The sequence below is a fragment of the Parambassis ranga genome, chromosome 9, assembly GCF_900634625.1.
Source record: "Parambassis ranga chromosome 9, fParRan2.1, whole genome shotgun sequence".
Classification (NCBI taxonomy): Eukaryota; Metazoa; Chordata; class Actinopteri; family Ambassidae; genus Parambassis; species Parambassis ranga.
In genome coordinates this window covers 7,366,401-7,643,833 of record NC_041030.1, presented here as the reverse complement: position 1 = coordinate 7,643,833, position 277,433 = coordinate 7,366,401, and the positions used below count along the sequence as shown (strand labels likewise).

At 42.5% G+C, this 277,433-nt stretch overlaps 26 protein-coding genes and 2 pseudogenes across 36 annotated transcripts in view; 14 read left to right on the top strand and 14 right to left on the bottom strand.

Annotated features, from left to right (window-relative positions):
• lnpep (leucyl/cystinyl aminopeptidase) overlaps positions 1–759 on the bottom strand; it is an 11,132-nt gene extending 10,373 nt beyond the window's left edge. Inside the window, exon 1 of the mRNA XM_028414181.1 lies at positions 310–759. Within this exon, the coding sequence (XP_028269982.1) occupies positions 310–337 (28 nt within the window). The 5' untranslated portion in view covers positions 338–759. The remainder of the gene's footprint in view (positions 1–309) is intronic.
• Positions 760–1,388: 629 nt separating this feature from the next.
• Positions 1,389–7,593, bottom strand: erap2 (endoplasmic reticulum aminopeptidase 2). The gene is made up of 21 exons (XM_028414859.1): positions 7,520–7,593; positions 6,731–7,046; positions 6,469–6,655; positions 6,226–6,395; positions 5,985–6,123; positions 5,774–5,908; positions 5,567–5,687; positions 5,344–5,498; positions 5,137–5,250; positions 4,910–5,041; positions 4,210–4,341; positions 3,811–3,879; positions 3,553–3,728; positions 3,348–3,427; positions 3,060–3,243; positions 2,810–2,966; positions 2,539–2,723; positions 2,268–2,429; positions 2,019–2,159; positions 1,775–1,856; positions 1,389–1,678 (listed from the first exon to the last, which is right to left on the bottom strand). The coding sequence occupies exons 2-21, from the start codon at positions 6,892–6,894 to the stop codon at positions 1,532–1,534; spliced, it is 2,832 nt and encodes a 943-aa protein (XP_028270660.1). The 5' UTR covers positions 6,895–7,046; positions 7,520–7,593; the 3' UTR covers positions 1,389–1,531.
• A 2,304-nt stretch (positions 7,594–9,897) lies between these two features.
• rgmb (repulsive guidance molecule BMP co-receptor b) lies at positions 9,898–18,259 on the bottom strand. The gene is made up of 3 exons (XM_028415330.1): positions 17,782–18,259; positions 13,753–14,306; positions 9,898–12,136 (listed from the first exon to the last, which is right to left on the bottom strand). Exons 1-3 carry the CDS (start codon positions 17,897–17,899, stop codon positions 11,378–11,380), a joined length of 1,431 nt encoding a protein of 476 aa, XP_028271131.1. The 5' UTR covers positions 17,900–18,259; the 3' UTR covers positions 9,898–11,377.
• Positions 18,260–54,484: 36,225 nt separating this feature from the next.
• Positions 54,485–57,930, top strand: riok2 (RIO kinase 2 (yeast)). The gene is made up of 10 exons (XM_028414340.1): positions 54,485–54,651; positions 54,973–55,111; positions 55,194–55,310; positions 55,584–55,759; positions 55,948–56,036; positions 56,161–56,352; positions 56,426–56,518; positions 56,603–57,025; positions 57,178–57,277; positions 57,578–57,930. Exons 1-10 carry the CDS (start codon positions 54,586–54,588, stop codon positions 57,737–57,739), a joined length of 1,557 nt encoding a protein of 518 aa, XP_028270141.1. The 5' UTR covers positions 54,485–54,585; the 3' UTR covers positions 57,740–57,930.
• A 1,034-nt stretch (positions 57,931–58,964) lies between these two features.
• Positions 58,965–62,180, top strand: LOC114441739 (protein limb expression 1-like). The gene is made up of 6 exons (XM_028414801.1): positions 58,965–59,040; positions 59,608–59,813; positions 60,336–60,476; positions 60,553–60,648; positions 61,484–61,561; positions 61,655–62,180. Exons 1-6 carry the CDS (start codon positions 58,965–58,967, stop codon positions 62,117–62,119), a joined length of 1,062 nt encoding a protein of 353 aa, XP_028270602.1. The 3' UTR covers positions 62,120–62,180.
• Positions 62,181–62,700: 520 nt separating this feature from the next.
• epg5 (ectopic P-granules autophagy protein 5 homolog (C. elegans)) lies at positions 62,701–79,145 on the top strand. Its single transcript, XM_028413795.1, has 45 exons — positions 62,701–63,352; positions 63,609–64,256; positions 64,395–64,655; positions 64,756–64,954; positions 65,070–65,206; positions 65,297–65,404; positions 65,477–65,550; positions 65,659–65,767; positions 65,895–66,009; positions 66,098–66,248; positions 66,341–66,502; positions 66,581–66,738; positions 66,966–67,117; positions 67,465–67,605; positions 67,698–67,859; positions 67,948–68,070; positions 68,161–68,423; positions 68,507–68,647; positions 68,744–68,888; positions 69,226–69,423; positions 69,562–69,669; positions 69,750–69,872; positions 70,061–70,227; positions 70,314–70,550; positions 70,648–70,771; positions 70,870–71,014; positions 71,231–71,402; positions 71,480–71,642; positions 71,727–71,869; positions 71,964–72,120; positions 72,242–72,436; positions 72,525–72,738; positions 73,136–73,323; positions 73,413–73,620; positions 73,698–73,773; positions 73,875–73,978; positions 75,005–75,180; positions 75,536–75,760; positions 75,842–76,051; positions 76,593–76,737; positions 76,836–77,078; positions 77,349–77,562; positions 77,654–77,872; positions 77,946–78,060; positions 78,152–79,145. The coding sequence occupies exons 1-45, from the start codon at positions 63,299–63,301 to the stop codon at positions 78,332–78,334; spliced, it is 7,755 nt and encodes a 2,584-aa protein (XP_028269596.1). The 5' UTR covers positions 62,701–63,298; the 3' UTR covers positions 78,335–79,145.
• Positions 79,146–82,670: 3,525 nt separating this feature from the next.
• dnajb5 (DnaJ heat shock protein family (Hsp40) member B5) lies at positions 82,671–91,158 on the top strand. The gene is made up of 4 exons (XM_028415153.1): positions 82,671–82,905; positions 83,616–83,887; positions 84,606–85,267; positions 89,198–91,158. The coding sequence occupies exons 2-4, from the start codon at positions 83,677–83,679 to the stop codon at positions 89,429–89,431; spliced, it is 1,107 nt and encodes a 368-aa protein (XP_028270954.1). The 5' UTR covers positions 82,671–82,905; positions 83,616–83,676; the 3' UTR covers positions 89,432–91,158.
• Positions 91,159–91,756: 598 nt separating this feature from the next.
• Positions 91,757–96,179, top strand: akr1a1a (aldo-keto reductase family 1, member A1a (aldehyde reductase)). The gene is made up of 9 exons (XM_028413484.1): positions 91,757–91,823; positions 92,327–92,424; positions 92,500–92,619; positions 94,674–94,825; positions 94,918–95,113; positions 95,202–95,251; positions 95,327–95,476; positions 95,563–95,722; positions 95,972–96,179. The coding sequence occupies exons 2-9, from the start codon at positions 92,344–92,346 to the stop codon at positions 96,035–96,037; spliced, it is 975 nt and encodes a 324-aa protein (XP_028269285.1). The 5' UTR covers positions 91,757–91,823; positions 92,327–92,343; the 3' UTR covers positions 96,038–96,179.
• vcp (valosin containing protein) lies at positions 96,180–102,969 on the bottom strand. Its single transcript, XM_028413481.1, has 17 exons — positions 102,813–102,969; positions 101,390–101,501; positions 101,107–101,279; positions 100,879–101,021; positions 100,635–100,765; positions 100,417–100,548; positions 100,231–100,333; positions 99,903–100,036; positions 99,542–99,677; positions 98,969–99,081; positions 98,475–98,639; positions 98,245–98,367; positions 97,936–98,148; positions 97,511–97,819; positions 97,202–97,357; positions 96,962–97,116; positions 96,180–96,737 (listed from the first exon to the last, which is right to left on the bottom strand). Exons 1-17 carry the CDS (start codon positions 102,827–102,829, stop codon positions 96,632–96,634), a joined length of 2,421 nt encoding a protein of 806 aa, XP_028269282.1. The 5' UTR covers positions 102,830–102,969; the 3' UTR covers positions 96,180–96,631.
• A 303-nt stretch (positions 102,970–103,272) lies between these two features.
• Positions 103,273–107,665, bottom strand: fancg (FA complementation group G). Of its 2 annotated transcripts, none has more exons than XM_028413482.1 (14): positions 107,478–107,665; positions 106,961–107,057; positions 106,750–106,875; positions 106,447–106,619; positions 106,076–106,214; positions 105,709–105,839; positions 105,481–105,627; positions 105,145–105,305; positions 104,945–105,008; positions 104,534–104,838; positions 104,423–104,463; positions 104,155–104,331; positions 103,941–104,055; positions 103,273–103,563 (listed from the first exon to the last, which is right to left on the bottom strand). In XM_028413482.1, exons 1-14 carry the CDS (start codon positions 107,544–107,546, stop codon positions 103,470–103,472), a joined length of 1,839 nt encoding a protein of 612 aa, XP_028269283.1. In that variant the 5' UTR covers positions 107,547–107,665; the 3' UTR covers positions 103,273–103,469. The 2 variants fall into 2 exon arrangements, with proteins under 2 accessions (XP_028269283.1, XP_028269284.1); XM_028413483.1 differs by having other exon boundaries at positions 106,961–107,054.
• Positions 107,666–109,992: 2,327 nt separating this feature from the next.
• Positions 109,993–114,206, top strand: LOC114441249 (neurofilament heavy polypeptide-like). Its single transcript, XM_028414058.1, has 4 exons — positions 109,993–110,759; positions 111,845–112,044; positions 112,146–112,270; positions 112,354–114,206. Exons 1-4 carry the CDS (start codon positions 110,009–110,011, stop codon positions 113,639–113,641), a joined length of 2,364 nt encoding a protein of 787 aa, XP_028269859.1. The 5' UTR covers positions 109,993–110,008; the 3' UTR covers positions 113,642–114,206.
• Positions 114,207–115,685: 1,479 nt separating this feature from the next.
• thoc5 (THO complex 5) lies at positions 115,686–121,652 on the bottom strand. Of its 4 annotated transcripts, none has more exons than XM_028414185.1 (20): positions 121,533–121,652; positions 121,196–121,296; positions 120,582–120,728; positions 120,318–120,431; positions 119,965–120,062; positions 119,642–119,788; positions 119,425–119,539; positions 119,164–119,296; positions 118,991–119,068; positions 118,852–118,895; positions 118,271–118,370; positions 117,448–117,556; positions 117,161–117,262; positions 116,988–117,084; positions 116,793–116,904; positions 116,592–116,695; positions 116,429–116,516; positions 116,226–116,341; positions 115,950–116,140; positions 115,686–115,872 (listed from the first exon to the last, which is right to left on the bottom strand). In XM_028414185.1, exons 2-20 carry the CDS (start codon positions 121,289–121,291, stop codon positions 115,809–115,811), a joined length of 2,055 nt encoding a protein of 684 aa, XP_028269986.1. In that variant the 5' UTR covers positions 121,292–121,296; positions 121,533–121,652; the 3' UTR covers positions 115,686–115,808. The 4 variants fall into 4 exon arrangements, with proteins under 4 accessions (XP_028269986.1, XP_028269987.1, XP_028269985.1 ...); XM_028414186.1 differs by having other exon boundaries at positions 120,582–120,725; XM_028414184.1 differs by having other exon boundaries at positions 120,582–120,725; positions 121,591–121,649.
• A 248-nt stretch (positions 121,653–121,900) lies between these two features.
• On the bottom strand, positions 121,901–126,421 carry tfip11 (tuftelin interacting protein 11). The gene is made up of 15 exons (XM_028413231.1): positions 126,286–126,421; positions 125,705–125,912; positions 125,463–125,631; positions 125,218–125,374; positions 124,995–125,122; positions 124,756–124,917; positions 124,441–124,632; positions 124,104–124,283; positions 123,870–124,004; positions 123,658–123,761; positions 123,370–123,538; positions 123,015–123,258; positions 122,754–122,896; positions 122,497–122,662; positions 121,901–122,402 (listed from the first exon to the last, which is right to left on the bottom strand). Exons 2-15 carry the CDS (start codon positions 125,908–125,910, stop codon positions 122,056–122,058), a joined length of 2,502 nt encoding a protein of 833 aa, XP_028269032.1. The 5' UTR covers positions 125,911–125,912; positions 126,286–126,421; the 3' UTR covers positions 121,901–122,055.
• On the top strand, positions 126,411–127,948 carry srrd (SRR1 domain containing). Its single transcript, XM_028413233.1, has 6 exons — positions 126,411–126,690; positions 126,784–126,824; positions 126,903–127,102; positions 127,195–127,293; positions 127,376–127,527; positions 127,608–127,948. Exons 1-6 carry the CDS (start codon positions 126,539–126,541, stop codon positions 127,861–127,863), a joined length of 900 nt encoding a protein of 299 aa, XP_028269034.1. The 5' UTR covers positions 126,411–126,538; the 3' UTR covers positions 127,864–127,948.
• LOC114440748 (clustered mitochondria protein homolog) lies at positions 127,857–139,208 on the bottom strand. Its single transcript, XM_028413230.1, has 29 exons — positions 139,112–139,208; positions 137,445–137,569; positions 135,978–136,087; positions 135,715–135,886; positions 134,923–135,060; positions 134,687–134,841; positions 134,433–134,587; positions 133,910–134,032; positions 133,648–133,780; positions 133,446–133,538; positions 133,200–133,366; positions 132,945–133,124; positions 132,427–132,867; positions 132,275–132,348; positions 132,091–132,195; positions 131,893–131,993; positions 131,352–131,504; positions 131,205–131,267; positions 130,878–131,110; positions 130,709–130,793; positions 130,473–130,626; positions 130,260–130,399; positions 130,067–130,147; positions 129,861–129,986; positions 129,665–129,774; positions 129,487–129,580; positions 129,288–129,413; positions 129,117–129,190; positions 127,857–128,715 (listed from the first exon to the last, which is right to left on the bottom strand). The coding sequence occupies exons 2-29, from the start codon at positions 137,491–137,493 to the stop codon at positions 128,187–128,189; spliced, it is 4,164 nt and encodes a 1,387-aa protein (XP_028269031.1). The 5' UTR covers positions 137,494–137,569; positions 139,112–139,208; the 3' UTR covers positions 127,857–128,186.
• Positions 138,750–148,377, top strand: ddhd2 (DDHD domain containing 2). The gene is made up of 18 exons (XM_028413232.1): positions 138,750–138,854; positions 139,208–139,384; positions 140,698–140,890; positions 141,377–141,570; positions 141,693–141,782; positions 142,008–142,128; positions 142,213–142,302; positions 142,374–142,515; positions 142,619–142,827; positions 142,924–142,985; positions 143,092–143,211; positions 143,293–143,388; positions 143,657–143,824; positions 144,344–144,499; positions 144,591–144,693; positions 144,778–144,939; positions 146,195–146,366; positions 146,444–148,377. The coding sequence occupies exons 2-18, from the start codon at positions 139,265–139,267 to the stop codon at positions 146,523–146,525; spliced, it is 2,280 nt and encodes a 759-aa protein (XP_028269033.1). The 5' UTR covers positions 138,750–138,854; positions 139,208–139,264; the 3' UTR covers positions 146,526–148,377.
• A 1,379-nt stretch (positions 148,378–149,756) lies between these two features.
• LOC114440992 (transforming acidic coiled-coil-containing protein 1-like) lies at positions 149,757–167,151 on the top strand. 3 transcript variants are annotated; one of them, XM_028413693.1, is made up of 13 exons: positions 149,757–149,999; positions 157,821–157,909; positions 160,102–160,486; positions 161,686–161,734; positions 161,812–161,893; positions 162,396–162,442; positions 163,181–163,315; positions 163,419–163,495; positions 163,609–163,652; positions 163,747–163,907; positions 166,217–166,323; positions 166,402–166,522; positions 166,605–167,151. In XM_028413693.1, the coding sequence occupies exons 1-13, from the start codon at positions 149,935–149,937 to the stop codon at positions 166,671–166,673; spliced, it is 1,431 nt and encodes a 476-aa protein (XP_028269494.1). In that variant the 5' UTR covers positions 149,757–149,934; the 3' UTR covers positions 166,674–167,151. The 3 variants fall into 3 exon arrangements, with proteins under 3 accessions (XP_028269494.1, XP_028269493.1, XP_028269491.1); XM_028413692.1 differs by lacking the exon at positions 149,757–149,999 and adding an exon at positions 156,006–156,404 and having other exon boundaries at positions 163,184–163,315; XM_028413690.1 differs by lacking the exon at positions 149,757–149,999 and adding an exon at positions 156,006–156,404.
• A 4,184-nt stretch (positions 167,152–171,335) lies between these two features.
• On the top strand, positions 171,336–178,594 carry plekha2 (pleckstrin homology domain containing A2). The gene is made up of 12 exons (XM_028413694.1): positions 171,336–171,572; positions 173,679–173,839; positions 173,972–174,028; positions 174,364–174,412; positions 174,544–174,641; positions 175,465–175,596; positions 175,737–175,826; positions 175,918–175,986; positions 176,066–176,136; positions 176,274–176,337; positions 176,997–177,074; positions 177,181–178,594. The coding sequence occupies exons 2-12, from the start codon at positions 173,699–173,701 to the stop codon at positions 177,631–177,633; spliced, it is 1,302 nt and encodes a 433-aa protein (XP_028269495.1). The 5' UTR covers positions 171,336–171,572; positions 173,679–173,698; the 3' UTR covers positions 177,634–178,594.
• A 5,638-nt stretch (positions 178,595–184,232) lies between these two features.
• On the top strand, positions 184,233–194,377 carry LOC114441379 (T-box transcription factor TBX5-like). The gene is made up of 9 exons (XM_028414275.1): positions 184,233–184,559; positions 185,279–185,425; positions 185,715–185,809; positions 186,051–186,170; positions 187,567–187,714; positions 188,686–188,838; positions 190,353–190,444; positions 191,365–191,618; positions 192,331–194,377. The coding sequence occupies exons 2-9, from the start codon at positions 185,285–185,287 to the stop codon at positions 192,915–192,917; spliced, it is 1,590 nt and encodes a 529-aa protein (XP_028270076.1). The 5' UTR covers positions 184,233–184,559; positions 185,279–185,284; the 3' UTR covers positions 192,918–194,377.
• An 8,597-nt stretch (positions 194,378–202,974) lies between these two features.
• Positions 202,975–204,875, bottom strand: drc10 (dynein regulatory complex subunit 10). Its single transcript, XM_028413478.1, has 5 exons — positions 204,758–204,875; positions 203,976–204,539; positions 203,700–203,891; positions 203,526–203,597; positions 202,975–203,203 (listed from the first exon to the last, which is right to left on the bottom strand). The coding sequence occupies exons 2-5, from the start codon at positions 204,531–204,533 to the stop codon at positions 202,988–202,990; spliced, it is 1,038 nt and encodes a 345-aa protein (XP_028269279.1). The 5' UTR covers positions 204,534–204,539; positions 204,758–204,875; the 3' UTR covers positions 202,975–202,987.
• Positions 204,876–205,676: 801 nt separating this feature from the next.
• On the top strand, positions 205,677–214,754 carry tpcn1 (two pore segment channel 1). 2 transcript variants are annotated; one of them, XM_028413472.1, is made up of 26 exons: positions 205,677–206,288; positions 208,666–208,799; positions 209,040–209,216; positions 209,296–209,409; positions 209,508–209,638; positions 210,243–210,331; positions 210,438–210,472; positions 210,586–210,644; positions 210,811–210,910; positions 211,003–211,119; positions 211,205–211,329; positions 211,410–211,458; positions 211,544–211,607; positions 211,710–211,754; positions 211,835–211,891; positions 211,986–212,039; positions 212,148–212,220; positions 212,438–212,545; positions 212,625–212,786; positions 212,886–213,001; positions 213,090–213,136; positions 213,242–213,310; positions 213,419–213,515; positions 213,666–213,805; positions 213,884–213,964; positions 214,047–214,754. In XM_028413472.1, the coding sequence occupies exons 1-26, from the start codon at positions 206,198–206,200 to the stop codon at positions 214,188–214,190; spliced, it is 2,478 nt and encodes an 825-aa protein (XP_028269273.1). In that variant the 5' UTR covers positions 205,677–206,197; the 3' UTR covers positions 214,191–214,754. The 2 variants fall into 2 exon arrangements, with proteins under 2 accessions (XP_028269273.1, XP_028269272.1); XM_028413471.1 differs by lacking the exon at positions 205,677–206,288 and adding an exon at positions 207,018–208,527.
• Positions 214,755–214,828: 74 nt separating this feature from the next.
• On the bottom strand, positions 214,829–220,024 carry slc8b1 (solute carrier family 8 member B1). Of its 2 annotated transcripts, none has more exons than XM_028413476.1 (15): positions 219,808–220,024; positions 219,063–219,215; positions 218,667–218,719; positions 218,279–218,336; positions 218,054–218,159; positions 217,809–217,976; positions 217,063–217,176; positions 216,910–216,984; positions 216,682–216,812; positions 216,462–216,603; positions 216,244–216,365; positions 215,871–216,024; positions 215,565–215,645; positions 215,418–215,485; positions 214,829–215,347 (listed from the first exon to the last, which is right to left on the bottom strand). In XM_028413476.1, the coding sequence occupies exons 1-15, from the start codon at positions 219,832–219,834 to the stop codon at positions 215,156–215,158; spliced, it is 1,644 nt and encodes a 547-aa protein (XP_028269277.1). In that variant the 5' UTR covers positions 219,835–220,024; the 3' UTR covers positions 214,829–215,155. The 2 variants fall into 2 exon arrangements, with proteins under 2 accessions (XP_028269277.1, XP_028269278.1); XM_028413477.1 differs by having other exon boundaries at positions 216,910–216,981.
• A 518-nt stretch (positions 220,025–220,542) lies between these two features.
• Positions 220,543–225,432, bottom strand: LOC114440871 (acyl-CoA dehydrogenase family member 11). 2 transcript variants are annotated; one of them, XM_028413473.1, is made up of 15 exons: positions 225,394–225,432; positions 224,459–224,750; positions 224,117–224,340; positions 223,910–224,009; positions 223,520–223,637; positions 223,125–223,267; positions 222,878–223,030; positions 222,207–222,301; positions 222,024–222,123; positions 221,789–221,929; positions 221,615–221,707; positions 221,433–221,540; positions 221,159–221,330; positions 221,016–221,082; positions 220,543–220,925 (listed from the first exon to the last, which is right to left on the bottom strand). In XM_028413473.1, exons 2-15 carry the CDS (start codon positions 224,744–224,746, stop codon positions 220,817–220,819), a joined length of 1,911 nt encoding a protein of 636 aa, XP_028269274.1. In that variant the 5' UTR covers positions 224,747–224,750; positions 225,394–225,432; the 3' UTR covers positions 220,543–220,816. The 2 variants fall into 2 exon arrangements, with proteins under 2 accessions (XP_028269274.1, XP_028269275.1); XM_028413474.1 differs by lacking the exon at positions 225,394–225,432 and having other exon boundaries at positions 224,468–225,361.
• A 338-nt stretch (positions 225,433–225,770) lies between these two features.
• On the bottom strand, positions 225,771–234,238 carry morc2 (MORC family CW-type zinc finger 2). Of its 2 annotated transcripts, XM_028414975.1 has the most exons (28): positions 234,080–234,238; positions 233,482–233,624; positions 233,137–233,190; positions 233,013–233,047; positions 232,856–232,924; positions 232,647–232,737; positions 232,456–232,564; positions 231,950–232,109; positions 231,723–231,834; positions 231,444–231,569; positions 231,287–231,366; positions 231,121–231,203; positions 230,723–230,808; positions 230,479–230,619; positions 230,242–230,396; positions 229,752–229,880; positions 229,556–229,661; positions 229,277–229,409; positions 229,104–229,187; positions 228,710–228,949; positions 228,364–228,612; positions 227,923–228,036; positions 227,547–227,604; positions 227,332–227,470; positions 227,085–227,252; positions 226,892–226,985; positions 226,588–226,776; positions 225,771–226,466 (listed from the first exon to the last, which is right to left on the bottom strand). In XM_028414975.1, the coding sequence occupies exons 2-28, from the start codon at positions 233,547–233,549 to the stop codon at positions 226,398–226,400; spliced, it is 3,141 nt and encodes a 1,046-aa protein (XP_028270776.1). In that variant the 5' UTR covers positions 233,550–233,624; positions 234,080–234,238; the 3' UTR covers positions 225,771–226,397. The 2 variants fall into 2 exon arrangements, with proteins under 2 accessions (XP_028270776.1, XP_028270777.1); XM_028414976.1 differs by lacking the exon at positions 227,923–228,036.
• Positions 234,239–235,102: 864 nt separating this feature from the next.
• On the bottom strand, positions 235,103–238,454 carry LOC114441557 (transmembrane protein 248). The gene is made up of 7 exons (XM_028414540.1): positions 238,304–238,454; positions 236,988–237,179; positions 236,590–236,860; positions 236,382–236,481; positions 236,123–236,264; positions 235,897–236,037; positions 235,103–235,769 (listed from the first exon to the last, which is right to left on the bottom strand). The coding sequence occupies exons 2-7, from the start codon at positions 237,147–237,149 to the stop codon at positions 235,749–235,751; spliced, it is 837 nt and encodes a 278-aa protein (XP_028270341.1). The 5' UTR covers positions 237,150–237,179; positions 238,304–238,454; the 3' UTR covers positions 235,103–235,748.
• Positions 238,455–238,907: 453 nt separating this feature from the next.
• Positions 238,908–242,712, bottom strand: plbd2 (phospholipase B domain containing 2). Its single transcript, XM_028414211.1, has 11 exons — positions 242,464–242,712; positions 242,067–242,160; positions 241,721–241,980; positions 241,401–241,615; positions 240,995–241,089; positions 240,746–240,906; positions 240,345–240,440; positions 240,156–240,227; positions 239,920–240,072; positions 239,616–239,778; positions 238,908–239,508 (listed from the first exon to the last, which is right to left on the bottom strand). The coding sequence occupies exons 1-11, from the start codon at positions 242,667–242,669 to the stop codon at positions 239,338–239,340; spliced, it is 1,686 nt and encodes a 561-aa protein (XP_028270012.1). The 5' UTR covers positions 242,670–242,712; the 3' UTR covers positions 238,908–239,337.
• Positions 242,713–245,893: 3,181 nt separating this feature from the next.
• On the top strand, positions 245,894–256,107 carry LOC114441445 (golgin subfamily A member 1-like; annotated as a pseudogene).
• A 6,379-nt stretch (positions 256,108–262,486) lies between these two features.
• LOC114441133 (golgin subfamily A member 1-like) lies at positions 262,487–268,661 on the top strand (annotated as a pseudogene).
• The last annotated feature ends 8,772 nt before the right edge of the window (positions 268,662–277,433 follow it).

Sequence of the window (277,433 nt, the reverse complement as noted above, 5' to 3'; positions counted from 1 at the left end):
CAGAAGGCTGCAATAAAATAAAATCCATCTACACAATGTGGACGTTATCGTGTCACTACAAGATTATCAACACACACTGTGCTTAAGTTAGCTTTGATCATTTCTAAATTGTAAAAACAAGCCAAACAAGGTTGCTCAGAAAACACAGAGTTGCTTTCGTTGTAGTTCTGGAAAGCCGATTGCAGCCCTCTCAACATGTGTCCTCGGGTGAATGTCACTCCCAGTGAGCTTGCAGGCAATGCCCTGATAGTTGTTAGCTGGCCTGCTGCTGTTAGCTTGCGGTTACTGTACCCCACCGTCCTCTCTTACCTGTACTGTTGCTGTCAAACAGATCCATGTTTGGATATCGCAAAGACTTCGATGCGTCCAGAAAAGGAAGGACCTCTGCATAAATTCCGACTCCAGATAGACGTGGTGTTTATATCGCTGTCCAAAACACACCACGGGGTATGAGGCTATCAAAAAAAAATCACGGTCTACACAAACTGTACCAACATTAGCTAACTACGTAGTAGCTAGCTCGGAACTAGCGAACTTCTTCTGACAACTGCAACTGACTGAAAGACATTCAGCTAACAAACGTTAGCCGCTTTCCATAACTTTGTCGCCCATAGCGGTTTATTATAATGATACGTAAATATGCGGCTAACGCAACATACATACCAGTGTGAACAAACTGTTCTCTAAATATCTAAGTAAACTAACAAACGACCAAATGCTACTTTTCTTCCTCTCTGGCCAGTTGTTGACAAGCTACCGTCGTTTGACAATACTGATATCTGATTGGCTGTTATCATCAATGGGCGGGGTAAGAACGCCGCACGCACACTGAACGGCATACGCTTTTTTAACTAGACTTGTGAGGACATTGTGCTGCTTCGCTTTATTCCAATGGTGTCAACCTCTGCGTCAACCTCCGCCTATTTACAGGTCTCACATAAACCTTAAAATCAAGTTTAAACCTACGAATATACACATACATACTTTTGACCAACACGTGATGTTGCGTTGTAATTTACCATGCACAATTACAATGCAAGCGCAGGCCTTGGGGCACACTATTGCTCCACATACACACAAGTATGTGTTTCAGTTAACACAAAGAAAGGTGTCAGAGGAACAATTAACCCCTTTTATTGTCCATTTGGTACAGAGTCTATTTACACAGTGTTTTGTGGCACTTTGGAATGGAGCTATCTGTGTCACACACACAAAGACTCCAATATGTGCAATTATGCAATTTCCCCATTGTGGGACTAATAAAGGTTTCTTAATGTTAATGTGTAATACACACACAGGTCCTCACACATATTTCTATAACTCAGCTGCCAGTTCTAATAATTACATTTTCCTTATTAACAACAACGAATAATTCCTCTGAAAATGAATATTTTTAGTATAAAAACGGTTACCTCTTTATTGGTGTTTAGCATGAAAATGTCTTGATTAAAGCACATAAACATTCCAAAATACATTCAACTACCATCTGTGCGCAGTATGTAGCAACCACCCCCTCTGTTTCTGCTGTTGTTCACTTCATCTGCTCATTCAGCCAGTTTCTCAGAGTCTCAAGGTTCCTTTGCACCCAGCGGACATTTTTCTGAATATTGTCCAGGGCAAGCTGAGTAGCTCTCAGCTGAGAAGCCTGATCTTTGATGGACTCAAAGAACATCTGCACCTGCAAACACAAAGAAACAATATTTTTATTGTTATGTCAGGTAACAATTTGAATATCTAAACCTCCTTATGCATCAGGGTTTAAGAGTGTACTAACCTCAGCGAGTTCCTCAGGTGATGAAAACTGGCCTGTAGTGCCGATGATGATGTTTCTAATACAAAAAGAGCCCAACTGGAACCTGCAGGTCACAGTCACAGTCAAATATCTTTGAAGGGTTGCTTGTTTCATTAGAAATTAATTTCCCCTCTTGTATAAATTTCCTCTACTAAAATGCAAGTTAGTTGGTCAAGGAGCTAAAAGACGATGAAAAAGGTTTTGTTGACTGATAAGTTGCACTAACTTTTGAACAAGTGTGTCCCAGTTCTTTTTGACAAAGTTCCATGCAAGGTTTTGTCCCCGAGGATTCCTGGCCACCATTAGGATGAGTCTGGACAGGTCTTGCAATCGGATCACCTTCCCCTCCAGACCCATCTCAAGCAGTCTGCAGTCATATAGACACAAAGTAGTGACTAAAATATTATATACATTTACAATACTCACTGTTTGCCACAAGATGGCAGCATTAACCGCTTAGAAAAAGAAGACATACCTTTGGAGTTTTTCTATGTCTCTAGAGTTTGTTAGAGCAAACAGGATTTTGTTTTTCTGTGCTGCAGAGGGGGAAATCTTGTATGTGTGTAGTAGGGAGATCCAGCCGTAGTCATCCCGAGCTCCAACTGAATACACAGTCTCTGCCACATCAGTGGGTAGACTACAGTAAACACAAGCAGACATGCCTATTAGAACACCATGTTGTTTATGTGAATTATACCCATTATTACTAACTCTGTCTAAATGTGTGAAATATTTTTTGGATATACTTAAGCGTTCCATTGGCCTGAAGCCAGGCTTTAAAGTGCTGATGTGCCCGCTCTAGACAGGATGGGTCATCCAGGTGACAAGCCAGCGACAGGACCTCTGACCTCAGCCGTCGCTCTGACACCGTGCCACTGTCACTCCACGTCTGCTGGTCAATGACAGCTCGGAAAAATTTCAGGATGTATGTCTGAAAGCACAACCGGAATCTCAGATTCATTTAATTTCACAGTGACATAACCTATGTATGATGAAGGGTGGAACTCATATTCTTACCCCCAGGTTGTGTGTTAAATCAGCCTCATCCCTTTTCTCAATCAGGTGGTAAAATGCTTCCAGATAGCCCAAGCCTTGGAGGAGAGGCACTGTGTGTGTCTCTTGCTTCAGATAACCAATCAGGTCTAAGGCTTTATTGAGTGGCAGGTGACCTGCCCTTTACAGAGATACAGAGAAAGATTTCATGAGGAATAATCCAAGCTGTTTTCTTACAGAGAATCAGAAAAACAGGTGTCTGCACACAACATACGTGACCAGTTGAAAGGCATTGTGTATCAGGTGAGTTCGGTCTTTATAGCTCAAAGCAGTGTGGTTTTCTGTCAGTAGTTTGTTAATCACATCCCATCCACCATCCTCGTAATGAACCACGTAATAGCCCGTCATGTCAGTGTTTACCTTCACCCAGCTGGCTCCCTCTTCTATGTGTATACTGTCTAAATCAAAACATACAGGGAGACAGACTACACAGTTAAAGCTTGTTAAATATAAGACATTATTTGAATTATATGAATGAATCATGTTGTCTCCTCAGTCTTACCTGTGGGTGTTGTCATCAGGTGTCTGTGGATGGTGTTGGATGTGTCAGTCTTGTATGTCAGAGGGATATGCCAAAGAAAACTGTACAACAGAAAAAAAACAGCTGGTTTATTTAAAATCCTTACAGTCTGACTCATAAGAAGGTAATAGAAAAGCAGCATGCAGTGAGAATAATAAAATAAATTGTGAAAAATGTAGCTACGTACCCCTTTTGCACCGTGGACCACAGAGGGTCTGAAGGCATCACAGTCCTCAGGAACCTTTCCTGTCTGAGCTGCAGACGAGACCCTTTTTTAGATACAGTCACTAGAGGAATTCCTTTCTGCAGAGTCCAGGTTTTCATCATGGCTTTCAGGTTCAGATGCTCCCCTGCAAACAGGTACTGCAGGAGACAGAAGATCAATACATCTAGCCAAAATCTTGTCCACAATGTGACATATGCCACAGCTTGAACATTTACTCACTGCGTTCTTGGTGGCCTGGCTGCTGCTGTAACAGTGCTTCCCTGAGATGAAGTCCTCCTCCGAGCATGTCTGTAACATTTTTTTGCATGATGCATTTTAATATAAATTGCATGTGATCTTTCTACCTCTCTAGCAGCTGTTGGGTCCAGTTCGTTTCAGTACAGTTTACAGGTCAGAAAATTTACTTTGAGTCTTCAGAGATGCTTATATTGGAAATCCATCACAGTCAACATCATGTCTGCTTTTATTTTCATCAGTGATTTGTTACTAACTCTGGATGCACAGTGTGTTTTTCTAATCAATGGGGCAAACCTCCAACAAGAAGTCACTCCTTAATTGAACAGTGGACAGTGACTCAGAAGATGGTGAAGATCAAGAAAATGCGATTTGGCTTCTTACATTGGCTAGACTGTCCCACAGGTCCTGATTGTGTGCATTTCTGTAGCTGTACTTGCGTAGATATCGCACTATCCCACTCTGAAACACATGGTCTGTCAGAAAGTGTCGCAGCATGTGCAGGACGCATGCTCCCTGGAAAGAGACAGAAAAAAACGTTAGGAAATACACCATGACAAGTTGGACAGAGTGTGTAGAGAATTTTTGCTTGACTCAAATGTGAAATAAAGATGATTTCTTCACAGCATGAACATATATATTAATGTGGTGTCTGCAATTTTGCTGACAATGGCAAGGGCCCCTGTCTGCAGGATTTTCCTATTTCCTAGTTTCCTAAGGAGCCAATGTTAGTATGCATTAATACATGTTAGTGATTTGGTATATATATTTAGTTAACACATAGCACATATACACACATAGCATCTTTTTTTAACTTTTTTTAAGAAAGTACATTGTTCAGATTCAGAATGTCAGACCCGCCATTTTTCCTTTGTTATAATACCAGCTATAACAATTTGGCTGTTTTGTTACAACAGTGACACCTGAAGGTTATCTGAGGTTTAAATGAGGGGGCCCAAAAGTTTTGATATAATGACAATTTGTATGAGCTTTTACATCACTAGCTTAACATAGAGACTAAGGTCACTGATGGCAAAATAAGCACAACAAGTTATTATTATTATCTGTGTAACAGAGAGCATACTTTGTCATAGGAGACTGTGTCAAACATCTCTTTGATCTGAGTGGGGTTTTCTGCAGGGCTGGATATCGGTCTAGAGGAGTTCAATGAATCATGGCCTACTGCTGCAAAACAGGTGTGCAGCAGATATTCCTCCTGTAAGATTGGACACATAGAATCACATAATAATTATCTATCGTCTATCATGCATTTAATATGACTCTATCAACCAATTATTTAAAAGTGCATACCACTTTGAGGTCAGGGTGGGTGGCTTCCACTGAAATGTACTCCATGTATCTGGCAAATCCTTCATTCAGCCAGATATCGTTCCACCACTCCATAGTCACCAAGTTACCAAACCACTGCAGGCAGGAATTAGACATTTACAGTTCTGCATTGATTATTTCTAGTAATCCTTTAATCCTGCATGTCATTAAAGAGCAGGTCACTCTCACCTGATGGGCAAGCTCATGGCCAATCACCATGGTAACCCAGAGTTTATCAGAAACAGAAGACGTTAGGGGGTCAAAGAGAAGGCTGGTCTCCCTGTAAGTGGTCAGACCCCAGTTCTCCATCGCACCAGACTGGAAGTCAGGTATTGCTATCAGATCTGAGAGGGAAACAACCAGAGTCAAGATGTGGTCAAGAAAGCAAAAAGAGAGGAAAACGATGACTCACCCTGCTTGGGTAAAGGGTAGCGGATGTTGAAGTACTCCTCATAGAAATCGAGCATTTTGACAGCAACCTCCAAGGCATAGTGGGTTTGCAGCCACTTCTCAGGAGCAGCATAGATGGACACCTGCAAAGTAAATAAACCAGCACGTATGACTGAGTGATGTTTCATGCAATAAATAAATATAAATAATATCATGATGGAGAACACACCTGTACCCCAGAAGATGTTTTTGCTGTGACAGACTTGAAGTCACACACAACAAAGGCTACAAGGTAGGTGCTCATCCTCACACTTGGAGCAAACTGATCCTCAAGCAAGCCATCATTCACTTCAACTGTCTTCACCTGAAATACACAGACTGTAGTGTATAAAGAGCTTCATTTGAAAGTGAGTGACAATTAGCAGATATGTGACACTCACTACAGGCATGTTGGACAGAGAAATGAACTCTGGAGTCCTTCTGATCCATACAGAGAAGTTGGCTTTAAAGCTCGGTTCATCAAAACAAGGGAATGCCATCCGAGCACTTGTGGGCTCAAAGTGAGTTGAAGCCAAGACTCTTAAAGAAAACAGACATGATCATACTCCATTGTCCTTATAACAGTCCTGTATATGTAGAATAATGTACGAAGTATGCTGTGAAAAAGTATCTGTATCTCACCGGGTCTCTCCTGCACTGGTTCTGTAGGTGCTCTTATAAAAGCCGTAGAAACCCTCTACAAGCTCTGCTCCAAACTCAATGTACAAGAAATATGTCTGTCCACTGCTGAGCACCCTGGGAGAGAAAATGCCTATCTGCTCGTGGGAAGGGTTATGAAGAACTGGAAGAACCTGGAACAAGACAAGATTGTTGGTTCCACTGGATGTGGATGAGAAAAAAAGGACGACCTGGATTCACAGCTACCTTATCAGAGAGATGAGCGAAGTCCTGGTCTAAAATAGTGGCCTTGGAAATCTGTAGCCCTTTACTGTGTAATACAACCCAGTTCGTGTTGTTCTGGACATCAATCTGGATGTGCACTGATCCAGTGAAATGAAGACTTGTGAGGTTGGGGTGCAGGCGGAGATGGTAATGAAGAGGAATTATGTACCTGGGATGAAGATACATATGTTGTAACTATTGCAATATTATCACCCATCTGTTAAATTACAAGTGTGAATCAAACCTTGGCAGACGAAGACGGCTCCAAGGGAAGGACAAATTTCCTAAAGGGGGTTGTTCTCCTGCAGGAGGAGGAGAGCTTAACGCCTGTTGTGACCTCTGGGCAGGCTGCGACCCAGCCAGAGACAAGGCAGACACGCACAGCATCAACAGCCCCACTGAGACCATCGCAAAGGAAATGTCCTTCAATACTGATTAGAAGAATGCCAACCCACGTGACAGGCTGACAGAGTGGGCAGATACCACTCTGTCGTATTCCATACAAGGACCAGCTGAATGTAGGACGCTGAAGCAGTTATGACAGTGGTCGGTTTTTAAACCTGAAAGAGAGGAGGATTAAGGACCTTTTCTCTATCAGAATACACATTATTTACTTTCACAGATCTATAAAAAAGTTCCAGGCACACACTAACTGGGCCATGAACCACGTGCTGAATTACTCTGGGCAAAATGAACTTTGTTGTAGGCTATCTCAGGCCACACACACACACACACATCTTGAAGAAGACTCAAACATGTGACAAAGAAAACACACACTTGCTTTTTCATCCGGACAAAACAAGATGAGGACACAGCTATAACTGTAAGGTGACAACAGCTGAGGGAAGCAGAGCTGCAGTTCAATTCAGTTCAGGTTGAACAGCCACTGCTATTCTTCACTATCGTACTGAAAAGATGGAAAGCTGCTCGGTTCAGCTGCTCAGTTAAAAAATAATGCCACAGATTGTTAAATAATGTTTGTGTTGGGCTTGATTCAGAAGTAATGTTTTACAGAAATGTGAAAAGGCTTTACCTCGATCATTTGAGCTTCATCATGCTTCCTTCCTCTCCCTGCAGTTAGGTTTCACTTTCTCTACAAAGCTCCCTCCCACTTCTGAGGAAAAAAACGCCTGTGTGTGTGTTTGTGTTTCTGTCTGTCTGTTTGTGTGCAGGTGCAACCTACAAGAGTGTTGTCTAATTTTCTGGCTGTGCTGATATTATCTGTCTCTCACCTCCGATCTAACAGCCATGGGCAACAGGTGTGTCTCCAGTTGTTGAAATGATTCTTTCTGCTGTCCACAGTAATGTCCTGTCCCCTGTCCTTCTTTCATACATACCATGTGTGTAGGAGCTCACGCTCTCAGTCTGCATGTGGGTGGGGGTAAGGGGGTTCCATTGTTAGTATAAGGTCACAACAATGAGACATTTCAATGCCCCACAATGCACTGCTCTTGGCAAAGCCAAATGGCATGCCCCCAATTCACACAGTCGTACACAAGGCACAGAAACACACAGACACACACACACACAAACACGCACAATAAAACAAAAGCAGACATGACTGAGCCATCCAGGGGTCTCTTCTACCTTCCTATCATCTATTTATGGACAGGTGAGCGTTTCATTTTTTATTACAGTACTCTGGTATTTAGAACTTATAGGAAATAAAGTTTACTTTCATACAATTTCAACTCTTTAAAGTACTTTTTGAAAGTTAAGTTTGTTATCTTGACAAAAATCTCATTTTAAAAGACTTTTAAATATGTACAGCACACAGCAAACCCTCTCCTTGTGGTTTTAAATTATCTATGGTGGCAGCCAGCATCAATATTGATTCCTACTGGAGTTATTACATCAGAATCACAAACATTGATGCAGTCAGGCTTATATAAGACTGCAGCACAGAAACCTATTGATATATCTGCAGTTGGCAATCTTGCAATAAAGCTGGATTGATTTAATTATAAACGTTTATAATATGTGTGATCTCATTAGTTAGACGCAAAGTATATAATTGCTTTTAGAAAATGCATTTTCTGTGCCTCAGAGCAACGATGCAGCTGCTTCCACACAATCTCCTGTCAGCCACAGAATAAGACCTCTTCATCCTAAACATAGCCTATTCCTGTTTTTGCCGAATCCTCCACTTGTAGCAGGAGGGGTAGAGGCTGTTGTGCTGGCATCCCTGGCCCCCCCGGTCCACCTGTCAGGTGAGAGGCTTGGCTGGACCCTGCTTGTCTGTATGGTCAGTGACTTCAGGAGAGGGCGCCTGCAGGTGAGCTGGAGCTCAGCTTCAGAGGGCCACATGTCTACTGCAGCACACAGCATTGCTGTAACCAGGATGCACCACGGCCATAATGCTGTAGCAACAATCACAGTAACAACGCGAGACTGGCCATCATACAGTTGTTCTGTGAATCACAGGAAACACCCAAAAGTCAGGAGACACCGCATCACCTCATCAGGTAGAACTGATTAAACAGGAAAGGATATGTTTTGTCAATTTGCAGCTTGACTTGCTTACTTTAATATTTTTTTTAGATGATCATGATGAGGTCTGCCATGAAGACAGAGACACAAGAGGTAAAATGTGGTTGTTGCATGTAGTATAAAATCCATTGTAACTCATACAGATGGCTCATGCGTTGTTTTGTTTGATCTCCAGACGTTGATTTGTGGACAGACACGGTGGTTGTGTTGGCCATGAGGCTGCTTCTAATGAAGATACTGCTCTTTAACACTCTGATGACCATTTATGTTGTTATTAAGTGGTATGACTGTGATCAGTACAGAACTAACCACACAATAAATACAGTTGTCCTCACTGATATTCTTATTCACAAATGTATGTTTTTTCAGATTCTTGAAAATGGAGGATTTCTGATGCAGCCTGACCTTGAAGAAGTAAACCCAGAAAGGCAATGTTTTTCTGGTCAAAGAGAGGATGTATTCACTCATAGATGACGTGTGTGTACAGTTCTGCTTGACGTCATGAGGATTTATTTCAAAGTTGAAATTTCATGAATTAAATAATGATTGAAAAACAATCAACAGTCAAGAGCTGTAAATCTACATGTCGCGCCTTTTTCAGCTTCACATTGATGCCCCAGGTGTTGCCGGCTGTGGCAGTTGAAAACAGAACGTTTATGAGGCCAGACCTGGTATCAGATAAAAAGCTAACCACAGACAGATGGCTCAATGCTTCTCCTGTTGTGCATGTGTGTTTGTGTGTGTACAGTAACATTTCAGTGTTGAATTCCTTGAGTTACCATTTGATATTTTTAGTTTACACATAATTTGTCTTTTATTTTTAGTGTTGAATGTAAAATTAATGAACAGAAGGTGCACATACTGTTTTGTCTTTATTGGGTTTTGTTTGTTTTTTTTATAAATAAAACACTGGCACAGAGCTTGTTTTCTCCATTTTTTTTCTTTTTTGAACGCCTTGAGTAACACACTGACATAGCAACAGAGCACCACTAGGTGGCAATACAATCACATCTGACATTTTTTTAAATTATTATCCAACAGCAAGAATATGGAGCTTAACTTCCTCTACAGAACACTACGTTCATAAATAAGTTAAGTATTTTAACAGTGACCAGTCACTCTTCACCAAACTGACACTCACACATGATGTAGGATATCACAATGCCAGAAACTGAGATTTTAAGCTTAAGCCATCAAACAATTTGGGCTTAATTATACAGACTGTTACATGTTACAAAAGCTCATAGTCTCAGGGTTTGACAGTTTAAAATCCTACACAAACTCCAGCACAATCCAATGCAATTCGCAGTGTTTTCTCTTCAATCCTGTGTCCTGAACAGAAGCAGCTTCTGGCAGAAGGAGAAGAGCCGGCATCTACAGTAGCAAGACTAAAAACCAGAAAGAGGGAGACTCTGAAGAGGGGGGGGCTGCTGGTTATGATTACTTCTGTACATAAAACCCAAATGTTATGTGTCTTTGGCTCAAATAATAACAACAACAAATAAAATCGCTGAGTGAAAACAATGAGCCAGTATGGTCACAGCGGCTTGGCAACAAGGTGGGAATCAGATGAAATCAAAACACATTCAAACATGTCAACATGTCACACACACACACACACACACACACACACACACACACATAAACACATACATACACCACTGCTGAAATCAGGACTGAAAAATTGAGATAGCAACAAATCGATGGCATTTGCTGTGACAATATTAACAATACATTCAACAGAACAGCTCACATTGACTGACTTAAATGAGATGCTGAGTCAGATCAGCTAGTAAGAGAATGATAAGTCTTAACAAAACATGGCAGCGTCTAGTATTCAAACGGACCTTTACTGTGAAATGACCAAAAACTAGATTACAGATCTCACCTTGAGACATTGTAGGTCTTTGGTGGAGAACAGCGAGTGAGAGAAAGAAACACTGATGTGGATTTGTGGAAGAAAACAAATTAAATTAAAGTGCTTTTGTTAAAACAAACATCCTCTGTCTGAGGTATTAAAAAAACAATCACATCAAATGGCACAAATAAAACAAAGTCTACACCGTTACACTGTGCACTGAAGTCAAAATGAACTATTTACAGTTAATTCACCCACACAGAAACTGTCAGCTGCGTTCTCTCCGAAGGTGATTGTAGAAGCAGTCGTCACGTCACGTTTTTTTTTCACCTCAGTCAGTTTTGTCAGTATATCTCCTGCGCCCACTGGGAGATTTTCCACCTCTTCTAAAAAACTTCTTGTTCCCAGTAACTGTCCAGCCTGCTGTTTCCTCTCTGCATGAGAGAGGAGTCAGCGCTCAGATTCAGTGCTCAGCAAAAAAACCTCTTTCTAGTGCACACACATACATAAGCCTACACGCACGCAGGCACGCGCAAAGACGCCTTACATCAAAGCAGTGCTCAGAGCACACAGCAGGAGCAGAGCAAGCCTTTTGACAGGCTGAGAATCAGACTGCAAGGTGGAGGTGCCAGAGCCACGAGGGTAGATCCTCCATCTATCCCGGTGTGGATGGAGACTTTCCATGTCCTTCTGGGCACTGTATGCCGCCACTGTGAAGTTAGCATCCCCAGTGGTCAGTAGATCAAACACACAGGAGTGGAAGTAAATGTCCTGTACCTCCAGCTGCTCCCTGCAGCGTTCCTTTGCCTCCTCCACACCAAAAACCTGCGTGGTACCATAAGGGTATGCTTGTGTCTGTGGGGAGTAGCTTGGCCGACGCAGCTGCTGCAGCTGGAGGCCGAGTGCAGGAGGAGAGAGAGGCAGAGGAAGATGCCCCGCCTGGTCAATGCGCTCTCCGCTGGGGCAGCCGTTCAGACAGAGCTGCAGGTCCTGGGTGGAGTCGTAGGCCTGAGCCAGATCCTCTGGAATTCGCACTGCCAGGGTCAAGTAGTGGCCCAGCTGGCGGATAATCACAGTTACACCAATGTAGCCAGCATGCAGCTCCACATGACGTCCCGGGCTGCGCTCTGAGATCCACAAAGCCCGAACCTTCCCCGCTGCACCATCTGCACCTGCAGAAGTGTGGATGGGATCACCACTGCTCACAGTCCCATCATCAAAAGCAGCAGGAAGGTTGTCTGTGACAGCCTGGTACACCCGCTGGTCTGTGCAACCTTCATAGGGCTTGAAGATGATGGTGATCTACACACAGAGACAGAGAGAGAGACACTTAGAGGTCACTGTTAAAAAGTTCATTAGTTATCAGTCAGTAATTGATTTGTTAATTAAAAGATAATAAATCATCAGCTAATTTAACTAATTAAACCAAATGAATTCAAAGTATTCATGTTGGGAGCTGGAAAACTTTGATGTTATTTTTCTCACGTTTCCTGATAAAATGATTAAACAGTCAATTAAGATAATTAAATTAAATTCAAAATTAGAAAATTAATTGAAAATGAAAATAAGCATGAGCTGCAGCACAAACTAATTCGTTTACTAATTACTTAATGATTAAATTGATTAAGTTTTTTTGAAGCAACAAAAAAACAGCATTCAACAAGATTTGTTCTATGTTTGTGCTGCTGTACTCTGACTATGACAAAGTTTCCACTATTTTAACAGAGTAAACCAAAATCAATGACCCTCCCTCTCTCAAACACACAAACACACAAATATTAATTCTTACCCATTACACAGGTTATTGACTCTCATCACACTACATTTGAGAAATTACTAAATGACTGTTTAACAAGTTGTAATTTGACACAGCTATGCAAACATGCTGACACATGCATGCAGACACACACACACACACAAACACACAGGGCCCCAGTGGTGAGTGGTGGAAGCAGTGCTGGATGCAGGGTGTGGTGTGAGCATTACGGTTAGCACTAGCATCATAGTTCCGGTGAATGGCTGCTTTGTTCACATGACAGCCGTGAGGAATGAGGTCTGGCAGCCCATTAAGCCTGGAGGGCTGTTAATGTGTGTGTGTGTGTGTGTGTGTGTGTGTGTGTGTGTGTGTGTGTGTGTCCCTAATAGTCATGACTAATATCTTGCCCCACCTCTGACACAAGGTCAAACCTACAGCTCCACTGTGTAGCAAGCCTACTATTTGCTTAATGTGTGTTTTCTTCCAGTGTGTGTGCACTAAGTGTATGCATGGGTGTGTATGTGCTTTAATAATTAAAGCTATCGACTAAGCTAGAGAGGGCAGATCATCGGGGGAAACATCAACATTTCTTCTTTAACACCACAAAGATCACCTTGTGTGGCTCGTAGTCCATTTTGTGGTGTGTGTTAGTGTGTCTTTTCTGTTGTGCAGGGACCTTTAACACACGTAGTATTTTAAGCTGAGTGCTAGAAGTGCCACTTATGAACTTATGAGACGCACACAAATGCTTGCAAACGCACACATAGGCAAACAGTGGGTCCTTTCACACATCTCATTCCATGTTATTAGAGGTCAAGCTACATGCAGCCATTAACCAAGTTAGATTTCCAACACTGCTGCAGTCACAAGAGACAGTCACAAGATCGAGGCTGTTTGCCTCACACCTGTGAGTCTGTGGGATTGAGACACAGTGAGTGAGACAGAAAGAGAGAGTAAAGTAGAGCAAGGAGAGCAAGGGTGTTTTCCAGTCTCACACTGATAAGATTTCTTACTTATGTGCAGAAAAGCAACTTAGAGGTCATTACAGAAGCAAACACACACAGAAATAAACCAGATTACACCAGCTGTTCTCACTTAGGAGGCTTTTTCAGTCATAATAACAGCAAATTAGCCCCTAATTTCTTTCTTTAACAGTTCTCACCTTATTGGTTGCTGTGGCACTGGAGCCAGGAACCACTGGAACATTAGTGACCTGCACTGACAGGTAATCATTATCGATGAGAGGCCAAGCCCCCTCCACCTTACAAGTCTGGAAGCTGTCCTTAAACGTCCTCAGGTGCGGGTCCCCGAACAGCCCACAAAACAGGTACCCAGGACGAGGGTGGCTGTTGCCGTGTCCATGAGCGTGAGAGTGCGCATGTGTGTGCACATGGGAATGTGTGTGCGAGTGCTGGGTACGACTGTGGTAGTTGCAGGGCTCGGGGTGGACCTCGGGGTGCGTAGAGGAAGTGGGCCCGTCTCTGGAGCAATTCCGCTGGCTCATGAGGTCTGAGATGCCCAGCACAGCCGAGTGGAAGACCAGGTTACCCCTGCAGGACTTGGCCGTCCTCTGGGTGCAGGCGGAGTACGCACGTAAAGCCTTGCAGAATTCGGTGTGAAAGCCATCCACAGCCGGTGTCAGGTGGGAGGTCAGGGAGACAAAGTCGGTGGTGCACTTCTGGATACGACACTGAGGGGTGGCCACCTGGCACTCACCTGGAGAGGAGACACAGATGGAGTCAGAAATACTGACAGAAAGTAAACAGCAAGAAGGAAACATTCATTGCAGCACATAGTGGAACTGGAAACTTTCTCAAATAACACAACTAAGGTCATAATGTGAAGAAGGCTTTGATCTTAAACACACAATGGTACCAGCCTGTTACAGTACAACCTAATAAAACGAAATACACAGCCAACTGCTGATTGAAAGTCTTGATCAATGAGTAGTGCCGCTCTGTGAGTGTAATAAACCTGAAGTGTAATAAACCAAAGAGCAGCCAGAGAAGGAAGATGAAGCACAAGCAGTGAGATAAAAGTGTCTGTACGGCCAATATATACATAGAAGGAGACACAAAGAGAAGAACAATGCAGGTGTTTCAGCACACAAGCAGATCAAGATGACTTTGTAAAGCTTATGTATGCTTGTGATGCTCCATTTTTATTGAAACAGTGTCAGTAATCAGCTGATTAAATTCTGGGCGCCTGTGTTTGTGATCCTGCTCTAGCCAAGAAAAAAACACAACTGTAAACACACTGCTTCTCTGATTAACATGTCCTTACACATCCATCAGGAAGGGTTCGCTTGGTCTGAAACAGTGTTTATCAATTTCTATATTCTCAATGTAACAAGGGTCAAATCAGCCTTTTATATGATAGATCATCTGGGAGGGGGGAGAGTTAGAAGGAGAGAAGAGATTAGAGACCAGACCTAATGCATCAGTCACAGCGTGCTCCTATTAGATTAGGCCAGAGACAGAGGGAGACTCTGCAGTGTATGGGCAGCTGTACACACACACACACACAAATAGCTATCTAAGAAAGAATGCTTGTTGTGCTTCCGTTAAACGCACACAGTCGGTGATCTTTAGATGGTGGTGTGATCTCCTAATGACCAGGCAAAATCAGAACGTGAAATCAACACATTCTCTCAATGTCACAGCATCACCTAACAACCATAGCACACAATCGAACAGCACATTTCAACTTTTCTGTGTATGTTTATTTAATTTTTGAGGCACTAAGGAGTCGGGTGTCACCATTTGGGGGCAGTACTGCTCTGGATTTTAAAAATCAGGGTGCAGGTATGAACCCACAGTCACACCACGCTTCAGAATCTCTCTCCTGCCTGTTAAATACTAACACACACACACAGGCTGCATGCCATGCCAACCACCACTGCACAGACAGTCTGAGTACTGAGGACACATTGTGTCTTTGACTGCAGCACCAACAGCCTCCTTCTTTCCCTCCTATCTGGCCTGCAGGACCTAAATACTGCTTCCAATCTAATCAGAGTGGGTTTATTCTCTTTCAGAAGGTATCATGATCATGAACTACTCAAAAAAACACACACAAAAGCACTTATTCACTGATATTTCTTTCCAGCAGGGTGACACAGTGCTAGGGGAGCTGACCCTGTAAATGAAAGATACGGTTTAAACCTGGGACTTACTGTAAAAGGCGAAAACCTTGGTGACTACAAACATCTGCCGACGTCCATGCACTCAAGCAGAGGGAGGACTTTAATATGATGATTACTGATGTTCTGAATATTATTACCTTCAATACTAATGCACACTTATTTTAGTTTGTCAAGGCTTCCCTTGATCTGCGTTTTGTGAAGCCTCCTCTTAAGCAGCCGGAGTATTCAAAGCTGTACTTTCAAAAGAAATCCAATCTATGCATATAAATAAGCAATTTATGGTAAGTTGAGCTTATGGTATGAATACTTAATTGACTTGAAAATATTGTTAAGAAAAGAATAAAGAACTCCCGATGTGAGGAACTAATGTGTTCGACAGCTTCAGAGCCTGCTTTATATTATCCCCCTGTTGTAAGCCTCAACACAATAAAACACTGCTCACACCACTGCTTCCTAAATTAACCTTTCTGTTTCATCCCATCCTCCTCTCACGGCTGACTCTACATCTCATGTCTCTGTCTCTTAAACTTCACCTGCTGTCATTTTTTTTAACAGCTTGCATCCATCAGCACTATTCTGTTCTCAGCCTGATGCCCTGACCAGTCTCCTCACCCTTTGGTGGTGAACTCCCATCCCACATCCTGAGGCATCTTCTCTACCATCTGACAAAGGCCAAAGCACCCAGCAGCAGCTGAACCTCACTCGGTTTACTGATTCTTTGTCTTCTATTCTGCCTGCCTCTGGCTTCTCTGATCTTCAGAGATCAGAAAAAGATCTACTGGGATCATCTCTCAACCGAGGGAATGGCTTGAGAAGTGCTTATTGATCACCTTGTTGTGCGTGCACTCTCACACTCTGAGCTCACATCACACAAACAGCCTTCCAGGCTAAGAGACACAAAGCTGTACAGAAGCTCAGCACTGCGCGCACTCACTCTAGACTAGATGCTGCAAACAACAGTCAACATTTTGGATACTCCTAACGTCTTGTCTAAACAGACACAGAGCTGACAGTTGAAGCAACAATGAAATATGTCCAAACAGTCGTGTACAAGTTTTAACAAATAAAACATTCTTTGTTTGGCCCAACAGACTAAATAATGCACATTCTTTCCAGGTGACGCATGTGTACAAGTAGGTGCCGAGAGGGTCTTTTAATGTGAAGTGGGTCTCTCAGTTCCCACTGGGTTGTTTGCAGTGCAGAGGCAGTTTTGTCCTGCTGCCTGAGCCGTGTTAAACTAATTACTGGAGGTGTGACTGCTCAACAGACAGCCGCCACTACAGCCTAACACCCTGCACACACAGACGAAATACACAGCCAAAAAAATGCTGGCAAATGCTGATGTATGTTGCAACAAATGCAAAACGCATCAGCAAAATAAGGTGACCAGCAAATGAACGTTTTATATAAGTACAATTACAATTCAAATGTTTATTTTGCTTATTTGTTAGATATCTTGGATTAGAATACACATCCAGAAACAAACCAAAGAAATATGGCATATTTTATCTGATATAATAGACAAATCATTTCTTATAAATTCAGTTTTTTATGAATCTGCAGCCACACTACTCAAACCTCAACTGCACAAAAGGTTTTTAAACACAACTTTTTACTCTTTATGATGAGCAACACAGAGAAAGACTGTTGTTTTTATAATACAGTGAATGAATCCGTTATATATGGACATGAGCAGAGGTGGTCGCCCTCTCTTCCCCTCCTCCATGAGCCATTAAGGGGCAGACAGGAGAATGACGGCCCAGGAGAGAGGAGGAGAAACTCGATCCGTGCTCAGACTGCTGCACTGCCGCTTTAGAGAGAGCCATTGTCAGGCAGCACTGGGCCCCGCACTGGGATCGGCCACACAATGGTTGCAAACGTTTAATAACTAATAATAAACTATGTGTGACCACTACTAAGTGCACCAGACTCAACAGAAGTGTTGTTACTGTGCTGGAAGTGAGTGCAGCGCGCAGCAATTAGTACGAAATTGGATAACAAAGTGCGTAAAATTACAGATTAGTTGCAGTGTGGAGGTGTAGTTACCTATCCGAGCACCGCAGCAGAGTACGATGATCAGCAGCAGCAGTGGCCGGAAACGGCGCACCATAGACGCGGAGGCGAGGCGCTCAGCCCCGCGGCAACAGCATCCGGCTCTCCCCATCCCCGTCCATGCAGGGCCAGGAGGGGAGAGTGGACAGACCTCCAAAGGGCGAGGAGGGGTGGTGTCCAGGCCTCCTGACTTCTTCTTCTGTCTCTTCTTCCTCACTCTTCTCTCCTTCCTCTCCTCCTCGGGTGCGCAGGGGCATTAAAACACAGCTGCTCCGCGGAATGCAGGGCGGAGGAGGGGGTGGAAAGGCAAAGACAAGAGGAAAACAAAGTACAAACCAGGAGGAAGTTACTTCGCCGACACTTTTACTTTTCTCTGTTCAAATCCACACCCCCACGTGATTTAAGTGCGCTGCCTCCGCGGTCGGACTTTTGCCTTGATTATGATCACCCTCCGCGCTTCGCGTCCCAAACATGCACAATCACATCTCTCCCTCCCTCCTTACCAGGCCGGAGTTTCTCCTCCACTCCACTCCTCCCCTTTCACTTTCTCCTCCTCCTCCTCCTCCTCTGCCCCTCCAACAAATCAATAGAGAATCAACCAAACCCTGCTGGCGGAAAACCCGCCTACCACAACACACACACACACACACACACACACACACACACACACAGAGAGAGAAAGAGAGAGAGAGAGAGAGACTGAACACAAAATGGTAAAGGAGATGAAAGTTGTAAAATGCTGTTGAGAAGCCCTTTAATCATACACTACATTACATTACAGTAACAGTTTTTTCTTATTCTGTGCACTAAAAAAATTAAATGTAATATTTAGCTCAATCTTTACACAACAGGGAACACATTGAGCCTATATTATGGAATAGTGACTCGTTTTCACAGTTGGTATAATGACTTATATAATGACTGCACATGAGCAATAATCATCGTGTTGCATCAGCACTGATGATATAAATCCATGAAATATATTTTTTGTAAATAACCCAGTAATATTCTTGTTTATTTTATTTTGTCATCACAGGCAGTGGAAAGGCAACTTTAAGCAGGTGTCTACCTGCCCCACAACAGGAACAAAAAGCCTGTGTAGCAGACACCTCCGTCAGAAGGAAATGCTGAGCAACAGTACCTGCAGGCTCATCTGCCTGCACCTCCACCAAGCTTGCATATTTCACCAGTGCAGACAGTTTCAGTAGGTTTGTGAGCGCTGATATTTGCAGTGCTGTAATGACGTGTCAGTTGTGTTATTAAAGCTGTACAGGTGAAGGACTTGACAGCATTTTGTTACAGTGCCAACATGCAAAACAGACATCAAACAAAGGCGGTGGAGGCCAGACGCTGTGTCACATAACTTGCACCAGGGCCAGAAAGTTGCATTTGCACACTCTGCAAATATAAATGATGAAAGTCTCCATACCAGCAGGGGGCAGTGGTCTGTGTTTATGAGTCAAAGAGGAAAACTGGATGAATTACAGCTGTACATACACAAATGACAAAATACAGACGGTCATGTTGACAAAAAAAATCTACTTTTGTGTGATTTTTTTAATGTTGCAGCTCACTCGTTCTTCTATGTAAAGGATGATTCCCTGTTTTCCTCACTGCTGTGATATTAATCTGCTGTATGAAGCCTTTGATGTGTTTGATCCCTGAACAAACAAGCTGGGTAGTTTGTAGGAGAACCCTTATTAATAGGGAATTCACTATCAAGTGTCCACGCTTGAGCATTTCTTTAATGTTTAATGATGAAACCCTCCAGGAATGAAAACATCATCCTTTCAACTTTTTTCATATTAATTATGTTTAATTCTGCGTGGGGGGGGGGGGGGGGGTGTACACAAACCTTCGTCTGCAAATTTCTTTGTATAAATGCAAACAGAAAAAAAGCCAGAAGGACAAAACTACAAGGTGAGCAGTGTAAACATCCCCAGGCAATAATGACAGACACTGTATATATGCAAAGCAGCCTGTTCCTTCCTATCACTATTGTCCCCTCCACCTACAGCCATAAATCATAAATGAATAACTTCACACCCACCTTCAACAGACTACGGAAATGCATTTAAAACTTTTTTTTATTGCAAACTATTTGAGTCTGAGCCAAACACACTTTTTCCACATAAAGGTTATGAAGTTGGACAGGTTTCAAAGAAGCACCGCAGCATCAACAGCTTAAGATAATTTTTTACTCAGTGTGCATATCTACACTGTTTTTATGTGTCCATGCAGTGTGTGTGTGTGTGTGTGTGTGTGCAGGGCTGTTTGCTGTAATCCTCTCCTCCCTATTACAGTCTGTCAAAATGTGTGCCACCCGGACTTAACTTGTTTGTGCATACTGTATGTGCTTTAAAATGTGTGTGTCTTCAAGTGAGTGTGTGCCATTTCTGTACCTACTACTTAGCACATAAAGCCTCCCTGTGGCCTATATTTTATGTAGTTCCACTTCCACATGACTCAACTTCAGTATGTACGCTCACTTCACTGGCGGCCATAATTTGGTCATGGCTGCTCGTTCCGCGCTGATTGTGTCAGTAAAATCAACACACATACAGTCACTGTACAGCCCATGGAAGATTTTAGTGGCAGAGTAGATGATGTGTGCAACTCAAACAGCCTCTGATATTAGATTATATTGGCTTCCTGTTTGTGCTAGAAGTCACTGATCTCATCAGTGACGAAAGCAGCACATGTCCCTCTATGAGTGAGGAGATCTTGTCAAAAGTTGTGTATCAGTGTGTATACTGTGTGTGTGTGTAATTTGTGCTCTTCAAGAAGATCTGCATCGGGTTCCTGTGAAAACAAGAAATGATACATCTAGTAGAGTAGTATTTTGATGCTGTTAGTGTTTCCACCTGCTTCACTTTTTTTAAGTGATGCACCTATTTAAATGACCACCAACATAAAAAGGGGTTGAAGGAAAATGGGTTGTTAGGGGGGAATCATCTGGCTGCTGTCCTTTGTAGCAAATCTTCCTCCTTTATTTTCTTTTATTTCCCATCTGCTGACAATAAAAAATAAAAGGCATGAATGCCCCTAATTTTATTTTCCATCAGTGCTGATGAAATGAATGGAATCACGGTGTATTTATATGTACAATAGTAACCTTGTTATGATAGGAAATTGGTTATGTGTTGTACATGTTAACATCTAATACTGGCTTTGAGAGACCTGGCTGTGCAGGCAGTGAGAGTGTGAATGTGCATGTGAACACCCATTATATGAGTGTTTGCAGAGACCAAACCAACAAATGAAGCGGTATATTCCTGCCTATAGATCTCAGTTCTCTCTGCTGAGACTCTTGGTGCTGTTTTGCTTTAATGTGCCATCCAGCTGTACATCCTGGATACTAAATATTCAGACAGGAATTAAACATGCTGCAACTGAGCAGTTAGACTCTCTGACCGACCTGCGATGCAGTGCTCTGCAGGCTGAACATTTCCACTTAATTCAATTACACACATGTGCATCGTGTGCATGGGGCTATTCATCAAGACTAATTTCATAATACATTCTAATCACACATCTGTCTAGGTAGGCACACAAATATCACCATAACACACAACCCCACCATGAACATTAATTGTACATTTCATACTAATTGATTTAATCAATTACACCACAGCTGAGTCCTGGAACTAGAGGAGGCTGAAAAAAACTCACCCCCTACCACACACACACTCACACACACCTCCCCACAGGCCTCAGGCACAAAGACAGCCTGTTTCTGTACGTCCAGCTTGTCTTCACCTCCACACCTCTGCCTCCCTTCTCCACTTCTGCCTCTCTCCACCTCCCATTCCCCTTCACTCCACCCCAATTCCAAACAGGTCATCATTCAACAGCAAGCGCAACTCCATAATACACCTGTGTGTGCGTTTGTGTGTGTGTGGCAGAGTGTGTGAGTGTTGAAAGTTTGCATTGTTGCAAAGCTGTGTTTCAAAAAGGAGCAGTGATGCAATGGTTCTTTCAGTATCTGTCACACACGCAAAAGGCCCACACATACTTTCATAAGTAAAAGTACATGGTGTATGTAAAAATTATCTTCATCTGGCAAAGTTTATCCACAGAATGTGGAGAAACAACTTCTGTGACGTGACGTCAGTGACCCCTGTGTTTTGGTTGCAGGGATATCTTCTAAAGTAAACATGCTAACAAGTCAGTCCTTTGTACCGCCTGGTCCCTGCAACCAGCTGAGGCTACATAGCTTCTCCAGCAGGTTGGTTGAAGGGTGAATTCTGCCTATCATTGCCAAACACACTCCTGTACCAGAGGAGTTTGGCAATGATAGGCAGAAACACTTTGGTTTTGATGTGAAGTAGAAATGAAAAAAAAAGTCAGCAGGAACAGCACTTCCTCTAGAGAACGGTCCTACAGACCACTTCACACTGCACAGCATACTCACTTATCTATTATTCATTCTCAGTGTATGTGTGAGCACACCCACAAAAATCCCACACACCTGACTCATAGATGTGTGGTGGAGGTAAGGAGGCACTGCAGGTGTGTGTGTGTTTGTATTCCTGATGTGAGACGATAACATAACAGATAAAATCCAGGTATCAAAGCTTCTTGTAACACGAGTGGAAACCAAATCCCTTAATAGCCTGTTTGATAGCTGTTTCTCTCCCCGGCCAAACTCATGTTATGTTTTACCTGAGTTGGCCTTATCAGAGCGTCCTGTGTCTGCACATTCACTCCACTGTTACAAAGAGAAACTGAGAGACCTGGGATGGTTTCAGGTGGCTCAGTGCAGAAAGTGTCAGAGTGGGGGAAAGCAGGAGTGCTTATCATGGGGTGAGTTTATCTTTTAAAATGCTGAAGAGAAATGTCGCGTCATCAAAGAACTCAGATCAGTGGGAGAGGATTCCTTTAACGCAGGCCAGAGATTATCACATTGATCCTTCTCTCCTTACACTCTCAGCCTCGGGCTCTTTTTCCAGTCTGCCAGTGTGCACTGATTGACTGGTGTATTTTCATGACTCTACAAGCACACTCTGAAGCAGCAGTGATCAAAATCTGAGCCCCTAATCCTTCTCTGTTCAGTGTGTATTCAACAAAGCTCAAACCAGGACATCTTTGTTTTTTTTGTTACAATCCAATTTAGATCAAATCAAAGCCTTGTATGAAGTATATATAGATTTTCAGAGGAAAGTAAGACACCTGTCATCTCATGTGTCACTGATCCACAGGGACACTTTCCCATTTTAGCTTAACAAGGAGTCATTTCCTGCCAGAACAGTAAAGTGAATCATATGTGACAAATGGTGTAACAACCATACAGTGAATAAATTTGAGATAAACAAACAAGACACTTTTGATAAATTCACACGTTATTTTTTTCTAGCCTCTCTTCATCATCGCTTGCCTTTACCCTCTCCCTCTTCATTTTACTCATCTATCATTTTATCCTTTGTGTAAAAACATCTGAAGCGCACACAGCTGCATCAGACAGCACAGTGACAATGAAGCCTCTGTTTTACCCGAGCAAACACATGCACATTCACACACAGAGCAGTAAGAAGGAAACAGCTGAAGGATGTAATAGGGCAGATGAGGATCATGGGGTTGCAGTTTGGCTTGGGTCAGGGTGAATGTTTGGCAGCTGTGAGACAAAGACGTGCTATTAAAATTGCTCTTCTCTCGCCTCCAGCTCACTTCTGCAGGGAAACTTGTTTTGTTAGTCAGTCCGCCAGCAGACATCGAGTTAAAGATGCCTTGTGATTCTCCCGACTATCGTTTCAGTATAAGAGGCGTTTTTTTTTTTTTTTTGTAGTACCGCCAAAAAGAGGGACTTTTCATACTGACAGTTCTTCAGCTACTTTGTCACTGAATTTTGTGCATCTGCTTTGATCACATTACAGGCAGAGCTCTCACGCTCACACACAACCATACACATGCAGGTTACTTTGTTTTTCCACACATGCATGTACACTCAGGTCTCTCAGATATTTTGAGTTTTGTGGTTACAGATGGTCAGCTTCCATCTCCTGCTGGGCCATCCACATCCTCCAGTGGTAAACAGAAGCCTCTGTCAGCACACACACACACACACACAGTGAGAGAGAGAGAGCAAAGGTATGGGCATCTATAAATCACTCATACTCCAGAGCCATATGCTCATACCTGTCTTTGAGGATGAAGCCCAAACACAGGTGAGCCCCTAACATTCCAGCAGCTCGCTACCTGACAGATATACAGATGGGGGGAGGGAGGGGAGAAAGCTCACCTCCCTTTTCTCTCTTTCCTACATCCAGCTGTGAGTGCCTCCCTCTCTTCACCTCCCCCTCTCCTCCCCTCTCTTCCCCCTTGGGATAGAGTGCTCACAGAATGGCAGATGGGTGGAATGCATAATACATAGACTATTTGGGGGCTGGGAGGGTTGTGTGTGTGTGTGTCAGTGTGTATGTGTAGTCAGTCCACGGGGAGTAGGCTGCGGAGTCATTATAGATCTAATGGTTGTGTTTTAGACGCTGCGCCGTGCCAATCTCATTTGAAGTGCAAAAGCCAAATGAGTGTGACGCGTTTCATTACTCATGCTCTGTGTGTGCTCGCTCCCCCCTCGGTTCATGTGAGGCAACAGATCAGTGATGCAGTCACAACTTTCTAACTGGTGTGTGTGTGTGTGTGTGTTTGCGTGTTTTTCGTTCAGTTCATGCGTGTATTCTGAAGGACGTTTAAGGTGCACGTTGGCGTGGATTCTTTTGTTCTCCACAGTGGTGGCTTTTCCACCACACTGCTCATGTTGACTTCATGTAGACATTATTTGCTTAATTACTGTGATTACAAAGAGATGAGGCCAATGTATCATAATGTTGTGTAATTAGCACTAGATTGTGAACTAACAAGGCCTCCTCAGGCATAGGTAATGGATTTTGGAAAGACAAGCTGAGCTGAGGCATGACTAATACAGCATGGGTAAGTATAATTAAAGACTCCTCTCTATAGGAGGAGGCTCCCTCACACACACAGAAGTTTGACAAATCAGCCACGCTAGGAAATTCATCAGAATCCCTTTAACAGCAAGGTCTCTCTGAGACCATTTACTTCCTTGGGATTTAAGTAGGGCAGTGTAAGATGTAAGATGCAGCATCGGTTTAAGTAGACAAACAGAAAGAGGAGAAGGTGGGGCGGGGAGGAGAGGGGGGGTGCAAGGTAGAAAACAGTATGAGAGAACAATGAAGACAAGACACAACAAGAGAGAGCTGGCAGGTAGCGGTTCTCTGGAGATTCATTAGGCTTGTCAGAAATGCTGGCTGTGAATATGCTTGCACAGCAAGCTCCTCGGTGGCACACACAAACACACACAAAAGTGCACGCGCCAACGTGGGTTGCCGCAGGTGTATGGCGCTCTCATCTGCTGACAGGTAGGGATGAAAGCGCGATAGGGACAGTGGGATTTGGAGTCACACTGTGAAAACAGCAGGCTGCGTGTCTCCAAATGGCTGCTGCGGGATTAACGTATTCAGACTGGCATTAGCTCTGGTGTTTTGTGGCACGCAGCATCTCAAGTGAGGAGTGAAATATTTATTTTGTGCAAATGTGACTGAATATCAGAGTTTTGTGAGGATTGTTTGCACTAAATCCTTCCTTCCAGAGTTCATGTGGAAGGCTTAGAAACACAGTGTCAGTGTCATTCATGGATATCTCAGCACCTCTTCTCCATCTTCACTGGTATGTACTGTATGTTGGCTGGAAGGTCTGAGTATGAGTGTTCCTCCTGCTTGGTGAAGAAAGAAAACTTGACTGGTTAAATAGGGTCTAAATGTTGCTCACGCAGTGTTCAATTAAGTGAAACAGAAGGTAGCATGCTGTATCACAAGTAAGCTGCTTGAACAGGAACCAATCTGTACACGAGAAACTGCTCCTGTCTCTTTCTCTTACTGAAGAAACCAATGAGCATATCAGAGTTGTTTGTTTAAGGTGAAAGGCTTAGGATAGAAGTGACTAACAGATGATGAAATATCCTGAAATGTATGATGCAAGCTGTGCAACTGGAAGAGTCCTTTGTGTGTGCATATGATTGCATGCATATGCATGTTCATCTTGGCACAAAGAACAGTGTGTCTGGGCTTTGGACAGAGTGTAAATCCCAGCATTTAGGTGGAAGGCGGAATCAGCGCCTGATTTCCCAGCTGTTCTCACAGCCGTTCCTCTGCCTGATTGCTCCCAAAGAAATGTTTACTCATCACACACAAAGACACATGCCTGACTTTCAGGCATGAAGAAGCATGCACATGGAGAGCTTATTGATAGTAAAGTTTTTCATTACAGTCAAGTGTCCGGTGGGTGAAGTGCCAGCCCCCAGATGCAGCCTCTCAGCACAGAGTGAAAGAAGGAGAGAAGCTCCACACCAGCAGCTGGAAGCTAGATGACTGTTCCATGTGTTCATGTCCCACTGGAGATCCATAAAGTTTGCCTATCACAGCCTGGGACCCATCCTCAGTGTGTGTGTTTGTGCCAGAGGCAGAGAACAGCCTGCATGTATTCATCAGCAAGTATTGTATTTCCTCCAAGCAGTATACACCACATAAGATTTTATGTTATTTTTTGTGGCCCTGTATAATGCTTCACTGCCAGTAAGCTCATAAAAACAGTCTCTCTCTCTCTCGCTCTCTCTCTCTCTCTCTCTCTCTCTCTGGGAAAGACATTTTTTCTTATTCACATTCTGACACATGGTGTATTCATTTCACCTCATTTTCTGTAGGAAATGATCAGGCTGGTACAGGCCATCTCTGTCTTTGCCTTCTACCAGAGGGGACTCAGCTGTGGACTCTGGATCATGAGACTATGTTTCCGTGACAACCAGACATCATCTCTGAATGCTGACACTAAAATAACAGACTGAATAATTTAGACAGATCCATTTTTAAACAGCATGTCAATTCACATCACTGGTCACAGACACCAGGCTTGGCACCCCGCAGACAGGCCCACCCAGGCCGGGTGAAGGGTGGGGACCACTGTCCAAGTAGTTTTTATAACAACACTGCTGCTGAGGGAGGTCCTTAAATAACTGTGAAAATAGCTGTACCTGTATACTGGTCTGTGGAAAATGTTGAAGAAGACTGAAATACAGCTGTGAAATGTAATTAAAGTGCAAATAGGTTTTATTTAAAATGAGAAAACTTTCATATGTGTTTGCTATTTATGTCAAGACAGATGAAAACAGCACATAGTTTAAAAGATATCATCTATCAGGGGTAAATTTAATGTCTGATGTTCTCATTTAAAAAAAAGGGCAAGGCAATTAGCATAGATGGCTGGCCATTTATCAGGATGAAGAATTGATTCACAAAGATAATCAGAAGGATTAATCAATTAAGACTGATTTGTATTGGATATTGTATCAGTAAGACACTGAATAAGAGTTTAACAGCTAAGGTCATCAGTAGATTTAATAAGAAAACTACAGTTTTATTTCATTTACTTTTTATATGCATGGCTGTTTCTCAGTGTTTCCCTTATCATTCATTACAGCACCGCAGACTCTGCATGGCTGTTCTGTTTAATTCATAGAGTATCTTCACAAATACAACAAAACACACAGTAAGAACAGACACATGCATGTTCACACATCACTCACAGTTCCCCCCCGATGGCTTATTCAGATGGAACCTCGGGCTGCAAACCAAACATTTGCACACATGATTTATTCCACTCTCCTCAAGGACTAAATGTTGGGAAATAGTCAGACACCATTGTGTCTGCATGCTTTTGTGTGAGTGTAGCTGCAGTGCATGCGTTTACAAGCTCAAATTCATAACCACACACACACACACACACACACCCAATCACCAGAGGGCTAAACGGAATAACGGAGCAGGATAGGCAAAGGGCCTCTCTGTGCTGTGTCTCTTCTCTTTGTGTCTCTTCTTCTTGTTAGATGTGTTATTATCCAATTGTTGAATAGATTAAAAAAAATCATAACTGAAATACATCATTGTGTATTAAACAGTGAAAAAATGTCAAACTTGGGTATCCAGGTTATGGGTGAAACCCTCAGAGACAATGAGTGACACAGTTACAAGGACACAAATTAGATTTATTTTGTAATTTAATTTGCAGACATATTCAATACACAATACTTGCAGAAATTTTATTGAAATTTCCTAGTTTCACGTCTTCTTCCCTAATTCAGCAAATGATCTTAATTTACATAAAATATATCCTCAAGCTACTTTCTTTCTTTCCTTTTTCTGACACTTATGTTTTGAATTTGACCTTATTTCTTGCTGTGGGATTTGGGGAAAAGAATCCTCCTGACACGCCCTGTCATCCCTTCACTCACACAGACACACCACCAACCTTCAGGCAGTGCACCTGGGTACAATGAAGACACGCACACACAGACATTTACACACACACAAATGCAAAGGAACATATTCACCCTGAAATAAGTGACAATGTTATTGTAAAAAATAGCATTTCAGCAAGGAGGAACAAGGTCACAAACCAACAGTAGCGACATCTACAAATAACATAACACCCCAACAAATGTGCACACTTGCACATGAAATGTCCACTCTACCAGCCAATTAGACTCAAGTATCCAGCTCCAAATAGCCGTCGTCAGGTGGTCTCCCATTAGGTCCTATAACAGCTACAACACCCTGACCGCCTGGGAAATGATGCACACTCACACACACTCAGTGTGAAAACCTCTGAGAGACACACAGCGGGATTGATCTCCCTCAGTGGTATTGATTATCCTACCCCCAACTCAGACCAGAAGATACCAGCTGTGTCAAGCCATTTACTTCCTGAAGGGCTGCGTCTCCTGCATGGAAGATGAAAATAATGATGCGGGGAGCCTCTTCTCTCAGAGAAATTCTGCTGGCTGCAAAAGGGCAAGAAGTCCATGGGGAAAGCGTTACCTCAGACGAAGGTCGCTCCAAGCCTTCTTTCTAACCTCTGCCCTAGTCTTACTGAATGTGTGTGTTTACGAGCAGGCATGTGCGCGTGCAATATACTGCCCATACGTGCCCATACATCTCAGCACGGTTGGTATTTTAATGTAAGAACCAGCTGCGTGTTTTGCGCCTTAGGGTTTCAGTAACTTTGCTTTTGGCAATCACACTTGAGTGCACATGAAGGGGATTCTATTCATTCTACTCCCTCTTTGTACTTTATTGTTTCAGAACAGTTATTTTACATTATTGATCTAAACATGACAATGTATCTTTTTCAAATCTACAAACTGGAGACTCATAATATCACCATGTAAGGCTTATTAATCTTTAAGCTCAGTAAAAAATTAATCAATTGCTCTATTTGAGTTGCTTCACCCAGATAGTGCATAGCCTACTTTTCCGTTTTCTTTTTTTGTCCATGTTTTAGGCAAATATACTACACACAAAGCTTTTAGCTCTGTTTAAAAATGGAAAATGATTTTGTAGCTCAATTCAGGAGAAAATCTGAAAAAGTTTTAACCCAAACTATGATCTTGTCCTGAACCTGAACAAGTTGATTTTTGATGTCTAAACTGAACCAAAGAGGAACTAAAAATTAAAAAGTGAAAGAGAACAGTCTGGTGGCCGTGAGTGATCTGAATCCTTAAAGTTTGCTCTGTCTTTACAGTTCTTCAACTAAACAATAGGTGTTAATGTATTTTCATGTGCAGTAGCTAATGGCAGTTGAGCTATTGTGTTGTTTATGTGTAAGGTGCCTTTGAACAGAACTAATGTTTGTGTTTTTTAATAAATAACATGAATTATGAGCATTTGGTTTCATTTCAAAGATCTTTATTTTCTTAGCCTCTAGCAGCCCTACTTGTATTCCTCTATATTCCTGCCTATAAATAATTCATTTTACAGAAATACTTAGATAAATAATCCCATGTGTGGACTTTTAAAAGCTCACACCAAACTTCTCAATATGTCTATGAGATATCCAGTTGGACAGTAAGAACTCCTCTGAAATTTCCTCTCCTGTGAACTAGCTTCAGTTTGGAACAAAAAGCACATTAACACATTTATTTTAGTGGAGAGTAAGCACACAATCACATGATGACCTGTGGTTTTGCAGGAATTTGTGTAAGTGAGCACACTGCATATCTGAAATCAGAAGCAACTTCAAATATGAAGCTTTTGATGGAAACGACAATATCAACAGTATTTTTCAAGTAAATCTGCACATTCACTGTACAGCATGCAACATTTTAATAGTTATTCTGTACAGGTGCATCTTCTGCCTCCACCCTTCAAACTCTCTCTCTCTGATCTGATGGACTGCTGTTTTGGCACTGAGACAGCCGTCCATCTCTCTCCTGTCCGGCTCAGATCGTCTCTGTGCTGCTCAGCAGTCTCTCCCTGCTCTGCCCCCTTTTTTCCATCGTTGCCCTCTCTGTATTTTTGACATGCTGGCACACTCAAAGGGCATTGTCAACCCGTCAAACTTTATAAAATATAGAAAGAGATGTACAGAGGCTGAGGAAAGAGGGGAAAGATGAATTGAAGGAATATGAGAAAAGTGTAAAAAAATAGGGACAGAGTGAGACAGTGAGAAAAGAGATATGAGCTCTCTGTGGTAAAAGACAATAAAGTGTGAAAGGTTCTTCCTTTGTTGGATGTCCTCCCCTCAGGGGCTCTGTGACAGAGACTGCTGTGGAGCCCCAGTTAAAAGAGAAAAAATGACAGGAGCCATTTCTCTCTTTTTCTCTCTCTCTGTTGCCTGTGTGTATATGTGAGAGTGTGCGTCAAGCAGAGTATGAGACAGAAAGCAAGAGAGAGGAAGCCCTTGGGGTCTAATAAATCAGGCCTGCATTGAACAGGACAGTCCAGGAGGAACTTGCGTGGGAAGACAGGTGTCCACAGCATTCTGGGGCAGAGGTTATGGTCAGCCACATCAGTCAACTCACACAAACATACATACACACAGAGACAGGGCTGAAATTACCCAGAGACAAAACCCATTTCATCCTGTTGTACCTCATTACCATGTCACAGCCCTCTGCTTCATATTTGGTTTGGTTTTAAATGTGAAATGCTGCTGTGATCAAATAATGAGAGCCAACAGTAGAGCAGGCCGCTTTTGTAAACAGTTTATCATTGATTATTCCGGCGCTTATTGTGTTTCACTGTGTTTTCCTTTCAGTTCATAAAAGAGCCAGGCTGGCACCTCGGTGCATAGTAGCAGTGACTCTCTGACAACATTAGCATAATAATAATTCACAGGCTGGATTTATGAAAATGAAATAAAATATTGTTCTTTTATTCTGCAGCACGCAGCAGAATTCCACTAAGGCATCCAGTTATTATGATGACAAATATGAATTAAAGACATGGGTTTGAGCTGGAATGAAGGCCTGTGAGTGTCCAGGAAGGAATCACATCACCCCCCACTTTTCTGCTGTTTGGTATGAATGACAGAGTGTATGCAAGGGTTGTTTGTGTAACTTGTGTAACCCGGCCTGGATCGATAGTTTAGTTGCTTTAATACACAGAGGAGGTCCTGAGAAATGAAGCTGTATATTTGTTTCTGGGATAAAACGGGAGCAACCACACCATTTCTGTGTGTGTGTATGTGTACAAGCACGCCTCAGGGTTACGGATAGGGGAATGTTGCGTGCCTCTCTTCTCTGTCCTCTTTTTCACCCTCACAGATGCAGAAAAATGAAACTCCTACATGCCACTAATACACACAAACACAAAGTGAACGCACACATGTACACATGTGCAGACAGTCAAAGAGTGAAGGGTCCTGTAGAGTTCATAAGCTAGTGAATAATAAAGGCTCCACACCGGACTGGCCTGTCTTGTCTGCCGTAAAAATGGCCTGTCTGTGACATGAATGTGATTTTTGCTGTGTATGTACGTGTGTGTGCATGCAGATGTGTGTGAGTGTGCTCTCTATGGTAACTAGATGAATTATTCACTGTTTACTGATGAAGAAGCATTTAGGCTCCCTGGAGTGGTGCTCAGAAACAGGCCTCACCTCTCTCCTCCTGCCCTCTCCATCTCTATCTTTCTCCTGCTTCCCCATTCCACTTTCATAGTGCCTCTTCTTCACTGAAGCTGTGAGTTCTAATGTGACGCCTTTGTGAGCTGTTGCAGAAATGTGTGAGTTTAAGTCGCTCTGCGCCTTTAGCTCTGTATTTCTACTCGTCTGATCCTGCTGACCTAGTTGAGAAACAATGTTCTGATGGTAAAATCTCTGTTGTGATGAACACAGTGGGAATCCATTTGCATGTATTAAGTAGAAGGATGGTTTTCAATGCTTCCTCTTTGGGGCTGCCTTAGCTGAATTAGCATCAGTTCAGTGACTAGAGTCAGACGTGCAGATATACCCACACAAGTAAGCACAAATCACTGAAAGCCAAATTTAATCCTTCCCTTATAGATGAGGGTGCACACACACGCGTGCGCACACACACACTTATTCACATAGGCTAAAACACAGTTAATAGAACCACTAATCAAGCTCCTATTACCAGAAGGAGGCTTTCACACCTGGGGACCTAACTCCCTTCATCTAATTGGTCCACTGAGAAAATTGCTAAGCTTTTCACATCTGCAGGGATACATACACACAAAAATGCACACGCAGACACACACATGAATACACACACATATGGTCACTCCGAGCCAATCGGTGAAGAGCTCCTTGGGCAATGTGCACGATTCCATCCTTTGCTTTATCCGTCCTTTATCCCCTGGTTCATCCCTCGCTTTCAGCTCCATCGGTCCCAATTACCACAGCCAGGGACCCCAATCCCTGGAACAGAACCTCAACACACACACACACATGTACATATACACTGTACTAACCAGTGCCCAGCTTCCACCGTAACAAAACCATGAGCCCAAGCTTTTTTAGCCTATTCGTATATTCTCTATGTGATTGTGGTGTTTTGTTAAGTGTGTCCCTGTGTGTGCCTGTGTGTGCCTGTGTGTGAGTGTGTGTGTTTGGAGGTAGTTGGTTTCCCATCCGGAGCAGCCGTTGTGCTGCTTATTAAACAAAGCCTGTCTAAGGCTACCCTAATCCTTTCCCATAGCTACCCTGAGTACACATATAGACACACACAGATTTCTGCACAGATGCTGAAGTCCAGCACTCAGCAACACATTCTGTCCTCTGTCAACCTCAGCAGAGAGGGGAGACTTACACACACATACACACACATGCGCACACACAGACTTAGACTTTTCACACTGCTGCATACACTAGTGGGTAGTGAGGGTTATCTTCAGTCCCAGATGGGCGACTAGCAGCCAGACCCTTAAGAAACGATGTACTGTGTGTGTGTGGGTACTTGCATTGCCTGTGTTGTGGGGACCTGTCATGTCACAAGTGCCCATAACATTTAACATTCAAATATTAAGGTAGGTGAGCCCCCTTATGTTGTAAGTCAGTGTAATTTGTGGTGGAACAGTACAGTGTGCATCACATGTGTAAACTCTGCAGCATTTACTTTTTAAAAATTATAAGTCAGGTAACAGAAAACTGCAGAGATCTCTTGTCACAAATTACATGCACAGTGCTGATAGACAGTCGAGGTGAAAAACAGTGAACTCTTCTACTTCATCTAATTTCAGCTGTGTAACAGCTCTTGGGGAATGGCCTACATGGATAAATGACTTTATTAATCTTTTTGAATAAGTCTTAAAGTATACAAATTATATAAGAAAGAATAATATACAGCTAAATAATCAAGCTACCTCCTGGTCTATTTAAATTGTGAAAAGTTTTCAATCAGCATAATCAATGACTTGACTGTTTCTCATTCAATGAAGACAACATTTTGATGACCTAAAACACTGACTATTAAGGTTCATCTGACAGCAGTGTGATCCTAAGTTTGTTTAAACAACTGAATCCAACAGAAAAATTATAGTCTCCTCCAAGCAGCAGAGAATATTTTACTGTGCAGCAGGTTCATTTTATCGTCTTGTATCAGCTTCTCAAGCAGAAACCGAATCATCCAGACTTGCCTTATCAGTGTATGAGAGGAGTCCACGCTGTGAGGCCACCTTACTGCATTTTTCCAGTTTTTAGTGGTGGCCTAAAGGAAATAATATGATTGAAGGTCTCTCACTGTTATCACTAAATTAATTAATTGAAGTCTACTTAAACAGGGTGGAATTAACTTAAAGCTAAAGTGAAATTATCTAATATTACAAAGCAATTTTACATTTGATATACCAGAATAGGCCTATATTCCCCATTTCTTTTTAGGTCAAATCTAGTTTGATTGTAGGGACTGGTATACACTGTATACTACCTCCTATCTGTGGATATATGTGTTAATATGCACAAATACCATGACTATAACAAACCATTTATTTTAACATGTACTTGGCCTGGGTGTGGCATCATTCTTCTGATGTCCAGGTAAATAAAACACTGCTTCAGCAAGAGATGTATGGAACAATTAGACCTTTATTTTTCATCATTATTTATAAAATCTCCAACAGATTAAAATGTATACATCACCAACATACCTGAAATCATGAATGATGAGTTTCTGCACTGGCATAAGAAAGTCAAATGTTTTTATTAGCTATATATAACCCCGATTTACTTTACTGTCATCTGTGTGTTTGTGCAATGTAAGTCTGCAAATGAATCTGTGTAATGAGGCTTGTGTTTGTGGCTATTCACTCACTCAACGTGTGAATGAGACTGAAGATGTGTCCACATCTCTGTTTGTCCACAACTGTTTGCTGTGATATTTCTAGCTCTGGTTTGTGTATGCACACTGTGGCTGGGGCGATAATTGAAGCACACACCCGCCCCCACTGAGGACTGTGTCTGTGTGTGTGCGTGTGTGTGCAGGCAACATTGACCAATAGACATAATTACCTGAAAATGTGTCTGCACTCTCGAGCCATCACTTATGAAGATTACATCTCAGACAAGTTTCATGCATTAATACACATGCACATATGTCACTTTTACAAGCACACACACACACACACACATAATGCAGCTGAGGTGATTTGAAGAGAGCTGGAGGCTGTTTGAAGAGCTGCTTCATTCACACACACACACATCCCAAATAATTTCAATGCATCTGGATGAAGAGTCCTCAACATGGACGCAGCTGCCAAATATGCATACACACAGAGTGTGTTAGACACTCGGAGCACTCCTTTCAATAAGTGTGTGTGTATTATGTGTGTGACCATGAAGAGCGTGGCCACAAGCACCTCTTTGTTTCAAGACAAAGAGCAGGTCAAAAACAGCATTAGTCTGCAACTGCAGGACGCACACTCACACTCGCACACAGTGCACACAAACTGTTTTCCGGATGCTAATACTATTGTCAGCAGGGGTTCTGGGCTCCAGAGAGGCAATCACTGAACATCTCTCTGACACACACACACACTGAAGCATTTTTAAACAAAAGAATATCATTTAATGCAAGTGAAAAATGGAAAATAAAACACAAGGTGGACAAGAGTGGAAAGAAAGAGAGAAGAAAATACACCATACACAAAAGGAAACATACTTACTGTCCCAGTTTGTACAAAGCAACAAAAGAGCCATCTCTGTTTTCCTCATTTTTCACTGTAAATTGTGTTTGTCCACATTAATGTTGGTGTGGCATTTAACAGTGCAGTCAGCACCTATGTGCACACACACACAAAAGGGTTGTGTTTCTGTGGCAAAGAACTCATCCTACAATCAACCTACAAGATTTTTGCTGAATACAAAACACAATTCCCAGCCATCATGATCATGGAAAGAGGTTTGTGCTAGGTATGGGTGCAGTTTTTACAAACAGCATGCTACCTTCAGTAGATATATTTACATGACATGATACTGCATAATATGACGGTAGTGATCGGCCAGCTTGGAGAATTCCTGTCATCCACTCCCAAACAAACTGGATAGTGTGAGGAGTACATTTAGTGACAAACTCACCCGAGAGGCACCACAGAACAGCAGCCATCTGACTACACAACTCCTCCCACTGAAGGTTCACAATAGAATAACACACAACAAGAAATGAAATCTTGCCTGACTTGTATATTATTTTTATTGGCTGGTGGCCTAAATTCCTATATTGTAATACATCTTTTGCACAGCTCATTGTGTGCACTTTTGAATAAAATATTCTGATCTGATCTGATGATGAGCAGACATCTTTGACATAAACTAGCTTAAATTCCAAACAATGTCCAAACACACACACACACACACAATGTGACTGTGTAAAAAGTCCTGCACAGGTCTTCACATCATGAGTAATACAGCTGTGCACACACCGTAACCGGACCTCTGTCCTCCAAACCCCTCTGAACTGACATCAGCCTGATGTAAAGCCCTGACATCAGCTCTTAGAGCCCCATTAAACACAAACATTTTACAGAGTAAGAAAATTTACTGTTTTGCCTCAGCTGTTAGTGAAGTGATGCACACTGCATCACCGCATTGTGGACACTAATAGACACCGGACACTATTAGACACCGGACCATTCACACCCACTGTTTAAACTCTCCTTTCTGTGTTCTTTTATCCTGTCTTCCCCTCTGTCTGCATGACTGCATGGTGTAATCCTGGTCAGGCCAGAGGAATGCTCCAATGTTGTTCTGGTGTCTGAGCCTATGTACACACACACACACACACACTGCACTGGGAAAGCAAGGGACAGTGTTTCGGACACATGCACACAAAGTAAGGCTGTGACACTAAGTGCACAATGCAGGACCAAAACTACCACAGAGGAGAGATGACAAAGAGATGTTACACCTCTCTGTCCCTCCCCCTCCTGCAACTCTCCTCCCATTCGCCCCCCCCATCTTTCATTCTTGGGCATCAAGGTCGGACTGTGTTACAAATGAAGCACTGCTCCACCCCTCTCCTACACACACACACACAGCTTGATGAATGCCTGCCACTGTAACCTGCTCCTTGCTGTGACATCATTAATACGACATACTGTCCGCAGTGACATCATTAATAAGAGCCGGGGTGCTGACTCTTCCTTAATGGCTCTCTAAATATGACAGTCTTGACATATTGTCCATGCGGTGGTCTTGTATTTGTGTGTGTGAGAGGCTTGTGCCTCTTACCTGATTTACACTGTGGGTTGCTGTTTGCAGGGTGCAAGCGAATGTCAGCTAGAGCAGGCTCCAAAGCAATTAGGGGAACAGTTTCTGTCCCACCCTGTGACACATCCTCACACACCTACACACAAACACACACACACTCTGCTATTTCCCTCTTTGATGGCCTACGCTGAGCTGAAGATGGATTCTGAATAATTAGGGAGATAATTGCCCAGGCAGGGGGAGAAAGAGAAGATCAATGACTGATCTTTGCATGAGTTTGTGTGTTTTCTCCTCGGTGTGCTTAGGGGGGAAAGTAAAAGGGCAAATACATATCTTGTTTAAAAGCATACACCTTTACAAAATGTTGCACTCAGAACTGAAGGCATAAGAAAAAAAAATATAAGTAACAGCAGCGATGATGGAAGTAAAAATGTGTTTTACAGAAGTGTGCACACAAAAAATAATGTTACAATAACAGAGAAGGCTCCGTCTTTGTTCAGCCTGACATCAGAAGAAACAGACCTGCTTGTTGGAAAGTGGAAAGATGCAAAGAGAAAAACCAGAGAGATGCAGAAGTGGGGGGGGGGGGGGTGGACAGGTCAGACTGCACCTGCTATGAAACAAATATATTGTCATGGCAAAGCTTCTACCCCCTCCTTCTGTCTCTGACACAGGAAGACACACAAACCTCTGACAAAAGCTTGATCAGAGCCTCCTGCTTTTCTCTTAAACTTCTTCCAAACCCCCATCTCTCTCTCTCTCTCTCTCTCTCTCTCTCTCTCTCTCTCTCTCTCTTTCTTTCACTCACGCTGCTCCCCGTCTGTTCTCCTCTTCTTTGCCTCCTTCCTCTCCTTTTCCTCTCCTTTTCCTCCCTCAGACAAAGGTGAGCATGTCTGACTGACAATCAGGCAGGAGCTTAGAGCACGCATATAATTAGCAGACACACATACAATACACACAGACTGACATACATGTCGAGTCGCACACGCTTCCCATGGCAGCCAAACAATGAGCCTCGCTGACATTCATCACCATCATATTTATCTCCTGGCAGACAAGAAAAACACGGTCAGCTATCTGGGACCTCTATTCTTCTCATCCCCTCTGTACCATTCATTTACATTTCAGTCCTTCAGCACACTGTCTTCTTCACAGTCCCTGAATTTAGAATCTTTAATTTAGTATCTAGGCTACCAACAAAGGCAAACAACTGGGACAGCCTCACTGTCATCACTATTAATAGAAGTTCCTCTGCAGCGCATATTGTCAAGGGTTATTATAATATGTGGAGCAGACAGAGGAAGGATAATCCAAACAGAGGAAAGAGAGGAAATGTATTGAAGACAGAGGGGGCAGCTGTGGATTTAATGCTGTACTAGATAGGTTGTGGCGGGTCGAAGCCTGGACCAGTCAGATACATCTCCATATGAAAAGAGGTCCGTGCCACTGTAAGCAGTATGTATGCATTTGTAATGGACTGGGAATTCACTCACAGCCACACATGTGAGTGTGTGTGTGTTTAAGCAGGTGCTCAGAGGACAAATAGTAATCAATCTGAATTCAACTAGTCCTGTCTCCACCTGGCACACAACACATCCTCTGTCACAGGCGAGCGTCCATTGAGCCATGTCACACCAACAACAAAGGAACCGGAGCTGTGATAACTCGGTGTCCACCCCTCTAATTACAGCTAAACTGATATTAAGCAGCAGCGTTAGGATGTCTACATTAGCGTTTCACAGCATGCCACCTTTCCTGCATGAATTATAAAAAAGAAAATCTCTAGCCGTGCAGACCTGTGTGTCTTTGTGTCTCCCTGCCTGTCTGTTGATCCATGATCTCACACTGGAACGGAGCTGCTGCCTACACTAAAGCTGGCAGCTGACTGACAGCCTAAGTCAAAAAACATGAAATATGTTATGTTTCAGCAACTCCTGACAGATTACACGCTGGGGAAGGATAGTTAACTTTAATGGTTTGTTTAGTTTGGAGACGTGTATGTGTGTGTACGCACGTCTGTGTGTGTGTTTATTTTGAAGCGTGGGGGTATTAAAATTGCAGCGGGGCTGTGTGGGCTGATGACTTCACGCACAGTTAATTGGCCAACGTGGTTATTTCCGTCCAACACCTACAGTACTTCCACAGGCAGACCTGGCTCCACCACAGACACACACACACACACACACACCTGCTGAAATCCAAAGCAGAAACTTTGCTTGTAAATGATATTTCAAACCTCTCTCAGGTTGTGAATACTGTACTGATGAGAAACACTGTCATGCAATCTTCTTTGTAGCTTGGAAAACATGTCTGTCTACAGAACATGACGAAAGAGCGTGAAGCAACCACAGCCAAACTGTTCCCTTCTAGCTCCAAATAATGTTTTATGGATACAAGAACCTCCTGGGGAGCTTTATTCGCGCAGCTCCTAAGGCATGTAGCGAATTACTTTTGAGACTCTGAGACATTTTTCTGCAAAGTGACATATCTGAGTTTTTAAACAGTGCTAGCAGTGTCATGGGAAACTCTATCAAACTTGAAGGGGGAAATAGCTTTTTCAGAAGAGTAATATAATGTGCATGGACGCCCGTATGCACGACCAGCAGCAACAAAAAAAAAAAGTACCCACACACAGTGACAGAAATGAGAAATAACACCATTATGCCTTCTCGGCAAAAACACAGAGGGCCATAATGGAATAATCTGCTAAACACATTAACTAAACATTATACTGTCACAAGGTGGTTGATATGCTATTAACTACTACCACTATTACTGAACTCTAGGGGCAGTGTGTCCATCAGTAGTGGTTCTGCTGATGTAAAAAGTCCTGGAGGATTTAAACACACACACACGCACGCACACACACACATACAGAGAGAGAGGGAGAGAGAGATGGGTGCAGTTTATTAGCTCCTTGTGTTTTTGCCTTTTTCTGCCTATAAACAGATCTGTCAGAACAACAGAACACAACAGCCTGGTAAATCCAGTTATCCTCCATCCATAGAGGAAATGACCTGGACCAGGCCATCTGTGAGTGGAGTGTGCGTGTTCATGTGTGTGTGTTTTAGCAAGGGAGTGAGAGAGAGGGACACAGAGAGAGAGAGAGAGCTCAATAGGGTGGGGATAAGAGTTTGCCGTTGATGCTCATGTGTTATTCATGAGAGCAGGGAGAATTTGTGGAATAAAAGCTCTTTCAAACATTAAGCAAAAGAGAGGACAGCAAACTATGAGGAAGAGTAGAGGGGGAGGAGGGGAGGAGGGGGGTGCAGTAAGGCTGAAACTACGACTTCACTTGGCTTTTTGCTGTTTTATCTGGCTCCCTCCGTCTTCTGCTCCATCTTTTGTTTCCATTCTGAGGCTGTCAGACAGAAGACAGCAAAGTAAAGGACTGAAAGAATTGAGAAGGGCAGGATAGAAAGGAAGGCAGACAAGGAGAATGTACAGAAAGAGGAGCAAGGCCAGGAAAGAAAAGAGAGAGGAAAGGAAAGAAGTGGAGGTAAACTGGGGGTGAAGGTGTAAGGTAGAGACACTGCAGACAGATGGCTGAATGATGTTCAAGCTGCCACATAACAGGATGAAAGCAGAAACATGTTGCCTCTCTGTTTCACTCTTAATAACGTTTCACCGGAACTGACAACAAATTGGCTTACAAATGGTGATAAACAAACAATTATGTTGTACAAATATTATTATGCAAATGTGCTGAAATCTACTTGCAAACAAGAGCGGGTCCGGCCATTCATTGATGTGTTGTTGCTCCTAACAATGATGCATTCACCTGTGCATTAATTATAAAACTGTCACCCCATTTTTTCATGGTACACACAGGAATACATGCTTATTTTAAAGTTTATCTGGTCCCTTGTTGCACTGCTGTGATAAAAAATGTGTAATTAATTAAATTCCCATTAGATTGCAACAACTAATTTTTTTCTGCCCCATAATGGAATTTTTAATTGCAGTGATTGGTCCCATGTGATTGCCATCGGGCATATGTTCCTGACAAATGTTCTTATTAAGGTTTTTCCACATATGAAAACACTGAACACAATCAAATACACAATCACTTTCAAACAGTGATAAGGCCAACTAATGGCCTAATGCAGTTTTCATTAAAGGGGAACTCCACTGCTGGTTGACTTCAAAGTTTGTGTGCGGGTCTGTGGGGTCATGTAAAAACTGCTTTTGTGGCTTCAGAGAGTTCTGCTGGAAATCTGATGCAATGCCTGAAGTGTTGTCATATGAGGCAGCGCTTCAAGCCTGAAAACCCAGAGCCAATCACGGTCTGTAATAAAGGGATGGTCTTTTGGTTTGGTTTTGCTCTGACAGAACTGTTTTGTTGTGCTTTTGTGTGTAGATGGAGTAAAAACCTGTTTTCTTTGCTATTGTTGGTGTTCCCAGGCTGAATCATGGGACATTAGCCTTTAGGTAAGGTTAGATATTTATTCACCGTCTTAGCGCCACAATTTCTACAATCACAGGAATAGAAACAAGATTTAGTTATGTTGTCAGGAAGGATGTTTAGAATATGCAAACTCATAGGGGGGTAGGGATAGAGCTATTGCTTTTGTAGGATGCAGATGTAGTGACAAAGTTGTCTTACTGTTTTTGAAGAACAAAACATGCTCTTCATCTCTGCTGGAGGCAGGGGGCTTGAGGCTTTTACAAGGAAGACGAAAGTAGTGAATAAAACAGTAAGCATTTGTTCTGATGCATTCATTTTGTTCCTTTTGTCAGTTGTAAGTCTGACAATATTCTTAGAGTGTAACACTGAAATAGTGAAGAATTCTTTCAAGAAACCCAAACAACTGAACAGTTTTAACAGTCTGAAATGCACTTCTTTGCCTTTTAAATCATTGAAATAGAACAACTTTTGTCTGTACCAGTGAATGAAAGAACCTGTTTGCACAATGGTGACAAATAAAACAAACTGTTCTGCTTCAGGCTGTGTGGACTATTTTTCCATCTCGCTGCCACCAACTAACTGAGTGCATTAAACCACAGTGAGAGTGTGTCTGTGAGGTCAATCCCATAAAAGTGCACCAGCAGGTGCCTGCTACAGTACATCACACAGAATAACGCATTCAGTCACACACAGACGCACACACACACACACACACGATTAACTGGCTACATGGAGGAGTCTGACTTCAGACTCGCTTGGCTTCTAAGTGCTGCTTGTTTCCTCAAATCAGGGAGAGAGATGGAGACATGACTCTTTTTTCCCCTTTTGTTCCCTCAAGTGTACGATAATTCATATATATAAATACAAATAGGGTGTGGGTGCCGTTTTAGCCTTAAGGAGCATCATAACAGATGTTTACACCATTCACAAAGCCACAGATAGAGTAAGAGCAGCAGATACTCTCTTTTAGACGTCTATCTGATTAAGATGATACACTGTTATGCTGCTTGGTTCTGTCAAGGGGGATCTGGTGAGGATTTTACAAGGCCTCTGACTGGCTGGCCTCTGAGTGACCTGGAAGTACCATGGTGATTGGCACAGAAACAGCGTTTGGATTGGCTGAGTGTACACTTATATGCAAAAAAAAAAGTGTGTCAGGTCCTGGTTGTCATACGAGCGAATGATTTATCAAACATTGAGTATTTTAGTCTTGTCTATTTTTATTGTTGTTGTTGTTGTTTCTTTACTCAGAGGCTGCCAGAGCCCAACAGTATCTCTGACTGGTTTGTTTCAAATGCTGACAGCAGACATTTAAGCCTTTCAGTTAAACCAGACAACTGCAGTAAATCAGAAGATTTATACATCAGAGCATATCTGACAACACAGTCACATCAAACACAGGATGGGGCAGTGAACATTGTCAATATTACTGAACAACATCATTATTACATCAGCTAAAGAAGAAGAATTATGTGAGTGGGGGTGCATGAGTGATCGTCTCATCAGGCCATTCAGCTGTCTGTCAGAGGGAGGCGGCTTCATGTGACTGCTCAGCTCAGTCCTCCAGGACAACAGAGAGATGTATTGATGCATCTGATCCAAAATACATAAGTAATAAAGGAGGGTTGAGATGCAATATTTAAGCCCTATTCCTCAGCCCTAAGGGGACTGAAACTCATTCTTAGGATCTATAAATGTAATAAAAGTTCATTTTAGGTCTGTGATTTACTGTGTAATTTTGTTGTATGAGTCAGGTTATAGGCAACAAGGGAGTGAGAGGGTATATCAGAGGAAACAAATCATAATGTTAGAATTTTACTGGGTACTCATGTGGTACACTCCTGGGTAACAAAGCTGAACAGAGACAGGTGAGTTGATTTTTTATTTCAGCATGCTTTTGTCTTCTAGTAACAAGTCTCAAACGCATTTATAATGCAAGCTTATGCTCAGATAGTAGAATGAAGCAGTTTATTCAGTCTGGATATGAACAAACGAACAAAAGGTTGTGTTATAAGACAAAGAGTACACAATGCTGGAGTCATTTGTAATGATTAAATACTATCTTGCTGAGATTATATTGTTTTATAGTACCATTCATGAGTTACTTAGTAATCGAAGACCTTGATTAGAGCTTATTGAGGAAGTACCTGTGAAGGATGCATTAACTATCAGGTCAGTTTCTGAATTGTTCTCACTTTATTTTACTAAAGTGTTTCATCTCATTTTCTCCTGACTCTTATACAAATTTCAATGCAGGGTGTTTACATATAAATGAAACAAGTTTGTACAATGCTTGTCAGATAAATAATTGAAAATATTCTGGTGCAAGAGCAGAAGATTCCACCAGAAGTTTCAGAAGAAAGATTGCAGTCTAAAGTATGACACTGGCACTGTAAAGGCCATAAAAAACTTAGACTTAGGCAGACAGAAATTCATTATTTATTTGAGCATTTAAGTAAATGTAATATCTATATAACCACTCCAAAATATATTATATCTGAGTCTGCTCCTTTTTTCCCCCTCATTCACCAAATGTGTGGTTGGTTGGTGTATGACAGTTGACATATGACAGTTCAGTCATGAGCCTGAGCATCATGCTGTTCAAAAGCAGGCTGAAGAAAAAATCAAACAACAGCCAATCGAGTCAGCAGCAACTTCTTTTTTTATTCTTTTTATAAATAAGGAGAATAACTGGGTCTTTTCATATAATTACTGTATTAATGTGACTGATAGACAAAATAAAGCATAAAGCAAGTGAAACTGCAGCGCTGTTGATAACGTAATGTATTGATCTCCTGAAAGCACACTGCAAAAAACAACTCACTTATCACTACACAAAGCACTGACTGTCACTTTCATGCTCGGTTATGGATTCAGTAACTGCTGCCATTACTACTATTACCACAGCGATGGCGCTTAGTGAAGCGGCAGCTCTGTGAATGTTATCCTGACAGAGCTGGGACAGAATTACAGATTTCTGATTGGCATCTTCTTTGAGGTTTAATATTATATAAACTGTCCGCTTCCATTCACATACAGGTACATCTCTCTCTTTTCACCTGTCTGTCCATGTGACCATCCATCTGAGCGGCTGACTACCATTTATCCCTGCATACATCCATTCATCCAGGCAGTGAGCTGCGCTCCCCTGGGAGAGACTCAGCTGCCTCCTGCAGCCTACAGACATGTTTTAATGGTGAGCCTGAACTTTTGGCTCCTCTGACTCTCCTGAGATCCATACACACACTCACACATACTCACACACATACGTACATCACTGCAAAAAAAATTGGATGTATATCAGCAGCATTGGCCTCAGAAATGGTCTCTGCTTCATTTTTATTCCCATTTCTTCTCTACTCAAAATGTATTTCTTTCAAAACACTGCTAATTTTTCTTTGTCTTTTTCTCTCTTTGGTGCCTCATCACGCTGCTTCCCATGCTGTCCCATCCTTCTTCTTCTTCAATGTCACCCTCCTCCTTCTGTCCTTGTACATTTTTTTGCATTTCCCATTTTTTTATTACTAATTTTACCACCCACTGTAGCAAATGTCTTTGTGTAAATGTATCAGACAGGATGTCTGTGATGGAAAGAGAAAAAAGTTTACTGTGATCAGCACAGATGGAAGGACACCTGCTCTGTAATGATGTTTTGCTCCCTCTGTCTCTTTCATGCCCTCATGCGAGCGCGCACTCACAACACACACACATATATACACTCTTCAGAGAGGCAAACCTGGGCACAACATGAAGGGATATGCTCCTCCTCCAATGCTGCAATAGAGGCAGAGTGACTGATGGGACAGGGAGGAATGGGAGTCTGATAAAAGGACAATATGGAGCCATGGAGGCAAGTCCAACGGGGGGAAGAGAAGAGTGAGAGATGGAGAGTGACAAAGGGGGACAGACAGGGAGTGGTTCACACATTTGGCGAGTGAAACTGGCTGCGATAAATCCAGCAGGCTGGCCTTATCTGTGTTCAGTTGTGTGTCTGCCTGTGGTGAGTGTGGTCCTGGGAGGCTGAGGGAGCAGATCTACAGGGCAGACAAAGAGGAGGTGTGTGTTTGTGTGTGTGTGTGTGTGTGTGTGTGTGTGTGTGTGTGTGTGTGTTTTGGCCAAGAAGTGCTCACAGTCCTCCTCTGTGGTTGTGGCTGGATCTGAAACAGAGCTGTGTGCAAATTGTTGTGATGTCCTGTTTATGGTCCAGCACTTAAATAACAGTCACACAGAAAACCAGATAAAAAGTGTTACACACATTGAACTGAGCCTCTGAAATACGATCCCGTCAAGAGTATTTAATTTATTAACAATTGCCACCATATGCTGGATGCTTATTAACACATAAAAGTGGGCAGTGAAACTTACCATCCAAATGTGAAGTCAATTGTTAAGAGACACAACTAGCACAGCCACACACTCACATATCTCATATCTTAATGTCTCTAATACAAGATGAGCACTGGAGACAATGGTCCAGCATACTTGTTTTGAGTCTGTGCTAAGCTAAGCTAACCACACGTCGATTGAACTAAAGTCTGCACAAAGTCCAGTGTGTATCTGAACTAAAATGTCAAATTGTCGCTGGAAGCACTTACTCTGAAATCCTAATAATTAGCTCCACAGGCTCCACAGACATAAATGGCTGTGGGCAATTCTGAATAGAACTAGAGTGTTTGAAACTAAACGTTTTACTATCAGTATGCTAATAATTTGTGCACTTTGCAGTTATTACAAGTGAAAACATCAAGGCCTTGACTCTTCAGTCAAAAATAAGAGAGAGCAGGGGTGTGGTGAATTTTCAAACAATACTTTAGGTTTCAGTGGAGAGAGGGCAGCACCAGCCAGCAGACAAATACACAGCAAGGCCCATTAGCAGTGGTTCAAATGAGGTTCCTGACACCATGCATGGCAATGAGAAGGAGCCGAAGCCTCAAAAAACACACAGCCATATAAAAGTAAATGAAGGACACACGCTGTGAAAATTTAGTATTGCACAAAAATTCACACCAATTACGTGCACACATCGCTATCTCATTTTATTCACTTATGAGCAGATTCACTATAACATACCCTACAGGTGTTATTAACATTTCAAACATGGAAAATTATGCAAAGACCCTGCCATGCTGTGGGGGCAAGCAGCTCTGCTCATTTAGCACACTCCTCTAGCCGCTGAGACGGAACTGTTTTCTCATCTGTCAGTGTTCCGCAAAAACAAACATCTTGTCAAGTCAACATGATGCACTCACACATTTACATTAACACACACGCAGACATCGAGGGGGCAGAGACGAAAAAAAATAGTAGAGCTAATGCAGCTGGGAAAAACCAATTTCAGACAAAACACACACACTGACATCTCACACATGAAAGATGGGATCAATGAACATTTTTTGCTCCCATCATCTCTTGGATAGACTGTCCAGCCTTGTGCCCAGCAAAACCAATCTGCCCTTATTTCATTTCATCCAAATCAATTCTTTTGCTTGGATGAACTGACCATAGTGTGTGTCTGTGTGCATCTACATGTGTGTGTGTGTTTGTGTCCATCACACACGTTGGAGGTCTGTGCACATGGGCTTCAGAATATGAGGTAATCAATCACATCATACTGCTTTAGATTAGAGCCACATTGATCTGGTTTCAGCTCTGACTAACAGCCTGACCTAGAATACATCCACCTGGACAGGGCAAACACACACACACACACACAGTGTCTCTTATTTCGCTACATTTCTAGCGCTTCACATAGCACCTTCTCACAGGAGTGTACACTACCACATAGACACATACCAGGAATATTTACTGAGAACCGCAGCCTCACACAGTGCGGTCCCTGTGCAGTAAACATCCAAGGTGGGATGATTTTCCTCCTGGGTGGCTGTTCATTTATATGCTCCTTTCACTGTCCATCAGCTCCGCTGGCCTCGTCCAGGAAAGCAAACATTCACTGTCACAGCTTGACATTCTCTTCATCATTTTCTGCAGACTTAGGAATGTCATACATAAATCTACCTGCATGAATGTGTCTTCTTTCTATCATGCACATTGGGCTAGTTTCATTTATTAATGCTGTGTATCGTCCCAATCAATGGTTAGTGGTGTGATGAAGGTCCTTGCCCGAGGGTAGAGAGACCAAATGGATAAGGCTCAAAGATGTGCAACGTTCACAGAATCACTAAGTCTGAGCTCATGTCTGTGCAAGTGTATGTGTGTATCTGTGTGTGTGTTGGGCTTAACAAGTAATCATTAGCACTATATATGCAGTCAGGGTGTCAGAGTATGATCCAGGTATTGTTTGAAGATCTCTAGCTGTCTACCCTGTAGTGCACACTGCAGAAAATCAAAGCCCTGAACATCTAACGTGTGTGTGTGTGTGTGTGTGTGTAGATGGCTTTTTCGATTGTTCCACTTTAGAGACAAAAATACACACTCTAAGCACAAAGGAGTGAGACGGTTGAAACTTTTCCAGCACCTGTGTTTTATAATGTAAGACACCTGGTGAACAATGGAATCAAATTCAATATTTGTTTTGATCTTTGCATCCTAAGTAAGATTAGCCGCTTTGCAAACTTAATGCTGTTTTCACATTAGGACTGTGAAAATGTTTCTGAAATAATAAAAACGGATTGCAGGAGCCACTGTGTGTGCTTATTTGTTGTTGTTTTACATAATTGTCTGGATTACTGAAGGATTTAAAGAATCCAAGGTTGACCAGCTCAAGCAGGTAATTTTACCACTCCTGCTCCTCAGTTTTTGTTCCGTATTAGCATTTTGCCCTTTAAGTAGTTCTTGTTCATGTAGAGTTTGAGTGGATAAAGATTGAAGAAATTGGTGCATGTGGTGTCTACAGTCCTTGCAACAGCAGAGCCCTCAGAGGCTTGTTAAGCCTAGCAAATGCTCATTACAGCATATATAGCTAACATGCACAGTAAACCTGAAACAGGATTGATTTTGATTAATCTGCTGTGCTACTTCTAAGGAGGGGACAAGTTTTCTAGAAGAAATGTTTTAAAAATTGTATTCGCTTTAACATAGATGCAGCTCCCCTGTCCCATCCAGACCAAAGCCGAGTATTTGACAGTGTGTGTACAGTATAACAGCGCAAAGTTTTACACATGCCACGCCAAGGTTTGTGGGTGGAGGTTGATTTTCTTTTTGCAGAGTGAAAAATGTGCTACATGATTTTCCACCTCTCATCTGCAAACCTGCATTTTGAGGTCATTACTCTGCACTGTTAGGTACAGTGTTCATAAAATAGCCTGTTATACAAGGTGTGGCCATTATTGGAGTCAATTATTTCACATAGAAAGCAAATACTGATATCTCTCTGGAAGGACTACTATAATGAAAACAAATGTTGTCTGCTCAGGCACAGCAACCAGTTATTTTTGTTTTGACGTCCATGAAAGAAGCTCATCTCAATGTGTCCAGTGAGCAACAGCTGAACAGCATGAGAGCTGCAGAGGGAGACAAGTGACCAATGAAGTTCCTCTGGAGGTGGCAGGATTGACCAATGGGAGAGCTGAACTGATTGGAGGTGATTTACGTTCCTGACATCTTTAACCAAATTACCCAGCATCCCTTGCGCTGTGATTACTGTGATGCACAGTCTGTGCTTGTGGGTAAAGTGTGTGGGTGTTGTTTCACGTCTCCAGCAGCTCACACAGGACTGGAGAGACATGTGAGATATTTAAAAAATTAAATTTGCTTCTATATATACATAGAAATGTGTCAGATTTCTGCTATCTCTGGCTGAAATCATTGTTATTGTACCCATTGACCTGCAGGCGAAGCTTACACAACATGTTTAGAGTTTTATACTGTAATCTCATTGATCCAGAGCCAAGACTGCTGTTAGGACATCCAGAACATTTTCCTGGCATTTCTTTGAAGAATGTAACAAGCCTGTGTTTACACATCTTACCAGGGAAAAACAATTTCACACAAAATGCCTTCCTTTTAGCAGTCTGAGCTCTAATATATATTGATCTATGCTAGCTGTGGCGGAAAAATACAATAAAACAAAGCTGACATGCATTTGAATAGCTGACTTCAAAGACCAAACCAGTGGCCTAAAGACTGGATAAGTCTTGTTTAGCAGTCCAGAATACAATCCCTCATTCCATGCACTCCCTTTGAAAATAATATGCAACCAGACAGACTCTAGCAGGTACAATATGTAGTCATTTTTGTGGAGATGTCTCTCTGCTGCAAGTAGCACGTTTTCTATTAGAGCTAACAGGCTCATCTGAGCGGAAGCCTGCATGATCCATCAGTTCATTCCAGCTGCTGCTCTCAGCCCTGCTCTTAAAGACAGATAGTGGGAGACCTTCTCATTTCACGCTTGCAGGAGTTAATGCTATTAAACTATACACAGAGATACACTTAGATGCACACACACACGTTGGAACACACAGACACACACCAGCAAGATGAAGCTGCTATCTGATGGCCTGAACAGCAGCAACCTCTGACATAAATAGCAGCTCTTCTGTTCCAGTGATGCACAGCCATGTTCAGCCTCTGGATGATACCCTTGTATGTGTGAGTACACATTTGCACCTAAGCTGTGACTGATGTTGAACCAATCCATCAGTGATCCCATTACAAGAGTCTGACAAGGGTTGAGTGTGTGTGTGTGTGTGTGAGTGTGTGTGTGAGTGTGTATGAGTGTGTGTGTGATGGAGAAGATCATCTTGGAAACTGCTGTTAGTTAGCAGCATTCTCTATCACCGTGGCATGTTATTATCTGGCAGGGGTCTATGTTACATCACTCAAACTAGCACAGACCCGCAGACAGATTTGTCTTGATAAGTTTGTTCATTCACTGCATCCATTCCTTAATCCTCATCACCACACAGACAACCTTGTTTGAAAAAATACACTCAACATTTTGCCCTCTTGCTGATAATTTGATGAGATGATGGATGTTGCTCCCACATCGTTTGAGGTGAAGGGGCTAGCTTGGATCTCTGTAAAAATGTAAAAATACAGAATGTGACTATCATTTTTGATTTCTGGTTAAATCATCACATTTAGTATATTACTATTAATATTGCGTATTGAATTAGTTTAAATGTCATAAGTTTATTTTGATACTCGCCTGTGTTCCGGGACGCATCACTTCCTGTTTAAACACTATAGGCACCATAGGCCAAGACCAAGTATGAGGGGACACTGTATTTAAGCATTAATTTAAGAATTATGGTGATTTGTTTGTGTAAAGTTAAAACATGTGTATGATAAGTAAAAAGTCTAAAGTGTGTCCAGTTGAAAGTTTGAAATCACAGTGACCATGACCTTTGACCTTTGACCACAAGAATGAAATCACTTACCGTAATCTCCTAAATTATACCATTTAGGGAAATTTAGCCAAGACAGACAATGTAACATTCACATATCTTTTTCAATACCTCTGATGAGTAGAAGCATTTAGAACAGGGTGTTCCAGTCAGGCTCAGGACTTTTTGGGGTCCTCTGAGAAACTGATTATTAACATTTTGCAGGATAATGCATGTGTCACTGAAGTTTGAAATGATGTCTGACTACCTGGCAATCCTATCAGACATCAACCAATTCACCTAATACTAAACTTGATGAAATAAGAAACATGAGTTTAGAGGAATACAAACTGGGTGTGGCACTGTGCACACTCTGTACTGCTGACACGGCTTTATCTGTATGCAAACCTGCCTCATTATTCCTGCACAGTGCCAACCCTCAGGAATCAGAGTGAAGCACAATATAGCCACTCAGACCGACACACATACACATAAACTGCAACTATGCACAAACTGCACGAGTAGTTATTCAGTCTGATTTTTATCTAAATTACACCCATTGTATAAAGGCTGTCTTTTATGTCTGATGTGTTAACAGCTAACAATTCACATTTATATTTGCAGTTACAAGAATCCATAAAATTCTAATATAAACAGTAAAATATGAGGCTGATCAAGGCTCCATTCTCACCCAAACTGTAAAATCTTTATAGAGCTCAAAGTTCAAAAAGAGACATAAAGGTATAATAGAGGTGAATAGACCTTTACTTGAGTGTGTGTGTGTGTGTGTGTATGTGTGTATTTCTGTCTTGCAGCAGGTTATGCTTCCCCTCCTCCTCATGTTTCTCCTTAGGCCCCTCATTTACTGGCCGCTTGTACCGGCACCTGAGAGCAGATTATTGTTTAGGAGACTGGCAGCAGAACAGGCAGAGAAAGTAGATCTCCTCTCTTCTAATCTAATCAAATTTGATGTTTCCAAACACACAGCAGCTGGCTAAGGGCACAGTGATGATAACCCAGAAACAAAGCCCACGCTTGTTGTTGGAGACTTACCTAAGCTTCTCCAATTCCTCCCTCAATTTAGCATTCTCTCCCTAAAGCTTAGAGCTGCAAAACAACAGGAAAGCAATTTAACGGCCCGGCACTGCTTGTGTGGTTATAACTCTCTCTCTCTCTCTCTGTCTCTCCCTCGATCTGTGTGTGTGTGTTACCCTCAAGACTGTTCATGTCTGTTCTGTTTGTGGAGCAGACATCCTCTGTGGGCTGATGGGGGCAATTTCTCCATGATCCTGTGTTTACTCTGAAAAAACACAGCAAGGGAAATTCAAACACCTACAGACAGCACAAACACAAACAGCCCTTTAAATATATAAACCTTTTTTTTTTAATAAAGATGCTTTCAAATATGCACCAGTATAAGCAATATGATGGAATTACCTTTGTAGCAAAGCTTACAGGTGTTGGTTGAGTTTGCTTTGTTGTGCCCTAAATAAACAAGATTGGGGGATCAATATAGGATAGCTCTCATGCATTATTAAAACATCATGTAATTTCTTTCTACATGACATCTTTGATACATCTGTACATTAATTGTGGAGATCACTTCACTCCAGTCAGTGCTACAAAGGTCCTTTCATGACATTGACCTATCCAGCACTTACTTTCATCTCACTCTAATGAGGGGCTCATTAATTTCTAATCAAAAGATCCTGATTCACTGCAGGTCCATTGACAATATTCAACCACCTATACACAAAAGGTCATCACATTTCAGACAATACGTCTGAAGACCAGAGGGCACACAGGAGTGCACACTTTACCACACAAGAAATCTCAGAGCACTTTTCACTTTTCAGTCAGAGAGCCGAGAGTGAGGTGAAGAAAAAAAAGGAAGCCATGGAATGGGATGAAAATTGAAAAGAGAGCTGCTTTGTGTTAAAGTATGGCAAAAAAAAGTTCTCTCACCACATCTGGATAGAACACACTATCTAACTGTTGGAGTGTGTGTGTGTGAGAGAGAGAGAGAGAGCACTGGCGAGCACACGCATACAGGAATTGCTGTTCCACCACGTTCCAGATAATTCCACACGCAGGCGGGACCCCACTTTCCCTCTGTACTCTCAGGCTAGCTCGACTAATGCACCATTGGCCACTGCGCCTGTGTGTTTAACTCAGTGAAACAGACAGCTATGCCTGTCACACAAGAAGTTCTGCCTCAGAACTTTTAGTCTTAAATGACTGAGAGGCATAGAAGCAAACCACAAGTTTTATCAGCAAAAAACACATTCAGCTTATCAGATCAATCAATCAAAATTTTACCTAGATGCAATGCAGCAGCAGAATATTAAGAGAATTCCTGTGAGAAATTGAGTTATGGCATGGCATGATAATCTAATCTAAATCAGAGATGGTCTATTATTACTGGTATCCAGTCAAGTTAGAACGCTATCATGTGCTCCAATTTGCCTTCAGCATGAAATGAGAGCGAAAACAGTAAAGATGAGATGAATGGACAAAGATCTGTGTAGCTTGAAATATACACAAAAGCAAAGTTTTATCACAATCACAATAACTGTGTGTGGTGCAAAATAAAACAGCAAACTGCTAATTGCAAAATAATTATATCTGGCTGGTATCTGTCTGAAGAATGGCTGTAATTAACTATACTTTTTAAATAATCATTAAATAAGAAGGAAGCCACACTCGGAATTAGATACGGTAACTTACTCTCTCCTAACTGCACTGTGATCAAAGACCTGACACTGTCAGAAACACTACAGCGTGTCTGTGCCACAAATACACACAATAGTGCACAAGACAAAAGACAGCAGCTCCGCAGCTGCAGTGCTCTGCCTGTGTCACAGTGCCATCTAGCTTTAAAAAGAAGAATTTCACATATTAAAACATGTTTTGTGCATGAATGGTAAAATGTGTCAACAATTTGTGTAAATCACTGGACAGCTGCATCATCTAATACACCAAAACTGTATGCTTACTCAGTAAGGCTTAACAATTTGCAGCAGCATGAAGCTGGCATTCTGCTGACAGCCTATTTTGTTGTATTTATGGCAATGTGTCAATGTTGCAGATATATTTTTTATCACACAGAGTGCACCTGCTGCACACAAGAGGTTGCAGGCACAGAAATATTGATGTGTACTGCATAATGTGTGAAAATACATTTCCAGAGCACTTGTTCATCTCACTCCTGCAGATTTGTTATGTATGAGTGGTAAACCTCTGATGTTTTGGAGTAAAATAATTACTGACAAAGGAGCCAATTTAATTTCAGGGTCTACATTTGGCTGATTCGCAGAATGTGTTTGTGCATGTGAGTGTGTGCTTGACCCAGACAGCCCACTGACAGACGGTCAGGCTCTGTACTGCTCCCAAAACATGCAAACGCACACACAAACACACAGTTTGGACTTTACCTGTACAGAATCTAGCTGCTATAGCAACAGAAACCTGCCAGTATATCTCTAACATACCCAATATATAATATATATATAATATACCCAAATTTATAATATACCCAAATTTCCCTGAGGGACCTTCCCAAAGGGATTAATAAAGTATATTCTATTCTATTCTGTTAAGCACCCTCTCTCAAACACACACACACACTTGACTTTCAATTGAGACGTTGATGTTTCTTGTATGAAACTACTTTTGTCTTGTGAATTATCATGACTACAAGACACAATAAAACTATACTTTGACAAATGTCAATGGAACAACCAACCATAAAATAAAACACATATGCCACAGTGCCAAGATAAATCCCCACATTCCAGATCATATGTGTGACATTGTAAAATCATAGGTCAAATAATAATGGCCTCGTTCTGTCCCAGTAAGCAGTCAATGTTGCACATGTCTTGTGTAAAGTTAAAATAATTGTTAATGGAAATAGTTAAATTGGCTTAAATGCTATGTTTTGGTAAAGGCCACGTGACGTTTACGTAATGCTATGGCGTAACTTCCGCTCAAAGCACTTCCGCCTTGCACGTGTGTTTACTAAAAAATGTGGACAACCTTGCTCAAGAAGTACTAGTAAAAACACTTTATACTACCTGTCTGTACGCTGGTTAAAATATGGGCAAGCTGAATGTCGTGTTACTGAGATACTTATCTCGAGATGACTTCCGGGTCCTCACAGCAGTAAGTAGCGAGCTCCTCATCGTTTAGCATGTCTGGGCTAGCCTGAGCTAACGTTAGACAGTACATATGTATACACTTTTTAAGCATGAGCTGACGCTGATAACGTTTTTTTTAGATTTGAGGTATTTGGTCCAAGTCGCTGTCGTTAGTACAATAAACTGCATACTAAGACCGTCGATTTTGTCCCAGTGTGATATAAGCCTGTGTTCTTTTATGACTGTTTACCTTTCAGCCCTGTGGAGGCTGCCAGTGCAAGGAGGTTTCATTATCTGCACACAGTGTGATCATATGCTGCCTCTTCCTGTTCATTCCCTCTTTCAGGTTGAGATGGGGATGAAGAACCATGAAATTGTTCCAGTCAGTCTCCTGTCCTCTATCGCTAGCCTCAAACACGGCGGCTGCAACAAGATTCTCAGAGAGCTTGTCAAGCACAAACTTGTTGTCTATGAACGCACTAAGAGTAAGAAAAGCTTTGTCTGTAGCTCTGTCTCCTGAGCTGTTATGGTAGATTTTCCTCCTAATATGATGTGTGTTGTTTACAGCTGTGCAGGGCTACAGGCTGAACTATGGAGGGTATGACTACTTGGCTCTGAAGACGTTGTGCTCCAGAGAAGTCATATTTTCAGTTGGTAACCAGATGGGTGTGGGAAAAGAGTCAGGTGAGAAAAATATCTTTAAACAGCAAGGACATATTTCTATTCTATTCCCACATAGTCGTATTAACATTGCAGTTAGCTGGTCTGGTTAAAAATGTATTTTCTTTAGATTGATGTGTACAGTGTTTTGTAAAATATATATCTTAAAAATCAACTGAAAGAAAATAAAGCTACAACGTTTTTTTTCAAGTTGTGACACAATATTATAACACTATCTTTTAGAACACAATTTTCAGTATTCAATGTCTTTACACCAATATGTCTTTCTGCATGTAGATATTTATATTGTGGCAAGTCCGAACGGGGAGCAGCACGCTCTGAAGCTTCACAGGTTGGGCCGTACCTCCTTCAGGAACCTAAAGAACAAGAGAGATTACCACAAGCACAGGAAGAACATGTCCTGGCTCTACCTCTCCCGCCTCTCTGCCATGAAGGAGTTTGCCTACATGAAGGTAATAAACTGAATCGCAGGAAGATTTTAGGTTATATAGAATAGTAACTTGTAATATGTGTGGACATACAGTTTTGTGGCTGTTTTCATCATACTGCAGTCCTGAAAAAACACAAAACACAGCTTAGGAGATTTAAAATGAAAACATCAATACTGATGTTACCTGACTCATCTCCTTACTTCTTTCAGGCATTGTATGAGCGTGGCTTCCCTGTTCCCAAACCTGTGGACTATAACAGACATGCTGTGGTGATGGAGCTCATCAATGGATATCCACTGTATGTAAACCTGCCAATCATCTGTCTTCTTTCATGTATTATGTATAACAACAGTGATTAAGAAGTCTTCTTACTCTTACTTATATTGATTACAAAATGTCTATGCACTGTTTTCTTCTTTCAGGTGCCAGATACACGAGTTACAGGATCCCTCAGCCCTGTACAGTGAGTTCATGGAGCTCATTGTCAAACTGGCCAATAATGGTCTTATCCACGGAGACTTTAATGAGTTCAACCTCATGTTGGATGACCAGGATCATATAACTATGATCGACTTCCCGCAAATGGTGTCTACATCACATCCCAACGCTGAATGGTTGGTCAAAAAAATGAATTATACAGTAAATAGATGTTTATCTTGCTCATGTCTCTTTATTATCTGTTTGTAGGTACTTTGACAGAGATGTCAAATGCATCAGAGATTTCTTTGCAAAGAGATTTAATTATGAGAGTGAGCTCTTCCCAACCTTCAAAGACATCAGGTAGAAAATATACAGTTCTGCCTAGCTGGACCATGTAGTGAAAAGCTGCTCTACATCACCTCTTGTCTCGTTAAATCCTTGCAGGCGGTCTTATTCTCTTGATATTGAAGTCTCAGCCAGTGGCTTCACCAAAGATCTGGAGAAAGATGGTGCATTGCTTCACCCAGCAGGACCAGAAGATGAGGAAGACGATGATGAAGAAGAGGATGAGGAGGAGGCTGAGGAAGAGGAAGAGTCAGCAGATGAAGAAGCAGAGGGGGGTGTGGACATGGAGGAATATAAACATGCAGTGCTGGAACTGGAGGGACTGAAAGTCAGTGAGACACATAGAGACACACAAGATCAGGAGGAACTGAGTGAGAGAACAGAAGAAGAGAAACAGACCGAGACAGTATCTGCTGGTAAATTTGATGAAGAAAAAGGAGAGGAAGAGCTGAAGGAAGCAGAGGATGAGTGTCCAGAGCTCACAGACCTTTCTGCTTCAAATAAAGAGTTTAAACCTTTTAGGTAATCACAGTGGACAAAATAAAGCCACTATAATAAAGACATTTTACATTAAAATAGAACATTTTGTGTCAGATCATATGACAAATCCCACAATAACATTAAATATCTGTTTTACCATAAAATGTGCAATAACAAACTGTTTTCCCTTGCAGAGACTCAGACAGTCTTCTACACATTACAGAGCACAGGAGGAGGAGGACAGACAGTGAGGGCACAGCAGGCAGCATTGGGAGCTGCTCTACCATACCACCTGTAAGTAAAATCTAGATTCACACAGCTGTCTGCTCAGCTGTATTATACATGGGTGACAGTTTGGCAATGTCCATTCAATGATTTGATCACTTGAGAGTGTGAATATTTGGAAATTTCACCAGACATATTATAGACATATACACAGAAATGACCTGTAGGTGGAGCTGAAGAGCTTTCACTTGCGGTTGTAATCTGTAAAAGATTAACAGAGACAACACATGGTGTTGTGTCTAGCTTGCAGATTCACTCAGTGTACTCTTTTATCTGTAGTAACCTGCTGTTGTTGTGTGTGTACTGCAGGAGGTGGTCCGTCAGAAGATGCGGAGACAGCTCAACAAACAGCAGAAGGCAGCACAGAGGAGGCGTCTACAGAAGGGAGAGGCCAACTTGGTGACTAAATCTAGAAGAGACAACCAAAATAACATCAAGGCCAGCATGGAGGGTGCCTCCTTCTGGGGATAAATAGTACTGCAGGGATGGACCATCTGAGTTTATGTCATGCTTTTTGTTTTCGTTAACATGCACATCCTCTGCTCCTTTGTCTGAAGAGATGGAAGGACTGGATGATTGATGAGGTGATAGAAATATTTTGTACCATCATTGAGAAATCAAACATGGAGGAATGAATCATAATAAAGGATAAATAAAAGGACTACTTATTAAGTGATTTAACTAATAAAGTACTCATAGTACTTAGCATTTGCTGAAATATGTTTGTTTCTGATCACAAAAGTGGAAGAACCCAACCTTGAAAGGATATTGTGTCCCTGCTAACTCTGCTAACTATGTATGCTGGCATATTTAGGAAATGGTGCTGAATATGGGGCATATCAACCTCCAACATCACTGCAACAAATAATGGTGTCAGCTAACCCACACTTATTGAGGTCCCTGTTCATGCTGACAAGGTAACCAGAGAATGTGGATTTAAGATGCTAGCCTCTGATTGCCAGGCAGTTAAAATAATGACTTAACACACGCATTCATCATGAAAATTTGCAGGGAAAGGATACAGACGGAGATGAGAGAACTTGAGAAACTGCTTTTCTGAGACTTTGCTTAATTTATGTGAAAGAGGCTTTTCAGGAGCAGATGAATTCAAACTTGAACAATGGCTATTCAGAGTAAAGACGAGCTGAATGGAGTTCAGTCCCTGGCCTCAGCGGGTTCAAATTTTTGTGTGAATTTTGAAGTATCCCACCGCACATATCCTATGCACTACAGAGAAGAACTGTCCCTATGATGTGATACTGATGCATCAACTGCCCTGGAAAGGTATTATTTTTCTACATTGTGCTTGAGCTTGGCAACTTTGTGCAGGTCTTAAACTGACTGTTCAGGGATTAGCCAGCTGCACAGCCCGAGGGGAGGGGTTCAGCATTCCAGCTCGGCACCTCTGTGTGTGTGCATATGCAGAAAGAGTGAGGGGCCCTCTAAGCTAATTGGCAGCAAGAGTGACAAAGGTGGTCTGCTTCAAAAGAAACCCTGGTGAGATGTACACACAGGAGACGAGGAGGAGGGGACAGAAGGAGTTTGGGAGGTGGGGAAGAAGGGAGTGGACGTCCACATCCTGAGCTGTGATGGGAACGGTGGTGGCTGTTTAGTTCTAGGTTATGTGTGCCTTTTTTGATCATGAGAAGAGTGGATTGATTTAGAGGCAGCAGTGGAACTAAACTCTTGAGTGAGGATGAGCGAAGTGAAAGTGGACGAAAGCATCATGTCATACCTATCAGAGAGTGAGACTGGCACCAGCCCCACAGACTGTGAGTATCTGAGAAATTCTGTAGTTTCAAAAGGAAAAGACTGTTTACAATTCCATTTTTCCTGATAGAAAAAAAAGGTTAACAAGTCATTTTTAGAACTCTGTTATATTTGCTCTTCAATCCTATAGGCCTGCCTAATTTAAGACTATGGACGAATTAATGATTCAATGATTTGCTGTGAAGTACAATACCCCAACAGGTGTCAGTCATGTAATTCCAGATTGTATGGACTGAACTTGTTTGGGACAAAATGAAGGACGTGAAACATTATAGCGCAACATCACATTACATTTTTAGGGTCAGAATGAGCTCAAAACTGCTGATCTGTGTAAGTTTTGAGGCCTTGCCCTTCAACTCTTTATACTACTTAAATAAACTCAGTCTAGGAATGCTCATATATATACACAGATGTCTGGCTTTGTGCGCAAACTTACAAGCTTAACATCACTAACACAGAAATGTTATCACAATGTTTTTAAGAAAAAAAGGACTAATTAATCTCATACAAAAGCATGAATTTCATCTTAGCAATATGTATGAGTTTTTCTTACGTGTGTGTGCGTGCAGTGAATGTGGTGGCCCTTCTCCATAACTTCTGGGAGCAAAAGCAGACAGGTCACTTCAACAGCTCTTCCAGTGAATCAGATGGTTCTGACGGGAAACCAGCCAGGCAGACAGAGAGCCTCCTATTGTATGAGTCTGCACCTACTCCTGGGCCACCATACATCTGCTACGTCACACTTCCTGGAGGAAGCTGCTTTGGGAACTATAAGGTGTGTATGGTCATCATTAGAGAGACATTTTAATATGCTTGTACTGCCATATTGACTCAGAACACAAATTATCCTTGACAACTGAGGCGTCATCACCATGTATTGTTGGTCAATAAGCCTAAATATAATAAATGCAAGTTAAAAAAATAGCAATGCTGATCCTTTTTATAATATTTGAAGTTTGCAATTGATTTTTAGCAACTTTAATTATGAATGAAATCCGACAAGTTAGCGGTGAAAGTGTCGCTTTAAAGGCTCTTTTGATGTTTTGTACAAATCCCATGATGCCTCTCAATAGGCTCATTGTGACTGCCCCCCCCCCCCCCCCCAGCCCAGACATAAGGCATGTGATTGGTTATCTATGAATGCCACCAATGTCTTAATCTTAACGGTGATTTGAGTTCTGATCCTACGATTAGCGGTAGTGAAGTGTAAAATCGTTAAAAAATGCTGACCTTCAAATTTGAGCTTGAAGTGACATTTTAATGCTTTGTGTTCTCATCATTTTCCCCTCACCGTCAGGTGTGTGACACTCAGGCTGAGGCGAGGAGGGATGCAGCTCGTGTGGCTCTGATGAACTCTCTTGTAAATGAGCTGCCATGCCGACGCATTAACCCTCAGTTCATCACTCAGAGTCTGCAGCAGGCAGCCAGAGACAGCGCTGTAAGAGTGAAACACATAGAGTAATAGCAACTTTGTCTCAATATGAATATTGACCTGCACTGTTGTCTTTGTAAAGGTCTCTCTAGAAGACACATGCGATGCCAGCACCAGTATAGGAACCTATAGTTTGCTGCTGCAGTCCTACATCGGAAGGACCATGTTGGAGTTCCAGGTATAACAAAAAGGGTTCCCAAGCTGTGCTGATAAATCATGTGGTTATCGTTTGAAAGATCTATTTAGTTCAAAGCACTTTGTAAATTGCTGTGTAGTTAAGTGTTTTTCATTTTAATTAAAGCCAAAAACAACAAAAACTGGTGGGAGGTAATTCTACACTTCAGTGGAGTGATGTACTCCGCTCTCAGACCCTGGCGGGGAGTGGTCTACGAGACACCTAATATTTCTACCTCTGTGTAAATAAGCACATGTCTGCAGGCAGGAGCTTATTACTAGAAGGAAATGGGTTCATTATCATTCCTACTAAAACACAACTCATAAAGATGGAACACTTCCAAGTCATACACACATTATACACTTGCACATGTGAAAACACTGAAATGTAGTCTCTCTGTCTCAGACACAGCCTCACCCAGTGCAGGAGGTGACAAAAAGTTTGTTAGAATCATAAACACAGTAACACAGTTACAACAGGCCAGGATGTACAAAATGGACTTTAAACCTGGACAGCTTGCGTGTAATGTTTTCCATCTGTGTCTCATTAGATCAATTTCTGTTAATGTACAGACTCTCTCTGTTTAACACTAATGTTGCTGTTTTTACACGTGGCAGCTGTTCAGCCAGGCATTTTTATTATAATCTATGGTGAAATCTACCTGGTGCATAAAGCTTTAGAATAACATGTTAAAGCATCAATCGCACACAGTTCATAATATAAATTTGTTATCTTTGTCAGATCTACGTAGCTTGGTGCCTGGTTATTTAAGTCATTACTCACATGACTTCACAATATCCTCTTTCTGTGTGTTTGTTACTTTTATCTCTCTCTGAAGGAAATGATGACAGTATTCCAGTTGTTGCACTGGAATGGGACCCTGAAGGCTCTGAGGGACAGGCAGTGCTCTCGACAGGTACCGGTCTTTGCACACAACCCTGGTTATAGTAACCTCTGATTGGTCACATGTCTCTACGTACTTGATCACCAATTTTTTTCTCCATCTCAGAGTGTGATTGCATATTACTCTCAGCGAGGACTTGATGAGTACATGCGCAGCAGTATGGCTTTGGACTGGCTCGGACGGGAGCAAAGGTCTTCTGGTCTGCTTGGAGCGGAGCTGCAGGTGGCACAGAGGGAGCTGGTGCTGGCCCGGCGAAGAGGCATAGAGCTGCGCTTCTACAAGGAAAAAACAGAGATCTTGAGTTTGGCTCTGAGCCAAGCATACATTCATCACACACCTGAGGTCTTCAGTCAGGCATCAAGTCACACATACCACCAAGAACAACTTCCTTTACACACATTATACAGCCAGGACACAGAAGTCCAGATAACTGCATCCTGCAGTCTTTCACCAACCCTCCATAAAAGCATAATGCAAACAGTCTGTCCTACCTCTGGCAAACACAGGCTCTCCGACAGTGCCTCATCAAGCTCACAGCAGACTTTTGTACCCTTTAATAACTTTGAATAGACTGATAAAGGTAATAGATGGAAGAACAGGTTCTGGCATTATTCACAGTATAGCATCAAAATTAGGCTCAACTAAAAGGTAATGTATTTGCAAGTTAACCACAAGATACAGTAAAAATAGTGTATATCATCTATTTAGATCAAATAACAAGAATAATGAAAGTACATGTGATTACCTAATTACAATGTATTGTGTATGAAGAACACTCTTCTTTACTGCCCCTATATTCAGCTCCTATATTTTTATTTAATTGCACTTTGTCTATTTTTTAACGACACAAAATATGACCTGTACCTTAACTCCTGAGGATTGGTCAATACCGTGGAGTGAGTGAACAAAAAAAAAGGGAAAATGCTGATTTTATGGTTATAATGTATGCAAATAAATATTTGTTTTCTGGTTTCATTGATTCCCTTTTTATTTGTATACAAGTGTATGTTATTGTTGTTTAGGTAACTCATAATTAACATTCAACCACATTTTTCCTCACAGATAAACAGCTTTTGTTTGGGCAAAGAGCGTGTGCTTATGATACATTTTGGCTTCTCTTGGATCCCGTACAGAGGTGGAGTAGTCACGTGATTGAAGGATGTGATCGCGGAGTTCCTGGAACAAACAAAACAAATGCCAGCCCACCAGCGGACAGTGCTATCGGCGCATGTCACTCGCTTTGACGTGGTTAAATCTTATTTTGATAATGCATTCAGCAATATGGAAAGCCCATAGCCCCCGGTGAATATATTTATAACCAGAAATACGGTGTAGCGAGCAACCAGCTAGGCGTTAGCGTAGCTTAGCCTTTATACAGCGTATTTTGAGCTAAGTGGAGTTTCTTTAGCGAAGACTGGTTTCGTTTTTAGTAAAATGTGTTCTCTGGACGCAGTTCGTACGTTCGGAGACATAGCAGTTGTTGCCTTCCTGTCGTCCGTCAGCCAGTTCACTCCGTGGAATATATGAGTGTTTTTTGTTTACAGCCCGTGACAGTGTTTATCTTGACAGCACAGTCAGCCCCGAGCTGCTTATCACAAGGAAGGAACTGCTAGCTGTTGTTTTAATAGGCGGATGATGACTTTTCGTTTTGAAGTGATCAGCATTGTTGCCACCAGGAGACTCCTCGGTCAGCTGGATGTCAGTGTGATCTGAGTTATGAAAGAAAGCTGATATGAGTAGACACTAAAAATGGAGGCTGTACGACCAAAGAAGACAAAGACTAAAACCAGCGGAAAATCTCAGGTGATGAAATAGTTTTCAGTCGTACTTCCAATTCTTCTGTTCTTTCTTTTAACATTGTGATAAGAGGAGAAATATTTCGTCATCCATTACAGTGTTATACACAAAACATGCCCTTTCTCATTATAGACAGGGTTCCCAGTCAATCATAATTATTTCTTATGAAAGATATATTTGAGTCACATTCCCTTTGTCACAACTATTGTTTCAGCCATTGAAGATGTATGTCATGTCTGACTGTTGATTTACATGCTCACAGGTCAGGAAGCAGAAGCAGGAAGAAGAAGATAAAAGAGCCTCGGCTCTCTCAGCTGTCAGCAATGAGGCATCCATCTCTGGCTTCACTGACATCCCCCTCAGTCTGCCATATCAGGAGCCAGAGGAGGAGCTGCAGCAGCACCCTGTTCAACCCCCTGAGACCACAGCACAGGCATCAGACAGACCCTCAGAGGAACAGCAGAGCTCATTGCAGACTTCAGCGACAAAACAGTCAAATCTGAATTTAACAACAGTGACATCACAGGGTGCAGTGCATTTGACTGAGTCAAAAAAGGAGGAGGAGCTTGGTGGAGAGGACAGTCAAAGGGCTGAGCTCAAGGTTGTGTCACAAACCACTGAGTTACTAAAGGACACTCTGTCATGGGAGCAACCTTGTGTATCAACACAGTTTGAGGTTCCAAATGTTCCAAGTGCCCCTGCCTTGTACCCATCTCTCCCTACACTGGAGGAGGGTCCTGTGATACAGCTCTCAGCAGAAGCTGTCAAAAACTGTGGAAAGGAACCAGCAGTGCTGGCACTTCCTGAGCAGGAATCTTCTCCTCCAAGTTTGCATCCTGTGGAGTCTGTAACTGAACTCTGTAGGAGCAAACTCTACCCAGAGTTACCCAAAACAGCTCCAGAGATTCAGGTGATCTCATAAAAATTTAAAATTCTAAATATTTTTAGTAATCTGGGGTCTTTATTCTCATTCTTTGGGGTCTTTAATGTGGCCATACCTTATGTTACGTCTGTATCACACATTTTCACACATGTTATTCCTCTGCAGCCATTTTCACTGGAGCAACTGAGTCTGTGGGAGCCAGGTGGAGGGTTGCGAGCCTGGTTGGAGGGTGTTGAGGAATGTGCAGCCCAGTTCTGTGCTCTGGCCCGACAGGAGAACCATGAACTGACTGAACTACTGCAGAACTACTGGCGCTGCCGCAGACAGCTGACCCAGTCGCACACACAGCTGCACACACAATCCTCTGACTGCAAGAGCACACAGAATCGTCTCTGGAGCTTCAGAGATGAACAACTGACACTTCAGGTAAGTTTTTTTTTGGATATAATAAAAAAGTTAGTAAGTTAGTTAGTGCCAAAAGCTGTTACATTTACATATAATGACTCTTATGATTTCTTTCTTACAGGGGGTTTGTGCAGACCAGTCCAAGGTCTGTGGATACCATCGTTTCCAGCAGGCAGAGTTTAGTCAGAGTGTGCTGGCTGAGCTGCGGAAGCTGTTTGAGGCTTGCAGCGAGCTGCTCCATCAGAAGGTGGTGCTGCATGCATACACTGCTCTGCTGTCACGCCTACAGGTGGAATCATACTTGTATTGTCTACTAAAAGGTGAGCTACATTAAAGTTAGCATAAAGTAGACATAATGTGTGTTCCAAACTCTGATTGTACAAATGTTAAAGTGTAAGTTTACATGGGATTTGTCTTCTTTATTTTTTTCTTTAGATTGTTCTGGCAGCCAAACGCAGCCTTGTTCTCTTCAACCGCTGAAAGAGGCCATTAGCGTCCTGTTTAGTTTTACACGTCGAGTCCTTGATGACACACAGTTCCAGTCAGACATCCATCACTGGCTGGAGAGATTGGTATACACACATAAACTATACCATTTTTCATATCTCACTAAGGTTAAGGAGATTTGGGTTGATTCTTCACATTTTTGTTCTGTCCTCCAGGTCGCTGTCCTGTTGCACATTGGAGGGTCAGGGGAGCACTTTTACCTGCTGTGCCATCTTTTGTGCTGTCCTGCTGGCCTAGGAAAGTGGGCTGCGCCTTTCCTTCAGGTTAGTTAGGGACACTTTTTTATTGTAATGTCAATATATACACAGAAAATAACTTTTTATTGTCTGCTATAGATTCAGGTTTGGGGGAACACCTGTGGGGTTCAGCACTTTATGCAAGCTCTAGCCATTCTAATGTCACCTGCAAGGTAAAAACAGAAGTACCTAAAGCACTTACACCTTTGAAATTGTGTGACATGTACACGATCAGGCTTTAACTTTGTACCTCTAACCAGTGGTTTCCCTGTTTCATTCAGACATCGTGCAGAGTTTCTAGGCCACATGAAGCCATGTGAGAACCAGAGCTCAACTAATTCTGGACCTGAGTCTGGCAACTGGACACTAGTGGATGAAGGTGGAGAGGAGGTGAGTGAGAATTTGTGTCAATTTGCAGAACACATATTATTTTGCATAAAAAGAGTGCATGGTGCAGCAGTACAATATCACACCACTCCCTTTCTAACTGTTCTGTCCTGCCTTTCTCTGTGTCCAGGATGAGGACCCAGACAGCAGTTGGTTGCTCCTCTGTGAGGAGGATCTGATCTCTTTGCTGACTCAGTTCCCCTTCCAGCAGCTCTATTCACACATGCTGGGAATGAGCAAGCAAGGTGAGGGACTCTCTTTTCAGTCTACCTGGCAGGTTTGCAGCATGGTATTGTATTGCAGCAGTGAACTGACAGACCACATTATTTGCAGGTGTGTATGAGCCCCAGGCCTGCTCCAGTCAAAAGATGATGCGGGTGTTTGCTTTTGCTTCCTCGCTCATTGAAATTCTGGCTCTTGGCCTACAAACTTATAACAGAGCGCGATACAGACAGCTAGTCAAACGAATAGGACACATCATACGGTCAGTGCACCTGAAATATCTATATACTAACGCTTTATAGATCAAACCATAATGCATTAACTAAAACATTTGTCTTTTCTCATTTCCCTTAGAATGACAGTGTGTTATGTCAGTGATCACTGGGCCCAGTATGTAAGTGTGACTGATGCTGGTGGATCCAGCTCTCATATGCACTCTCTGTCTTTGGACAAACTGCAGCTGGAATATGATCATCTCTTCCTCAGAGCAGTTTTACATGTACTCAGAAACAAAAGGTGAGGGATTGACCTCAAGTTTCCATCTCAACTTAAAACCATTTACTTTAAAGCGTTTTATACATTCCTCTCACACAGGTTGGGCATTTGGCTGTTTATGTCTGAGATGCCATATGGGACTTTGTCCAGCTTGATGCTGTGGAAGGTCCTGTACGTTATGCAGTGTGCAGAGACAGCAGGATTAGAAACACTCAGCACTGCTTGTGACACAAACTTCTGCATTGGGGCTCTCAGAGGTACCACCATATGTACTTATCCTGTGCACACAACAGAAGTTTACACACTAGCACATGTATTGCATTAATAATTCAGTGAGGTTTCATGTCATATTAAAATTTTGAAGGCACTTTTTTGTGCATGTAGCACTTTTGCTACTATGGGATTTAAACCCCTGCGCTGTGTGCTGTCATTCTTCTCAGTCTGAAAGTGTCATTCTGAAATATTCTGACTGCCTCTGTTATAGACCCAAAGCATCAGGAAAGATTTGAGCAATGGCTATGTGAGGTGAACAGCTCTGATGGCATCTCCCTCCTCACTGCGCTCGCACACATGGCGACACCTACTCAGCACACTGACCCCACATTCATCACTACTATAACTCTGCTGATTTACCAGGTATGGGAAGGAGAACCAGATGAATAAAATAAATGATGGTGGATTTTGAATAATGATGCTGTTTTATATAGCTATAAATAAATATTGGAAAGGTTAACTGTCAATGAAGTATTTTATTTGCTGGATGGGGATATTATATATTGAGGATATTATTTTTCATCCTCAGTGGAGCCTCTGATCCATATTTCAATTTGACAGAAACAATTTAGATTTGACCTTTTCCTATGAATAGTGTAGCATAGAGAAGTATTAACTGTATAACGGTGGTTAAAAATTCATCACTCCTCATTACAAGATATGCGCGGCCTAACTTGTTCTCCAACATCCTGTTTCTTATTTTCCCTCAGGTGTCTTATATGAGTGTGTCTACCAGAGAAACATACTCCAAAGTTGGAAGAGAGTTGCTGGCTGCCATAGCAACAGCTCATCCCTATGTAATCTCTGTGCTCCTTGAAAGACTGAGGGAGACCATACAGTCTGTCGGAATGGTATTACTGCTGTTCCATAATGACATTAAACACAGAAATTGTAGAATTTGGCACATGTCAGTTTCTTGAGCTGTGTGCTTTTTGTGTATTAGGTGGCACTTTACTTGTGTAAAGAACTGCCTCTAAGTCTGTGGCAGCCGAAACCAGAAGAAATATGTGTGATTGGAGCCTGGTTGCTCCAGCATCCTCTGTCTGCTGTGGAGAACCGGCTGGCCTGTGTTATCCTTGAAGGTCTGAACTGGGGTTATGCACAGGTGTGTTTGCAGATTCATTTAACATTGTGTGTCTGAGACTCTTGATAAACATGTCAGTTTGTTGTTAAATTTCTATTTCCTCTCGCAGGATGGATCTTTGGCCCTGTCTTCATTTCTCCACAGTGAGGTGGCACTGCTGGTGGCTGAAGCCTATCAAAAGTACCTTACAGACAAACCATATAGTGGTCTCATATCAGAGGGAATAAAACAGGTGACACACTCGCAGATGTTCACTGTGAAAATTTATCGCTTCATCACGATTCACCATTACTATGATTTCTTTGTTTGTTTGCCCTGTCAGGTGTCTTACCTTGCCAGTGTCCTTCGTTTGGGTGTATCACCAGAAGCATCTTTTAGCCAATGGGCATGGCAACTGTTGCTAAGGCTGAAGCTCCATAGCAATGCCCAGAACCCTAAAGGTGGCTGGGCTGTCCCTGCTTTGACATCAAACCCCCCTCCAGAGCTTACACACAGTCCTAGCATGCACTCGGTCCTCAGGGCTGTAAAAGCTGGTATCCCTATTGGATGCTACCTGTCCATTGCCATGACAACAGTGGGACACAGGTTTGTTCTTACAAATGAAAGATAAATATGTATAAAGTATCTGCTATGAATGATTTTTATCTGAATGTTGTCTGTTTTTACAGTCTGGAAAACTTTTGTACTGATGGAGTTGGGTTGCTCAAAAGTCTGATTCAGTCTCGCCACCTGAGAGCTGCTGTGCATCTGCTGGATAACATCCTACCCCCAACCTACCCTCTCAGCTTCTACCTGCTCAACAATGCTCAGTGAGGAAGACACATCCCCCAAACAGCATTCTTAATCTGCAGCTGTAGAATAATCATCCCTAATCAGGTCTTCTTCAATCTCCTCCTTTTCCCCAGGTTTGTAAGCTGTATCCAGTTGTTCTTGCAGTACGACAGTGTTTGTCCACAAGGTGTGACACAGCAAGTCACGCATCGAGTGGCGCCGCTCCTCACCGGAACCACCTATGGAGACAATGTCCGTCTACTGAATAGCGCCATTCAGGTACATCCCACAATTATTTGGCATCTGCACCCATCATAAGAAAACTTGTTCATTGACTTGTTCATTTTTATATCTCTAACTGCAACCCCCGTGTGTAGGGAAAAGGTTATTTAAAAAAAAGGAATAATGGGGAAATGTAGAAGAGTATGCAGGGACTCCCCACAGACTAATCACTGTATTATGATGTTTGTGCTGTGGTATTATTAATCAGCGGTCATCAAACTACATGTCATTTACACCTGTAATCAATGATGTGGCCAGCAACTTCCCTGAAACACTTATATATATATATATATACACTATATACTTATATAGTCCTATGAACGTTATCTTCCAGAGTCATGTGGTTGAAAGTTCGCAGCCCGGTCGTGTTGGAGCAGCAGCAGTGCTGGAGTTCTGGGTGGGAATTCTCACTCAGCAGAACTTGTGGTACCGAGACAAAACAGTCCTTTTCCTGATGGATCAGCTCTGCTCTGCTGCTTTCACTCACCACCAGGAAGAATGTGTGCAGAAACTCCTGTACCAACAGCATAAGGTATTGATGCAGCTTTGTTCTATGCATAATAAAGATTCTCATGAATCTAACAGATGTACATGCAGAATTTAGCTTTGCAAACTGCCCTCAGTAACATTACAAACATTAACATTTAATTCATTTTCATATTCCATGTAGAATGCCTTAGGTTACCATGGAGATCGGGGTCTGCTCTCCTCCCTGGTTGGCTGGATTGCTGGAAATGCAACACCTTCCTTTATAGAGGGCCAGTCCCTAAGCACAGAGGTACGCAACAACAATATGTGCAAGTACTACTGATTGATAAATTCTCAGTCCTGACAGGCCTATGTCTATGTTGTCTTTAGATTTGGTTTGCTTGGTTGGTGCTGAACATGGAGGGCATGTTTGAGGAAGATTCACAGCTGAGACGCTGTGTTGAACATGAGCTCCTGGCTGATCCCAACATCTCTCCGGATCAAGCCTTAAAGGTAAACAAACACTAAATATAGAGTGTATTTACTGAAGTAGAAATATGTTACACAGTTGTCCAGAGAAATTGTACTTTATGACAAACTACAAACCAAAGATTGGAGATGTGGTAGTGAATGTTTAGTAGTCTGATGTGAGTGAGTGTTGTATAAAGCTGGTGTAATCAGTGTTTCTGTGTCTGGAGCAGAAGGTGCAGCAGAGGTTGAAGTTGCCAGTAGCCCCGTCTCTGCAGCGGCTGCAGGTATACCGCTGGGCATGTCAGGCTGTAGCCACACCACCCGACCACCCTCTCCTTCCCCTTGTCTGGCAGAAGTTCCTGCAGCTCTATCTCAGACAGCCTGGACCCGAGTATGGGTATGATGCACACACATTTGTGCTATAATTTCCACCCAGAGAGATAGGCAGAATCTATATCTGTATCTGTATGTGTTGCCTATAAGGCTGGCTGCAGTGGGATGCATTGGCCGAAGATTCTTCCAGTCGTCTTCTCACGCCGCTTTGCTTAGAGATCTGAGGCAGAGAATACAAGAGGTGTCGGACTTCCACCATGCTGCCAGCCAGGCCCTGAGGGTGCCTCCTCCACACACACCATCATCTGATAGCCAGGGTGAAGAAAGCCCTACTAATCCCCGCCCACCTTACCTCACGTCACCTCAGCTGCACACAGAGATGGTCAGGTAGGTTACTGATGCTGAGTGTGCATTTAAAAACAAGGGGTAGTAGCAGCCATTTTTATATTTACAGGCTTTCACTCAGCTGATTGATTGTCTGCAGGTTGTTTGGTGTATTTGCCTTGTGGTTAGATGATGTGAGTCTGCAGAACCAGGAAGTCTACCTTCCTTCTCTTCTTCCAGAGTATGAACCACACAGATTGGCACAAGTGATGCAATGGCAACAGGTGAGTATTTTTTTACTGTTGCTCTTTTTACTTAAATTTAAAAATTAAAGCATGTTAAAGCAGTTTAGTAAAATATGTGAATGTGTGCTTCACTAAAGGAACTGTGGCTGGAGTATGTGGACCAGGAACGTCTGCAGTATGATGAGAGGGAGGTTTTGTCTCTTTGGGAGAAAGTGCAGAGTGAGCCAACTTTCCTGCAGACCCAAAACCCAGGCTTCACTGACTACACCAGTGTCAGCAATGGTACAGACAAAATTGTTGCTTTACATCTAACAGATATGTATGTGGACAATATTAAAGTCATAGTTAGTAGCTCCTAATGAAAACATTAATAACACTTTCTGGAAGTAGTTCTCAGACTGTGTCAGGCTTCATAGTGATTATGCAAATGCTGTAGTAGTGCTATAAATCTCAAAAGAGATTTTTTTTTAACGTTGTCTTGTTTGTTTTTATCTTTAGCAAGAGAGCGTATTATGTCCAACCTGCAGAAGCATCCTGTTCCTCGCCCAGCTCCTGAGCTGCATCAGCAGAAGGCTCCAGTGGCTGAAGTCCCTGCAGCCTGCCTCACTGACTGTAAAGCTGCTGCTGAACTGTTACAGCTAGACCTCAGCACTTTGCAAGACCAGGCCCGGTACATAGACATTATGTCAAATAAATATATTTTCCCTATTAAAATGTACTGATTCCCCACTACTTTCTTTGTATCAGGATTGCAGTAGCACGTGAAGCCCAGCAGGTGGCAATGGAACAGGAGCTGCTGGAGAGCCTCCCATTACTGTTTAAGAACAGGCCAGAGCAAGTCACCATGGCCCTGGAATGTAAAGGGAAAGGAGGACAACCATGCCAAGGAGCAGCAAACATCACTGTCACAGTACGATCCCTTACACTGCAGGATAGCCACATTTAAATGCACCAGTTTGCCATCATTGATGTGTATGTGTGTGTAATTGCATAGTGTGAGCGTGTTCAGAGGCAGGAGGCTGTCCAGACTCAGATAACATCACTGCGGCGGGACATGAAGAAGCTTCAGACTGACGCTATGGCTCCTCCACCTCAGATTCTGGCCCAGGCTGCTGTCCACACTGAGAACTTTATCACGTCAGTACAAACAGATTCTCTAGCAAGAGTTAATTTAAAGTGTGTGTAATAATCAGTAACTACAATGTTTGAACTCGCACCTTCATTTCTGCAGGGCTCTGGTGAATATGCACAAAGTACAGAAATCTCTGGCAGTGCAGCAGGTTGGTGTGCTGGCCTTTTACAAGGTGGTCTCCTTTGTGTGTGAGGACACACTGCGGCATCCCCCAACACGGCAGTACCTCTCATCATGTGTGGAGATACTGGGACAGGTACAGACACACCTTGAGACAAATGCACCCACATACTGTACATGGTGAATTAAAGAGGATTAATGGTTTCAGTCTCTAGTTACACCTGACGTGTGAATTGTGCTCGTTGTTATGTGTGAAGGTATTTATCCAGGGTAATGCAGAGGAGTGTGGTCGTGTTCTGAAGACCATCCTGGAGCAGAGGCGTCTTTGCCCTCTCATTTCCCCTTTCTTCACTCCCAACGCAGCACCTAGTCAGCTAGTCTTCCTCTACCAGGATGTGGTGACGTCTCTACACCTTGACAGTGCTGATGTGGTTTTCATGCTGCTCACTAAGGTGAGCAAATGCAGTGAAAAAATATGATGCAGTATACAGCACATCCATATAGTTCCGGTTACAACAGCCTCTCCTGCATCTCCTGCAGTTTGATTTGTGCCACTGGCTGAACGAGGCCCATCCTGTATTTTCGGAGAGAACCCGTCTGTTGGAGTTGGTTCATGGAGCTCTGTGTGTATGTGGCCGAGACCCTGAGCCTGAACTTCTCACGCCTTTTCATCTTTTCACCAAACACTGGGCCCTGCTTTTGCGCCATCATTTCCCTGACCATTACAGTGACTGCCTGCGTCTGCTCATGACCAGTAAGATCATCTGTTTTTCATTTTTTATTAGACTTCTTTGGATATTATTTAACTTAACTACAGTGAACTATTCTTCTATGCTAACTTATGTAAGTAATGACGTACGTGTACTGGCTAGGCTGTGAGACACTGCACTTCGTAAAGCAAGAGCTTCCTAGAAAAATGTTCTTGTTCCTCAATCAAGTAAATTACAGAAAACCCATTCATCCCTTTGAAAGAATGCCTCCTACTCATTCTTCCACGGACAAAAGATTACATTTATAAATAAACATTAGCTGAATCATTCCATCAATCTAGAGAATTAGACTTCAGTTTAAAGAATGTCTATTGAGTGATTTCTTACAAGATGATTATTACTGTACATGGAGATACAAACATTTTTTTTTCACTTCTTCAGGCTCATCAGACCAGCTGCTAAGTCCGGAGTGCTGGAAAGTGACTCTGCGAGTGCTGGGCTGCGTACCTCCATCCCGCAACACCAAGAGCAAAGCTGAACAAACCATCTCCACGGCTGATGTCTCCAGTCGTGGTGTCGGGCCCCAAGCCTCTCCGTACAGAGCCCCCATCAGCCTCTCTCCTCAGCAGGTAACTATTGTAAATTAAGTTGTTTGCAAAAAGCCAGTTTTGGTGACTTTATTAATCTTTCATTTTTGTGTTATTTTATTGTCTATCAGGTGGATGAGACAGTCGATTGGCTGAGTGACTACTTCATGCGAAGTCGCCTCAATAAGCAAGACCTCCGCAGCTTCGGCCTGTATTCTGCTTGGACCCCTTACGTCAACTATGTTGTTTTCTTCTGGGACCATTTGATTGGTTGCCTGATCAATGTGCAACTCAGCAGCTGTGCCAGAGAGTCAGTGGGCAGCAGCAAAATAATAAAAGGTGAGTGTAGATTTTTACATTGAAGGTGGACGTCTCATTTGTGGAGTTTTGTTCATACGTGTCTTGCACTCACACAGCTCTACAGGACTTACACAGCAAGATTGTGAAATTATTCAAACCCTGGATTTTTCCTTTGGACACTGGTGATGGCGGGTAAGCATGTGGTATAAGCTCAGTGTCTACAGTGTGTAGAAAATGAAAAAAGACAAACCAAGAAAGTGAAAAATGTCAAAATTGGTCTCTCTTTGTCTTAGTAATGTTAAGTGTTACCCCTGGCTGGAGACAGATGCAACTGCTGCAGGATGTCTGGTTGGCCTGTACGTTCAGATCACTGAGACACTTCATCACAAATTTAGAGGTAAGATTCAGAGACTTTATGTAAAATATAGAAGAAGCCTCCAGCTTTAAAGACTGAAACCACAGCAGATGAGCCTTAAACCTACATTGTTTCAGGCTACTCCCTTGGATGCAAATATTAATGAGATTTATTAAATAGTAATAACCTTGCTAGATTCAGTTTACCTTCAATACTGTATGATACTTTTTAAATATATACTTTTAAAGACACCTCCTTAGGACAAGACTCAGCTGTTCACCTCCACCTCTAAGAGAAAGGACACTCCTTTGAGGACAACAATGTTCACATTCTAGACAGAGAGGAGTCAAGGAAGCCATCTTTGTTAAGCTGGAAAAACTTCCCTTAACAGAGGTGGTGGTCTCAGACATCATCTTTCTACCACATACAATGCAGTGATTCCATCCATTCCCAGGAAGTTTGCACATACTCACAGCAAGAACAAAGGGCTGTCAACCAGTCCCCCTCCATCTGTCTCATAGTCCTTAGGCAGTCGCTAGCCAGTCAGCCAGATCATCACAGGTAAATACGGAAACAACATTTAGTGCTATTGTTTGTAAGTTGTACCCAGACCCACTGAGGTCTGCAGCCACATATAAACCATGTTTCCCCACCAAACAGTTAGAACTGATGAAGCTGCTTGGATGAGCAGCGAAACGTCTTTAAGAAAACTACAAGTCCTGACGCCTTGCTTCAATCTTCTCTACATACTTTTAAAGAGTAAATGGACAATAAAGCAAGGGTATGCTTTAGGGCAAGGTTACCTTAAATACCACCGTAAATAACATCTCACTACTGTATAAGTATCCTTAGAGTCTTTTTGCTTGTCTCCAGCTACACACACTTGTCCAAATATGGTCTTATACCTGTTTCAAATAGTGGAGCCAATGCCAAACTTCGTAATGGCAGTCTACAGACCAATGGATGACATCATGGTGGCTACATCAATTGTTCATACACAGCTCGTGTTCACATTAGATTTAGAAGGTTATTTTTTAATATATCTTCCTCACTGTGTGCATGTTACAGATCGTCTGCTCCCTGGTCAGAGAGGAGCTCTGTGGCTGTGTATGATGCAGTACTGTGAGAACTGCACCTCGCCACGCACACCCGAGTATCTGCTGTACCTGTATCACACACACCTCCGCAGTCTGCCCTGGAGATACCTGCACCCTGACACTCAGCTCATGGAGCAGCTCTTCAATGTAAGATACTCTGCTCTTTGACCCCTGACCCCGGCACTGAACACTTAGCTAGGCATGCACGGCACAGGGGAGCTTGTTAATCTGAGACCTCAGTCCTTGGCCCTAGCTTCTATTATTAGCCACAGTTCCTCTAATTGTAGTGTCAACATGCTGTCCAAAAAGAATCTTACAATCTTTAAACAAAACAGCAGGATCATTTATAAACTGATAATTTATAGTTTTCTACCAGTAAATGAAGTATAATAAAAAGGGACATACGGTAAATGTGAGGTACATGTTATAGTGTGTTATGCACTATTTGATACTGAATGTGTAATATTGTTATTTGTTTGTTTATTTTCTCCTGTGCCTGTAGGTGGAGAGAGGAAGTCCTAAGAGCTGCTTCCTGTTTATGGGAGAAGTGTTATGTGAGGTTAACTGGGTCAGCGTTCTAAGTGACCACTTACAAACACCTCCCAGCTCCACAACATACCCAGCTCTACCAGCCACGCGTGTGCACAGCGACTCACACACCATGTTGGTCTATTTGTTGTACATGTTAGTTTTTCTAGTAAAGGAGGAACAACTCCTAAGTCAACAGGTGAGTCCAGGCTATTTTGGAATTACATCCGGGTCAAACCTCTTGCCCCCTACTTCAATAATTATTCTCTTGTCCTCCTAGGACTCCCCTCTGCTCAGTCTGCTCGTTCAGTCCACGTCTCTCCCCTGGCACCAACTGGACCTGTCCTCATACCAGAGTATTCTGGGATATGTTAGCACACACTATCCTCCCTCTCTGCTGCTCAGTGCTGACTCTGCTCCCCAGCTAATGCTCAAGTCAGTCCGTAGTGCTGCAGGGCTCCACCCCCGTCCAAATGAAGCTCCACACCAGGTGATCCAGTACAAATCAATTCTAAGATTTGTTATATAAGCACATCATAAAAAATCTAAATATCTAATCTAAATATAACTTTAGTACTGCATATAACAGTTAATGAGATAAGAAGAGATCCCCTAAGGTACCACGGTTTTGGTCACATAAATCACGCCCTTAGTTTTTATTCTGGTGTCAGGAACAGCCAGATGTCCTCTGCTCTGAGATTTAAATGTCACACTTAGTGATTTCGTATTGAAATGTTTTAGTATTAAAAATAAGGAATAAAACACCTAACTTAATGTAAATATACCAAAATCATTTTTTGACATATCTATCTCTCTTTCACTAAGGTTTGGCTGCCAATTTTGCATTGTTGGATTAATAAATTGCCCCGCCCAATAGGAATTAAAAGTGATCTAATGACTAAATTAAAAGTACTGGAATAAACCATCTGCAAACTAGACCTCAGTTGAAAGTACCTTGACATCAAACTCTTTAATGCCTGGCTTGGAGAGATATACCTGGACAGGGTGAATGACACCTTTTTTCCTGCCAGGAGGAGACACTGAAGGCTGGAGCGTATGTGTGCTGGTGTGTTCAGTCTTTGGTGACTCTAGAGCAAGGCGGTAGTATCACCCTCAGCAGCCTGGAGGTTCAGCTGGAGACACTTCTGGAGAGCGTCCTCACATTCAACCCACCAGGTGAGCTGCGTTCAATACCTGAATATACCTGACATGAAATCAACCATAGATAATGTAACCCCACTCACCGCTTCCCTCTACTTTTCTCTCTCTTACAGAGGTGGATTTGGAGCAGAGACACATGGCCTTCTGCCGTCTCTTCAGCGATGCTCTGGCTTTGCTGAATGGAGTTGGTGTCTCAACAGGCGAGGCACTTGCTGCTCATGTCATCACCTGGCTGGACAGGAAGGGGAGGGGCTTTCCCATTCTGCCTTTACTCACAGCCTGCTCCTGTTGTCTTGCATCTGTGCGGCATATGACGAGAATCATGGAGGCATGCATTACAGCTTATTTCAACCACGGTAAGCAAAGTAATTATATAGGGTACAACAAGGTAGACCATTAAAAGTTTGAAATGTAAGTCAGAAAACCTTTGATAATAGGGACACCTGTGGTGTGACCTCCAACAACTTGCTGTTAGCATGTGGTTGGAGGTCATGTTCATACCCTAAATGTGAACAAGTGAGCATCTTGGGCATCGATTTGATTACTTCACATTATATGTGTTGTGCTGTTGTTGTTATGATTATTTTCCATGGAATTACATATTTGCCTCTGTAATTTCACTTCAGCTGAGGAGGACTCTGTAGGTTGGGGCCCCGTTTTGGCATCGCTACAGGTGCCAGAGCTCACAGTGGATGACTTCCTCTCTGAGAGCCAATCAGGAGGCAGCTTCCTGACGCTCTATGCCTTTATCCTGCAACGCCTTAACACTGAATACACAGCAGCCAATGAGAAGAGGACTCTGGCTCTAATTAACACATGGACAACACAGGTCTTCCCCAGGTTTGACCTCTCGTACTTTATTTGCTTAAAGGTCTGTTTGTAAGCTTATGTATTGATACATGTCTACACTGAGGTTTGTATGCATGTCCAGCGGTCCAGGTGATGAAGCTAAGCTGTTTCTTTGGTGGCACAAAGCACTGAATCTCTCAGCGGAGCAGCTGCAGCCGCAGGCAGGTCAGACTGAAGTGTCAGGAGTTGTAATGGGTCTGATGAGGCTTCAAACCAGGCTGCTGCAGCTGGGAGAAGAAAGGCTGAACTCTGGGCTGCTAGGAGCTATAGGCCTGGGAAAGAGGTCTCCTGTTTCTAATAGGTACGCTCACCTGTATATTATTTGCAAAGTGTACAGAATTTACTGTGTTATTACATATCTGCTGTACATCTAGGTTCAGAGTAGTGGTACGCAGCCTGGCAGCTTTCCTGTCCATCCAGGTGCCATCAGAGACGGAGGTTCGGCTCCAACCCACCAGTGACTTGCAGCTTTCTGCAAAAGCACAGCAAGTATGCCAAAAAACTGCACTGTATTCATTTTATAGTCTGTCATTATCTCCCAAAAATAACCTGTACTTTGTGTTTTCTTCCTTAAATGCAGACACTAGGGATGTTGGAAGCCATGCCTGGAAATAAGCAGTACGCTGAGCTAGAGGACTGTGTGAATAAGGCTGTCCAGTTCATCCGCTACCCAGGACACTGTCTCAAAGATGGACCCAGACTGCTGGCCCTGCTAGCCAACCTTCTATACCCAGACCTCAGATACCTAAACATTATTCGTTAATGATGACCTAACCAGGCACATGTTGGGATTTACTGAAGTGAAACTAAACATTGCTCTGCAGAGACAGAATGTTGTTGGAGCACAAAGTTTTCTAAATGTGATACTGAATTGCTTTTCTTATTCTATCAGCGAGTGATACATATCTTATCAGCGAGGAACACAAACTGAGCTGTCTGTGTATACATATTTGACTGGTAAGGTACAATGAAGGATCATAAAACCAGTCAGAATTTTAAGCAATCCGATGTGCTAATCTTTGACAATTTAGCACTTTATTTTCTTCTGTTATGTTTATGCCTTGTTGCTTTTTACATGAGTTGCTTGTTCTCAGTGCTATCAGTTTTATTCTGGAGTTGAGATGATGTTAGATATATTTATTAAAGCAGAATTCAGCGCCGGGCTTTAGCTAAGGCTTTCACACCTGCATGTGGAATCTAACAGAAAAAGATGGAAGGGTCCGCAGATTATTTAAGGAAAGTTGAAGGACAGATCGGATCGTTTTAGTAGTACCTTCTTAAATCAGGGTGTGTGTGGGACATACCAGGAAGGCTGGGAAAGGACTTTCATTGCCTGATAGAGCTCTTAAATTTTGCTGTTGATGCTAGCATCTAGCTACAATCAGAAACATTTCTATCCAAGTTACTGTGTCCATACAGATGGATGCTGTGAACTCCTGTATGAAGCGATCATGTTTAGTGACGGAACATTTGCCAGTATTATGTTCATGTCTAGCCAAAAGTGCTTTTCTTGTTTTTGCCAAAGAGATGTTATTTTCCTCTGCTCAGCCTCTTAAACCATCCTGACCATCCTCTGCTGCTTGTTTTGTCTGTCTCTGTTAAGTACACCAGATGCAGTCTGAATAAGCACCACACACACATTGGAGTACCACTTACAGTGTGCCACACAGTTTAGCTTCCTTATAAAGTAGTATGATTCCAGTTACTAAGGCAGCTGGAATGACTCGAAGACTTGGCATATAACTGGACTTGCATAAACTCATTTAAGGTAGATTTCTTAAATGGGACCTGCTGTACTTTCAAGACAGTCTTCACAGTTTAATTACCCTTGTCAGTGTGCCACTTCTGTTATAATAATTGAGCTGCACTTCAGCAGTCTGAAGCTCATCTTATCAGTGGTGTTATGTTGTAACTGTTAATGTCAAAAGCATTTTTTCTATGTGAGTCACATATCAGGAATGGGTCTGTGCTGCAGGAGGGGAGGTACAGAGTCATGCTGCACAAAGGCAGACAACTCAATAAAGGGAACTAACTGTCTCACAGTTGGTATTTATCAATTTTAACACAGGGATGTGGGACTGTGCGTAAAACACACAACTGCTGAGAGCACAAAAAATCTGATCCCAGGACAGGTCACATAGGGACACATTGAAGTAAGCTGAAAGAGTATCGTAAGGATGTCAAACAGACCCAGACAGCAGTTAGAGGCACAATACTCTGTATAGCCTCTACAACAAAACAAAGGGGTCTTAAATCTGTTTAATGATGGTTAGAGTAACATGCAGATTACGTACCTTGGAAGTTTTATCACGGAGTAATTTGAATTGCGTCCACATCCTGTTGTTTGTGCATCTGTGTGACATATGTCATAACAAAAATGCTCAAGAGGGCCTCTATCTGCATATATCTATCCATCCAGCATCCTCATTTGACACCACTGTGTCTGTCTGGGAGAAAAAACTCTCCTCAGGCAACAGTGGTCTCTATGGTTACAGGAAGGGTATAAGTGAGAGAGGAGGTGGAAAGGACGGGGTGTTCTGAGGCAGTGAGAGAAGATGAGGGGAGGGGAGAGGGAGATGCTTACAGACACTCATTGCTGCCTCTTCTTTACCCTCGATAAAACCTGCCCCCAGTGTGCTGTGCAAAACCTCAAGCCACCCTTTAATCCACCTTCTGTTTTCCTGTCTCTCAGCTCAGGTGGTGGAGTATACTGAAGGAGGTGGTATTTATGTGGCAGTCTGCTCTCAGACATTAGCCTCACAGGAAATGTTATCCCATGTTCACACTCACACACACATGCATTGCATACATGTGCACACTGCTGAGACAGAGCATTCCTGGCAGCCAAATCACTGTCTGGCAGATTCCTGTGTCACCATGGAAACCCAGCATCAGCTCAGGAATAGTTGTTCCTAGACTGTTTCGGTGAACACTCAGCAGCAGAGCAGCACGTGGAGGAGCTCCCATCAGTCAATAAAGATGTGAACACGACTGCAGAGCTGTGACTGTTCTCTCAGAGTTGAGCAGTTACACAAGAGGAAGCAACGAGTAGGAATATTTGATTGTATAACATGCGCTGATTTTGCACATACATGCAGGGTTCAGATCTCACTTCTTCCGGATGTTTCCCCCTGCATGAATAACACTCCACTGCTACACAGTTGCTCTTCTGGGAACAGCTGCACTGGCACTGAGTACCTCCCCACTGCCAAAACACACACACTTATCCGGACACACAGGAATGTCTTCTTCCATCCCCCCTGCCAAGAGCCATACAACACAGTGTCTTCCTTACATGCTTGCATTATTTTGACTGTGTCTGTGTGGCCATGCAAGGCACAGTGTGTGTATTTGCGTGTGTCAGACAGACTCCTCCATTGAGACACCCACTTTTCTCGCACCTCCTCGCCAGTCCGGTGGGGAGCGATGACTCAAACTTAAATGAGTCTTTACTTCTCGCTCTCTGCCTCTTGCATTGGCCAAGCTGAGCTAAAGCGTTTCACCCCACTGAGTGTACCTTCCTGTGCACTTAACGGTGAAAGTCATCAATAATGACTCAGACCAGCACCGGTGGTGTCATATATATGTAATTACTTTAAGCTTGGTGGGCTGCTTGTTGATCAGCTGAAAGACTGAGAGGACGGTTTGGCCTTCGGGTGTGTTAACCAAACCTCTCTGTGGTACAGGACAAATAAAACCTCCACTTGAACAAGCTATTTGTCTTAACCCTGTGGGACTGATGATTTTGGGGCATAGAGACTGACCCTCATCCTCCTTACTGCTAAAGGACGATGTCTTCTGGGGGTTGCATGTTTATGACTTATTATTAAACTCCTTATTTTAGTTAAATGGATACTTCTGAATAGATTGGACTTAGTCAGCAACCCTGCTGCAGCCATAGGTCAAGGTTTGAGCCTATTTTGGGAGAACAGTCCAAACGGAGGATTGAGGGGTTCATGTTGGGGAATCCCTGACTTTGTCTTGTTGACAAGAACACATCAAACCAAGTTTTAGTTAAAACACAGTTGAGCGAAGGCAGTGTGACTTCATTTGAAGGTTTGTTGTTAAGAAAGTAGGATGTGTCTGTGAATAGATATTCATATTTACAAGGACAGAGGATGAAAATGCGTGTGTGTCATCATATGACTCAACAGTGTTTATACAGACCCAATCCAGGCACGACTGCACAACTACCCGCACAAGCACCGCTTCTACCAAGCTATCAGGACTCTCTCTCTCCAAATATGACTGTCTCCACACACTGAAACACAGCCTCATTTCTCCGACCCGCCTGCTTCAGACCAGCTAGTCTTATGGGAGCAGAGAGTTAAAGCAATGCCTCTTAATTCACATTCTTCTCTTTTCCTAAATGTGTTTAGTGAGCAGACCTTGGACAAAGTGTCCTGCTGCCTGCTGCTGACTGGGAGGGTTGGGTCTGCTCTTCAGTCTGAGATTATCAGACACAGCAGCAGTAAATGTTTTCATGAATTTTAAAGAGAAAGCTGACTGCAGATTTTACAACATGGAGGTTGGAACATGAAGGATTTAGGGCAGTATTAGGTAAAACATGGACAATATATGGGTAGCTGTATTAAGTCACATGATAAAACATATAATATAGTTTTATTTTACACACTTACCATGCTAGTTTAAATGATACCTGACTCCAACCTGACATTAGCATTAGCATAGTCGCTAGCTTGCTGTGCAGATGAAGCTTACAGCTATTTACAACACACACGATGGGTAGCTTATTTTACAACAATTATTATTATTATTATTATTATTATTATTATCAGATACCTAAGTCTAGGTCTGAAAACGTTCAAATATTGTGTTTTGCTGTTTAGTTTACCCATTCTGTGCAGCAATGCAGATTTATGTTGCTATTCCTATCAGATACATAATCTATCATGTTTGCAGGATTTCAAGAAAATAAAACGTCAAGGAAATGGATTCCCTTGGACTCCGGGAGTAAATGGAAAGTCTGAACTTTTCTTTTGCTTTGTTTCTTTTCCAAACCCAGTGAACGGAGCAGGCCTGTGTCCCTTTGCAGCTGACAGCATGGCCGCTGCAGTGCTGTAGTTTCTGGTTGTGTCGGTTGTCTGAGGTTTTCCAGAGAAGCGTCAGATGCAGCTCGGTGTTTGGTCACCGGTTATTTCAGAGCCCGTTGTGTGATCCCGGCGTCCTGACGTCAGTTTATAAGGACCCAGCAGTGCCGGGGCGGCAGGCAGGCAGACAGCGAGGGCTGAGGGGGAGAAAGAGAGACACACAGAGGGAGGAGAGGAGCCGGACCATGTTGATCTGATTCTTCGCTATTTGCACAGCATTCTGGTAGGTTTCTGCTTTAATCATTTCTTTGCACTGTGTTGTTGAATCTGGTATTCTGTCTCTTATTTTTCGTTGGATGGCTTTCTGTGGAAAATCAGTCGGAATAACCCTCACTGTGGGTGGCGGGTGTAAAAAAAATGTAATTAATCAGATTTAAATGATTATGTTTAAGGATTTATGAGGTTGTGAGTTGTTATAGCGTGATGTACTGTCATAGATGTAGCTTTTTTCTTCGTCTTCACTGCTGTCTTGGTCCACGGGGATATCGCCGTGTTCTGTTCGGCTCCGCAGTGTTTCAGTGAAGGGGTTTCTCCTGTGAATCTCTGCCCAGCTGGTAAAACACACAGTGGAGACACGTCATGTTCCTATAGAAGCATTCCAGGATAGATGCATTCTAAATATATATAATAAATATCTTTTGAGTGTTGTCTTTACCTGCCAGGCTGAGCTTATCAGGAGAAACCCTTTTTAAAGCAGATGAAGGGAATTCCTTTACACTCCACCTGATTCTACATCAGCAGAACCCACATCCCCATAGCAACAGTTAGTAAAACCAGTACAATGTCTTCCCATTTGCAGCTATCATTAAATAGAGTAAAAGCCCTGAAGGAGAACTTGAGTTCACTTTGCACCTTTGCCAAGTCATATATACTTTTGCTCTGGGCAGCATCTGCCTCAGAGGGGTATTAAGACTCTCCTGTGTCTCTCACCAGTGACTGACCACAGCCTGAGTTGCAGAAGAAGAGGGGGGGTCCCAGTTATAAGACTGCAGCTATGGGGAAGGACTACTACAAGATCCTGGGTATCCCCAAGGGGTCCAATGAAGAGGAGATCAAGAAGGCCTATCGGCGCATGGCGCTGCGTTTCCACCCCGACAAGAACAAGGATGCCAATGCAGAAGAGAAGTTCAAGGAAATCGCAGAGGCCTACGAGGTGCTCAGCGACCCAAAGAAGAGGGTGGTCTATGATCAGCTAGGAGAGGAAGGTGAGGAGGAGGGTATTATCTGTGGTTTGATCCTGTCTGTGTAATGAAAGCAGTCAGTCTGCAGAGCTTCGTCTTTGTTTAACAGGCGTTATGATGACTTAAGTCGTTATTGAAATAGCTCAGGAACAGACTCAGCTTTCAATATGACAGTGGAGAACCATGGTGGGTTTCAGTCACTGAAGTAATAATGCTGTCTCTTCTATGTTTTCATGTTTATGTGCTGGAGTTATTGTCATTTCTGGTGTCAACAACACATACTAGCTCTATTACCTTGTAGTCTACCTCAGCTGCTAATGTTGTGTGTGTTGCTGACAGACAGATGGCCTAAGATCATTACATGGTTGGGATATGAATAGCAACGACTGCTGTAGTTTTCATTTGTGGGTGTTTGGTGCATGTGTCTATGTTGAAATGGTGTGTGTGTGTGTGTGTGTGTGTGTGTATGAGTGTGTTGGATGGAGTGACCTGGTATTTCATGAGTTCCTCCACCACCAGGACTGTTTAAAGATCGGTGATGCTGTGGGATTTTTCCCGCCCACGTGGGCTCCACTCTTCTCTCAACTGTTACCTATACTGTATTTTCTGAGCAGGGTCCTAGATAGAACAGAATATATATTTCACTAATCCAGAGGGAAATCCAGGACTGTGTCTGCTGTATCTGAGTATATTATTGCTGGTTGCTGTTAGTCACATTTTTCCCTCCATTTCTGCCTCTCAGGTTTGAAAACAGGGGGCAGCAGCTCTTCAGGTGCTCCTGGCAGCTCGACATACCACTACACCTTCCATGGCGACCCCCATGCCACCTTTGCCTCGTTCTTCGGGGGCTCCAACCCCTTTGACATGTTTTTTGGCTCCAACCGTGGCCACAGCCGCAACAATGGTTTCTCCTTTCACAATGACCACAGTAACGAGACGGAGCAGGACATGGATATGGATGATGATGACCCCTTCACTCATTTTGGGAGACAGTTTGGTTTTCCAGGAGGTGTGAACAATGGCTTCCCAGGGGAGGGCCACAGGAGGAGGGCTGGGCCATCAGAGCGCTTGGGGACCAGCAGGAAGCATCAGGACCCTCCAGTGGTCCATGAGCTGAAGGTCTCGCTGGAAGAGATCTTCCATGGCTGCACCAAGCGCATGAAGATCACCCGTCGCAGGCTGAACCCGGATGGGCGGAGCATGAGAACGGAGGACAAGATCCTCAACATTGTCATCAAAAAGGGCTGGAAAGAGGGGACCAAGATTACTTTCCCAAAGGAGGGGGATGAAACCCCTGAGAACATTCCTGCCGACATAGCCTTTGTGCTTAAAGACAAGGGGCACGCCCACTTCAAGAGAGACGGTTCCAATATCATTTATAACTGCAAGATCAGTCTAAAAGAGGTGCGCTCGTCCCTTTTGATCTATCCTCTCTCTCTCTCTCTCTCTCTGACTTTTTACCTCCTGCTGTTGCACTTTTGAATGTGGATCAGAAGATAATGCTGCTGAGGATGGGAGTTTGAGCCCCAGTGTAGCAGCCTTTCTTCAAATCATTCTTGTCACATAACCTGGGCAAACAGTGGTGACTGACTGTAATTTAGTTGTATGATTATGGCTGGTCATATCGAGCATATTGAGGAGAGAATGTATGTGGGTGTTGCTGGAGGACAGGATCAGTGAAAGCAGAGTCTTTGTCACTGCGGTGTGAGAGAGGCAGCAGAAATTTAGTGTCCATGTGTGACTGGCATAAAGCCATCATCCTCACTTGTTCTGCACTGCTCTATTGAAACAGATGCATAAACACATAAGCAGGAACACAGGCATCAAGCCATAAACACACACACAAGCATACACACTCTTGCATCTTCAAGGGTATTTGCAAACACACTCAGTTAAAGATGAATTGTAGTGTAGCAGTGGTGACAATCCCAGCTGCTATTATGGTGACTGGCAGAACATTTAATTAGCTGCTCCTACAAGGGCATCGGGTCCAGCACAGCTCTGCTCCATCTGTAAATTACTCAAGCTTTGGTTCTAATAGCGCTGCCATTCACTGGTCTGCACTCCACATGGTCGGCTAATGACAGGTGTTCTCAAAGAGTCGGGAGAAGTCATGGGGGTTGATTGTTCTCAACTCAAGCCAAATGTGAAGAGTTTCTTTTCTGTAAAAACAACACTGACTCTCCTATTTTTCCTCAGAAGTAATGCACTGGAAAACAGGGACGCCTCCACGCAGCAGCACAATGAAGGCTAGTTAATGAGAGCACATTAGAGTTTGTTGAGTCATATTAAGGAGGAGATGGTACTTGATCAAACCTGCAAAGTGATTAAGTTTGCACTGCAGAACTCCCACAGCTAAACCCTGGGCTTTTTCAGCAGCCAGATAAGAGACTTAAGTCAGACACAGCCAAAGACGAGATGGGGAAGAGAAGGGGCGATGTGGCTGGGGTGTGGGGTGTCTGGGGAATATTAGGGAAGTGGGTCAGATGATTCAGTATCCAAAGCAAATACGAGCTCATATTCCACTGCTTGTCTGTGCTCTGCTTTCCTGAAGAAGTGATGCTAAATGCTGCAGTGAAAGCATAACATACTGCACGCCAGACAGCCTGCTAAATGTAATATGGTAAATGTTATGCAGTTCACCAGTAGAAAATATGAACTAAATGTACCAAAACAAAACTCGGAGAAGGATAGTGACACATTTTTGGAGCAGATATAATTATTTTGTCATATTGTGACTGCTGTGTGACTCCTGTGCTGGTATGCTGGGCAGTTTAGTTTTCTGCCTGAAGCATGCCCTGATGAGCAGCTTGGTTTAGTGCTGCCATGCTTGTTTTACCATGCTGTAAACACCTGTGAGACGCTGCTTGAGGCAGCTTCCAGCCCTTGCAGTGTCTTCACTCTGACAGCAGTCAGAAGCAATTAGCACAAATTCGACACACTGATTTCCCCGAAACCAACCAATATCAGGATCTATAGGGAGGCATTAATTATGCCTCTGCAGTGTGCTGCTGTCCTCTGTGGCAGTGCATTTCTAGCTTGTGTCACTGCTGCATTCAGTTCAGCACCAAAACCCACATCCAAAGACAGGTAGGTGCTAACTGTAGCTCTAAAGGCTAAGAGGACAGGTTTTCTACAGCTCTACCTCTGTTATCAAACAACTGAAGAAGATGCTGGATCTCTTGAGGAAAGACAGCATGTACATTTTTTCAGCAGCTATTGTGTTTTAATCCTGTCAGTTAAGTTAAATATAGCATAGGCATCTGGCAGCCCACAATCGTGTAAAGACACTTAGAATTATAAGGACACATTGCGGTCATAAATACCTCATCGATTTAAACATGATAGTTTAAAGAAGTGGCCCCAGGGTATCAATGCAAGTCTGGAGAGAGTTCTCACATCAAAAAGTGCATGTTTGTGTTTGTCTCTGTCAGTTTGTGTAGCCCTCTGTCTGAGCTGAAGCTTATGTAATCAGTGGGCCCTCAGATCAGTTGGCAGTGTGTGTTGAGTGTCATGGCAACCTGTCTCTGTGTGTAAGACTTGTGTTAGTCAATGGAACTGTTCATAACAAGAGGATGAGCCACTAGTCCCCCATTACAGTCATAGGCTAAATCGCCTCATTATATATGTAGTGGGTAAGCGCACGGTGATGTCATGGCTGGAAAACTCTGCCCTCTGAAGCAGCTGCTACATGTATGACTATGTTTGTTGGAAACAAAAAACAGCAGACAAGACAAGAAAATCCCCCTACAGTCCTAATGCAACACTGGCCAAGTAATGAGGTGGTCCTAGAGGATCAGCACGTGCCAATGCAGGCTGAATCACTATTACATCACAAGGGACTGATGGACCCCCCCTCTATTTATATTCAATTAGCAAATGAGAATTTCATTTGATCATTGTTAAACATGAAGACTTTCAGCAACTGGTTGTTGCGTTAGCGTTAGATCATAGCCAAGCTGTTGGACTCTTGTCAGTATGTGTGTGTGTTACTCACACACCACATTTGTTGTGACAGAAATAGCTCAACTACCTATCAATAGATTGCCCAGACATTAGCGTATTTACACTGACGATGAACAATCTTGATAATTCCCTGAGGGTTTATCCTGTGCTATGTGTCCTGTGGATGGCACAAAAAAGTATTTTACATCTATCTTTGCTAAAGTTCCAGATGATCAAATCAAGTCAGAAAATAGAAAATAAGCAAAAAGGTGGATTGTCAGTGGAGATGAGGTAGACGGTTGACGGCTACTTAGATAGTTTGCAATGTATGTTCACACCCATTGACACCCACTTGTCACTCAAAGCAGTTATGCCCTCAATAATGCTTATCTGCAAGGTCTTGCTCACTTATTTTAACACAGGAGTCAGTGAAAACTGACAGAGTAGCATGCTAACCTGCTAACATGCAGTCAAATATTGTATGCTGGGCTTCCAGCCCAAGGAGTAGGATAAGTAGTGACCGGTTACAGAAGTCGACAGCCAGCATCCGAGTCTCTTTGAAGACCATTCTATCATCATCCAAAACACACATTCCTAATTTGCATTTTTAATTTTTTTTTTAATCCAAAATTATTTTAGAAGCTTAAAAGCTTCCAAACCATTTCACTCCCAGTGAATTATATTCACCCACAAGGCTTCTCTGTATTTCTTTCTCCACTTCTTTAATGTGCTTATATAAGAAAGTTTGTTATTCATGAGTGCTATATAGTTCTCTCTATTCAGCACAAATCTGGTGAGTGTTACTCAGTGGAAAGCCTGTGAAGTTGTGATAACCACAGGTCTCAGAGTTTAGTTTAGTTCTCTCTATAGTCTGGTTGGCATTGTGATAAGGAGGTGAGGCTTAGTGTGTGTGTGTGTCTGTGTCTGTGTGTGCATGTGTGTTTGTGGAGATCTGACAAGGCCTCCAACTATTTACGAGCTCAGCCGATTCCTGCCTCACTTCATTAGCCCCAGCTATGAGACTGTTGCTAAAATTAGTCCCCTGTGCAATATGTAGCCCCTCCAACGCTGACACACTTACACACAAACACACAACGACACACACACAGACCGGAAAACTTATCCACTGCCAAGTCATGTTTTCCCGTTGGTCCTGTTTCAAACGCTGCTCTCTAGACCCTGTAGTTTTGATGCTAAATAATTTGTCACACACTTTTTGTCTCTCTTCTCACACACATCCCACACAGAACTCACAATGTTTGTGTTATGATGACTTGCTGGGGGATATACTCCAGGATTTCTTCATGGAAACATGAAGTCACTGAGGTATTCATGGCTTTGGCATTCCTACCAAAACTTCTAACCCTCTCACTATCCTCTCCTCTCCAGGCATTGTGCGGCTGCACAGTTAGTATTCCCACGATGGAAAACCGCATCATCTCCCTGCCGTGTCACGACATCATCAAGCCTGGGACAGCGAAGCGACTCAGAGGGGAAGGCCTGCCTTTCCCTAAGAACCCATCGCAGCGTGGTGACCTGATTGTGGAATTTTCGGTCCGTTTTCCTGACAGGATCCCCCCTCAGTCCAGAGAGATTATCAGACAACACCTCCCTCAGTCATAGGAAGACACCAATTTCTCCACCATACACTCATGAGTAAAACCCAGAAAACTACCCCTAACACTCCTCTCTTATATTGTATTTACTCAAACAGATGCTGGGTTTATATGGACTACATGGTAAGAAAATGAAGGATGTACATTTTTCCTGTTTATTTCTGTCCAAGCACACATACTCGCACACAAGTATATACAAACACATACACACACATGCACCTAAGTGGTGCTGAAGATGGGCTTAGCACAGTTGTGGCTTTTACCCAGATCTTCTTTTCTTAACTGTTTTATACTGATTTATCAGTGGTTTTATATGCTGTCCAACTCTCTGATCCTCGTCTTTTTGTGATAGGATGAACCGTGAGATATTTTTTAAAGGAAACATTTAATTTTTACCTTGAGTGTACCAGCAGCTCTAGTGTGTTCAGTGCAAACCCTCAGTGTTGACTCAACTCTTCCCTCTACACCTTATTTTTGCTTTCAGTCTAATAGAGCACTGAGCTTGAAGTCTATAGCCCGTTTAGTACGATCTGCCCCCCCCCCCCCCCCCCCCCCAAAATAAGTTACCGTCTACACTTAAAGTACCACATTATTCCCAATAATATTAATGGATTTTTGCTGCATTGTAAAATCTGGGAATGACAATCACATACTGTAACAGGAGTGTAAGCTTACTCATTACAGCCTGCACATTATATGGGTGCTTTCCCTTCTGAGCTGTGTGGCTCCTTTGAACTGAACAGCCTGGCTCAATATCCAAGGGACTATTAGGTGCCTTAGCCCAGTGTCATACCACATATGAGAACACACACACACACATACAATAATATACACAAACAGCCATGTTTAGTGCACAACAGATGATGCCCTATGCTGTGTTAGACATTACCATAAGGAGCCGGTAATTTAAAAAAAATCAGTATGTAAGCAATGTAAAGTTATTATTGTACTGTATGCAGGCAGGAGCATTTTTAGGGAGAGATTTGATACAAGACTGATGATTTTTGCAAGTGCATCCCTGTAAAGTGCCATACAAGTACAGGCTGGGTTTCTCAGAGGAGCATAAGCATGAAGTATGATCTGTAGTGAATAGCTGAGATCTCTCTGGGAAACCCAGCTTTTGTGCATATTCTGCTTTCTCTTGTGGCATTTGAAGGCCATGTCTTGGTGCTACTGTGAGCAGTGCCAAAAATAGACCGTGTTGGTGTCTACTTTTTGGTTTCATACAGTACTCACTTTGTGATTTGATGACTGCTTCTGTCCACTGTACCACCTGTACATCAAACTTTACATAATGTACAACAAGTAGAAACCCCTAGGAAACAGGTTTGTGACGATGCAGCAGCTATTCACTGTCTCGCCTGCAGGGGGCTCTGCAATCTCTTTTCAACTCTTCCTACTGTAGTTACACAGCAGTGATAAGAAGTATGTATGGATTACGCAGACAGCATTAGTAAGTCGTATAAATGTAATATGTATGGGGATAAATGCTTGAATGCACTTTTATGTTGTAAGAGGTATTAATGAATAATGAGATGTGGAGAAACTTGAATGCGCTGTCCCAGGGTGTGATATTTCTGCCTCTAAGCCTAACAGGACGCTGGACTGCAGCTACACCCAGACTGCACTTGTGCTGCTGCTACTGAAAGACTCACTGTCACTGCTTATGTGCATTTGATAATATTTATGAACTTTTCAAAATGGAAACAAATAAACCAAAATGTGTGAAGTTTACCCTTTGTGTTTCTTCTGTCCAGAAAGTGTTATGGGCTAAAATGCAGATCATTTCACCAAGTGGGAAGTAGTGTGCATGTAAAGACACAGTCAGGGAAAGTAAAAAACAAATCATTAATTGTACAAAACTGAGGCCAGCATTTCTTGGTAAAAGGTGCGGCCATCTTGGGAATTTGGTGCTATAAGAGAGGATGGTTGTAGAGGTCAGAGGTCAGGTGAGCTCTTCTTCACTGTGATGGTTTTTAATGTTTGCCTCCCATCAGCTGTCACATACAATTAAAAAGCTCCACATAGTTAACAGTTAACTAATTAAGATTTAAAAGAAAAATTTATTAACACCAAGGACACTTAATGGGAATCACGAGGTAAGAGAACCCAACACCCAAACAACTGAATGTATCTTGTGACCAAGCAGTAGGGCTAAAATCTACTGTTATGATCATATATTCAGGAATGTAAAGATAATAAAGTCTAAAACGAGGATATTAATGTGCATATATTGATATTCTATCATTTCTGTCACACTGGTGATCTGTTTGGACATGTTCCATGCATGAGTTACACATAAACAAAAGAAGACAGACTTTGACCTCAACCAGCCAAAACCCAGGGGGGCACACAACTCTCAACTGGTCACGGGTGCATCTGTCAGAGCATTCAATCAGGTACGAGCTCAAATCTACATAAAGTCTGTGTTTGAGGATTAGTGAATGGCTGGGTCTGTTCTGCAGCTGGGTCAGCAGCCACTCAGGGCGGGTGATCTGTGTTAAGAGATCATGTGGCAGCTGATAAACAAAGTGTGTGCACATGGTGAGGATATAGTAGATGATTAGTGAACTGTAGGAAGACTGCCTGAGATGTGCCGCAGTAACACGACACTGTGAATAATGGCATATAGCTGCATCAGCCATTTCTGGCAATAAAACCGGGTTCACAGGGAGTTTATAGTGAAAAACACTTCTCAGTTTAGAGGGTAAAAAAACAACTAATAACAGAAAGTAGGTCACTAGATGTTATTTTCTGCTGTGTGTGTGAGTGCTGCTGCTTCGGGGTTAATGAATTCAGATGTGTGTTAATCAGAAACAGAGTAATAGGACTTGGACCAGTCATGATGACTGGTCAGCAGCTGGGTCCAGTTCTATAGCTCACACTGTCTGTCCTTCCTCAGGTCCTCAGAGCTGCAACATGAGCACCTTTGTGACTCTCTCCACAGGGCAGAGGATGCCCGTGGTCGGGCTCGGCACATGGAAAAGTGCTTCAGGACAGGTACAGCTTTACACACCATATACACCTGTGCTTTTGGATAGCATATGGATTGTGTCTGTGTCCCTGTGTTCTCAGGTGAAGCAGGCGGTGATGACAGCTTTAGAATGTGGATACAGACACATTGATTGTGCTGCTGCGTATGGCAATGAGCAGGAGGTTGGAGAGGCTCTGGCTCTCTGGGTCGGCCCTGGAAAGGTAAGAAACTCTGGTCATGCTTCATTTAGTTTGTTTCAGATCTTCGAGTCAGCAACCACAACTCGAGATACAGTTGTGTTCAAAATAATAGCAGTCCAACATGACTAACCAGATCAAACATTGTTTTTGGTATAAATCATATTATTATACTGAGGAAACTCCTCAGTATTTGTCACAACACGTCAGAGGACAGGAGGTCCTTCCTGCCAGTGGCCATCAGACTGTATAACTCCTCCCCTTCCTGTAGGGAGAAGAGCTAGATAATCATGTCATGCATCACTGTCATTCCCTCCACTGGTCTATATTTGTATTACTCATATTTGTACTGCTCATACTGCGTACTGTACTCTGATTTGGATTATAGTGACACTTATACTCTTATACTCTGTACTTAACTGCATTTATGTAACTTGATACCTCTAAGTTTTATCTTATCTTATTACATGACAAAATATTTTCCAGTAGGTGTTGTAGTGTCAGAGAAACCAACAGACCCAACATTCATTATTTGAAAGCTCCCGAGTCTGTGAAATTGATTAATTAAGTAAAAGAGGCATGTTCAAAAGATTAGCAGTGTGGAGTTCAATCAGTGAGGTCATTCATTATATGAAGAAAGAGGTGTCATTCAGGTGGCTCTTATTTAAGGATGAAACCAGCACATGTTGTACATGCAATTCTCTCTGAGAACCTGAGAAAGATGGGTTGTGCCAGACATTGTTCAGAAGAACAGCGTGCTTAATTTAAAACATTGATTGGAGATGGGGAAAAGTATAAAGAAGTGCAGAAAATGCTAGGCTACTCAGCTGAAATGATCTCCAGTGCTTTAAAATGGAAAGCCAAACAAGAGAGACGTGGAAGAAAATGGAGGACTACCATTTGAATGGATCAAACGATAGCCAGAATGGCAAAGTCTCAGCCAATGATCAGCTCCAGGGAGATCGGTGATGGTCTGAAGTTACCTGTGAGTACTGTGACAATTAGAAGACATTTGTGTGAGGCTGATCTATCTGCATGAAGCCCCCGCAAAGTCCCACTGTTAAAAAAAAGACACGTGCTGAAGAGGATGCAATTTGCCAAAGAACATATCAACTGGCCTAAAGAGGAATGGAGAAACATTTTGTGGACTAATAAAAGTAAGAGTGTTCTTTTTGAGTCGGAGGGCCACAGACAGTTTTGTCAGACGACCCCCAAACACTGAAGTCAAGCCACAGTACACTCTGCAGACCGTGAAGCATGGTGGTGCAAGCATCATGATATGGGGATGTTTCTCTTACTATGGTGTTGGGTCTATTTATCTCATACCAGGGATCATGGATCAATTTGCTTATATCAAAAATACTTGAAGAGGTCATGCTGCCTTACGCTGAAGAGGAAATGACATTGAAATGGGTGTTTCAACAAGACAATGACCCCAAACACACCAGTAAGTGAGCAGCATCTGGGTTCCAGACCAACAAAATTAAGGTTATGGAGTGGCCAGCCCGATCCCCGGACCTTAATCCAATAGAAAATTTGTGGGGTGACAAAAATTCTGTTTCTGAGGCAAAACCAAAAAATGCAGAGGAATTGTGGAAAGTTGTCAAATCATCCTGGGCTGGAATATCTGTTTGCAGGTGCCAGAAGTTGGTCAACACCATGCAGCACATATGTGAAGCAGTTCTCAAAAACAGTGGTTATACAGCTAAATATTATTTTAGTCATTCACAGGAATGCTAAATCTGAACTTCTTTTTCAGATTATTTAGTAAATACTATTTTTTTGAACAGCTCAATATCGTTTTTCCTTTATTTTCTGTAAAGTAATTAAAATATTGATAATTTTTTCTTCATGTTTTGATGTAAAATATAATGTGCAGTGTTCCCAATGAATGAAAATATAATTTCTAACGTTTTTAATTTAGCTTTAAATTGACACATATTTCACTCAAAACAAACGCCATCTAGTGGACCATGTGATATGTGCAAGTAGAGTGTTTTAGTGGGTTTAGGTCAAACTATCTTCAGGTTGTTGCAGTCTGCTGAAACATAGAACATCGTCTGATCTATTCACTGCAGGCTCTGCAACGGGAAGACATCTTTGTAACGTCCAAACTGTGGAACACCAAGCATGACCCCATGGATGTTGAAGAGGCATGCAGGACCAGTCTGGCCCATCTGGGTCTCTCTTACCTGGACCTTTACCTCATGCACTGGCCCATGGCATTTCAGTAAGAATGATATAAGTTTGTCTTCCCACCTGGCTGTTATTATGCATCTGTATGAAGATGAAATTTCCACACATCACTGGTATGCATTTCAGGTGTGGGAAGGAGCTGATGCCTCGACGGGAAGATGGAAGCATTTGTTACTCCGACACACACTACAGAGATACTTGGACAGCCATGGAGAGCCTTGTAGATAAAGGTCTTGTGAAGGCCTTAGGACTGTCCAACTTCAATGCCAGGCAGACAGATGACATCATCAGCATGGCCAGACACAAACCAGCGGTGAACCAGGTGCTATAATTGCATTTGAATTGCAAATTCAACTGAGATTTAAATTCAGACATAGGCTGTGACTGAAACTTGTCTCGTTGTGCCGCAGGTGGAGTGTCATCCTTATTTGTCTCAAACAGCCCTTATACAACACTGTCGGTCAGTATAAAGCCTAAACCTAACATGAAATTACATTTTCTTTTCCAAGATTGATAACAATTGCCTGCGCTACAGGTCAGTGGCAGTATGTGTAACAGCCTACAGCCCTCTCGGCAGTGGAGACAGACCCTGGGCCTCTCCTGATGAACCAAGTCTCCTGGAGGATCAGCGACTGGGAGCGATTGCCAGGAAACACCAGAAATCACCTGCCCAGGTTATACTAAGGTAAGATAGTAAACCTCACAGTTTCACATAAACCAAGGTGGACGACTTTTGTGTGCCTGTGAAACCCCATCATACAACATTTATAGGTGGCAAATTCAGAGGGGTGCAGCATGCATCCCCAAAAGTGTGACACCTTCCAGGATCCAGCAGAACCTGCAGGTGTTTGACTTTTCTTTGTCACAAGAGGATATGAAGCTGATTGAATCATTCAACCGCAACAAGCGTTTCATCGTTCCAACAGTGGAGGTGAGTCACTAATCTTATGAAACTTCAAAAGATTTGACAGCCAATTCTTCCCAATAACAGGACATGCAGCTCCAGTTTTGTGGTAATATTTAAACACCAGTCCTGCAATTGCTGCATGATGAAGAAGCACAGCTAAAGCATCAAGCTGTCAGGTTTCCAGTAGATCTCATGTACAGTGGACACTTTTTTTTTTAAATGAAAGATGGATACAGCGAGGCATTTTGGTTAATAACTGTTTTTCTATTACAGAGGAATGGCATGAGAGTGTGTAGGGATGCAGAACATCCTCACTTCCCCTTTCACGATCCCTACTGAGTCTGAGGGCTGAACATTGCCACATTGTTGATTTCCTTTGAATATACCAATAGTTACAATCCGTAATTTGAAGATTTAATAATATGGTATCTCTGTGAGAATGTACACCAACCCTGTATAAATAAAGTTTGACACTAGTCTATTTCCATTTCGTGAGATTTTATTTTCAACAACATAACCTTGACAAATTTGTAATACGTTATATGCTACTGTTTATTTAAAAAAAAAGGAGGAAGTTATTATCAATGTTTTTTTTCTTTTCTTTCCAAGTCTATCATAGAATCCGTCACTATAGCCATTCATGTTGAATGTGATATACTGAGAATGAGGCCACTCAATAAACGCCACCCCCTCCCACCCCCATCAAGAAGGAGAAAAAAAAAAACTGCAGTCAGTCACTCTCCATTTCCAACATCCCCTTACCCCACCAACAACAAAGCCAGGGCAAACCAAGCGGCTACATGCTTTCTCCAAGGGAACTCATACAAAAAAAAGGAACACATGAAAGAAGCACAAAGTCCTAAAAATGTGGAATCTGGTGAGAATTTGTACAGGTGTGATCCCAGTACTGACCACTGTGGGGCAGTGTACATTTTATCCATAAAGGTCATCATCGTTGTCTTCATTGTACACTGGGCCGCTGCCAGTTCCTCCTGTGCCATGGGTTGGACCACTGCCACCTGCGGCACTGGAGGGGAACCTAAAGGACAAGGGACAAAGCCATAAACATGTTTATATAAATAAACACACACACACAATGAAATGATAAAGATTTTATACATGCATAAGTTCATCATAATAAAAGTGTGATCATAATTATTTTCTCCAGTAGATTGGCCAATTATACTGTAAGGTGTCACATGTGTCACTCTTCAAAGCTTAACCTCACTGAGCACTAGTGATGATAAAAATGTAGAATAGTACCTGAAGCTGCCAAAGCCACGGCTTTGCTGCAGTGTCTGAGCAAACATCTCATATTTGCGAATGTCGTTGTCACTGACAGAGCGACGTGCAAATCGCATTGCCTCTTCAAAGTGGTCCTTCCTGATTTCTGGTACAGGGTCATCCTCTTCAACCTCCTGTGAAGATAAAAAAAAAAGTGTGATAACATGACAAATGTTGGGCAGCAGCAGAGCATTGATAAAAACTGAACAGAGTACCGACCATAGCTGATGGGTTGGTCTGCCTCTCCCTCTCTCTGCGGATCTCGTTCTCGATACTCTCTCTGATTGCCAGCTTACACGCCCGCTGGCAGATCTCTGTAAGATCAGCTCCAGAGAAGCCATTGGTCATCTTAGCCAGGAAGTCCAAGTCCACATCCTGTCAAACACAATGAAAAATTAAAATGTGGAATTTTCCTGCAATTTCAGTTAGTCAGCAGGATATATTGATTTCATAATTCTTATCTTATTTCTACAGGGGACATGCAGAAGAACATATTTCTATTTATTGTGAAAAATAAATAGCAGTCACCTTGCTGATGGGGCTCTTGCGGAGGTTGGCCTTCAGGATGCTGATCCTGCTCTTCTCGTCAGGCAGGGGGATGTAGATGAGCTGATCCAGACGGCCAGGTCTCAGGATGGCAGGGTCAATGATGTCTGGTCTGTTGGTGGCTCCAATGATAAAGACGTTTTTCTTGCTTGACATTCCATCCATCTCAGTCAGGATCTGGTTGATGACACGGTCGGCAGCTCCACCGCCATCACCCACATTGCCACCACGAGCCTTGGCTATGGAGTCCAGCTCATCAAAGAAGAGAACACATGGGGCTGCTTGACGTGCCTGGAAACATAACACACAGACCAGTTTTAAAAAAACTGTATAATATCAGAACTGTACAAAGTAAAGATTGTGACCTTCAAACTTAAGTCTTTGCTGTCCCCTATCAACATTCTAACCTTGTCAAATATCTCTCTGACGTTGGCTTCAGACTCTCCAAACCACATGGTGAGCAGCTCAGGTCCTTTGATGGAAATGAAATTCGCCTGGCACTCATTGGCGATAGCTTTGGCAAGCAGAGTCTTACCACAACCAGGAGGCCCATAGAATAAGACACCCTTGGATGGGGTCATGCCAAACTTGAGGAACTTGTCTGGGTGCTCCACTGGGTACTGTTTAGTGTGAAGGGAAAAAAACATTAAGAAACAATACTTTAAGTGTACATTTTGGGATATATCAACTGTGTTCTAGCTGAAAAAGGATCATACCTGCACCAACTCCTGCAGCTCCCTCTTGACATCCTCCAGACCTCCGATATCATCCCAGGTGATGTTGGGAACCTCAACAACAGTCTCTCTCAGTGCAGATGGGTTGCTCTGGCTCAGGGCCCACTGCATGCCAATGTCAGATGTGTTAGCATTACCACAAAAAGCTCTTGCTTGCATAGTAACACCAGCTTTCTATTATCCAATAACAAAAATATGTTGCACGGGCTTACCTTGAAGTCATCCATTGTGACAGCAAGAGAGTTCATAACTTCAGCATCAATGGTCTCATCCTCAAGGTCAATTAGGTCCATCTTCTTCCTGATGGCCTGCAGGGCAGCCTCAGAGCAGAGAGCAGCAAGATCTGCTCCCACATGTCCATGGGTCTCATTGGCTACCTACAATATGATACAGATACACTTTAATGAGCAAGTCATGAGCAAAATGAGCAACTCAATTGATATACTTGTAGCTTAGCTGCTTAGTATCCAAGAGATGCTAGGACACAAGGAATGCCTAACAAGAGAACACCGAGTGATCACAATGATCAAGGTGACAAATGAAGGAATGTGAACATGGCAGTTGATGTGACAGTATGACAGCCATTCTACATTACATAGACACATACTGCTCGATCGCTCCGATTGCTGCATTACAGCAATGAGCACATGACTACATTTCCTCTTCAGGAAATCACCTGACTACAATAAAGAAAGTGTGTACAAACCTGTTCCAAGTCAACATCATCAGCCAGTTTCATATTCTTGGTGTGAATCTGCAGAATTTCCAATCTGCCAGTAGCATCAGGAATACCAATATCGACCTCTCTATCAAAACGCCCTGCAGGGATTTAAAATACTTTTTAGTCATGATAAAACACCACACCAAACAAAAAGACGAGACATGCCTCATGATTATCTAAAAGCACCAACAGTAGATATTTGTTTGACTCTTCTCTAATGTGCAACAGCAGAGTAACACTTTACACCTGTGATATGGATTACAAAGCATCCATATCTAATAAATCAATATCCTCTTCCAACCCTTTAAACATATTGGAAACATCCCATGCTTTTAACACAATGGAACTGCACAAATGTGAGAAACCATAAGTAAACTGTACAAAATAAACACCGTCATACTGCTGGTTAAAAACGATCCATTTCAACAAAATGATTTGAGGAATCATCATGCAGATTCAGATGCAGATGTTATAGAAACCCGTTTACTTAAAATGTCTTACATGTCAAGCTCATAAGTACAAATAAGTCAAATGCATGCTTTAAAGTAGATACATTACCAAATCTTCTGAGTGCTGGATCAATGCTGTTGGGTCTATTGGTGGCAGCCATGACAATGACGTGAGCTCTCTGTTTCAGGCCATCCATAAGGGTGAGCAGCTGAGAAACAATGCGCCTCTCCACCTCTCCATGAGTCTATAAACAAAGCAACAAACTGTTACCACAATGCAAGTATCTAATATCTTAGCTAGATAGATTTTACAGCAGCATGTGAGGGACTGCACAAAAAATTTAATTATGATGTGGGGAATACATAATGTGTGGCTGTAGTCACTTTCAAGGTCAAGACAGTCACAGCAATTGAAACGTAGAAGTTATAAATGACACTATTATTCAATAGTCCATTCAGTTTCCCCTCACCTTCTCTCTCTTTGGAGCAATTGCATCAAGTTCATCGATAAAGATGATGGCAGGAGCATTCTTCTCCGCCTCTTCAAAAGCCTTTCTCAGGTTACTCTCACTCTCTCCTGCCAGCTTGCTCATGATTTCAGGGCCTAGAATGTCACAAAAAACAGTCACATGTTTTCTCACGTTATATCCAAGCATACTTTGATATGACTGAATTGTTATTGAACCATCAAGAAATATAAGAACACAAGGCAATGCTGCCTGGGTCTAATCCAGTACTGAAATACCACTGAGTAGGAAGAAGTGTGTATAAAAGACAAATGTGAATGAATCTTCACACCATTAATCAGGAAGAAGAAGGCTCCAGTTTCATTCGCCACAGCTCTGGCAATCAAGGTTTTTCCAGTGCCAGGAGGTCCGTATAGCAAGATTCCACGTGGAGGCTGATAAGACAGAAAACCATCTTTGATAAAAGAGCTATTGTGTATTTTATGTATGACGGGGGTATGCTAAAAAAGTGCCTCACCTTGACGCCAATGGCCTTAAACAGTGCAGGGTGTCTGAGAGGCAGCTCCACCATCTCTTTGATCTGAGCCAGCTGCTTTCTCACCCCTCCAATGTCATCATACCCCACCTCATTGAGGGACTCTTCCTCATCCTGCAAGTTGAAACAAAAAAATGAATTCCCACAAATTTTATTTTTGATGATTGTCAGCTTGTATACCATATGTATGTGCTACCCACCTCTCTTCTGATGGGCTCTCCCTCACAATGAATGACTGTGTCTGGAGCCACAATGCAGTAAGGTGAAGGATCAGTCTCCACTACCTTGAACTCCACAGCACGCATCCCTCCTCTGACCAGGAAAATATCGCCTGCAAGGTATGAGAAAAATCATTTATTTTCCCAGCAGAGCAACATGTATATGGCTACTCATTTGCATGAGTGGCAACGCAACACAAACTTTGTCCTGACATTGGAAACTCACCTTTGCGGATTGGCCTGTAAGCCTCAAGAAAGTATGGCTTCAAGTAGACTTCAAACAAGTTGCCAGTGATACCCTCTACTGTGTCATCTATTGGAAGGACATGAATCCTCTTTCCATACTTCACATCAGGACATGGCTGAATGCTGAGGAAAAATGTTAGAGAACACTTAACACCTTCTGATTTTAAGGACTGCAGTAGGGGAGAGACAAAGGTGTTCCGTTTCCCACCTGATGACATCGCCAAGGCGGACCCTCAGATTGTTGCGGACAACCCTGTTCATGCGAACCTTTTCGTCAGAGCAGGTGTCATCCGACAGGACAATGCAAACAGTCTCCCGTCTCTTTTTCCCTTTCATCAGCACTGTGTCTCCACGGAAGAGCTGCAGCTCGTCCATCTTAGTCTTTAAACACATTAGACAAAGTATTACAAATATTAGTACTGGTTATAACAAATAGAGAAGGTTTACACCTTGTTTGATACAGTCATGCTTAACACTTGGCATTTGTCTACCTGCGAGAGGGAGACCACACTGTTGTCTTCATTGATGGATTCATCAACAATCAGTCTGTTTGGTCTGTTCTTCTGTTTCAGAATTGCAGTTGCTAGATCATCATTTTTGGATCTACGACAACAAGCAGATTAGAAAAAGTCACTTAAAATACTGTGCATCAATTCAACAAAGGCTGAAATCTGGTTACTGTTTCAAGAGTTTCTAGTTTTTTTCCAGGAACATCACATGGAATCACAAAACACCCATTTAAACAACACCTTTAGGATTTCTGTGTGGGGTGTCAGTATGATTAATTCGTTTCCCTCTTGACACAACAGCACCACTAAGATAATATATATATATAAATGTATATCGATGATATTGATAAACCAGTATTATACTACAAAATTATAGGACAAACGAGTCGTTTAACAACTCGTCGATCACTAACTATTGAATGTGACAAAACAGAAAAATCGCAATAATTCCTATATTCACAATACTGTTAAACATGTTCTCAGTAATGAGAAAACAGCCATCCGTTTCTGGAAAACTCCTGTCCGGTTTATGCAGTTTCTCTTTCATGTTGTTAGCATGCTAACATTAGCATTTGGCTAGCCGACTGGCGAGCAAGCAAGCCCAGATGACACAGCAAAAGAATTAGGGAAAAAAACTTTGTTAGCTAGCTAAGTCGCCTTGCGATATATCCGTGGCGTGCCTTTCCATACATTTGCTGCCAACGTTATCCTGAGTTACATATTAATCAGATGTCTTAATCCGCGACTGCGAAATAGAACCCACGTAAATTGTCGAGCATTTAGAGTGAGCAGTCAATCCTTTTAGCCTGCTAGCTTGGTGCACTATGTAGAATAGCTGGAGGCAGCCATGAAGTTAGCCTTCTGGATGGCTAGCGATTTCATTCGTAAAACCACTCCAGTCAACGCCGTTTATAACGTAGAGTTACATTTGCAGTTTAACGTCAACTACAATGACAGGCTATTAAGCAGAGAATAGGCCAATTTGTTAGTGTGACGGTGGATGGCTTTGGCCTTGACACTATTGCTAAGCTAACATTAGCACGAAAACACGACAGCGATGACTGCGCTTTGTCAAGTCGCTGTCACACAGCTGGCTAACTCATTACCGTTAACCAGCCAACAACAACCGAGTAGGTGACAACTGTTAGACATATGACAACAGCTCATCGTGGCAACATTAACATGTTAGCACAGTGCCCATGTTATATTATTCAACCGACGGAAGTGCGGAGGCTGAAGTAACTGACCCCATTAGCTCCCCTGCTAGCAAATTCGGTAAGGCATTAGCATTCATGCTAACTTTAACGAACTGATGTATTCTGAACTGACGTTAGGGATTTAAACCATTTTTTCGGATAGCCATTGTTTTCAAAAACGGATTTAAAAGACTGGAATGTCTACTTACTCTCCTCCCGATGCCATGGTCGTCCACCTGGATTACAATTAATAAATAAACAAAGTCTAGCTAAATGTTTAAGAGGCTTAACCGGTTCTCGTTACTCAACGTTCTCTGTGAATTCACACGAAAGAGCAGCAGTTTCCGTGCTTTCTTTTCTGTTATACCGTGAGCTGGGTGCATTCATCATTGTGATTGGCTGGAGGTCGTCTGTCAGACTCAATAACCAATCATAAAACCTGGTGTCGGTCGTCACCGAGGGTATTTTGGAATTTTAGCCAATTACAGGCGAGCGGGTGGAGCCATCTTCATCAACTTTTCTCTGATAGGGCTCTAGCGGAAACCCAACCATCCAATCAAGTTTTACCGCGTTGATATCGAAGAACGATAAAAATATGAACCTACCCATTTAATCTTGATATTAACACACCTGAAAAACAAAACTTATTAACAGGAGACTGTAAGAATGTGCATTTAAACGCAGCAAGGCTTTATTATATATTATCTATCGTTTGCCAGCTTTTCCAGCTACAACAGTTTCAAACTGTTGGCCCTTACAATGTGTTTTATTCTACTTATTTATGTTGGCTGTGGGTATGAATTTTACAGAGAAAGTTGATCCTGTTCATTTAGTGCTAGGGCATTCTTCTTGTGTCTCACTGCAGACTAGGTACGACCAAGTTCCTGTACTCTGTGGCGTAGCTCCGTGGAGTCCAACAAAGGTCCAGACTGAGATTCCTGCAGGTACACAGGAAGGCTCCTGCAACACAAAAGGCAGGCTGACAGAAGAAGAATAACACCCTAGCATTGAACTATGCCCAAGGTAACAAGAGACTGATTAAAAACAATAGTATTTAAAATTGCTTATAATAATTATAATAATAATAATGCTTAGTGTATTTAGTATGTTTGTAGCTCTACGTAAACTCAACTGCATTTGGTTTATGGCATCAGAATGTATTTCAGATCCACTTTTACTTGTGACTCTTCTTGACCCATGGCTAACTCTCACATGGAAGTACTCCAGTTGGCAAGGACAGTCATCAAACTAAGGGCTGTTGTGGTAGCTGAAGCAATATGTCATTTATACAGAATGGGATACAGTGACTATAGGATTGGATTTTAAGATTATCTTACTCTGTCAAGGGTTTAGTGGTGAGGCTCCAGGTCCTTTCCCAACAAGCTGCTGCCTCCTGACTCCTGCCGAGCTTCCACAACACCTCACCACACCACAGCCCTGCCCCCTCACACTCTGAGACAGCACGGACAACATGATTCACAATTTATAGTACATTCAAGAAAAAGCTTTTGTGCCTTACATATCGTTAACTTTGAGCTGAGGCATATATACCTGGGATGGCCTGCAGGCTGAGCTGGAGGTCTCTGAGTGCATTTTTCAGCTGGTCTATCTGGCTGAAGCTGATACCCCTTCCTGCTAGTGAGAGACCCTTCAACCTTTGGAGAATATATACATCTTTTCCCCCCTTGACATCCATATCTGCACTAGGTATATGTATTTGGGTTGAACCTGTAAATGACCATAAAATTCATAAAATAACACAAGTGGTAGGATGTGTAAAACCATACCGATCTCTCTCAGTCCTAAAAAAAGCACTTACATCTCTTTGTAAAGCGCACCCTTATCAGCAGGTTGATACACCTTTAATGAAGAATATAGTATTAAATGTTTGTTTAATATAGGAAACAAAGAGCTAATATCGTTGACAGACCTTGTGTATTGAGTCACAGCTTGTTTCCAGTCCTTCAGTTGAGAGTAGCAGTGGCCCTGGAGCAAGTAGGCTGCTGCAGCCCAGAGCAACATCTCCAGCTTACTGTCACCCTCAACACTTACATCTCCACTGCTCTCCTCTGGCTCTTCTAACACCACTTTCTCTGGCAGTAGCTCCAGTGTTTTATTGATGACTTCACTGCAGAGCACCATACAATCTGCAGACCGCCTGGCCATGAGCAAGGCAGCACTAGCCTCCAGATAAAGCTCAGGTAACTTGGGGAGGGAAGGGACCTCACCATGCACCTGGGACAGATATTTAACATACACGTCAAAAGCAAGGTATAAGAAAAATACACTATGACTTCTCACAAGTATAGATTTATTGTGCGGGTCTGTCTTTTTTCCTTACGTGTTGATCTTCTGAGTGAATAGTAGCAAGCAGGTCCAGAAAATGCTCAACACCCTCAGACACCCTGCAGAAACAGCAGTGATGCACATGTATGAACTACAGTCATCAACATGTGTCTTCTATCATTCATTTTCTAATCCTGAGTAGAAGTCAGGCAGAGGTAGAAGAGAGTTTCAGAGATTCCCTGCTGCTCTTCTCACCTGCCATATAACACACACTTGAGGGCCAGACTGTGAAGGACACTGAGGACAGATGGAACTGAGAGCAAGCTTCTCAGTGATTGGCTGCTGAGGAGTAAGGACGGAGAGAGGAGATGGGTTTCAGCCAGAGCAGGCTCTATAGCAGAGGGCAACATCAGAGTCTGTGGGACAGGAGTGGTTTCATGTTTCATGATGCAGGCATGTACTTATTTAAATATTTGTCAGGGACTGAAATTAACTGCAAACCAAAATTACTGTAAATATATATTTAAACCAATTTCACAAGCAACTAACATCCTGTTACTAATCTATGGATTGTTACTAAGTGTTACTCACTGAGTACAGTAATCGAAGAGCTTGTATCTCAGCTTGTGTGTTTCCCAGCTGTTTGTAGATGAGCAAGCTCTGATAGAGAGCACTCACACAACAGGAGTCTGTCTCCAGTGCCTGTTTGTAACACTGCAGTGCCATCTGAGGGCGGCTCTGGAAACAAATGCAAACACACTTACTGGAACTAAATGCTCAAAAATAATTTTAGTTTGTATAAGTAGTGTGAACTTGTACCATATGGGTGAGGCAGCACCCTGAGAGAAAGTGTGTGTATGCTACTAGATCTCTGGGAGCTGGCAGGATGGAAGCTGCCTGCAAACTAAACAGTGCTTCAGAACTCCAGCCCTCACTTAGGCTTTCTGCCCCTATTAAAACATACAGAGCACAGCAAAACAGGAATAATTACTCAGATGTCTATTTACAGATCACTATCATTGGTCACTGTCATCAATGTTCAAGTGTAAAAAAAACATTACCAATGGCAAAGGACATTTGCAAATGTATACCCAGATAGATATCATAACTGGCACTGTTTTGGTAGATGCAATACAAACATCAAGAAAAAACCAGAGAGAAAACAATGAGGTCACAGCAAACTGACCTTGGGTAATGGAAGTGCAGATCTGCAATAATTCAGTAAGCCTCATTGGGTCCATCACTAGTAGTGGTATTCCTCCTGTGTTGTTCCTACTGCCGTTGCCAACTCCACCACACAAAACATCACACAGGGAGGACAATTCCTGCATCAGAAAATACAGTAATGGTTCTTTTGATAATGTCACATCCACAATAACAAAAGATGCTCCTGTACTTTTACACACTATAGATATTTAGCTTATCTATCTATCTATCTATCTATTGAGGCATTCAATTTAGAGTGTAGATATGTAATGTATAGAGCTAAACTCATGTTTAACTAATAATAATAATTCTTGATTAGAGATGGGTATACACTCTAAAACTTAGTCTTACCTGAAATTCCTGTATTGTTTTTAGCTGGCAGGTGGCCAGCCATATTGCCCACTGCAGACAGAGAAGATTCAATACCCAGGGATGCAGCGCTTTGTTTTCCACAGATCTCAGAGCAAATCTCCAAAGGATAAGAGAGTCTGAAGTACCAGGGTCACCTCCTGCCATCTCTTTAACTGTAGGTAGCAAGAGCTATGAGTGAGTCTGAGCTAATACATCCTTAATTTCAACAAACATCAGATTGAATTCATGTCATTCCTTCCTGTGCAATCCATGGTTTTGGCATCATTCAGCACTAAGGCCCACCTCTCTCTGTGGCTTGTGTGAGGAGAAGCTCAGCTTCTGAGAACTGAGACTGAGCAACAGAGCAGACACAAGCATTGTAGGCCACTGCCAGCTCCAACTGTTCGCGATCTGCAGTAGGAGGGATACCTGAAGAAGAGGGACACAAGACAAGGTATAAAATGGAACACAAACGTGTAAATTAAGCCTTTATATTATGAAGCAGATACTCCACCTTGTATTTTCCTTAAAAGTTTATGAAACTCGGAGGAACAGCATCTCAGGTGGGTCTGGTTGCTGTCTTGGTTTGAGGAATCTCGTCCTCTCTCCTGCTGTTGAAATAATCAGTGAAAAACTGATAAGTTTCTTTAATCATACACTTCTGTATTTACAATTGATGCTACTATATTCTTATGCCACCATAGCCTAAAGAGTAAAGACATTAATAACATTAATAATCATACTGCCACACGTACATAAATATGTCTCCAACATCTTTTAATGGGTAATAATTTACTGCTCGGTTAGACAAAGTGAATACATAAACAAAACTATGTTGAAAAAAGTACAGCAGTAGGTTATGTTAGCTATGATTATATTAGCTACCACAAGTATGACTACAACGTTAGCCTAGGACTACACGGATTTTTCTGCGTACTTAATCTACTCCGATTAATAATAGATTTATGTGACCTTAACTTGGGTCTATTGTGTTGTTATGGGGTGCGTAGCTGCTAGCTAACGTTACCTACCTTACATTTGTTTACCAACTCGTTGTTTTCTTGTATCCATCTGTCTAATAGCGAAAGTGGTTGATACATTTTTATTCGATATTACATCGCCGCTTTGTTAAAAAGGTTAAATATGTTTTGTTTGAATTTTCCCTCGTTTGCCAAAGACAAGCTAACACCGGAAGTGAACGTCAGTGGGTCTGTGGCATTAGTATCGCTCTGCTGCCCCGTGTGGACAGATCGGGGAATTTCACCAGTAATCTGCTGACTGTCCAGCAGGTGATGCTGTGACGGAGCAAGGTTCAGTTGTTTTTCTAGAAGGTTCAATCACTAGATTGGTGACAACCACAGAGTTAAAGCTGTTAGAATATGATCGGTAACCCTCCATAACAATTTACTCTCACAATTGAGCTGCAATTTATTTATGTTGACTCTGCATAATGGCGGTCTACTTTAAAAAATTTGCATTGGCAAATTGCGTTGTTATCACAGAAACATGCATGCACACGCACAGGTATAAAACATTTGAGCCCTTAATTATATTAAAGCTGAGTCATCTTCAAGCCTGCCAGGACAGCCATTTTTCTGAATGCCCCTCCCAAGGTGACTCCCTCTTTTCTCACCCAGTTCCTCTTGCTCCTCTCATCCCCATCCCCATCTATGTTTCTCTGTCATCCCTCTTAGTGCATCATCTTGCTCCCTAATGTCTTTGATCTTCATTGTCACAACCTCCCAGCTCCTCCTTTTCTGTCATTGTCTCAAATCACTGAAAGGTCTAAATATACCACCATGAAAAAAACCACAAGGGAAGCTCCTGACAGCCACTGCTCCACAGCACACACTGCATGCACGCCCTGCATGTACACACAAGATGCCAGTCTGAAAGGGATGGGTTTCACTTTTTTCTGACAATTTCCTCTGCATCGATCTTGCTATTTTCCATCTGTCTCACTCTGCTGTGTCCCTGTCCATGCCTTCAAGGACAAGGTCACTTCATAGCAAGAGCCTTTCTCCTCCTCTTCTCTCCACCAGTAACTGTCAATGACACCTCCATTCCAAGTCTCCAGACCTTCAGAGCTGTAACGTTCCAGTTCTGAATTCAGCCATGACAGACCTGAGGAGAAGATTATGTTAATTTTGAGTAGAAAACGTCAACACAGATGTCACAGTGTCACTGGCTTAAATGTTTTGGCTTGACTATATTCCTTATTAGTTAAAAAGTCTCCTTTTCCCCGTTCCCTTCAGTTCTCAAAGTATTAAAAAGCATCATGTAGGGTCCTTACTTTATAACTGCTGTATTCTGCCTTCTCTGTTCCACTTTCCTCATTTATTAAACATGAAGCTGGTAAAAAGAGGGGGGTGCATGTTATTTCTATCCTTTATTTCCCTCAGGCATTGAACGGAGAAGGTGTGGTAGAAAACATGCATATAGATTCCATTCTAATCTATGAAAGCCAGTAAAACTATAAGAGAAAAAACAATTCATCTCATACAGATAAATTAAAACTAAGCTTTATAAAACATGGCACACTGGAGGACACACTAAGGACTTGGGTGTCACACAGTCCCTTGCGGACAATACTCAGGGCCGCAGAACAGCTGATGAAGAGAAATGAATGTGTACTGATGTCAACATGCTTTTCTCCTTTAAGGTATGCAGCGTAAACTCACTCACCCTGAGTTTGAGTAATCAATAGGTGCTATACGTGTTCCTTAGAGCTGCTCCTCTTTTTAGAGCAGACATCCCAACAGATCAGCAGACACAGCTCAGTGTGTGTGAATGCTGTATCATTGCAGCTCCAGGCACAACCTGATGTGCACATCCTGTGAAGTTACTGCTTGATGCTGCAGCTGCTCGTGGTGTGTAACAAAAAAGAAGCAGAAATTAGAAAATGGAAAGTTAGATCTCTTTTTTCCATATAAGTAACTTCGAGTGTGTGTGTATGTGTGTGTGTGTTTATACTAGGACAGGGAGCCGGTCAATGGCCCAGCAGTTGAGTAGAATCCCAGGGGGACAGTGTGGATCTGCAAACTCACACTGCAGCAGTGAAGCTACAGAGAGCATCAGCAGAACACGCTGAACACCCACACACTTCACACTCACAGCAAACCTTGAATGTCTTAATCATTTTACAGCCCTACAAAAGATAATATTTGTGGATTTATGTTTATTTAAAAAATCACATAATTTCACAGTTTTTAAGTCCTAAAATCAGGCTACTCGTGTCTTAATCTGTAACTAATGGCATTATCCTGAGTATTTTGCACAGAAAACCTTAAGAGTTAAGAAGTGAAAAAAAACTAAAACATAATTTCTGTTGCAGTTTCAGTAGAATAAGCATATCTCAAACACCTTGACTTAAAATACAACTCATCAACGCTGTTACTGGTCAGGGTGAAGCTGTTCCTGCGCAGCCAGGAGTTTTCTGAAGAACAGGCTATGTCTTTAAAAAGAGTGTGTCCTGGTGCTGACTAGTGACTTTTCCCTCCCTCCTATATAAGCCCGGCGCTCTCCCTCCTACTGCAGTCAGTTCTCCTCTGCTCTGGCCAACATGAGTTTCACGGTGGACCACCACTTCATGGGCCCGAGCTCGTACCGCAAGGCACGGCCTGCCTCCGTGTCCTCCAGCGGCTTTCACTCCCAGCGCCGCCGCCTTACCTACAGCCAGCCATCCTCCGTGGACAGCTTGGAGACATTCAACGGCGACATGACACGGAGGACCGAGAAAGAGATCCTGCAGGCTCTGAACGACCGGTTTGCTGGCTACATCGACAAGGTGCGTAATTTGGAGATGCACAACCGCAACCTGGAGGCAGAGGCGGCAGCGCTGCGGCAGAGCCAGGCTGGACGCGCCTCGGTGGGGGAGCACTACGAACGAGAGCTTGGTGACTTGCGGGGTCTCCTGCAGCAACTGACCGGGGAGAAGGCCCGTGCGGCTCTGGAGCACGACCACCTGGAAGAGGACATCCAGCACCTGCGCATCAGGCTGGAGGATGAGGCGCGGAACCGGGAGGAGCTGGAGGCTGCTACCCGCGCCATGAAGAAGTATGTTGAGGAGTGCCGGCTGGCACGCCTGGAGCTGGACAAAAAGCTCCGTGGCCTGGAGGAGGAGGCCGCTTTTCTGAAGAAGAACCACGAGGAAGAAGTGGCGGAGCTCCTGGCGCAGATTCAGGGAGCGCAGGTGAGCTTCGACCTGCGAGATACACTCAAGGCAGACGTCACCGGCGCACTGCGAGAGATCCGTGCACAGCTGGACAGTCACGCTACCAGGAGTGCAACGCATGCTGAGGAATGGTTCAAAGGTGAGTGGTTCAAGAGGGAGGAAAGTTAACAAAAGCTTCTGCGGACACTTCCCAGCGCAAAGCAGTGATTGATCTCTCTCCATGATTCTGAAGTGGGTTTAATGGTGGATGGGTAGAGGCAAGGGTTAACAATGTATAAACTTAAGCAGTGTAATTGTTCAGAGGGGTTTATCTGTATAAAGCCACAGTTCCTGCTGTTTATTACTGCACCAACCTGGTGCAGCTCAAACTTGAACAAAATAGACAGAGGGGGTAAATTCATTCGCGGTGAAGTAAATGAGTAACAGGGATATTCGGTCATGCCCTGTAGTGTATATGGATTTTGTGGCTGCGTCGTTGCCGCAGAATGACCATTTTCACTTACGTACTGCAGACGTGAGAACCTAACAGAGAGGAGACCCTGATTAATTTGCACTTTGGCTGTGGGTAACAGTGGGTGTCCTCTGCGCGCTGTGCACACTGTTTGTTGTGTTGATGGTTCTCACCTTGAATTCATTAAATAGAACTTTTCAAGGTCACAGCATGGCAGCTCAGATCATGTTTCATCAGTGGGTGCATCAGTCATCCCCAATGTTATCACTGGACCTAATAAATGACTTGGAAGTAACCAGTACATGTAGATGCTGTAGGATGGTTAGAGCCGAGCATGGCAGTAACATCAGGTTTACACAGCTGTGTAAATGAGATGCTCCTGGTCACAGGAACACAGACAGTTTTGAAGGACGAGAGCGGCCTGTCACAGGATTTAATAGTACACGTCAACCCTTGCAGTACATTTACATGCTGACCTTATATAGCCAGTAAAAGGTGCAAGCAGAATGACCTTCTCTGTGTCCAGCTGACTGCAGCAGTCTCTCATTCATGCTTGGAAGAAGGAGGGAGCTGACTCAGACCACTGACTGACAGATGGACACTGTCAAGGTTACTCCCAGTAGTCTGCCCTCTGAGGCAGGGCTGGTCAAATGTCTTAGAATAAAAGAAGCTAACCCTGAATCCCTGCTGTCTTGTGCACACAGGTCATAGGCCAGTGAGTGACAAAGCAAAATGTCTTAAACTAAATGGGTTATATCTGCTTTTGTCTGCAGTGCGTATGGAGCACCTGTCTGAAGCTGCTAGGTCTAACCAGGATGCCATTCGTGGAAGCCAGGAAGAGATTGCAGAATACCGCCGTCAGTTCCAGAGCCGCACCATTGAGCTGGAGACTTTGCGAGGAACCAAGGAGTCACTGGAGAGGCAGCGTATAGAGAGCGAAGACAGACACCATGATGACCTCGGCTCACTACAGGCAGGACATCAGCACAGCGCATGGAAAAAACCACCAATGCACATTTATTCCACACATGCTTTCAGACTCTCATATTTGACCCTGTGTGCTTTTGTTTTCAGGAGACCATCAATCAGCTGGAACATGAGCTGAAAACCACCAAATGGGAGATGGCCTCCCAGCTGAAAGACTACCAGGAGCTGCTGAATGTAAAGATGGCTCTAGATATTGAGATTGCTGCTTACAGGTTGGTCAAAAACCACAAAATAATTAAATGGTGTCTTAATGATAAAAGTTATTAACATTTCTCTAACCATGTCTTCAAAATAGGAAATTACTGGAGGGAGAGGAGAAACGCTTTGTATCAGGTGGTGGCCCATACTCGTACCTAGAAAGCAGAATCTCTGCCCACCTGAAAGTAAAAGAAGAGAAGTCAGATACAGTCATTGTAGAGGAGCAGACAGATGAGACACAGGTGACAGAAGTGACAGAGGAGGCAGATAATGAGGAAGAAGAGGAGGAAAAGACAGAGGCGGCAGAAGAAGAAGAGGAAGGTGAGGAAACGAAAGAAGAGGAAGAAGAGGGTGATGAAGTGGAAGGAAACGAGGAGGAAGGAGGGGAAGAGGATGAGAAAGGAGAAGAGGAAAAAGAAGAGGAGGAAGAAGAGAAAGGAGAGGAAGAAGAAGCAGGTGAGGAAGGAGAGAAGTCTCCAGAGAAGGCTGCATCCCCTCCTTCAAAATCACCTCAACCTAAATCTCCTGCTGTCAAATCACCAGAGTCTAAATCACCAGCACCCAAATCCCCCACTAAGTCCCCAGCAGTCACATCCCCTGCAGGAGACGAGTCAAAGTCCCCGGTGTCAAAGTCCCCACCCAGCAAATCCCCTGAATCCAAATCTCCCCCTCCCAAGACTCCTGAACCCAAATCTCCAGAGAAAGAGAAGGCCAAGCCTGTTTCTACCAAAGACACCCCTAAAGAGGAGAAGAAAGAGGAGGAGGAGGAGGAGAAGCCTCAGCCAGTGAAGGAGGAGAAGAAGGAAAAGGAGCAGCCAGTAAAGGAGGAGAAGAAGGAGAAGGAGCAGCCAGTGAAGGAGGAGAAGAAGGAGAAGGAGCAGCCAGTGAAGGAGGAGAAGAAGGAGAAGGAGCAGCCAGTGAAGGAGGAGAAGAAGCAGGAGTCCAAGGAGAAAGAACCAGAGAAACCTGACACAAAGAAAGAGAACAAAGCAGATGAAGCTCCAAAAAAAGATGAAGCTTCAAAACCTGCAACTCCCAGCAAGCCTACTGAGGACAAGCCTGCTCCCAAGTCCGAGCCTAAAGAGAGCGCTCCACCTGCTAAGGAGGAGAAGCCCTCTGCTCCTAAATCAGAGAAGGCCGAGCCTGAGCCAAAGCCAGCTCCTAAAGCAGAGCCTGAGAAAAAGGACAGCAAAAAGGAGGAGAAGAAACCAGAGGAGAAGCCTGCACCTAAAGCAGAGCCCGAGAAACCAGAGAGCAAGAAGGAGGAGAAGAAGCCAGAGGAGAAAAAGGAGCCGAGCAAAGAAGTGAAGGAGGGAACGAAGACTGAGAAGGCTGAGAAGTCCTCTGGTACTGAGTCCAAAGAAAGCAAGGAGGCCAAAAAGTAAGGCTGTGCTTCAAGGCTAGAGGAGGAGGAGATGCCAAAGAACTATGAGGGAGGGAGGTAAGGGAGGGAGGGTAAAAGAGCTGCTGTTCAGAGGGCCACATTTATGCCCAAAGCAGAGCAGGTAACAGTATGTAAGCAATAGTGATTTCTGTAGCAAATAACCCCCTGCTCCCTACGTATGGCCATTACACCCCAGATGCTTCTGATGTATGACTGTAGTGAATGCTCTAAACTCTTTAACTGAATGTGACAACTGCCCTCAATGAATATCAAGTGCATTTAAACTGAATCCCGCTGATGGGGCCAGCAGAGCGCTGTGTCCTTTCAAGCCTTCAAGGGTACAGATGTCAAAACAACTACAGATTGTGACAGATAAAAATGTATATTTAAGGGCATACAAATGTCTATATTATATTTACAGATATTACAGATACATCAGTAAGAAAGACTTGAACTTGTTGCTTGTTGTGCACTTTAAAGCAGCTTCTCCTGAAAGGTGAACTGCAGCGTCTCACTCTTCTAGTCTGCTATGCCAGGACAATGATGACTGTGCTATGTATAAACTGCTGAGAATATGCAATATGAAACAGTAAATAAAGAAGGAAAAAGAATCAAACACAAGAGGCTTTCTTTGTTTCTTAATGTGGTTACACTGCAGGAAAAACTACAGCACATTAAACTTTGGTGGAGGTTTATTGTCAGGAACATTAATTCAAGGTGTGAGGCCAAATGGTAAAAACCCCTGCAAGTTACTGCACTGCATTGCGGCTAAGGAGAGGGGGAGCTGTGCCCACCACCAGCAGCCGCCGCACCCTCTCTCACATCCCACAGACCACGTTCATGTATTAATCAGGAGCAGTGTTGCACAGAACAGACTTTCAACCCCATTTTTAGGCGCACACAGGAGCAGCACATCGTAATCCTTTTGCAAATGTCTACATTTACAGATGCATTCTTTGTAATGTGATGTGTATGTACTGCAACAATTATCAGCTTTACATTAGATCCACATCATGAGTAAAAGGCCTTCTTCAGACTACACAACTCTTCCTCTCAGTTCTGAGCTTGTACAACTACTCAAATAATTGATAAGACTTCCTTAAAAAAACATGTGTAACTAAATTTCCATTAGGTTTTAATAATGGGTGCAGTGGCTGGCTGTTATTATTAATTAAGGGCGTGTAACAATTAAAATGATGCCACAAAAGAACCTTTTTTTCTATTTATAACACTGACATTGCACATATGTCGGCTGACATTGAAAGACATTCTATCCAGGCATGACTTAAGCATTCTCTTTGCACTGCATCCCCCTTAAAATCCGATCTCACTCTATTTGATAGATGGCTTTGTATTAATGGGATCAGCAGCTGCATCATGAAAAATAGCAGGTGGAAGTCAGAAATTACTTTTTCTCCTGTAACTGCAGCATTTTTTGGTGTACTGGCAGTTACAGAGTTCATTCTGATTTTAGAGCCCTGCCTTAAGGGCCAAAGCCACAATTGATCACTGAGAAAAATTAGTGTTCAGAATTATTTATATAACACAACAGAGCTAACATGCTGACACAGCAGACAGATGTTGCAATTTATAGTAAGTTGGCTTGTCTCAAGAAGAGACAACAGTCTCATCCCATTTGTAATTACATACACCCTTATCAATACAGCTATGAAGCATTTATCTCTGGATTGGGATACATCCTGCTGCAATGTGCAATCAAGCAGGAAAGAAATACTTGCACTACAGACTGACATTATGAGCGTAAACCTTAATGAACCTGGTATATGGTTTTACAGAAGTCAGGGTGGTGAATGAGAGGTCAAAGGATAAATGGAACATAGTAATATCATATTCTCTGGGCATGATTCTCAGTGGAAATGACTCAGCTTGCTCCAGCCCTGAACCACAACAGCATAATAATCAGGTAGCTCAAGCGACACCTATAAATAGACCAGCACTGAGAGAGGTGAGCATGAAGAGTAAGGTAAGGGGATAAAACAAAGCCTGCAAACAACAGAGCCATAAAAAGACCAGATACACACTCATTCAAGAAAATAACACGGTGGTTTTATTTTAAATCTGCTGTGAACACTTTTAAAAAGATACTTTCTGTGTCAAAGAGTCACAAATGTAGACTTGAGGGGAAAGTACACAGAAGCAATAAAGGTTTAACGGTGACTGAAGAAGCCCTGAGGATGGTTGTATTTGAACGGCTTCAGGCGATTTGGACCCCTGAATTCAAAGAGGAGAAAGATGTCAGCCAAATGCATATAAGAAAACATTCATCAACTCTTCCAGTAACTGAATACCTGACAGTGCGCAAGCACATCTTTTCTCGGGGAAACTCCCGTGGTCCTTCCACGCCGTCATCTTGTACTTCAGTTTCTAAATACACATCCAGGCAGACACACAGGCGAGTCATCTGATTGGTCAGCAGCTGGTGTCCTGGACGTGGTCCCTGTAGCTCGTTTTTGAAAACATTGACCTCACTCTCCATGGCCTAAAAATGTAAAAGCATTGAAATTCATGTAATAAAATAGCAAAGGTTTCTGGAATATGACTGAACACTACAGAAATCTTCATACCCTAAGGTTGTCGTCAGTGCGCCCACTGCGCTCTCCCTTCCAGCTAAGAGAGAGGGAGAAAAGAGGAGAGATCTCTGGGTAACGAGGGCTCAGAACCACCGCAGCATGGAGGCGAGCTGTGTAGAAGGCAGGTAAGATGTTTATCAACACAAATTCAACCCAAATGATCAGCAACTAATTCTGTTGTCACTCATTTGATTTACCTGTCCCTCTTTCGACAACGGCCATAAAGAACAGGTCAGTCTCCTTTGCCAGCCCAGCGTCCGTCACATGGCGTGTATATTGCAGATCCTTTGAAGAGAGCGGAATATAATAAATGATGTATGTGGTTCCAAATGTCTAAAAATAGGCATTTGTTTTATATACCATGTACTCCGGGTAGCTGATGGTAGTCCAGCGAGCTAAACGGGAGATGATCTTGGCAGGAAAGAGGAGCTGACACTCACTCGAGACAGGAATGATGCTGTGCTCTGAGGACGTGAGCAGTAATAAATAATAGAAATCAAGTCAATGTACAATCAGTGCATTTGGAGTATTTATGTAGAAAGTTGTAAACAAATAAAGTACCTAAAGAGGCAAACTGTTTGTGCAAAGCCAAGCGGGACTGGACCCGTCCCCTCAGCAGCTTCATGGTGCTCTCCATGTGGCTGGCACTCAGAGAACTGCCCACACACACACCCTGGAAATGAAACACCAACATTATTTAGCTGTGACACCCAGAAACCGTGGTCTACTGAGATAACACTTGATTTCAACACACACCTGTGAAACGTCACTAGGAAAATGTAATCCTCCTAGACTCTGGACCCACATGTAGGGATGGCCCAGCTCCTCCACATAATCCACAAATGAAACAATTCTAAAAAGAAAGCACTGAGTTAATGTTAACTTCAACGTGAGTGATCACATATACATCAGCATACGTAACAACATACCCGACTTTATCAAACTGGTAGCGATTGGCTGGATTTGGCGTTTCTCTGCCCAAGTCTTTGGTGTAGAGGCAGCTGAGGAGAGTGTCTGATTTCAGCAGCTCCCTGAAAATAATAATAATAAAGCATTGGCATCTTATATAGGGCTTTTTTTGCTGGGCACTTAAAGCACTTTACACTGAAATGTATTATTTATTCACACCACACTCACACAGTGGTGGTGGTAAACTACACAAACAAAAATAATTTGAGAGGACAAAATGTTTACATCCATCCATACACACACATACCCAGCACTGATGGCTGTGCTGAGGTCAGTGGAGGTGGAGACTTTGGCCTTTACTGTCATAATGTTCAGATTCATCAGGTAGTAGAAGTAGAGATGGAGGATGCTGACATCTGTGGAGACAATATGGATAACACATGGTGTTAAACTAATCCAGTGGTATATTATGATACTCCCTACCACCCCACTCTCTTTTCATTAATCCTCCAAGTGATCGCCCCCCTGGGTTTACTCTGCACAGCACTGTATTGAGTGAGCAATAACGGGGTGTGGTCACGTCGGCATATAGCAACACCCAAGGGACACAAACTGTGCTGATGATCTTCTTTCACACTCCACTCTCTGCAGTCACTGTGAACTCAGTGACATGCTGTCACTCACTCACACATACGCTGCTTACATTTTGCTTTTACTGCAGTAAAAAGGCTGCTTCAGTTGGCAAAAGTGGAGATAAAGGGAGGGCTAGAAATAACAGCACAAGTCAGACAAAGACTGGTGATGAGAAAATATGCTTACGAGTAGTGTAGGTGCTGCAGACCTACAATGGTGCAAGCATCTCCCACCTCTTTCCCCTCCCTATCCTCCTCCTCCCCCCTGTTAGCTAGAGTTACGCCTGCAATGCAGATCCCCCTATAATCTGTCACTATATTCCATTTACTGCCAGCAGAGGGAACACATGGGTCATACCACAGCAGATTGGATCAGACTTGCATTCTTTCAAAAACTATCTAATGGGTGTAGTGTTACACCTCCCCACAGCATACACATGGTCATGTTACAAGGTATGTAACTCTAAATATTTGGGTTTACATGCTGTGTTGTGTTACCTTTACACTTGAGATCTAAGCAAAGAGACAGAGGGTGCCTTTTCAACATCTCCCGTCTTTTGTCATCCAGCTGGCCGCCTGTGGTTGGCCTTCTTCTCTTCTGCCAAACGAAAAAGGAGATAATACAATAAAAATTGTGAAATTCCTGCATCATATTGATGTAGCTTCTCTACCATTTTGGCTCATCTCTATTTACAGATAAAAGGAGGAAATGCAAATACAGACAAAGGTTGCAATTAATCTTAAAAAAAAGATTAAAGTGATGAAGTACAGTATTTTATAAAAATATCACATCATCACTTTATGGCTACAGAAACACCCTGACAGCAAGTCAACCAGACAACAACAACAAGCTTATTGTTGAGCATGCATTTCCGGAGTGGGCTCAGGTTACAGTCACCTAGCCATTCTTGGTAAATATTTCCCAGAACCCCCCACTGGCACTCCGGATGCAGGAGGCAATCGATGGCTGCTGCTCCCCAACCCACCACACCACAGTGTGAGAGAGACTACCTGAACTCACTGACCTGAGTGTGTGAGTGTGTGTGTGGAAGTGTTTTGGAGTAAAGCCTGAGATTTACCGTTTTCTCTTGCTCCTCCTCTGCATCTGAATCACTCTCATCATCTAGATGAAACAGACACATATTTTTATGTATGAAGGATAACAAAAGAAAAAAATGATCACCCAGCATCTGTGCAGTGGCTGTGTGTGTATTGTACCTTGGGAATCTTCTGGAGGTTTGGACAGGGCCTTGGCCTCGTCCACATCACCACTGATTGAGACGCTCAGGTTCTTATCTAAAGTAGAAACACAAAGACAACACTGGTGATCATATGTTGCATACCATAAACAAAACTCTTAAAGGACAGTATATTTACTAATGAATGCTTACCACAGGCTTGGCCATAAGCATTTGCTTGAACAAACAACACATACAGAGGTGGAGGCAGGTGGCGGGCAACCTCTGTCTGTTTCTGAGTCTGCTCAAATGGCATAGACAGGTATTCCTGCACTGGGAGAGAGGCCTGTGAAAGAGGGAAGAGGTTAAGGACAAGATACGCTTAGCTGGTGGAATTTTAGAGAAATCTTTTTAAAACAAAACCACAGCACTGAATGAACTCCCTTTATAATATCAGCATAACAGTAATTATACCTGCATGATAGCATTCAATCCCGGTTGCAGGCTTCTCAGATGCTCCTTTTTCACCTCAATGCTCTTCTGAATCGTCTCCCTTGAGGCCTGTGCCTCCTTGTATTGTTCCGCCAACCTATGCCCAAACACAAATGTTTAACAACTGCTCCAAAATGCAAGACTGATTTTTTGAGCAAAACATGCAACAAATGCAATAGGCAGTGTGCAAGTCTTGCACCTCTTTCTCTGTTCAAGCTCCCAGTCCAGGCGTGCCAGAGTGAGCTGGTGGGGATCATTTTTTGTGAGGTGAGGCCTTGAAATCTCCTCTGGCGCCTCCTGGTAAAACTCTTCTTCACTCACCAAGTCTATTTCTTCATGCTTAGATCTGGGGACGAAAAACATGTGTTAATTACCTTATGACCAGGAACTAAGGAGTTATATTTGCCCCTTTATTATCATAATAATTTAATGTTTTTTGGTGTGTTAAAATGGTTGCTCTTCCTAAACCTTTATGAAAAGCACTTTAAATATACTCCGTTATTGACAGAAATCTGTACTAACTTGAATTCCAGACACTTGCTGATCTCCTTCTGAAGATGCATAACTTCATACAGCAAGTTTTGTAACTGAAGATGCAGCACATCAACTTTCTGTTTTGCCTGAGGGAAAGATACACAACAATGTTTGAACCCTAAAAAGACCCAAAATACGTTTTGAACAGGATTTAATAACTACAGGAAATATAATCAGAACTGAGATCAACTGCTGATGGTAGGAGAAAAAAAATTGAAAATGTGCTCAATGTGTTCATCTTGTGATCAGAAGAAATTGAAATTGAAGCAGCATTTTTCTTAACAAATACGGCATTTATTTTAATGTCTCATTAAAAATTACTTGAGAGTTGTGGTAATTACCTCATGCGTTTGGTCTCTGCCTTTCTTCAGTCGCATATGAGCCAGGCGATTGAGTTTTTTCAGATTCATGAAGTGGATACAGCTTTGCATACGTTTCTGCTCAACCTCCACACACTGAGAACAAACACCACATTATTATGGAGAATACACTTAATCAGTGTTGCGGTGTACAACATCAAATGTACCAATGCTTAAATTCTACTTACAACTGTCAATTACATCACTATAATGACAGAATGTGTACAGTGAATGTATGATTCTTACCCCCTCCTTGGCTCCATTTGCTTTTAGTTCTTGGATCTCACTCATAAGTTGGGCCAGACTCTCACATGATTCTTTGTACTGTAAGAAGTCTTGCTCAGGACCCCTGCCATCCAACTCAACCTCCTCACTATATATGCGCACATCCTGAAAAGTAAATAAATACAAGCAATTACCAAGGTTTTTTAGTTATATTTAAACACACTATTGTTTTCTGCTGCAGCAAATTTAAACCTGTGGTCAAAGTTAGAACCAGTAATGTACAGTCACTGATTGAACGTATGTAGTTCAAGTAGTGTTTAGCAGATTTATGTAGATGTAGATGATCCAATGCTGCTGGGTCAAAACAGAAGGTAGACGGAGTAACATTTACACCTCAAATGTTTTATAAGCTTGAAAAGATTCCATCTGGTTATCTTTGGCCCACTGTGTGCACGATGATCAAGCACAGATCAAACACCTACGACCGAGTACATTACATCTATTTAAATGTTTTAAGAGAAATCACTTTAACTCAAGCTTTCAGAGTCTGCTGACTTGTAGCTTCATATTTTCAGCAGAGTAATCGATGCAAGCACTGCATCACACTGACCCCTTGATCTGCTCCCTCACATTACCTGGTCACTCTCTCCGCGAGTTCGCTTCATCTCTGGGGTTCCTCCTTCACTACGGAGAACCTTCGACTTTCGCTTCTTAAGGGCGTCCGATGACATGGGAGCTGGACAAAGACATGAATAAAAAAAATAGACGCCATAAATTCATTAAGTAATACACGATTTCGCCAATAACATTTCCCAGTTAGCATGCAGGCTAAAGTTAGCACAGTAGCTAGGACAGACTAGCTCATTAGCTTACAACCATTAGCTTGTCGGCTAATATAGCCTGAATTCCCATTAGACAGCAAACTGTCGAAATCTCATATGTTTAATAATATGTATATATACTTCCACATACCCTCTTGATAGAAAAATACGTCTAAAACTCTTAAACCGTTAACAACACACACACGTACAAAACACTACACTCTGGCACAAAGCGCCGACTCCGGACGGAAGCCGCACTGTGCCAAAAAACCTGTTTGCCATAAAAACAGCAGCTACACCGCCACCTGCCACTTGGTGATGTTGTTGTATATTCATCCATCCATTCATTGTTAACACAGTACCCTTTTTTGCACAGTAATGAAAGCAATACTTGTATAAAAATGCTCTATATATAGAGAGAGACAAAAAAGTAGTATACCATACACATGTACACATCATGCTTTATGCACGGCACTGTATCATGCAATCCTAAAGCAGAAATAAAGCAGACACATACACTCCAAAACTATTTTTTTATTTATTCGGAGTTCTGATATTTTAAAAATTTAGAACAAACATCTGACAGTTACTCAATATACTGAAATCACAAAAAGCAATTATTTGCTCTACAGTTTGACTTTTTGCACTTGGCAGACAAAAGACTTTGTCCATGCTCACTTTGCCATATCTATCAGACTCTGCAAAGACGTGGGCACCCAAGTCTTTTCTCCCTGCACTAACACAACCCCTCTGTCTATGTATATAACAATACGCCCAAATGTGTACAGCTGTTTTCCTTCGTGCCGCTTTGCCACTAAGGGCATGAAGACAATGTTGTTTTCCTCTGCCTTGGTCTGGATAAGGTCTTTAAAGTTAGTTGGCACTCCAGTGCTGGTGCCCCTGTGAGCCACATTCTCAGCATCCCTGCGCTCCTGCATAGCTTCATACTGGAAGTCTTTCCGTCTCTCTGTCTGAGTGAGATATGCAATATTCTCCCTGGCACCAGGTTGCATAAATCCACCTGTGGATATGGAACAGAAAATATGGGTTACAGCATATTATGATGTAGACATTGCAGTGTGTGAAAATACCATCACACTGTGTATAGTACAAACCTATGCCTGAAGACACTGCACGGTTCATGATGTCCAATGCTTCATTGAATTTCTCTTTAATGAGAGGCTGTGTCAACAAGACATCACTAAACATGTTTTTCCAGCCAAGGTACCATTTAGTGACTTCCTCATAGTTAGGACTGCTGCTCAGCCATGAACACAGGACCTACAATCAACAAAACAGAAACAACATTTTATAAATATCACATTAAATAATAACATCATACATTTGTGTCCGTTACTGTCTTTTCACCTACCTGCAACCATTTTGTAAAGAAGTTTTTGTCCAGCAGGGACACTAGGCTGGAAGGGGACAGCATGCCTTCCCAGTCCATCACCCAGTGAAATGGCTCTAACTGCTGTTGGTGAGGGTTAATAACCAGCTCCTCCAGACACAAAGCTGTAGAGGCAAACAAGATACCACATGAAGAGACCCCAGTAGGGATAGCTGTAACAGGGGATAACAAACATGGATAGACTGTATAGATGTGGCTGGGCGTGGGTTTGACTGCACATACCTAGTTTAGGGATAATATTTTTCACCATGAAGGCCTCCCATGCACCTGGTGTGAAAACATCTTTCCACGGCTGCAGGATGAGGCGGGCTGACGTGTCGCTAGGATGCCACTGCTGCAAGGCGTTGGACAGTTTGCTCCTTATTGGTGGGTAAAGAGGCTCTAGACGTGATAGGAGAAGAGGCAGCCAAGGGTGGATCCAGGAGTGGATAGGCACCGTGTCTGTCAGAGGATTCCAGTTGTCCACCTATTAAACAGAAAATAAAAGTATGTAACAACCATGTTTTGGTGGTCGTTACACTGGTATAAAATCAGCTTGTCATGTAGTATCAGTAGTCTTTTTATCTGTGTGTCTTGCCTCTCGCTGTAGTCGGGGTAAGATCAGCTGTTCCAACATGTAATCCATGATCCACATGGGCAGAAGAGGAGCCCACATTTCCACACAGTCCACCATTGGCGCAACAATACGTGGTTGCCAGCTGGACACACAAGACTGCATCACTGGAATCCACACTTCCCATAACAGTCTAGATTCAAATGGCAAAAAACACACATCACAACATATTCAGTAAAAACAGACTGAAACAACTGGCTAGTCCAATGTCCTCATATAAGTATAATCATATCTATGTGTGTTTAAAATGACCTGTGATAAGGGTCCATATTTGAATCTGGACCACTGCAGTGGAGGTCTCGGGATTCAAGGATTGCTTTCCACTGGCCAATGTCTTCCAGGCAATAACAGCTGTCCTATAATAATCACACACCCATCTTAGATGTCATAGCTTAAATATTAAGACTTTTACACTTAAGTATGAGTATTCAGTTACCACAGACAAGAAAACTGCAAAAGCATACCTTAAGAGGGTCCCAGGAGCGAAGTTTCTCTTTGAGTAATGGGTGAACTACAGCTACTGCTAAGTCCCCCAAACCCATCGTCTTATATTCTTCATAATAATCAGTTTGCAAGGTCTCAAAGATTCGAGCACACTCCTAAAAAAGAAAAAAGGAGATTTTTTTGAAAGGGAAAAAAGCAAAGCCCAAAAAGAAACTACTTAGTAGCTAGTTGGTTTATGTTCAATAGATATGCACCTGAAGTGTGGGTCCCTCCCCTGGTGCTGTGTCCCCAGATGGAAATTGCTCCACCAATGCAAGTACAGCTTCCATCTTCTGGATAGTGTCTTGCTCTGCATCCAGTCTGCTCTGCAATGCGCGCGATTCGTGGCTCAGGGAAACAACAACATCTTTTTCATGCTGCAGACGTCTGGCAGACTACAGAAGGTCATAAAAAAGGAACACTTCAGCAGGTTGTAAAAGTAGAGGTAGCAGAATAGAACACAGAAAATGCTGGTTTACAGAAATTAGAGAATAATAAAAACATGTTGCTCAGAGCTAATTCATAAAAAAGCATGTGTTGGTTTCCTCATACTTGGAGTATGTCCTGCTCCGTAAGTTCGATCAGCAGCTGCAGGTTATGTTCAAGCTCAGGAAGACCAAATCCAGATCCTTTTTGATCTCGAGTGGACATGCTAGGTGGACCTTCATCAGGAACGCTGTGCTTGTTGGACATCTGGCTGTAACTGTAGTACACTTTTTGCTCTCTTCCAGTCATGTCTATCACCTAGATGTAAGACACGGGGGGTGAACGGCATTCAAGAACAAAATCAGCAGGTGTGCTGTACTGCTCTAATTAGAATCATATGAGTCAGAACCAAAGCGACTTGAATGAGAGCATCTAACATACCTTGACCTGTGCCAGCTCTCCAGCAGATGCTACTGTGCTCCGTCCTGCCACTTTGCCTTTAGCCTTCAGCTCATCTGCAGTTCTGTAGGAGTACTTAGGTTTTTTCTTTCCTGCAGACCCTGTGGGATCCTTACGCCACTGGCCAAGTTCCTTCTGAAACTCCTACACCAGACATTGAATATAGTGTCAAAACAATGGCAATGGAGAAAATGAAAGAACATTTTTTGTCAGTACTTTACCTTTTCCTCCTCTTCATCAGAGTCAATTACAGGAAAGTCCTGAAGACTCTGCTGAGTTCGTTCATTGCCATAAGCACCAACTGCTCCCTTTCCTTTACGAACCTTTGCCTCAATAGGGTTTACAATACCTACAGCATAAAAAGTGTGCCATATTGAAATATGCCAACAAAACGTGCTTGCTTCTGAAATACACACAATAGTACATATAGCCTCCTTCACCCACCTTGAGCATTCTTTCCCAGGCCTTTTCCTGGCTGATAACCCATTTTCTGCAGAAGTTTCTGTCCAATTCCCTTTGTGTGCTTCTCCCAGTTACCAATCCCCTGTCCAGACTGAATGCCACCTGCAAACCTCTGGGACTGATTTCCACGGAAATTACCCTGACAAAAACACACACCATTGCTGTTTAACGATTCCTATTAAAGAACACTCTACAATGGGCAAAAATGCACACATAGCAGGATCTACCATCTGAAGTCTTTTGGGTGCAGTGCCGCGAGGAGGTGGAGGTACTGCAGGAGCATCATCATCAGAGTCATCAGAGCCTTCCTCTACTTTTTCCTGCTGTTTCTCCTCAGCTGCAGTTTTACGCAGACCAGCACTCACAAAGCTCACTGGAGCTGTGTAGTCTTTAGATCTATCAAAATAACAATTATTTAATTGTTCATATGAAGATCGGGCACTGTGACAACAACAAAGCCATGCATTACCTCTTGCCACCAAAGCTTGGCCTCTCATCTTCGTCTGAATCCCTGTCAGCCCATATGCCGTAAGTGGCCTGCTCCTTCGTCTGCCTGTGTCTGCGACGGTCTGGGTTAAACTCATTGGCCAGATCCCAGTCTGTCACCTCAAAGCTCTCAACCTCCACGCCTTCCTCCTCCTCTTCTCTTCGCCCATATAGGTGGGACATAGACATCTCTGGATATTTTATTGAACAGAACATCAGGTCAGTTAAATCAGAGTAAAACCCTCAAATGTGTAAGTTATGGCAAAGCATACAACATATTTTGATGAGGTCTGATGACATGTCAACAAGTACCGTTTGCTAGCGTTAAATTAAAATTAGCTCAAAGAAAACATCATCAATGTGCGTGACGTGCTTGCATGTCTCGAATATGAAGGTAGTTAGAAAACACAAATGGTTCTAACATTTGACAGATAGGTTTCCTTGTGGAGAAATCGGAGCGTTAACATGTACTAGCAATATTGCTAACGGTAGCTAACGAATATCCGGTATACTTCTCGCGTGTGCGTTAGGAAAATAATGATTAGACTATTAGCTCTGACCTACCCGCAATGTTATTTATTCCACTGCCCAGAGGTCAATTTTCGTTCCTTCTCTGGAAAACCCGTTGAATACAGCTAACGTCAGGCGCGTCTTCGTTTAAGACACGAAAACACAAGTACTTCCGGTATGGTATTGTTACACCGGAACAGAAAAGGTGTGTTGCGCTGAAAGTAGTCCCGCATATTACCATGCTCACGTAACAACGGCTAAATTATTGCCCTTGGTTATACACTTTGGCATTGGTGAATTAGCATAAATGACTGACACCGGAGAGGATTGGCAGGTGGCTCGGAGACGAAAGGGTGCAGGAAAGAGAACAAAGTCACCGCAGGTGTCTTCCTCCGCTTCAACATGTTGCCAGGAGCAACTGGACATCGAAAAAACAGTTAAACGGATCAGGGACACAGTGTAAGAAGTTTAAGTCTAAACTAAAATCTGAATCAAATGTGTGACAGTGTCTTATATATATTCTATAACTCTGCTTATATCGTGCCTCTGCAGTTCTGAACTAAGATGTGAGGAGTTCTGGCTGCAGTGGAGAGGTGAGTTTTTTGTGGCCAAACATTTGACTTGAATAAGTTAGCTTGACATTTGGTGACTTCTGAGATTTTCATCCTCAGAGCAGCTGATGGTGGCAGCATCAGCATCTTTACCAAATCCTTCAGAGAATAAGGACACTGAGGGGCAGCTGGAGAAGGGTGGAGAAGGCAGACAATGGCAACAGCTACAGTGTGTGTGTTATGGCCTCGGCTCCTTTTCCTCCTGTGTCTCAGCTCGCTACCAGCTAGCCATGTTGCTGCTGCTTCTGGAAGCTGGACAGGTCAGAGGATACATCAGTGGCACTGACACAAGTACCTACTTGTCACAAATTGGATATCTTAAATTAATTAATTAATAGTTAATTCTCTTTAGATCGCAGTGAAGGACTGCTCTGTTTATGACCCGGTATTTTCCTGTGCAGAGAATGATGTTTTGAAAGAGCTGGGTCTGACTGTACTCACAGAAAATGAGGTATTGATAATTCAAACAAGTTAAAGGATGCTGAAAGTTGAATTTATTGCTTACACCATCCTGTCTCAATTTGTTGCCAAAGGAGGGGAAGCACCTGGTAACGAGGCCAACACTCTTCTACCTGATGCATTGTGGGAAAGCCCTGTACAACAACCTGCTGTGGAAAAACTGGTGTACACAGCATCTGTCTCTGATGTTAATCATTGGAAACAGCTTTAGTGGCATGAGAGAGAGGTTTGTGTTACACATGCATGGTGAAGATGATGTGAGGGAGATATGATGGTGATGATGTTTACTGTTTGTTTCACCAACAGGACGATTGAGAGAGAATTCCAGAGGGACTACATCTACATCAGTAAGGCTGTTGATTTGTGTCAGGAGACGCAGCTGTCTTGTCCATCTCGTATGATTGACGTCTTCAGTGATACAGCAGTCATCACCTTTCCTTCTAACAGCCTGAGCACACACCCACAGTCTACCTGGGCAGAGTCACCTGAACCATTGTACCAACACTGTCCTGATTTGGAGATAATACTAAAGGAAAACAGAACTGTGTCAGGAGATGGATAGTAGTGGACATGTTTTTATTGTTGCGATCAATGAACAGTTTTTAATAAATGAACAATGCTGTGAATCAAGTTACATCTTGTGCCACTGTGGTCATCATGAGCCTTAAGGGTTAAGAGTTTATTTTTGGAACAAATGAGGCTCAACAGTACAGCCATCTCTCAGCAAGTCTAACATTCAAAACACAAAGTAATACTCTTCCCTCACTGTCATCTTACCCTGTTCTTCGTGTTTATTGTTCAGGCTACCTCTAGGTTCCTGGGAGAGTTTTATCATACAGCAGTGACTTTGGAAAAATTAATTACCTAACTTTGTTTACTGTGTGTTCACTCTTCAGCTGATGTACTAGCAGTGACACCATCATCTACTCCATTTACTGCCATGGCTTTGCCAGCTCCTGTTCCATTGGCCACAGTTGGTTTGGAAACAACATCTGCCCAGGTCATTGGGCTTTTAGGGACCGACAGGCTTGCAATGATGTCCACCGCTCCATTTATTTCACTTTTCTCACCTGAGCCTGACTTCATCTCGGTACACTGGGGTTTGTTTTCTGCCTTGACCTCAACATCTGAAGCAGCACTCTCTACCACTGTTTTGCTTTGCTCAGATGGCTCCTTCTTATGACCGTTAGCTGCAACTTTAGCAGCACCCTCCACAGCCATCTCAATTTTCTCTTGTTGAATCTCACTGGTGCGCTCAGTTGCTGGGTTTCCTTCCTCCTCAGTTTCCTTCACACAACCTGTGTCAGTCACCGTATCTGCAGCAGCAAGCTGGGTGGGTAGTTTAATTCCCAGTTCTTTTAATGCTGCAGCCTTTCGTTCCAGGTGTTTCTGCTTATACTCCTGGAACCTGTCACTGAAGGAAAACAATACAAGGTAAAAATGGTGAGATATTCTGAATACAGTGTTGTCAATTCCAGGTTTTCCAAACTGATATTTTATGGTATGGTATAGTATAGTATCAGAACCCTGTAATTACAGATTATAATAAATATAATAAGAAAATCACACACACACAAAATATTTATTTATTTTATTTGCTTTTTAATTGTTTTCACGATGAATGGAGAGATCTGGGAGGTGTCCAGAAAAATAGATAGGGTAGGATGTTTATATTAGTCTTTACGTAACAACACACGGCAGTATTTAATTGGAAAAGGGTTAATATAATATGGAAACAGGGTCCCTATATACAGTGTAGTAATTGATCTGTTTGTTTTTGAAAAGAAAATAAACCAGCATGCAGTGAACATTTACCTGTGGGTAATCCTCCTTATCCCTGTAATCAGAACCATCTGCTCCAGAATGGTGTCAGATGTTGGGCTCAGACACTGAGGACAGAGAAGTCAGGGAGGTCAAACACACTTTCATTTTTTTTGTGAAGGTTGAAAAAAAGGTTATGCAATACACACATGCTCCTGCACATACCTCCACAGTTTGCTCAGAGCAGTCAGCTCCTGCCTGTCTGAGAGTGCGCTCCACCTTCACTGCTTGCTTGGTTATGGCGCAGAGGAACTCTTTGCTGCAGCGTGTCTGTGCGTGATCCTCTCCAAACTGAAGGAAGACAATTATAAGATGAGATGCACATGCAATCACTTTACTTTTTCTCACTCTGACAGTTACTGACCAGTGAGGTGAAAGCAGCAAGGGCTTCTTTCTCATGTGTCATCGCAGCTCGGTAGTCGCCCTTACTGCACATCCACTGGGCCAACAGGTGCTGACTGAACAAACAAACAGGAATGGAAATAGCAATGTTACCAAAACAAAGATGACTGACATTGCCTACAGAAGTAAAAATGACTTACTTGAGAGCAGTGTGCAGATTCGTATGGCCGAAGAAGGAAGTGTTAAGTTTGAGGGCGTTCTTTAGGAACTGCCCTGTCCGATCCTCTGTCAGCATCAACCCCAGACAGCTCTATAAGGAAACACATGTTCAGATACTTTTCAGCTTTTGTATTATGTTTACCTTTGATATTTGCCACCTGTAACCGTGCAACCTACATCCAGTGTTGCGACGTAGGGATGGTCCTCTCCATGGACTGTTAACATTAGCAGACGAGCTCTGAGGAGACACTTCTGGGCCAGGACAGTCTCCCCTCCAGCATACATATACACACCCAAGAGGGCCTGAAAGTAACGCAACAATTATATATGAATCAGTCTGTAATGACATAACAAAGTACACACTTACTTGAACTTATACTCACATATTGCTGGATTGTATTTGGATGGTCAAAACCAAGCACCCTCTCACTGATCACCACTGTTCTCAGCTGCACACTGCGAGCCTTTAAGAACATAGATTAATAATGGAATCTCTTAAAGAAACAGTTCACACAAAGCATTGCATGCTGCATAATTTGCACTTTAAGTAGCTTGTTTGTGGAGCAGTAGGCCTACCTCAGCTGGGTTTCCCTGCAGGTAGGCCACCCTGGCCAACAGGCTATGGCAATAACAAGCATCAGGGTGTAAGTCATCACACACCCTGCCAAACAGGTAGGCTGCTTCTTTCAGCTGTTCATGGGCCTGATCCAGCAGACCTGCACAGGATTCATTTACATTTAAGAAGTCAGACAGGTTAAAACCCATGATAATTTTCTGCTGTGGACCTACCCTTCTGAATGGAGATCTGCGCAGCTTTATATGCTTTTGAAGCATCTGTAGTCGGCATATGAATGTGTTTGATGATGGGGAAAATGTTAAGGATGTCATCTGGACCAATGGGAGCTTTGTTTTGGTTGTCACGGAAGTAGTCTCTCAGTCTTAACTGTTAATTGCACATTTATTGTATATTAATATCCTCAGTTGCAGTTGCTGTAATCACAAATTTAAATTTCTTGATCTATTACCTGCACTCCAGTCTTTAAACAGAACCCCCTGAGCAAGGAGAGCTTCTGGAGGCCATAGTGCTCCACTAAGTGGTTTGGGCCAGAGCTGCCATGAAGAAAATGAAGAAAAATTATTATTATTTAAAAAGTGACTATTGCACACATCAAAGAAAAAAACTTTTATTCCTACCCCAGGCTGTCAGAGATGTCATATGTCTCAGCAGCATCTTGACACACCAGACTCCAGAGCTCTGCCCCTGTGAGTGTGCTCCAGGGCGTGCTTTCAGAGGCTCCGCCTCCTCGGCCACGTCGCCTAGATCTCTTCTTAGAGTCTTCGCCTACAGGAGTGGGCATGAAGTGGGGAACCAACAGGCAGCTGAGGAAGTGACTGACAGCTGCAGAGAGGCTAGGCACCTCCACACCCTACAAAGACATGACCAGAGCCTGAGGTTCATTCTTTCTGGAAAATGGGGACTGACACCACCCAAGTTTATGGTGTGTAATAAACAGAATGTACCTGGAGGAAACTGTTGAACACTCTCTTTGATGAGCGGAGGAAAATTTCACCTATAGCTGATCTCTGGTGAAGACAGAAAAGAGAGCATATGTAAACAAATGGTTAAAAGATGAGGAAGAGTTTAAAGGTTTGGCCACTGAAACAAACCAGTATATGTCTCAGGTGCTCCTTGTGTTCTGACTGAGTGATGGCCTTGGTCACATGGCCCAGGTACCGGAGGTTGATGCCTCTCTGGTGTAGTGCCTGTTTTAGAGAAGCCCCATCCATCGGTGCCTCATTATTTTGTAGGCAATCCTGCACCTGTGAACACACACAGACACACATATACAGTGAGGGGGGAGCAATTAGGCTACTTCAGATTGGAAGAAGTTTAACATGTGCTCTTAGATTTGAAAGGTTTGCAGTGCTGAGTGTTACTCGTGTCTTTCACACATCATAAATAATACAATTCTTCTGTTCATTCATAATGAATGAGATGTGAGTCACGCTTACTGTTTTGCATACTATGTGCGGTAGTGAATGCCTGTAGCGAATGCCTCATAAATTGTCTTCATTGCAGTCTGTCATTGTCAGTGGGAATTACATTACATAATATATCATTAGTTTAATTATATGATGTTCACTACATTATGCACACAAAAAGCATGATTCCCTCTCACTTAATGATTTTATTATTGGATGTACTTACAAAGCCTGGTATCTGGTGTGTGATAATAAAAGCTGCAGCTTCCCTCTGTATCCTTTCCTGCAGCTTTGTTGATGCACTTTCCCCAGGAGGAAAAGATATACCTAAATATAAAGCACATGAAGCATGTCATATTGTGTTCTAAAAAAATTAATGTGTTGTAAAAAAACATGTGTGTGTATGTGGGTGTAGTTTGTGTACCTGGGGAAAAAACATTTGGGTTAAAGCGCATCTCGAAGATGATTTCACTGACTGAGCCCACATCTTTACAGGCAGCTCGTACAGCATCGGTTGCCCGAGAATCACCTGCAGGAATAAAAACATTTGCCAGTTAAAAACGGCTGAGGTGCTGTGTGTTTTTCTAGTTTTCATATTTAAATCGTACCCGCTGTTGCACATTCTTCAAAGCCTCCATTTTCATCTAACGTCTCCCTGACACGCTGAGTGAACTGGCAATGTCTGTGGGGGGGGGGGGGACAATATATTTATTTTAATATTAAGTTGTTTTACCTGCTTTTCTTGTCATGTAGAACTCACTTGTGCTGGGTGAAGGCCTGCACCAGTTCTGGCCTCAGTCTACACAGGCCATGACAAAAGCGTTTAGGAAATCCAGAGATGGCATGATAATTCTCTGGCCAACCTTCGTTAACACAAGCCTTCTTTTCTTCATCATCTGTACAGCTTTCATCACTCTTCTCTTCTCCTTCAGTGACTGCCAGATTTTTTGTCTCCACCTCTGGACAGAAGTTGGCATCGGCTGGGAAGCTCCTGAACACATCCAGTATGTAGAACCTCCCATCAGCCCCCAGCAGTCCCTGAGCATCCACTGAGGTGAACAGTGGTACCTGGTGACCGCTGGGTGCCACAACAACATGTCTCTGGAGACAAAGAGATTTAGCTGTATGGGCCAAGAGTGCTAGTAGCTGTCTACGCTGGGGGGACTCTTGGGGTCCTGCATTGACCCCATACAGCAAACCTCTAAAGACAGAAGGAAAAAAGGTTAGCAGGGAATGTCACAGTTCAGCTGGGTAGCCATATTGTCCTCAAATAGATACCTAGAGGCAGGAGTGGCTTCCTGGTTTGGCTCTGAGCCTTCTAATCCTGGGGCCAGACCCTGAGCAGAAAGTCGGGTTCCTCTGTAGTCCACGATGGCTGTGGGCAGAGTGTGCAGCCCCTGCAGCCCCTCTAAGTCACTGTAAGCCTGCACACCTTTCAGCTCCAGCCTCTGAGCAGCCCTGCAAGAAGAACATAAATTTAGTCTGCACCATTTAAACCATCATTCAGACACATTAATTGTGCTTTGCTCTTACCTGCAACCCCTCTCACCACCAAACAAGGCACTTCCTGCCCCCTGGCTCATGAACAGGCCGCCCCACAGGAAAGCTGGGTCTTCTGGGTTTCCATTTACTGGCTCAACAAAGCCATCTAACACAGTCTCTGCCCCCTGCATGACAGCCTTCACAAATGCACTGTTCACCTGAGAAAAAGTAAAACGGAGAAAGTGAACAAATAAAGAAGAGGAGAGTCTTCAACTTTTTTGCAGTCATTATTGTTACCTGTAGCAGAGCCCTGTCTCTCTGCAGCCTCTCCTCCAGAGTTCCTTGAGGAAGATCTCTAGCTACTTGCAACTCCTCATTCCAGTCCGGTGCCTACATGAAACAAACACAAACAATTGCACACATAGTTTCACTTAATATCATTGCCAACAGTAAAGTACTCTTCCAATGAAGTGGAACAATTTCCTTTGTACTAAATTACTTGTGCTGCTGCTTGTTCATCTACTATCAGTCTGCTGAAGGTGTTTTTGTGAGTGCGAGAAGCACAGGGAGGTCCGAGCCAGCTCAGTGTGTGGTAAGGAGTGGGGATCATTTCTACTGGTGGTTGCTGAGGCCTAAAGTATGAAATAGAATAAGCAATGTTAAAATATTAACAACATTTGTAAGAGGTGATCGATCACCTAGAATATACATCAACATGTGACTCAAATGCTGGCCATTCTAGCACAAGTATTCAAGCTTACCTGTTTTTGAGTGTGGTGAAAGCCTGTTTGAAAGCAGGGCTGATTTGACAGAGCAGGTCAGTGAAACAGTGACAAACTGGAGAAGACTGTGCAGGACGAGGATCAAACACATCTTCTGTGGACCTTAGAAGATGACAAATAGAGAGAAAATAATTAACAACTGGCTTAAAGATAAGATAAGATAAGATAAGATAAGATAAGATAAGACTTTATTAATCCCGAAGGAAATTCTTGTGCCAGAGGTATCAAGTCACAATAAATGCAGTTAAGTACAGAGTATAAGTATAAGTGTCACTATAATCCAAAAAAGAGTACAGTACGCAGTATGAGCACAATATATGATACATGGATACAAATATGGAGATGTAAGGTGCTAAGTAAACATAATATAGACAAGTGGAGGGAATGACAGTGATGCCTGACATGATTATCTAGCGCTTCTCCCTACAGAAAGGGGAGGAGTTATACAGTCTGATGGCCACTGGCAGGAAGGACAGAATACATTTTTGCAATAAATAAATACCTGTTGATGAAGAAACCTTTTGGACAGGATGTGATGTCACAGCGTCGTCCCTCCATTGTCACTACTGTGATGTACATGAAGTCTCCCTGCAGCTTCCTGTGCCCTGGAGGTGGGTTCCAGCAGCTGAGAGACAAGTCTTTCAGGTAACCGGGAGCCTGATGGGACAAATTTAATGTTGCAAGGAATGAGAAAGAAGAAAAATGAGAGAGAGAGAGACAGAGAGAGGGGGGGGGGGGTTGCAGGTGTTTCTTTACCTCTGGTTGGGAGCTATGTGGCAGTAGAGCCATGAGAGGTCTTTCTGAGGACCCAGGGAGGAGGTACTCAGGTGGAGCTCCATCCTGATTGGCTGATTCTGTTTTTGTGTTGCTTGAAGACCGTTTCATGCTTTTTCCATTTGATACATTTGTGTCTGCATCAGAAACAAATACAAAGATTGAGGTGCTATTTTGCCCCTATGTGTTGCTTTTTTGTCCTCATTTTGTGTGTTTACCTGGTGTTTGTGTATGTGTGAGTGTCTCCAGTATGCTTGGTGAATGTCCTTCTCTCAGTGCATCCTGAGGCCCAGACACTCTGAGCAGCTCCAGGACACGAGCCAGATGGTGCCTGGCTGAGCTGGAGCTGTAGGGCTCTGGAAAGACATACACCGATCATAGCAACATAGCAAAGGTCTGATGAAGTTGTGAAAATGGACAACACTGTTTTCACAGAATGTGCAGGACAAGAAGTTCTTTGGAATTCACTGAGCCACAGTTTATTTGTCATATTTGAACAGCTTCTGCAGAGCAATTTACAGTCTGAGGGCCAAAGCAGGCGTGTACTTAGGTCCTGGCTGTCCACCTGGTTTCCTGTTTTTGCTGAGGAAGGATATCAAGCAAATGTTGATGTTTCCTTTAATTGGACGCCTTAGACATATAGACTGTGTTTATTTGAAAATAAAAAGATTTCAAAGAAAGATGAGAAAGTGGCCTTGTGTAGTGTAAGTTGTGTATCCTTGCTGCAGAGGGTGAGAAACAAGCTAATTGTTTGGCACCTAGTTGTAATCTGTGCACCAATAAATCTCTGTGGTCATAAATGCCGTTATGGTGACTCAGCTCAGGTGACTCAGATATGGTGTGTCAGCTGTTTACACTGAGCTGAGAAAGACTTAAATGTGTACACATGCAAAAACGGAGATGAAAATATCAACACAGTTTTAGCCCTAATCCAGCCCTAGACCCCTAATCCATAAAAATAAAGTTACCGTAGTCTAAATTCAACACAAAGTTAAATAAAACAGTTCTACCTTCTACCAGGCGGATGATGGTTCCAGCTTTAAGGCCCTTGAGACTTTGTAGCTCTGCCAGGGGATCCAGGGCTGTGCCAGCTAAGGCCAGTGACAGGTTTGAGCGTGGACACACCTCGTTCCTCAAAAGCAGTGCCATCACTGCGTCTTGAACTAGCCAGAATCCATGAACCTTAAAAGATGCATAGTTTCAGTCATGCTGTAACCCAAAAACCTGCCTATTCATATTTTGGAACATGTCTGAGTGAAATCTGGTTTTGCACCTGCAGCTCGAATGGTTCTACTCCTGCTCCCTGGATCTTTACAGTGAATGATGTGTCCTCTTCTTGTTTACTACCAGCAGCACCACTTCCACCATTCAGGCTGATTCCATCTGTTTGAGGGGGGATATCAGAGAAACAGAAAAGACAGGGTATAATCACAGACTTCTGAAAAGGACAACAAAATAATATGGGTTGTTTTCCTGCCATGTACTTATTGCATCCCCACAAGTTATGAAGCTAACTGGGACACAGAAAATACTTACATACATACGTTTATGATATACACAGATTATGTATCAAACAACAACACTAACCTCCTGTACAATTATTCTGCTTAGAGCATATGTGTGGGAAAGTGTCAGAGAGGGAGAGTGAATGTATGCAAAAAGAAAAGTGAAGTGGGGTGTGTCTGCCTTTTTACACACACTTGCAGAACAAGAGGGAGAGCAGGACTCAGCGTGTTCCACAACCTGAAGTGTGACTAAACCTGTTGAATTTGCCTACTAGCCTTCAGGTCATCTTAGAGTGTAGGGACAGCCACACCCAGAGCTGGCATGTGCAGACAGCAGAATGCTATGACACATAAACTAACAAAACGAAAAGTTTGGCAGCAGAGCATGCTGCTCTGCACACTTATGTATACAACATCATTGACAGGTACACAGCAAAGCCTAGAAGTTCCATTTCGTATTTGGTAACTGTCTTTCATTTGGAAGTAAATCCCCAGTTCTTGCTGTCAATCTGGGTCTACTTTACAACTGGAAAGCACCCAAAAAATAGCAGTGTGTGATTGGCTGGAGAAGCATCCCTCCTCTCTGTGAGTTTGGAGCCATCCACGTCTCCTGCAGTGGAGCTGCTGCTTCATTACTACTGAAAACAGCAATGTGTTCACCAGAGGCAGGTTTAGTTTGGCAGTGATTGCTGAGATCTGTTTGTACCACAATAAATCAAGGAAGCAGTCTATGTTTAGTCATATATTACAAACCAGAGATTGGCATGAAATGACATAACCTCATCAAATAGATTTATATCACTTTTCTAGAGGAAACACCTCAGAGAAATCTAATCTGGAGACAAGCCAGCATACGCACTGCCTTGATTCAATTGTTCTGTTTTGTAGAGGGGGAGTGGCATCTGTTGAAGTTAAGAGTGAACTGAGAGGGTGCCAAATGCAGCAAACATCAGTTTCTATTTAAAACAAAGAGCTTGGGAACCTGTACAGTACTGTCCACTCATTGTCTTTGTCAAAGGAGTTCCAATATTTACATTGACTTTGTTTACAATAAAGTTACTAAGCACAGAGAAGCTTCTCCAAGAAAGTTGGTGGAAGCAGAGGGTACAGTACCAGCCATGTTTAGAGCAGCAGCGTGGTGCTAAATCTCCCACCCTCCACACACTCTGCACACACACAGATGACAAAAGAAGGAAGCACAAAAGTAAAGCAGCAAAGGCAACACAAGATTTTACCAGTCTTGGCTTGATTTCTCCCTCCTCCTCTTCTCAGTTTGTCCTTCATGGCTGCGTGTTAAGAGTTTTTGTCTTCTTGTGTTTTTACTTCTCTATTCTGGAAGCTGCTTCCTGGCAAAGTATGTCTAGTAGAAGGAGAGGGAGAGAGAGAAACAGAGTGGAAAAAGTGGAGTCGGACTGTTGGTAAGCCCAGCAGAGTGAAAGTAAGCGGTTGCCTGTTCAGGATTGTGACTCCTGCCCCTCTCTGCCCCTTATCTGTTCTCTCTGTGTAAAAAGCCACACCCTCTTATTGCTCCACACAGACTCATTACTCTGCCTGACTGTCTCACACACTTTGTTGGACAGGCTGGGTGTGTCTAAATGCTGTAGCTTTGCTCACTCTTCCTCCCCCTGGTATGTTTCACTCCTCCCTCTGTGCGCCTGGAGCAAAATGAGCTCTAGACCAGCTTTTCATGTTACAAAATTGCAGATAAATTGACGTAACTGTAGTTTGAGTTTTCATGTGACACAGAAAGTGTTCAAAAGGTTAAACAAGGCATCTGGACTTGTAGAGTTTGCTTGAAGACTTTTTACTGCTCCTCCAAGCAGCTTCATCATTTCTGATGACAATTATTCAAATAAAAATCAAGTTTGATTGCATTTCTGATTGTGAGGTTTGCAGGCTTGAGTTTTCAGTTGACCTGCCACAGATGGGAGAGTCCATGTGTGATGTGAAGCCTACACCTACTACAATCACATTTTACACATGCCTTTTCAGTCCAATTCCTAGGTTAGGCTGAGCAGGTGACTTGTTTGGTATTACTTGAATGCCACCAAGAAAAACTCCACAGAGTGTTAGGAAGTAGTTTCATGAAAGTCAAATATGCATCTGCTTAAAATATTAAACCATTTTAAAATTATAGAACCTCTATCCACCAATCATCACATGAGTACTGTATGCTCGATCTGAAGTCTGGTGAAGTGTGTATGACACTCTTATGCCTCGTTTCTTGCAAAATAACAATAATCAAAAACATATAATTAAAAATACATGACGTCGGCGTCCTGTTTGGGGGCGTGTCCTGGTGATGTTTTGTGTTTCATGGTGCCTTCACTTCCCCTCGTAATCTGAAGAGTTCTAAAAACATTCGGTTATTATTATTATTGCCTTCATGCGATACTTACAGATGCTGGTTTAATTAATTAAACCGAAATATAAATAGGTCTAATAAAACAGCAGCTGCTAAAATTATTTATCTACACTCTAGATGGGTTGTTCTTCAGCCTTCTTGTGATAGTTGGCTTTTTCTGGGGACCGTGAAGTATCCTGGCTGCATTTGACAGGAGGAGGTTGTCCTTTGCTAGCCGAGCTAGCAAAACCAGCTAACAGCGATTACAAAACCTTTGGGTTAAGTCTGTGTGAAGTTGTCGGTGAGTTTAAGTTAACGAACGTCTGTTACTAACATTACAATGTCCACAGTGACGAAAGGATGCGAGCAGGGAGAACACTCGTGTCCTGTCCAGCCATCCACCGTCACTCAGCTAGCATGAACCTTGTTAACTACCCTTTGCCCTATTGATGTGTTTGTGCTTTATTTAAATACACGAGAAAGATGAGCTATTATTGTGTAACATAACGTCCTGAATTTTCAGTGCACGGTACATCAGCTAAAGTCAGTATACATTACCTGGTATGTAACTTTAACCGTGGCATTTGTGTTGTCATTGCAGCCCTACTGCCTCCTCCTGTTTGCCCTCACTCATTCATTCATGGTATGTTACAGGTTCGTTCACTGTGTGGCCTCCTGCCCCACCTCAGGTAAGAGCTGAGGGTTGGGCTAATGTCATTCAGCCAAGGTGAAGAGGGGGGTCTATCTCAGGCTGCCCCAAAAGACAACACCCAAGACTTGTTTGCCAACCTCACTCAGACTGTAGCCACAGGAGGCACAACTGACAATCAGGTGAGAGGGCTTGTAGTGTGTGGAAATGTGGATGGTGGCACTCCTTACAATTTTAAACCAACTTTAATACCAAGTTATGACTTTACCACGGAGAGACCTTCTCCATAGTATGACTGTGACCACATAAAACAAGCATCAATTTGATATTAACCAAGTAAAGGCTTTATCTTTTACATTACAGCTTCTCAAGTGAAAAGTGATGCATGACATTTGCATTTTAAATCATAATGTTGTCCATTGTGAAGAACCTCTTTCACAGCTTAGCAGGTTTTACCAGACATTAAAAAGTGACAGAAACCACATAAAGCATTGCATCTTGTAAAAACAGAAACCCTTCCATTGTTGACATGTTGAAACACTCACCAGACAACGATTCTTTTGAAGTGTGATTGTTGAATTTGAGTCAGTGAGTTAAATGTTGAATTTAAATTGTGCAAAGCTCAATGTTCTATTTAAAACCAGCTCTCAGTAAATCTCATTAACAGATGAAAACTACAAAGTGGGTTTGTTTGTGCTCCAGTCCTCTCAGACAAAAATAACTTATTTAGTGACTGAGTGACAGATGGGTACTGTAGAAATGGTGTGCAAGGGTAGCAGGGAACCACACACCGCCCCTCTTTATGCATGGTACAGTTTTTGTACAACACACCTGGTATGGTGGTCTGATGCTGATGAGCACTGCGCTCACTCACACAGCAAGATTTTACTGGCATGATCAACAGGAAATTTGTTTTACATTCTTTTTACTTTCAGCCTTTTTTTTATCTTTCACCTGCTGTATACTCATTAGACTGCAAATGGGATTGCTGATTTGGCAGCTGAGCAGAATGTGGGTGGGTTTTGTGGCAGACGGTGGCAGGCTTTCCTTTGCAGCACACTGAAACAGGAGCAGTACAGTACCAAAAGAATTACAGGCGACATTGTGAACCAAAGATTTTGTTGTTTACAAGCTGTAGTTTTATCAGTTGTGGAAAGCAGGGGAGACAAGAGGCAGCTTGTAGAAGAGGAGGATAAAAAAGGGCTTTGTGTGTGTGGCCAAGAAGAGGCCGGATCCTGTCCTGTCCGATTCTCCTTTGCTTTGTCTGATGGTCTCAGCTTTCATGATAGGACTTTAATAGAAGAAGGCAGAATTAGTTCAGACGTCTATATTCAGCTACTACCCATTAGAGTAACTGCACAGTACAGAGGACTGTTGTGAAGAAGGAAAATTCAGGTATAATTTGTGTACAGCATATAGCAGTTTTTTTGCTTTTTACTTGGTGCTATTATACTGACTGATGAAGAAATCATAATTTTCTCAAATTTTGCTGCAGGTTTCACCTGTGTTGGATGAGGCCTCTCCTTCGTCCACATCCTCTTTTGAGATGCTTGACATGGAGTCAGTTCCAGCTCCTTATCAAGAAGTGCAGCCTCACTGGTTCTTCTGCCGACGGGCCGATGACAACACCTCCTGGCTTCCTTTCAGCAAAGAAGACTCTGACAAACTAGAAATGTCCTCCAACACCTGTAAGAATGCCTGCTTTTTTTCTTTTTTTTTACATATACCAGTACATTATATGGGCTAAATTGTTGTTGTTATTAAGTTATCAGGTGTTCTGTCAGTAAGTGTCTTATGTTGGTTATAAAGTCATCACTGGACTGATGCCCAGTAGGACATGTGACTCCTGTTAGGACTTGTTTACAGTTACCAGCAATTTAACAATAAGCTGAAGCTTAGTTTGTGGGTGGTTCTAGTTGTAGAATATGGACATGCCTGGCATGAACTTCATTCTTATAGAAGAAATTAAACTGGTGCTGCTGCTATAAAAGTCTGTGCAGAATTAGCAATGACTGCAGCAAAGTAACAACATTGGATTAAATTTAGCTTAAGAAGTTTACCAATATAACAACAGTGTTCATATCACCTCACACACACACACACCTCACACCTTCCAGAATTGCTTGGGCATGCCCATAAACACGTGTATGCATGTACCGGTATCTACTTCGCAGTAGGAGATGGAGATGAGGATGTGGTGGTTGCTGTGGATGGTGAGAGATATGATGTGCATGTCAAAGAAAGGATGCGCTACGCTGTGTATTGGGAACAAGCTCCTACTGAAGTCCGTCGCTGTACATGGTTCTACAAAGGAGACAAAGACACCAGATTCCTGCCTTACTCTGAGGACTTCAGCAAGAGTCTGGAGGTATTTTGATTCTGAGTTTTGTTCCTCACACAGTTCATTCCTTCAGCTCTGACTTCCTTGCTTGGCATGTTTCTAATTTAATGTTGTCATATACTGTATATTGATTCACCCCAATTTTTTAGGATGCCTATATGATAGCAGTGACTTTAGATGAATGGAAGAGAAAACTGGACTTCCCCACTGGAGAAACAGTCATCTTACACAATCCCAAGGTAAAACCCATTGTGTATACAGTGGCCTCAAAGCAGTTAGGCAATTAAAAATAGAGTAGGCCCCTCTGATTCAATGCAATAAATTAAAAAAACATGTCCTCCCAGTCTGCTAGCTTTAGAAAACAAAACCAAAACAACTGTTGTTTATTGGGAGCACACGTGATCTAGCTTCTCTTTATTGCATTGATCCCTTCTAATAAGCCTTCTTTGACTGCTCCTCTTTAGCTGATAATGCAGTATCAGCCAGTAGGATTGCAGGACGAGTGGGTGTCCTCTCCTTCAGAGCAGACCAGACCACGTACTGTAAAGAGGGGAGTGGAGAACATCTCTGTGGAAATACCTGAAGGTATTCATGTTGAGATTTATAGAGGATAATTCACCTTCACACACCACTTCCGGACTCATGGCATATGTATATGTGTGTTTCTAGGTGAACCAGAGCAGGTGGACCACCTCGTCTTTATGGTGCATGGCATTGGCCCTGCATGTGATTTACGCTTCAGATCCATCATACAGTGCGGTAAGTGTTTGCGTGTATATGTATAAATATAGCTGCTGTCTATGACTCTTTTTTTTCTTGTGTATCTCCAGTAAATGATTTCAGGAGTGCTTCCCTGTCACTGCTGGCTTCTCATTATAAGCGAGCTCAGCAGGAAGGCCAAGTAGGACGCGTGGAGTTCCTCCCAGTAAATTGGCACAGTGCTCTACATGGGGATGCCACAGGTGTTGACGAGTAAGTATGAAGTAATAATACTATGTACAGTATGTCTTTATTACTTGCCAAAAATCTCTTTTTTTCTCTTTTTAATTGTCTCTCTCTGCCCCCCTTCTTCCAGGGACATCCAGAGGATCACTCTACCCAGCATCAGCAGACTGAGACATTTCACCAATGACACTCTGCTGGACTTGTTTTTCTATAACAGCCCCACATACTGCCAGACCATAGTGGACACAGTGGCCTCAGAGATCAACAGGCTGAATGCCCTTTTTAAGCTGAGACACCCAGAATTTGATGGGGCAGTTTCAGTTGTAGGCCACAGTCTTGGTTAGAGACGCAAAAACACAATAACACACACATACATTCACACAAGCAAGTGGAACATAAAAATGAGTTTGAACTGATTTGTTTCTTGTTCTTTAGGTTCTCTGATCCTCTTCGACTTACTAACCAATCAGATACATGGACCAGAAGCCAGAGAAGGGGTACAACATGACCACTGAAAGCTAACATAGAACAGTAATAAAGAAAATACATGTTTCTGTAAAAATATTTACTGTATCTGTCTCTTTGTCCCTCTCTGTGCTTAAGGTGCATTCTGGTGAGCCTTGTCATCTGAACTGTGACACACTGCAGCAGACTCTGACCAAACTAGGTCTGCAGCAATACTTGGAAATACTACAGGCAGAAAACATGGACATGGAATCACTGGTAATACACAAAGAATTACAAATCCTATAGGTGTAACTACAGTTAGTCATATTTAACTGGACTTTAAAATTCCTCTTCTAGGCTCTCTGCCAAGACAGTGACCTAAAGGATTTAGGAATTCCACTTGGGCCCCGGAAAAAGATCTTGACCTATGTCAGGAGGAAATGGGTTTCAGAGGTTAGACACTATACTGTTTTCACTGACACGTTTTAAACAATATATTACGTGGGTTTTGACTTAGTCTAAATAAAATGTTGTTGGATAGTTTGCCTTAACATACCATGTGTGAAAGAACCATTACACTATAGACAACAACTATAGACAACAGGCTGGTTGATGCAGCTAGTTTCCTTTAATTTAATTCCTCTTTTTCAGAAATGTTAGTAATTAAGCTGCGTTCCAGCATCCTATAAATACCCTTTTTATATCTCTTATGTAAAAAAAGACAGGAGCAGTGCGTCAGGCACCTGGCTTGCAAGTCGCATCTGAAGTGAACAGCGATCCCAGTGGTAACCAGTCTACAGGAATGACGCCTCAACAGTCCCAGTTCCACAGGGCACAGTCTGTCACCAGTGCTGTAGACTACGAGTACTTTGATGTTGGCATTGGACAGGTAGCACACATTCACACATGCATTATTATTTGTGCTTGGGAGGTGAAGCTTTGATGCATCACCTTCCTGCTTGTCTCCTCCTCGCTTGCTTGACTGGACAGACCAATGGAGGCATAGCCAAGGGACAGGTGTGTCTCACATGGTGTCCATATCCTTTTGTTCCTTACTGTCTTTGATCCCACTCTGCCACTCTGAGTTTCTCTTCACTTACTGTGCAGTCTGGTTGGGAAAAATCACAGGACAGCTCAATTGTTTTTAAACAATATAACTTCCATGGCTACGTCACATTGTGTTGTCTCATGTGTATCAGTCCTGCATGAGTCACTGCCCCCCTGGTCTCCTGCTTACCTGCTGCCATACTCACTGAATGTTGTGTTGTGGTCAAGAACCATATTGTTCATTCATCAGAGTGAACCAAACAAGTTTTATCTCATTTTTATTTGCCTTAATGAATGGGTATGTGTCCTTTTAGAAATTAAATTTTAACACCACCCCTCCCTGACTCACTATCTCTCTCAGGTATCCATTGACTACCCACAGCTGGCCTTCCACCCTCAGACGTTTTTTGCATTTGGCTCTCCAATTGGAATGTTCCTGACTGTGCGTGGACTCAAACGCATCGATCCAAACTATACCTTTCCAACTTGCAAGAGCTTTTATAACATCTACCACCCTGTGAGTATTGAAGGTTATGATGACTTAAACCTTGCCATCAAAAGTAACATTCTAATGGTGGCCATCTAATCTCTCTTTCATCCCTGTGTAGTATGATCCTGTTGCGTATCGGATAGAGCCAATGATTGTTTTAGAGGTGGATCTGGAGCCAATGCTAATCCCTCACCATAAAGGACGGAAGAGGATGCACCTGGGTATGACTGTTTCCTTTATTTGTTGAACAATACTGTTGCAGAGGCTTTGTTTAAAGCTTATCTCTAGTTCTCTTTGCCATGTAGAACTAAAGGACAGCTTGACACGAATGGGTATGGATTTGAAGAACAATGTTTTGGGATCACTGCGGACAGCATGGCAGTCCTTTGCCAGACTACCTGTGGCTGCACTGCCCCCTGTGGAGGAAGGAGAAAGTACAATAGAGAAAAACTTTCAGGAGACACAAGGTAAAACAAAAAATACATTTATTATCCTTTGTTTATGTTTGTGTGCGTTTGCATGACTTCCCCCTCTGTCTTCCGCTATATCTGGTGGTTTCTACCGCTTTCCTTGCCTTTACCACTTTACCTTGAACCTCAGCCTCAGCGGCAGGCACTGATTCTGCTAAGAGGGAAGACAAAAGTGCTGATTTTTGGACTAGAATACTGGAGTGGCCCAGGGCCCTTTATAAGCATTATGACCAAGGTAAGGCAGGAAACCCATTGAAAAAAGAAAATCTCATTCCATCTTTCTGCTTTGAGATTGGATTCAGACCTGTCTCTGATATATCCTCATAATTTAGTAAAGGTAAAAAAATTATTTGTCTTAATCAATAAAATAAGTATTACCTCTTTGTCAGGTTTTAAATATATCTTGTGATGTTAGTTAGAAGGATTTATTTTGGCACATTCTGTCTCATGTAAAGAGCAAAAGTTATGTAATATATATCATTATTGCCCCAGGCCCTCACTACTCAGCAGCTCCTCCTCCTCCCATCCTGCCATCCTCACCTAACTTCATTACCACCTGCTGTATGTGTTATCTTTATCTCAAAGTTTTATACTGACACTTGCCTCGGGCATTCATCAGTAAGAGCTACTCACAGCAACTACATGCAGGTACACGTCATGCACATTGAGCACTCAACCTGTTACCTCATTAAAAATGTTAGAGAAATGGCAGCTGTGCCATTAAATGACAGAATATATTTCACCCCACTGAGGGGACATTTCATTTGCTTTTGTTACATACCGTGCTGTGATTTGCTTTTTAATGTTGTAATTGCATGCCAGCACATACAAATGTAGGCATTTAAAATGCAGTTGTCAAAAGCTTTCTGCTTGTTATAGTTGCTGACTGAAGTAGAAATTCCTTCAGCCAGTGCCTGCAGCATTTGTAGAACCTTGCAGGCTCCTGACACACCTTATCTTAAAAGCATATGTGAACAAAGTATTCCTGTTCTAGTGTTATCTTATCTCAGTGTGTTCTTAGAACATTCATGCACTGACACATCTCTCAAGTTGACACTTGTAGAATAACCTAAAGAGCAGAGGTACATTAAACTGTTTTGCATATAGCTCGCATTATGCTTTGGTCTTGCTCTGACTGTTTGTGGCTGCAGGCAGCCTTTTTTTTTTACTGATATCTCTTCTTGTTTTGCTGCTCATCATGTTTTGTTGTCTGCACATACTCCATCATCTGTATTAACTTGTGTCCCTTCAGGAGGAGTGTGTGAGGAGCCTGAGCCCTCAGTGTCAGCAGAGCAGATAGAGCAGCCTGAGATTAAAATGGGTATGTTGAATGGAGGACGACGGATTGATTATGTGCTTCAGGAAAAACCCATTGAGAGCTTCAATGAGTACTTGTTTGCCATCCAGTCTCATCTATGTTACTGGTGAGTATTTTTTTTTTCGTCCTTCACACATCACACATTAAACAATCTTAATTTTTACTTGTCTATGTGTCTGTTAGGGAATCTGAGGATACAGCTCTACTGCTGCTGAAGGAGATTTACGACAAGCTAGGCGTGGCCTTTGAACAGCCACAGCCATAATAATGTTGTATGACTGTAGACTGGCTTACATGACTGTACTGAATGACCCCAGAGGCTGCACAATCCTCTTCCAGAATGCCTTACTGTCTGGGTGGTACCTGACTGCCACTACAGCTCCTCCTCCGACAGTGGACTCCTCCACTTGACAGGTGATCATGGTTCACACATGTTGGTCCACCTTAGGTAGTGATGGTTTAGAATATACTTTATTAATCCCTTTGGGAAGGTTCCTCGGGGAAATTTGGGATTCTTGCCTCTCACCTAAACTCCCACTGCAGGATTGGAGTTGGTGTCCGATAGTTCTATCTAATCCACCCAAACCTGTGTCATGGTCACAGAATTATTCTTTGTTTTACTTTAATTTGCACTTTACACATTTATAGAATCATGAACATATGATGCTCATACATGGAGAGGAATTATATTTGAAAAAAAAAAATCTTTATTGTAAATTCCAGGAAATGCATACAGTGAACTAATAAAGTAAACTAATTTTCATTAGATAATTTCAAGTAGATAATTTATATACCGCTCAGCATGATGTGCAATCCCAAAAAACTAGCATAAAATTATATTAATTAATTATAATATTATAGGGGCTATAATGTCCGCAATATGTGGGTTCAGCAGGGCATTGGTTTGACCACGGCAATTCCCCCTTATACCCATATAAATAGCCAGTTTTGTTTGAGTATACATTGGTTTATTTTTCTCATTAGACAAATGAAGGATTATTTTTGGTCTGTTACAGGTTTCCTGGCAGCTACAGTATATTTCCTCTGCCACACAAATCTCAAAGCTGCTACTCCTACATTTGTGTAATGTAACAGTAATGGTGATGTCACTCCCTCACATAGTCCTTTACCGTTAATGAAAGTGATGTTCATCTTGCTCATCTGATCACTTTTTATTTACTTTAAAGTATGCATGCCACCTACCGCATGTATCTGAGAGAAGTCACCCTGATGAAGAAAATATAGAACTGAAAATTAAGGTGCTTCAAAAGACAAGCTGGTTGTCTTTTCATGGTGTGTCTGTAAGTTGTAAGTGTGTGTGTGAGTACAGTCTTTTCTAGCAGTGTAAACTGTACACTCACTATACTCATGGTCTCATGCTAGTCTGCGCTTCCCTCATAACAACTCCATTAACACAATTTATACCTTATATTTAATTAAGCTATGGTTGATGTTGATCTCGCCATTTGTCTAGGGCCAAAATCATACATGTTTCTTCTTTCTGTACTTAAATCACATTCTCATCTGTATCTTAACATATTGTGGTCCAGACCCTATAGGTCAGAAATTTTCATGGGCCCAGCAATAAGAGAATTTTAGAATTATAAACAAATTAATTTAATTTAAATAGCATGTAAAGTTATTTGTTTTGAAAAATACCTTTATTTTATATAGTCTATGCTACATATATATATATGTATCAGGATTAAAAGAAAAAAACAAACATTTGCACATCAAGCAACACAAAGTTTTGAAACTTATTTACATTATAAATGGCTAATGTGTTGTGCACTGTCAGGGTACCACAGCCTCCAGCACCAAAGCTCTGAGTGACCAGGTTCACAGCTTTGGGTTTAACGCACAATTAAAGAAGTAACCTACTGGGGGCTGTTCATGCTGTTTCTTTTACAAATGCACTAATGATACAAAACTATTATGATGATATGATGTATTGTCTATGTCAGTTATAGTGTGTAAAATGTAACAGCAGGACTCATTCAATGACGTAACACAGAGTTTATGCTTTTGATATTAATTTGTTACCAAAAATCAATGTTTCCTGTCTGAATACATACCCCATGAATGTTGTGTGTGCCATAATAAAACGTCACTACGTTCTTGTTGTTGTCTTTGGAGTTCATTGATGCATTCTGGGAAACATTTACTTTATGAAAAACGCATGCTGTTACTTCAAAAATCTACAAAATATTTACAAAAAATTTACAAAATAATAGAAGGTGAGGTTTGACCAGTTACTATGGACTATAGTAACTGGTCAAACCTCAGCAGAAAGACTGACTATAGTCTTTCGGGCATGCGCAGTGGAGCGATAGATGCAGCATCAGTTGCAGGCGGTTGAATTGACCTGTTTACGTTAGGACAACAAGCGTGAGGCAATCTTGAAACTCCCACATTGTTTCAGCATTAAGTTTTTAAGCTTTTGGTCAAAGTTGTCTTTTTAGCTCTTTATTACATCATCCATGCAATTATTTGTTAGTACGTTAAGCTAATAAACAGTTGAACAGGGCTGTACTGACCCTGGAAAGTTACACCTTCATGGTATGAGACAGACAGAAATCTCTATTATGTTACAGATAGAAAGTGTTTGCTGTACTTTTCATGTAAATGCGGTGAGGTCATTTAGAAAATAGAACCTCCAAACTGAGCCTCATGTGATTCATGTAGTGGGAGGGAGGGTATGGTCCTCAGCGGTTCTCAAAGGCGGGCTTGTCCTAATGAACCGCTGCCTGACACCCTTGTGTTTCTCTGAGCTTTGTAGCCATTCAGTCAGAGGAGGCTAACGGGATGGGACAGGCATGAATCAGGAGGTATGGGTTCCTTATTTAATCATTGAGAGGCCCTGATGTTCAGTTCTCCGTTGGAGCTTTTTCTGTTTTGCAGTAGGTTTGCTTAGCTTTTCTCCTGTTGATGATTGTTAATCATACTAAATCAAGCCTTTTGTCATGCTAATTGCATTGTTTTACTTTTGAAGAGGTCAGAATATAATTGATGAAATTAGGACGTATGCAAACAAACTGATGACATTTACAGTGAAGGGTGTGTACTGTCAAGGGGGTCTGCAGGGGTGGGCTTTGGGTCACAGCAGGTAGTGGGAATGTGGTACAACAAGTGGAGCTGTGTTTCATGCCGCCAACTCTCCCTCCATCTCTCCCTCCCCCTGGATCTCAGATCTCTTATTCAGCTGATTAACAATAGAAGAGACTCATTCTCTGTTAAACAATACCCTCAAGCCTGCCACATACCCCCATGACACACTGACACACACACACATAATCCTCTGTACTTTGTGTTTTTAAATTCCCCCCTCTTCTTCCAAAGGCTTTAGACCGCCTAAGAAATGAGTGCAATCTCTGATGCGTGTGTGTGAGAGAGAGAGAGAGAGAGAGATGCTGGAGACTGAGAAAAAGAGCAAGGAGGCGGGACTGTCACCAGATCTATTCATGTGTGTAGTGTTTCTACTGTAGAACATCAACAGGGACAGGGGCAGAGAAAAAAGGAGAGGCTGGTTGGTTAAATAGTAACTAGCAGACATGAGAAGTTTTGCATCATGGCGCTCTGACACTGAGCCAGACTGTCTGAAGGAGAAGCAGAGGTGAACAGGACATACTATACAGAGCATCTGGGAAAAATCTGACACAGACTCTGCTGTTGCCATGGGGGGCTCCCTCAGCCAGCACAGGAAGGGATCCATCAGTTCTACGCGGAAAAAGAGCAGCATGTAAGATGAGATTCTTTATTGAGATGAGATTCTTCATTTATTCTGTATTCTGTATTATTATTCTATATTATTCTGTATGTGAGTGTGGGGAGAGAAGGAAACTTGCACAGGCAGAGATATTCCAGAATCGCTGAGCAGGTCCAGTTGAGCAAGGACAACAGAAGATCAATTTCACCCTTTGGTACTTGAGATTGTGTTGTCCTGCCTAAATGAATTCAGTGTCTGTCTCGAAGAGGAGTGAGAGAGAAGGAGTTGAAGGGCAGTGGTGAAACACTGATGCTTTTTCTTTGATGTCAAGACCTTCCCTGTTTGACAGGAAGCAGATTAACCATCATACACTGCACACAGCCTGTGCTGCTGTGCTTGTTTAAATGCTATTTAGGTATTCAAATATAACGAGAGAATCGTGGCTCAGCTGACAACATTAGTCTAATGTAATGAGTGTGAGCACGTCAGGTCATGCTTACGAAATTAAGCCAATGTCTGAGCCTTGCTTGGTTGGACAGCTTTTGTAGTTTACAGGATATATAGAATATATATTTCTGCTGTCTGATATTAATGCATTATGCAGCTGTGCCCTATTTCACAAGTGGTTTGTTAATCATACAACCTGTACAGTTTATTTCTGTCTGAGCAGGCACCACAGATCGCCGTCTCACTGTGTGATGTATAAACGGCAGCTATGTAGTTTTTATTCATGTCAGAATGTAAAGAACGGGAATGAAAGTATTGTTGCTGAAGCAGAGCTGAAAATAAAGCACTCTAAAGATTCTTTCACTCATTTTAATCCGTCGCACCACAGAGTGAGTCCTGTTACTTTGTCCGGCCAGCGCCGCTTTCCATCTCCATTTTTTAAAGGCTTATATAAGCGACATGTCTTGATAAATGCATGGGTTATATTCAGCTACTCATCTCTTAAATAAAAGCCTTGTGGTGACCATGGAGAGCAGCGGTTGTTGATATTAGAAGCTGTGCTGCCGTGTATTAGAGCAGAGTTTGTTTTGGTGATGGCAGTGAGCTGCAGAGATCAAACAAAGGCATGTTCAAGCAAAAATATTTTTCACCAGACAAGCATATGGTAGCTTTCATCTGTGTTTGTGTGGGGGCAGGTGGGGGTTGGGGTCCTTCTTGTGGGAAAACTAGGAAACAACCAGTGCTGTGGGATTGTAGCTTTCAGCTCCCAGTTTAATTTTAGCTGGCTTAATCATCCATTCCATGTCTTAAGTGGAGCAGTTGTTAATGTTCAGTGAACTACCTGCGCTCCAAAAGCCCCTGAACATCCACACAGGCACTCTGCTGGGAGAAGGATGGCCTGCATTTGGAGTTCTTCTCATGCTACAGTGGTACAAATTCAGGCCACTGTTAAGTGGAGAACTTCTCTTGTCTTTAGTGCATTGTAAATACATGAAGACAAGCAGAAGATTTTAATTATACACAAACCTTCACTGTGAAGTGGCTAAAAAGCCCACTTCTTCCATATTGTTAGAGCTGATGTATTAACTGCAGGAAACATACAGAAATGGTATTTTGAATAGAAAATGATTAAAACTGTATTTTAAAGGCAAATAACAGACGTTAGAACAGCACAGGGGTGTGTCGGCTCCATGCTCTGTGCGTGCATGTGTGTACAATGTTCACTCAATTGTCTGGGAATTGTGTGCCCTGTCATAGTCCCACACAAAAGCTCAGCTGGTGTCTGTACATTAGTCCTCTTGTGTATATCGCTCCCCTCTTCCTGTCTCATTGCCTCATTCTTCTTTTGTTTTATCATGTAACTGTCAGTTGAGTTATTCTTCTGTAGCACTGCGTCAACTCTAAGCTGGTTTTTAGCTTTGTTTGGTAATAATCTCTACAAAAAGGTGATGAGGCATCAGTGATGTAAACACTGTTGTTCTTCTCTATCAATCTATGTGAGTGTAAATCTAGCTAAAAATACAGAAGGTCATCAACAGTATCAGTCTTTTTTTCAACCTATCTCTATGTGTATTGTCATTAGGGTCTGTTTCTGTATGATATACACCTCCCAAATGTAGAGAAGATTGAAGCAAGGCGTCTGGACTTGTAGAGTTTTCTAGAAGACGTTTCGCTGCTCATCCAAGCAGCTTCATCAGTTCTAACTGTTTGGTGGGGAAACATGGTTTATATGTGGTTACAGACCTCTGGGTAAAACAATAAAAACAATAGCACTAAATGTTTCCATACTTACCTGTGATGTTCTGGCTGACTGGGCCAGGTGTGTCTAACGACTGGCTAACGACTATGAAACTGCCGGAGGGGGACTGGTTGACAGCCCTTTGTTCTTACTGTGAGTATGTGCAAACTTCCTGGGAATGGATGGAATCACTGCATTGTATGTGGTAGAAAGTTGATGTCTGAGGCCACCACCTCTGTTAAGGGAAGGTTTTTCCAGCTTAACATAGATGGCTTCCTTGACTCCTCTTTCATACCACCTTTCCTCCCTGTCTAAAATGTGAATGTTGTTGTCCTCAAAGGAGTGTCCTTTGTCTTTGAGGTGGAGGTGAACAGCTGAGTCTTGTCCTGAGGAGGTGGCTCTCCTGTGCTGAGCCATTCTTCTAAACAACCACTCCACAGAAGAATGAAAGACTCAGCTGTTCACCTCCACCTCAAAGACAAAGGACACTCCTTTGAGGCAGTTTCATAGTCGTTAGCCAGTCGTTAGACACACCTGGCCCAGTCAGCCAGAACATCACAGGTAAGTATGGAAACATTTAGTGCTATTGTTTTCTCAGTTTTTAAGTTTTTACCCAGACCCACCCACATAGGTCTGTAACCACATATAAACCATGTTTCCCCACCAAACAGTTAGAACTGATGAAGCTGCTTGGATGAGCAGCAAAACATCTTCTAGAAAACTCTACAAGTCCAGACGCCTTGCTTCAATCTTCTCTACGTATGATGACCTGGATGACTGAGAATCTTCATCAACACACCTCCCAAATCATTGCCATGATGAAACCAGAAATCCTGACACTGCTGTTTAAACTCATAATGGCTGTTATGGTCCTTGTTCATTGTTGCTTCTTCTCCTTGGGTCTTTTTTGCCTTTTTAAATAACAGGTTTGTAGCTGTTGTGTGGATGCGGCATTATTTCCTTTTATTGAAGTGAGGAATGCAGCAATCAATTGTTACCACTAGATGGAGCCATAGCTCACAGAAACGGCCATATTATTCTGTATGACAGCAGACATACAAGCAGACATGCTTATATGTAAAGCTGTGGTGTAAATACTTATTTTGAGGGTCTATTTATTTCAGTAGTGCAATTAGAGCTAGAGAGGATCAAGACTGTCATATTTATAGTATGGTATAGGCTCAGATAACTAAAAGCTCTTATGCTGTAATTGCTGACATGTTTGTCACATTGTTTCTTTGCTGTTTGACATTTGTGTAAACATTAACCAAACTAAAGACATGTAGGGACAGCTTGTTGTACATTCTTTTGAATGGAAACCACTAATTGAAACAAGACTAGAGTTAAGTCTAAAATTAAGTAACGAAAGCTGCAATTACACACCGCAACATGAAAATGTTGGACAGAAAATACACAGATGACTAGATGCATGAAGATGTAAAGTTTGTCTTGAGGGTGGCACCAAGGTAGAAAAAGCAAACAATTAACTGATACAACATATGAAGAATGTAATAAAATATCCAAAATTTGAAACACAACAAAGACTGTAATATCTGAGTTTGCCGTTGGCTGAGACAACCCTCACAGCCCATCTGCAGAGCACACATAAATCTGGAGTGAAAAGCTGACCTTAAGCCTAATTGATGAAAACTAAATGTCATGGAGATCTGCCTATTAGATGATGTTTCATCTTGCAATTAAAAAAATTCTGAGGGTGAAATCTGGCTAAGATTAGAACATTCACAGCAAATCTCACAGAAATCCAGGCTCTAAGTTTCAAATGTTGTTCAGTGGGAAATGTCGGCAGTAAGGAACGGCTGCTGCTGACTGTATCATCACGCAGAGGATTGGGAGCAGAGATAAACAGTGTGTGATAGTTGAGATGCCTCTCTAATTCCCTCTCTGTGTGCACACACTTACATAGTCAACTGATCCAGTATCACATCACCACTGTTTTTTCTCGCAGACATGTTCATCATGGCTGATTTATTCTTAGCTCATAACCACACATGGTGCCATCAGTCAAAATATAATTGTTCATTAACATGTTCATTCTTTGAGAGCAAAGACCTGTATTAAAGCTGTGGTCAAGTGTGTTTCATTTAACTTGTCTATTCATCGGGCATGCTAGCCTCCGCGTGTGCTAAGGTGGCAGCTTTAGATGTGGGCATATGTATGCGGGGGTTTTGCCACTATTACTGTGTGTTCTATTTGTGGCTTAGAGTTATTACATAAGAGCTGGTTCTTTCCCTCTGTTTTCTTTATTCTTCTGACTCTGCCATTGACACAGTCAGGGATGTTTCTTGACTGTCCCTGCAAGTTGTCAGTTTAAAAACAGGTTTCTGTCTATAGGCAGGTTTTACAGTGTTAAGGTGCAACAGGATAAACATGTAAGATGCCTGAATGTGCTGCTTGAGGGGCTCGAGGACAGGTTTGTCCTCTTGTGCTGTCTGACAGACAAGGAAACAAAGGAGGGGAAGGAGACAATGTTAGGAATGTTAAAGAAACAAACTGTCTATCGCTTCCATTTTAATCAAAACTTTCTATCGGACATGCTTCTAATTTGGTCCAATGTTCTGTCCACTTATCATAGGGAGCTCTTTCTCTGTGCTCATCAGTGTGTAGCAGTGTATTATGGTGCATGCTCTCTCTTCTGCCTGTGTGTACCAGCTCAGTGTGATAATAGAGGTTCTGTTTGTCCTTTCACGTGTCTTATGTGAACAACAAATGAACAACAAACAGCAAGGGAAGGTAAAAAATAAAATAAAACCATCTTCTTTTGTTACTTCCTGTTCACCTTTTTCACAGTGGCTAAACCATCTTTCTGTTATTAGATTAGTCATGGTCCATGTTGTTTCAAATAACTCATCTTATCTGGCCTAGATACTCTGTGTGTGTGTGTGTGTGTGTGTGTGCCTGTCTGTGTGGTTGAGAGAAACAGAGATATATAGATGGGAAAGCCTGGCTTTAGAGTTACATAAGCCTTTTATGAACAACCTCAGAGCTGCATGAGCGAGCAATGATGATGAGAGCTTTCAACTAAATGACTTTCCTGCCACTGTGTTGGGAATGACCGCTGAATCTAGGTTTGCTGTATTGATTTGTTGGCCATCTGGCTGGATTTTTTTCAGCAATCAATAGATGCTCAGTCAGTTTGGTTACACATCATGTCGTTTACTGCTAAACTCCGATTTTATCTGCCTGTGTCCAAAGGGAAAATGTTGTTGTTCATTCAGAGAGAATAAGCACACAGCTTGCTCTTATTTTAGTACAGCTCTTTGTCAAAATCACATTTACCCACTGTCTCAGCTGCCAAGAAAGCAAACCTTCAAATTACCTTTAAAACTCACAGTGGGCATCTCAGCCACTTGGTTTCCTCAGTCTCAGACATGAAAGCAGAAAAAACAAGCATAGATTGCATTATTATAATTTACGCTTTTCAAATTATTAGAGAGGCATGATTTCAGAAATATAGCATCTTACACTGAAGAAAAGTAGTTTAAAATATATATAGGACCCATCATTGCTCCTGATCTCTTTTTATTTTGTCGCTCTTGGAGACAATGTCTGGTCGTCTGATTGAGAAACCAGACTCTTAAAACAGGAAGCTTTTCCTCTCCTCTATACCCCCACCTCTGCTCCCTCACAATTGTCAAACGTTGGAAGTATTGGGGAGGTTGGGGGGAACTGCAGCGAGCTAGCAAACATGTGTGAGCAGGGCGAGCCAATGTCTGTTAACCAGCTGATCATCCACCCAGACAGAGAGCTGAGAGGGAGAGGGAGGGGAGCAGAGAGGGGAGTGACTACTGATGCTGTGTAATCTGCACCATGTGAGTCAGTGCTGTGCAGAGCGAAGCGGCAACAGAAGCACAGAGACACGTTTCCCTCTCACGAGCGTCAACAACACACGAGAGCAGGATGGGGGAGCTGAGCTAGAGGAGGAAGTGAGACAGCCATTTAGAGAGCAAGACAAGAGCAAATTGAAAAGACAGCCATCCTCTTATTTTTACTGTTCAAAGGCTGTTTACAACTGTCAGTGATCACAGAATTGACAGTTTGATTGTGCTGACAGTCTGGTCCAGAGGAAGAGGACGTTTACCATTACATCTTAGAGGTGGCATCGGGTTTGGGACTGTAGCAAGGATGTCCTGGTTGTCTCCGGTCCAGTGGGCCAAATGGACATGGACAGCAGTGACTGGAACTGCAGGAGGTGATGATGGGCAACTTATGGCAAAGGATAACAGAGAGGACAAGTAAGAGGGGGATTTTATCCACAACACTAGTATAAAAAATTCAATCTGACACAAGAGCTTTTTGTTAGAGAATGTGGTTATTTGTGTGATGTCGAGAAATTTCCCCTGAGTCATACTGACAGGTGGTGGACGCACACAGCTAAAGTGGCTGATGCTGTGGTTTAATGTCAGACTCTTGCCTGTGCTGTGGATCTCAGTGGCTGGGTCACACAGCTAAAAACAGATACTTAGTCAAAATGCAGGCACTCAAACTGCTGTTTTGTGCGTGGCTGCTTCATGTTCATTGTCTTGTTTGTGAGAGGATATGACTATCTAGCCCTCTTTATATGTGTGTTTGAGTGTGTGATGGCTCAGAAACACAGGGACAGTGGCAATTGGGGAACAGTTGCTGAAAGCTGGGGGAAGGGGAGAAAAGCCACAGTTTCCAAAGGCTTTCATTTTTTTCTGTCCATTTCTAGTTTCTAAGTAACCATCCAAAAGATTGCAGCCGTTGGGGCCATCACTGGGATGTAATTCAGTGTGTGTGTGTGTGTTCAGGGTTGGGGGTGGGTATGTATATTAGGATTAGCTCTGCATGGTGGTGTTGTATAGAACCCGGGAGTGTGTGAATGTGTTTGTGTGAAGTGGTTATCACAGATGGGAGTTGGGTTGGGTATATTTATTGGCACTGTGTGCGTTGTTCTTTGTTGTGCTGTTTTTCATTAATGTGGACGTTTTGATGTGGGTTGACACACACACACACACAACTCTCACTGTCAAGGTCTCTCCCTTTTTGTCTACCCACAGTTAGGAAATAAATTCGGGCTGGGTGTCTAGGCAGCTGACACAGCACACCAAAGACTGTGTGTGTGAATTGCTGTTGTGGGTCACAGAGTGTCCTTATTGAGGTGCAAAGGATGCAGGTGGCCTTGTAGGGCTTCACTTCCTTTCCTTTCCTCTCCCTTCCTCTGACTTCCTTTAAACTAAAAGCACCATGTTTATTTTTAGTTACTTTGAAGTCTATTGTTTTTGTGTTACTCTAAGACATTGGAAAGTCATCATTTCTTAGAATGGCATTAACTTTGCAACACATGAGCAGGTTTTTACATATGTATCAGTGGTCCTTTAAAATAAGGAACACACTGAATGCCTCTGTTCTCTAAGACAGTAGACCTTTGTTTGAAATATGATCTTATAGCTCAATGTGATTGTTTTTTTAAACCACGTGCTCTAAATCAATATAACCGTTTCTGTTTTGTGGATTTATTCCTATGCATTTTTTCCTATTTCAAATCTCCGACTCTTATCTTGTCAAAAAATTCCAAATAGCTGAAGCTAAGCTGTAGTTTGTGGCTGGTACTTGCTATCAGCTTCAGCCTCAGTATTAAATGCAAGTCAGGATACAGACGATAAATAAATCTTTCCTCTGTCCTGCAGTTCTGACTCTGAGGGGACCTTTGAGACGCCAGAGGCTGAGTCTCCAGTTGTGAACCTGCTGAGTCAACTGGACAACTCCATCCACTCAGGTGAGAAAACGCAGCTGCCCCAGTGCTCCTAATACAGGTCAAACTCTGCCACATCTCAATGGTGATTTTAGATGTTCTCAATTAGAACTGGGTGTTACACTGCAATGTTTTATTGCTGTTCATAAACAATGCTGTATATTGTGATATGGAGTTGTTCTTATTTTGTCAAGTTTACACTGTATTTTATTTTGGCAAAGAACTTGTATTGCTGCCTGTATTTAGTATTCATAGACTGCAAGTAAAGCCTGAACGTAGCCTCAATGTTTAAAAAGTAAAGCCAGTTCGGCTCAGGTGACTTTTCTAGTTGAACAACCTAAAAAAAACAGTTTATAAGAACAGAAAACATTTTTCTAATGAGTTTATTCATTTGTTTTGGTTCTTCGGTGCAGCATGACCTTTATTTAGTAAATCCTCTTTAGGAAAAGAAAACAACAGCTATGACATGTCACCACAAAGTGTTCCCTCCTCCAGCTGTAACCTCTAATCCAAATATTGTCATGCTCTTTTTTTAATAAACCAAAATGATGATGGTTAAAAAAGCCACACAAGCATGTTTAACCTGTGTCAGTGTTAAACACACAGACATGACTTAATTCTTCCTTGTAGGTTAGGTTTTCCATCTTTCTGTGTGTTTACAGTCTGATTAAAGACTTTTAACTGTTAATCCAGCAGTAGCATCGAATTAAACAAAATTAGTAGCTGCATAAACACTCATCTCATTGTCTTTATAAACAGTTTATGGTAATCCCAGTCAGGTCTTGGTTAAACCTACTATCATCTGCCCAGACTGTGCACATGGAAAGTAATTAGAAATGTAAATGAGCTCCTATCTTCAGTTAGGCCCAGACTTGCAAATGTAATGGGTTGCAGTTGAATCCAGCCTTTTAGAAGCTGCCAAAGAGGCCTTACTGGTATTCACTACCCCTCCCCACCGCCTGCTCCTTCAGTGGTCCTGCTTTCCACAGACATAAGTAACACACATTACCATGGTAAAAGATCATCTAATGTGATTATCTCTAATGTTTGCAAACTTCATTTCTCCACCCACATCAGTGATAATTATAATGACTTTAATATTCATTGTACTGCATGTGTGGAATAGGATCATATCAGTCTGTGTGGTTTGGATGTCTCAGCTTGACAATAACTGCCTCCCTTTCATAAAGCCGTCACATGCTCTCTACAAAATCTGGGTTACTTTCATAAATAAAAGATCAGCTGTGTACAGAAACTGATACTTGCCTTCCCTATAATTAGAAGACTCAGACGGTTTGCAGTTCACAGGAACAACCACATGCCACCATGTGACCAACAATGATGCAGATGAGACCTTAAACAGCTTTGTGAAGTTGTATCTGCTTCTCTTTCACTGAATCTCTCATTTCCCCCTCCGCCTACTTTTCCTCTTTTTCGTTGAATTGTGAAACTCCAATAAAGGTTGATGTTGTTTTTGTTGCTAGGCCGCGTGGTGGTGTGTACTCTGCATGACAGGGTGTGGTTCCTTTACATCTGTTCCTTGTCTCTAAAGGGTGTGTGTGTCTGAAAGTACCCAGATTTTCAGCAGAAGCTTAGCCAAACTTCTATTAATTGAATGGATTATGTATTAAGCCACAGGTTCATTATTTGAGGATGATTTGTAATGTGGGACTGTTACCGGCCCAGGGTGAAACCACAATGACTTCAATTGTGTGCATGCTGAGAGAAAACACAGGAGAGGCTGTTATTGTGTGTCTCAGTGTGGGTTTTACAGTAAGTGGGTTTTGTACAGCAGCAGTGTGACTCAACACAGATCAGGCTGCTGCTTCTGCCGCTGTGGTCATTAGCTCAGTGTTAACATGAGGACACAGGAAGTGATGTCTTCTGAGAGGAAGCCAGCTGCCATTTTAAGGTTTCATCAGTGAGATCAGTGTTGAGTCCCTAAAGAACAGATAAAATATTCAGGTAAATGTGATTTGGACCTTTTTGATGGTATTTGCTTCTATTATATAATTTGTCCAGTTTTCTGCTGCAAAGCTAGACTTTGGCAGATGTTATGTTATTATATTTAGAACTCACCCCAAGATTCATGTTACCAATCTCCTGCATCCTTGCGTCATTAAAGTCCTCTGATCACGGGTAGTAGATCTGGTGTTGCCTGTGTTGCCTGACAATCAAGATACCATATAAACCTAATCTTCTACTTTCTTTCACAGTTCTTCCTGTTACAAACCACTTTCTGGACCAGAACTCTAACCAGAATGTTGGTACGGCGCCATCCCACGAGGTTGACTCCCTGAACAACCTCACCGCCTCTTCGCCTAATAACAACAGTCTGGATCAGAACCTGAATTTGACCCTAAGCGCCAAACCCGAGGGCCTTCCTTCTAACCTTCAAGCTGTCCGACCCCCCTCTCTATCCGTAGTCTCTCTGCTGAACAAACCTGATCCTACAGAGGTGGACGACGAACCTCCTTTGACATCTGACTCCACCCCTGGCTCAAACCTGACCCTTGGTCATGACATTTGTGTGGATCCTGATTTACTCAATGGCAACATGAACACAAAACTGACCTGTGAGACCAGCAATGCAATTATTACGTGAGTAGAACATCATAGGTAAACAACAGTCCTCTTTAGGCATTGACCATAATCATGCTCCATCCAGTCTGTGGGCACAGTTACACATAGGCAGGCACTGAACTAGTCTGACTCAGATTTCCGAGCCGAACAAACACTTCTCTCTTTTAATGGCTGCAGGGAACAGTAGTGAATGCAGCCTATTGTGCACAATGAACCTGAAGTGATCAAAGTGTTGCCATTTTAACAAACTGTGGCAGCCTGTTGTGTGTACTGAAAGAGCCTGTCAGCTGTTGTTTATCTCCCACATACCCATTCACCCCTCAGCAGCAATAGGTATATTTTGCAAATTGTATTTGCAATTTTTTTCTTTTAATATGGTGAAAAGTCATGCATGTGAAACAACCCCCTCTGGTGGTTTGGTTTTTAATAACCTTTATTATCTCTATTGACAAAACATGTAAAGACATTACATGTCTTTAGGGAAGTATTCTAATACTTAATTTGACCATTATTGTATTAACAAATGACAACACTTTTTATAGGAATTCTTTTAATACCCTTGATATATCAAACAGGAGAAAACAGGATTTAGCTTATTTAAAGTCTATGTGTGACTGCACCTTCTCTGTCATCTCACTAGTCTTCATTTTCTAAACTATAATAAACCCTGCACTCCCCTTGTGTTTAACCTAACCCCTGTCCCATCCTCTCCTGTGTCTTTCCTTCCCTTTTCTTTCAAAACCTGTCATTCTTTTTTCCCTTCTCTCTGTGTGGCATCAGGACTGCTGAGCAAGTCCGTTTCCTCTGTGTTCTGTTGTAAGTACTTCATAACTGTGTGTGCAGAAGTCTGTGTGTGGGTGTGGCTGTATTTCTTTCTGTCATAAATACATTAAACCAAGAAAGATGGGGGGAAATGTGTGAGGACACAGTTTATTTTTACAGTATTGAGTGAAGGACCTCTAAGTCCCTCTGTGCACGTGTTCTTCATTTTGGTTTGGCAAAAGCCTTCTTCATTAATCTGCTTTTGTTCTGTGTAATACGGCACATTTAGTAGAGCATTCAAGCTCAGCACGCACAAACCAAAACTATGTGGTTCCATTGTAAGTCTCCATGTCTCCTCCTTTCTCTTTCCATCATTACACCTGACCACATGTACGCGCATACAAAGCTATGATCTGCTTTGTGTTGACACTGATGTTGTTGATCTTCATACTCAGGAACTCCTGTAAAGTGAAGCAGCCAATGCAGAATGACTACAGCGGGCAGGTAAGCACTGGAAATGGTTCTGCTTTTCAGCTGCACATAGTGTATGTGGATGATTGAGTTTAATACTGCTGTTAAAGGAGGACCATCATGGAGACCATGCCACAGACGAGGAGAAGTTGGCGAGTAGTGTTGGGGTTAAACCAGAAAAGGATCAAAACAGTGAGTAACATAATAATTTAAGATTCATTTTTACGTATAATGTTTACTTATCACACTTTTATGATGAAGTAACAGTTCAGCTGTGACTCAGTGAAGGGCTCTATTGTACGGAGATCTGAACTGTTAATGTTTAGTCATCGAGCTTTAGCTCCCTACTGTGCAAACACTCAGCCATGGCTAATCAGTACCTCACAACTACTAGGTCACAGACATACACACACACACATTGTTAATTATTAACATTACATATTGTATTGTATATATGTTTTGTTCTGCTTTGATCTGAGCTGTGTTGTAAACATTTGTTTAGGTGTTTGTGTAAGTTTTTATGAAAAATGTTTTGTAGTTTTAATGGCCCAGCAAGTCTCAAGAGTTTTTTTCTGATGTCATGTCAGCTCCTCTTCAGTTGTGATATACAGTCAGAATGAACTGATAGAGGACTTTGGTAGCTACGATACACAGTACATCCCAAAATTTCTTGTCTGTTTTCTTTCAATTCAAGACTGCCATGTTACATCCAAACCTGAGGAGTCAGACTGCTGCTCTGTGGTGAGTTATTATCCAGTGATCAGGTTTTTATATAAAGTGTCTAAATTACTACTACTCTATCAGCACTTGAAACTGTGATCTCACCGGTGACCACCAGGTGGGGCTGAAGCCTTTTTTAGTTACTCAAACTGAACTATATCCAGATTAACAACAGCTTTGACAAGTCCAGGCCTGTAGCAGTGTCACTGTCAGGGTAACAGTTGCACTTTCACCCCCATCTATTTCATCATATATACACATGTGCACAGTATACCAGTACATAAAAAACAAGGCAAGTAAAGTGTGTCATTGTGACTTGAAGAGGTTATTGGGTGCATAATTTTGGAGGCTGCAGCATGATTGCCTGTCTGATACAATGACTGCACTGTGCTGTGGGACAGCAAGAGGTACTTACTGTCCGCCACCATGTTCATCTGCTCAGGTGACAGATGGATTTAGATTATCATTCAGGAGATTAGAATATGACTGTCATAATCCAGAGAAGGACGAAATGAGAGAGGTACAGGGGAGGAGAAGAGGAATCACTGTTGTTGTAATGTGTAAGAAAGGAGAAACAGAGAAGAAAAGAGAAGCTAAAATCAAACAATGTAGTTTGTATTAAACTTCACATCAAACAGATGCAATTTTACAAAATGCAGGCTTTGTCCTAAATAGGTTATAAATCCATGCAAAGTCCCTTATCACTGTACTATATTAAAAGATTAAAGGCCATGACTGATTTCCTTCTGCTCTTCTCAGCAGTACGATGACACGTGCAAATTGAAGAACAAGTCAGGGGGAAGTGAGATGCAGAAAACGGGAAGCCAGGTCCTGGATTCCATCTGTATCAGCGAGGCAGAGAAACAGGCTGTTCTCACCCTCATCAGGGAGGAGGTACATACATGTTGTCACTCATCTATCCAAGAATCATCAGTCACCTGTGTGTGAGGGTGTAGGTTTAATTCATGCATACAATTCTGCTCATGACTCCTTTCAGATCATCACTAAAGAGACCGAAGCCAACGACTGGAAGAAAAAGTATGAGGACTGCAGACAAGAAGTCACTGAGATGAGGTCAGAAATTTATTTATTTTTATTTTTATTTATTTTATCTTTATTGCCTTCAAATGGCGTCCTATAACGTAAATGTAATCTTAATAAACTGCTATGTTTGTGTCTTATTGCAGGAAGATTGTTGCAGAATATGAAAAGACGATTGCTCAGATGATTCGTGAGTCAAAGTGGTTGTGGATACAATCTATGAAACATTTTTTGGGGGGTTTCCAGACAGAATGGAAGAAATATTATTTTTCTTCTTCATACAGAGGATGAGCAGCTCAGCAGACAGAGCTTCGAGAAGGCTTTGCATGCAGTCACATTGGAGAAAGAGGCCGCCGTTGCAGAACTGAACTCCGTGGAGCGCTCTCTCTCTGACACGTTTCGCCGTTATGAAAATATGAAGGGCACTGTTGAGGATTTTAAGAAGGTAAGTACTATTAGATCAAGTTCAAGTCTAGATGATTACAAGCAGGATGTATCCCTCTCTAGTGCTGAAATAACCAGCTGATAGTTGCACAAATTGGAGGGTTGTAAGAGGATTAAGGTCAGAGTAAGGTCGGACTCTTGTGATTAGAGGCAGTGGTCCTAAGAACAGTGTCGGGTGTTTACATTGAAGGTCCCTTCATATGGCCTTCAAACAGTGTGTCTATAACGCTGTAACACACAAAAAAGCTTTGATTGAAGAGGTGTATGCCCAAATCCTGACCTCAGTTTGACCCAGAACTGGTTCAGAGCAGCTGTTTATGAGGGAACAGCTGTGCTGGTTTTGTTGGACAGTTTCCAGGACTAAATGTGTGCAACAGCAGGAATTCTGAAAAATAAGAAGGCGAAAGGGGTGAATGATATGGGTGAAGAGTATTCAAGTTATGTACAAGTATGCAGTTTTCGTGCATCACAGCAGCTGTATTAGCAGTATCACAAAAGAGACAAAAAGAATGACCAGAATCCAAAGGGCTATATTCAAGTCTCTGCAACATACCGGTACTTTAAATCAGGGATTAAGTTTAGTCAAACCCTGTTAAAAACCTGTGTCCCTGGTTTGATAGTAACCACTTGTACTTACTGCTCAGGGCATGATCAGGGTTAGGTCTTTCCCGCCTTAATGTGTTACTGGACTGATTCATTGACTGAAAAAATTGGTGACTTTTAAAAACATAAATATCTAGATATAGGGCTCTACATCTGTGACAATAATTACACCTTTAAGGCCTAATGTCTACACATTTCTCAGATTGACAAGGATAAGACATTATAATAGCATTAGTATTCCATGAGATAATATAGATGAAGCTAGGGTGCAAATGAGCATGTGCACCACACCTTTAATAACATCAAATGATGAAGTCATTTAGGTGATGTCATAGAATATCTGCTGTGAGAGTGAACAAATGTTTATTTTTGATCTGTCCTTTAATATTATAGAATTTGAGTTAGCAGTTCAGTTTAGTAGCCTACATCTTGTCACTGGCATAACAGACTGAATATTTGGTCTCCATGCATTCAACAGAGAATCAACAGACTTTGTACTGTCTATGTGACTAACACACAGACAGTACAATACATCAGCAACACATCAAATTTGCAGTCAACATAGAATTCCACACAGAATCTTTGTTGACTAAAACACACAGTACAAACCATTAACAACACAATTTTGCAAAAAGTGAACAGCAAACTGTCGATGACAAAACTCTTCCCTGTTGGGGTTACCCTTGGCCCCTCACACAGAAGAGGCATTTCTTGGTGAGGGTGCATTTGGTTGTGTAATCAAATGTTTCAACACAGAAACCAACACGGAGGACAGTGTTTCATCAGCTGGCCACAGCTCTGCTCTACCTGCAGACGGCTGGAATTGTACATTCAGATCTCAAGCCACACACTATAATGTATATAGTAAAATGGTTGTGAACCGTCACGATGACCCAATCGAGGTAGATTATTGACTTTGGCGTTGTTCAGCCCACCTCTGAGACCAACTCTGAGACCTAAGCCCAGAGTCTTCCTTACACAGCACCAGAGGTGCTTCTGGACATTCCCTACATTCCCAACAAGGCCATTGACATGGAATCCGGGATTGATAGCTGTTGCTACAGCTATCAATCCCGTAGTAACAATAAAGACAACATCCTCTTTCACAGTCATACCAGCGGGTATGACTGACTAGTACACAAGGTCTCTATAGCAATAACAGAGGACACCAAAGAAGAAACTGTTCTAAAGCAAAGCAACAAGCATATTTCCGTAGAAAAAGCAGGAGACAGTGACACTTGGAGATCAGGTTGAGAATGGCAGGTGCTTTTGGCCCATCATAAGAAAAATCATAGATGCTCTTCACTATTACTTCTGCTGACCAGCTCTACCTCCACATTTATGGCAACATGCAAATGACAAAAGCAGAAAGATGACCTCTTCCATTCACATTTGGTGTCAAAATATAAAAGTTTTACACCAATCATCCCCTAAAATCTTTTTTTTAAACTAATCATAAAACTAATAATCACACAAAATTAAAAAATTCAGTCAAAAACAAAAAGGTTTTGCACCAGTCATCCTATTAAAACACCCCTAAAACGTCAAATTGATAATCCTGATTGTTCAATTTGATTCATTTATTAAATATTTGTTAAAAATGAATTTGTCAAATCTGCTGATACACCTTACTTCTCTTTCTTTTTTTACACTACATACGGTAATAATATCTGCACCATGATGCATCTGCTTTCTCTCTTTGTGCAGAATGAACAGGTGCTGAAGAAATGTGCTCAGGAATATCTGGCCAGAGTCAAGCAGGAGGAGCAGCGATACCAGACACTCAAACTCCATGCTGAGGAGAAACTACAAAAGTAATGGAGCATCTTAAAGTTCTAACAAAGACTTGAGATGTTGGAGTATAAAAAACCTTCATTCATTTTCTCTCTTAGGGCCAATGAAGATGTTGCTCAAGTGCGAACAAAGGCAAGCTCAGAGAACATGGCACTGACTGCCAGCCTGAGGAAGGAACAGATGAGGAACGAGTCTTTGGAACAAGCCCTGCAGCAGAAGGTAATAGGAAACCTCACACATGTAATGCTGTTGTTGTGGCATGTAAAGATTTCATGTATTTCTTTCATTGTTTTTTTTTTAGACTCAAGAGATCGAGGAACTCACAAAGATTTGTGATGAGCTGATTGCCAAAATGGGAACAACAGACTGAGAGTAACTTCATGGGTATCAGCTACTCCCGTCCCTCCGGCCCTACAGTGATGCCCTGTGCATGCCCCCAGCCCAGAAGCATCTCATGTCCTGTGCCTGCCCAGCTCCTCAGAGCCTGTTAATGTACAGATGTCTGAAGTAACTTCCTGTATACTACAGTTGCACTACATGTGACGTGAACCAATAAGGTTCTATTACGTTTCATCGCCTTGTTGTGTTAGCGTTTTTTGCCCATAATGGGGCCATCTGGAGCTCTTGTGCTTTTGTCCATCATGCAAGAGAACAACAACCCACTTGTGACTCAACTTAAATTCCCAGCAGCTTAACAGCTAAACTCCCAGCAGCTCCTCCTGCAGGGTGACATCAGGCTTAATGCGGGCCGTGGTTTGTTTTGACATTACGTCTTGGGTTTGTGCTGTAATGGGCTATTGACGAGGATTATTTTATATTAAAGCAACAATACAGAAAATGTATTTTTATATGAAGTATATTTGGGTTTTATTTTGAAAGACCGGACCCCAGGGGGACTTTGTAGGACACTAGGATAAACTGGAGGAAAATAATGCAGTGCTCACAGGCCTTGGTTTGTTCAGCAGTGACACAGATACCTGAAAGCTGCAAAAAAATATAAAAAAACTTTTATCTAGTTTACAGTGCCACATTTTTGGGATTCAGGACAATTTAAGTAGCTGCAGTGTTTCTCAGACAGAGGCGTAACATTTCTGACAATCATAGACTTCCTTGTGAGAACAAACATTTGGCTGCATCGTTGCGTCAATGTGGAGACACTTTAACCTGTCCTGAATAACTACAAAATGACACAACATATGTCTGTATATTTTTGTTTGAGGGTAACTGTCACAAATTGAGTGTGCACTAATGAAGGCAGAGGATATGCATGGAGGATATGCCTGTTGTTGTGTGAGGCCCTCACGCCTGTATTTCCAGCTTTGCACTAGCTATTTAACAAATAAATTGTTTGCAGTTTATTTCCACACAACATAGTTTTTTTAACACACCGAGAAACACTAGCTGTGTTTGGCACAGGTCTGTAAGAGTTTGGGTGGTTATTAAGTAAGTTTAAAAAACAGAATGGTGCCATTGTTCTTTATTATTGGTTGCCTTTTTATGTTACATCTCAAACATCAGTGCTCATTAAGGTCAATGTAAATACAAAATTTGTAAATCTGTGATTTTATTAAGGTAATATACAAAAAAAACATTTAATTCTGTTTTTTGGTACTTCACAGTCACTACAGCAAACATTTAATGTGTTATAAGCAGCTTCTTTATCAACACGTAAACACACACACACAAATCCACTGATGTGCTACGGTGTTATACTTGTGCCATTCTAATGTCACATTACCTCTCATCACTCGTCTTTATTTTATAACATGATATTTGTATCAGTAAGAGATCTCACTCTTGTATTGAAGCAGCAATAAGTGTGCTTATTTGCCTGAATAAATATCATTTGTTCTGCTATGCTTTGATTCTTTTTTGTTGCTTACTCATTCAGAGTCACAGCTAATGTGGGGACTTTCCTGACTGCTGTGTGTGTGTGGGTGGGTGTGTGTGTGTGCGCGCATGTGGGTCATAGCTCCAGCTTTCGCCTCACTGCTGGTTGTAGTTTTCATTGGTCACGTCTTATACCTACATTTACAGAAGTGACATAAAAACAGTCAAATCTAATCTAAGGAATGACCTCTCTCAGTGACAGCACTGCTACCTTTATAACTGTCTCTATGTTAAAGCTCGCCTGGGTAAGTCTATTACTGTAGGGTGCTGCCTGTGCAGCATAGATGGAGATTACAGCGATAAGACTTTAATGCCCTCAGACACCTTCCCGTGGCTAAACCCCATCCTCCTCCTTCTCCTTTGTCTCCACCTCAACCTCCGGTGTCCCCTCCATCAAAGACTCAGCTCATCCACTTTTACTCTGGACTCCAGAAGACACAGTGACCCACCAGCCGGCTGCAATGAAGACTGCTCTGGCCCTGCTGCTGATCATCTCTCTGGCTTGTCACAGTAAGTTTCTGTTTTGTTTTTAACAGCAGAGAGTTGAAGGGCCCTGTAGCAAATTTGTGTAAGATATGAAGCAGCATGATGCAACTGATATAATGTTGAATCTAATGTAAATGTGTTGAATGATTAAACATTTGAGGTGGGATTTATGGTGGATCTGCATCCAGTCTTCCTGTAGCACTGTGCTTCAGTGTGTGCAGACTATTTGCATGTGTGTGAATATACATGCTTAGTATCGAGTCAGGCACTCTCTCCTGTTCTGTATGTGAAGGCTATGCTCTTAAATGTCACACCTGCGTGGCCTCCAATGAGGATGACTGCAACCGACAGGGCTCCACCTCCTGTCCTCAGTATGCTGATGCCTGCTCCACCATCACAGGACCCAGTGAGTACACACACTGACACACTATCAAGGAGAACATGCATGAACAGGTATGAGCTGAGTGGATCTCACTAGAGGTCAGCATAGCACAGCATGTGTGTTGTGTTTGAGGAAGTCAGTAGTTTTTATTGTTTTTATTGACAAAAAGGTTTTCATATTTTGAATATATTACAGAGTCCTCTCATCTTTGTTTATGTGATCATGTCATTTAATGTAAGTTTTTTTGACTCTGGCGGTGTAAACTGTGACAGATCAGACACCTCAGGTCATGCTCTCTATCAACTACAGTTATCTCTGTGTGTGTGTGTCAGACACTGTGATGAAGTCCTGTACATACAAAGCCTTCTGCGACAAGGCTCACAGCGGGAACGCTGGAGCCAAGATGGAGTGCTGCTTTGGTGATGACTGCAACGGGCCCCACAGGAGTCACAGCCACGGGACACACCGCAACAGTGCATGGACCATGGCCTCCAGTCCAGTCCTGCTAATCTCAGCCCTGCTGCTTCGTATGGCCTTTTAGTCAGTTCTGAACTCTCTGCTTCATCACTTGTACTGTTGTCATCTATGATTTGAAAGTTTCACATGTCTCTGTGGTGCAGTGAAGGAGCTGCGTCCCACAAACATGAGCTGCAGTTCAGCAGCATTTCTATTCTTTTTTCTTTTCGTAAGGTGGCATGTTCACATTTCAGATGATGAAAAGCAACCGGAGCGAATCTGTGGTGAAAGGATAAATGTGTACAAAGTGTAGACCACCTCTGGTGTAGGCGAGAGGAACTCAGGGTGTGGTTTTGGTAGGTGCTACGCTGCCTCAGTAGGTAGCTGTAGTGCACAGATCGCTTCTAACGATAGAACCACATTATTAGTCTGTGTCATTACTGTGGTAACCTGAAACTGAAAGAACATCTTTACAAATGTCTGCCATGATGTGTTCAGGGTGGTTTTTTTGTGCATGCACATTTGTCTGAATAAAGAAACAATCACACCTTTATTTTTGTACGTGTGTTTAAATGTGGTCTGTGTTTGTGTGATTGTTGCTGATGTACTCTGCAGAAACAAAGGAGGATCTGTGGAAACTTGAAGACTTCCCTCTGCAACTGAGTGACTGACATTCTGTGCAGTCGCCACAGGATATGAAATCAGTAAGGTAGGTCCCTCAGGCAGGTCATATGACGTTCAACCACTTCCTCTTAACATGGGGACACACAAACAGCACACACAAAACAACACTGCAACACAGGTATTAGTTAGTTTAACTCTAAAACCATAGGAGTGTTGAAACCAGGTCAGATTATTAGGAGTGTCATCACAGGACTTACACCTTTGTGTAAAGGTGAAAAATACCATTAAACAAATGCACTTCCTCCAGCCTCAAGTGAGGACGTCTATTATTAGGTTTGTGGTCTTCTTGCATATTGAAGATTTCTTGGTTGACACAGTGAAGTCGATGTATTACAACCAAACCCAACAACCCCATATTTACCTTACCTCACTAATACAATAAACCTGAACCTGTTCATGATTAAACAAATTAGCTGACAGCTGAATATGACATTTGGTTAAAGAGGCAGACCGAGCAATTTAATGTAAAGTCAGTCACTGGTAGACTATGAAATGTGTTTTCTATAAAGCATGCCTTATATGCAGACAGCAGCAGACAGAGAAAACATGAAAATACTAACATCTCACATGTGAAACATCTGCCTGTGTTTACAGTTACATACAGCTGGGTTGGCAGGTCCTGTAATAATAATTTACAGGACATACAACTAAAACCAGAGAGATTTAGTTCATTCTTTCTTTAGAATCCTGGCAAATATAGAAAATGAATAAAATGTAGCTGAAAAGTTAAATGATTGAAAACAATTTTTTTTTCTTTTAATTAAAATGAAAACTGTGTCCATCATATCCTTCATATAGCCACTTGTGTGGCGGAACATAGTTGGCAGATCACCTCCCGGCAGGTGACACATTGTGTTCCTGTTCTCTTTTCTGCTCCCTTCATTTACAGCTCTTTCTATGAACCACCTGATTCAGCTGATTTGAGCCAGTTCTCAAAGAGGAGGAAGAGAGGAAGAAACTTACACAAAGATGAGTAAAAGGACAAAGATGCGCAGGAGAAGTTTTGTAAACTACTAAACTGAGTTTACAGCGTGCAGTGGGCCTGATGCAGTTCTTAATATAAGAGCGCAGCAGCGGCGCAGTGGAGAAAGAGGAGGGCCCGTCCGGAGCGCATAGCTCACATCCGGGGCTGGTTTATTCTAATAACCAAACGTCCAACCCGGAAAAAAGACAAGTCTTCTGTAATCCGATCACACAAACAAATGGGCGACAGTGTGAGAGTCTCATGCACGCCGGCGTTGTAAATGTCTGCCGTCTGTAAAAGTTGTTAAAAAAACTTTGTCTACTATGCTCGTATTCGCCAAACTCGGCTCTCCGCTTTGTGCTTCGTAGCCCTGCGGGGCGCTGGCTGTGGCGCACACTGACTCTCGGGTAAGTAAGTCGATTGTGGCAGTTTCTGTGGCTGTGTGTGTGTGTGTTGCCTCGTGTGTGTGTGTGGATGGCACACAGTAGGTGTGGCAGTCCGTTTAGTCCTTGGATCGGGTGAGTCAGTCCGGGTCATCTGCGCTGTAACGTCTGTCAGGTGTTGCTGAGTAATTCTGACGCCTGATCACATTTTAAACTTTTCATTGCATGCTCATAATCACGCTGTGCTGCGCGTGCACGCCCATGGCGCGTGTCAGAGTGAAGAAAGCAAGTGATCAGTTTGTGGCAGCATTTAAACAATAGGCTGTTTATTTAGTGGATTAATAAGTAGCTCTCGGAGTCCGCAGCAACATCTCCAGAGTGGTTAAAAATAACTTTTTGGTGGTTTATTCCATTTTCTGCAGCTGTCTGCTGCTCCGCTGAGACCTTCAGACCATCATGCATAAACATATGGTGACTTCAGGGACTGTGCTGATTAATTTTTGGTTAGTGTTACAGAGTTTTACAAAGTTAATTCCACTCTCTGACCGTGTTGCATAATGTCTCCTGGTTTGGACTATGGGAAGAAAGCAAAGCATTTAGCAGGCAACACAGCAGATGCTGCTACAGGGATGACTCAGAGGAGGATCATTGGAGTTAGGGTTTCTTTAAATGTTCAGATATCTTCTTCATTCTTCTGATTCTCAAACATCCCAGAATGATTACTTATTTTCTGTTTTTCATCCTTGCACATCCTTGTGCTCTCCACAAATAAAACACTCCTGAGTGTAGGTGGGTTTCACTTCACTACCCTGGATGTGGTGAAAGGTAAAACCACTGATATCACTGCAGTCATCTGTACCGTGCTGACATTATTTGATGTGTGTGTGTGTTGTCCTGCATTTCCTAGCCGGTGTAACTGAAAACCCATCGTCTGCATTATATTCATTGGTAAAGTTTTGCCACAACCTGACCGCTGCATGCTTCTCCCTGTAATGGTTAAACCAGATGTTCTCTGATACCCAAAATGGTTTACGTGTGTGTCAAGACTGTGCCAGTCTGTAAGCGTTGGTGTCTCTGTGACCTCTGCAGCATCATAATCATTTTTCCATTACACTCAGAGTTTCTGTAGCTCTTCAATCAGTGGCACATATCAGAGGCACTCTGCCCACCACTGATTTGTTTTTACAAAGCAGTTTCTAAATGAAACTTTTGCTTCCTAAGAATAGTTCCAGCAGCACAGCGAAGATGCGACCTGTACGTCTGTGGGTACTTCTTGTTTGTCTTTTGCTCCGCTGGGTGACGTGTGTGAGTGTTTTCATGGAAATGCTGATCATATCTGAAAGGTTAGGAGCCAAGACAGTCTTGTAAAAAGTATTGGCAGAGAGGACAGCCATTCAGTCCTGATTATATTTTATACGACTGTCACATTCTAATTTTTGTTCTGGTATAAAAAAAAATGAGTCACAGATGTGGCCTAGTTAGCATCTTATTTTGTCGCCTTATATTCATATATTCCCAATATTTCATACAAGTAAAAGTAAAAAGTGGGAAGTTTGCCATTGTGATTATTTCCTCAGTCCTCAATACTAAGCTGCTGCTTAGCAGCCATCACATGAAGCACACTTGGAAAGCAAACATCATCAGCACGCCTGAGTGTCTGAGCTGAATGAGGTTTGATTGTGTTGAAGAGTCGGTCAGCAGCCCAGTGATTCACATGCATGGCATCATTTTAATGAACACATCTCACCAGTGGCCCTATCCCTCCTCTTCCTCCTACTCCCTCTTCCTCCTCCTTCTCCTCCCTCTTTTTCCTCTCTCTCTCCTCTCTCTTCTCTGGCCAGTGGAAATGTGCGTGTGTGCAGATCTTGAAAGCAGTCTGTAATTTTTGGCTGTGGTGGAGGGCCTCAGCTCAGCCTCAGGCTTCAGGGTTTGCTGCTCAGCCTCAATCACGTCACATGAAAAACTGCTGAGTGCGATCGGGTCTCTCTCTTCCTGTGTGTGTCTGTGTGTGTGTATTTGAAGACTAAATGAAAGATGATTTGTCCTCCACATCTGCCTGTCTTTGCCTTTCAGCCTGCCTGTGTCTGTTGCCCCTTTTTACATTTTACACTTACTCATTGTCCTCTTCAGTGATATGTGATAGCAGCAGCATGCCGTACTTGGACCGGCTGAACCGTGTGTGCGGTTTCCTTGACATCGAGGAAAAGGAGAACAGCTGCCGCTTTCAGAGACGATACTTCATCCTGGACACACAAGGGAATGCTCTGCTGTGGTACATGGACAACCCTCAGGTGCTTCACACATACATGTATTGCACACACTGCACACAAACGGCAAGAGGAAATTAAACTGACCAATAGGAGCCACGTAACCTTGGACTTTTGGAACCAATGACGAGTCTGTGTGTTTGTGTTTGCGTGCAGAACCTGCCCAGTGGAGCCAGCTGTGTGGGCAGCCTGAGATTAACCTACATCTCTAAGGTAAGCCACTGTCACAACTGCCTGTTGTTTCCCCACCACTGTGAGCTGTACAAACCTGGAAGTCACAGGAATTCACAGAATGCACACAAATCACATGCAAATTCATTCAAAGGCTTCACAGATACAGAGGCAGCACAGAGATGAAGTTTTCCAGATGTTGCTCAGTTAACCAGAGATAATGATATCTGGCTTCACTGCTCTATAGTGCTGACAGCTCCTCCCTGGACACTGAGTCAGACAGCCGTCAAAGATATGAAACTCTGCTCTTTTTCTTTTTCTTTGTCTTTTCTTCTCCTTCTTCTTCTTCACTTTTTTCCTCCTCTTTTTTCTTTCAGGTGAGCGAAGCTACAGCAAAGCAAAAGCCCAAGACAGAGTTCTGCTTTGGTGAGGGTTCATGGAGGGAAACACTGAGTCATGCTAACACAGCAGCAACTCACAGTCACATTAATTTTATTTTCCCATGTGATCAAATTATCTAACGTGGATATTCATGGAACTGATTTCTGTGTCTGCAGTCATCAATGCAGTTTCTCGGCGGTACTTTCTCCAAGCCAATGATGTGACTGACATGAAAGACTGGGTGGCTGCTCTCAACAAAGCCAGCAAGATCACTGTAAATGGAACATATGCACACACACACACACACTTGTCTTTGTCTTACAGGCAGTATGGTAAAGACTGAACTTTCAGATATCGATAATTAATTTGTTTCCAAAGCACAATGAGTTTAAAACCAGTGTTTGCAAGCGTCTGCCCACCGGTACCGTCTAACACACTTTTAGTGAATGAGGAAACTGTGAATGTACACAAAATGAGTGCCTGATAACACACACACGTCATTGTGGTGAAGGTGTGAACATTCAGTTATGCACATTTGCATAACATTTGTGTGTGCATGACGTGTGAAATGGCCAGGTGCTGGCCGGTGACATCCAGATGTCTGATGACGGCGGGTGAGAAAGGACAGTGTTTCTCTTCTTCTCCTCTTACCTGCACACCAACACAGGAAGCAGCGGCGCTCACTCTCTCTTTCACTTCCCTGTCAAAGAGGCGGGCTGCTCTGTCGCTTGTTCAATGAAAGATTGTGTGAAGGAAACGTGTTACATTGTGTGCTTCGTAAAGCCCAGTTGACACGATGTGACAGCAGGAAGTGAAGTAAAACACAAAAAAGCTCCATTGGTTAGTGAGATATTTTTAATTACAGCATTACATGTTTCTATAAAAATACAATGCAGCATCATACAGCCTAACTGCTGCTGCTATACGACTGGCACGAACCTGTATAAATTCACTCAGTCTGATTACGAACATCTGAAAACCTGTTCCCAGATACAAAAAATCAATATCAATATATCCACCAATATCTTTATATCTGTACAGACAAACCATCTGCTACAATCAGCAGATGTTGTAAATGATATCCTGTCTGTTGACAGGTTCCTAAGTCTTGCCCAGCACCTCCGCGACCTGATGTGACCACAGTGATCAGTGAGACTCAGGGAGGGAAGAGGCAGCAGGCCTACAAGACGGAGATCATTGGTGGTGTGGTGGTGCACACGCCCATTCAGGTAAGCTGGTGGAAACTAAGAAAAGCAATAAGTGTTGTGAACTCTGGGTGAGTGTGTAAGCTGGGGTATCTGATGGCGGTGGTTACCCTGAACTGATAGTGATTATAGTGGATTATAGTGGTTACTATGAAATGTTTCAGAACGAGAGTGAAGAGACTGACTGCAGAGAGAGGAAGGGCAACAGGCCAGGCGTGCTGAGATGTGGTTACTGTGTTAAACAAGGAAATGTGGTGAGTGCCCAGTGACGGAGAACAGATTAATTCTGTGTTTGACTAAAACCAGTGTGTGTGTGTGGAAACTGTAATGTGGTGTTTGTTTCAGAGGAAGAGCTGGAAAAGGCGTTTTTTCACTCTGGATGACAGCGTAGTCAGTTACTACAAGTCTGAGATGGTGAGGAGATGGACTTTTGTTTTCCAGTCTCTAGTTTAAGCTCCCAAGTGACTGTGCTCTGTGTCTGAATGTGTCCCAGGAAAAGGAGCCTCTCCGTGCTATTCCACTGAGGGACATTCAGAAGGTCCACGAATGTCTCGTCAAGTCAGGGTGAGGCAACATGAATCATCCAGAGAACCCCCTTTCTAATACACAGTTGAGAAACCATGTCAACTCTGGTGTTCCCTTTGACACTTCATTATACTCTGGCATGTTTAACCAATGCTTTTATTATCTGTGTCTGTCAGGGATCTCCTGCTGAGAGACAACCTTTTTGAGATCATCACCAGCTCCCGAACATTCTACATTCAGGTAAAATCTCACACTCATCTGTACAAATACAATACACAACACATTTAACGGGCATCTTCCTCCACTGTTTTCAGATGCAGCAGAGCTGCTCTGTATGCCCAGGTGCATCTGTTCTGGTGTTTTGTGATGTTTTCTCTACATGCTCTGCTGCTGATGTGTGGCACTGGCTTTCCCTTTTTAGGGGCATGAAAAGTTTGTTTTTGTGAAACGGGCATGGTCATCTGTTGCCATAACAACAATAATATCCTGTTCCTCCCCCATGGGAGAACAGCTGACGGTGGGGGTCGGATCAGATGGGAAATACTGAGAGAGAGAGAGAGAGAGAGAGGCTGCAAGCTCGAATGATTTTGTGTTTGTCTGTGCAAGAAAAAAGGAAGTGTGAAAAACTGCAATAAACAAAAACAGATTAAATCGTTATCCCAGAGAAAGGGTGGATGCCAGAAAGAAAATAAATTTGCATCAGAAATTAAAAGTATAGAATCATCATTCATATATGTCCTTTACATAAGCACAGGCTGCTATCATGTAGATCTGCACTGAAACCTGTTTCCTTCAGTAAACTGTAAACATTAAATACCAGCAGTCTTTTCCTTTGAAATGAAATGAGTACAGACATGCTGCTCTGCAAGCCCTTAGCTTATCCTCACATTTTTCTACAGACAGACTCTCCGGAGGAGATGCATGGTTGGATCAGGGACATTGAGATGAAGATCCAAGATTTCAGAGGTCCCCCTAAGGTAACTCGGACAACTCCAACCTGTAAACCATCAGCGATAAATAATGCCATCTTTCGGCCTTTACATTGGTTGTGATGCTGGTGCTTCTTTCTCTCTCTCACTGCAGGGTTTTTCATTTAAGCGTCCGTCATCTCTGTATCGAAGTCACAACTCTTCCGCTGCAGCTCGCGGTCAGCAGAGTGACGATCGGCGACCTCCACTTGTGAAGTCCTGCTCTGTGGCACCGGGCTGGCAGCCCTGGACGCCTGTCCCGCCGTGTGAGCCCCCCATCCAGGATGCAGAGGATGAAGATAGCGCATTCAACTCTGTTCCGACGCTGCCTTCCCTCTCCTCTTCCTCCACTTCCTCTTCCACATCCTCCTCCTCCAACTCCCTCTCCACGCCAGCCCCTTGCCCCAGCGCGTCTCCGGGACCTTTGACCAGCGGACTGGGGATCCTCACAGCGTCTGCAGATGCGGCCAGTGGGCGCCGGAGGCATCGCTCGCAACCTCAGCATCACAGCGGCTGCAGCTACCCCTTCAGCCTGGACGATGACAGCATCCGCACCACAGATGTCTAGTTCAGTGAGCTCTGTGTGGACTAAAGTGTTGTTACCTGTTTTTAAATGAATGTGACTGGTAATAATAGTATTTACTGCTAATGAAGTGACACTGTGGCCTCCACGTGAGACCAAGGCCCCTGCTGGTTGTTGTAGCTGCTTTTCAGATGAAGGATGCACCCAGCTGGAAGGAGGCGAAGAGACACTGTTCACAGGACTGTGAAAACGTATGATCGAGTGTTTTTAGTGCAACTTCCTTTGAAAACTTGAATAATCTTTTTAATTGTTCTCGCAGACTTAAAAAAGAATGATGGCACATGCTCTCGGCCTGTTGCACTTGGCTCTCATCAGGACCATGTTTTCACCCCTGCTTTGAGTATTCACTAATAATAACTGCATTTTAACGCATCCATATTTTATACTCGAGCTTATTTTCAGAAATACATTAGAATATTTTGTTAATTCAGACTTTGTCAGACCCAACAGTGTTTTTTCCTTATTGCTCCCTATGAAACATCCACACACCTTCATTGATAATTAACAAGCATTTTATTTTCCTAACATCTTCTGTGTGATTTTAATACTTGGCCTAACGATCATTAATCAGTAAACTGTGACTTCTCTTCTATCACGGTACCATAATAATACTGCAGTGTTTCAGTGGTACTAAACTGTGCTGCCTGCATCCGCTCTGTAAATGTGATATTTCCGGTTGCAGCATTAACGTGGGAAGATTTGCCACTACCGTTTTGGTAATTTAAGTATAATTCCACACTTTGCATTTCTTATTTTTTTTGTTCTGTTTTGTCACAGCAGGTACTACAGCTTCCTCTCAGACCTGTGCTGTTAGATCAGTAGTCTTGAGACTTCATTGATGTGGTACCACGTTCATTCCTGTTTCCGTTCTCTGAAGCTGTGTGCACTTATCTGCCTGTATGTAATGTTAGATTTCTTTCTTGTACATTAAAAGAAGCTTTTTGTTTGTCTTGTTTTTTTCTGTTTTTGATTAACTGTGAAGTTTCAAAGCTTAATTAATTATTTTCCAGCTCTGCCACCTAGTGGCCTGTGTAACACTGCACATTTTTACCCTTCTTTTATCATTTGTTTATTGTTCTGGTACTTGTATGACAGGCTTGTTTGCACCAAAAACAATAAAATGCATGCTTGAGTGCATGTATTTGGTACTGAAATAACCACAAATCCTTAAACGTTTTGATTTATCAAACTTACCGAACATCAAACGCCTACTTTATTCACTTAGGATAGCATAAAGTGATGTGGAAGTGGCAGTAAACAATTTATGGATGGCTAGTTGTGAATCAGTTTGCAATACTTGTCAGTTTTTATACAAACTTTTCTGAATTACCTTTGGAGTGAAGTGATGGCATTTTGTGTGTTTTCTCTCCAAAGGGCACAAATGGCCAAGAGTCAGGTCAAGGCCAGCGTCTTTGCCCTTTAACACTGTCACCTTAGACACAGACATGCGCACACAAGACAAACTGGTGCCCGGAGGTCGTGTTAAGTGAAGTGTTTCACACGTCCAGTGCAAAGACGATTAGGTAAAACGCCTGAAACTCTGTCCTGACCTCCGTCCACTCACTCCCAGTGCAGCTGCATGGCTGCAGGACTGGTGAGAGAAAAATGTCTCCACTGAAGAGTTTAAATTGTGTCGGTAGGTAAAAAAAAAAGGCCTCAAGTGCCTGTGAAATGTCAGCTGCGTTGAAATGAGTTTTCAGTCTGTTAAAGATGGAGTTCCTCTAGGTGCTGAGAGAACTCCAAGCAGTAACATGTGGCAGAACAATGAGGAGACTGAAGTTTGGTGGAGAAACACTGTGTATCTGTGTAAAGTGAAGTCACTAAACCTTGTAGCTCGGCACAGTGATCTACAAGTAAAGTCCTCCCCCTGCTGTCTGTGCAGTGTGAGAAACAAAGAGTTGGATGTCTGAAAGTGTGGCGTCACACAGAAGCCTTGGAGGGTGAATTTCTGGTCTGCACAGACATAATGTAAAGGTCATGTAGCACTTCAGAGTGACGCCTGTGAGTGACAGGCAGCTCTGAGGGCAGACAGACACACTGCTCCCCTAAATGTTAATGTTCCCACATGGATGATTCTGCAGCAGTCTGCTCTCTTTCTTTTGCCCTTAATCTGAGGCGGTTACACTCTGATGGTTTTAAATGCTACAAAATGTAGTCACTGGATATGCACACACACACACACGCACACACATTTGCAGAGGAAGGTGGGTTGTGTGTTTAGTGTGTTTCTTTTGGTCTTTGTCTCGTTGATGTTTTTGTGTCCAGCTGTTATTTTCCTTGTTTGCAGATGTTCACCACTAGAGGGAGCTACGAGATTCCACATCGCAATGCCTGTGCACAGTGTGTGAACAGTGAATGAAGATCACGCATGAAGTTCAAGGTGCAATAGACTCTTGAACATACACACACACACACACTTGAAATTAAAATTTTGTCAGATGTGATCATGATATTAAATTTTACAATATGAGAACAATGACAGTTTGATGTGCACAAAAAGCAAAAACAAAAACATTTTTTCTGTTGTGAGTGTTTGACAGCCTGACCTTCAAAATAAAATCCCTGAATTCAAAGTTCAATAAACTCATCATGTTAAACTAAATAATAATAATAAAAACAAAATATGCAGTCATATTTCTTTCAAAGAAACACTCACACAGCTGTATATGTTTTATAGTTCATTTCTGTTTTAGTCCATAATAAGCAGTAAACTCTAATACATTGCAAAAATATAAAATAAGTTTTTTTCCTGAATTATAACATTGACATTGAAGATAAACATTATGTTATGTTCTCCTCTTTAGTAGCATTTTCAGTAGCATCATGAGGAAAGTCAATAAGCAAACTGATCCATGCTTGTTTGTAAAACACTTCATGTCATAAGACTCTGAGCTCCAACACCTGACTTTTAATGAGAATCTGGACATAAACTCTTGTTGGTTTGTGTTGGTTGAGTTTTCTGAAATCTTTCTGAATATCACCCACCTCTGAACCATTAACAGACCTGAACTCATCTGAATGTAGTTTTTTCAACAAGTCAAGAATTTGCTGTGATATAGAAGAGCACCGTTTCTATGGGCCTGTGCAGAGAGCAGAGTCTTACCAACATGTGTAATATGAAGTCATACTAATATAGAACAGGTTTTTCTTCATCTGGACTCAGAGGCCCTGTCTGGACCACTGCCAACCCCCCACCCTCCACCGTTCCCACATCAGACCACCTTACAAACTGAAGGCAGGGGGGGGTAGGAATGTATTTTGCCCTGTGTGATGTGATTGTTTGCAGAGAAATGGGTTGACCTTGCCCTCTGATGCCACACACACATGCACATGCTCGCTCTGGCCGAGCCAGAGGTGTGTGAGACAGACCTGCTGAGTGCAGGAGGTCTGGGACCCCTTCACCACTTCCTCCAGACAGAGAACAGGGGATCCAGTCAGCTGAAACCAGGATGGGACAATAATGAGCCTTCCAGCCGCCACCACCACCTCATTCCAGGTATTACTGAAACCCTTACTTTTCCTCTGCACAGGGCCAAATGAAGAGTTATGATCCAAACAAGCAGAAATAGTTTGAAAATTACAAATAATGATCCAATTACTTTGCATAGACAAATAATAACTGTGTGTACAAATTAAAAGAGTGAACTACAATTAGCCTGCTACAGAAATGTAGTGTTTCAATCTGTATTTTTTTATTTAAATCAATGAAATCATAATATTTCATTTATCATTTATACATTATTTGAGAGCTTTCTTTAGATTTTAAATTATTTTTGTGGGGTTTATTGGCAGTTTATAATTGAGAGTGTTTGGCCACCTAAAGTGAAAAAATGAGAATTCGTTTTCTTCTACAAATATCTTATTTATACTTAGGCGAACATTCCTACAGAGAAAAAAAAAATTCTGATGTGTTTCGATTTTTGAGATTAAAAAATGTAGAGTTAATAAAGAACAGCAGCAGTTCAGCGGTGTTATTAAACGGATTATATTTATTTTGGAATGTGTAACTGAAAGGCAGGAGGTTTTCTGATCATCCATATGATATATGGTTTTTTATTTCCAAAATAAAAGAACTATTTTTAGCAGACTTCCACATTCTGATTTGTTTAAGTTTGGTTTAAGTTTGGTCAAATGTGAAGGAATAACACGACTCGACTGAAGCATCAGTTTCTTTAAAAAATTTAGAAGTCTTCAAATTAAATTAAATTTTACTGATATGCCTCATATTAGCCCGAGTCAACATAATGTTTGTCTGTTTGGAGTCGTCTATTCGTTTGAGTGAGTTCCGAGGGGTTGTAAATGGTGAATTTAATAATTGATAAGATTTAATGTTTGATTGTATTAGGACAAAAAGAGTTGATATAAGATAGGGGATCTATAAACACCCATCCTGCTTACCAGGCATATATATATATATATATATATATATATATATATATATATATATATATATTATTATTTTTGATTGAAATCAGTTAATATATATATATATATATATATATATATATATATATATATATATATATATATATATATATATATATATATATATATATATATATATATATATATATATTAACTGATTTCAATCAAAAATAATAATAATTTAAAAAATGAAAAAAGTTGTTTTTCTGATTGATGATGAAACAAAATAATCAATCCATGCCATCGATTGTTTTTTTTTCAACTCAAGTTGAGTTGATACAGACCGCCGCTATAAACAAAGATCATGAATGTTTTACAAACTGGCCGCTGAAACCTACGCTGTCCAGAATACACTAACAATAAGCTGCTGTAACGTCTCTTAATTGAATTAATCCGTTGATGCTAAAAACAAAAAACATGTTCAACCAGTGCGCTCATATGTGTTGCTTTGTTCCTCACAACGTTTTTTTTACTTTAAACGTGGCCGATCAGTAGAAGAGCATTTATAATAAAGACAATAATTGTGTCTATTAATTAGTTTAAACTTTACGCATCTGACAACAAAAGGGCACAAACATAGAGCGTGTCTGCTCTGATAGGCTTATTGGTAGGGTACCAAAGCAGCTCGGAAACTTGATGGACACACACACACACAGAGCGCGTGCACATACCCAAACAGAGGGTAAGTCTCTCCCAGTGGCAGCGCGCTTACTGCAGCACCCGCTTGTCGCGCTTTGTAGGACAGGCTGTGCAGCGAGCTGTGGTATAAGCAGAGGTCTGTCACCGGAGCCTTTTCTCTCCAAACACGGTAAGACCTGTCATTATACACGCTCTGATGGCACAGACATGGGCAGGTGCACAGTAACTGAGAAATCCTCGTGCGTATTATGGTGAATTTTACGCACGGGACTTAAAGGCTGTAATCTTCACGTTACTTTCATTTAACATGTATTATTATATCTAACAGGTTTACTATGTTTGGTTGTATGTCTGGGATACGAGGTGAACCTGTTATATGTCGGGGAAGCGGTCGTAGACACAGCAGCCCTCCTGTGCAGCATATCTCCACACACGCTGTAAATGCAGTCATAAAATAATTAATATGTAAATTATTAATCGGAGACTGATTAGTTATTAAATGACCACAAACTGAGAGCCTGCGCACGGTGAAGCTGACCGGAGTTACGTCGTTGGAAATGTGTGACGGGAGGATGCTGACCTCCCTGCGACCTGTTCAACTTTCAACTCTGGATGCCTCCGGTTATCAGGATCTACAGTAATCCAGTCAAAGTGATGCGCGCTCGCATCAAAGCGATGCAGTTCCTGCTGCTAGGCCTCACTGTGCCCGAATCTATAATCTACTATATATAAAAAAAAGATATCGGTATGTCCTAATGTGAGATTAGACCTTTGGGGTTTTATCTTAAAAAAATGCACAAACCAAATCCACACCACATTTGGGTGTGTTGATAGGCTGATGGGTAGCAACAAATACATCCATCAGATATCCGCTTCAGAGGGTCACGGAGGCTGGAGCCTATCCCAGCTGCCGCTGGGCGAGGGGAGGGGGCACCGTGTACTCTGAAGTAACCTACAGACGAGTTATTAGCTGATTAGTACTGTACGTGTAAAACAACAATTTTCTTTTTTAAAATGTGATAGATTAGTTAAAAATGTGGGTAAAAAAACCTTACTCATCTATACCCTAAATTGGCTGATAGTCGCCTTCCTCTCGCTTCAAAGGGTTTAATTATTGGAGAGTAACATCACTCAACCAGTCAATTAGTGAGCAAGACGTCAATCTGTCAATCAATCAATCAATCAGAGCAGATCAATGACACGTTTAAAACTGGGATGTGGGGGCTGATTGGGACATGAACGATGTAAGTAATCAATATTGCAATAATGTAATATAAAAAATATTGGAGGAAAAAGTATCCACTGATTGTGCGTGCGTGCGTCAGGGTCCCTCTCGCTCCGTGTTTATATGCGTCTGTGCGCGTGATTGGCCAGTGTCACAGCCAACATTTATGCAGCAGATACCGATGCACAGTGCAGACCTATGGGAGAGCGGGGAAGTCAGAAGGGGGAGGGCAGAGCATGTGAGGCGGACTTGACACCATTTGTAGTGAAGGATCTGATGAGGGGGGGCGCGCAGATCAGGGCTGCAGCCGGGTCCACGAGGAGTGAGACAAATGAGGGAGAAATCACGGGCGCTGTGAGCAGATCTCAGGCTCCACTGTACGAGAGGCTCCGGGGCGCGCAGGGGGGAAGACGGACAGCAGCGCGCGAAGCAGCACGACGATGCGTTGAAGCTGCAAAGTGAACATGGTGGATTTTTGAAAGGCGACGCGGCAACATTTGGACAGTTGTTAAAAATAAGCGAGTGGAAAATAAAGGCAGGAAAAATACGGCAGCAGCCTGCAGACCGCGCCGGAGCAGGATGAGCGTGTTTTCTGCAGGGAGAGCAGAGCAGTGCGTTTGAGGTAAAGGCCCTCAGAGACAGCAACCAAAATACACACACACACACACATGCCAGACACACACACACAGGCTGTGGTTTGCTTATTATAATGTCAGAGATATGCACTTTAAAAGCTGCAGGCTGCAGTTTAGCTCACAGATCAGCTGCTAAAACAAGGTGGAATTTAAAGCTCCAATTAGCATACATGTAGGTTAAAATCCAAAATACTTTTCAGCAGCAAATATGAGCGCTTTAGATAATGCAGTGTGCTATTAGAATTGATATTGAGACATAAACACCACAGCGAGTCAATGTTCTTCGAAAACAATGTTAAAGTTCAAGTTCATGCACATTTAATCTCCTTTTCAGAGTGAGCCTGTAATTAGGTTATTGGATCAGATACCAACTCACTGCCAGCCTTTCTACGTAATTATGTTTCTTTTTAAGGCTGCTACACGTCGTTTGTGGTTTTCGCCACAAAACGCGAGCATGAGGCCTCTCTGTGCGTCCCCACACAAAGGGCTGCTAATAAGTCTCTTTATTTAGGACACAACGGTGTCCTAAATAAACATTTTATAGATTTTTGTTACTCAAGCCCATTTCTCAGATACAACTATAAACCTCAATATGTGTGTCAGTCTCATTCTGATGTTTGAACGGATGAGTGTTTTCAAATGCAAAACTGTAGCCATATACTAACTTCTCTCTCTCTCTGTGTGTGTGTGTGTGTGTGTGTGCCAGTGGGACATGGCAAACGGAGGGGACCAGTTCGGCCTTGCAGAGCGCCCGGACTCGGACTGCATGGATTCCCCGAAAGAGACCAAACAGGAAAAACACAGCTTCACCTTAAACTCGCCAACATCTCCGCAGACAGCGTCCAATCAGCAGGTACACCAGCCTGTACTGTGGATTATTATATAAATATTGATTATTGATTTCCAATAACTGTTTACAGCTGCTCTTTGAAATCACAAAGCATGTAGGCCTATGGGTGCAGCCTGGGCAGAAAAATAATTTCTTCATTCAGTGACTGTTGTTAGCTGAATTTACGAGAATCCAGTGTAATCAGGGTCTGTGTATAATATGTATTTTTATATTATTTAGAAAACAAAATCTTTAGTGGGTGAACCCTTTTTCTTGCTCTCATTTATTTCCACTGTTAAATGTTTTGCTGCAGGGGATGGAGGGAATCAAAGTTTTCCTTCATGACAGGGAACTTTGGACCAAGTTTGATGAAGTGGGAACTGAAATGATTATCACCAAAGCTGGAAGGTAGGAGGAGGAAGTCATGCTGCTATCTACAGATTTGATTAAAAAATAATGATATTTAAATATATAAAAAACAATACTATGCGCAGTATGCTAGAATGATTTTTGATGATTGCGCCTATGATTCAACGACACTCCCTTTGAGATCATACAAACACATTATCTAATAAAAAAAACGTGGTTTTTGTGTAGTCCTAATTTTTCCTGTACAATGGAAAGTATTAAAACTCAATTTTTCCTGCAGGAGGATGTTCCCCAGTTACAAAGTGAAGGTCACAGGACTCAACCCAAAAACCAAGTACATCCTCCTGATGGACATCGTTCCTGGGGATGACCACCGCTACAAATTTGCAGATAATAAGTGGTTCGTATGAATTTCTGGGTGATGTGTGTGTTTGCAGCGGGCCAGCGATAATTAATTATAATTTACATGTAGGCAAATCCATTCATTAGCATATTTGCAGGATGCATAGTAAATGAAGTGATGGCCATATTTATACTTCTTATCGCAGATAATTATATCATTCCGCATTTTATATGAATTTTACAACAGAGCTCTTGCAGTGTTGTTGTGGGTTTATACCTCCACTCCACCCCCGCCTCTGCTCTGCGCAAAGGTCGGGTCCTTCTTGCAGACTGGGATGGCCTACTTCCCCGTGTTTCCCCCAGTGTCTGCCCGGCGGTGACATCAGAATACGACGGGTTCACGGGGCGGACAGACGGCACAGACCGGATTAAAGTCTCCCATTCAGCTGTGTTTTGTATGTGCGTGTTGCGCTGAAGGGAAAATCCGAACAAACCACTGACTCCACAATGAGATCCATCAGAGCTCTGCCTCTACTTCAAGAGCATCAGACACTGCCTTATTAAAATGAAAAAGGAGGGTTTGGATAAACTTGCTATGACACAACGTCCCAGCTGTTTATAAATCGGTGCCTTCGCTCGGCGTGGGCGTTTTTAAGAAGCTGGCCTAATGTTTGTGTGTCCATGCAGCGTGTGAGCGTGGGTGAATGATCGCCTCCACGACAGGCTACAAATTTACCTTAAAAATATTGGATTTACTTCTACTTGTTTTAATTCTCCTTTAAGTTTTGATTGTTTTCCTGTGATTTTATACAAACTAAAACGTTCATACCTCAGATTGAAAACACAGATGATCGCGCGCAGCTTTGTTCTTTGATCAAGGTAGTACTGTCTTCTGTACGGCCACTATATTACTATAAATATTTGTGCTAATGGCAGGTAAACCGTTAAAATCAAGAAAAGAACCTGACATTCAGTAGTTTAATCCGCCACATTTTATATGTATATGACACGTAGTTCCCCCTCAATGTCCTGACAGGTAGGCCCTGCCTGTTCCTGAATCAGGTAAACAGGCCGAATTCACGGATTAGATCTCAACATTGTACATTTGATTTGTCTTTGTGGTATTTTTTTTTAATTGAGACTTTTTTTTCTGCAAATAAGTTTCAGGCTTTTCCTCGGACGGTCTGAAAATAACAGGGGTTACATTAGTTTTGGAGGAGGCCGAGTTAGTTTGGGCTGAAGCTCCAGATGTGCGTAAACTCCAGCAAAACACATTTTGCATTTTGTCTAATTAAAGCAGCAGCCAGGCCTTCTGCAGCCGGCGGCAGCGCAGGCCTGCTGCGCCACAGGGAGCCCGGCAGAGTGCTGCTTGGCCGGTCAGACACACCATAGTGACCCTTTGAGAGTCAGTGTCTAACCACTTGCCTATATCCTTCGTTCCCCTGGTCACATAGGTCGATAACAGGAAAGGCAGAGCCCGCGATGCCCGGGAGGCTCTACGTCCATCCGGACTCTCCCGCCACAGGGGCGCACTGGAGCCGTCAGCTCGTCTCCTTTCAGAAGCTCAAACTCACCAACAACCACCTGGACCCCTTTGGACATGTGAGTCCGTCTTCCTAATTGTATTTAGGCTTGTCTGAATTATTTAGCCCTAATGTAGACTTAATAAAAACACAAATCACCTTCTCAATAAATTGTTATGAGTGCCAAACCAAGTGTAGCCTACTTGTGATGTGCGTTTTAAATAATTAATACTGAATGTTGTTTTAAATGTAAGAAAAATGATCATACGCCGCAGCGCAGCGGGCTGCTGGCAGCACACGCAGCTCTCTGGATGTAACACAAATCAGCACCCGCGGACACACATCAGAGTGCACAGGGCTGATACTCACCGGTCCAATGACCCCAAGGTCCACACACACGCGTGCCCGCGCGCACGCTGTTGCTGGGCATGAGAGTAGGTGAATATAGGGTATATTATGCGCGTCTTAGTCCACGTTTGTGGACGCGCACAAAGAAAAAAACAGTAATTTCGTTCAATTAAAGGTGTTTTTAGTGATGTCCATTAAAATGCATCTCAGGCGCGTACGTCCCCAACAAATGTGCTCGCACCCGTGTACACGTACACAGGGACACCTGTGGAGCTGTAGGTGTGGTTTGAAATAGAGCGGGTATAGTTTTGTCCATACTAAATGTCATACAATGTTTAACACATGACCACAGATAGCATAGAAGAGTAATGCATTAAAATGTAGCTATAGCACAGCTTTGGTGTTTTTGCACCAAAATCCACATTAATTCATAAAAACTCTGTGTTAACTTATGTGGTCATAAACAAACGTTAGTTGTTTTCTTCATGTGTCACTTCAGTTTGATCCAGCAAACATGTAAACTATGAATCTCTGTCTTAAACATTCAGCCAACAAATCTGAACATCAGTGTATCACATCTTTAGGCTCACACTCTCCACCTGGACTCTGTATAGTTCAGGTCCCAGCATCTGCTGGTGGGTTTCTGGAAACATGACAGGCCTGTCAGTCTCACCTTCTCAATCTCCTCCTCCCCCTCTGCAGATAATACTAAACTCCATGCACAAATACCAGCCTCGCCTCCATATTGTCAAGGCAGACGAGAACAACGGCTTTGGCTCAAAAAACACCGCTTTCTGCACCCACGTCTTCTCTGAGACTGCCTTCATCGCTGTCACGTCCTATCAGAACCACAAGGTACGCTGCATGCCACAGTGTGAGTCAGTCAGAGCAGGGTCCAGTTTCATGGATCCAACTAATAACAAAAACAAAAGGTCACTTTACTGAATATCTGCTGTAAGACTTGTGATGTTTGGACTGCCACTCTACTGCTGTGAATACACAGTGTTGAGTTGTTTACATGCAGGCACCTTTGAAATTATTAATTATGGAAATTAATATCAAAGTCTTAGGTTTGAAAATCAGATCTTAACAACTGTCACATTTGTTACCATTAAAATACATCAGTAGGTTTGCCTTTGGTCACCTGGTTACACACACACACACACACACACACACACAGTATTTGTAAACATGAGGTCTCTCCCATTTTGTGCTGTGTGTGTGTGTGTGTGTCAGTCTCTAATGACCTGTTTCTTTCCCTTGATCTTGGCTGATCCTGTTTCCACGGCATTTACCAAAAAGACAGATTGCTGACACAGTGAGATGCTGATGAAGTTCTCATTGGATTCACATTTCAATTGCAGAACAAATCGCCGAAATAGCTTGATAAACCATAATTATTTTATTTACCATGAAGTTTATTTTTTCGATCATACGTCATGTGAACAAAATTGTTCTGATAAATATACATTTTTTAAAAATTTCTCACTTAATTGTGCTATTCTTAAATGTACGGTACAAAAGATGAAATCAAAATTAGTTAGAGAGCTTTATTTTATATTAACAGTTATTTTAACAGTTCAACCAAGTTGCACTGCATCGTAATTAAACAGAACAGCTGAAACATTGTAAATAATCTAATATATATATGTGTGTGTGTAATGTAATTTAAAAAAACAAAATATATATATATATATATATATATACTGTATATATATATATATATACATACATATATAGTATATGTATTATAATAATATACTAAATTCTTAAAAACCAAATTAAAGGTTTACATTAACAATAGTTTAAAATAGTACAATTATCATAATCTCATAATAATGATAATTTGTATTATTTTCTGTGTGTGTGTGTGTGTGTGTGTGTCGAAGCTATCAGTATTTTCAGCACTTCAAAGTTTGTTTGGACCCGAGCTGGTGTCAGATCTCTGGTCCACTTGCCTGCCGTGTGGTGGACCTGGTCTAAAGCCAAATGAAATCCTTCAAAACGTTGAGGTTTCACCTCCATGACATCACTGAGAAAAGTTTTGAAGACTCAACATCAAAGCTCGGCCTCTAAAAGCTTTGGCCTGAAATCCTTAAACCTGGCGACTGTTTGTGTAAACAGTTTATTCTGTGTCAGCTGGTGAGAACACTGTCCCGCTCCGATAGAAACGTCAGCGGCTGAGGAATGTTGGCCGCACAGAGCCTCAGCCGGGTTGCTTTTAACATCTGCAGGGCCTCTGACTAATAGTAACTTATTGATTCAGTTAGTGAAGGGATTCTGTGTGCATTTGGAGTTCTGTGTGTCTGTCCATGCATGGAACTGCAGAGGTCTGTGCATGTGCTTAAAGATCTATGTTCCACCCTCAGATCACACAGCTGAAGATAGAGAACAATCCTTTCGCCAAGGGCTTCAGAGGCAGCGACGACAATGAGCTGCACCGCATGGCTAAGCTGCAAGGGTGAGTACAGCTTTGTTAATGCGTCTACTTGTGAGCATTTGTAGTAAGCAATTTCTATTCTTTGTCTGTGTGCACCCCTCAGCCAGGAGGCAAGGTTGTTATGATGGGGTGCATATGGTCTAAGACATGAGCGTGGGTGTGTTTGTGTGTGAGCAGAGCCAAGTGGGATAAAAAGATGTAAGCCATTGTCACCTGAAGGTTGATCTGTGCCTGAAACCTCATACCAGAACAGGCAGAATGAAATAGCACACACACACACACACCAGACAGCAGTTCCTGCGCTACATTGATGAATACATGATATCACGTTGCTGCTGGTCTATTAGGCTGTCACTGCTAATCAGGTGACGGCCCTACATGGTGTCTGTTTGCGTGCTGAACTAATCTCCATTCAAGTGGTGTTGTGGCAGGCAGTTTAGAGATTTTAGCAAGCCAATGGGAGAGGCCGATACTGAGGGGAGGGGAAAGATGGACAGAGGGAGAGAGGCCCAGCATTTAAAGCAGTGCCATAGTGTCGTTAAAGACGGGAGGAGAGCAGAGCAGAGTCTATCTGAAGTGACACACGGAAGGATGTTTATTTTTAGAGCGCTGAATTATCTCACGACAGCGCTGACTGTGTGTGTGTATGTGCGTGAGTGTGTGAGAGAGTGTGTCACTATCTCAGCGAGAGTCAGGGAGATGTGGCCCGCTGTCTCCTGCATACCACAGAGTTCACCAAGAGGGCAGTGTGTACAGAAAGAAATCAGAGCTTAAAGGATGGAGAATATCTCAGGAGATGTGATGGAACAGCGGGGCAAATAAAGGAACAACAACAGCACAAGTAGAAAATAAAAAGGACAAAAAATACCTGTACATGTTCAGGTACACAAACATCATGCTTCTCCGGTAATCTACAAACCACCTCTGTCTGTCTGTTTCAGTAAGGATTACCCAGTGGTCCCTCGCAGCACTGTCCGTCAGAGAGTTTGCTCTGCAGGCAGTCCTTTCAGTGGGGAGAGCCGGGGTCTGCGGGCCTCCCCCGAGGATGTTGGGTCCCCTTACAGCTGTGAGAATGGTTTGAACAGGAGCAGTCCACGGGAGCTGCTCAACGCTCCACCCGCACACTACACCCTGCCTCATCCACACCTGCAGCCGGCACAGCAGCCACAGGTCTACCACTGCACCAAGAGAAAAGGTGTGGTTTCTGACATTTCTGCACATTCAGAGACTTTACATTAGACTAAAGCCTCTGTGCCTATAGAGTCAGATGTAGCCTACTAAGGCAGCAGCTGAATGAATGAATAGATTATTTATCTTCATGTCTGACCTTATTCATTCAGAAATATGTACAAAGAATTAATATCATGACTTTGTAGAGTTGGTTCTCCATACTACCTTTAGCTGAACCAACAAACGCTCCCTCCACAGCTTCAGTTCTTTTCCCTCATTTCCCTCATCCCGGGTGAAATGTGCCTCAGTGACAGCCATGTTGTTACTGGTGATGAATATTGTGCATTAGTCCACCGAGTGGTTTCGTTAAAAATAAATGGTGCTATCTTCATGACAAACAGCAAATTTGTTTAGTAATTTTTTGTAACGACAACCATCATATGTTTTATATTTATGGCACAGTTAAAAAAATAATTGGTCTTTTGCAATTGATGTCAATAGTCTGCAATAATTATAAGTATTTCTTACAGTCAAAGTGCACTTTCACCCTGGAATCACATTGGTGCTTCTGTTAATGTCACAAATTAGCCAAACTTCAGCTGTTTTTCATGTGTACATTTTCTTCCCTTCACAGCTACTTGTGTAACAAGGATGTCGTAAATTCTGAGTTCCTCATTCTCTGCTGTCGTTAACGTCAAATAGAAAATCAACACAATATTTTCTCTCTGTCTCTGCAGCAGAGGAGAACTGCTCCTCAGGAAACCACCAGCATCCCTACAAGAAACCCTTCCCCGGTGGCTCACCAAGCGAGGGCCAATCCTACTACCACCCCTCCTCCTACCCCGCTCCCCCACCTGGTCTGTCCAGCAACCCTGCCCTGGGTCTCACTGACTCCCCCTACAGCTCAGACATGGGACAGCGTCAGGCGTGCATGTTTGCCAGCTCGGAGCCTAGAATGGATGAACTCAACTGTGCGTCCTGGTCATACACGTGCCCGCTCTCCACTGCCATGACTCCCATGGAACCCTACCCACCTTATACCCCTCATCCGACATACAGCTCCAGCCCTCAGGGCTCCCGACTCAGTGCTATAGCCCACCAGAGCCCCTCGCCACTGGGAGAACAACTCACCCATGATCCATACCAGAACCAGAGCTCTGGCCCACCACCTCAGAGTTCCCAAAACATTCACAGCAGGCAGCTCAGCTCCCCTCTCAGAGAGTATCCCCGCTACACACCTAATTTGTCTCCTCCTCTCTACCATACGCTAGAGACGCACACACACATCAGGTGTGGAGTCCCAGAATGGAGTGCAGCTTCCTAACTGAACAGAAAATCTAATCTAACTGAAAGACTGATTAGACAGACAGAGATTCATCAGTGACCCTTTATCTCTGCTGCACCACAAAGAGAATACATTTGTAAAATAATTGTGAAAAGTGTGATCTTGTGCTGTGTGAAGAGGTCTCATGTGTTAGTCATGTTTTTCCCTTCTGCTGGAAGGAGCAGTGGATTAAGGACTGGGCCCGGACATGAATGAAAAAAGCGAGTGCTCCTTCTAAGCAGGACAGTGGACATCAAAGTTGTATTTTATTGTCGTTGCAGAACTCAGAGACTGGTGTCATGTTTGCACTGTGAGCCCTGTTAAGGCCAGACCAGGCTGTTTTCCTCTCAATGACTCCCTCTCTTTGCATTGTGAATGATGTAAATTGTGACCCACTGTCAGACAGGCAGTAACATTTACTGACCAAAATAATCTCAGCTCTCACAGCAGAGCTGGAGGGAGACATGTTTTCTCTTTAGCGGAGCAAAGCACAGCTCCATGCTCAGTCTCAGTGAAGGAGAAAAGGCATGAGTTGTCTGAGTGAGTGTGTGTGCATGCCTGTGTATATGTAAAGCCTATGTCAGATCAGCTCAAGGATGCTATGAGTTAATTTCCAATGAGAGAAGCAGTAGTAGCTGCAGGCATTGCACCATAGATATAAACCGTTTGTTTATACCACGCTACAGGCAGAAGGACCTGTAAACACTGTTTCTACTGCATTCTGGGTAAATGCACAACTCAGCGTCACACAGCTGTCACTGCTGTCCTCTCAGTCACCCCCATCTGACCAATCGACTTCCTCTGTGTTCGCTGAGCTCCAGCGAATGAGCACACGACTCTTTTATCCCCAGCTGACCAGTCAGAGCTGCAGTGCAGCGTGTTTTATGTGCGTGCGTTGGCCCATTTTTGTTTGTTTGTGAATTATTCATGAGTCCAGTGTTGATCCTTGACATGTGAAGATTGCTCAGCATACACGGAAAATACAGTGCTGTAAATGTAATAATGTTGCTGCACCAGCTCTTATTTGTCTTTTTTATTTTAAATCTGAACTGCTTCCCGTCTCATCCACACAGCATTTTCTCCACTCACGACTCTGACTCAAGTACATTTCCCTGCAGATTCTGGATTCTGTCATATTTTTTTTAGCAAACCCTGAAGCAGCATTTGTGGATCTTGTTTGTGCAGAATACATGCAAGCAGAGATTTTTTTTTCATATGAAGCAGTTTGTTTATGTCACCCAGGTGTTTAACCATGCAGTAAAGTGTGATAAGGTGCTCTAACATGACAAATACTCAAAGAGCGAACCCCATCATTCCTTGTGTATTTGTGTGTGTGTGTGTGTGTGAGAGAGAGAGAGAGAGAGAGACTGTTTTATAGTTTTTTTAGCCTTGTTCCTGCTAATAGTATTTATTATTCTAGATTTGTAAAGATTAGCCTGTTGTTAACTTGTGAAACAAGACGGTTTTGTTCCGACATTTTGTTTCCAGTTTCACTTTCCATCTCCAAGTGGTGATAAATAGTTGTGATAAACAAACTTTTCTGGTGTATGAAAAACAATTACAGATTTATAAACAGAAATTGAATAAATTTTAGAGGGAAACTGGATCGGTTGCAGCGTTCTTCTTTGACAAACAGAGACAAACTATTAACATTCCCAGCGGGTTATTTAAAGTGCGCTTAGCAGCTCTGAAGTGGAAACTCTTTTAAGTGCCATGGACTTTATCAGTTTCAGTGCATGTATGAATATGAAGGACCTGATAATCTCATTCAACAGTGTTAAAGAGAATTGTTTAAGGTGTAACAGTGTTTACTGTGCTGTCGTCTTATCAGGTATAACAGACTGCAGTGACTTTAACTTTTCTTCTCTGCAGCGAAACCTCCAGAGTGGTCCGGGTGCTCTGCATACCTTGTCCACCTCTTCTTATCTCTGACAGGTTGTTTGGCATCTCCAGTCTCCACCAGCTGGACCGCCTCACTGACAACCTGCTGCCCACAGAGACGAGGGGTCCGATGGGAGGGAGGACAAATTAAGGTGGGGGTATGCTGGAGGTCCCCCACTTCTCTCCTTTCTTTCATCACATGTTCCTCTGTCTCTCACAGGCTGATTTTAAAGATGGAAGAGATTCATTTGCGGTGGTTTTTAGATTGTTAAACCTCTAACCCATTGTGTTTACATTTCATTACACGGACAGATATCTGTTAGAAGTTGTCAGACCTCGCTTTCTCTCAGTCTCTTTTTCTCTTTTTATCCTTTCTCCCCCCTCTCTCTCTTTCATACACCGTGAGGTTAGAGGTTAAGCAGCCAGTTCTTCAGAGGGTCTGCTTCTCCTTAACCCTTTGCCTTCAGACAAACTTGGGACAAGGAGGGAGGAGGGAAGAGAAAGAACAATATCTCAGAGGCCTTTAAAACTAAAAGGTGTGTTGCAACATTTCATACTGGCCTGTACAGTGCTCTCTGTGATGACCTCTGCACAGCTGGGAATGAAAGAAAAGCTTTTGGATAAAGTGGTAAAGTAATACTAAACACAGCGGCTGTGGGTTGTGTATGTGTTAAGGACCTTAATCCATCAGCAGAAGACTTTCTCAGACACGCTGGTCGGACAGTAGATTGATGAACCTTTGTGATCAAAGAGCCTAAGTGGTGCTTATCATTATCTCCCCTACACCCCCTTCCATCACACAGACATACACCTTCTCCTGCCATTTCGATATGCTCATTTTACTTATCCATGATGATGTTTCTAACACACACACACACACACACACAAAGAGACTACATGTTCAAACGCTGGCATTTTTAAATGTCACTCATCTTGGCCTCCAGAACTACGTATTTATAAAGCCCATAAACTGGGAGGGTTCCTGAAGACAGCGTATGTTCCTGTTTCAATGTATGTTAAAGCTGCTGCCCAGCTGTGCAGAGTGATTTCCCTTGTAAAGAAGCTTTTTTAAGACATCGAAGACTTATTCAAAGCTTTTTTCATTACGATCTGAACTATTTGTTTGAATATATAAATACGTATTGGACTCCCTTGAAGAACTAAGAGATGCATTTGTGTGATGTCCAGCATTAATGATGCTGTTCTGTGTGGAATAAGTGCTCTGAAATGGAGTGTAATTGGTAAAGCTGATTATGGTTTGTCTCCATTGGTCTGATGGTGCTCCGTCTCTATGGCAGTGACAGTGTCTTTCCTGACCTACACTGTGATCTAGACTGTAATGCCACAGAACAGGCTTCAGACCACAACCGCTGTCTGCATGCATGTATCTGAGCCTGATCTCCAATATCTCACCAAAGCCTGTACACATGACTGGTAGCCAGTTGTGTCCACTGATCAGTGTAAATGAAGCTGATGGATGCATTAAAACCATTTTCAGCCTGTGTAATTAGAATCAGTGCACGGCACTAAGAGGGCCACACAATGGCAATACAATAATGTAAAACAATGAATGCATGGCCAATACATATAGCATAGTGGAGGTTTATTTGAATGGTACTATCCATCCTTGTTGCTATTTAAAAGCTGCAAGAATGGCCTAATGCTGTTAAGGACAGTATTGTAACAAGACTCAGACCCAAGCTAATTTCCCCCTAAATGAGAGTTTATGGCTGAAACCGCCCTGAAATCACTGAAGTAGATCTTAATATGAGTGTAAGGGCTGTCAAGGATAAGAGGCCAAGAGGGAGTGTGTGTGTGTGCATGTGTGTGTGTGGATGGGTGAGTGAGTGCGCTTGGGTTGTCCTGCATGTTGAGCCTGAAAGACAAAGGGAGAGGTTAAGGGTCAAACTAACAGCAGACAGACCAGTCCAGGGTCAGAGGGCTCAGACTAACCTGATCAGTGATGGCTGTTTATCTAAAGACCTCTGAACTGTCACTCTGATGAAGCAGCTGCAGCTTTACGTTTTACGCTTATGTTAGACTCTCACTTTTAAAACAGTACTTTAAACACTTCTGAAAAAATAACCTATCCCTCCGAATGACATAATCACAAAAGTCTGTGATATGAGCAAGAACAATTGTTTTAACTCCTAACATACCCAAGGTTCCAAGACTGGCAGCCAAACACACATGACAGGGTGAAAGGGATAGAGGCGCTCCCGCAGTGGGTGGTGGTGGGGGCTACGGGCCGTCATGGAGCCAGTGTCCCGTCTGATTACAGCCAGAGGACTGGAGAGGCACGCTAATCCTCCACTTACACACCCAAATACAGACGCACACATCTTAAAGACAAAGACACACAAGCAGCATGACAGAAAGAAGCGTGCGCACACACACACATTCTGACACACACAAACCTATTCAATCAAGCGATTACACCCCATACGTACTGACCTCACTCCGATCCCTTTGTCCATGCAGCACACAGCATAATGATATCACTACCAGCAGGACTTCACTTTGCCACTCTGCCTGTTTGCTCACTGTACAGACTGGATCTGGTCTACCAGTTCGAAATAAAGGAGTGTTGAAAAAAGCCTCATGAATAATGTTTTAATTCATTTAGAACAAAAGTCATTATAAACAACATCAGAAACTAAAGTGAAAGTAAGATTTTCATTCAAATGTTTCAAATGCAGCTACAGTAAAGTCTGTGTATAATTTGAAATCTGTAAAACACATGTAATAACACACACTGTTGCATAAAGAGATCATAAAAAGAATACCTCACTCTTGCAGAATTAGCCTCAGCCTGGCCTGCCATGGCACCGCTCTCTCCTGGCTGCCCAGGCGTTCCTGCAGGCTTGTTGCCACACATGTAACAAACGTGTTTGCAAACAGGCCAGACAAGACCACTGCTGTGAGACAAACACAAAACACAAACATCAATATACAAACAAATGCATTCGTGCACCCCACTCCCTCCAAAAGCTGCGTGCACATGGACCCTGATTTCAAAGCACTCACTCATCCTGCTGTCAGATCCCATTGTTTGCCAAGAGCAGCATTGTTTGGTTCATACCCTGTGCATTTCTGCCTTCATGTCTCATTATTAATAATAGATGGTGTCAGAGAGTCGCTGTCCTCTCTGTCTGACAAGGCATTAGCATAAACACAGACTTCCTCTCAATATCTGTTTGCACCACACTGTTGACCTTTAATTATGGATGTGTCAGTGTTTGTTACCTGTCCACTTAACTGTATGAGTGCATCAACGTGTGTGTGTGTGTGTGTGTGTGTGTGTGTGTGTGTGTGTGTGTGTGTGTGTGTGCACGTTCGAGTGAAAAGTGAGGCTTTTATTCAAAGCATTGACAATGCAGAGTTTTCTATTTATTTAAACTTATAAATGTAAGACATTTTTTGGATGCAACATGAAGCCCTGATAGAGATGACCAAAAAAACTTTCATCGTGAGGAAGGAAATTTGAACAAAACTGGTCCAAGGAAATTCACATACAAAAACAGCTTTGAAAGAATCACAGAATGATAACAGTGGCACACACAAGCTGGGTCAGATTCAGGTAAATGTCATATTATCTTAGATATTAACATAATAAGCTAAGACTAAGGACAGCTTGACAAACAAATCATTTGAAACATCACCACCGGTTAAGGATGCCTCATTTATTCTATATTCACCAGAATCATTGATGTCTTCAATGACACCTGTGTGTTGGGCTGTTGAACTTAATAATAATAATGCATTGGTCTTATATTGCTGGGCAGTGGTAAGCTACAGATGTAGCCACAGCTCCCCTGGGGGAGACTGACGGAGACGTGGCTGCCAAGGTGCGCCTACGGCCTCTCTGACACCCACTGATTCACTCATACGCATTCATGTCACGCATTCATATACGGGTAAAGTGCCTTGCCCAAGGGCACACAACAACAACTAGGGAGGAGCTGGAGCGGTTATTGGACAACCCTGCTCTACCACTGAGCCACTGCTGCCCATAACTTGATTTTACCCTCATGTTAAATCGGCATATTTGGATCCATTTTCACAGATTCCAGAAACATAATAATGTCATGTTTTTTGCCAGATGACCCGGATACCACATCTGACCACAGGGCTGATGTACACTCGAACAAAGTCAAGACTTTCAGCCAAGAGGCTGTGTTTTGTGTCCCCTGTGAGACAGTTGCTTTCCTTTATTTATCTAAAAGAAATCCTTTCACATCATTAAACGTGAAAGGGTCACTACAGGCCACATCTCCCCACAGGCCACTTGATACATACGCGCTGTTTCAACGACTTATATGCTTATATGTGTTATATGTCGTCCTTGTGAGGACAAGTTGACTGTGAGTGACGAAACATTCTAACAAACTAACTAACAGGAATGTTTTCATGGACACATAATTGCTGTGATATAACTGTAATATAATTTCATTACTGGGCCACAGGTTCCTTTGGTCCGTTTGATAGTGATTTTATGGACATTTATTGAAATGAAAATATCCAAGAGTGTTGCTTAGTCAATGGTCTCAGAATACCACAGTAAGCACAGAAACCTCCACTACCATACAACACTGCATTATTACAGAAGCATATGACACTTTACATGCAACTTGAGAAAACATCTATATTGTGGAACATTAAAGGTAGGGTTGGAGATTTCATTCTGATGCACTTTTTGTTAAATTAGTGTAATTTCTCTTTACAATCCGATAGCAACCGATTAGTTTGGCAGTTTCGCTTTAATACGAAGAATATTAATCATCTGTGGAAGCTATAAAACACTAAAAATCAGCCAATCCTACGAGGAGCCCCTGCGTAGTTGGCTGGTTGTCACTCTCTTCCTGCTCTTTGTGCACCAGAGAGGTACGTGCATGATGGCCGAAGTCACAGACTGGTTGGGAGGGATGGCTTCGGGATGAGCTCCGAAAGAATGGGTCATGTGTTTACTTTCAAAATCTGGCTGACTCTCGCTGAGTTTTCAAAATCTCCTACCCTACCTTTAAAGTTAATGCATATGTTCAGTGCTATGGCAGGTTTGGTGTCTAATAGATTCTGACCTCTTCATCTTTTTCTCCTCATCCTCCACGGCTGTTAAAAGGCCTGCTGGTATTTAGAAGAGTGTGATATGTCTACCTTCACAGCCTCACACTGTACCCATCACCAGACACAACACGCTTTTATTATAATAGCATCTCTCCATTAGTATTAATACAGTACTTTGTGTGTGTGCAGCAAGCCATCTATTCATTAAAAATGAATAGAGCAGCATCTCTGCCTCCAGATATCTGTGTTGTTGTTTTTCCCCTTCACTGCCTTCTTTCTTCCCCTTCAGTTTTTCACAGCTGATTGTGTGATAGTGTGTGAGTGTGTACATGACACACATTTACATCAGATGCATTTTTCTGGTTTTGCAGCTTTCACTGTCAGCATCACCATCTTTGCCACACCTGGTAAATATTATGCAAAAATACCAGCACACAGCAATTCCATTAAGTGTGTTAATGCCACCTTCCTCTGTCACCGCTCTGATACCAATATAAGAATGTAATGTCAAATTACCATTAACTTGTCCCTCTTACTTTAAGGTGATAACAGGTCTTTGGACATCTTTCAGGCGGGAACTTGCAGCTTTTATCCTTAAAAAGCTAATGTTTATATTTGGTAAGTGCATAGACACTGACATCAATGTAAAGTACAGGTGAGGTCTTCAGTGACACATTTCTGTCCATGTACTTTAGTAAATTTAATGCTATGTGTCTTCTGGCATATTTCCTTTTGTACTCAGTCATTGATAAAGTGACTTGTAATAAGTCCAGTTGCAGATTTCTCCAGTGATCATTGTTGCCTCTCACCCTTAGTGTTGACAGGTCTCGCACACTGATCTGGCAGCACTCAGTGGTGAACGAATGGAACACTTTTTGAAATAAAAGTATATTTAAACATCCACAGCTTTAAGCTTTGGCAGATTTAAGTACACATCTAGCTCAGTCTACTCTACTTACCAAAAATGTACTATACTATATTATGTTTTAATATATTGCGTATTCAAATAGAGGCTCTTGAGCCACCGTGGCCTGAACAATTTCGCACACTTTTTGTTTCTGACATGCTAGCAACAAAGTGTTAATCTGAAACCAGTGTGTGTGTCTGTGTCTGTCAGTCCAGTGTATGGTGAGGAGCAGGGTGTGTAGCCGTGCACGTGATTGCCAAGAAGGGTGTGATAATAAGTGTGATTTTGTGCAAGTGAAAAAAATCACACATTTCCCTGTGGTAACGCCTGTCAGTCAGACGTCTGAAACCCATGTTTCAGGGGGTCACGTCACTGAAGTCCATGCTGTTCATACGTTTTCAGTTGATCTTAATCATGTTCAGGATTAGAATCAGAAATACTTTATTAATCCATGTTTATTGTATTTCCAGCTACTTATCAAAAATGTACAAAAAATGTTTCAATCTCTGAGTATCTATTGTTCAGGTATCTATCAATTATCATACAATAATTTACACAACTTTCCACAAGTAAGTCTGTGTTGTGTTATTTTGAGCTGAAATGGCAGATTGTCCCTTTAAAAGTTCTTGATAAATGTAGCCTTGGAAACGAGGATGCAGGGTGTGCAGCTGTTGGAAAGTTTGGACGATAAGAAGTTCTATTTACAATCAGCAGAGAGTTTTTGTGGAGTTCTTCCTGTGTGAAGCCCAGCTAAGATCATTCTGAGCCATCAGTGCTAATAACTTTCTTCTGTGATTGTGTGTGAACATGATGCTGACTCACAGGGAGGAAGCTGCGATGTCATAAGAATGTGACAAGAGCTTTGCCCAATGTAAACCACAGACGGACTGAATGGACACAGAAGGGGTCAGAATCATGCTCACGAAATGCTTACAGATGTGGAACCTATTATTAGGTTAAAAAGCATAATTACTAAAAGCAATTTGACACATATTGATGTTTCTAAGCACTTTATGTAGCACTAGTAATAAATGTAACTTTAACTGTAGCCACTCTTATTAAATATACAGCATACCTGCATGAAAAGCTTCTTTGCTTCCTTCTTTCAGATTCATGTTTTATATCTGACACATGCAATAACTGCACAATAATGAGTTTACTTCTGGGGCTGCACACTCAAACCGTTTATGTGTCTGCGTAAATGTGCCCTCACAGGTCATTCAAAGGGTCCACTTTAGAGTCCAGCTCTATATGAGGGACACAGCGAGGTGCAGGAGCAAAACACTGGACGACCAGCCAATCAGAACAAGCTGCCACAGCTGCACACTGACACTACACTCACTTTTAGGCTCTAACATGGCTACCAGATAAAATTCAGTTCTGCCTTCAATGGAACCACATTCAGGAAACAACTGCAAAGAAAACACCTGAGGTAGGACACCTTAGGATGAAATGACAAGTGAGACAATAGGAGAGACAGGTGTGGACATGAATAATAAAGGAACAGCTAGACCAGAGTCTATGAGCAGAGTAGATCATTTGACTAAACATAAAAAACATGTGTAATCAAATACTGAAGAGAGTGAAGATGGTAACCTACATAAAACACAAATAAAAGTTTAAATAGTTAAAGTGAAATCTAATGTATGCTGAGATATGTCCTAATGATCAGAGATCAATATACTTTGATATTTATCTTTTAATTGTGGTTTGACTGCTAATTTGTTCCAGTTGTGGTTTAACATTGTAGGTCGGTAGATTTGAGCTCCAGGCTCCTGCTGTTCACATGACTCCCAATTACTGTAGGTTTAAAGTGGATAATGCTGAACTCAGGGGGCTGCAGTGCCTCCTTGTGGCCATTACTAAAAATGCGTTAAATTGAGATGTGGTGAAGTTGCTGTTTTGTTACCAAACATATTTTTCAGAGTAGTCTAGTTTACACTAAAAGCACACACTATTATTATTTTACTAAAATAAAGGCACCTCTAATGTGGTGCCACCTTTTATCTTTCTTTACATTCAATGGTAGCATGCAGAGATGTAAACCATCATGTTTGCTTGTCTGACATCAGTTTGTGATGATCATAAATCATGTCATAAACGTGAAGATAAACTTTATTGAAAACAAGACAAATGATTTAAAAAAATAATAAAACATGCAAATCTCCTTACAGGCAGAGTGAAGTGCGGAACCAAGTCTTGGTTTTGTTTTTGTTCTTTAAGGCTGTGCGAGTTGAGTATCCTCTCCACCAGGCAGAGCAGCTTTTGCCTTCAACTCCAGCTCTCTCAGCTGTTCAATCCTCTTTTCTTCAGCCAGCCTCTGCCTCTCCTGGATCTTGTTGCACTCCATCTCAAGCAGAGAAAAGGGTTCCTCCAGCTCCCTCACCTCCTCATTCTCCTTTACATAACCATTTTCATTGGACTCCAGTTTGGCCTGAGACAGATCAAACATTAAAGATAAGAAGTTAGAACAGGAACAAAAATACAGTGGTGCGGTACAGTGGTTTGTTTTTGCTAATAATGCACATTTATCTTCAGCCTTATTTTGTTTACATGCAATTTTCTATTTTTCCATGTGTGCAATATACTGCTTTAGGTCTACTTCTCACTTTTTTTAGCTGTATACACTGTCACACATCTCAACCTGTTCTTTACCAGCTCATTGAACGGACCAAACCCTGGAAAAAGGCTTGTAACTAGGTCATATGTTAAGACAACGACCTTTTTTCTTATTGCAGGTGTGTCTGTGTTTGTACCTGGATTTCTTCTATTTCATCATCAAAATGTTTGAGCACGTATTCAGTTTCCATCTCCACTTGTTCATTTTTCTACCAACAAAGAAAAACAGAAACAACTGACATGACTTAATAAAAATGACATGTGTTACTCTCATTATGTATAAAGCATTTACAGCTGAATGTTTTACTCACCTCTTGTAGTAAAGCCTCTGCCTGTCTGTTTGTAAGCATCAAATTGTTGAGCTGGATGTTAAGTTGGTCAATTTCCTGTTGTATACTTGTCAGCTGTGGGCTTATTGTCTTTGTATGCAGCAGGCCCTGTTTGTCTGTGGGTGGTGGTGCATCTTGTTCTTGCATGATGATCTCAGAGTTTTTATGAGAAATCTGTTATTTTAACAGGAAAAGGATAGACAGGACAATAAAGGTGAGGTTCTGAGGATATGTATTGACCAAATTAAGAAGCATCACCTCTGCATCAGTTGTCTCCAAGGCAGATTTGTCTCCTCCTCCTCCTTCTTCTTCCACTTCTTCGTCTTCTTCTTCTTCTTCTTCTTCTTCTTTTAATAAAGACAAGTGCTTACTCAGCTGTAGCTCCTCCTTAACACTGGTCAGCAGGCTGTGCACCATATAGCTGTGAAACATTCTAAGATTTCTGATAAGCAGGCCCTCACTCTCCCCTACTGCCATATCTGACTTTTTCCTCAAGCCCAAAATGGCATCTGGATGGACTAGAAAAGCCCTGAGGACATTTCTGACAGAGAACTTGACGTGCTTCTCTAGCTGGACTCTTTTGGTCTTCCTCTCTTGTCCTTGTTCTAGCTTCAGCAGTCGTTCTGATAATGTTTGATGCACTTGGAGTTTTCTGCTCAAATCTTGGTCCTCAATAGCTGAAATGCTGTTAGAGCAGAGGACGGTCGGCAGAGCTGCTGCAATCTCAAGCTGGCTGATGCACTGTTCTAAAATGTTTGAGATACACTGAGCCTCTGGAGAGAGCTTTTTTGATGGTGCTTTTCCGTTTTCCGACATGTTACTAGAAGAAGAAGAAGAAGAAGAAGAAAAACTGTTGTAAAAGCAGATATGTTATAGATGCCTCGCTTAATTTTGAAGTATTAAAAACACGCAATATTAAATCTGTTGATATGTGTTAACATATTACATCATGTTTCGTCTTCTAACAATTAGAGAGATGAAAACAGGTTACTTCAGCTGGAGTTGCAGTGTGTAGATTGTAAACTGGCTACAGACCTTCTGACTCGCCTCAAGTAGACTGTTGTTTGTGGTTGTTGTTGCTAAGATACCATTAAAGCTGGATCCACACTCCACGAGAACAGAGAACTCGCTCCTCGCTTCCGGCGTTCCGCCCACAAATGCGCCTGTTCCGCAGCCCTCTCGGACACATGGCCCGGGCAGAACTTTTTCTCTCGGTGCTGTGCGAGAACAATTCTGTGATTGGTCGGAATTTAGTGGGCGTGATTAATGTGGAGAAGCGCAAGAGCTTCTTCAGACAGAAGGAGGAAGTACAACGACCATGGACAGTTTAGATGAGCAGCTGGCAAACAGCTCCTGGAAGGAGAAACACGGCGCACAGAGGAGAGCGTCTGTCCAAAAGGTGGCGCTAAAAGTTAATCCCAGTGTTGATCACGGTGTTACAGCGGCTGGACACACGTTAAACACCGGGAGACGGGATGTATTATTGCAGACAGTCATCCACACGTTCACAGAATTAAACTCACACAGACCAGAGGTCTGCTACAGTCAGCTACACTGATCTTCTATCTATTGTCATCTTCCCTCAGCTCGTTAGGCCAGGTAACCACGACTGTGCTCACAATTTGCAATACAATTGTCAACGTGTGACGTGCGCTGCGTGGGAGGGCCGTATGCACACACTTCTCGCGGAGTATGGTACCTCCGTGCCGAAACGAACTTTTTTATGTTTTTATGTACCACCCGTGAAGCGAGGAGTAGTGTCCAGTCAGTGACTCATATTACAAATGGCTTTGGTTATAGAAAATTTGTATACATAAGTAGAATTTTCATTTTAGGAATGAGCGAGTAAATACATATCCCGAATTGTGTTAGCTTTCAAATAATGCAAATAATTAATTTACATCTATTGTCTTTTATTTTGAAAATCTGACATCGTTCACTCTCCCAGCCTGCCGTCAAATGGTTCAGTGTCGTAAATGTTTGTTGTTCAGGCTTTTTCTGTTGCGCTTAAGTAGTATCGTTGTTGAATAATGTTTGCATAGAGATTAGGATAGGCTTTATACAGCAGGAAGGGCAGAGCCGCAGTGAAGATGCCGTGATGGGCACAGACGGTAAACCTCAGCTTGTTAGCCTGAGTGACAGCGAACCAGTTAAATCGGTGACAGATGACTTCTGTTACAGGACAAAAGCCAGTTCGTCAACCAGCCGTCCTTTTTTACCTAACGTAATGTGCTAGCACCTATACTATCTGCTTTACTCGAGACAGCTAACGTGTATTCAGCTATCGTATCAGCACAGCATTCAAAAAGTACTCCGTTTGTTTGTTAGCTAAACAATAACTGTCGTTAGCCGCCACCACTCAAGATGTGCAGTTGTCTTGCGGGTTGCAGAACAAACAGTGCACTTATTTAGCCAACAGAGTGTCTCGGATTAACTCTATTAGAAGGCGAGAAACCGGTGCAGCTTATTTATCTGCTAGTATGGAGTCTGACGACGATGTGCCTCTGATCTTAACATGGGACGAAGCAAACAGCGGTCTGCTCAACGAAGAGTCAGAGAGAGGAGATATGAGTAAGTGGGTGTACTGTCAGATCTCCGTGCTGTCCTGTGTGTGTGTGTGTATATATATATATACAGCTGTCGCGGCTGATATGGTCTTCATTACATTATTGTGAGGAAATCCTGTGTAACCACAATTAAAACTAATACAAAGTGAATACAGTCTAATACGAGTGTGTTGTGTTCTGCTCATTGTCATGTTTGTTTACATTCGTTGTTTCACAAAACATTACCGCAAACTACAGTGTGAAGTCAAGTGGACATCAATAAGGACACATGGTGAACCCTGCTGGTGGATGGCTGCTCGCAGGAAGGCACATTTATGTCTAAATATGTGTTTACTGTGTATATTTGGCCTGAAGTATATGGAAGAACTTAGCTGAGTTGTATATTATAGCATGTTTTGTATATTGTGCTATGGAGATAATGCACTTACCAAACTGAGCTGGTGCATCTTGAAGTTGTTTAACATTGCTTGTCATCTGCTGCACATCCAGGCCACTGTGCTTTAAAGGAGTGAGCCACCAGGCTCTGGGATCACGTGTGTGTTCACAGTCTCTATGGTTATCTGTGCATCCACTCTACATAGCTGCCTTTTGTTTTCCTCTCATATAAGCTACAAAATGACCCATCTGAGAAAGTGCTAGCTCAGCAGGCCATGCACCCCTCAGCCCCTCCCCTTTTGCTCATGGGCAGCATGTGTGTGATGTGTGTGAATGTCTGCAGCCTGTGTGTAAGTGTGTCCGTGTGTGTGAGCTTACTGGATCATTTTCTCTGGCTCTCGGGTTGAACAGGAAAAGGAGAGGATTTCTTTTTCCTCAGGATATCTGGGAGTGGTGCACAAGTAGGAAGTGTCATGCCGTTCTTGATGATTCCTGTTGGAGAGTTCTGGAAAGAGAGGGAGTTTGAATGTGGACATTGAGGAACAAGGCTTTGTCACCTCAGTGACAAATCACATGCTCGGACAGAAGTGTGGAATCAAGTTTAATTCCTGGTGACCAGGAGCCTTCAGATGATCACAAAAGTAGATTTGATTGTTTTTTCTGTCAGGCAACAGTCATGACTGCTGAGTCTGTTTGTGATTCTGTGAGCCTGACCTCACCGTGTTATTGACTGGGAGTTCCAAGCGTGTTATTGTTCTCTAACAAATGAGGGGTTGGAATGGCACACAGCAGACACGGGCTGTGCTCCTGTCAGGACAACAGGCAGGCTGCCGCTGGACTGGAATTTGATCTTCACACTTGTGCTAAAGCTGCTGTTGTCAGGGTGGACGGAAAACATCTGTGACTGTATTAGTGAGACTTGAATGGCTTACGCTACGTTTGATTCCAAGGAGTTGCGCCTGAAGCAGAAACATGTGATGTACAGTGCTTGGGAAGAGCACCAAGACAAAGGAGTAAAAGCAGCAGCAGGAGTAAAATATGTAACACCAGAAAGAGACATGGAGGGGCAGCTTATCCAAGAAATAAACTGTGATTAGTACATGGCAGAGATTACTTTTGAAGCTAGACTGAAATTGCTTATCATAATAGAAAACTCAATTTGACCAAATTTAGTGTTTTACTGTTATATTTTGGATGTCATTTTAAAACTTTTTGTGTTGTTTAGAAGAACAGTCTGTGTTATTAGAACACTAGATTTCTGTGTTATAGTCTAATTCTCCCTGTGGTTTGCCTGTCTTGTGTCTATATCCTGTTTGTGGCAGGAAGAAGGCATAAAACAGCGCAGACACACTTTTTTTACTGACTGGCAGCAGTGAGGTGAAAGTTCAATCTCTGCTGCTGAGGAAGTTGATATAATTTTATTGTTCAAGTATTAAAAGTCTTATTTTACTGTCAACACGTTACAGTAGTTCTCTATTGCAAAAGAAGCAACTCAGTTGTCAGAGCAGTACTGAGCCTTGTAAACATTATTGATAGTTTTGAATAGTTCTGTCTCTTTTTGAATGCTGGTGTGTATCTGAGGATCTCATCCGGTCTCGTCCCTGGTGTTTGCATCAGGCTTGAGTGGAATGTTTGGCCATCTGTATCTCCAGATGTGTTCAGATGTCAGAAAGAGACTGCTGTTCTGTGAATGACACTCACATGTGCCGTGGAATCAAGGGACCTTAATACATTCACACAGACAAGTCAACACTGATCAATGGAGTGCTTATGTGGACAAACAGCTGATGTTCATGAAGATTGTTGCCGTAATGAGAGCCCAGAAGTGATCTCCTCCTTTACCTTACAATTAGAACTAGGCTGCATTGGTAGGCACAGATTCCTCTATGTGTTGAGTGCCTGCGTGTGAGAGTTACTTATATATGCTGTGTGAAGCATAGTGTCATTTCATTTTCTTAAATAAGTGTTGCCTCCACATACTGACACTTGTTGATGTTTTCTACCAGATGGAGGAGGCAATTACGATCTAGTGAACAGTGCTGTGGTTTCAACACCTGGTCCACAAAACCACAGAGGCCAAAATGTGTCACTGCGACAAAGCTGGGAGATGAACTACCAGGAGGCTGCCATCTACCTGCAGGTATTCCTGGGCAGAGGATTGTGGCCTTTGTTAGTTACTCAGTGTACACATTCATTTGGTCATATAAAGTTTATTATAGCCTGGACAGTGCATTACTTGTAGAGGGTTAGACTTTGAACATTTTCCACAGGCCGTATTTAGATCCTGAACAGCTGCAGGAAGTAATAAATCTGTCAATGTACAAGGAACTGCAAAATGTAAAAGAAAGTAGAGTCTTTAAAATGAACTTCTTATTTACAGGAAGGAGAAAACAATGATAAGTTCTTCACTCACCCAAGAAACCCAAAAGCGCTGGCAGCGTACCTGTTTGCCCATAACCACCTGTTCTACATGATGGAGCTGCTGACGGGCCTGCTGCTGATGATGCTGTCGCTGTGTGAAGCTCCTGCTGTGCCTTCACTGCGACTGGATGTCTATGTGAGTGAGCACATAAACAGACTTGTACAGCCAGTTTCCTGTCTAAGGTCCAGCTGAAGTGTTTTCTGTTACCTTGCAGGTCCATGCCACGCTGGAGCTGCTGGCTTTGGTTATGGTGGCATTTGAGCTATGCATGAAACTCCGCTGGTTAGGCTTCCACACCTTCATACGGCACAAGAGGACCATGGTGAAGGTAACTGACACACAATAGATCCTTTTCTGGGTTTACTTTGTGGGGTTTTGTTTCTGCTTCACTTACTGTGTATTCCTCATGCTGTCTCTTTTTTTCAGACATGTGTGTTGCTGGTTCAGTTTGTGGAGGCCATAGTGGTTCTGATCAGACAAACGTCTCATGTGCGAGTGACCAGAGCACTCAGACCCATATTCTTGGTGGACTGTAGATACTGTGGTGCTGTGCGCAGGTACTTCATGACCAAAACAAGCACACATAGGCAGGTCAAAGTCATAATAGAAACTCTGTTGTCTTGATTGGAGAATTTTGTCAAATTAAATGAAAACAATGGTTCAACTCAGCACTGAGATATTTTTGACAGTGCTTTTTCATGTAGTACTTCCCATGGATGTTATATAAAGATAGCCAAACCCTTGATCATAATACAGATGAGTTACTTTGCAGTTTTAAAGCTAAGTGTGGTGGACACAGGCAGTGGATGCATACGTAGACAGCTTGCTACCCATGATGGTCACTGCCTTTCACTCAAAGCAAACACTCCTACAAATAAATAACTATAAGCCTTTACCACACTTGAAATAAATAAATTGTAAAAAAAGATTCTTCTCCATACGGCTGGTATGAATGTGGCATTAGAAGCTAAAATGTCTGTGAATATGTTTATTTTTGACATTTTAGTTTTAGCCTTAAGTAGCCATTCAATGACCTGCGGAGTTTATTCTACTACTACTTCTACTAAAGCCTTGTTCTATTATTTTTATCCCCATTATTTGTACCTCAGATTATTTTGCCAAACACAGACATATTTGATCAGGTTTCTTTTGTCCAATCAGAAACTTGCGTCAGATCTTCCAGTCCCTTCCACCTTTTATTGACATCCTCCTGCTGCTGCTTTTCTTCATGGTCATATTTGCTATCTTGGGTAAGAATATAAATTCAATGCTGTTGCTGTTTTTGTGAAAATGCTGTAATACGAGTAAATATATGTTTATTATCACTCTGTCTGATTAGCCTTTTGTCTTTTCCAGGTTTCTGCCTCTTCTCTCCAAACATTGCTGACCCGGTATGTTTAGTGTGTCTGACAATCATTTGTTTGAGTTTTGGGGACTTGGAGTGGTTCTTCTGTTTTGTGCCGGGTCTGTTTTCCTGACTTAAAGGCCTGTCCTCTCACCACAGTACTTCAACACTCTGGAGAACAGCCTCGTCAGCCTGTTTGTGCTGCTGACCACAGCAAAGTAAGCACAGCACCACACATAGTCCTGTTTAGTTATCTTTACACACATGGCATGACGGCAGTACTTCCTACTTTCATAAATGCCTTTGTCTGTTTTGGCTGGTCCCACAGTTTATCTTGTGACTCACACACCATTCTCTCTCTCTCTCTCTCTCTCTCTCTTATAGTTTCCCTGATGTGATGATGCCAGCATACTCCAAGAACCGCTGGTCCTGTGTTTTTTTCATTGTTTACCTCTCCATAGAGCTCTACTTCATCATGAACTTGGTACAAATTGTTTCCACCACTTCTAAAAATAGACATGGCTTCCAGATATCCATGATTACTCATCACTGCACATTCCGACTGTCCTCCTCCAGCTCCTGGCAGTTGTGTTTGATACATTTAATGATGTCGAGAAGATGAAGTTTAAATCCCTTTTACTTCACAAACGCTCGGCTATTGACCATGCCTTTCAGCTGTTAGTTAGCCGACAGGTATGTCTGTTATGCCTATTTGTATGAACACTGGAGGTGTACAATCAACAGCCACACTTATGATTGACTGTGGTTTGCTCCCCAGAGGCCGATGGGTGTGTCGCTGAAACAGTTTGATGGTCTGATGCGTTTTTACAGACCACGGATGTCTGCGAGAGATCGCTTCCTCACATATAAAGCTCTCAACACATCAGGGGCCCCTATGCTTAGGTAATTGTCAAACACACTCATGCATTGAAATATTTTTTAATAATTTCACTCTGATCTAAGGGGAGTCTGTTGTGTTACAGCCTAGAGGACTTCTATAAATTCTACGAGGTCACTGGCCTTAAGTGGAAGGTAACTCGCCTTTATATTGTCGTAGTTTATAGTTACAGCTCACATCTTGTAACATACATGTTCTGTCAATGCGTGCGTTGTTTAGGCACGCCGCAGTGGAGAACATTGGTTTGATGATCTTTCTCACACCACCTTCCTCATTTTCAAAGGCAGGTTCCTTATTTCTATTCATCTTTCGGTTACATTACAAACACATAAACTTTACTCACGCTTCCTTACTGTATGTGCTGCTTTCCCCCCCACTGTATCAGGCATCAACCTGCTCGTGAAGTCAAAGGCCTTCCAGTATGCCATGTGTAAGTGAAATCATTTACCTTCACCATCAGGGATGCAGAACAGTCATCATGAACCTTTTAACCCTTTCTTGTGACTGCAGATGTGGTGGTGGCCATAAATGGTGTTTGGATCCTTGCAGAGACGTACACGCTGAATAGTAAGATCTCCTCCCCGAAACACAGACACGCTTCATAACTGTAGACAAGTGATAAACATTCCAGATCTCACACCTCCTTCTTTTCCTCCTGCAGGTGGCTTCTCCTGGTCTAGATTTGTTCCCTGGAGTTACATAGTTTTCCTGACCAGTGAGCAGACTTCCACACACACACACAACAAAATGCTGTTAAACTGAAATTTGTTAAAAGCTGTTTACATCCACTAACACTAACCCTGCCTCTTTTCTTCACTTTTAGTTTATGGTGTAGAGGTATTACTAAAACTAACAGGTTTGGGGCCAATGGCTTATTTCAGCTCTGGGTGGAATCTGTGAGTAACATGTGATTTTATTTATTTATAAAAATATTACTGAATCCAGAATCTAGAACCTAAACTGACTTTAACTTAAGCTCAATCTGCATAGACCCAGTATTTAGATTGAGTATACCTGATCAACAATAATATTTCAGTATTTGAATATTTCATCACGTACCAAACACTAGTTGTGTGTTTGTGATGGTCACCCTTACTGTGCTCGTCTGTCCAGGTTTGACTTCTCTGTGACAGTGTTCGCCTTCCTGGGTCTGATCGCTCTGGCCTTTGACATGGAACCCTTCTACTTTATCGTAGTTCTCAGGCCACTGCAGCTACTACGGTGCCTTTCTTTTCAGAGCATACATTTACATAGCACTATTTATGTTCCCTTGTATCTGATGTTAACGCTTCTATTACAGGTTGTTTAAGATAAAACAAAGGTATCGGAATGTGTTGGACACCATGTTTGAGCTCTTCCCAAGGATGGCAAGTCTGGGGTTAACCTTAATCATCTTCTACTACTCATTTGCTATTGTTGGGATGGAGTTCTTTGCTGATGTGATTTACCCGAACTGCTGCAAGTGAGTTTCAATTTATGTCTCAGGAGAAAGTATTAACTTCCACACCTTGAGTTGATTCCTTACACTCACAATTCTTCATTGCACTGATTTCTTTTTCAGCACCAGCACAGTGGCAGACTCCTACAGACAGTTCAATGTCACCCAGGGCAACAGGACAGTGTTGGAAGAAGGCTACTATTATCTTAATAATTTCAACAACATTCTCAGCAGCTTTGGTGATTCTCTTTATATAATCTGCTTCTTTTTGCTTTGGTTATGCGATTTTTTTTTTTGATACAATTTATTTTGTTATTTTATCTCTAGTGACTCTGTTTGAACTGACTGTGGTCAACAACTGGTACATCACCATGGTAAGATGAAGCTGTTCATTTGTTGTTCATTAGCCTCTGCTCTGAGTATAATCATTGATCAATAGGTGTCGCTGTTTGACTGCTGCTGTGTTCTCTCTCCCACAGGAAGGAGTGACTTCTATGACGAGCCACTGGAGCCGCCTGTACTTCATGACTTTCTACATAGTTACCATGGTATGGCTTGTGTTGTTAAACATGCTTGAGAGTCTTTCATATGCAATTGTCATGTAAAGATTCAGTTTGTGGGATAAGCTCATGCGAGTGTGTGTGTGACCTCTCCAGGTGGTGATGACCATCATTGTGGCGTTCATTCTGGATGCGTTTGTGTTTCGCATGAACTACAGCCGCAAGAACCGGGAACCAGTGGATAACCCAGAGGGTGCGTTTAATAAGTTTGACTTTCATCCGTTTGTCCTGTTTTCTTCAATGTTTCCTTCACAGATAATTGCAAAAGGGGATTATATAAATAAACTCTTTGTTGTTAATTAGCTAACAGGAAGTCATTTGTATGTGTTTATACTTGATCTAGATGAGAATGGGATAGTGTTTGAAGTAGAGGTGAGTCGTGATGAAGCACTGGCCACTCTTGAACTGTACAAACAGACATGCCCAGGAATGTCTTCCCTCAGCTCTCTACAGGGAGTCTTACAAGCTATGGACAGGAGTGGGGTAAGAACGCACACAAGACAGTGTAAACTTATCACCCTCTGTTCTTCCCACTAACCCTCCCTCCTGGTCTGTGCACAGCACTTGTCTCTGGTGTACCTAGGTCGCAGGTCTAGGACAAAGAGCGACCTCAGCATGAAAATGTATGAGGAGGAAATACAGGTCAGAAAGTTAAACAAAATAATCATAAAGACCATTGTAGCACTTGGACTGTCATGACCTTTCCTGTGTCTTGTTTTTCCAGGAGTGGTACGCGGAATATTCCAGGGAAAACCTGCCACAACCAGACCAAAGCCCAGAGCGGGAACTGGACATTTCTGCCTGTGATGAGTCTCCTTTACCAGAGCCTCAGCTTAACTCACAGCCTGGACCTCATAGCATCAATTGATGCTGGGATATACAGCACACCTCATCATTTCAGTGCTTTTTTAAATGCAGAGATATTCTGTCACTCCATGATGTTTTCTGGTTCCCCTGCACTTACCGTTTGCCACAGCAGGAAACTGGTTCGGGGCCTTTTGGATGCCTGAAGTGAGAGTGAGGCAGCAGTATCGGTCTGTTTCTCAGATGGGAGCGTTGAGCGTTGCCCTTTTTCTGTTTGCCTTTTCAAGGACTGCAGCAAATGCCACCAGGAAGCCTGGACTACCACAGTATGTTGTGTATGTGTACTGCTGTAGGCCTTTTGTACCCCCACTGTAAATCATGTAGTACTTAAACCTGATGCCTTAGTCTAATGGCTCATCTGATCAGTATTAACACACCTCCTACTAAGCTCTATAAAGACCAAAAGTATAAACTCTTACACTCTTGTAAGCTCAACCCAACAGATTACAATGTACACTTTCTCCTAACTATGTCTCAGCAGACTTTAAGTATTTTACTTTTATATAACTTCTCATTCTGTAATGTATTTGAGTTATTAATAAGGGATTTTAATAAACTGTCACTTGCATTAGTGCTGTATTATGATACTGCTTACCTTTTTACAGTCGTATCAAGTGCAGAAAGAAAGACCAGTATACAAAGTTTAAAAATAAATACTAAACCAAAATAAATTTAATTTCTCAATGGCAGCTTAGGTCAAGGCCATTAACATTTTCATTTACAGCTCATATATTACACATTTCTGCAACCAGTGCTGTCTCTGGACTCCAGTAAGCACAAAGAAGTTGGTGAGTGAAGGCACAGTGTGATTAGATTGAGCTCTCCCTGAGCAGACTTAGCTTGTCATTAATTCTCTCCATGGCTGCACAAGCCAACCACAGGATGTAGATGGCCTCTTTGATTCTCATATAGACAGTGCATTAACAAATGGCTCCATTGTCATTTCTCAGACTGGCTGAAGCATCAGGGTTAAACAGTGTGAATCTTACCAAACTCTGTAAGAAGTGCAATGAGAAGGAAGATGGCATAAAAGATGAGGAGAAAGATCCCATAGGTCCGACCCAAGTGGAAGCGGCACAGTGGCACGATGACAAAGGAAAGGGCCAAAGATAAACCAAGAGATCCTGCAAGAATCCATGTCAGCAACCCCCCTGACTCAAACTGTGAAAGAGAAAAACACATCATCTTCACACTGTTTCATCAACAGCATCACATGATTTGAGGAGAGTACCTGCACATCAGATTGTGTTGTGTGAATCATCTGCACCAGACAACCCAGCCCCACACCGAACAGCATGTCTGAAGGAAGTACAGTCAAGGACCCATCACTTAATCTGTCTTACATATGATGTAACACGCACATGCAGAATAAGGATACTGAAAATGATGCCTCCAAAGCAGGCAGCTATGGCCATCCGTGGGTAACCCTGCCGGGCGATGGTGATGTCAGAAAAACAGTCTAAAAGAGAAGAAGACAAAGACACCCATTTTAACCCATAAGAACCCACACCCCTTTTTCCTTAAAGGAAAATTATGGGGGAGATAGCACAGACTAAATAGACCCCAAAGAACACATTTCTGAATTTTTTTCGTTCTCTTTCTGGTGCTAGAATTTTAATTACATATTACACATATTAGTACAGATCTATATTTGTATGAGTTAAATTAGAATATCAAATATCACCTCCTATGCTGTTGCCCCAGGCCAGGAGAGTCAAACCAAGCACAGTGTTGCTGAGACTCAGCACCACTCCGAGCATATGCAGAAGACTGACCACTTCAGAGGCTGCAGCACTAATCAGGACTGCACTCACCACAAAGCCCAGAAGAGCGAAGAGCTGGAGAGGAAAAACAGAATCAGAATCACATGTGGGCTAAACATATTACAACATCATGGCAACAAAAACACAGTTCTAATGTTAATTATGACAAAGACATGTATGTTTAGTCATGTTGGTAAGATAAAATGTCTCGACATCATCCAATTATGAAATGTTGTCTAATTTCTTCAAATTATGTTGAAAGTCAGAAATATGAATTTCTGGGGTTGTACTTACTGGATGATATTTGGGAGGACCGTCATTGGTGGTTGTGCAGAAAACAATAGCAGACAGAAAAAGTCCCAGTAGAAAAATGAGCAGCCAGAGAGGAAACTGTCCTTGGATCATATATTGTCCATCTGCACATTGGTGGAAGCATAATAATTTAACCACTCACTGCATTTAATTTTGCCTATAATATGTCAGTCTTCCTTTATAAAGAATGATGCACTTACATTTTCCAGACTGGAATGTGAGCACACACACCAGCGGAGCAGTGATTAGATGGAGGCAGTTTAATGGGCGTCTCCAGTTTTTGTCTTCTTTGTCAGGGTCCACTACAGGGACACAGAGCAGCAGCAGCACCTCTAAAGGTGTCTGAAAGAACAGAAATCACAGGATAAGCTATTTCACAAGCTGCACAGGAATTTTCACTGTTTTGACTTGCATAAACACCTTGAGCACTTTAAGGACTCTCCAGCCCCATGATTTCCTTCTCCACTTCCTGTGGTCCACTGGATTCAGAGAGCTCAGCAGGATCTGACTTGTTGTCTCAGAGTATGGCAGAAGTGGCCTGTACTCTGACTCTGTGACACAAAGGCACATGGACATTATGATGAAGCAGAAAATTTATTGTGTACGTTTACTTTTATATCATTATGTAGAAGAGTGTTGAGTTCCTACCATACTCGTGGTGGAGAATCCCATCTGTCAGGGGGGCAACTTCATCATCTGATGAGTCAGATGAATGAACCTCAGCTTCAAAGGAGAACAAAAAAGCGTATCGTTAATGTGGAACTTTTAAGAAATATTTGTTGCTGTGTCTGTGTATCTAACCTGGAACATGTGAAATATTCTGGACGCTTGTGTTCACTGAATATTTCTGCCGTTTGTAGATGTATGAGCTGATTATAACAGTCAGTACGTACACCACATAGAGGCCCAGGTACCCTGGAATTAAAAAACAGAAATACAGCAGGATGAGCATTGGAGAGAAAAACACTGTAGTCTATAGAGTGTGAGGGCATGATGAGCATTTGATTTTTCTGCATTATTTCTAGTTTTTGTTTACCTCACATTCAAGTCTCCTTAACCCGACAAACATGACCTCACATGAACATTAGTTGTAAATGAGGTGAGATTTCTTTATTTTTAGAGTTTCAAACTGTGTGACACCACTCACTAAGACTTCACAGAACCGAGGACTCACATACACTAACAATATGGCTGTGTGACTCTTTGAACTGCATTCTGGGATTGATTTGATAGAATATACTCTATGTAAGACCGAAGCCTGTATCTTGGCACCACAGGAAATATTTGGCCTATAAAATCACTAAAATTATTGATAGTTTTAATCTGCATCTGGGCTGCACTTTGTACCAAAATATGCTCAACTGATAGAAAATTACACTACACAATTTATTTGTTTAGTGGCAGGAGTACATTCCTGGGTCTTTGCCAATCATGACATAACTTCCTTGACTTGTTGTGTAACCTTAATAGAAATGTAGCATCAAACCAAGTAAAATCACAGTGTAACCAAATAATGTGTGTGTGTGTGAGTGTGTGAGTGTGTGTACCCAGTGTTTCTCCCAGTGTCGTAGTTCCTCTGTAGAGCATGAGGAAAGTCCAGAACACCGCAACCATGTAAAAGATGACGTCACGCAGAAATGGACGGGAGGCGACTGTGAACGGTTTGACCAGCGCTACGCTGCCTGCAACCACTGTGGTGACAAATATGCCAGCCCCTGAAAGCACAGACAGGTTTCCACATATTAAGGCTTGTTTCCTGTATTCATCTTGGAATGTATGTGAGTGTGCTTACCAAATAAAGCTCCAACAGCCAACCCAGCAGTGTGGGGGTGTGAGAATGCTGCCATGGCACTGAAGATGTCAGGAGATCCATTACCAAGAGCCAGAAAGGTCACACCCTTAGGACAGAAGTCAAGGAATCTATTCAAACAACATAACAACACTGACATGTTGAGAAAGAAGCAGCAAAGTGAGCATGTGCAGGGGGTGTTCAGAGGATGGATAACAAAAAGGATACAGCCACGTTGTGTGTGAGGTGTAGGCTGGACGAGATGGCCGACAGGTTGGGACAGAAACTAGTGAGAAAAAAAAAAACAAACGACCTGATAAGAAATACAAAGTGTAATATCAGAACATCCATTAAATTATTAAAAATAATGCTTCTGCACTGCACTTGTGTGTAACATGATGGGGTAGAAATACAGAACAAACTGCTTCCTCTGAGGAAATCTCACAATCTTACAACTCAAGTGAGACAATAAAAAATTCTCTAGTCATGTGACTCTTCTTCATGTGACTACTAAGCGGACCTCACAGTGCAGTCTGCACACGTGGCCCTTTCACTTTCCATAGCTTAAAGTATGGACACATAAAGAGGGGCAGCGTGACACATAAGAGACACTCACAACTTTGATGCAGCCAGTCCAAGAATGACGAATAAAAATAACAGCCATACAACCTGTGGAGAAGCAGAAGAAAGTGAAGTCACACACAAAGACGTGCCCTCTTTAATACTTTAACTAACTATAACTATTTTTACTCTGATTAACAGGGCACTGGTTGAGCACGCTGTTCCTACTGCTCCTCATTTGGTTTTCCCGAGCATGTAAGGTCTCACATTTAGCTTAAGAAGGAACTGAAAAAAATCTCATAAAAATCCTTTATCTAGCAAACTGTGAGATGACATTATATCAGAAGTTCTTAGTTCTCCCTCGAACAACTTCCTCCTGACATCATCTGGTGCTGAGCTGCAGAGTTTCATGATGAGGCTTCACACAGACACAGCAACATGCAGGTCTTACGCAGAGAGTGATGGTCAGAGGTGTGAGGTTGGGAGGTAGCAGACAGAAGGCCACGGAAAGGTAGTTGACGAAGCCATCTTCCATGTTACAGTCTGGTGTGTTCTTCACAAATGCACAGCGGTCTGCAGCACTGTGATTCATCACAAGGTCACACTGCACACACAAACATCGCTTTTACTTTATCAGAATGGCTCAAACATCAGGGGATTTGATGATTTTGAGCATCTTCAGCGTTACAATCATTTTTTCCATCAAAGATAAAAAATATTTACGTGTTAAAATTTCAAAGTAAACATGCAAAAATGGTATTAAAAACATAATGAGTCAGAATAAAGCATTCACCACTAACCACATCAGATATCAACTGAAACCATAAATGTTTTAAAGAAGTTCAGATCCTCACTCTGCTTGTATTAAATGAAGCACATGCTGGTAATCCACTGCTTGGTGTTTGGGGCTACGGGCAGGACATCAGCCTGTTTGATCAATTTAATAAAATTCTACATTTGTCATGTAAAAAAATATTTTGTTCTTCATCTGTATTATTGTCTGAAAGTGGGGGAAAGACCTACACTGGATTGTTTCTGAGGTTCAAACTTTGTCCTGCTGTTAGAACAAACATGTCAACAATTGACCAAACTAAACTTCATTCAGACTTCAGACTTCCTGCATTCTGTGACAGCTGGAAAAACCTGTCGACAACCTGCTGAATCCAGCGCACAGATATTTGAAAACTCTCACAGACCTCATCGCTGTTGGTTGCAGACATCATGGCTAGTGTTGTATTTGGGCGTGCTCGGTTAATCCGAAGCCCGCCTGGTTCCTGGGGAGCAGGGAGGCCGAGGCGACCTGCTGGTGACAGGCCAACACCAGCAAAAGTGTCAAAGAAGCACCAAAAGACCTGATCGACTTTATCCTGGAGCCGCGTCCATTCTGGTGGTGCGTTAACGGGTCTGTGTCAGCTGGTTCACCGCTGCAATCCGGACGTGTCAATTTACATGTTCCCCGGTAACATACATAAAGAAAACAAAAAACGCACGTCGATTTTTTTTTTCTGGCTGTAGCTTCACGGTCACGTCTATGACTTGTTTTTGAGCCTGTCCTGTACGTAGTGTTTACTCAGATTCAATATTCCTGAACATTGTGTACACCTTCTCCTGAAACTCCACCTACTGTAGACCGTGCCGCGTTCATGGACACCTCGTAAATTCTCTAAGTGTGCATCAAATCAACAGTACTGCATTTATAATGTAACATTTCGTAGAAGAAATCAAGAAAATGGCCAATTCTCAAAACAGCCATCAAACAGTTATACACTTACATATTCCTCATGCATCAATATAAAATGTCTTCAGTGTTGTAGGTGCTTTGCTGCTCCATTCCTCCTGCTTCTGACCTCATTTATCAGTAGATGATATTTGTCTTTAAGTCTGTGAGATGATCATGAGACGTCATACTGCAAAAACTGCCAATGGGTGGTTCTATATTTGTTATTTATTCAAACATACACAATATAAAAATACTTACATATTATCACATAACACAAAGATGCTTAACATGAAAGAACTACACTGTATTAGAAAAGGCATTCTCAGTTTCATTGATGTGCTTATTCAGGCCTGGATTTTCATTTGTGTAAAACATGAACAATCATACACAAAATGGAAAAAATGTGGGATTTACAGTAACTCTCTGTGGCTTCATGTTAGACTGATGCTAAGCAAAGGCAGATCAAGCCATACATGTATCTGTATTTAATAATTCTGGTCAAAGACCAGTGCAGCGTCCAGCTGTGGAGTGCTGGATTCATAGCAGCCTCTTCCCTGTTTGGTTGCCACAGGACACAGATCCTGTTCACACCACCTAATAGAGAAAAAAAACACATATATGACGAATTAAAGCATGTATACCTCTTTAAAGTGAGAAAAAAAAATGAATCTGTATTTTTTTAACCTGAGAGCTGTATAGGCGTCACATGGAGAAGCTCCTTTCCAACAGGCATGATCAATGAGAAGAGAACCTATGAAAAGAGAAGGAGGGTCATTTTATTTATTTATGTGTGTGTGCATGTGTGTGTGTGTGTGTGTGTGTGGTACCAATGTAGATGCGAGCCAAGCTGAATGCCAGGTCTCTGGCTGCCAGTTCCAGGTAGTCAGGTGACTTGGTAGCGGCTTCCTGAACAAATGCCTGCAGCTCAGAGAGAGCTTTGTTGACTGCTTTCACCGCTGGGGCCATTGAGGAAACACCTGAGGCACTCGCAAGCAGGGTCTACAAGGAGATAACAACAAGCGCGCCTGACATTCCTGTTGAGCTCTGTCATGAATTACACTTTTTAAACTTGCTCGACAGGATCTGTTCTTGACCTCATACCTGAGTATGGGTGAAGTAAGCGTGGAGAACCATTCCAGAGCTACGAGCCACACAGCGCAGCACATCCAGAGACAAAACATTTGTTGTCCCCTCCCATATACTTAAAACCTGCGAGAGAAAGAGACATATAAGCATGAGAAGGTTCAACAAAACATTAATGAGGCTGCTGGTGTTGACCTCACCTGTGCATCACGAAGTAGTCCTGGCAACCCAGTATCCTCAATGTAGCCCTGGCCACCAAAGCTTTCCAAACCCTCCGACACCACAGCCACCGCCTGACACAAATAAAACATCACGAACTACAGTCAAAACAGGCAGATTGTGAGTTTCCTCTCACACTTGTACAAGTTGTGCACCTGCTTCCCAGTGTATAGTTTGACCACAGGTGTCAGCAGACGTAGGAGGTGTGTATCAAGCTGGGTTGCTACACCGTTTTCTTCTCGTCCTAGCAGGCGACACACATCCATCACCAGTAGAAAGGCCCCACGAGTCTCCACCTGTCCATGTCAGAAGTAAGTGTTTGTGTGAGGCATGCTGTGAAACACTGTGTTGTTTTGCATCGTGTGAATTTTGCAGTTCCTTCCAGCTCACCTCCATCCTAGCAAGAGTCTGCATGTGCAGTGGGTGGTCTTTAAGAAGCTTTCCAAAGGCAGTGCGGCGAGTGGCATAGTCACGAGCTAACTGGAGCACCCTGTGAATACACTTATTATTACCTCGGCTACAATGTGATTTAGGAAATTTTTGGAATGTTCAGTAGTAGAAGTAGTATCCTGCCTTCTCATTGCGGCTGCTGCAGAGACGCTGTTGTGGATCCTGGTTATGGTTAGCATGTTAGCGATGGAGGCCACACCTCTACCTTCCTCTGAGAGCTGTTGTCAAAGAAAAGATGTCAAAAATGTAGAAATAGTTTTTTCTTTAGCCCAACCACATCCTGGAAAAGGTTCTAAAACCTGAATAATATCAGCAAATCCCCCACAATGCATTGCAGAAAAACACATGTAAATACATAATTTTCATTTAAGAATTCAGTTCCTCTTCATCTCTCTGTACAGCATTTTTCTGTTTTTTGTTGACTGATAAGTCTGAATAACTTATTCTGGCTCACAGCCCATATTAATTCACTGGAAGCCATTCACAGCTCATAATCTCAAACAAACTGAGTGTATATTACTGTATCTACCTGGCTACTGCTGCTGCCAACTAAGTGACCTAAATCTTTGAAATCACTGGTACAGCACAAATTGTTTGACATTGGCTACTGTTCCTGTGTCCTTCTCTTGTTATGGCGGACTGGTAAACCAGATTACTGTGAATTAACACCAGAAGCTTCACTATACAATAAACAAAGCTGTTTGTGGTCTTGGTTGTAAGAAAGCCTTTGACTTGATCTACATAAAAATAGTTTATCATTAGTGCAACGAACAATCCCTGTGTGTATAACTAACCCTGTATGCTGGCAGGCCATCCAGCAATAACTCTGCAGTCGGCATCTGTCGCGTTCCCAACTTGTCCTTCAGCCTCTGAACCTCTATACCTCTAAGTCTTCCATTCTCATCTCGACTCACCTCTGCGTAAAAAAGAGACAAACCCTTGCTACCCTGTGGGATACAAAAAAGACACATGTACATAGTGGAATAACCCTCCAAGTCATTCCAAGTGTGTAGTGACAGATGTCAGACGTGTCAGCAGTACTGGTGTGGTTGTTCCCATCTGGTTTTGCACTCTGGCCAGAGTAAGAGTCATGTCTGCATCTGTGGCTGACGTGAACCATTTGAAGCCATGTAGTCTGTAAGAGCCGTCTGTTTGGGGAATAGCTACCGTCTCAGTGCCACTGGCTGAGGACAATGAGAGGCAAACACATGAAACATTACAATAGTTACTCTTGTTCTGCTTGACAAAGCCAAAAAAACATAAGCCTTTGTGTGGGTATTTGAACAAATAGTTTCCACCACAGTTAACTCATGTGACAATAAAGTACTATGCCATGAGTTTTGTATCATTTCAAATGCACAAAGTGCTCAATGTTGCCCCGCAGCCTTTTAGTCAAGGATAAATGAGATATTACATCATGCAGGACACATACTGACCCACATCAGATCCTCCCTGTCTCTCAGTCATCCACTGTCCAGACGTCCAGAAACGTTCAGGCTGACGAGTCGTCAAATGACTGTAGGCTTCTTCTACTGGCCATGAAACACCTATGGACTTCACATGGAAAACCAGAACATCAGTCACTCTGCTTGTAAGATAAAAACTGCTCATCCATACATTGGGATGAATCCGCTTAACCTTAAATCTTGGGTTACATTCAGCATGCTCAGTAATCTTAAAATGTATTGTAATCCATAAAACAGATGAATGTGCAGCCAGGAACTTTTTCAACCTCTGAAAGCTACTCTCTACTGTGTTCATTTGCAAGTTCAACACCCTGTGGACAGAGCTACTAAGAACAAACCTTTCCTTTTAGTTTGCTGTACCTGGATGACTTTTGCTGCCCCATCAGTCATGGCCAGAGGACAGGTGTAGAGACCCGACGAGGGAGAGAAAATGTACAACTTGCTCATCTGATAGACACGACTGAAAGACACAAAATATGTCCAGTTAGAAACACACTTGTTGAAACTGTAACTGAACGCATGTATGACACAAGTTAAACTTTAAAAGGAAGTGCAATACTTCCTAACCTCCACTGTCCAAATGATCTCTCATAGCCGATGGCAACCAGTCCTTCCTGTGCTGATAGGTCCTTCATGCGTTTCCAGGCTGGAGAGGTCACAATGTGGTCCACTCTGCAACCCCAGGGATCATAGTGTAGTAGTCGTGGAGGGGTGACCTCACACTCCCTACCCCAACCATCCACCTCTTCTGCCACACGCTCCCCAAATGCACATAAATCTGAGAAAACGGCCTGCGAACAGCAATGGTACAATTATTCACAGTATGAACAAGAAATAAGTGTTTGTAGTTGGAAAAATTAATACGATTATTTATTTAGATAATAAGAAGACTGTGGAGCTAATGCACACCCTGTTCACCTCATGGGGCAAGTGTCTCCTCAGGTATCCTCTGAGCAAGCTATCCTCAAGAAATGGGTTTTTCAGCACTGGCCTTTCCTGAAAGAAAGAGCCTATCCTGGCTCTGGTGAATGGCAGGGTGCCTGCTGCCTCCCACAGTTGTTCTTCATCAGATCTTCTGGTGCCAGGTTCAGCCACACTGGCTGACCTGCTGTGGATGAGCAGCTGAGGAACACCACACCAGGACCTGTGGCAGCCTTCGGCCACATGCCGCTTCAGGAGGGCTGAGCATACCAACATGGCTCTGAAGAGTCAACACAATGCCATGAGTGGAAGCCTCCAACAGATGGCAGCTGAATCAAGGTATTGGTCAACTACAGGGTTACTTTGACAGCACAGTTTATGTTCACAGATGTTACATAAGTGGATTATATCAGCATACAGCTTTTATGTGTTTAATCATTGTGGAATGACTGTCAGTGGCATTTTTGATTGACACTGTTATGCCATAGTTATTGATTCTGGTTAACATTCTTTTATACATTTAACACAAAAAAACAAGTGTTTTTGTTTGTGTGTATCTGCAGAACTTAAATATAATGTAACATGACCTGACTAGCTTAGGTACAGTATGGCGACTACAAAAATGGATCAAAGTTCATTTAGGACCTTGCACTTTTAGTTTAGATAATACCACTGTTACTGTTGTCACTTTACATTTAAATCATTGTCTAAAACTCAATACAAACATACATTTGCTATTTTAACTGTTCGTCATACTCGTTCGTGCGTATTTTTCAGCACAGCGACAGCGTTTTAAAGACGCTCTGTCCGCTTTATTTGCAGAGCTCTTTTGTAAGTTTGCACTGAAAAGTCCCACAATTCTTTTTTATCTTTAGGTCAAACGTAAAAGCTTCACGGATGTAAAAGACGAGTAGCATACTTACCTCAACAGTCCAGGCAGTGTTTACACTAACAGCGCGAACTTCCGCTTTCAAAATAAAAGTCCGTTCCGATGTATGTGAATGAAACAGTCGTGTGCCATCATAAGCCCAACAGTGGCAAGTATTACAAATCAGACAAGTAATTACACTAAATATTTACCACACTTATGCCAGTAAAAAGACTGGTATCAAGAAGTGCTTTCCACCCAGATGTGAAATAATTTATATCAAACATAAATCACACAACTAACATTGCTCTGATTTACTTTTGAATCTATTAATGGAATGGGAAACACTTAAATTACAAAGAACAATAATATCAAAAGGTAACTTTTCACACAACCAACACTTTCTTATTTACAACATTCAGACACAAAACGTGTTGCTGAACCGGTTTTATTGTCCTAACTGTCAAAATAATGCTTTGTTCCAATCAGAACATAAAGACTAAAGCATGCACCAATTATTAAAACATTTACATAACATGTTAAAATAACCCAAATGTTAAAGATTAACCCTGCTTTGCTAAGGGGGAAAGATAATGGGCAACACTTAAGTGTTTTTAGTGTACAAAAATAAAAGTTGCTGTTTTATTACAGGCTGCTGTTCAGAGCACAGATTAGCTTCATTCTTGTATCAACTTGTTTGTCCATGTTCTGATCAGACAATGGATGAAAAACAGTTTGTCACAACTGCCTATATAAAAGTGAGCATACATTGTATTAAACATACATAGTTGGAGGATAAGAGGTCTTAAACATTAACAAATACCAGCAGGTATACAACAAAAGACTAAAATGAAAAAAACACAGGCCAGCAAACTACACAACAATGTAAAAATCAACAGTATAACAATCTTATTTAACAAGTAGAGGGATAATAATGAAAACATCCCCATGCAAAAGCATGAGTCCCCAGAAGTTGTCAGTCAGTAGTGGCTGGATTGACAACCGACAGTCTGTTAATGTCCATGTCATCTTCTCTTATGTTTCTCTTTTCTGGCTTCTTCAGTCACCCTTGGTAAGGAGGTCTTCGATGTAGGCATCAAGTTCATCGTCTGTGTTTATATCAATGTCCTAAAATTGTGAAGAAAACGTATTTACCACATGTGTGTGTGTTGATCAGTTCACACCTCCTAAAAAGGTTGTTCCATCCAGCATTAATAACATGTGTGTGTTACAGACTGAGTAGTCTTACCTCTTGTACTTTCTGCAGAAGTGCTACTATGTTTGTTCGTAGCTTCTGCAGTTTTTCATCTGCCTCCCTCAGTTTGACCTCTGTGCTGCTGTTCTTCTCTTCGACAGCTTTGGCCCTGGCATCAGCTCTGCTCTGGTACGAATTGCACAAAGACTGGAGACCCAACTCATACTGCTGGAAATACTCTTTCTAAAGGAAGAGTAAAAAACCATTCAGTACAAAAAGCTGAATGCTTCAATGCTGCATTTTGTTTTGTATTTAGATTAATCTTTAATCCAAGGGTTGATACAGTGAATCATCTCACCAAAGGAAAAGCCACCAACTCTTCAGCTGTCATGCTGTTTACATCGTCCTTTGGGATCCGAAATGCAGGAGGGAAGAAGTAACGCAGCATTGTCCTGGTATAGTGAAAAGAAAAGTGAAAACACCACAGCAATTCAGAAAATACACGCCCCGTGTACAGAGCATTCAGCAGTAGTTTATTGTAACCAGCTCACCTCAGCATAGTGACCAGGCTGTCGGTCACTTCTCGACTGGTTCCTGGTTGAGTAGTGTCTGGCTCCATGGGTGCCGGCCCCTTCTCGATCTCCTGCTGGGTATCAGGTGACTGAGAGAGAGGAGATGGTGGCCGCATCAACCTGACCTCATCGCTACCTTTAAAAACCCTTGACAGAGGCAAAAATACATACAGGATATTACTGGCATATCAGAGTAATTTTAGAATGCCACAGTGCAGACACTTACCATCTGTCTTTAGGAGTGGATCGGGGTACATAGTCAAATTTGACTTTCCAGCGAACACTCTGTTTATTTGCCTCAACAGAAATGACTTTGCCTGTGTACCACTCCTTATTGACACGTACTTCAACCAGCAGACCCTTATCTGTGGAAAAACAGAGTATGTCATTTTTTTTGTGTGTGTAGGTAAATTGTTAGCAAGGAGCAGATGATCCTCTTACCTTTCTGAGCATTTTTTACATCATGCTCTGGTTCCTGCTGTGGAGCTTTCTCTGGTGCCTGCACAAAAAAAATACGTATTAGCATAATGTCACAAACAGAACTGTTTCACTGACAAGAAGAAAATGAATTTAGATTATAGCTATTGGCAGCGTTTCTGATGAAAGTGGTAGAAGTCCCAAAGAGATTGCAGGTGTTGAGAGTCATGCTTAGTTAAAGAAAACTGTTAAGGAAATGATTTCTTTAATTTCACAAGGTTTGTTAGAAAACAGAATGTTAATATGAAAACACGTGTGGTGAACTAATTGTTAGAAGCTGTGAGAACAGATGCAGCCCAGCTGTATTCAAGGGTAGACAAGAGAGGCCCAGTTCAGCTACCTTTCCTTTAGCCACATGCTGTTGCGTGGAAATGGATGTATGAGCAGAGGTTGCTGTAGCAGATGTCTGCTGTGTAGGAGTAGATACTCCTTTCCTCTGAGAGCGTGTGTTAACCTGCAAGGTCAGGTGCAGGTTTAGGAACGTATATAATTGCACCTGTGTATTACATATCCTTGTTTTCTTAACCTCATGAACATTACATTGACTTCAGAGTCTCACATATTATTAATCCTAATCCTAGAACTAATTTCCTATATGACAGTGAAGGAAGGACATCAAGGGAAAACTCTACACTTCAAGCATGTTGCACATTGCATCACACCTAAACTGCTCTTATGTGCTGGTAATTGTGCTGCCCACATTCTACAGGATGCTTCAATCTCAACCCATTTTTGTCCCAGTGAAATATATGATAATCTGTGAACTACACTATACGTTTACCTCATCCAACTTGCCACGTTTGGCAGGTGTAGCCTTCTCTACCACTTTACTACGGTTATTGGCAGCCGCAGCCATCTTGGATTTCTTTGTCTGTGGTTCTTCTTCACTCTCCTCTTCACTGTTCTCTTCTTCTTCTCCTTCTTCTTCTTCTTCCTCCTCCTCCTCATCCTCCTCCTCGTCTTCCTGCTGTATTATTCTCTTGCGCTGTCCAGCAGCTGCTGGTTTTGCAGGTGAGGCTTTGGTAGATGCCTAAGTAAGAAAAACAGTATGAGTCAGGTTTGCAGTTTAACTTATACATGCAGGCAATTAAATAGTATATTTTCAGTCTAGTAATTATATAACCCACCCGTGAGGTGCGGCTTGTTGGTGGCGTTTTGGCGGTAGCTTTAGGTGCAGGTTTTGCAGCGGGTGTGGGAGTCTTTGCTGCAGCTCTGGACTTAGATGGTTCAACTGGTGGAGTTGGGGGAGCAGGTGTTCGGGTGGGGCGCTGAGAGGCTGTACGTGATGAAGGGGCACTTGGGGCATTTTTGAGGTGAGCTGGGAGTGGAGGGGAGCGTGGGCGTGACCTCTCAGAAGATCTAGTTGCCTGAGTCGGTAACAGATAAAAAGATGGTACAGCAAACATGTTGGTACAGTAATCAAAATAAGAAATACTTCATTAATTAAATTAAACTGAAGAGCAGAACTGTCAAGACATTAATAAGAATATACAAACATTTTCAAATATGAGGAACGTATACCTGAGAGGAGCCCCCTGTTGGTTTCATGCTGACCTCCAAAGGTAGTTTTTTCACATCTGCTGCAGATTTGATGGTGTTGGTTTTCTTATATGAGAAAATAACACATTTAGTCTGTGGCATTTAAAACAAGACAGTGACAAAAAGAGACTAACAACAAGCAATGGATGAGATACCTGCATGGACTCTAGTTTCTCCTGCTGCTGTTTGATTTTCTCTGCTAGCTCTTTCTGTTTGTCTTCAGCTGTTTGTTTGTCTTTCTTCAAAACACCACATGGCAAATTCTGTTTCTGTTCAGAAGCATCACACCTAAAAGCACAATCACACAGTTCACTCTAAAAGCTTTAAAAATAGCAACAAGATCATATGTTACTTGGACAATTCAGCTAATGTAAAGACCTGAATTGTAACTTCATTCATACTGTGTATCTAATAGAATATCACTATGTCTCTACCTGTCCTGGGTGCTGTCAGGGTTCATGAGGCACACCCAGCTGTCTGGGTAGCGTTTGTCTACTGCATCCATCTGGAAAGGTAGTGTTCTCCACTTTAAACATTTATCTAAAAAGAATACACAGAATCACAATGTAAGTGTTTTACAGTGGGTCACTTTGTTGGGATACAGTCTGTGAGCATGGACCTGTAACTCACCACATTGGATAGTAAGTGGTATTTCCATTGCACGACGTCTCTTGTATCTCAACTCTGTTGATGGAGGTGCAGACCAGCTGGCAGACAGATACCCAAACTCGTCCCAGAATTTGACAATACCTTTCTGAGCTAAAAAAAAAACATACAGATATCACTGCATTTTTTAAAGCTAAATATAATAGATCATTAAATTAGGTTCTGAAGCAGAGAACTTAGGCACATCTCTAGCTTAAACATTAGACTGTCTCTGTTGCTTCCTCTGTTGGTGCCTGACTCATTGATTTCCTGAATTTCTATATCAAATAATATGAGAATACAAAAAATTATTCTGCTACTAGACAATTAAAAGTGGGTAAATAAAGTGGGTTAATATGCAAGGATAGTTATACTGTATTCAGCACTGTCTCTCTGACAAGACACAAAAAAAGTATTCATAACACAGTTCTTATCGTTTTCTACTGTGCCAGTCACATAAAGCTGGCAAACTTACCAATGTTGGTGTCCTTCCAGTACTGAGCTAAATGTTCTCCCATGGATTTCAATAAATGTCGATACTCTTTAGCATCTGCAAAGTCTTGTTTGTTATGAGTTGGCTCCAGTACTAAATATGGAACATCTACTACTCCAACCACACCACCACATGCCCTAAAACACAAACATTGTTGTTAAAACCTTTTAACGGAATCACTTATAGTGGCTTTTTACTGTCTTTATGTTTTTTACTTACATGCCTCCTTCCAGCTGAGGCCCTGTCTTTTCATACATCTTAATGAGACGAGAGCAGTTGTACACAAACATGCCATCCAGGTCCCTCTGTTCAATGTTCAGTCCAAATATAAAATTCAGCTCCTTAGGTTCCTTTAATGCTCTGTGGAACAACACAAGGGGGTTCAGTTTCTAAATTGCTAAACGATGGGACGATGAAAAGTATGCATCCATAAGTAGGATGTTATGGAGTTTTGAAATCATACTTCTGTTTGGCTTCGAGAATCCGTTTTTTCATATCAGCATCTCGACGAAGCATCATAGCAGAGTCTTGAACCTTTCTCAGAATTGCCTACCAGAACAAAAAACAAATCAACGAAAAAAACTTGCACTTAAAACACTGCTTCTTCACAAGCACTGATGCAAAACACAGCTTATATTCATGCTTTATTTATTATTCACATATCGCAGATATACTTGAGGTATTTTCTTATTCTATTGTAAGTATGGTAGTTCTTGTGTTTCCTTACCTTCCATGTCTCAGGTAAAGCATTTTGCCATGCTCGCATGTTTCGATTTGTTATACAATCAATGTGTCTAATACTTTGATTACATAGACACAAACAAGTAAGTATTTAACAAATTAACCATATCTTTGACTTACCCGTGAATCTTTTGACAGATCCTCTCCTAATCTGGCCTCCAAAGCTATGCGCTTGCTATCTGCCTCTCTGGCCTTCTCGTCCGCTAAAACACAAATAACAGAATTGTCAGGGTAAAAAACTAAAGCTAAAATTTGCATTAAGAGAATGAACACACCACAGACTCACCAATCTTAGCAAGGTGATCTGCTTTTTTGACTTCTTGCTCAGCACGGGTTTTGAAACGAGTTGACGAGTATTTATAAACCCTTTTTACAAAACAAAAATGCCAATGAAAACCAGTCACTGAAATGAATCTGTAAGACATTGTGCATTGTTATTATACCTTGGTTTGTAAAGACAGCAGGAAAGTCTTTTGGTCCTGACTTTGTGTCCTTGGATAAAAATCCTCATGCGTGGGTCGATGTACAAAACAGCAGCATATGCCCTGAAGGACCTTCTCTCTGGCTTCCTGTGTATAAGGAGGATGTTCCCATTTACAGTGACAATATTTCTGACCAGTACAATCAACATTGAATAAACTATTAGTGAGTACCGTAGCTCTATTGATAAATAGCTTAATCAAGTCACTTTTTAAATCACACAAAGTAAAGACCATACTAACACTCCTTCAACAGGAGTCCCAGCCATCAGTACATCCTGGTGATCCGTCTCTAAATCCAGCTCTGGCTCTCCATTGTCCATTAGCTTCAAATTATAGACGATCACAAGGGTACCTATAATACAAAACAGCAACATGTGATCCCAACACTAAAACTCATAGAACTTGTTGAATTGATGAACATCACTAGAATACTGTCTTTACAAGGAGGTGTGCACTCCCATGCTTACCACTGCTGCTTTCTATCTTGTTGAACTGTTCCATCAGCTGCTGTTCGTTTTTAAAAGGTGAATATTTGAAGATGAGTTCTGTCTCTGTAGCATACTTCTCTGGATCAGACGTCAGTGGCTCCTTGGTCTTCAGATCCCATGAGGGAAGAGGCACTATCACCTGCAGCAAAACAATCCATTTGTTGTGGAAACAGCTGTTTTACCTCAGATAGATGTCATAATGTCAGAAATTTGTTGCAAAACCACATAGTTTGTATTCCACAATATGCTGCCCAGAAATCATTTTAAAAATGAATAGAATGAATGGAGACGTTGGTTGTAACAAGTACTTCTGTTTACATTAAATTTGCAGCCGATAAATGACTTTTTATGTCACCAACAACACATATCAAATAACAACATCTTTTTAATTGTGCACAGATCCCCTTTAGCACTAATGTCATCTGTTTGTTTACATTAAGTGCAGTATAGCTTTATCTCAGCTGACATCTCAGCTCTCAGCTGACCTCATCAAGTCCCTCCTCTTCGTGGAAAGTCCTTGAAAGGAACAAGCAGGTCAGTGTGCTGTCCTTTTTTGTGAACAAAATGAAGTCTTTTCCAATTCGCATAGAGCCCCTGTGGAAACAGACACATTCAGATTGTATGTTTGCTGAAAAACTTGTTTACCCACATAGTCAGAAGTGGATGAAGAACCTACGATTTCAGTCCATTTCCATACTGGCCAATCTGGGTGGACTCAGGTGACCGTTTACTTGACTTTCCAAATTGAATCACATGTGTTGCCTCATCTAATAGAGGAAGAGTGTATGACACAAAGAATATATAAATCATAGCAATAACAAATAGAAATTTGAACTTAACATTCGCTTTAGTAAGTTATTTCTGTTGTAGCTGTGTAACACTTACTAGGGTCCATTCCAGTACCATCATCCAGAAAACAGAGTATTGAGCCACCTCGCAGCTCTGGCCTTTTTTCTGTCAGAAAAACAGGAAGGCAGATGTTGAAAGTTATGAATGAGTGTATATGCTTTGTTGTGTGAAATTGTGTAAATGACACACAAACCTGTGTAGATGTCTATGCGTGTGGCATTGGCATCTCTGTGAAAGAAATTAATCAACTGTGAGACCAGATATCCTAGCTGCATAATTTGTTCAACAATTTCAGTGCCACAGTTTCACATATGTACCTTGAATTGTCCACAAGCTCTGCCAAGGCACCAAAGAGGAACTCATGGGTTGTGCTGAAAATAAACCACTAATGCCATTAATAATTATCAAAACATGCAGGTCAGAGGCGGAAAACGTCAGAACATCCGTATGTAGGTTATATTTTCTGTGTGAGTTGTTATCCCGTCATAAAACCTGTATTGTCACAAGTTTATAGAAAACCACAGTAACAACAATAAAGTACACACAAACCAAAATAAATATTTCAATTCTAAAATCTGCCTTTCTTTTCTGGCCTTTGATTGTAACAACGTTGTGATCCTGGGTAACAGGAGGATTGTAATGTACAGAAAGGCGGTACTCACGAATTTGTGTGCAGGTATTCAAAGGTGAGCTGAGCCCTGCTCAGGTTGCTGTAGCTCGTGTAGGCCATGGCCGCTCACAAGTATTTCCGGTCTCTTGTTTGTTTTCTTCTTGACCAACTTAGTTTTAGTCCAAAACTTTCAATCTAAAAGAGAAAGAACGCTATCACTAGTCGTTACTCACCTACATGCCCTGCATGCCTCATTTTATACACTCTGGTCACAGTATAACATTAAGGGCTGTCGACTTTTTACAAGTCTTCCTGCAGGTAAATGTACAACTAAGTACCACATGGGCGGCCTGCTGGGCAACAACATGTTATGAAAGATTGCCTTGAAGCACGGGGATACTTATGAAGACTGGCGTGCATTCGTGCAGCAGCCAGTTCCAGACCGAGCCCAGAATCAGTGAAATAAGCCCAAATCTAGAGATGACATAAACATTTCAGATGCTATGCAGCACTTTATACTAACATTTCAGTTAGGCTAACATTGCTAGCTAGCGGTCCTTGGCGTCTTCTAAAGAATGTCTAAGGCAGAGGTAGCTTGCTAGCTTTACTCAGTATAGCACCTGACGTTAGCAGTTTTAAGTCATTTTTACCGAGTTTGTGAAGCGTTTCCATGTGATGAGTAGTCTCACGCTTGTATAATAATCATTCCAAGAGAGGAAATACTTTGGGTCGTTACGTTTTTTATTTCCTTGACACGAAACATACTCTCAGGCCGCGAAAAATCCAACCACTTCGACGTTAATGGTTGGGTTGCTGTATTCTGCACATATCCCGCCTCTGGCTTTCTACACCTAACCAATAGGACGGCACCATATAAAGATTCTAAACGGTGATTGGAGGAGAGACCTTGTTACGTAGACGACGCGACATACCGGTGCATCGGTCCATGGAGGCGCTCCAATTCATTAAATTTCCAGTCCTGATCAATTCTGTATGAATAATAAAATGACAGCTACGGGTAGTGATATCACAATGGTGTTTATGCAGTGACCTGTGTGTATGCGTGAGCTGCAGGCAGTGAGTGCAGAAAGAGACTTTCTGAACCTCATGTTATTAGTTGGATTGCTGCAAGGCAATCCGAATCTGTTCGGGGAGAGTGTCGGGTCATTCTTCCATTAAGACATGATGTAAAACAAAAAACAGAGAAGCAGAGCTGCCATATTTTCTAACTCGCCGCCATCTCCACATCTTTGACATCATAGACATAAAAATTATACTGTTCTATTCTTAACTGTGTTTCAGCAAATTAAATTCAGATTGCAGATTCTCCAGCAATTCAGAGCAATCGTTCACATCAGCGTTCAAAGCAATGCTTCAGCTGCAGCAATCAAACTTGCATTTTCTTCAGGAAATGCTTTTCTAGTTCAAAGTGATATAATGCCTTTAACTGCATTAAATAATTAACATTTACTTAATTGATCAATTACACAGATGCATGTGATTGATTGCACTCACTATAACTAAAATAAAGGAGAAACACAGAACTTCTTAAAAACAATAATGTAGGGTTGTAAACAATAATGTAAGTTGATATTTTTGTTTTTTTCTCTCTCACACATGGGTGAATTAGAAATAAAATAGTTGATTGTAGTTGTTAAAAAGACACCCCAGTGTTAGAATCCCAAAATAAACAATTTATTCCTTCTAAACCAATTTCAAAAAACAGGAAGGCTGCAGACAGCATTTGAGCTGCATACAACTCTACAGGACATCAGTACTATGAACACATTTTTACTGTGTCACAGCCTGTTAACTTCTTGTCATTCATCTTACATTAACAATGAAATGTATTATAGCAATTTTAATAATCATTACAAGTCAAGGTCTATACATTGCGTTACATCTGGATTCAATGAGCTGTCATATGTAAACTTGTCTAATACAATCAAAGACCTTTGGTCCTAGAAAATCAATGAAAACATATATACATGTGCAGATAGGAATACAGTCTGTTACCTCTTCAATTTTTGGTCAGGAAATTTTATCTCAACGTATTGAGTTCTAATGGGTTGTTTCATGCATAGCCTAAATAGCTGTTTCAAGTATTCGGTATTACAAACATAACTTATAAGACAGGTTATAATGTTCATAATTGATGACAGAGAATGAATTATCCCAACTTTAGCCCACAGTATGAGCCATGCTTGAAGCTCAAGCTTACATAAATAATTAGTCATTTAGACTTAATAGAGCCTCCTATTAAGAGGAATAGAAGACATTACGCACAAGTTCTTAGTGCTCCTCACTTCTAGATGGAGATCAGCTATCAATTAAGGGCTCCTGCAAACAAATCAAAGCAGTTAGATTTCATCAGTCTCAAAATGACGGACATCTACACGTGGTGCACAAAAACAGTGATTAAAGTAAAGAGGTTAAAGCATATATAGTAATATTGGGAAAGACTTACATTTTGTAGGTCTAGTCCAGTCCAGTGGTAGCGGCGTGTGAGTGACTGTGTCAGACTAGCAGTTAAGCAGAGTATTAAACAAATTCCAAGCAGACACACACTGACTTCCAACAGATGTCGCACTGCCACGCTCTGCTCCTCCTGCAGGATGGAAGAGCATTTTAAAAAAGAGTGAATGTATTGTATGGCTAAGAAAGTTTAGGTGCTGATGTTGGACACACTATACCTGTGTTAACATGACTGTAAGTGTAGGGTCATTCCTGAAGTACAGAGTGCTACAGGTTTGTGATGCTGTTGGCAGCTGGTTGGTTGCCTCCACGAGGATAGATGGAATGTTTTTCTCTGATGCAGGGCACTCCGGAGGAAGCCTAGAGCACGACCATAAAAAAAAAATATCAAGAGTCAATTTTAAAGGTTACTTAGTAATTAGTAAATTAAATTAACAACACCTAACAGTGCAGACGTTATGGTGTTAAAGAACTCACAGACTCATTGGCAGGAGGTGTGCTGGGGCACTTATACTGAGGCAGGTGTGGTTACTGTTTCCAGTCAAAAACTCTAGGGTCAAATTAACTGTTTCTTTGCCTGGTGAGTAAAATATTTAGACACAGAATGTATGGATATATGCATTTATACTAATGTGTTTTTTTACCATTTTATTTAATACCAAATCATTTCCAGTGTTAAACTAACCTCCAAGAAGTAGTTGACTGGCTGTCAAGGTGGTGCGTAAACTGAATTCTTTCAACGAGGCACTTGGTGAGCCGGGGGTCAGAGTCAAAGGAACCTTGAGATGCAAATAGGCCATGGAAGAAGCACTCTTTGTCGAGTTAACTGATGTATTTCCATTATCATCCTGCTCAGGCGGAGGGGTGGGAACGGAGGAAATCACCTCAGATGAACTTGAATTTGCTTTTACACACAGTTGGAATTGGGACAAGGATGACAATATGTGGTTCCAGTCCTACAAGAAGAACACAGTTTAACTATACCTAAATAATGGTAAGGAGAGAAAAATACAAGCATGCATTCAGTATGTGGATTAACATGGTCCAACATACCAATCTGAAAAAAGAAGATTGCATCCTTACCTTTACTGTGTCAGGGTTAGGCAGAGTGTGAGTGTGGCTGTAAGAGCTGAGGCAGATGAATGTGACAGCCAGAGTCAACAGGCATAAGAAAAAGGTTGCTCCTGGAGGGTTCTGGGAGACATAATCTCTAAGGTTGGTCACTGGCTGCCAGAAACCCATCATAGCCTTCACATACAGGTGGGATATGGCAAGCTGTAAAGAGGAGAGGGGCACTTCACCACTGACAACGTTTTCCATCACAGCACCTTTTTTAGACCTATGAGAGCAGACTCTGTCTTTTCTTCTATATTCTTATTTCTTAGTTTATTGTTATTTGTTAAGGACCTATTTATCTTCAGAAATCCACACACCTAACTTTAAATTATTGTGCATTTTGTACTGAAACTAACAAGGTAAATGTCCTAGTCCATGTTCAACTTTTTTGTATCACAAAAGTGTAGATTTATTTGTGAAGACTTTAAACAAGCAACAAAAAATTTTTGTCTTAAAGAACTTGCTGAAATGTTTCCCTCATAAGTTGCTAATCCATCAATGGAGACCAAGACCAAGGTATCACTTTTTGAAAACATAGCATCAAATAGTAGCATCAAATAGTAGCATCAATAATCTTGCATTTTCTTTACAACTTGTCTAACAGTTTTTTTAATCTTAGTTTTTTTCTGAATCTGTTGAGATGATTCACAAATGAGTTGGTGCTACACTCTTTATTTTGCTGCTTCTTCATTGGCCAAATTTTAGATTATGCTTGCTTCCTTTACAGAGGTCTGTAAATATGTTTTGCATGTCGCATTTGAAAGATCTCCTTCTAGGGAAATAATATGATAGACCTGAAATCTGAAATGTTGACATTTCTGACCAGAAATAAACTCCTGGGCTCACAGCAGAGGCCTCAATCACTTTTTGGCAGGTTGAACATTTTTGAGGTTTTTGTTTTTTTTAAGAAGTCTTCATGGATATAAAGGGGTTGGTTACATTATAATTTCTTATATCGCGTTCCAATCGCTTGACCACGAGATTAAGAATGGTATTCCACATCTTCATATGTCTCTAGTTTCTGGATATACCTTCGACACATCAGAACTAAACAATCAACAAACAACTTGATCCAAGTTTCCATTTGTTGCGTGTTAGCGCAAAACGTGGCTCCTATAGTTCAGTATAATCACGAAAATCTTTTGCAAAGAACGAGTGCATGCAATCGGACCGATGGCATTAACATAACAGCTGGCGTGTAACTTGTTCGACAGTGACAGATAACCACCTCATTGGCTAACAGATGATGCGGCTAACCAACGAGCACAAACATTATTTCATACCTTAAAACAATTCTTCTCCAGTCACGTCGCCGGTTTGGGTAAAATACTTTGACAAGACTTCGACATTTAGTGAGTATACATTTCAGTTCATGAACGAACAGGACAACAACACCACCACGACAGCGCCGTCGGTTTACGACACCACACTACTATGACGACAACCGGGAAGTGTGTCACACGACTGACTGAGGAGCAGGCGGGCGCTGAAGCTGAAGGACTTTAAACCATGCAAGAATATTTAGTTTGATTGCCGTTGCTTGTTCTTCACCCTCTTTATTCTTCTTCTTCTTCTTCCGTACGTTTTTTGGCGCAGCGTATCTTCAGCATCCATTGACTGAATTGCTCTGATTCTCCAGCAATTCAGAGCAATCTTTAACATCAGCATTCAAAGCAATGCTTCAGCTGCAGCAATCAAACTTGCATTTTCTTCAGGAAAAGCCCTTTTCTAGAGATTTAGTTTGCCAATTTTTACATTTAACAGAGTGGTTGGATATGAGTGCACACATATGAGTGCAGCAAGAGCTTTGCATGTGCTTATTCAACCTTTTGTGTACTAGTTGATTTTGTACCTGAAAACGCTGTATTTAAATAAAAAAGAAATACATAAATGACCGGGAAATTATTTATTAAGTCAGTCAAAAATACAAAGCTCATAAAAATGCATTTATTCTAAAATAAATCATGAGTAAAACATTTGTAACACAACAGACAGTAAGTTTGCATCAGCACCACAATAGGTGTTGGGTGATTTCTCCAAATAATTTACAACCTAATAAGGCAGTAGTCGTTAGAATTAAATACAAAACAAATCAAATTTAGATTATTGCACTTTAAAGTAATTGTTAATCTTTGATCATATTGAGCCACATTTAGTTATTTGTAATCATCTGTGTTTACATGACCAATGCAGTGGATCCAGTATATTATCAGCATTTTGTTTAATCATAACTATTGTATTTCCCTTTGCCAAAACAGCCCAGCCTGCACTATTTACATTTATGTCATCTATATACACACACACACCATCATAACAATTAATTTGTCCATGTGACTTTGATAGGTTTAAAGGCCCAAGTATCAGGGTGACCCATGTGGAGCAAGTCTTTGTAGGGGGAAGTGCTCCACTGGAACGGTGGCAACTGGTCCCAGGTTGGCCCACTCACAGCCAGCATGCCATACTCTCGGTACATCTCATAAGAGGTCAGCTGCACAAAATACAGTCGGTACACATTAATATGCCTCACTGACAAAGGCAAACAGAAAAACAGCTAGAATGACATGATGAATGGGCAAAAATGAGTATTAGAAAAACCTTCATGTCTGTTCCTCCATGTTGTCTCTGCCTTAAGGCACCAAATGGATATGTTCCATTAGCTGGGTTCAGGTCTGAACGGGCTGAGATAGCGTTCTCTCCATTCGCAGGAGGATTACAGCCTTCACACTGTGATAGTGGATCTTCCTTAAAGTTATTGTACCTGGGGAACAAAGCAGCACTTCTCATGAATTTTGGGATTTTTTCACAGAATAATCTGTAAAATATAATTTGGTTATGTTCTGGTACTAGCAAGCAATGGAATGTATCACCTCCAAACCTGTCTGTGTCACACAGACCTTACCTCATGAGACGGACCATGGAGTCTACATCTATAACATCTGTCTGGTCTCGCCTGAATATCTGAGCCCTAGGATTCTGGTCTAGAGAGAACCAGGGACCAAACTTCTCAACCAGCTCATTGCAGCCACTGGCATTAAATATATCCACGTAGTACCTTCATATGAATACAAATGTACAAAATAAATTTTCATATAAAGCAAATACAAATAGTTTAATGTTTCCAGACTGGACACTCACGCTATGTTGTAACTTGCCCAGTACCCTTTCTTCAGCAGTTCCTGAGTTTTATCAGTGTAGATAATGAGTCCCCTGCAGCATTGCAAGATAAGAGATGCTCAAGTAAATCATTTGTCATTTGTTTCAAGCAAGAAGAAGACATATTGAATTCTATCAGTTTTTTAGTTAAGTGTGAGAGCAAGGACTTACGGAATCTGCTCCAACACAACAAAGAGCTCCTCTTTAATGTCAGTCTTCCCGGGAATGAAGTGATTATAGTCCACAATCATCCATTGGTTGTTATACCTACAATGCACACACATACATACACACAACCTTTAACCTAGATCCAAGTAACTGATGTTCCAGTAATTGATTTAGCATTTCACAGCAAACACTCATGATGAGCCTAATGACCCATTACAGCTGTATACCACAACTGACCTCTTGTGTGAAAATTGATTATAAATAGTCTTCATCTACTCTTATCACTCAGCATGTTTAGCCCCGTATAAAACAAAATCTTTTCTTACAATCTATAGGAATGCTGAGCACAAGACAAAACAACTTGAATCATGAACAATGTCTCATTTTTCATGTTCAAAACTCACGTTCCACTGTTGTACTTGCTGAATATCTCTGCCCACTGCTTGCCAGTAGTGGCCAGTCTGTTAGCAATAATGTTCCTTAGCCACTCCATGACTGTTCCAGAGGGCTGAACAAACTTCCAGAGAGCAGGGTTGCTGTTGCCAATGGTGGTTTCCAAAGTAACCTGCAAACACAAAATGTATCAAATGTAATAAATGACAATTACAGATCCAGCTGTTTAATGTTTAACATGAAGTACAAAAAAGTCTCACCAAGCCACTGCTTAGGATATAAAAATCATCTCCAGAGAAGATAGAAGCAGGATATGATGAGAATGCCTGAGTCGCTCCAGGAAGAAGATCATTATCTTAAAAACATAAAACAGAGCACTTAATCAAGTCAGACTAACCAGTGTTCACATATAATAGCTAAGGCTCAGATTGAGTCAATAGTTTGTTACATTTGGGCAAAGCCAGGTAACCTGTTTTCACCCTGTATGTTGAGCTAAGCTAACCAGCTGCTGGCTATATACCTCCATATGCATTATACAGGTACAAAAGCTGTATTAATCTACTCATCTAACTCATTAACAAACACAAATATTTTCCATACTGTCTGTATGTGAAAACTGTCTGAGACAGACTGTTCAACGGGAAACACACTTGCATCATTAATTACCTAAAGGAGACACTTTAAAAGCAAAGATGTATTTCTTCATGATGCGCAGCATGGACTGGTAGGTGTTCCAGGTGTCATGTGACACCAGTAGTTCTTTGTTATTTGGCAACAACTTAATCAGAGCAGAGCAGGAACCAGATCCAAGCGGTCTAGTTTGGCTCGATTTATTCAGTGCTGATTCCAAGTCCTCAAGATCCCCGCCCAGTTGGAACAGTCTGATTGAACACAGCAGAAGTGAAACATATTAAGCAACAGTAACAACATTTATCATTTCTGGAGCAGTGCAGAGTCAGAGGATTAACATTAAGGACATTTCTTACAGAAAGCCAAATGGGTTGAAGGAGAAGGGTCCTGTTGGAAATGATAGCTCCTCATTGTAGCTGTCCTCCAGACCTTTCAGCTGCAGCAGTGCCAGATGAACCTGATACCAGTAGGGCGAATTTGGTTGCTTCTGTATTTGCTCCTGAACCCATTGCATATTGGTTGTGATGAAAGCTTTGAGGCGCTTGCAGTACCCAGACTGTGAGGTGAAGGGCCCACAGTAGTCCATCAGGGTGTTCATCCAGTGTTTATAGATGAGCTAAAACAGAAACGAACAGTTTTTAAGACTGATTAGAGTAACCAAAACATTTGGAGGACTTCTGATTGAATCAAGTTTAAACTGACTTGAGATGTGACGGCAGCCTCCACTGCACCAGCAGCATAAGCCTGGATGCTGTCATTGTACTGACTGCTCGTAGTGACCTCTAAGAAGGACCAGCTGAAACAAGATACATAAAATTAAATGAAAAGGATAAAACTATGTGAGCAGATTAGGTGAACGAATGCATTCCCAACTTTCCCTTTCCTTGCATTTATTGTGTTATATCAGATGTACGCATTCGTGCTGTGTTTAAGTAGCAGTAACATTAATTTGCCAAGAAACTAAAATAGTACATGTAACGTATGATTTTTGACACTACACTTTGTGTTGTTAGATCTGAGCATTTTTGAGCAACACTGCATTTGATACCGTTTATAAAATTGTCCTTCTCAGCTTTACATTTGTTTCCTCATCACTCACCCTGAGTTTTTAATGTCGTCAGTGAAGTTCGCCCAGGCCACAAAATCTTTTCGAAACCCTTCTAGGACGGATAACTGCCCGGTTTGTTTGTCAATAACAGCGGTTCGTATTTCAGCAGATGCGCATAAACACAATGCGAGTAAAATTACATTTTTAACGGGCATAAAACTTCTTAGAGCAAACGTCGTGTTTCGTCCGGTCGCCATGTTTACATGAACAGGTCACATGACATTATCCATGACTAGTCACCTGACCACACTCGGATGTATTTTCAAAATAAAAGACCTAAGCTGTGTCCCAATTCAGGGTCTGCATCCTTCGGAGGACGCAGCCTACGCGGTCTCAGGAGGCCGCGTCCTCCGGAGGATCCTCCACCGTTGGTAAATGGGACGGTCTGGCCTTCAAAGCACTTCCTGATTGTGGCGCGACGTCATAAATTTTGCCCCGGGAAAAACAAAAGCAGCGACAGCGACACAACACGGACTAGACAACAAACGGGACAACAGTGTGGATTTAGACATTTGGAATATTTTAATATATTTATTTGTTGTTGGAGGAAGAGGAGAGGCGGCTCCAGCGGCAGCAAAACCGGTGACGGCTCATTTTCTTCAGGCTGGGAGAGCGCAGTGGGGAGGTGACGGTAAGCTGCTGTTTAACCATATTATTGATCATAATTAATATACCGGTTACTGAGCAAACGCTAGATATATAACCAGTAGATAGACAAATATGATTAAATGTAATTTATATTTGATTCAATTGTAAGACTTGATACAGGGTCTGTTTGTAATTTAAATACTTTAAATAAATAGCTAAATGTGTAAGAACCCTGCAAATAACCCTGAAACCACTGCTTTAATGTGTCATTAAGCATCAGGTCTGTCACTACACCAGAGAATTACTGCTGGGTGGAGGAGAGTGGGGCTCCCTGCAGGACCAGCTGTCTGTCCTGGAGGAGGTGTACTGACCATCATCACCTTTGGAGGGTGAGGATACATATTTTATAGCTTTTCATATTTTAAGCTGTTTTGGAAGCCGCTCTGTTGAAGTTATTATTTTTATTTTTGCCCTTTTTAAAAACATCTTTAGTAACATGGCAGCCGCCGATCGTCAGCTCTGCAAACCCTGATGGACGATGTGGTGGACAGAGGAGACAGACACCCCCCTCCCCCAGATGATGTCCCACTCACAGCCAGAGGACTCCAAGGTCTTCACCGTGGCATCATCCAGTCCAGCAGCACCAAGGACTCCTGCTCAGCCAAACATTTATATATATGTTCTTTGTGAATAGTATTTTCTGCTGATTTTTATAAATAATAAACTGTACATTTTCATAATGCCCACTGGTAAATAGTTAGAAATGTTCAAACTGTGTCTTTGTAAATATTGTACATAACACAACACACACACAATAAATGATTTACTGTGGTCACTGAGAAGTTGTTCAAAAGTTTACTTCAATTATAAATAGGTGAAAACACACATGTAACAAGGTTAGAAGAGTTTAAGAACACAGAGACAAGAACGATTTAATATACAATTTAATAAGTAACATTTAAATAACACAGAACATAAAATCACTGCTGTCCACCATCCTCTCAATGAGCTGAGGTCTGTCCGTTCTTTCTCTGCTCTCTCCCCCTCTCTCTCTCTCTCTCTCTCTCTCCCTCTCTCTCTCTCTCTCCCTCCCTCTCCAGTCTCATCTCCTCCGTTATCAGTTGTCAGGTTTCTTCTGTTTCTCTCTGCTCCTCCTTCAACAAAATGACAACAGGCAGAATGACCGTTTGATATAATAACGATAATATTGCTCCTCACGTGAACTATACTTTATACTATACTACAGTAAACAACAAGAAAGAACATTCAATCAAAGCGTTTAGTTTACAGCGCCTCGTATCAACAGGACGTCATGTTTGTAAATATAAAACTCGTTTTTTTAATGCCGCTATCACTACTAGCATTTTAAAACTCTCGAACTACTGCTCTGTACTTACATTTAAATGTGAATTCGGCACTCCTGCCGGTGCCGCTGCCGCTGCCGCTCGCTTGGTCCGTCGTTGTACTATTGGACAAAAAGTAGGCCCGCAAAGCATTGTGGGATATTTAAGGCCACGAAGGATGGTAGCGATGCGTCCTCCAAATTCAGGCAAAAGGAGGACGCATTTGGAGGACGCATTTGAAGGACCCTTCGACTTTTGGCGAATTGGGACAGCCTTCGCGCAGCTTTGTGACGTAAGCGGCCTTAAAATGCGCACTCCGAAGGATGCAGACCCTGAGACTAGGGGTGGGCGATACTGAAGATTTCAGTATCGATCCGATACCAAGTAAATACAGGGTCAGTATCGCCGATACCAATACCGATACCGATACTTTTACTTTGAAATTTCATGATCATAAATAATCATTTTTTTGCCTTCTTTTTTGCCTTTAAATAGATTATCGTGATTAGCAGAATAATAATACGCAAGAAACATTTGTTTAGTAAATCAAGCTGCAAACAAAAGTGCAGAACTGTTTGAAATTTTAACTTCACAATCATGTCAGCGATGCTCCTTGTGACAGCCATGGCTCTTTGTGAATCATGTAGGTGAAACAGCATGACTAAGATACTTTTATAAAAGTTTAACACCTACCTTCAACAGTTATCACCAAAGCATAATTATATTAATCATACTGAAATACATATCATTATATAAACTTGTATAATTACATTATTAGATATATTTTGGAATTTGAGAAAAACGAGATTTTTTTCAGGTGGTGATATGACAGTTCAGTCATTCTGCTAAAACTGCATGTCTTATTACTGCACTCAGAAAGACACCATTAAGTCATGCTGCAGATTACTCAATCTAAACCTTCACTTTTTTAAATCATCTCCTGGAGCCTTTGTCAGTGACCACTGTCTCTGGTTCATGTTTGGGGATCTGCCTCTTCCTCCTCCCTCTGTTTACTCTGCAGCTCGAGGTCTTTGGACTCTGCTGATTTATGTTTGTGTAAATGAGTTGTGTTTCCACAGTGGCAGGTCGCTTTCCTGCACACCTCACAAGTAGCAGTTTCTTCTTCTCGTCTGTCGCTGTGAAATAACTCCAAACAGCGCTCCTCTTCCTCTCTGCTGTCTCCAGCACGCTAGCTGCACTTTACAGCCAATCAGGAGCTCCGTCTGCTCTGGCCGAGTGGAGAAGGAGGGGGAGGGGCGGAGTGTGCCTGCGCACTGAGCAGAGTGAGAGAGGAGCGCTGCACCGCGAGTAAAGTTGCTGAAGATATAGAAGAGAAACTTCCACAGAAATATCGATCTAATCACGCCAGTATCGAGTAATTACTGATCCTAACGTTGGTATCGATACTATCGATATTTAGATCGATTCGCCCACCCCTACCTGAGACACAGCTGCTGACGTTTTCTTCCACAATGCCAACAATGGAAGGGGTTTGTGGGTAAGTCACATGACTTGAGTCGACGTAAACGTGTAAATAAATCTAATCACATGGACGCGCATTACGTGTTCACAGAAGAGGAGTTTTGTCGAGCGCAACAAGTGGCATCAGTCCTCATTCACAGGGTAAAAAACACGAAACATCATCATAACAAATATGAACAACAAATGTGGCAGTTATTGCAAACTACATTTACCAAGCGAAAACGTTAGTGTATGAAAACATTGCGTAATACTATGTATATAATAATGTGTGCGGCAGGCTAACTAGCCATAGCAGTCATGTAAAGCTAAATTCACTGCGTTAGCCAGGACGCTACACCGTCTTTGCTTTGAAAGTTGTGAATCCTCAGTGTGGTATATTGTAAATGGTTAATTAATTTTGATGACAAAATGTCGGCACATGAAAGTAATGATTCATCACTACAGCCTGATGTAGCAGAAGTTGAGTGAGGGCAGGGTGGAGTGCCAGGCAGGCCACAATCAAAGATTAGTTTTATGGTGCTTTTGTCCTCGACCTCTGATACAGAAGTCAAATTAGTAAACTCATTGCCAAATCCAAAAAGCATCCATGAATTGAAGCCTGGAGTCAGACTGGATTCCACACTGCCTCTTGATGTGCTCAGCAAGTTCAGGAACAGTTGCTGGAAGCCCATCCGGCAAGATGAGTCTCTGAGAATCAGTTTCCCCAAGTATAATTCTGAGTGAACTGAAGCAGCCATTTCACATCACTCTGAAAATGCAATACGTGCAAATGCAACAAAATATGAAATAGAAAATGCAAAATACAAACGTTTCTGTATGGTTTCCATCTTTCTCTTTCTCTTTGTCACTTTCACTGCTCAGTGTCCATAAAGAAACTTCAAGACCAGAATGAGAATCATCAAGCCAACAAAGCCAAAATGGCAGAGGGGATGGCTTTAGCTTTAGAAAAGAAGGATCAGGTAAATGTCACTGTATTTCCTTACTGTACACTACTGACATCAGGCCTGTGTTTTTACATCTTTCAATCCTTTACCTGCAGGAATGGATGGAGAAGTTGGGCAGTGTGGAAAAGGTAAGTCGTTATCTGTCAGACAGTATCAAGTTCAGTTCAGCGTATGCTCCTCTAATTTGTATTCTTTCAACATGGGCAAACCTGCAGCCCAAATTGTGAAGTGACCTTTGACACTGTTGATTTCCCTTCACATTATATGTGACATATGTTTCTTAGAGTTGTATTTGTGTTAGTGAGCAATAACTCTTCCATAAACCCTAACACACAGATTGCAGAACACCACATCAATTAGTGTTGAAGTAAAACCACAAGGCTTTCATATACACAACCACATTATGAGTCCTAATGTTTAAAGCAGGTAAGTTTATCATATCAAAAATCTGAACTTATTTGTGACAAACTCCACCTTAGCCACAAACAACTCCACCTCTTGACCGCAGACATCTATTTTGTTAGTCTTCCAGTGGCAGTCACGGTTTAGACTGATCGATTGATCAGTAACTAATAGCTGTCCAGCTAGCTTCATGCCAACTCATTAACCCTGTACATAAGTAACCCCTGCAACACACATTTCCCAACACAATAACACAAGATAGCAGCGTTCATTTACCACATATTGTTAATTCCCTTCCAAGCAAATGGGTAAGCACACATAAAGGTGCCCTGTGGAGTAAAGAAAAGATCTGCAGAATCCTGAGCTCCAACAATTGCATGCAATGCATTTGCAAGCATTCCAGCAGCATGTTGGAATTGTTGTTGGGTTGTTGGGTTGGTGCAGAGAGGAGCTGCTGCTGCTCAGAGAAGAGGCAGACAAGTGAGCTGGAGCGACAATGTCAGGAGCTGCAGTCTGTCATCCAGCAAGTTTCTGAAGACTTCCAGAAGGTCAGTCCAAACCCAAACTGCTACACTCCTCCACACTGCTCATTTATTGATTATTTCTCGACATTATAAAATGTTTTATTTTTTAGTCCCAGAGTATGGTCTCAAATCTAGAGAAGTCACTCCATGAATTGCAGACTGAACACGATGCCCTGAAGTTGCAGCAACAAAAGGTCAGAACATAAATCTTTTTGGAAAACATAAAGTATCCAGGTAGTTTCGAGCAATATTAATAGAATATTGTTTATTTTGTTAAACATGCTCTCTGCCATTAGGCTGCTGTGACCAAGGAGGACAAGGAGCGCTTGTTAGTGGACCTTCAGAAGAAAGTATCTTCATTGGAGAGACGATTGGAAGGGAACCTGAGCCAAGATGAGCATCTACAGGAGCTTCTTCAGGAGGTAAAGTCAGCTTGGATCAGGCCAGTGGTGGTTTATGTCAGTTTTGGTTGTTAATTTAGAACACATCACCAGTCTTGTAGCACTTTTAACAGATTACTTTGGTAAGATAAAAGCACTTATACCTACTTATCAGTGCTGCTGATGCCTTTTCAGAAGTCCAACGTGGAGACGATGTTGAAAGACACCAGAGCAGAGCTGCTGGCTGTCCGAACAAACCATGCTGATACTGTTAGCTCTCTGGAGGCCCAGGTAAATAAAAGCATTTTACAGTTGAGAGGGATTGAAGTAATGATGAAACTAGGATCAAAGTGGAGCCTAAGTTGTTCGAGAGTGTTGTTCCTTTTATGTATTTTTATTGCTTGCATGGTTTTTCCTCCCACTTCGGTCTATTCACCTCAGCTTTCTTTTCCAGATTGAGGTCTAAGTGCTGACAGTAAATTGCACAATAGTCTTGTTATTTCCTCAGATCTCTTACGTTGGACTTAATGTCAATCGGTGTCTCTTCTCTCTGCCCTCAGGTATCCAGGATGAGCTGTACTATTACTGAGCTGCACTATTACTGAGCTGCAGACTCTGCTCCGGCACAAAGAAGACTCCTCCAGGGCCTACAGAGAGAGAACAGACACACAGGTAGATGCCAGATACACTGCTGCAAGATTGAAAAATCTAACTAAATTTACCCTGCATGTTCACAATACATCATTACTTATGCCTTTAACTCATAAAATGAATGGTCTATCCATTTCAGATTGCTAACCTGGAGCTGCAGGTCCTAGAGACTACTGAGAGGCTGAAGAGTGCAGAACAGCAGATCACAGAGAAACAGCAACACATGGACAAAGTTGTGAGTTGCAAGTTTTACATTTTACATTACTCTAACAGGGAAAATAAAATGATTTAATCTGCCTAAAATGAAATGAAATAAATGTTCTGCATCTCTGTTTGTTTTGCCCAGCAAGGAGAGTGGAATGCAGAGAAAGCCTTTCTGGATCAGCAGGTGTGTTTGTTAGAGCAGCAGAGTCAGGAGAAGGCCAGTCGGCTGGAAGAAAGCATCAGCTCTTTACAGACAGACAAACAGATGCTGCTGGACAGGGTGGTATGTTTGCTACACCTTACTTTCACCTATTTTAATTGTATCCTGCAGCATTAAGCAGCAGGTACTTCTGACATTAACCTCATATGGTTACTCTCACTTTTGAACTGCAAGTATCACTATGGCTGTTTTCACTCTCACAAGATTAACTTGTTAATAAAACTAATGAATTTTTGTTTTTATTCTTGCTATTTTACCTTACTTTATAGTTCTAACCTGTTTCTGAGTATGCATGGAGCACCTGGAATGCAAGCAATTTCCCCCTGGGATTAATAAAGTATTTCTGATTACAGAGAAGAGAAAGTGTGCCAGCAGCTTTTGGAGAGGATGCCGATGTGTGATGTGTTGACTTTTCGTCTTTGTTTTGTACTGGCAGGCTGATCTGGACAAACAGATGAATGAGGCAAATTCCACTCTGAAGCAGCGGAGTGAAGAGATGGAGGACTGTAAGGTCAGAAACACGTATTCACACAAAACATGAGCTTACACATTTTGTGATAGGACTGCTGGTCTAAAAATAGAGTACTGATGAGATGATGAGCCCTGCTGAGGTGTTTTTAGGAGATTAAAACAGAGGCTATCTGTAGTCCTCACTCCCTGTCCCGGCATGTTCCCTCCAGGCAGAGCTGAACAGCCGGCAGACATTGAGCACAGAAATTGCTAAAGCTCTGGAAGAAACCAGACGACAGAAGGAGGAACTGCAAATGCAGGTCTGTGGGTAAACACGATACTGTTCCTAACATAGGTTCCCCACAATGATGGACAGTACCAGACACATACTGTGACTGTAAACCAGTGAATTGGACCTTTGTACCAGTCACAGATCATAAGAGAGCAGACATGAGCTGTGTGTGTGTATTGTCAGGTTGGAGAGCTGACCAGAGACCTACAGACGTCGCAGCGGGAGCTGTCCACTGCCACCGAGAAGCTAGCGCTGAGAGAGGAAGATACCGAAACACTCCGGAAAGGTAAACACTATCAATCCAACTACAGATTGGATTTATAGAGATTCTTTCAGATCCTACAATAATACATCTTCTCATATTTGTACAATTAGGAGGAAAAACATTTTTGTGTTCCCTATTTTGAGTGAAAAAGTGTGCCTCTGTGTGTTGCAGAGATGCAGAGTCGGCAGGCATTACTTGTCCAGCTGCAGGAGGAAGCCGAGCGGCTGCGAGCACAGCTGAAGCAGATGGAGCTGGATAAAGACTCCCAGCTGACCAGCCTGAAGGAGGAGCTGCTCAGTCAAACACAGCAGCTAGATAGCTGCCAGGCACGGGTCAGCAACTATATACAATAGAAGAAACACCTGTGCTTCTGCTGGTGCAAATTTACATGCAGTGTAAAGAGACATTCTCATTGATTGGTTTACAGCATGTACTGTTTGGTATGTGTTGTACAGGTCTCGTACCTGGAGGTGGAGGTGGAAACCCTGACGGAACAGCTTCACAGCCCTGAAGTGTGTGAGGAGGATCAAAATGGCAGTGTGACCGTGGACGACCTGGATCATGTCCAGAAAGTAAACCGAGAGCTGGAGCAGCAGCTCAGCGACAAGAACAGGGTCAGCCTTTTTTTAATGAATAACATTATAAGCACATAGGACAAGATCAAATAATTCTTTATTAGTCCCACAAAGGAGAAATTCTCTACAGATAAATGCACACAAGCATTTACAATTTCATGCAACACACTGATTGTTGTTGTTGTTTTGCAGACCATCAAGCAGCTGCAGCAGAGACTGGCAGAACTGAAGAGGACTCTGCAGAAAGAACTGGTAAGACAGCAAGTCTCTTATGGACTACGCTTCAACATGTTGCCAATCACTTTGGGAAGGACACCCTACGATTGGTGAGGGAACATGAAAAGACCTCTAGGAAACTGGCAGACTACAGGAACCACCTACGCTTCAGCCTGAGATGCAGACAGGAAAAGTTAACCCCGAACAGCCTACGTCTCGGATCCACTGTCAAGGGCCACAGAGCAGACACCATCCTGCAGAAAGCCCAGAACCAACTCCTCAACGAAAGGATCAGACAGATCAACTTCACCATAGACGCTCTCATGGTCACCACGGAGCAGACAAGATCACAGCTTGCCACCCTCCTACCCAGTGAAGTCATGGATGAAGTCATCAAACTGACTGAAAAAGTCCAGACGGCACAGCACACCAGGGGTAAGGAACAACAAAAACGCAAATTCCATAAATTGAAAACTGTTTTCTCTGTTAAAAATGCAGCTAACCTTCACACATGGAGGAGGGAAGACCACTCACTGCCACAGCAGGACACCCAGGACAAATGGGTAAAGAACCTTTCAGGCACAACTGAGCCAGCCGGAAAAAGACGTGTTGGCCAAAGGACTCAACTTTGCCATCTCGCCAGAGCAGATTCCAGTGGTGGACCTCATCGCAGCCACAGAGTCAGCCATCAAGAACAACAACCTGACAGACACAGAAGCTGAGCAACTCCGCTTGAAGGTCACAGCCACACTCTCCACTGCTAAAGCACCACCATCCAACCTCTCCAGTGATGAAAGGAAGGCCCTGATTGCACTACAAAAGGACCGGGACATCACCATCTTATCAGCAGACAAAGGAAGATGCACAGTGGTGCTCAACACACAGGACTACCACGCCAAAGTGACAGAACTCCTCAGTGACACAGCCACATATGAGACACTGAAGAGGGACCCCACCGGAAACTACAAGAAGAAACTAGTCAGCTACCTACAAAAACTGGAGAAGGACCAAATCATCAACCGCAAGCTCTACTTTCGACTGTATCCTGGGGAAGCCACTCCACGCCTGTATGGACTCCCCAAGATACACAAGGAAGGAGTCCCCCTCAGACCCATCGTCAGCAGCACAAACTCAGTCACATACAACGTGGCTAAGCACTTGGCTGAACTCCTGACACCACTGGTAGGTGACACACCACATCACATTCACAACTCGCAGGACTTTGTGAACAAGGTGGAGAAGATCCAAATGGACCCAGATGACACCATGGTCTCATTTGATGTCACCTCCTTGTTCACCTGCATCCCTACATCAGAAGCCACAGAGATGGTAAGGACTTGCCTCACACAAGACAGCACACTGAAGGAGAGAACCAATCTAACGCCAGACCACATCTGTGACCTGCTGGACCTCTGCCTGACCACCACTTATTTCCAGTACAATGGGAGCTTTTACAGACAGAAGCACGGCTGTGCGATGGGATCACCTGTGTCTCCTATTGTGGCCAACCTCTACATGGAAGAAGTGGAGAGAAGAGCCCTGAGTTCCTATCCTGGAACCACCCCCACCCACTGGTTTAGATATGTGGATGACACCTGGGTCAAAATCAAGACCAACGAAGTGGAACGGTTCACAGAACACATCAACGCAGTGGATAACAACATCAAGTTCACTCGCGAGGACACCAAGGACAACAATCTGGCCTTCTTGGACTGCACAGTACATATTGAGGAGGACAGGAGCCTCAATGTGGAAGTGTACAGGAAACCCACACACACGGACCAGTACCTGTTGTTTGATTCACACCACCCACTGGAACACAAACTGGGAGTCATCAGGACCCTGCAGCACAGAGCACAAACTGTACCCACCAGCTCAGAGGGGAAGAAGAAGGAGCAACACCACATCAGGAAGGCCCTGCAAACATGTGGCTACCAGAAGTGGGCACTCATCAAAGCCACAAAAACAAGACCCCCCAACAACAAGAAGAAGGACAACACCAGGCGGAGAAAGAACATCTCCATTCCATATGTATCAGGAGTATCAGAGAAACTCCGCAGGATCTTCAACAACCATGACATCCCGGTCCATTTCAAACCAATGACAACACTGAGACAGAGACTGGTTCACCTGAAGGATAAGATTCCCAGGGAGAAACACAGCAATGTGATATATGCAGTCCAGTGCAGTGAGGAATGCTCTGATCTGTACATTGGAGAAACTAAACAACCACTCCACAGAAGAATGGCTCAGCACAGGAGAGCCACCTCCTCAGGACAAGACTCAGCTGTTCACCTCCACCTCAAAGACAAAGGACACTCCTTTGAGGACAACAACGTTCACATTTTAGACAGGGAGGAAAGGTGGTATGAAAGAGGAGTCAAGGAAGCCATCTATGTTAAGCTGGAAAAACCTTCCCTTAACAGAGGTGGTGGCCTCAGACATCATCTTTCTACCACATACAATGCAGTGATTCCATCCATTCCCAGGAAGTTTGCACATACTCACAGCAAGAACAAAGGGCTGTCAACCAGTCCCCCTCCGGCAGTTTCATAGTCGTTAGCCAGTCGTTAGACACACCTGGCCCAGTCAGCCAGAACATCACAGGTAAGTATGGAAACATTTAGTGCTATTGTTTGTAAGTGTTTTTAAGTTTTACCCAGACCCACCCACATAGGTCTGTAACCACATATAAACCATGTTTCCCCACCAAACAGTTAGAACTGATGAAGCTGCTTGGATGAGCAGCGAAACGTCTTCTAGAAAACTCTACAAGTCCAGACGCCTTGCTTCAATCTTCTCTACGTACTACGCTTACATGCACAGCAGTACTCTGAGTTGTAATCGTCATGTGAGCTGTAATCACATGACTTTAATCAAAATGCGGTGTGCATGTCAACATAGGCTTTTTGTTAACGCAGGATCAAATGACTAGTGAATTTTTTGGAGGCTTTCTGTTCACTGAGAGCTGAAGAGTCTATGTGCCTCATACTGTTTGTCCTCTGCAGAAACTAAAGCCTGAGCCAGAAGCTGAAGGGAGGGAGAAATTGTTAGAAAGCCGAGCAGAGAAACAAGAGAGGGTTTGTCCAGACCCTCCACCAGCATCCACTCCGAGCCCCCCGACCTCCAACACCACAGTGACTAACACCTCAGACCTCAACGACTCACGGGAAATCAACTTTGAGTATCTCAAGCATGTTGTCCTCAAGTTCATGTCATCTAGAGATGCCGAGGTGAAGCATCATAGCTGTTTGGTTTTGGAACACTACAGTCGATTGATGTGCGTTGGCAGTGTTGGGCTGAATCTGTTCTGTGTCTCGCCCTGTTAGGCTTATCAGCTCATTCGAGCTGTAGCTGTGCTGCTGAACTTCAGTCGCGAGGAAGAGGAAATGCTGAAGCAAACCCTGGAGTACAAGGTCAGTCCTAACACTCCCTGTGATCAGCTTTTATCCTTCGAGGCCTCTTCCTAATCAGCAAGCAAGCTCATTTGTTGAATATAATAATGAGCAATTTTATCTCCATCATTGATTGTGTTCTCTGTAAATAAATCTGAATAATAACAGTGGGATTCAAAGGTTGATGGGCTTTTATTTTGTTATTTAGTCAGATTCTTAATCTACAATGTACCAACAGACTATTGTCACAAATTTAGGAATCTTCTTCCTAAATCTGATTATCTTCAGTACATAACATGTCAAAACAAAACAGTCTGTGTCTTATTTCTATCAACGTCAATTAACAGTTTAGTATATTAATATACATAACTTATTTTAGTGCAACTTGACCTCTAAATGACACGAAATACTTGAAAAGGGTGGAATTTATTTATTTATTGCCAGTGTGGTCAGCTGTCCTTAAACCAGAGGTGCAGGCCCTATAACATGTTTATAGTTCTCTTTTAATTCATATGTTCTCTGTGCTCTAGATGTCATGGATTGGATCCAAGCCCTCTCCTAAGGGGACCATCCGGTCTTCAATCTCAGGCACTTCAACCAACTGGGGCTGATGAGCAGCAGAAAGAGTTGAAAGGGATGGAGAGAAAAGAAACCATGGACCACCTCCTCCTTCCTGTGTGGCTCCCATCACTGAGCAGGACTCTAGCTTTAAACTTTGAACAGCCTCTCGCAGTTTTTGTCTAGCTGTGTGTGGCAAGGACTAATGATCTGTGGGAACAGAGAAGGGCCTGTGCAGTATCTTTAAGTGATTTTTAATAATCAGTTGATTTTCTTTTTTCTTGCTAAGGGAGATCGGAGTTTGTCATAAGTCACATTTTTCTTGCAACATATACAGTTCTGCTGTTTTCTATATGGTGAAAAACCAAAAACAAAAGATCAGGAAAAAAAATAGTAAAAAGAGTTGACTGTTATACGTGGGACTGCCTCATTCGTGCCCTCTTTTTTTGTTGGAACATCAACATGACTTGGAAGGAGTCTTTACTGGACAGATAGTAGAGCCTTTAATTACTGAAGGATTTAGTTATTCTTTATTTTAAAAAGCACATAGGGCTTCTCTAAGGAAAATGTGTCGTTTTAATTACCTGTACAGGATACTGAAGCTACTTTGGCTTAAGTATCAATGGGAGCTTATTTAATGGTATCTTTTAAATGGTTATAACTGTCACACTGGCATCGAAGGACCAAATTGCCTCTTTCAAAAGACAAGTTAAGCTAGTAAATCTACAAAGATCTTCAGGATCAAGGGACTCCAGGCTGACAGACAGATTTGCTTCACAAACGTAACAGTGAAATGTAATCGTACTAAATAAAATGTCAACAAAAATCACAGAGGCCCTCATCCTACCTGTTACTTCTAAAATATAACACTGGGAATAGAATTTGCACAGACCTGAACAGCTAAAATGTAAATAACGTTGTATGATCTATGGACCATTAAGGCCCTTTAACATCAGTGTGAATGATATGGATGCTAACGATGTGATAAAATAAGAGAATGCTATGTAAATGACTGGAGGACATGCTCTACCTTTACCTGCCTTTGCTAATATAAATGTAATTACATTCCACATGTCTATTTATATATAGAAATATGTACATACTGTATGCATTGAGAACTTTATAAATCAGTGGATGTAAATGGTTTGATGTGATCGGTTTGCAGTATTTATCACCACCATCATCAGATTGTCATTCCCATCACAATGCCCACTCCTGACAGTGACACAAGTCACAACACATGTGACAGTTTCTCGGCCATTTGAAATTTTACTGGTTTAATTTGTTCTTTGTGTATCGGGATGCAGGAGCACATTTTATATGCAGAACTGTCATCGTCTTGTGTTACTAACAACAGGTAACAGACTGATGTAGTCGCACAGACTCCATTGGGTTATATACTGTGTCTCTATGAGAATCAAACAAAGGAAACATGAGAACGGTGAATGCACTTTTTAACCTGATTGATTCTGCTGTGAAAAACCTTAAAACAACAACTGTACAATCACTGCAGCTCTTCTTTTTGTCTTTGATTTTTATGATCGCTGCCACTACTGTGGTTTGCGTTCCCATGTTTATTATAAATAAATCAGAAATCACTAAATCTAACGTTTCTGATGTCTTATTTTGAATGACTGAATCTACCTAATATTATCATGTGTGTGTAGAAACGCCAGGCAGTTAAAGGAAAGTAAAACGAGTACCTTAACACCAAGAAACACAGTCAAGTGACCAAATAGAGAAAAAGCAGAAAGTAATCAATACTTCATGCAAAGTCCAATCCTTCAGTGGAACCACTGTGTAAGGCTGACAACGCCCCATGGTGGTTGTTAAATATTTTGCAGTCAGGGTGAAAAAAGTTTCATCGCTCTAATGTGTACAATATGATAAAAATAGAAACATAGAAAACTGTCAAATGTGTGATAATACTGATAATCCAGAGTGACACTAAAATAATGCTACAAAGCAGACTGAATTCATATTAAATGAATCCTCCCTGTCGCTGTTTTAATTAGTGTGGACTCAGCTCAGCTCAAGCATGTTTTTCTGCAGTAAAATGGTAAAATTACAATAAATAAAAAGTTTGATTAATTAAAAACGTAAAATGTTAACAATATTTTTACAGCTGTCCACAGGTGTTGCCATTCTGACCAAAAAATGTGAGCCCCACCTCCATAGATATTGAACTGTTTACATGTTTCCAGCCTCTATAAATTTACAGTGCTCAAAAAACAAATAAATAAAGGAAACATTTAAAGAAGAGGCAGTTATCAAGACAAGCCCTATAAAGGAGAGGTTCTGCAGGTGCTGACACATTGATCATTTTTATATTATTTTGTTCTCAGTGTATTGTGCCCTTGTTATGCTGACTGGTCAAATTGTTGATATTTAAATTTTAAATTTAAAAACTGCTCACATGACGGTTGGTGTTGTCATGACAGCTGGTGGTGTCCTTTGATCTTCCTGCTATATATTTGGAGCTTTGAGGCATTCACACAGTTACTGACTATACATCCACGGTTCACCGCGACACACGGATCTACGGTCACTTCACATCGGGAATAGACCTCGCATAGTGTAAGTCTACAGAACAACTTCAAACACCAGCACAAACTAGTCTATTCTTCTTGTATAACTTTGCTTACTGTTCCACACAGGCTTTGCTTCTTGCTGTCATGGCCCAGAGACAAAACACAAGAGTGGGATTCATGGGTCCTCTTCAGGTTCCAGAGAAACACTCCATCATCCGCAAGCTTGGCCTGCTGAATAATTCCCTCATGGCCAGGAACAACCACGTTGAGGATGAGAACAGCAGACTGTTGGACATCTCCAAGAGACTGAGGAAGCTTCTGGAGATCAGTGGAAGACACTCCAAGCAGCAGACCGAGGAGTTCATCAAAAGCAACGCTGCCAAGGACGCAAAGATCGCCAAGCTTGAGGCAGACCTGCGAGTCCAAGCTCAGCAACACCAGGAGGTCGTCCGTGAGCTGGAGGACCGGAGCACGTCCCTCTCCAGCCGGAACAAAGATCTGGAGGACGAAAACAGCCGACTGTTGGCCGTCAACAAAACGCTGAAGAAACATCTTCGGGACAAATACTACAAGGAGCAGAGCGAAGCCACAACCTCTGCTGACAATGAGAGCGCCCTCAAAGCACAACTGGAGCAGATGAGACAGTTGCTGGAGGCCGAGAGGCAGAAGAACAAGTCCCTTCAAGAGGAGGCCTCATCTCAGCTGCTGGAGGGGGAGAGGAGAACAACGTCCTGAAAGAGGCCACACACCTGATAACTGTACATAGGAGCCTGTGAACATAGTTTTTAATTGTTATTTTTTATGTTTGACCTTTTTTTGCTGCAATATGTGATGCTGTCAATTAAATATGAGAATATCATTGAATATATAAAAGTGTTGTTCTCTCAATGCACGTGCTGTTTAAAACAATTATATCTGAAATAGTAATATATAATACATAATATAATACATATTTTTTAACATAATTTTTTAACATACAAAAATATGATTTGTAGTATTAAGTGGTGGTAATGACATATCCAAGTGAAATAATGAGCAGCTGGTGGGCTTTAGGGCTAAGGTGGCTCTGCAGTGCAGAAGCACACATTTCAAACTATAGCATTATTTGATTTTATTTATATATTTCTTCATACCCACATGGTTCTTTTAAAATTGTGCGGCTGCCATTTGCATCATCACTGTAAACTGTGCTTCCACCACAAGAGGGCAGCACCTCACAGTCAGTCAATACGGTCTGACTGGAGATATGACTGCTAACCAGAGAAAGGGGTTGGTCTGATCAATAATGGATTGATTGGTGAGCAGTGTTTGAAAGCTGAGCCACCTTTCAATTACAGTAAAGGCTGAAGACGCCAGCGGCAACAGCTGTTTCAAATGTGCAGACAAAAGGCACTGACCTGTGTGGGAACAGATCTTCAGGAGCATATTTGGTTGAAAATAGGCACTTCCTTCTTTTTGAAGCCTTTCAGCTACTATTGTGATTCCTTTAAAGGTGCTTTCTTGATCTTTTCTCAGCAACAGCACATTGCACCTCGGCAGATTCAGGTTCCACAGCATGTTGCTCATCCTCCATTGTCAATGAATTATGAGTGCCGCTTCAAACAGAAAGATTAAGATTAAGAAACCTTTATTAGTCCCACAATGGGGAAATTGCATTTTTGCAACGGCATACAGACAGCAAGGGATAAGTTAAGAGAAAGATATATACATTATAAAATAGACTACCAATAAATAAAAGTGAAGAATAGCAAAAAGTAGGAAAAAAGGAGACATTAAGCAGCAGCCGGTCTCCACCAGCGCCGGAAGTAACATTTCATATCAGCTTGTCAATGTCCATACAACCATCAAAGCAAATGATCATCCACTCCATTCAATTTCCATGAACTCATTGAAAAGTCCGAGCCTCATCATTGGATGGAATGCAGCACACTGTAGTCATTAGTGTGGTGAATATGATCATGTGTGTGTATTCCTCTCCTTTACAGGGCTTGTCTTGATAACTGCCTCTCATTTCCACCTGTTGTCTGGTCCATTTGCACAACAGCAGCTAAAATGGATCCACAATCAGTGTTGATCCTAACTGGACAGGCTGATGCAGAGCTGCCAACTTTTCCAAAAACCTTGGAGTGAGATTCAACTCATGTTGTGGCATTCTGGCGGTTTGTGGGGCCAAAACCCATTGATACAGGAGGCCTACTGGAGATGGACATTATTGGTTATATTCTGTGAAGCAGAGACAGCTGAAGGTCCACCCCAGGATCATTTGGATTAAGGTGTGATTTCTTGTATTCAATTGGTTTGTCACAGGCTCTGCTGACAGAAACATAGGGGTGAGTGAAGCTAAAAGGAAGAATACCCGTCTATGTCACTTTTTCTTTATTAGTGATTCTGGGTAGAATGACACATTGTGTTAAAAAAAAGCTGCACTTTGTTTAAGATGGACCACAAGTATGTACCAAGTACAAGCCCAAATGCATGTTGTGACCGTGAGTTACTGTGGTTTTGTTGTATGGACGCCACAGGAGTTTTTCATCCAGCGGGTCCAGTATGACACAATGCCCACCTCAAAGTGGTTGAATATTTTTGGATGATGTAAATTAATTAGCATATCACAGGTCATGTGTATACGACATCATACAGATATGTCACAGTCAAGTTTATATATATAACTGCTCCGGGTTGCTTTTGGCTGTGGTTAGATCAGAATGGTGGGTGCACTCATTGTCCATTTTGGCTGGACTAAGTAAAACACAAATATTCATCACCTCTAATCCACAGCTCGAAGCATGAAAACCTCAGAGCCAGCTTGTTGCTAGAAACTCATCGCCCTTAAGTCTCTCTGTCACAGCAGATTCCATTATGGCAAAAGTTTTATTTTTTAGTTTGATTGCTGCAATTTTATTTAGTGTCCCTCTCACCAGGCCTGGCGCCCCAGATCATTTCTTCACAATATTTTTAATGTAAAACTGCACATTTAACAGATTACTGTACTCGAGAGGGATGGAAGGGGTTTGTGGGTAAGTCACATGACCTTAGTCGACGTAAACGTGTAAATAAATCTAATCACATGGACGCGCATTACGTGTTCACAGAAGAGGAGTTTTGTCGAGCGCAACAAGTGGCATCAGTCCTCATTCACAGGGTAAAAAACACGAAACATCATCATAACAAATATGAACAACAAATGTGGCCGTTATTGCAAACTACATTTACCAAGCGAAAACGTTAGTGTATGAAAACATTGCGTAATACTATGTATATAACAATGTGTGCGGCAGGCTAACTAGCCATAGCAGTCATGTAAAGCTAAATTCACTGCGTTAGCCAGGACGCTACACCGTCTTTGGTTTGAAAGTTGTGAATCCTCAGTGTGGTATATTGTAAATGGTTAATTAATTTTGATGACAAAATGTCGGCACATGAAAGTAATGATTCATCACTACAGCCTGATGTAGCAGAAGTTGAGTGAGGGCAGGGTGGAGTGCCAGGCAGGCCACAATCAAAGATTAGTTTTATGGTGCTTTTGTCCTCGACCTCTGATACAGAAGTCAAATTAGTAAACTCATTGCCAAATCCAAAAAGCATCCATGAATTGAAGCCTGGAGTCAGACTGGATTCCACACTGCCTCTTGATGTGCTCAACAAGTTCAGGAACAGTTGCTGGAAGCCCATCCGGCAAGATGAGTCTCTGAGAATCATTTTCCCCAAGTATAATTCTGAGTGAACTGAAGCAGCCATTTCACATCACTCTGAAAATGCAATACGTGCAAATGCGATAAAATATGAAATAGAAAATGCAAAATACAAACGTTTCTGTATGGTTTCCATCTTTCTCTTTCTCTTTGTCACTTTCACTGCTCAGTGTCCATAAAGAAACTTCAAGACCAGAATGAGAATCATCAAGCCAACAAAGCCAAAATGGCAGAGGGGATGGCTTTAGCTTTAGAAAAGAAGGATCAGGTAAATGTCACTGTATTTCCTTACTGTACACTACTGACATCAGGCCTGTGTTTTTACATCTTTCAATCCTTTACCTGCAGGAATGGATGGAGAAGTTGGGCAGTGTGGAAAAGGTAAGTCGTTATCTGTCAGACAGTATCAAGTTCAGTTCAGCGTGTGCTCCTCTAATTTGTATTCTTTTAACATGGGCAAACCTGCAGCCCAAATTGTGAAGTGACCTGTGACACTGTTGATTTCCCTTCACATTACTATGTTTCTTAGAGAGTTGTATTTGTGTTAGTGAGCCATAACTCTTCCATAAACCCTAACACACAGATTGCAGAACACCACATCAATTAGTGTTGAAGTAAAACCACAAGGCTTTCATATACACAACCACATTATGAGTCCTAATGTTTAAAGCAGGTAAGTTTATCATATCAAAAATCTGAACTTATTTGTGACAAAAACAAACTCCACCTCTTGACCGCAGACATCTATTTTGTTAGTCTTCCAGTGGCAGTCAGGGTTTAGACTGATCGATTGATCAGTAACTAATAGCTGTCCAGCTAGCTTCATGCCAACTCATTAACCCTGTACATAAGTAACCCCTGCAACACACATTTACCAACACAATAACACAAGATAGCAGCGTTCATTTACCACATATTGTTAATTCCCTTCCAAGCAAATGGGTAAGCACACATAAAGGTGCCCTGTGGAGTAAAGAAAAGATCTGCAGAATCCTGAGCTCCAACAATTGCATGCAATGCATTTGCAAGCATTCCAGCTATTTATCCCAGGCTTTTGTTAGTGGCCTTTTCTCTGGTCAATGTTGATGCATTACTTTACTCCTACCACCTGCAGAAATACTTACTATTAATTTTTACAGAGGATAGCTCATCATTAATTCATACTACAGGTATTATCACCTGTATACACAGGTCATAACTTCACAGGGATCCTTTAAAATTAGCTCCTGGAATCCTGCAATGCATGGAGCAGCATGAATGCTGCTATAATAAAAGGCTGACCTGTCAGCTCGCCTAGAGAAGATGATGGAACAGAGCTTAGCACTCTTCCAGAAAAGGGATGACCTGGATGAACTGGAGGGCTTTCAGCAGCAGGAGCTTGCTAAAGTGAAACACATGGTACGTACATGTGGTGTTCTGTTTGATAGCAGAAGTGAATTAGATTAAAGATTAGAAATAACCCAGTTTAGTCTTCAAGACGACCACATTTTGCCATCGTACAGGACAGGGCAGGCCTTAAATGTAAGGTGTGATTTGATGTAATCTGCATTCATTCATTGGGATTTATTTCCCATTTCTGCCCATCAGTTGCTAAGAAAGGAGGAGTTACTGAGCCAGAGAGAGCAGGAGCTGCAGCAGAAGGACGGTGAAGTTCAGTCAGCAAAACAAGGGCTCTCTGAGGCCCGGGGAAAACTCCGTGCTCTGGAACAGCAGCACGAGGAGAGCTGCAGACTCAACTCTGAGCTTGAAATAGAGAGGTAAGAAGAAATGCAACAGGGATTTCTTGTAATTAGTTGTGTGGTCATGTTGGAATTGTTGTTGGGTTGTTGGGTTGGTGCAGAGAGGAGCTGCTGCTGCTCAGAGAAGAGGCAGACAAGAAGATAAGTGAGCTGGAGGGACAATGTCAGGAGCTGCAGTCTGTCATCCAGCAAGTTTCTGAAGACTTCCAGAAGGTCAGTCCAAACCCAAACTGCTACACTCCTCCACACTGCTCATTTATTGATTATTTCTCGACATTATAAAATGTTTTATTTTTTAGTCCCAGAGTATGGTCTCAAATCTAGAGAAGTCACTCCATGAATTGCAGACTGAACACGATGCCCTGAAGTTGCAGCAACAAAAGGTCAGAACATAAATCCTTTTGGAAAACATAAATTATCCAGGTAGTTTCGAGCAATATTAATAGAATATTGTTTATTTTGTTAAACATGCTCTCTGCCATTAGGCTGCTGTGACCGAGGAGGACAAGGAGTGCTTGTTAGTGGACCTTCAGAAGAAAGTATCTTCATTGGAGAGACGGTTGGAAGGGAACCTGAGCCAAGATGAGCATCTACAGGAGCTTCTTCAGGAGGTAAAGTCAGCTTGGATCAGGCCAGTGGTGGTTTAGAGTGTTCATGTCAGTTTTGGTTGTTAATTTAGAACACATCACCAGCCTTGTAGCACTTTTAACAGATTACTTTGGTAAGATAAAAGCACTTATACCTACTTATCAGTGCTGCTGATGCCTTTTCAGAAGTCCAACGTGGAGACGATGTTGAAAGACACCAGAGCAGAGCTGCTGGCTGTCCGAACAAACCATGCTGATACTGTTAGCTCTCTGGAGGCACAGGTAAATAAAAGCATTTTACAGCACAAACAGTTGAGAGGGATTGAAGTAATGATGAAACTAGGATCAAAGTGGAGCCTAAGTTGTTCGAGAGTGTTGTTCCTTTTATGTATTTTTATTGCTTGCATGGTTTTTCCTCCCACTTCGGTCTATTCACCTCAGCTTTCTTTTCCAGATTGAGGTCTAAGTGCTGACAGTAAATTGCACAATAGTCTTGTTATTTCCTCAGATCTCTTACGTTGGACTTAATGTCAATCGGTGTCTCTTCTCTCTGCCCTCAGGTATCCAGGATGAGCTGTACTATTACTGAGCTGCAGACTCTGCTCCGGCACAAAGAAGACTCCTCCAGGGCCTACAGAGAGAGAACAGACACACAGGTAGATGCCAGAAACACTGCTGCAAATCTAACTAAATTTACCCTGCATGTTCACAATACATCATTACTTATGCCTTTAACTCATAAAATGAATGGTCTCTCCGTTTCAGATTGCTAACCTGGAGCTGCAGGTGCTAGAGACTACTGAGAGGCTGAAGAGTGCAGAACAGCGGATCACAGAAAACAGCAACACATGGACAAAGTTGTGAGTTGCAAGTTTTACATTTTACATTACTCTTAACATGGAAAATAAGATGATTTAATCTGCCTAAAATGAAATGAAATAAATGTTCAACATCTCTGTTTGTTTTGCCCAGCAAGGAGAGTGGAATGCAGAGAAAGCCTTTCTGGATCAGCAGGTGTGTTTGTTAGAGCAGCAGAGTCAGGAGAAGGCCAGTCGGCTGGAAGAAAGCATCAGCTCTTTACAGACAGACAAACAGACGCTGCTGGACAGGGTGGTATGTTTGCTACACCTTACTTTCACCTATTTTAATTGTATCCTGCAGCATTAAGCAGCAGGTACTTCTGACATTAACGTCATATGGTTACTCTCACTTTTGAACTGCAAGTATCACTATGGCTGTTTTCAGTAGTCATGAAATGGACTAATCCCTGGTCAAGCATCTGAAGGAGTAAGATTAACTTGTTAATAAAACTAATGAATTTTACCTTACTTTATAGTTCTAACCTGTTTCTGAGTATGCATGGAGCACCTGGAATGCAAGCAATTTCCCCCTGGGATTAATAAAGTATTTCTGATTTCTGATTACAGAGAAGAGAAAGTGTGCCAGCAGCTTTTGGAGAGGATGCCGTTGTGTGATGTGTTGACTTATCGTCTTTGTTTTGTACTGGCAGGCTGATCTGGACAAACAGATGAATGAGGCAAATTCCACGCGGAGTGGAGAGATGGAGGACTGTAAGGTCAGAAACACGTATTCACACAAAACATGAGCTTACACATTTTTTGATATGACTGCTGGTCTAAAAATAGAGAACTGATGAGATGATGAGCCCTGCTGAGGTGTTTTTAGGAGATTAAAACAGAGGCTATCTGTAGTCTGTAGCAGAGGAGCTGCAAATGCAGGTCTGTGGGTAAACACGATACTGTTCCTAACATAGGTTCCCCACAATGATGGACAGTACCAGACACATACTGTGCCTGTAAACCAGTGAATTGGACCTTTGTACCAGTCACAGATCATAAGAGAGCAGACATGAGCTGTGTGTGTGTGTGTGTGTGTATTGTCAGGTTGGAGAGCTGACCAGAGACCTACAGACGTCACAGCGGGAGCTGTCCACTGCCACCGAGAAGCTAGCGCTGAGAGAGGAAGATACTGAAACACTCCAGAACGGTAAACACTATCAATCCAACTATAGATTGGATTTATAGAGATTCCTTTTGATCAGATCCTACATGAATACATCTTCTCATATTTGTACAATTAGGAGGAAAAACATTTTTGTGTTCTCTATTTTGAGTGAAAAAGTGTGCCTCTGTGTGTTGCAGAGATGCAGAGTCAGCAGGCATTACTTGTCCAGCTGCAGGAGGAAGCCGAGCGGCTGCGAGCACAGCTGAAGCAGATGGAGCTGGATAAAGACTCCCAGCTGACCAGCCTGAAGGAGGAGCTGCTCAGTCAAACACAGCAGCTAGATAGCTGCCAGGCACGGGTCAGCAACTATATACAATAGAAGAAACACCTGTGCTTCTGCTGGTGCAAATTTACATGCAGTGTAAAGAGACATTCTCATTGATTGGTTTACAGCATGTACTGTTTGGTATGTGTTGTACAGGTCTCGTACCTGGAGGTGGAGGTGGAAACCCTGACGGAACAGCTTCACAGCCCTGAAGTGTGTGAGGAGGATCAAAATGGCAGTGTGACCGTGGACGACCTGGATCATGTCCAGAAAGTAAACCGAGAGCTGGAGCAGCAGCTCAGCGACAAGAACAGGGTCAGCCTTTTTTTAATGAATAACATTATAAGCACATAGGACAAGATCAAATAATTCTTTATTAGTCCAACAAAGGAGACATTCTCTACAGATAAATGCACACAAGCATTTACAATTTCATGCAACACACTGATTGTTGTTGTTGTTTTGCAGACCATCAAGCAGCTGCAGCAGAGACTGGCAGAGCTGAAGAGGACTCTGCAGAAAGAACTGGTAAGACAGCAAGTCTCTTATGGACTACGCTTACATGCACAGCAGTACTCTGAGTTGTAATCGTCATGTGAGCTGTAATCACATGACTTTAATCAAAATGCGGTGTGCATGTCAACATAGGCTTTTTGTTAACGCAGGATCAAATGACTAGTGAATTTTTTGGAGGCTTTCTGTTCACTGAGAGCTGAAGAGTCTATGTGCCTCATACTGTTTGTCCTCTGCAGAAACTAAAGCCTGAGCCAGAAGCTGAAGGGAGGGAGAAATTGTTAGAAAGCCGAGCAGAGAAACAAGAGAAGGTTTGTCCAGACCCTCCACCAGCATCCACTCCGAGCCCCCCGACCTCCAACACCACAGTGACTAACACCTCAGACCTCAACGACTCACGGGAAATCAACTTTGAGTATCTCAAGCATGTTGTCCTCAAGTTCATGTCATCTAGAGATGCCGAGGTGAAGCATCATAGCTGTTTGGTTTTGGAACACTACAGTCGATTGATATGCGTTGGCAGTGTTGGGCTGAATCTGTTCTGTGTCTCGCCCTGTTAGGCTTATCAGCTCATTCGAGCTGTAGCTGTGCTGCTGAACTTCAGTCGCGAGGAAGAGGAAATGCTGAAGCAAACCCTGGAGTACAAGGTCAGTCCTAACACTCCCTGTGATCAGCTTTTATCCTTCGAGACCTCTTCCTAATCAGCAAGCAAGCTCATTTGTTGAATATAATAATGAGCAATTTTATCTCTGACTCAGAGGAACGAAATGAATTGATTGTGTTCTCTGTAAATAACTCTGAATAATAACAGTGGGATTCAAAGGTTGATGGGCTTTTATTTTGTTATTTAGTCAGATTCTTAATCTACGATGTACCAACAGACTGTATTATCTCAAATTTAGGAATCTTCTTCCTAAATCTGATTATCTTCAGTACATAACATGTCAAAACAAAACAGTCTGTGTCTTATTTCTATCAATGTCAATTAACCGTTTAGTATATTAATATACATAACTTATTTTAGTGCAACTTGACCTCTAAATGACACGAAATACTTGAAAAGGGTGGAATTTATTTATTTATTGCCAGTGTGGTCAGCTGTCCTTAAACCAGAGGTGCAGGCCCTATAACATGTTTATAGTTCTCTTTTAATTCATATGTTCTCTGTGCTCTAGATGTCATGGTTTGGATCCAAGCCCTCTCCTAAGGGGACCATCCGGCCTTCAATCTCAGGCACTTCAACCAACTGGAGCTGATGAGCAGCAAAAGAGTTGAAAGGGATGGAGAGAAAAGAAACCATGGACCACCTCCTCCTTCCTGTGTGGCTCCCATCACTGAGCAGGACTCTAGCTTTAAACTTTGAACAGCCTCTCGCAGTTTTTGTCTAGCTGTGTGTGGCAAGGACTAATGATCTGTGGGAACAGAGAAGGGCCTGTGCAGTATCTTTAAGTGATTTTTAATAATCAGTTGATTTTCTTTTTTCTTGCTAAGGGAGATCGGAGTTTGTCATAAGTCACATTTTTCTTGCAACATATACAGTTCTGCTGTTTTCTATATGGTGAAAAACCAAAAACAAAAGATCAGGAAAAAAAATAGTAAAAAGAGTTGACTGTTATACGTGGGACTGCCTCATTCGTGCCCTCTTTTTTTGTTGGAACATCAACATGACTTGGAAGGAGTCTTTACTGGACAGATAGTAGAGCCTTTAATTACTGAAGGATTTAGTTATTCTTTATTTTAAAAAGCACATAGGGCTTCTCTAAGGAAAATGTGTCGTTTTAATTACCTGTACAGGATACTGAAGCTACTTTGGCTTAAGTATCAATGGGAGCTTATTTAATGGTATCTTTTAAATGGTTATAACTGTCACACTGGCATCGAAGGACCAAATTGCCTCTTTCAAAAGACAAGTTAAGCTAGTAAATCTACAAAGATCTTCAGGATCAAGGGACTCCAGGCTGACAGACAGATTTGCTTCACAAACGTAACAGTGAAATGTAATCGTACTAAAAACAATGTCAACAAAAATCACAGAGGCCCTCATCCTACCTATTACTTCTAAAATATAACACTGGGAATAGAATTTGCACAGACCTGAACAGCTAAAATGTAAATAACGTTGTATGATCTATGGACCATTAAGGCCCTTTAACATCAGTGTGAATGATATGGATGCTAACGATGTGATAAAATAAGAGAATGCTATGTAAATGACTGGAGGACATGCTCTACCTTTACCTGCCTTTGCTAATATAAATGTAATTACATTCCACATGTCTATTTATATATAGAAATATGTACATACTGTATGCATTGAGAACTTTATAAATCAGTGGATGTAAATGGTTTGATGTGATCGGTTTGCAGTATTTATCACCACCATCATCAGATTGTCATTCCCATCACAATGCCCACTCCTGACAGTGACACAAGTCACAACACATGTGACAGTTTCTCGGCCATTTGAAATTTTACTGGTTTAATTTGTTCTTTGTGTATCGGGATGCAGGAGCACATTTTATATGCAGAACTGTCATCGTCTTGTGTTACTAACAACAGGTAACAGACTGATGTAGTCGCACAGACTCCATTGGGTTAATTTACTGTCTCTATGAGAATCAAACAAAGGAAACATGAGAACGGTGAATGCACTTTTTAACCTGATTGATTCTGCTGTGAAAAACCTTAAAACAACAACTGTACAATCACTGCAGCTCTTCTTTTTGTCTTTGATTTTTATGATCGCTGCCACTACTGTGGTTTGCGTTCCCATGTTTATTATAAATAAATCAGAAATCTGGAGGTTATGGCTATAACCATGGTTCTCTGATTAGCATGAGTGAGTGTCTCACTATGGGAGAACGCCCCCTGCGTGATCCCGACAGAAGCTTTAATTACACTACACCAGCCCTTGGGGCTGGTATCAGTGACGTCTATGTCAGGAGGGACCGCCCTCCATAATAGGCTGACATAGCTTCAGTCGCCATTCAAACAAGCTCACCTCTTCCTCGCTTCCATAGCAAGGAGGGTGGTCTGGTGAGACACTCACTCATGCTAATCAGAGAACCATGGTTATAGCCATAACCTCCAGTTCTCTTTCATAGCATTCGTTTCGTGTCTCACTATGGGAGAAATACTGACTCCCGGATTGCCAGACATGCCTGTAAAAATGACAACTGTCCCAGAGGGGCCTCACGAAGAGTGGGTTGTACCCCGTGAAAACCCTACCCCAAGAACTGAATGTGCCAGGGTTGGAACCGTAACATCCAACTTGTAAAACCTAGCAAAAGTGTGGGGTGAAGCCCAACTTGCAGCTGCACAAATTTCCTGGGCTGAAACCCCCTTAAAGAGAGCCCAGGAAGCAGCAAGGCCCCTAGTGGAGTGCGCACGCAGACCAGCAGGAGGCGGAAGACCTTTGGTCGTGTAAGCCAGAGCAATAGCCTCCACAATCCAGTGGGAAAGCCGCTGTTTTGAGACTGGCTTGCCCACACACGGCTTAGCCCAGGACACAAACAACTGGTCACTCTGCCTAACACCCTGAGTCCTGTCCAGATAGGTCCTTAGTGCACGGACCGGACACAGCGTATGCAGACGCCGATGCTCCTCAGAGGAGTAAGGCGGTGGATAAAAAGCAACCAGCTCTATTGGGGAGAGAGACCCAACCACCTTTGGGATAAAGGCTGGGTTAGGCTGCATACTGACCCTCTCGCCCCCTGGTGAAAAATGGGTACAAGCCTCGTGCACAGACAGGGCATGAACCTCACCGACGCGCTTAGCCGAGGCCAAGGCCAGGAGCAGCGCTGTCTTAAGAGATACCACCTTCAAGTCCACCTGATCCAGTGGTTCAAAAGGTGGACCAGAAAGAGCATCCAGCACCGTGGGCAGGTCCCATGACGGCGTAAGAGACCTAGATACCGGCAATTTACGTCGTGCACCTTTCATGAACTGACACACCAGAGGGTGTCGACCCACAGATTTACCATCAAAACCAACATGGCAAGCAGAGATTGCCGCCAGGTACACCTTGATGGTTGAAAAAGATTTTTCCTTCTCAATGAGGTCCTGCAGAAAGGATAAAATCACCCCCACAGAACACTGAAAAGGAATGGCCTGGGACTCCGAGCACCAGCTCTCAAACACTTGCCACTTAAGCCCATACAACTTCCTAGTCGATGAGGCCCTAGCACATTGAATAGTCTCAATGACACTGTTTGGGAGTCCTATTGAGTGCAGGTTAAACCACTCACGGGCCAGGCCCACAGAGCCAGCCTCTCTGGGTGAGGGTGAAATATTTCCCCTCGTGCCTGGGATAGCAGGTCCCTGCGTAATGGCAGCTGCCAAGGCGTGCCCGCCAGAAGCTGGTAAATCTCCGCCATCCAGTGTTTCGCTGGCCAGTGCGGAGCCACCAGGATTACGACCAGCCCCTTCTCCCTCACTCTGGCCAGAGTTGGAGGGATGAGAGCCACTGGGGGAAAAGCATACAGGAGAGCACGTGGCCACTCGTGTGCCAGTGCATCGATCCCCAGCGGAGCCACTCGGTCGTGCAGGGAGAAGAACAGCGGACACTGGGCATTCTCCGCTGACGCATAAAGGTCCACTGCCACCCGTCCATACCGCAGCCAAATCTGCTTCACCACTTCTGGGTGAAGTCTCCAGTCTGCATATAGAGGGATCCCCCTGGAGAGTAGGTCCGCCCCGCAATTCAGTACGCCTGGAACATGAGTCGCTCTCAGTGACTGAAAGTGCACATTGCTCCAGACTATCAGTCTGTGTGCCAGCGCATGCAACCGCAGAGATCTCAAGCCTCCCTGCCTGTTGATGTAGGCTACCACGGTGGAGTTGTCTGTCCTCACTAGGACATGGTGTCCCCGCAGCCAGGGGAGGAAATGTTTTAGAGCCAAATGAACAGCAATCAGCTCCAGACAGTTTATGTGGGTGAAGCGCATGTGAGGGCCCCACTTCCCGTTCACTGTCCTCCCTTCGTGTGTAGCACCCCAGCCTGTGAGAGAGGCATCTGTAGAGATCACCTTCCTGGCCGAAACAGTTCCCATGGTAGCCCCCTGGGTCAGAAACCCTGGGCTCTTCCACTGGCGCAGAGCCAGTGAGCAGTCCACAGAAACCCTCACCCGTCGATGACCATCTCGGAGAGGATCTAGGCCAAGGGAGGCTACCCAACGCTGAGGCCCTCTCATGTACAGGCGTCCCAGGGGTATCACCACCACAGACGAGGCCATCAGGCCTAACAGCCTCTGACACTGTCTGAGTGTGACTGTGTTGCCCCTGTGAAACAGTGCAAGGCATCCTTTCATTGCCACCACCCTGTCCTGAGACAGGAAAACTCTGCCTTGGAGAGAGTCCAAAGTCAGGCCTATGAAGGTGATGCACTGAGAAGGTGTCAACATGCTTTTTTCCATATTCAGGCGAAACCCCAAACTCACCAGATGTTCCCTGAGAACATCTGTATGGTGGGCCGCCTCTCGGGGTGTAGAGGCTGCGACAAGCCAGTCGTCTATGTAAGTGGCCACGCGGATGCCTCTCTCCCTGAGTGGGGCTACAGCTGCCTCTGTGCATTTCACAAACACTCTGGGACTCAATGACAGGCCGAACGGCAGCACCATGAACTCGTATGCTGTCCCTCGGAAGGCAAACCTGAGAAACTTCCAGTGTGGAGGATACACTGGAATGTGGAAATATGCATCCCTCAGGTCGACAGATGTGAACCAATCGCCTGCCCGCACGAAACGCAGCAGAGAGGCGTGTGTCAGCATCCTGAATTTGTATTTCCTTAAATAGTGGTTCAGGGCTCTGAGGTCCAGGATGGCCCTCATCCCCTGCCCCCCCTTTTTTGGAACCAGGAAATACCTCGAGTAGAACCCGCTGTGGGCCTCCTCGGGCGGGACAACTCTTAAGCTGGATCCATACTCCGCGAGACAAAGAGCGGAGAACGCGCTCCACGGGTGGTAAGAGATACAAAAAAAAGGTCTTTTCCGCACTGAGGTACCATACTCCGCGAGACGCGTGTGTGCAGAACTCCTCATACGGCCCGCCCACTAAACTATAAGGAAAGACTTTACTGAGTTTTTTAACACACCACAAGGACGTGTGCCATGGCAAGAGGGCATTATACAGAGAGGGTGCCTGCAACAGCGTGAGATGTCCGGCGATGAGTTGTGAAAATGCGACATTAAAAGTAACAATAGCAAAGATTCAGTGTTTGTGCCTTTATGACCACATTTGCACATCTACTGTGTTCCAATGTGCCTGCGATACTTCAAACTGTCCGGTGATGAGCTGTGAAGATGCGACATTAAAAGTAACAATAGCAAAGATTCAGTGTTTGTGCCTTTATGACCACATTTGCACATCTACTGTGTTCCAATGTGCCTGCGATACTTCAAACTGTCCGGTGACGAGCTGTGAAGATGCGACATTAAAAGTAACAATAGCAAAGATATACAGACATTGTTAACGAGCCTATTATGCCCGGGTATGTAGGAGTATATAGAATGGTAATAACAGTCACCATCTGGTATGTGTGAATGGCTGTCTGGAGTTATTGGTGACAAATCACCCTGACTTGCCTTTCTTTCTTTCTTTTATTGCTCATCATGCAAAACCGGTATGGTCTTATCTAAATCTGTTGAATCAGCGCTGTTTATACACCTACCTATATACCTGGAGAGGCTCTTGCGCTTCTCCACTTTCATCACGCCCACAATAAATTCCGACCAATCACAGCATGGTTGCCGCACAGCCTTGAAAGACAAAGTTCGGCCCGGACCCTGTGCACAGGAGTGCGGATCAGCGGGCGGTCAGAGACAAAAAATGACGTCATTTTGTGGGCGTAACGTCTGCAGGGGGGGAAAATGTCTTTGTCTCGCGGAGTATGGATCCAGCTTTATTGCTCCTTTCTCCCTCAGAGTGGAAATTTCCTCTAGGAGAATGTTTGCGGATTCTCCCTGAGCATGAGAAAAAATCATCCCTTTGAAATGAGGTGGAACGGCTCTGAATTGAAGTCTGTAACCCTTCTGAACGGTTCTCAACACCCATTCTGACCGTGTGCAGGCCGCCCAATTCTCTGTGTGCAGAGAAAGCGGGCTGACCGGCAACTCTGTCATATGTGGTACGTTGGCGCCCTCTTGAGGTCGAGGTGCGTAACACCCAACGCCCATCCGCCCCGGTGACTCCTGCCTGCTGCATGGAGGTGCCCGGGCGGACCGCGTCACAGCCGCGGGGATGTTGGTCCCCGCGGGCTGTGTTATAGCAGAGAAGATAGTTGTGTGTCTTAACATATCTTTTTTCTGCATTTTTTTCATAGTCATAGTCAACAGCGCCCTCGGCTCTCTGCCTGGATGCGCATTGGACTGTTTTATTACAGAGTGCAAGACAGAAGTGCTTGTGCAACACTGAGAATGCTGTCTGTGTTTGTTGGGCACTCGAACGTGAACACCGGCCCAAGTGCTGCACTCTATGCGGGCAACGTCCCGCAGAACCCGCTCTGGAACTGAGCTGGAGAAGGGCAGGGCGACCCGTTGGGGGGCAGCCTGGGTCGGCCCTCCACCTGGGGAGAAGCGGTCAGGCCTGCCGCTTCTTCTTCCTCACCGTCGCGGTAGCGGGTTGAGGTGGTGGAGCGGCTTGCCGAGCATGGGGAGACTGCTTCCTAGCCCATGGGTTGCCGGCGCTGTTAGGGGCTGGAGGGGCTGCCTGCGTCTTGGACACCTTGGGGATCCGATAAGCAGGAGCCGGGTGAGAGACAGCCTGAGCATATGACTGACGCGAAGTGCCGGGAGTAACAGGTGGAGCCCTCCTCGGCAGGCACAGTTTCAGCGCCTCATCATCTCTCTTTTTCTCCTCACATCTCTTCTGCATGGAGGCAACAGCCGAGCCGAAGAGCCCATGAGGGACGACCGGAGTGTCGAGGAGCTCCTCTTTCTCCTTAGTCGTGAGGTTGGTGAGCCCCAGCCAGCGCGCTCTCTCTTGCAGGACCATAAGACCCATGGCTCTTCCCGTGGCTTGGATAGCCACCTTGTGGAGGCGAAGGACGTGGTCCGTAATGACGCAGATTTCTTCCCACAGGGAGTTATCTGGTTTAGCCGTCATGTCCTCCTCTAATTCCGCCTGGTAGGCCGTCAGGATAGAGGAGGCGTTGAGAGCTCTGGCCGACAGAGCCGCCGCCTTATAACACTTGTCAGTGAGGCTGGACTGAAAGCGGTCTGTCTTGGAGGGAAAAGATGAAACCGAGGAGGACAGGGACGTCTTCGGGTGAAGGTGTGTCGCTACCAGCGGCTCAATGGGAGGTATTTGGCGGATGCCGTTAGCCTCCATCCCCTCGCAATCCAACAGGGAGCTCCCCGAGATGGGGTGTTTCTCGCTGTATGGTTTAGCTTTCCACGTAGCCGCTATCTCATCAAGCAGCTCTGGGAAAATTGGCAGCACTTGTTTCCCCGTCTTCTTTGCTTTGGGCAGCTTCTTGCCATCAAAGCGAGACCTGACTTCCTCGGCTTGAACCGTGGGCCACGGGATGTTGAGCCTTACAGCGGCACGTTTGCACATGTCCTGCATGTCGAGATCCAGGGGAGAAAGCGCCGAAGGGATTTCTCCCATCGCGACGCCCGGCTTTGCAGCCCCGCCGGTGACGCTGAAGTTAGTTTCTTCTTCGTCACCGTCTGATAACAGGAGCTCGGAGTCTGCAGACTCTCCCTCCTCGTCATCAGCGTCTCGTCTCGGGTCGACACGGATAAGGCTCTCCCATCCCTCCTCTGACGGGAAACAGGAGTCTGCAGTCTGGGGAACTGCGTCTGCCCAACTCAGCCCGGGCGGCAGCGCTTCAGCCGCCCCACCCGACATATCCACCCCGCCTTGCGGCGAGGCTGTCTCCGACAGCAGTGGGTCACCGCCGGACAAACTAGCCTGGCGAGCTAGCCGTCGGCGGAGCAACTTGCGTGGGAAAGCAGCGCAGTGGATACAATCGTCCGTGGAGGACACAGCCGCCTGCGCGTGAGGTACGCCCAGACATGCTGCACACACGGGGTGAGTGTCCCAGCTAGACATTTTATTGCCGCAGGGGCAAAGCTTTGGGCTTTTCCCGACTTCAGCGGGGTTGTTAGCCGTGGCCATGACTAGCATAGGGTTCAAGGGCGCTAGCGTTAGCTTGTGCAGCTACTGGTTGTGTTCAGGGAAATATGGCTATTTTCCTGGCTAGCCTGTGATGAGGTATCGCTACCTGCTGTGGGTATTATTAGCGTGAGCTGTATAGTGGTATTGCTACCTACAGACGATGCTAACGCACCCGCTGTTAGCAGAAGTATCGCTACTTCGGCTGTGACAAGTATTGCTACTTGAGGCAAGAGTATTTCTACTTTCACCGATAGCGTGGAATAGTATTTCTACTATTCTTCAGCTGTGAAGCAACCGTGTCGTGTGGGACCAAGCGCCCGGTGACCGAGTTTTCACTCGAATCAGTGGGCAGTTTAGCTAGGCACCCAGTAACACAGTTGTCATCAGGCTTCTGTGAGAAGCGAGAAGAGGTGTTTGAATGGCGACTGAAGCTATGTCAGCCTATTATATAGGAGGAGGGCGGTCCCTCCTGACATAGACGTCACTGATACCAGCCCCAAGGGCTGGTGTAGTGTAATTAAAGCTTCTGTCGGGATCACGCAGGGGGCGTTCTCCCATAGTGAGACACGAAACGAATGCTATGAAAGAGAACACAAAATCTAACGTTTCTGATGTCTTATTTTGAATGACTGAATCTACCTAATATTATCATGTGTGTGTAGAAATGCCAGGCAGTTAAAGGAAAGTAAAACGAGTACATTAACACCAAGAAACACAGTCAAGTGACCAAATAGAGAAAAAGCAGAAAGCAATCAATACTTCATGCAAAGTCCAATCCTTCAGTGGAACCACTGTGTAAGGCTGACAACGCCCCCTGGTGGTTGTTAAATATTTTGCAGTCAGGGTGAAAAAAGTTTCATCGCTCTAATGTGTACAATATGATAAAAATAGAAACATAGAAAACTGTCAAATGTGTGATAATACTGATAATCCAGAGTGACACTAAAATAATGCTACAAAGCAGACTGAATTCATATTAAATGAATCCTCCCTGTCGCTGTTTTAATTAGTGTGGACTCAGCTCAGCTCAGGCATGTTTTTTTGCAGTAAAATGATAAAATTACAATAAATAAAGTTTGATTAATTAAAAACGTAAAATGTTAACAATATTTTTACAGCTGTCCAGAGGTGTTGCCATTCTCACAACTGTTTACATGTTTCCAGCCTCTATAAATTTACAGTGCTCAAAAAACAAATAAATAAAGGAAACATTTAAAGAAGAGGCAGTTATCAAGACAAGCCCTATAAAGGAGAGGTTCTGCAGGTGCTGACACATTGATCATTTTTATATTATTTTGTTCTCAGTGTATTGTGCCCTTGTTATGCTGACTGGTCAAATTGTTGATATTTAAATTTTAAATTTAAAAACTGCTCACATGACGGTTGGTGTTGTCATGACAGCTGGTGGTGTCCTTTGATCTTCCTGCTATATATTTGGAGCTTTGAGGCATTCACACAGTTACTGACTATACATCCACGGTTCACCGCGACACACGGATCTACGGTCACTTCACATCGGGAATAGACCTCGCATAGTGTAAGTCTACAGAACAACTTCAAACACCAGCACAAACTAGTCTATTCTTCTTGTATAACTTTGCTTACTGTTCCACACAGGCTTTGCTTCTTGCTGTCATGGCCCAGAGACAAAACACAAGAGTGGGATTCAAGGGTCCTCTTCAGGTTCCAGAGAAACACTCCATCATCCGCAAGCTTGGCCTGCTGAATAATTCCCTCATGGCCAGGAACAACCACGTTGAGGATGAGAACAGCAGACTGTTGGACATCTCCAAGAGACTGAGGAAGCTTCTGGAGATCAGTGGAAGACACTCCAAGCAGCAGACCGAGGAGTTCATCAAAAGCAACGCTGCCAAGGACGCAAAGATCGCCAAGCTTGAGGCAGACCTGCGAGTCCAAGCTCAGCAACACCAGGAGGTCGTCCGTGAGCTGGAGGACCGGAGCACGTCCCTCTCCAGCCGGAACAAAGATCTGGAGGACGAAAA

What these genes read in the sequence shown, in the direction of transcription:
- LOC114441739 (XM_028414801.1), top strand. Translation starts at nt 58,965, where the DNA reads ATGAGCGAAGTGAAAGTGGACGAAAGCATCATGTCATACCTATCAGAG. An exon ending in TGGCACCAGCCCCACAGACT is followed by an intron (nt 59,041 to 59,607) that starts GTGAGTATCTGA and finishes GTGTGCGTGCAG; the next exon opens with TGAATGTGGTGGCCCTTCTC. An exon ending in GCTGCTTTGGGAACTATAAG is followed by an intron (nt 59,814 to 60,335) that starts GTGTGTATGGTC and finishes CCTCACCGTCAG; the next exon opens with GTGTGTGACACTCAGGCTGA.
- slc8b1 (XM_028413476.1), bottom strand. Translation starts at nt 219,834, where the DNA reads ATGATGTCTGCAACCAACAGCGATGAG. An exon ending in CTCTGACCATCACTCTCTGC is followed by an intron (nt 218,720 to 219,062) that starts GTAAGACCTGCA and finishes GCTTCTCCACAG; the next exon opens with GTTGTATGGCTGTTATTTTT. An exon ending in GGACTGGCTGCATCAAAGTT is followed by an intron (nt 218,337 to 218,666) that starts GTGAGTGTCTCT and finishes TTTTCTCACTAG; the next exon opens with TTTCTGTCCCAACCTGTCGG.
- fancg (XM_028413482.1), bottom strand. Translation starts at nt 107,546, where the DNA reads ATGTATCAACCACTTTCGCTATTAGACAGATGGATACAAGAAAACAAC. An exon ending in GGTGCTGCCTCACCCATATG is followed by an intron (nt 105,628 to 105,708) that starts GTACAAGTTCAC and finishes ATTTGTTTCCAG; the next exon opens with AGCCGCCCTCAGATGGCACT. An exon ending in AAGTGTGTGTTATATGGCAG is followed by an intron (nt 105,009 to 105,144) that starts GTGAGAAGAGCA and finishes CTGTTTCTGCAG; the next exon opens with GGTGTCTGAGGGTGTTGAGC.
- erap2 (XM_028414859.1), bottom strand. Translation starts at nt 6,894, where the DNA reads ATGGTCTCAGTGGGGCTGTTGATGCTGTGCGTGTCTGCCTTGTCTCTG. An exon ending in ACCAGTGCAGGAGAGACCCG is followed by an intron (nt 6,124 to 6,225) that starts GTGAGATACAGA and finishes GTTTTCTTTAAG; the next exon opens with AGTCTTGGCTTCAACTCACT. An exon ending in ATTTAACACACAACCTGGGG is followed by an intron (nt 2,724 to 2,809) that starts GTAAGAATATGA and finishes TTGTGCTTTCAG; the next exon opens with ACATACATCCTGAAATTTTT.
- LOC114441379 (XM_028414275.1), top strand. Translation starts at nt 185,285, where the DNA reads ATGGCAAACGGAGGGGACCAGTTCGGCCTTGCAGAGCGCCCGGACTCG. An exon ending in AGACAGCGTCCAATCAGCAG is followed by an intron (nt 185,426 to 185,714) that starts GTACACCAGCCT and finishes GTTTTGCTGCAG; the next exon opens with GGGATGGAGGGAATCAAAGT. An exon ending in CGCATGGCTAAGCTGCAAGG is followed by an intron (nt 190,445 to 191,364) that starts GTGAGTACAGCT and finishes TGTCTGTTTCAG; the next exon opens with TAAGGATTACCCAGTGGTCC.
- LOC114441557 (XM_028414540.1), bottom strand. Translation starts at nt 237,149, where the DNA reads ATGATGGGTTTCTGGCAGCCAGTGACCAACCTTAGAGATTATGTCTCC. An exon ending in CAGTCAACTACTTCTTGGAG is followed by an intron (nt 236,482 to 236,589) that starts GTTAGTTTAACA and finishes TTTACTCACCAG; the next exon opens with GCAAAGAAACAGTTAATTTG. An exon ending in CTGGACTAGACCTACAAAAT is followed by an intron (nt 235,770 to 235,896) that starts GTAAGTCTTTCC and finishes ATTTGTTTGCAG; the next exon opens with GAGCCCTTAATTGATAGCTG.
- srrd (XM_028413233.1), top strand. Translation starts at nt 126,539, where the DNA reads ATGACTGACACCGGAGAGGATTGGCAGGTGGCTCGGAGACGAAAGGGT. An exon ending in GTTCTGGCTGCAGTGGAGAG is followed by an intron (nt 126,825 to 126,902) that starts GTGAGTTTTTTG and finishes TTTCATCCTCAG; the next exon opens with AGCAGCTGATGGTGGCAGCA. An exon ending in TTTAGTGGCATGAGAGAGAG is followed by an intron (nt 127,528 to 127,607) that starts GTTTGTGTTACA and finishes TTTCACCAACAG; the next exon opens with GACGATTGAGAGAGAATTCC.
- LOC114440748 (XM_028413230.1), bottom strand. Translation starts at nt 137,493, where the DNA reads ATGAAGGACAAACTGAGAAGAGGAGGAGGGAGAAATCAAGCCAAGACT. An exon ending in CCCAAATGTTTTTTCCCCAG is followed by an intron (nt 131,994 to 132,090) that starts GTACACAAACTA and finishes CTTTATATTTAG; the next exon opens with GTATATCTTTTCCTCCTGGG. An exon ending in CCTACGTCGCAACACTGGAT is followed by an intron (nt 129,775 to 129,860) that starts GTAGGTTGCACG and finishes GTTTCCTTATAG; the next exon opens with AGCTGTCTGGGGTTGATGCT.
- vcp (XM_028413481.1), bottom strand. An exon ending in GTGTGGTCTCCCTCTCGCAG is followed by an intron (nt 101,280 to 101,389) that starts GTAGACAAATGC and finishes ATGTGTTTAAAG; the next exon opens with ACTAAGATGGACGAGCTGCA. An exon ending in TCACAATGGATGACTTCAAG is followed by an intron (nt 98,368 to 98,474) that starts GTAAGCCCGTGC and finishes ATTGGCATGCAG; the next exon opens with TGGGCCCTGAGCCAGAGCAA.
- riok2 (XM_028414340.1), top strand. Translation starts at nt 54,586, where the DNA reads ATGGGCAAGCTGAATGTCGTGTTACTGAGATACTTATCTCGAGATGAC. An exon ending in ACTTCCGGGTCCTCACAGCA is followed by an intron (nt 54,652 to 54,972) that starts GTAAGTAGCGAG and finishes TCCCTCTTTCAG; the next exon opens with GTTGAGATGGGGATGAAGAA. An exon ending in TGTCTATGAACGCACTAAGA is followed by an intron (nt 55,112 to 55,193) that starts GTAAGAAAAGCT and finishes TGTTGTTTACAG; the next exon opens with CTGTGCAGGGCTACAGGCTG.
- dnajb5 (XM_028415153.1), top strand. Translation starts at nt 83,677, where the DNA reads ATGGGGAAGGACTACTACAAGATCCTGGGTATCCCCAAGGGGTCCAAT. An exon ending in TGATCAGCTAGGAGAGGAAG is followed by an intron (nt 83,888 to 84,605) that starts GTGAGGAGGAGG and finishes TCTGCCTCTCAG; the next exon opens with GTTTGAAAACAGGGGGCAGC. An exon ending in GCAAGATCAGTCTAAAAGAG is followed by an intron (nt 85,268 to 89,197) that starts GTGCGCTCGTCC and finishes TCTCCTCTCCAG; the next exon opens with GCATTGTGCGGCTGCACAGT.
- drc10 (XM_028413478.1), bottom strand. Translation starts at nt 204,533, where the DNA reads ATGTCGGAAAACGGAAAAGCACCATCAAAAAAGCTCTCTCCAGAGGCT. An exon ending in TGGAGACAACTGATGCAGAG is followed by an intron (nt 203,892 to 203,975) that starts GTGATGCTTCTT and finishes TTAAAATAACAG; the next exon opens with ATTTCTCATAAAAACTCTGA. An exon ending in CAGAGGCTTTACTACAAGAG is followed by an intron (nt 203,598 to 203,699) that starts GTGAGTAAAACA and finishes CTTTGTTGGTAG; the next exon opens with AAAAATGAACAAGTGGAGAT.
- LOC114441249 (XM_028414058.1), top strand. Translation starts at nt 110,009, where the DNA reads ATGAGTTTCACGGTGGACCACCACTTCATGGGCCCGAGCTCGTACCGC. An exon ending in TGCTGAGGAATGGTTCAAAG is followed by an intron (nt 110,760 to 111,844) that starts GTGAGTGGTTCA and finishes TTTTGTCTGCAG; the next exon opens with TGCGTATGGAGCACCTGTCT. An exon ending in ATGACCTCGGCTCACTACAG is followed by an intron (nt 112,045 to 112,145) that starts GCAGGACATCAG and finishes TTTTGTTTTCAG; the next exon opens with GAGACCATCAATCAGCTGGA.
- morc2 (XM_028414975.1), bottom strand. Translation starts at nt 233,549, where the DNA reads ATGGCCTACACGAGCTACAGCAACCTGAGCAGGGCTCAGCTCACCTTT. An exon ending in GAGCTTGTGGACAATTCAAG is followed by an intron (nt 233,048 to 233,136) that starts GTACATATGTGA and finishes TTTCTTTCACAG; the next exon opens with AGATGCCAATGCCACACGCA. An exon ending in CCTGACAGCACCCAGGACAG is followed by an intron (nt 229,410 to 229,555) that starts GTAGAGACATAG and finishes TTGTGCTTTTAG; the next exon opens with GTGTGATGCTTCTGAACAGA.
- plekha2 (XM_028413694.1), top strand. Translation starts at nt 173,699, where the DNA reads ATGCCGTACTTGGACCGGCTGAACCGTGTGTGCGGTTTCCTTGACATC. An exon ending in GGTACATGGACAACCCTCAG is followed by an intron (nt 173,840 to 173,971) that starts GTGCTTCACACA and finishes GTTTGCGTGCAG; the next exon opens with AACCTGCCCAGTGGAGCCAG. An exon ending in GTTACTACAAGTCTGAGATG is followed by an intron (nt 175,987 to 176,065) that starts GTGAGGAGATGG and finishes AATGTGTCCCAG; the next exon opens with GAAAAGGAGCCTCTCCGTGC.
- LOC114440871 (XM_028413473.1), bottom strand. Translation starts at nt 224,746, where the DNA reads ATGTTGGTATGCTCAGCCCTCCTGAAGCGGCATGTGGCCGAAGGCTGC. An exon ending in AGACTCTTGCTAGGATGGAG is followed by an intron (nt 221,930 to 222,023) that starts GTGAGCTGGAAG and finishes TGACATGGACAG; the next exon opens with GTGGAGACTCGTGGGGCCTT. An exon ending in CTTGGCTCGCATCTACATTG is followed by an intron (nt 221,083 to 221,158) that starts GTACCACACACA and finishes CTCTTTTCATAG; the next exon opens with GTTCTCTTCTCATTGATCAT.
- rgmb (XM_028415330.1), bottom strand. Translation starts at nt 17,899, where the DNA reads ATGGGGAGAGCCGGATGCTGTTGCCGCGGGGCTGAGCGCCTCGCCTCC. An exon ending in CTGCTGCGGTGCTCGGATAG is followed by an intron (nt 14,307 to 17,781) that starts GTAACTACACCT and finishes TCTCCTCTCCAG; the next exon opens with GTGAGTGCCAGGTGGCCACC. An exon ending in GTGCCACAGCAACCAATAAG is followed by an intron (nt 12,137 to 13,752) that starts GTGAGAACTGTT and finishes CTCTGTGTGTAG; the next exon opens with ATCACCATCATCTTCAAGCC.
- plbd2 (XM_028414211.1), bottom strand. Translation starts at nt 242,669, where the DNA reads ATGGCGACCGGACGAAACACGACGTTTGCTCTAAGAAGTTTTATGCCC. An exon ending in AGCAAGTACAACAGTGGAAC is followed by an intron (nt 240,441 to 240,745) that starts GTGAGTTTTGAA and finishes TGTGCATTGTAG; the next exon opens with GTATAACAACCAATGGATGA. An exon ending in TGGGCAAGTTACAACATAGC is followed by an intron (nt 240,073 to 240,155) that starts GTGAGTGTCCAG and finishes ATTCATATGAAG; the next exon opens with GTACTACGTGGATATATTTA.
- tfip11 (XM_028413231.1), bottom strand. Translation starts at nt 125,910, where the DNA reads ATGTCTATGTCCCACCTATATGGGCGAAGAGAAGAGGAGGAGGAAGGC. An exon ending in TACCCCGACTACAGCGAGAG is followed by an intron (nt 123,259 to 123,369) that starts GCAAGACACACA and finishes TCTGTTTAATAG; the next exon opens with GTGGACAACTGGAATCCTCT. An exon ending in TGCAGTGTCTTCAGGCATAG is followed by an intron (nt 122,403 to 122,496) that starts GTTTGTACTATA and finishes CCATATCCACAG; the next exon opens with GTGGATTTATGCAACCTGGT.
- ddhd2 (XM_028413232.1), top strand. Translation starts at nt 139,265, where the DNA reads ATGTCATTCAGCCAAGGTGAAGAGGGGGGTCTATCTCAGGCTGCCCCA. An exon ending in ACGGAAGAGGATGCACCTGG is followed by an intron (nt 144,694 to 144,777) that starts GTATGACTGTTT and finishes TTTGCCATGTAG; the next exon opens with AACTAAAGGACAGCTTGACA. An exon ending in AAACTTTCAGGAGACACAAG is followed by an intron (nt 144,940 to 146,194) that starts GTAAAACAAAAA and finishes GTGTCCCTTCAG; the next exon opens with GAGGAGTGTGTGAGGAGCCT.
- tpcn1 (XM_028413471.1), top strand. Translation starts at nt 208,419, where the DNA reads ATGGAGTGCTTATGTGGACAAACAGCTGATGTTCATGAAGATTGTTGC. An exon ending in TACTGTGGTGCTGTGCGCAG is followed by an intron (nt 209,639 to 210,242) that starts GTACTTCATGAC and finishes TTGTCCAATCAG; the next exon opens with AAACTTGCGTCAGATCTTCC. An exon ending in CTTTCTACATAGTTACCATG is followed by an intron (nt 213,311 to 213,418) that starts GTATGGCTTGTG and finishes TGACCTCTCCAG; the next exon opens with GTGGTGATGACCATCATTGT.
- thoc5 (XM_028414185.1), bottom strand. Translation starts at nt 121,291, where the DNA reads ATGTCATCGGACGCCCTTAAGAAGCGAAAGTCGAAGGTTCTCCGTAGT. An exon ending in GAGCTTGAACAGAGAAAGAG is followed by an intron (nt 119,540 to 119,641) that starts GTGCAAGACTTG and finishes GTTTGGGCATAG; the next exon opens with GTTGGCGGAACAATACAAGG. An exon ending in TGCTTATGGCCAAGCCTGTG is followed by an intron (nt 119,069 to 119,163) that starts GTAAGCATTCAT and finishes TTTCTACTTTAG; the next exon opens with ATAAGAACCTGAGCGTCTCA.
- epg5 (XM_028413795.1), top strand. Translation starts at nt 63,299, where the DNA reads ATGGAGGCTGTACGACCAAAGAAGACAAAGACTAAAACCAGCGGAAAA. An exon ending in CAGCAGCAAAATAATAAAAG is followed by an intron (nt 73,621 to 73,697) that starts GTGAGTGTAGAT and finishes GCACTCACACAG; the next exon opens with CTCTACAGGACTTACACAGC. An exon ending in TCATGGAGCAGCTCTTCAAT is followed by an intron (nt 75,181 to 75,535) that starts GTAAGATACTCT and finishes CTGTGCCTGTAG; the next exon opens with GTGGAGAGAGGAAGTCCTAA.
- LOC114440992 (XM_028413690.1), top strand. Translation starts at nt 156,295, where the DNA reads ATGTCCTGGTTGTCTCCGGTCCAGTGGGCCAAATGGACATGGACAGCA. An exon ending in CAAGAAGTCACTGAGATGAG is followed by an intron (nt 163,496 to 163,608) that starts GTCAGAAATTTA and finishes GTCTTATTGCAG; the next exon opens with GAAGATTGTTGCAGAATATG. An exon ending in CTGTTGAGGATTTTAAGAAG is followed by an intron (nt 163,908 to 166,216) that starts GTAAGTACTATT and finishes CTCTTTGTGCAG; the next exon opens with AATGAACAGGTGCTGAAGAA.
- akr1a1a (XM_028413484.1), top strand. Translation starts at nt 92,344, where the DNA reads ATGAGCACCTTTGTGACTCTCTCCACAGGGCAGAGGATGCCCGTGGTC. An exon ending in GGAAAAGTGCTTCAGGACAG is followed by an intron (nt 92,425 to 92,499) that starts GTACAGCTTTAC and finishes CTGTGTTCTCAG; the next exon opens with GTGAAGCAGGCGGTGATGAC. An exon ending in TCTGGGTCGGCCCTGGAAAG is followed by an intron (nt 92,620 to 94,673) that starts GTAAGAAACTCT and finishes TATTCACTGCAG; the next exon opens with GCTCTGCAACGGGAAGACAT.